General features: G+C 41.0%; 7 protein-coding genes across 8 annotated transcripts in view; 4 read left to right on the top strand and 3 right to left on the bottom strand.

The window, feature by feature from the left end:
- The window catches only part of LOC146551223 (uncharacterized), a 6,960-nt gene extending 4,949 nt beyond the window's left edge, over positions 1-2,011 (top strand). Inside the window, exons 5-7 of the mRNA XM_085259068.1 lie at positions 925-962; positions 1,041-1,196; positions 1,656-2,011. Of these exons, the coding sequence (XP_085115194.1) occupies positions 925-962; positions 1,041-1,196; positions 1,656-1,760 (299 nt within the window). The 3' untranslated portion in view covers positions 1,761-2,011. The remainder of the gene's footprint in view (positions 1-924; positions 963-1,040; positions 1,197-1,655) is intronic.
- Positions 2,012-4,048: 2,037 nt separating this feature from the next.
- Positions 4,049-12,354, top strand: LOC146551224 (uncharacterized). Its single transcript, XM_085261020.1, has 6 exons — positions 4,049-4,172; positions 7,800-8,135; positions 8,363-8,515; positions 9,089-9,190; positions 10,004-10,038; positions 11,696-12,354. The coding sequence occupies exons 1-6, from the start codon at positions 4,049-4,051 to the stop codon at positions 11,867-11,869; spliced, it is 924 nt and encodes a 307-aa protein (XP_085117146.1). The 3' UTR covers positions 11,870-12,354.
- Positions 12,355-19,028: 6,674 nt separating this feature from the next.
- LOC146551225 (uncharacterized) lies at positions 19,029-24,301 on the top strand. Its single transcript, XM_085259069.1, has 7 exons — positions 19,029-19,094; positions 19,634-19,978; positions 20,206-20,352; positions 20,743-20,844; positions 21,592-21,617; positions 21,700-21,855; positions 21,986-24,301. Exons 1-7 carry the CDS (start codon positions 19,061-19,063, stop codon positions 22,166-22,168), a joined length of 993 nt encoding a protein of 330 aa, XP_085115195.1. The 5' UTR covers positions 19,029-19,060; the 3' UTR covers positions 22,169-24,301.
- Positions 24,265-71,382, bottom strand: cables2b (Cdk5 and Abl enzyme substrate 2b). Its single transcript, XM_085259067.1, has 10 exons — positions 70,738-71,382; positions 46,788-46,883; positions 40,916-40,993; positions 38,455-38,563; positions 38,185-38,353; positions 35,012-35,109; positions 31,077-31,183; positions 30,715-30,834; positions 29,825-29,909; positions 24,265-28,028 (listed from the first exon to the last, which is right to left on the bottom strand). The coding sequence occupies exons 1-10, from the start codon at positions 71,343-71,345 to the stop codon at positions 27,882-27,884; spliced, it is 1,617 nt and encodes a 538-aa protein (XP_085115193.1). The 5' UTR covers positions 71,346-71,382; the 3' UTR covers positions 24,265-27,881.
- A 3,944-nt stretch (positions 71,383-75,326) lies between these two features.
- ccm2l (CCM2 like scaffold protein) lies at positions 75,327-87,637 on the bottom strand. 2 transcript variants are annotated; one of them, XM_085260554.1, is made up of 11 exons: positions 87,391-87,637; positions 84,432-84,599; positions 84,248-84,331; positions 83,927-84,110; positions 82,664-83,283; positions 79,974-80,103; positions 79,625-79,688; positions 78,605-78,761; positions 78,054-78,192; positions 76,115-76,262; positions 75,327-75,988 (listed from the first exon to the last, which is right to left on the bottom strand). In XM_085260554.1, the coding sequence occupies exons 1-11, from the start codon at positions 87,418-87,420 to the stop codon at positions 75,856-75,858; spliced, it is 1,857 nt and encodes a 618-aa protein (XP_085116680.1). In that variant the 5' UTR covers positions 87,421-87,637; the 3' UTR covers positions 75,327-75,855. The 2 variants fall into 2 exon arrangements, with proteins under 2 accessions (XP_085116680.1, XP_085116679.1); XM_085260553.1 differs by having other exon boundaries at positions 75,327-75,991.
- Positions 87,638-102,516: 14,879 nt separating this feature from the next.
- Positions 102,517-222,516, bottom strand: xkr7b (XK, Kell blood group complex subunit-related family, member 7b). Its single transcript, XM_085259222.1, has 4 exons — positions 221,918-222,516; positions 116,162-116,361; positions 108,636-108,855; positions 102,517-106,070 (listed from the first exon to the last, which is right to left on the bottom strand). The coding sequence occupies exons 1-4, from the start codon at positions 222,514-222,516 to the stop codon at positions 105,257-105,259; spliced, it is 1,833 nt and encodes a 610-aa protein (XP_085115348.1). The 3' UTR covers positions 102,517-105,256.
- On the top strand, positions 142,268-142,976 carry LOC146551229 (uncharacterized). Its single transcript, XM_085259223.1, has 3 exons — positions 142,268-142,469; positions 142,556-142,673; positions 142,805-142,976. Exons 1-3 carry the CDS (start codon positions 142,362-142,364, stop codon positions 142,963-142,965), a joined length of 387 nt encoding a protein of 128 aa, XP_085115349.1. The 5' UTR covers positions 142,268-142,361; the 3' UTR covers positions 142,966-142,976.
- Positions 222,517-258,418: the final 35,902 nt, after the last annotated feature.

The raw sequence follows: 258,418 nt of genomic DNA on the forward strand, positions 1-258,418 counted from the left end.
GTCTGGAGTTTTGATCTCCTCCACACCTGCTTCATGCCCTGGAGGACGGGGCTGTGGCCCCCCCACACCCTCTAGCAGATTATTACATGAAGGAACCTTTTAAAAAACAAAAAACAAGCGCGTCCATGCTCACAGGTGTGCACACGGGTGATCACACCCACAAACTACACCCTTTTTGGCTCCTACCTCAAAGCACACTGTGTTCTGTTGATCTTATGTGCTGCACAATAATGTTTAACATTTAGTATTTACTGTCATATTCCCATATATCATTGTGATGTTGTTTATTCTATTACTCTTGTTCTCTTCTGCTTGCTTTCTTTTTTCTTTCTCAGCAGGTGATCCAGGTGATTGATATATGCATTTTTTTTTCTCTGCCCGTTCTGTTGGTTTTTGTCTTTTGCCCTTCTCCCCCGTCCCTCTTCTCAGCTGTTTCCCTTTCCCTCTTTCTTTCTCCCCTTCTTTCCTCCAGTCAAGTCTGTCCCGTATTCAGTAAGTGAAAATAAAATAAACAATAAAAGGTGAATCAAATGGACCATTACGGCAAGGCTGGGATGGTCAGTTTGGTAAAGTAAATCCGTTGGGCATCTTTCTTTGCCTTTAGACAACAATTCTGATGGCAAAAGAGCCAAACGGGACAGGCCAAAAAAAAAGAAAAAAAAAAGAAAAAAAGAAAATAACATTTAAAACAGAGTCTATCCAGTCTAATCAGTCTACCCTTCCCTCTTTGTCAACACCATCAGTTCTTCATTTGGGAATAAGAACAATGACTGGTTAAAAGAAATTGTCATTATTGATAGGCAGGCTCCTTTTTCTTTAGTATTAATGCCTCGTTGGTCCTCTTTGTCTGATCCTTTCAGATCTACAGATGTAGTTCCGCTGGTTAAAGACTGATGTTTATCTTCTGATCTGCATATTTTTCAGGACCTCCTGTGGAGTCTGAGAGTGCTGACATCACACAGGTGAGTTTTAGGAACTGTGACACCTGAGCTTCATCACAGCTTGAGTTGTATCAATCAGCTGGTTTGTTCCTTCTGCAGGGCAACAATGTATATATAGAGATCAGAGAGGGGGACAGACAGAGCAGTTCACCTCCTGCAGACGTGTCCTCAACAGATGCTGCACCAAAAACCTCCAGCCAGATGGAGATGAAAACAATAGACCTCTACAGCCTCTCCACCTCTCCTCACAACAAAGTAAGTAAAACTGTGGTCGGATTTTAAGCTCTGAGGTCAGAAATTAGGATCTAGATCACAGTTTGTGCATTAAAGTAATTTATCATTGATAGATATTTTATGCGATTGCTAGTATTAATGCTTAAAAATGCTGCTTTTTAGTTTTTGTTTGTTTTTGTGCATTTAACATAAATTGCATTTTTTTTGGTTCATTCTTGTTTCATTAACAAGCTGATAGCAAATGTTTTTTAAGATTTCATACTTAAATATTTCTTGTACACATATTTTATCTTCTCTCAGAGTTTATCTGTATGAATTTTTATTCATTTACATCATATTTTGAGAGACTGAAGTTTGATTCCTTTAGGACTGAAGATGACATGAATGCAGTTGATTATACTGAAGTGGATTTCTCCCACTATCGTGCCACCAACAGCGCCCCCTGTGGTAATGCAATATATGTTTGTACTTCGTCCCCAGGTACATGCCAGCTCTGCCGACCACACCGCAGATGCTTCACCTCCTCATATGTCCAAAAACATCAGTAGTGATGCTGCTGATGAAAGCTCGGTGGCTAACAGATGAACAGAATCCATACAACAGTATATTTTTCTGTTTATGACCATCTGTCTGTCAAACAATTACACTGAAAGTTGTTTTTATTACAGCTACTTTTAGTTTAGTTTAACAGATGGCATGATGGTATGACTGGCAGGCTGCTTCTGGAGCACGATCCTTAAATGTAGTCAGCAAAAAGGCTCCAGGTGGCTAACTTCATCTATTTTATTTTAGTGTGTATTTTACCAAACCAATGGAACTCAGATTAACTGCTGTGTCACCTGTTACTGTTGTCATCAGTCAGACTGAAACAAACAATAAAAAGACAGAAAAAAAATTCTAATGTAAAAATGTTTTTTAATACCTACATTTGTTAATATTTAACTTTTCAGCATAACAGCGCTGAAGTTTCAGTTGAGACTGGATGAAGGTCTGAAGTGTCTCCTTTTATTTGTTCTCTAAATAGTGTCAGAAACGCTGATGTAGCATAAATATGGAGAGAAGGTTTGCAAATATGATCCACAACCATAAAGTAAGATTTACAAATGTACACAATGATTGGTGTGTAACTTTGAGGACTCACAAGTATGATTTGTTTAGTGCATGTTTTGTACAATCAGTGTACAAAACATGTACAGTGTTCCCTAGTTTATTATAGATGTAAATATTTTCTGTATAGATGTAAGGCTGTAAAACCCCTCACTACACACTTTATACACTTTTCTCAGACAGGCATGAACATTTTCACATTTTCTCTTGTTTATACACTCTCAAGGCTCAAACTTTCATAGAAAAATAAGGGGTGTGAGTGTGGGGACCGGTGATAAATGGGTCAGGAATGGAATGAAAAGGAAACCAGACAGAGGTGTTCAGTATGTAAAATAGTTTTATTACAAATAATCTTAACTTAAAGAGCCGGCAAAGCCGTTTTTTACCAGTAATGCCAAAAAACAAAGGAAGTAGTCGCAGCAACAAAGGAAAAAAACTACCAAACAAATAAAGGCGACGCTTCCCGCTTCTCACACTTCTTACTTAACTCCTCGCCACGGGGAGACACCTGTGGGGCCCACAAGCCTGTAACTGCTCACCACGGGCAAAGGAGCCTTTCCAACACCTAGAAGAAATTGTGTAGAGCAACAGGGGAAAAACCAATTCACACACAGGTCATCCCCAGCTTATATAACCTCAGAGGGGATTACTGACTGGGCCCAGATGGTAAACGAGGCCAGTGAACAGCAGCTGTGTCCTGGGGAGAGAGAAGGGTGAGAGAGACAGAGGGGTAGGGGTGGCAAGAGAGAAGGAGGCGGAGAGAGCAGGCAAACACCCCACCCACACTGTAACATGTACAACATGTTGTACAATGAAACCAAAGGCACATTTGTTGGGGAGAAAACTTACAAACAACAGTACAGCACACAGTCACACCGATCGAAGATTTATGTAAATATGACAAGCTGAATGCATTCTCGACTGTACAGGAAACATGGCACGAGATTGATGGACAATGGCCTACAGCCAATCAGCACGCAGAACACAATGCGCTGTAAATAAAACAAAACAAAACAAAAAAGCATGCAAATTTGCACACACAAAAAAATCTGCAAAACAGCTAGGCCACGAAAGGTGAACCGCGATTTAGCGAGGGACTACTGTACATGGATTCTCCTTCAGTCAAAAAGCCACAGTCTGCAAGTAGCTGAAAGAAGATGACGCTCACTTAACATTACACAGGATTATATATGGAATTGTGCTTCTATCTGATTGGTAAAAACTGTCAGGGAGAGGCTGTGTTTGCTTGTTTTCTCCCACAGTTACTAGTTTCTGTGGTTAAACATAGTGTGAAGTTTGGAAATGAGTGAAATTTAAATATTTCCACAAACTTGTTTCTTGCAGTTTGCAAATTATTTTGAGATTCAAACCAGTTTGGTCCCCAGAAATATTTTCCTACTTTTTATTGTACATTGAATCTGTAATCAAATATTTTTTTATTTTTCCTCTACTCTTCTTTGAATGACAAACTTATAATAGTAGAGCTGATGAAACAAACACTGTGTTTTATTTCTTCTTTTAATGAGCTGAAGAGCAACAGCACAGTGAGTGGTGACAAACTTTAAGCTTTGGATGTTTTGCAGTCCTACCACTAAAACGCACATTTCACATGCAAACATAAACACAGCTGTCACATTTAATCTATAGTAAGATTGTAACTAACAATTCTTCCTCCTTTCAGCAGCACTTCAGGATGGAAACACTGGTTTGGTCAAAGCACAAACTCTCACCCAAAGAGCAGAGGAAGGAGGAAACATCGCAGTTACATGACTCTGAGACCTTTTTCAGCTTCAGAGTTTCTCTCATCAGCCTCCACACCACCAAAAGCACAGAGTTTAAGCTCAACTTCAGGAAGCTCCACACCTTCATCAGCCTCCTCTGGAAGTTCAGGTACGTTATAGATTTTTATATGTATGCAGATTTATATGTGATGAAGATCCATCAATGCGTGAACTATCTAGTACTGACACACTGTGAGATGTGGAAGAAGAACATTTCTGAAATGTAAACTTCTTTCCTCGGTGTTGATGTACATGTAGAATGACAATAAATGGCTACTCTATTCTGAGTAAAAGATAAAAATGTGTTGAAATAAATGAAAATACAAAAATATTGCAATCAAAGTAGAATTAAAGTCAAAACTGTCAAATGTATGTAGCATGTGTTTGATTGTAAACTGATCATTGCAGTGAGTTCAGTAAAAAGCACAACAGCTAAAGAAATAAGTTTCCACCACAGCAGGTCAGCAGCTGAGAGAGGACATGGCTGACTTCCTCAGAGCAGCACTGCATGAGATCTGTGCTAGATGACAGATACAGACTGTGATTAGTCGCTGTTTGGTTTCAGAGCTTTTTCACAAGTGTCAGTGTAACAGACACAGACAGAGGAAAGATTATAAATACTATAATTATAAATACTTTCTATGCTTCAGAGTAACTACTTCATTATTTTATTTTTTATTTTTTGCCTATCCCGTTCAGCACTGTAGCAATCAGAATTATTGTCTGAATCCCTGTCTGGTGCCCCTCAGGAGACAGAAGCTGAAGGATATTTGGTCCTTTGTTCTGACACAGGCTGTTGGGGAATTATATATTTTAACCAGTTTATGAAAGAGTTTCCAAAACCACATTTTTGTAAAGCTGCAAATAAAAATTTCCAGTTAACTCTGCCAAATGCTTTTTCTGCATCTAGAGACAATATTGTGATTTCAGTGTTTTTATTGCATGATTAGTCTATTGAATTAAGTAATCTACATGTATTTGTTGATGAGTGCCTGCCTGAAACTGGTTTGGTCAGAATGAATTAAGAGAAGGGTTATTTTCTCTAAGCTTTGCAGATTATTTTGAGGTCTACATGAATCAGGGATACTGAACGATAGCTTGAGGGAAATAAAGGGTTTTTGCAGGAGATTAATGTTGGCAGAATTCATATTTGGTGGAAGTCTGGCATTTTCTTTAATTTCTTGGAACATTCTGTGGAATACTGGTGCCAGAATCGTCCAGAATTCTTTGTAGAATTCTGCTGGAAAGCCGTCTGGACCTGGAGCCTTATTATTGGGCATACTTATCAGAGCTTCCTGGAGTTCGCCTGGCGTCAGTGGCGAATCCAGTTCCATTGCTCGACTGTCTAGTAATTTTTGAAGGGTTACATCATCAAAAAACTGATCAATTTCATTTTTAGACGGGTTTATTTGTGGTTAGTATAAAGTTTCATAGAAATCCCTAAAATTGTTGTTTATTCTTTTAGTCAAAATGCCCGGGCTGTTTTTTTGTCCCAGTACAGCCCTGGGCTCGACACGCAGTGAATTAATCTGAGAGGGTGCATCAAAAAATAAATGGCTGCACCAGCAGTGCACATCGCAAATCAGCTCACATAGACACATTAGTTGTGACTCTTCTTAATGACGGTATCTTAGCTAACAACCCCAACTACCAGATTCAACTTGTAATTGGCTAAAAATAACTTCTGGTGAGAGGGACGTTGTTAGCTTTCCACATTCTGACACTTCAAAAGCTTCAGGAGCTTTCCGCTCAGCGCAGCATCAGCACCATGGAAACACACGGATACATCGAGACAGTCTACGGAAGTCCCAATGTGTTTTTGGGACTTTCAGGTGTTTGGACCAATGTTTTCTTTTCTGATCAAACCAGAAATCTTTAATGAGCATCTGGATTTGTCTCGCATTAACTGGCTGAGTTAATACCAGTTAATGCAACATCGAAGCAGCTGGAATCCACAGCTGTGCGTGTTCATGGAGCTTGCATTTTCACCTGCTGAACATCACTACCTGACAAGTTTAACTGTCTTCAGAACATTGCAGAGGCCTTATTGACAGTATTTGGCTCTACATATCTGTGTTTCTAGCTGTATACCCTAAATAATCTCTAGCTGCAGCTAGAGATCATTTAGGGCATACATGTATGCCATAAATGATTTCTAGCTAGAGTAAAGAGCCACGCTCCAACTGATGTTTAACCAGTATTTTTTTTACCTCCTCTTCACCAGCAAACACAGATATTGTGTCAGCAAAATAAAATTACAACCCAAACAAAAACGCCTTTCTACCAAATATTCAGGAGCAATTGCTTGTCTGTACTTTTGTACTCTGTGTGCAACACTTATAATAGGCTGGGAGTATGCTTGTGCTGTGAGGTCCTTGCCTCCACGTGGTTATGTAACTGAGCGGTGGACAGGATACATTTATATTTATTATGACTTATATATATATATAGTCTACTTCTTTTGTATCTTTTTGACCTGGGGTTACAATTTCTTGTGAATGGGTAAAATAAAAACATAACATATATAAGGTTATTCTGTTTGGTCAGAGTTTTGTTACAACACAATATTAAAAAAATAAACTTCAAATAAAGAAGAAAAGAATGATTACAAAAGTAAACACTTGGTAAATATTTTCCTTTCCTCCATTATTGTGTTTAGGTTTGGGTAGAGAATGCATGAATTTCTGAACATTAAAAGATGTTATGATACACAATTTAAAATAGAAATTTTAAATAAATAAAGATTTTATTTCTGAGTCTTGTGATAAATGAAATATTAAATATTGTTTGTTTGCATACTGCCCCTCTTTAGTTTCCAAAGTCTTTAACTGACTTTCATTCATTTGTTATTTTTATGTCTGTTTCATCAGACATAATGTATTGAGACCAAATAGTTAAACAACGGTGCATTTTATTGATCAAAAGTTCCAGATATGCCTCTGTGAAGAACATTTTTGCAGAGCAGATGCAAAAATAGCCTTTAGGAAGATTGTAGTGTTGTGTTTGATCTGATGAAAATGGAGGACTGACAGCATTTTAGTATAATGAGCAAGTCTAGTTTAAACTAATAATGTATAATTGTAGTTTAGTAAACCTCAAGCAGTCAGTTTCTTTTGAGCCATAAAGAAACACTGTTGCAATAGTGTGTGTGTGTGTGTGTGTGTGTGTGTGTGTGGTTTGAAGGCGTGACCTCCTCATTAAGAGAAGTAAGAAGTTCCTGGTTTGAAGTAAAGAAGTTCTAAGTCTTATTTGTCTCCATTTTAATGTCATTTGTATGTAATCAGCTGGCTTTACAACTTGCTTCACTTCTTTGTTTTCTCTCATACAAATTATTTCGTTCTGTGATTAAACTGAGTGTTTGGAAAAGAGTCACTCAAACATGCAGCTCATAGAAAGGACACTTTTTAATAGTTATAAAAAGATAAAACCCTGAAATATAAACATACGTCGAATTTAAAGGTTTACACAAACTTCTGCTTTTGCATCACTGCATTGTGCAAATCATTTTGATTTCACTTTTAACCCCAGAAATGACTTTTTGAATTTTTATTGTACATTTAGTCTGCAATCAAATATTTTTTTTCTCTATCCTTCTGAACATCTTTGTAGAGCTCCTGAAGCAACACTGACTTATCATTTATTTCATATACTGAAGAGGAACAACACAGTGACAACCATCTGTCTTAGTTTAACATATAAGAAGATTGTAACTAATGATTGTTCATCCTTTCAGCAGCACTTCAGGATGGAAACACTGGTTTGGTCAAAGCACAAACTCTCACCTACAGAGCAGAGGAAGGAGGAAGCATCGCAGTTAAATGCCGGTTTAATTCCTCAGGAAGGAGAAAACTCTTCTGTAAGGAAAAATGTGAAAATGGAAACATTCTTCTTGAAACATCTGATGATGCAGCTCAGAACGGCAGATACAGCATTAAATATGAAAACTCAAATAATATTATGTATGTGAGCATCACACAGCTGAAACAGTCTGACTCAGGACGGTACAGGTGCTCTTTGGACATTGCTCTACGGCTTGATCCAAACGATGATTTTGAGCTGATTGTCACAGAAGGTGAGTTTCTGCTAACAGTCGTGTTTGTCTTTGAAGGTGTGACAGAAGCTTCACGTCTCAAAAGCAGCTACTTTTCCTTCAAATCACCTACAGATGTTATATTTATCTGAAACATCAAGTTTCATCAGTTCTGCTGTCAAACAGCCCATAACCACGTCAGTCACATGCAGATATATAAACTGCTTCAAGTGGTCTTATTATGACTCTGATGCTTTCATTGTTCACAGCTTCAACCACTTCAACACCAAACGGGACTCTGAGACCTTTTTCAGCTTCAGTGTTTCTCTCATCAGCCTCCACACCACCAACAGCACAGAGTTTAAGCTCAACTTCAGGAAGCTCCACACCTTCATCAGCCTCCTCTGAAACCAAACATGCAGGTACAATATACTGGGTGGCTGTCACTCAGGAGGTAGAGCCTGTCATCTGCTAATTGGAGGGCCAGTCGTTTGATCCCAAATTCCAGTGTGCTCATCAGTGTAACGGTTGGATAGAAAGCACAAACGTGTTTGTCTAAAAAGATGAATAAGGCAGGTCATATGAGTGCTCGAGTAGAAAAGGGCTTTGGGCTCATAATGTGTTTTTATCAGAGAACTACATAGGAATGACACATTAAGAGCTGTGGAAGAAGCGCTCTGATCTTTAAGTGACTTAAATGAGAAGCAGGTGCTCAATGCAGAAAAACTTAGTGAAAAAGTAAACAGTTTCTATGCTTTTGAGTAACTACTTCATTAAATAATTTAATGCAGAAGGAAACTGAAGTCAATAGTTTAAATAAAAATTGTTCCGTCATGCTTGATAAACAGTTTGTCAGGTAATGTTCGAGGAACTGTTTTCAATCTAAAAATACACGTTACTCTGTATGTGCACAACTTTACTGCTAGATGAACAGACCTGGAGGCCACATGTTTACACTGTGAGTAAAAGAAATCTTCTCTGTTAAACTCCTGCAGATGTGCTGATTTATGTGGGTCTGATTCTGCTCGTTATGATCATCGTCTTATCAGCAGCTCTGCTGATTTTCTACATGAAGAGAAGGACCACTAAACCCAGAGGTGAGGCTACAGGAAACAAACACAGTGTTTTCATCACATTTCATCACAGTAAAAATTATTTTCTCACTTTTTCATGCTTGGATTAAATATTCTGTCAATCAACGCAAATGTCAACATGCAGCATGTGTAATATGCTCCTTTGTTCAGTGTATTGTCATCATAAACACCTTTAAAGCAGATTATTTACCAAAGTGTAATTGTCATTTAGATTTATACACGGAGAACAAATAGAAAAGAGTTTTTCTCTTCCCCAGTTTTCCACCTTTTGTTGTATAAAATCAGTGTAACTCTGATCCAGTCACCACGATGAGAGTGTGTCTACGTCATGGTAACACCAGATAATCTCAGACTGACAGAGCTGCTGTGAAAACAGACCGTTGGACTGAAAGGTGTTACTGATCTGATGGTGACGATCACCAACAGAGTCTCACTTGGATATGTTCAAAAATAATCCTTCAAAATCACAGTTTTATCAAATAACCATAAAACAAACAGGGAAACATGGCACCATGGTTGATCTGTCTCAGCTCAGAATGTCCCAGTTTGCATGAATTAAGTCAGGTGTGACGTTTCTGTCACACTGTTTTCACCTTTGTAGTTCAGTCTGTTTGTAAAAAGAGCACCGGATGTTCATTTATGACTCACAACAGAAACTGACTGATATGATTTTGATTCTTTATCAGTCATGTGTCTTATCTAACTGTAGTTCATATGAAGTTCCTCATATTGTTCCTGTGTTTAGTTCCTCAGGTTCTTCTTCCTGTTATGTGCCTTAAAGACAGCTGTTTATTTTCTGACCTGCATGTTTTTCAGGACCTCCTGTGGAAACAGAGTATGCTGACATGCAGGTGAGTTTTAGGACCTGTGACACACATCAGCTTCGTTATTGTTTGCTTTGTATCTGTCAGCTGGTTTGTTCTCCTGCTGAAGACCATCGGGTTCTATGAAGATATTGGAAAGTGTGACATACCGTGCAGGTCACTTTCTGTAGAAGTGTCTTCAGTTTATGCCACCGCCAACGACCCCCAGGCAGATGGAGTTGAAATTATAGACCTCACACCCGCGTTCTCTTTTGACATTGGGGCAGAGGCTGGTAGGAGGAGTTGGCTGTCTGGTCGGGATCTGGGATGCAGGGCTTCCCTGCTGCTGCAGGGGCAGTCTGCTTGTCTCCACCCAAGGGAAAAGGGGTAACATCTCCTGGGTCTAGGGGCGGATTGCCCCTCTGGGGGCGAGGGTACCTGGACCTGGTGTGTAGAGTATGCTTGGGGAGTGTGAGTGTGTGTACGGTGTCCTTTTCTGTTTGTCTCCACGTTGGGCGAGCGCTGAGTATTTGTATATGTGTGCATGAGGATGGGAATGCATGCTTGTGTCTGTGTGTCAGGTTGGGTATTAGACTCCATCTCTCTGGGAAGATCTCACCACACTCCCTGTCAGTGGCAGATGCCCTCAGCCGTCGGTGGTTGGTGTGTCTCAGTGTTGGGGGCTGGGCGCTCAGGTATGTACTGGCTCACTCCTGGTGGCTGCTTGGCAGGGCCTGGCGCCTGTGGCTCAGCTCCTTCCAGGAGGGTGGGGTAGTTGTGGATGGTCCTCCTTGGGCTCGTGCTCTGGGGGCCTCTGAATGTCTGGGGTTTGGATCTCCTGCATGCATGCTCATGCCCTGGGGAACGGGGCTATGGCTCCCCACACCTTCTACCGGACTGTTACATGGAGTAACCTTTTGAATACAAGCACGCTCACGCATACAGGTGTGCACACAGGTGTACACACAGGTGCTCACAGACACAAACTATATCTTTCTGCTACCTCAAAGCACATCGTGCGCTGTTGGTCACGTGCTGCACAATAACATTCAATATTTAGTATTTACTGTTGGTTAACACTTATCTAGGTTATTGCTGTGGTGTTGTGTTTATTGTGTTGCTCTCTTTTTGCTTGTTTTCTTTTTTTTCTCTTTCAACAGCTGAGCGAGTGGATTTTTTAGTGTCTTCTAGTGTCTTCTCTCACTGTCCCTCTTTCCCTCCTTCCTTTCTTTCTTTCTTTCTCCCTTACCTATCCCCCAGTCATGTCTGTCCGGTCTGTAATAACTTGAAATAAAATAAATAAATAATAACAACAAAGACCATAATGATCCACTGGTCAAAATAAATCCATTGGACATCTTTCTTGGCCTCCAGACAATAATTCTGATTACTTTAGCAATCACAATTATTGTCTGAATTATTCAAGTATCAAATGGGACAGGCAAAACATATACATGTATGTATACACACAAACACACACATATATCTATAGATATATATACACATATATATAAACACCTTTCTGGTGGAAAACAAGTCTATCAAAAGTTGTTTTGTTACAAAAGTATTTTGAAAGATGATTTCAGAGGCTTTATGATAATTAAAGGGTTGTTTTGGTTTTTGGTTTTCATATATTTAAGATTTTTTTTAATTATAACATATTTTTGGAGTCTAATGTTTGATCTCACCACTTTATCTCTTTAAGGCAGATAACCTCTGCTACGCTGAAGTGCATTTTCCCCACATTCCTGTCACCAGCAGCGCCCCCTGTGGTGAAGCAACTGATGTTGTCTACTCAATGCCTCAGGTGGACCTGAGTACTGCCATCCTCACCAAAGGTGCTTCACCTCCTCTGTACGCTACTGTTGCCTCACTATGAATTACATCAGTAGTGTTTTTTTAAACCTGTCCTGTCCAGCAGAATAATGGTCTGAATGCTTTGTTGTGCCAAACATATTTGCTTTCCCAAGAGGAGCACCATAGACTCTTTTTAGGTTTTTGTTTTATTTATTTGTTTTATTTTATTATTCATATTTTTCTCTGTATAGATATTAAGCTGGAATAGACAGGGGGTGAGGGATGTATTGGCAAAAGACAGGAGAAGAAATCAGAGGACTAGAAGAAGAAAAAGGAAAGAAAAACGAGAGAAAACAATGAGGGTGGGGAAAAAAATCGAGTTTGAAGCATGCAGTTATATAGCCTGAGGTTAAAGTTGTTTTTATTAGAGCTGCTTATAATTTAGCTCAACAGATATATAATATAAAAATGTTGCTTTTATGATTCTGGATGAATTTAGTGAAACGATTGCAGAAAACAGACTGCTTGGAAACAAGATATCTTTCAAGGAAGACGAAAAGTGAAGAGATGCAGTAATCTACATGTTTTTAATGAAAATAAACATGAACATTGGCACTTTTGACAGTGTATGGTTTTTATTTTCTTTTTATAAAATAATTTATAAATATTAGAATACGCACATTTCCTTCACTTCTGCAGTGGAAATATTTAGACTCAGCTTCTTCATAAAAACAATATTGTAAAAGAAAGCAACAGGACTTCTTAAACTTTTTGAGGATGTTTCATCTTCAGTTCTAAAAACCCAGAGGTGGAGAATCCCAGGTGTTTGAATCCTAGTGGTCATTGGCCCACTATTGATCATGTGCCTCATCAAATGAGCCAAGGTGTGAAAAACAATTTTGGGTGAAGCCATATTTATTGCCCCACACCATCATGTGATCTACTGAGGTCACCCAATGCAAGGTGTGAGTTAGGATTGAAGGACCTGGGAAGGGATCTCAAAACTGGTTTGTTTGTCGATGGCTGATAGGTGAGCTCATAAATCACCTCCTCTGTTCAATGATGGTCATTTACAGTGGACATAGACGGCCACTTCAGAAACACCTGTCTTCTTGGTCCGAAATGGGAACACTGGCACTCTTTAAAATATGTCTTTCGTCTTTAAAGAATAAGGTGCAGATGTATATATCTGAGTCTTGTCCTGTCGAAGTGGCTCTTCTATGTTTGTCATGCTTTTATGGGGTGGATGCTCCATGGACTCACTGCACACCATACACAATGTTGCTAAGGTGTTGTATTTATTGCCTGTTTTTTTCTAGCTTTCCAAGTTTGTAATTTGTTCCTGTTATTTATTGATTAGCTTGTGTTTGAGATTTTTTCCCTTGGGGTGAGCTAGTGTTTGTCTTAGGGTCTGTCCTGGTCTGAAGTGCACTGGCATGAGCACTGAGTTTAGCTGAAAACCTGCTACATAAGGGAGCTCTTGGTGGTGGCGGATGCATCTCTCACCCTCTCCCTCCCTTATCTTTCCTGCTTGGCTTCTATGTCCTTGTCTAGTCTCGTCTAACTCTAACCCTCAGAGAGACTCTCAGTCTTGCTCTCTAAAACCTGATTTGATCAACTGGTCCCTTACCAAAATTGACACCCTACCCTCGACCAGAAGCCTAGGCTCGGGAGAGCCTGATTGTCCTGCAGAGACGTTTGCTGCTGGATACTCAGTGGTCGGTTGCGTCGGGTGCCTGGCGACACTCTCGATGGAGGACACTGAATGACATGACACCATGATAACAGAGTTCTGGCTGATCGGAGATGGCTCGGACCAGGCTTATCGAAGAACAAAGAAAGCGGTTACAGCTGTTCAAAACCCCACAAGGCTGGCTGATTGACAAAGGGCAAGGCATGAGTACTGAGACTGTGTTTATTGAATGCAATATGGCTTTGCAACGGGAAATTAATAGACCTGGTGACCAGTGGTCGACATTAAGAACAACTGCAACTTCTTTAATGCTACCTGTTCCGACCTGTCTCCCCAGTGTGATGTTTGTGTAATGTATGAATGGTTGGAAGGGGTCCAAATAAAGGATTCATCATCAAAACACTGTTATTCCAGCAACATGTTGTTAATCATTTTTACCTTTTTACTTTTTATGTATTCAATCATTAAATGTACAAAGTAGCAACAAAAAATATTTCTGTATATCTAAATTACGTGATGTTCTGACTACAACGCTGCTAAGCAGCTGCATGGCTCATCAAATAAATTAAGTTAATATAGGACTTAAATTGGAAACAGTATGTGTCAATGCAAGATTTAAATAAAAGTGACAGTTGGAAGCAGAAAAAAACCTCTTACACTCATACAGAAAGTTTTACAGACAGCATTACAATGCTCAAAGAAAAATATAATAACAGTAAATACTCCAAGCAAACTAAATAAAGCATGTGCATGTGCAATTAAAATAAAAGTGACAGGTTTTTTAAAAATAAATGTCAGGGCATTGAAGGTAAACAGACAGAGGGAGAGGATGGTGATCACCTGACAAAATAAAAACAATGTGGGCTTTATAGATATATGGGAAACTTTCTGGGGAAAACCTGGCATTGTCAGGAGAGACAGCATCCATCCCACTTTGGATGGACCTGCTCTAATTTCTAGCCAATCTAGCCAAATGTAAGAAAGACCCCAAAATGTGACTAATCAGAGGTGTGACCAGGAAGCAGAGTTCAAATCAAATCAAATCACTTTTATTGTCACATCACATGTGCAGGTACACTGGTACAGTACATGTGAGTGAAATTCTTGTGTGCGAGCTTCACAAGCAACAGAGTTGTGCAAAAATACAATAACGTAAAATACTCAATGGTCGGTTGCGTCGGGTGCCTGGTGAAGCTGCAGAGTTGCAGTCTCCTGTTATCGACCCCCAAAAATGTGAACGTGTGAAAATGAAAGCCTTAACATGGCTTTTAATCTATTATTAGACTCAACTGGCTTCTCTCAAAATGTAAAGAGCCCACTATAAAAAAAAAACCCGTCTATATACCCCGTATAAAAAAGCCATCTGTAAAACTAGAACCTCTTACTATTCTTCACTGATTGCAGAAAATAAGATGAACCCTAGGTTTGTCTTCAGCGCTGTAGCCAGGCTCACAAAAAGTCAGATCTCTGTTGAGCCAGAGATTAACTAGTTAATTTAACATTAACTAGACTTGGCTGACCAACCTGTGCACTGCCTGGCTTTATTACAAGAAGGCCTATGACTCGATGCCCCACACCTTGATCCTGGAATTCCTAGAATTGTACAAGATCAACAGGACCCTAAGAGCCTTCATCAGGAACTCAATGGGGATGTGGCGGACAACACTAGAGGCCACCTTCAAGCCAACAGCACAAGTCACCATGAAGTGTGGGATCTACCAATGAGATGCTCTGTCCCCACTGCTGTTCTGCATAGGCCTGAACCCCCTCATTGAGATCATTGGCAAGACTGGCTACGGATACTGACTATGGAATGGAGCAATCGTCAGCTCATCCTCTATCAGGCTGTATGCCAAGAGAGAATAAGACATCGATTCACTGATCCACACCACCAGGATATACAGCAACAATACTGGAATGTCGTTTGGACTGGAGAAGTGTAGTCAGATGATAAAAAAAGAGAGAGAAGGTAGTCAGAACTGAGAGGATCAAACTACCAGAAGGGAACATTACAGACATGGAGCACAGCTACAGTGGGGCAAAAAAGTATTCAGTCAGCCACCGATTGTGCAAGTTCCCCCACCTAAAATGATGACAGAGGTCAGTAATTTGCACCAGAGGTACACTTCAACTGTGAGAGAACGAATGTGAAAAAAAAAAATCCATGAATCCACATGGTAGGATTTGTAAAGAATTTATTCGTAAATCAGGGTGGAAAATAAGTATTTGGTCAATAACAAAAATACAACTCAATACTTTGTAACATAACCTTTGTTGGCAATAACAGAGGTCAAACGTTTACTATAGGTCTTTACCAGGTTTGCACACACAGTAGCTGGTATTTTGGCCCATTCCTCCATGCAGATCTTCTCGAGAGCAGTGATGTTTTGGGGCTGTCGCCGAGCAACACGGACTTTCAACTCCCGCCACAGATTTTCTATGGGGTTGAGGTCTGGAGACTGGCTAGGCCACTCCAGGACTTTCAAATGCTTCTTACGGAGCCACTCCTTTGTTGCCCGGGCGGTGTGTTTTGGATCATTGTCATGTTGGAAGACCCAGCCTCGTTTCATCTTCAAAGTTCTCACTGATGGAAGGAGGTTTTGGCTCAAAATCTCACGATACATGGCCCCATTCATTCTGTCCTTAACACGGATCAGTCGTCCTGTCCCCTTGGCAGAAAAACAGCCCCATAGCATGATGTTTCCACCCCCATGCTTCACAGTAGGTATGGTGTTCTTGGGATGCAACTCAGTATTCTTCTTCCTCCAAACACGACGAGTTGAGTTTATACCAAAAAGTTCTACTTTGGTTTCATCTGACCACATGACATTCTCCCAATCCTCTGCTGTATCATCCATGTGCTGTCTGGCAAACTTCAGATGGGCCTGGACATGCACTGGCTTCAGCAGCGGAACACGTCTGGCACTGCGGGATTTGATTCCCTGCCGTTGTAGTGTGTTACTGATGGTGACCTTTGTTACTTTGGTCCCAGCTCTCTGCAGCTCATTCACCAGGTCCCCCCGTGTGGTTCTGGGATCTTTGCTCACCGTTCTCATGATCATTTTGACCCCACGGGATGAGATCTTGCGTGGAGCCCCAGATCGAGGGAGATTATCAGTGGTCTTGTATGTCTTCCATTTTCTGATGATTGCTCCCACAGTTGATTTTTTCACACCAAGCTGCTTGCCTATTGTAGATTCACTCTTCCCAGTCTGGTGCAGGTCTACAATACTTTTCCTGGTGTCCTTCGAGAGCTCTTTGGTCTTGGCCATGGCGGAGTTTGGAGTCTGACTGTTTGAGGCTGTGGACAGGTGTCTTTTATACAGATGATGAGTTCAAACTGGTGCCATTCATACAGGTAACGAGTGGGGGACAGAAAAGCTTCTTACAGAAGACGTTACAGGTCTGTGAGAGCCAGAGATTTTCCTTGTTTGAGGTGACCAAATACTTATTTTCCACCCTGATTTACGAATAAATTCTTTACAAATCCTACCATGTGAATTCATGGATTTTTTTTTCACATTCTGTCTCTCACAGTTGAAGTGTACCTCTGGTGCAAATTACTGACCTCTGTCATCATTTTAAGTGGGGGAACTTGCACAATCGGTGGCTGACTAAATACTTTTTTGCCCCACTGTACAAGTATCTGGGGATCCCACAGGCAAATGGGAACCACGAAGAGGCTGTTAGGAAAGCTGCAACCGCCAAGTATATGGTTATTAGTGAGTGTATGTTAAGCGGAAAGAAGGAGGCCAGGGACTGGCCTCGGGCAGCAGAAACCCAAGAAAGAGCAGGAAGAGGAGGAACCATCAAGACCCCCGGGCCAAATTTGGCCCACAGGCCAGAGTTTGACACCTATGCAATAGACACAGCTGTCAAGGCACACTACCCCTGCGGGCATACACTGACTTAGACTTTGCTCTCAAGACACTGACATGGAGTCTCACTCAATCATCTCGGTCGGTGGATGCTTCACCACACCATTAAGCATCCTCCTCGTGGTCTTTCGGCTACAGCCACTCCCACACACCTCCCTATACACGCATGAGAACAAAAAAACTTGACAGCAGAGCAGTGCACACACATTTTCACAAAATATAAAAAAGTCCACAACTGCTCAGGGACCCTGGGTCGCTCAAACCCAGGTCGCTGACAGTAACCCCCCCTCTAAGGACCGGCTCCCGAAGGCCCAAAAACAATCACCAACCAAAAACAGAGTTCAGACCAACCCAGGGTGGGTGGTGGGAGGTCTAGCACGGAGAGCTAGAGCCTTCCCAAAATAAACAAAAGGAAAAAACTCTTCCAGGTTCATACTCCCAAAATCCGACCATGCATCCACCAGCAGTATCTAAATAGTTCCCACAAAATAGTGGAGTCCAGTGGCGGCCGCGTTGCAGCTCAGGTGGCCTGCAACGGGCCATGCTGGACGTGGACGTGCAGGCCGAGCAGGCCGTGCTGGACGTGGACCTTGTCCCTCCAACGTGCTGACCTCTGGCTCGGATTGACCGGGTCCCCCAGGCACGCTGACCTACGGCTCCTGCTTGGCAGTTTCCCTCAGCACTACAGCTGTATATTATCAGTCATCTCTGGTTGAAGCGTGTTCACTACAGCCGTTTCCATCATTTTCGCACCATTAACAACCGTGTGCCCTCCTGCATTTCATACTTACCCCACACTTCCTCTTCGCCTCTGTTCCCTTGAAGTCTGTCCATTGTCCACTGAAGTCTGCTTCGGTCGTCACTCTCTCCCCCCGGTGGCACTCTTTAACACTTAATCATACTTGCTGCAGAATTTCTCTTTATTCTAACTGAGATCCAGCCTGTGGGGAAAACTCACTGACAACACTCATCATCACAGCTTCAATATCCAGCTTTAATTTCATGATTCTGTCTGGCACTCTCTTCACCTCCACAACACTGTTTATATACTCCTGCTTCAATATTACCCCTACTTAATTTCAGTTAATCATGGTAGAGCAGATTGAAACAAATGAACGATTATTTACATGACACATGACATGATCCTCTATTTTAACATTAAAAATACATTATCCTGAGTTAAGCTCAGCCAGCAGTCCATGCAGATCAGCTGAAGCTCATCTAAACATGCTGCTGCAGAGGATTAAGGGGAAGCAGCAGTGAACTGTTGAAATGGTCAATATTAGCCAATCATGTAGCCTCAACACATACACACAGTTCTTACATGTACCTGTATACAGAAGTTTGCAGCTCTTTACAAGCTGTGTTGTGAAACTTTGTGCATGCACAGCAGAAGTATAACAGCACATCACTGCGAGATGAAAAAACACTTTTTTGATGTGGTTATTAGTGAGTGTTTATTTTGTTATTGTTCTTCTTGGTTTAGTTCCTTGTTTAGTTTTTAATGTCTGACTGATCAGAGAAACTGCTCTCTGAACATGATCATTGTTTAAATAATCTAACATTTTATTTTTCATAAAAGTTTCATAAAAGTCCTGATCCTGAGGTTTGAAGGCGTGACCTCATCATTAAGAGAAGTAAGAAGTTCCTCGTTTGCAGTAAAGAAAGAAACGAAGCAGCATTAAACCATCAGAGCTCTGAGATGAAACACACTTTGCTCTGCTTCATCTTCCTCAGTGAGTAAATTCTCTTCTTATTTCTGTCACTTTCTCCGTTCTAAGTCTTATTTGTCTCCATTTTATTTTCATTTGTATGTAATCAGCTGGTTTTACAACTTGCTTCACTTCTTTGTTTTCTCTCATACAAATTATTTCGTTCTGTGATTAAACTGAGTGTTTGGAAAAGAGTCACTCAAACATGCAGCTCATAGAAAGGACACTTTTTAATAGTTATAAAAAGATAAAACCCTGAAATATAAACATACGTCGAATTCAAAGGTTTACACAAACTTCTGCTTTTGCATCACTGCATTGTGCAAATCATTTTGATTTCACTTTTAACCCCAGAAATGACTTTTTGAATTTTTATTGTACATTTAGTCTGCAATCAAATATTTTTTTTTCTCTATCCTTCTGAACATCTTAGTAGAGCTCCTTAAGCAACACTGAATTATTATTTATTTCATATACTGAAGAGGAACAACACAGTGACAACCATCTGTCTTAGTTTAACATATAAGAAGATTGTAACTAATGATTGTTCATCCTTTCAGCAGCACTTCAGGATGGAAACACTGGTTTGGTCAAAGCACAAACTCTCCCTCACAGAGCAGAGGAAGGAGGAAGCATCACAGTTAAATGCAAATTTTATTTCCGTGAAAGCAGGAAACTCTTCTGTAAGAAAAAATGTAAAGATGGAAACAGTCTTGTTGAAACATCCGATGATGCAGCTCAGAACGGCAGATACAGCATTAAATATGAAAAAACAGACACTCTGTCATATACTCTGTATGTGAGCATCACACAGCTGAAACAGTCTGACTCAGGACGGTACAGGTGCTCTTTGGACAGAGTCTTGTTGACAGATGGAAACTCTGATTTTGAGCTGATTGTCACAGAAGGTGAGTTTCTGCTAACAGTCGTGTTTGTCTTTGAAGGTGTGACAGAAGCTTCACGTCTCAAAAGCAGCTACTTTTCCTTCAAATCACCTACAGATGTTATATTTATCTGAAACATCAAGTTTCATCAGTTCTGCTGTCAAACAGCCCATAACCACGTCAGTCACATGCAGATATATAAACTGCTTCAAGTGGTCTTATTATGACTCTGATGCTTTCATTGTTCACAGCTTCAACCACTTCAACACCAAACGGGACTCTGAGACCTTTTTCAGCTTCAGTGTTTCTCTCATCAGCCTCCACACCACCAACAGCACAGAGTTTAAGCTCAACTTCAGGAAGCTCCACACCTTCATCAGCCTCGTCTGGAAGTTCAGGTACGTTATAGATTTTTATATGTATGCAGATTTACATGTGATGAAGATCCATTACTGAGTGAACTACACAAGAATGACACATTAAGAGCTGTGGAAGAATCACTCTGATCTTTCAGTGAAGTAAAAGAGGAAAGACTTTAGAAATAAAGAGAAATAAGTTTCCACCACAGCAGGTCAGCAGCTGAGAGAGGACATGGCTGACTTCCTCAGAGCAGCACTGCATGAGATCTGTGCTAGATGACAGATACAGACTGTGATCAGCACATTTCTGCCTTCTGCAGCACAACTTGTTACTCTCTGTGTGCACAACTTTACTGCTAAATGAACAGATGTTGAGACCACATGTTTACACTGTGAGTAAAAGAAATCTTCTCTGTTAAACTCCTGCAGATGTGCTGATTTATGTGGGTCTGATTCTGCTCGTTATGATCGTCGTCTTATCAGCAGCTCTGCTGATTTTCTACATGAAGAGGAGGACCACTAAACCCAGAGGTGAGGCACAGATTTAATATTCTGTCAAACAATAGAAATGTCAAAACGTAGCATGTATGCTATAATCTGCTGCCTTATTCAGTGTACTGGTAAATAATCTGCCTTTAAAAGGTGTTTATGATGACAAAGTATAATTTTTTATCACCATTGAAACACAACAACCAAATAGAAAAGAGTTTTTCTCTTCCACAGTTTTCCATTTTTTGTTGTATCAGCGTAACTCTGATCCAGTCACCACGATGAGAGTGTGTCTACGTCATGTTAACACCAGATAATCTCAGACTGACAGAGCTGCTGTGAAAACAGACCGTTGGACTGAAAGGTGTTACTGATCTGATGGTGATGATCACCAACAGAGTCTCACTTGGATATGTTCAAAAATAATCCTTCAAAATAAGTTTTATCAAATAACCATAAAACAAACAGGGAAACATGGCACCATGGTTGATCTGTCTCAGCTCAGAATGTCCCAGTTTGCATGAATTAAGTCAGGTGTGACGTTTCTGTCACACTGTTTTCACCTTTGAAGTTCAGTCTGTTTGTAAAAAGAGCACCGGATGTTCATTTATGACTCACAACAGAAACTGGTGGTAGCAGATTTGATTGATATAGTTTTGATTCTTTATCAGTCATGTGTCTTATCTAACTGTAGTTCATATGAAGTTCCTGAGTTTAGTTCCTCGGGTTCTTCTTCCTGTTATGTGTCTTAAAGACAGCTGTTTATTTTCTGACCTGCATGTTTTTCAGGACCTCCTGTGGAAACGGACACAGAGGTGAGTTTTAGGACCTGTGACACACATCAGCTTCATTATTGTTTGCTTTGCATCTGTCAGCTGGTTTGTTCTCCCGCTGCAGGCCGACAGGTTGTATGAAGAGATCAGAGAGGGTGACGTAGCGAGCAGGTCACCTCCTGTAAAAGTGTCTTCAGTTTATGATTACGCCAAAGGTCCCCGTTCAGGTGGAGATGAAAGCGGAGGCATCTACAGCCTCGTCACCTCTGCTCAGAACAACGTAAGTAAAACTGTGGTCTGATTCTAAGCTGAGGCCATAAACCAGGTAACTGTTTGTGTAGTGAAGTAATTCATCTGTTCTCAGACAACAAACTCAGATTCTAAAGTTTGATCTCACTTTTGTATCCCAGGTTGAAGACAACTCGCATAGTCTCTGTTACTCTGAGGAGAATTTTTCCCACAGTCCTGACACAAACGGCGCCCCCTGTGGTAACACAGCTGATGTCGTCTACTCCAAGTCTTCAGAGGACCTCAGCACCACCAACCACACCAAAGATGCTTCACCTCCTCTGTACTCTGTTACATCAGTATGAACTACATCAGGACTTAAGCTATGGATGAAGTCTTCACTCTCTCAGTGGACAACAGCTCAACACAAAAGTTTATTTATTTTTCTGCTTTTGACATATTTTTAAGTTAAACATGTCAGCCTCAGGATAAAGTGACTTTTATTTTAGCTTAACATTGAACTAAAGAATGTTGCAATACCACAGTTATAATAGCACATGTTAGCATTATGGTATGATGCTACAGCACAGATCCAATAAGAAGAGAACTGTGCATTTTGAAGACTTCCAGCCTCCTGTACTCGTCTCTGGAGTATTCCATCATTGCATTTAGCAGTTGAGACTGCAGAAAGTTAATGTACAGACCGCTGTGTGAGGATGAATGTTGCAGAGTGATTAGGTCAGCCCGGACGTTTCACCTCTTTCAGATGACGTTTAGCTGAGAAAAGCCACAGCATGCAGATAAATAAACTACTTCATGTGGTGTTACTATGACCGATTGTTTCACTCTTCACAAGTCAGTCATAGCAGACCCAAATTTATAGCAGAAATAGATTTTCAGCCTTCTGTACAGAGGACAAAAAACAGGTTATTATAGCTAATTTTTGATGCATGACAGGATAGTTTTATATTGCTCCCTCATTTCCATTTTGAAGTTTAAAAATCACACAAAGTTGAAAAAACAACTGGATATAAGGCGGGCGGTCCTCTACCAGAGGCCTCGGAGCTTGAGGGTCCTACGCAGATCCATCTTTGCTGTTCCAGGACTGCGCTCTTCTGGACAGAGATCTCGGATGTTGTTCCTGGGGTCTGGTGGAGCCACTCCTAGCTTGGGAGTCACTGCACCGAGCGCTCCGATTACCACTGGGACCACCGTTACCTTCACCCTCCACATCTTCTCTAGCTCTTCTCTGAGCCCTTAATACTTCTCGTGTTCCTTCTTCCTGATGTTGCTGTCATATTGCTACATCTATCACTATGGCCGTCTTTCTCTGCTCGTCCACCACTTTTCTTTCCGGCCATCCCCATTTGTCTGTCTGTATCTGGAAATCCCACAGGATCTTAGCTCAGTCATTCTCCACCACCCTAGGGGGGCATCTTCCATTTTGACCTCAGGACTTTCAGGCCATACAGATGTTCCTGTATACTATTCCGGCTTAATAATGGCATTCCATGTATTCACTTCCTGCTAGCATCTTACACCCTGCTGTTATGTGCTGGATTGTCTCAGGGGAATCTTTACACAGCCTGCACCTGATCACGGGCAAGGCGTAGGTGTCGATAGCCCGGATCTTGTTCTTACCGGTCAGCTGACTCCTCAGGACTTGCCTGACCCTCTGCCGGTACTTGGTGGTTGCAGCTTTCCTAGCGGCCTCTCCACTGTTTCCATTTGGTTGTGGGATTCCCAAATACTTGTAGCTGTCCTCGATGTTTGCAGTGTTGCCCTCTGGTAGTGCATCAGTGAATCGATGTCTCATTCACTCATACAGCTTGATGTTATCCATGTAGAAGATGGGCTGACAATTGCTCCGTTCTGTAGTCGGTATCCGTAGCCAGTCTTGTCAATGATCTCACTGAGAGGATTCAGGCCTATGCAGAACAGCAGTGGGGACAGAGCATCTCCTTGGTAGATCCCACACTTGATGGTGACATGCTATTGGCTTGAAGTAGGCCTCCAGTGTTGTACGCCACATCCCCATTGAGTTCCTGTTGATCTTGTACAATTCTCGGCATTCCAGGATCCAGCTGTGGGGCATCCAGTCATAGGCCTTCTTGTAGTTAATCCAGGCAGTGCACAGGTTGGTGAGCCTGGTCTTGCAGTCTTGGGCGACTGTTTCGTCCACCAGTAGCTGGTGTTTCACTCCTCCGGTATACTTGCCAAGTCATTTCTGTGCCCCGCTCATGTTAGCCACTGTGATGCCCGACAGGAGCTTCCATGTGGTAGTTGGAGATATATATTGTGATTCCACGGCAGCTAAATATTTCAATGTATAAAGTTATTGTAGCACATGTATCAGTGTTTTGACTGTTTTTCCTTTACATACTTGTTCTTTAAATAATTAACTGTAACAAATTAACATCAACTTTATACCTAAACAACAACAAAAAAATGAAGAGATGCAGTAATTTACATATTTTAATGAAAATAAACATAAACATTGGCATTTTAACAGTGTATGGTCTTTATCCTTTACAAAATATCTTATAAATATTACAATACACACATTTCCTTCACTTGTGCAGTGGAAGTATTTGAGCTCAGCTTCCTCATACAAAGAATATTTACCTTAGTTGCAAATCAATTCAATGCAACACGTCTTAACTAGTCTCGCCTCTTTATTTCAACTGTGTTGGATCATTAAATGTATTTATGCAAAAGTAGCAACATAAAAATATTTCTGTGGCTTTAACTTATGTGACGCCTCGACTGCAACGCTGCTGAACTGCTGCGTGCTTCGTCTGTGTTGTCAACAAAAATTACAATTTTTTTTAAGTTAACAGAGAACTTAGAAGGTAAAAAAGGTAAATATAAACAAACACTTGGTAAATATTTCCCTTTACAGCACCGCAGTGCTCAAAGAATAATAAAATGATAGTAAGCACTCAAACTAAATACAAAATGTTAATGTGACATTTAAATAACAGTGACAGGTAAAAAATTTTATTGTGGCACATTAGAGGTAAACGAACGGAGGAAGAGGAGGATGACAGAATAAAAGCTGCATAGAGTCAATATCACAAATCTCTAATGTAGAGAAGATGATTTTGGAAGCTCACGTGCCGTTTCTACTCTCAAGCAGATTCTTATCTTTAAGTTGACCGAAGTTTTGAACATTTTTCGGACTTTATCAGTGCTGCTGTTTACTACATCCTGTTAGGTACGTATGAAGAACTGAAGCATCTCAGAGCAAGTCACTGAGTGTGGATTCTTCCTCACTGTCTGTAACACACGTCTTTACTGGAGCAGTCCAACGTCTGATTGCTTCATCAGCAAATTATACATCTTAATGCTTTTGCTGGTTAAACTCAATGAGCAGACTGATTTTATTTGGGTCGTTTGTCACAGTGAACGTCACATTGGTTCCATGTTAGTCTAAGTTGACTCCAGGCCCATGTGTGAAATAATTCTTCATATAAAAATAAACACATCTAACCCTCACTTGATGCTACTCCAGTGTTGTTTACATCCTGTTTGTAAATTAATTAAAATATGATGGATTGAAATGTAAAATGTAAAAACCTCAAAGATTTCAAATTGAATTAACAAGCAGCATTCACTGCTTCTTCTTTGTTACACTGGCTGTGCAGTCTGTCTGCCCACAGCTCTTCACATGTGTACTAAACACACACACGACATGCACGGCTGCAGTCACACACCTCACTTACACATGATATTAACACGAAGTCTCTGGGATCAGACCAATCTTATTAGAAAATAACATTTACGGGTGAACACAGTCTTAAAAGCACATGAACTGCGAGTTAGAAAGACAAACTTTGGCTAATTCAGGACAACAAGAGCTATGGTAGGAGCAGATAAAGTTTTAGGCTTTTCCAAAAACCAAACGGATCGTATCCAAACTCTTTGGGGTCTTACAGCAGAACCCTGGTCCAAACTCATTCGGCTCTCTTGCTCTGACATCTATAAAACTCAAGTCCATAAACACACGAAGGAAAATAAGATGAGTGGAAGAACGTGGAAATCTCAGGATGAACAATCATGTTTCCAACATTATCTGGTGAGAGGATAAAACACCTGCAGGTTCAAAGGAGATACGATTCTTCATCCACAGGATTATTAGTAATAAATTATTATCAGGCAGTTTTTAAATACACATCATTACAATAAGTTACTTTAAATGTAGAAAAATATTATATACTGTTGTTACTTGGTGATAAAATAAAGTCTGAGGACTGTGATGCTAAAAGGCAAAGTGCAAAAACAACTGAGGCTCAACAGGAAGTGTTTCTGAAGCCTCCTTTCAACAAAGGCTGGAAAAGGGACATGAAGTCCACATGAATGAGTCTCCTATAAATCTTCCACTGGTGTCCTGACACCAGACTTCAACAGATGTCCTGTTGGAGGCCTCAGTTTGGTTAAATATCTGTCCCTTTACGATACAATGAAAAGAAAACTACTGAGCGATGTGTGTTTCTAAGGTATTTCATAAGCAGACACTCAGGAACTGCAGTGTTAATAGTGCAGAAAAAGGAAGTCAGTAGCCACAGCGAGTTCCTGCTGTTAACATCATGAATGTGTTTGCGCTTCACTTTAAACAGATGCTCAAGTTTCAGTTTCCAGGAATATCTGTGCTAAAAATGTAAATGATCATTGCAGAACTGCAACTTTTAAGTATCTGTTAATGCTCCATGTTTAGTGTGACAGACACATTCTGATGTCCTTTCTGTAAACTGCAGTCTTACAGTCAGCGCTTCATGTTTCTTCCTATTATTAACCAGGTCAGTGTCGTCTGTGGTTTTCAGTTGTGTTGCTGCTCGTTTCAGATAATGCAGCCCATGAACATGCAGCGCGTGCAAAAGAAAAACAGTTTTCCCTTCTGACACGTTTTATTCCAAAAACTGGAGCGAATGCAAAAACTGCAATCGTCAGAGTGAGACAGCCTTTAACTGCAGTCCATAACAAACAGAAGCAAAGCAGCTGGAGACGAGTGAGCATCACAGCAGCGTTTGTCTCATATGTTATAGAGGCTCTGTGTACCAACACTAACCCCCATCATAGTTTCGTTTAAAAGGACGTCTGCACTCTCTGAACGGCATGAAGTCAAAATAGAGATCGCTGCATGTAAAGCTGGCAACACAGAAACGGAGAGACTGAGAGCAAATATCCTGATTACAGGGCAGGATAAACCTTACAAAAGAAATACAGGCTGAAGCAAAAGCAGCCACATGTTCAGGCTTGAAGAAAAATTTTGACTTCATGAAATAAATGTATTGCATGAAGTCATGAAGATAAAGGATAAAGCAGAAGCAAACCAGAAAAGAAACCACACTGCTGCTCTTCTCAAAAACAGAACTCGCAGCCTTTTTCAGTCACTGGCAGCGTCCTCGTAACGGTTTGTATCTGAGCTACAGTCGCTGAAAACACTCAGCACTATTTTCAGCCGTAAAAAATATGATTATCTGATGCATGATGCATATTACTCGTAATATTTCTAATAAAGCTAAAATAAAGAACCTAAAAAACAGAGTTTAGAGAAAAGCTTTTTCAGAGTCAGACAGTTCTGGTTTTGTTCAAAGCAAATTTCTCCCTCTGTCTTTTGTTTGTTTTTCATCTTTTGTTTTTGTTTTTTCAAGGTGCACAGTCTGTTTTTCTTTTTCTTTTTACATGTACATTTTTGCACATTTTTGAAACCCACAGTTATAATGGCCTACACTATAAAAATAATGCTGGAGGAAGAAAACCTGAATTTTCCTGATTTTGATTTGACCTCCAGTGATTGAACCGTCAGTCACAGTGTGTGATCACTTTGGTTTTTCACGGAGGAGAGGAAGGGAACTTTTTCCTCTGCAGTGACGTCTTTGAGCCGTTTGCTGCCACGACAGCGTGGCTGAAGTCTGATGTAGTGCGCAGGAAGGAGGAGGATGATTTCTGGGTGGCGTCTGAGCCTTTGAGCCAGGCATCACGAGGACTGATCCGTCACAGTGCTGGAGCTCGAAGGTGCTGAGGTTCTCTGCAGAGGCAGAGAAGCGTGCTGCAGTGCTGCTCAGCCAGGCACTGCTATACCTGCTGCTGCTGCACCAACCGTCTGAAATGTGGCATGACTTTGCTCTCTGGGAGGTAGAGCGCCATCTCCAGGGCGACCAGGATGGTGAACTCGAATGATATGAGCTCCCTCCTGCTGATCCTGAAACGCTCCTCCAGCTTCTGCAGGAACAAACCAGCACGTGAGAGAGAACAAATACTTTCTGATGACACAAACCGTTTCATGTCTGACTCCACGTCTGTGGGAGTTTTAAATCTTGAAATTAAAATAAACATAGTATCTTTTGACATTTTTATACTGGCCGTTCATTTTAACTAAACTTCTGTGAAAAAGTATTTACCCTGTTTCCTGATTTCTTTCTTTTTCTTTTTTTTAAATTTATTAGCCAAAAAGAACCCAATTAAATAAAAACTGCAGTTTTTAAATAATTATTTTAATCTATTGAGGGTTCTTCGCAGCAAGAATTGCAATTGAGTGTTTGCAATAACTGCCAACGAGTCTTTCACCTTCAAACTTCAAAACTTTCATTTTTTTATTTTTAGCCGCTCAGAGATGGGTTTGCTGGTGTGTTTCTGTCAGGCTATCAATTATCACGAGTCTTCCGTGTCCTGAAGCGGCAAAGCAGCCCCAGAGCTTCCACACTACCACCACCATGTTTGATTGCTGGTTTGATGTTCTCTCTTTCTGAAATGCTTTGTTACTTTTTAACGGGACTCGGCCCTTTCAGAGAGTTCAGCTTTTGTCCACAGAACATTTCCCTCAAAGTCGTGGGAATCATCAAGATGTTGTTTGGCAAAAGTGTGATGAGTGTGATTTTTGGTCACAGTGGTTTCCTCTGACCAATGGCCATGCCATGACCTCTGACCTTAACTGAGGCAAGTGAAGCCTGCAGTTCTTTAGATGTTGTTCTAAGGTCTTTTGTCACCTCCTGGATGAGTTGTTCATGTGTTCTTGGAGTATTTTTGGTCGGCCGGCCACTCCTGAGAACTGCCCACAGTTTTCTCCATTTGTGGGTATTCATACTCTCCACATGCCTCAGAAATGGCTTCGTAATCCTTTCATTGATAGATGTCAGCGACTGTTAAAAATCACAGTTCTAAACCCTTTTCCAACTTCACTGTTTCTTTAGATCGTGGTACGATGTGTCGCTTTATGAGATCTTTTCATTTGTTTCACTTTGTCAGATAACTTCTATTTTAGTGATTTCTTGATTAAACATGTATAACAGTAATAAGGCCCGAGTGCATTTAGTGTAACTTAAACTCAGCTTTACAAAAACTGTCCCTAATCACATTTAATAATTTAACAAGGGGGGAATTACTCTTTCACACAGGGCCAGGTATGTAAAGAAATGTAATCACCAGTTTAGTTACTCAGGTTATCTTTGCCTTTTTTTTGATTTTCTGAAAAATAAAGTGTAACAAATGAGCATAAAGAAATAAAGAAATCAGGAAAAGGACAAATAGTTTTTCACAGCACTGTATTTGTAATCAGTGTTTCATTAGATATGATAAATGAGGTAAAACTAAAAAGATCCATAACTCCATAAAAACTAAAGAAATGTGCAACGATCGTCTGCTTGGTAGTAGCGTGCAGGGTTTTTGGTTTGGTGGTCGCAGAACTGAAACAATTAAAATCAATATTTTTGAGCCATGACAAAAGTGAATATGCAGCATAAATACAGTACAGTGATAATGCAGGACTCAATCAGACCTCAGGGATTCTCTCCTGCATGGTCTCAACACTCGACTATAAAGGACATTAACAGCCTCTAGTCCTGCAGCTCGAACACTCAGCAGGTCGTTTTCCACCTGCTCAGGTAGAAAAGCCTCAGAGGCTGAGCAAGAGGAACATGATCTGACTCACAAGGCAGATTTTTTCACTGACACTGTGTGTGTGTGTGTGTGTGTGTGTGTGTGTGTGTGTGTGTGTGTGTGTGTGTGTGTGTATTACATACGTCAATTAGATGTTTGACTTCCTGTTTCTTGAGGTCACTGCTGATCTTAGCTGCCAATAGGATGCATGCAGCTGAGACCAACTTCCTGTGAACAACATCAACAGTTACGTAACTGACAGGACATCAGGCCACAGAGTAAAAGCAGAGTAACAATGTAACAATGCAGACTGCTCGCTCTCTGGACAACATTTATTCTTAAAAGAATTATTGTCTTAGTTTGTAGTTTGTTTGAAATAATGTATCAAGTCTTTATCAGGTGTTTTCTTTGCGTTAACAATCAGTTTCTAATTATAAGACTTGTTGTCAGTTTTTGACTGAATCAGTCATCAGTTAGATCTTAAAGACCTTGAGTTGGATGTAAACATACTCTATAAAATAACTATAAATGTCACTGTGATGATGCACACACTTCAATAATAATTTTCCAGGCAGTTAACAGAGACAGGAGCTTTCCTTCATGTGGTTTATGGGACAGTGAGGACTTGAAGTTCAGTGCATCACAATCAAAGAATACAAACCATCAGCAACAGTGAGAAGTTTTTCTTTTAAACCGAGCTTATTGAAAATAAACACAAGGGGGAGCCACTTCCACACCTCACACTGTGGACTCCACACAGAAAACTGCAGCACAGCCACCTTTTAAGCTATCAGACAAATCTTGTTTTACGTTTTCTAACAGGAACACAATGTGATGAAGTCTTGAACCAATCAGATTTTCTACCTGAGACTAATTATGGTGCAGAATCACTTATAATAACAATAAACAGAGCTAAACAGTCACACATGATCCATAGTCGTCATTAACCAACATTTCAAGCAGAGTGTGAAGCCTATGAACGAAGCAGAAACCGATGACGAGCTGTTTACATGTGGACGAGATTCAAACAAACCTGTTCTGCTTGTTGAGGCGACCCTGCAGCACCAGCTTTTCAAAGTAGACGTATGCCATCGCGAGGGTGACGGGCTGCAGGCCGCAGTCCTCCCCGACTATTCTCATCTCTCTCTTTAGGCTGAAAAAGAAATAAAGCATGTTCTAATTATTTAATACTCCCTTTTCACATATCTGTGTAGGTTCTTAGTCATCCAGGTCATGGTAATCTAAGGAGCGACTGGACTGCTTTAAGTTTCTTTAAGATGTTTCATGTCTCATCCCATGAGCTCCTTCAGCTCTAAGACCAAGTGGTGATCCAGTCGGCCCTTTTTCACATTACTGTGCTGAAATCCTTTCATTGGCAGAAATGAGAAACGTTACCTTCGGATTTTGCTGAGGGTGAGTTTAATGTGAGGAAACTTCTCCTTAAAAGTCTCGTTCATATCTTTCTTCAGATCAGACGGTTTGACATATTCTATAACTGTCGTCTGCAGGATAAAAGAACAAAGAGAAAAAGAGCAAAAGAAAATGAACCATACCAGAACAATAAGGAGCAGAAGAATGCATAAACAGACCACAGAACACATTTAACTGTAAGCAGAGACAATGAGAAGTCAAACAGTTGTCAGTGAATGTAAATAATCTGATGAGGATGTAAACACCGACGGGTAAATATTTCTTTCTGTGACTCATTGTTGCAAAGATGGCACCATTTCTCACGCAGGGAAACTCATTCATGCTTTAGTTTACAGTCTTTCCAGGTATTGTGATGACTGTTCGCAGGAGTATCCAATAACCTCATCAAATCTGTTCCAAAACAGCTGCACTGACTTTACACACTAAATAAAAGTCAAACTCCCCTGCTGATTATTTTTAAATCTAACAACGACGCAGGCTTTGGTTCCACTGAGTCGGTCCGTCTCTGTGTCTGTCCTGTTATGGACAGATCACCTGGTCACTGTGTAGCCAAAACACAGTCTCAAGCCCCACCCCAGCTGATTTCTTTAAGCAGTTAAGAAAATGGATTGATGGCTCAATACTTTGACGTATTAGATCACATTGATCTTATAGAAATCCAATATTGCCACACAGCATTCCTGCTTTTTCACTAATAGCCTCAAACACCCAAAGGCAGCTCTGCTCTCTCTCCAGTGGGTTTGTTTTATTTTGCAAACTTAAGAGGGCTCCTTTAACCACATGTTGCATGTTTACAACTTTCATTATTTAAATGGCACACAACTCAACTGCTGACCTTTCACCTGCAAAACTTAAGTGAAGAAACAGACACACCTTTCCATAAAACAGCTTTAAAGTCACCAGCATTAAGAGGTGACAGTGAAGAGCTGCAGGTTCCTCAACAGTTTCTTTACAGCTCAACTCAGTTTAGACCTTAATCCTGATATTTAGTCACATACATGCTCATGTCAACACTTCCAAGGCCTAATTTAATGGAGAGAAGCCTGCGAGATAATCCTGGTAGACAGCCTGATCTAAACCTTATCATATGCAGGTAACATGCACCATTTCCATGTAACGCACCAAACTGGTGTGGGTGGGGGGTGTTTTGTAGTTTAGGCGACATTGACAGTAGGTGGTGAAATCACACTGTGTAATACTAACACACACACACACACACACACACACACTTGCTCACAGTAAGCTCAGTGAAAAGCAGCTCACCTCAGCTGTAATCGTCTCATGAATTAAACACTGTGATACAGTGTGTGTGTGTGTGTGTGTGTGTGTGTGTGTGTGTGTGTGTGTGTATAGCTGTTTAGACATCTTTGTGGGACCAAAAATTGGAATATTATTATATTTGTGGGGACCAACAGTCACTTATGAGGACAAAAGTGCCGTCCTCACGAGTTTGAAGGCATTTCTCAGGCTCAAAATGTGGTCTTAGTGTCAGGGTTACAATTAGGTTCTGGTTAGGTTTAGGCTGAGGGTCAGGATTAGGCCGTCATTTTTGATGGTTAGGGTGAGCGACTAGGGAATGCATTATGTCAATGAGATATCCTCACTAAGATATCAAAACGAGAATGTGTGTGTGTTTGTCTATAGAGGGATCAAACTGAGCCGCAGCCTCTAGGACAGTGAAAAAGAAAAGAGCATGTGTACTCTGATTACTCTTACAATCATCTGTTTTATTCACCCTGTTTGTCTCTCCTTCGGATTTATTCCTGTTTATTAGAACATGAGAAATTAAAATTGGGGTTCAATGTGATCAATTTACACTTTTAATCTCCCCGAAGCACAGATGTTATTGTCTGACTCAACATTATAATTAAAATGTGTAAAAAAAAAATAAAATAAAATAAAATAAATAAAATAGCCAAATACAGAAATCCTGCCAGTTACCAGAGATTAGTGAGTATCTGACTTGGATGATGCATTAATTCATGTGATGACATTAAACGGATTAGATACCACCTACTGGTGTGATCAGCTCAGTTTTTACTGAACCTGTTATTCATATGAGTCACACACCAGTGAGCCAAAAACACTATGACCCTGTACATGGTGAATAAGGTTGATTATTTCTCATCAGTGTTGTTGTCACCACTATAAGACAGTAAATGCAAAGCTGAGAGTTGCAGTCATCCTAAAAACAGCAGCAGGGGCAGGTGTAAAGTCACGGGTGTTACAGCCAGATGAGTCTGAGTCAGAGCTGCCCCGAAACATCGAGGCTCATTGGGCGCTCCCCGTGAGCTGACGATTACCTTCAAACAGTCATCTGAGATCGGTCCAACAGTGAAACACCAAGAGGGTGTTGGAGGATGTGTTGGAATAACAGTGGCTCCAAATCTTACAGGACTAATAGGATCTGCTCTTAATGTCTTGGAGCCTCCACACATCCTGCTGAATCCCTGCTGTGGCAGGTCGGAGCTTGTTTTGGTGGTGCAAGAAGCACCGAGAGCAAATTAGATCAAAGTGGTCGTGTTGTTTTGGCTGTCGTTATGATGAATTCTTTTAATTAATTTAGAAACCACAGCTCTTTAATAGCTCACATGTGTTTCAGTAAGATTTCTGATCGTGTTCAGAGAGGTGCTGGACCCAGCTGAAATCTGATTGGCCCCTGTGATGCGCCACCCCGTCACTAATCACTGGACAGGGTGTGCAGGACTTCACTGGTTGGATCTTTACAGATGCATAAACATCACAGACATCAAACACTTGTGGTAAGCATGATGTTGATGTCGATTTCATGGGGGAGGGCTGGTGATGACAGGAAAGATTACAATGTTTACAAGTTCAAAGAAGCGTATTTATAAGATGGAAATTGGTAATCAGTATAAGTCTGATGGGACTTGAACGTAGCATGAGCGTGCTGCGATGCACAGACAGCTCAACAGTGGTGCTTAGCATTTCATCAGCCACAAAGCTTCATGACAAGGTGCTTTTCTGGACTTTAGTTTGTGTTAACCTCTGAATCTGAGAATGGGTGCTTATTTCAAGCATTAGTTAGCAGCTAGTTCACAACTATACTGGGATTAAACTAGCATCTTGTGAGTGCAGTTACAAACATTTCTTATTGAATTTTCTTTCATATTCATTCACATTTTAAATCTTATTTACAGAACTGAACCATCCATAAACTCAGGAGTTACAAACAAGAGGTGTGCTCAACCCTGAAACAGAGTCTGAATCTGAATGGAAGTCCCCCAATGCCAAAGCTTTCAGTGCAGATCTCCTGAGATTTGAACTTTTCTTTTTCATGTATTGTTTTTGTTACTAAACTTGATTTATTTAACTCAACATTAACATTTTTGGTCAACAGACTGATGCAAGCTACAAATATTAGACCTAATAAGAGCAGCTCCTCAGAATAAGCCCATATTAGATCCGTTCTTGTTATCAGGCAAAAGAATTTGGGAATGCTGTCTCCAAATCGCTGCCGTACCAGGCCGCAGCTTTATGATGAAGGCTGTTAATCCTGATGATGCAGAAGAAAGAAATCTGTTTTAGATTAAGGCTGGAGGCTCCGAATTCAGTTACTGCCAAAATGACTGTTTAAAATCTGTCTTGCTGAGGTCACTTAAACCCAAAAATGTGCTTATTTTTAGAACTTTGATAAGATAACACACAAACACAGCCTAGTAAGGGCTACAGCACCAGGTTCGCAGTGCTACAGACTCCAAAGTGTATTAGTTTACTAAAACCATCTGTCCTCTCACAAAGCTCATTAAAGGTGTCAAACAGCCTGCGGAGCTCTGAACGTGGTGTGAAGGAGACGCACAGCTGTCAGCGATTTGCTCCGTGTGGGCGTCCTCGAAAATAAACAACTATATTTCAAACCATCTGCAGTGTTTTCTTACCATGTAAGAGGCGAAGATCAGCACTCGTTTGTGTTTGCCGCAGGGCCACTGGGGGTCACTGAGCAGGTTGGGGTCATAATCCATCACATCCTCCACACCTGGACAACAATACACATCGATTCAGAAATATCGTCAAAAGAGCAAAACCGAGGTGAGGAGAGTAACACGAGGTGTCATCAACAAGTTCTCTGACTCACAGCAAAAACATTTAGTGCATCTAAGCACGATCTGTCTGCAGACAGTTAAGGAAAAGAGAATTTTATCCATTTTCCTGTTTCTCTGACCAAGTCCTGATAATTTGTCTTTGAGGGAAAGGGAAACCTCTTTGATGCAACATTACCAGCTTGAAATTTGGCTCCTGTCCTACTCCAGCTCACTCCTTTGTGCACCTCTTAACTGCTTTCAGCTCAACCACTACTTTCTTTTAACCCCCAGGACATCTGCCCTTCTGCCATGAACCTCACAGAGTCTACAGACATCAACTTTAGACTGACAGGGCCCCACTCGGTGATCAGCATTGGTGACAACAGTTAGGTTCACGTAAAGAGGTGTTAAATGTTAAATGTCCCAGGATGTCAGTGCAGAGCTCTACTACAACATCCTGAGACATTTAACATTCGTTTCAAACTGTTAAGGCAGAGGTGTCGAACTTAGTTTAGTTCACGGGACACGGGAGTTGATTTTAAGAGGGCCATTATTGCACAAAAACTTATAAAAGCAAATTTATTAAACTGTTAACAGAGTTTATGCACAGTTTGCAGACATTCACATTCAGAAAAATCTCAGTTTTTCCTCATTCAGTCAGTGTAAAGTCTTTACAAACAAACTGTACCGGGCTGTGGTCGACTCCTTTGTCACGTGGTGTGAGCAGAATCATCTGCAGCTCAACGTGGCAAAGACCAAGGAACTGATCGTGGACTTCAGGAAGACCAGGAAACACTTGACCCCTGTTTCAATCCAGGGGGTCAGTGTTGACATTGTGGAGGACTATAAATACCTTGGAGTACACATTGACAATAAACTGGACTGGGCTAAAAACACCACAGCACTTTACAGGAAGGGCCAGAGTCGTCTCTATTTTTTGAGGCGACTGAGGTCCTTCAACATCTGCCAGAAAATGCTGAGGATTTTCTATGAGTCTGTGGTGGCCAGTGCGATCCTCTATGCTGTTGCATGCTGGGGGAGCAGGCTGAGGGTCGCAGATGCCAACAGACTTAATAAACTGATCCGTAAGGCCAGCAATGTTGTGGGGATGGAGCTGGACTCCCTCAAGGTGGTGTCGGAGAGGCGGATGCTGTCCAAGATAAAGACAATGTTGGATAACACCTCCCACCCACTCCATGACATGTTGGTCAGTCACAGGAGCTCGTTCAGTGAGAGACTGAGATTACCGAAAAGCACCACTGAACGACACAGGAAATCATTCCTGCCTGTGGCCATCTCCCTGTACAACGCATCCACTTAACACACTGTTTGCTGCTACAGCTACACATGTTTCTTTTCCAAATATTTATTTATAAGTGACTTATGTATGTATGTATGTATATATATGTATATATTGTACTATTCTTAGTTAGTGTATTGTCTGTCTTGTCTTAATGTTGGTTTAAAATGGAGCACTGTAACAAAAAATAATTTCCCCCAGGGATCAATAAAGTATTCTGATTCTGATACCATTAGAAAGTTACAGAAACCCATCAGCATGGCTCCTGGGGTTTAACCACTTTATTCTGGTTCTTTATCAGTGACAGTGATAAAACAACCACACTTATGGCAAGATTGATTGAGCTGCAATACAGTGCTTCCTGTTGAAAAGTCTAAATTGTTTGTCCTTCATCTTAGCAAGTCTGAACTCTGCAAAGTCACCCAGCTGGCTGGCTTCAAACTCCTGGGCATGTGTACACATTTGGCATCCCAACTATGGCACAGAGTATTGTGCTTTTTTGGGGCTATGCCAAACACATTGCTCCCTAACAACCTCCCCGATCATCAGAATTCAAAGAGATCTTTGTCCTCTTTCCCCAAAATGAAATTGCAGTGGTGGAGATCCAGCACATGACCTCCGCTGTGCAGGTTCTAGTGATCGAAAAAGAGCTGACTGGGTGCGATCTGAAAATGGCAGCAGCACCAAAATCTATCATTCTGATATCTGCAGAGATTGTCTTGTTTTTTCCCTCTGGAATCAAAAGACAAAATGGATTTGAGAACCACCTGTGAACTTTACCAAACCTTCATCTGGTTTCATATTGTGGCCTAAAGAGCATTTCATCATCCAATCACCATTTCATCCATTTAGTGTTTGCTGGCCCTCTGCTGCCACCAACTGTGAATCAACAGAAGGCGTCCAGGCTTTCTTTCATAGTGCTACCAGTGGTCCAAGCATCTATGCACAGGTACAAGAGCAGCTCTGTACTAATCGACAGCTAAAAACATTATGCCATTTATAACTGAGTAAACGAGTCTTTGGTGTTTCTGTCAGTACTTAACAATCATATCAGTCTTAAGAGCTGCGAGTCTAAAGAAAAACGTCACCAGAGGACTAAAAATATCGAACCTGCTGCGCACGGCCTCACGCTCACACACAGCTGTATTGTGTTAATGAAAGGTTGTGGATTAGAAAGAGGGGTTTAGAGGCTAATTCAGGGCTCTGTCACTGTGGATGTGTGTGTTTACAGACACAGGATGTGAGGACATGCTCATACACATGTGTTTAAAATATAAAGAGGATGATGCTCCAGCACAGCTGCAGCAGCTCTCGTTTGCTCTCTTCATCCCAGCATCCTGTGTTTGTTTTCTCTTCCTCACGTTACATCCTTCTTTAGCATTTCAATCCAGAAATGTTTGAGCAGTTACAGTTCAGCCTCTTTTCTGAAATCTCAGAATTCAAGGAAACAGATCAGTCATATCGCTCAGAGTCCTAATGCACCATGACTGTGCTGTTTCACAGTTTGAACCATAAACAGACGGTGTTTTTGTTGTTCCCTTTAACATGATAAAATCCTTTAACTGTGTCTGTGGCTTGATGTCAGTAATTATCTACATTACATCTAATAAATGGCCACATCTTTGGTGAAATTTATTTTTGACAGTTTTAAACTGTTGCTAGAAAAAAAGAATCATTATTATTTTTAGGAGACGTGCACGCTGTGACTGAGCTCGGTTCCATTTCTTACCCAGATCCAGTCCCACGGTGCTGCTCAGCCGGCTGGGTGGGTAGCTCCTGCCCGGAATGCTGTGTGTGCTCCTGGAAACGGGAATCTGCAGCGTCAGGTCGCTGGCAGACGACGGCTTCTGCCTCACCAGCGCGTTAGTGGGGTACAGGAACTGTGCGTATGACACAGACTGACACAGAAAGAGAAAGATTATTATTAACTGAGCTCTGACCACAAGAAACTGTTTTGGATCATAAAAGCATCCATGAGAAGTAGGTCCACATTTTCTACCCTGCCATAGGTGTCCAGGTGAAAACCCTCTAGCCCCGGCAGCATTTCCAGGGTGGTAGAGATGTTTCCAGACGAGTGTCTCCTCCTGGGATGATTTAACGAAGGATCACTGGAGAAAAAAAGGCATCAAGGAAAAGAAAGAGAGCGAGAATTATTGATAAAATGTTGGTAAACAGCCTGCCTGTAAACACACAGCAGACGGCTGCACTGTCATACAGTAGGAATATTTGGTTCCCAGTTCTTCCGACTCGTGCCCTAGCTGAAACCAGTCCAAACATCTGCTGCATCTGGAGCAGAAACCCCTCAGTGCAGCTGGTTTACCTACAGGAAATTAAATTAAGGACAACAGCAATAAAAGATTCACAACACCATAAAACAGATTCAGAAGTTAGCAGCAGCTTCAGTTTGCCACAAGCCATCAGCTAGCATCGTAAAGAAACTGCTCGAGCGTTTCAGACGGGTCACGCTGTGGTTTGTTTCTCTAATAATCACAGTTCAGCCTCGTGTCGCTCCGAGACACGACAGACACTGAAAATGAATCGATGAATTAATCATTTATGAGCAGTTCATCACAGCCTGAGCACAACTGAAATTACACAAAAATACAACTTTGTTTTGCAATTATCACTTTTTTACTGCAGACTTAATTTCAAACTGATGGATTTTTATGATTTATAGAAAATGAATCCAAATAAATTTCTTTCTGGAACCGCTACAACAAAACATCTTTATTCACACTGAAAAACCTACCTCATTAAATATAATCTTACTCTCTGTGTAATACTAGATGTACACAGCATACGACTTACACCCTTTCACTGTACATACCAGTTCATTTCACAGGTTTAATTCTTTCCTTTTCCTTATATGATCTGACTGTACTTTAACCATTTCATAGTGATTGTGTGCTTTCCAGATGCTACACCTAATTCCCAGACTTCCTGGATTTAGTTTTTTATATTTTAACATGTCCCACAGACAACCACCTGCGTGACAGGAGCCATGCGGCGCCTCCCTCCTCCTCTGCAGAATCGCACGTTGGCTTGAATAAGATTTCAAACTAAACAGATAATCGTTTACGGGATGAAGGACACAAAAATGCTGAAACTCTGAAGTATAACACGTTGCTTTTTACAAACTAATTAAAAAAAAACCAACATTGATTGAATTAAAATGGTTGATATTTAATATATTTTCCATTGATTTTTTCTTACCTAATTTGTTTGTAATTTCAGTAAGTTTCTTCTGGCACCATCTGAAACCATCTATAAATGGGAACTAGAGGGAACTGAGAATGTGTTCATGATAATAGCTGCGTACATTACATGTGCGCATGGTGCGAGTGTGACATGACACAACATGCACTAAGACTTCTCAGAATTTCAGCTGAGAAAAAAAACGTGTGTTTGTGTGAACACAAAGAGAAAAAAATTGATCAGGATGACTTGTCTATTGGAGAGAACAGCATTATTGTTGTTTCCATTATTGTTTCTTCTTGTCGTTACTGTGAGATGTTTGTGTGTGATCGTGGTGTTTGTATGAGTCATCAGCCACTCAGACCTAAGGTCAGGTCAGAGGGCTCTGATGCACATGGGAAAAAATCATCCCCCTCCGAACAAACGGCTCTTCTCCCTCATACTCCTCTGCATCATCCCCTCTTCTACTCTCATGTCCCTTTGTCTCACAATGAAGAAACGAGACCTCGGCTACTTCTACTTCCCTACCTCTACTTCTCGTAAGTGTCCAAGCATTGTTCCCTCTAGTGATTTTCTGGGCCCCTTGTGCATTTCCTTGAAACTTGTGTATTCATTTTCTTTGTTGCTGTGCAGGATGAACCAGCAGTGTATGGGAACAGCTGAAAAGCTCACGTTTCTTCATGTTTAAAAGTCCATCTAATAAAGGTCTCGGATTTTTGAGAGCTGCAGGACAAACATTTCCTTTCACTCCACTTGGTTCACTCTCTTAGTTACGGCGCTGCCTCCTTCCTGCCTAGTGAACAGCGACAGGGGTAGTTACTGGTCTAAACCTCTGCTTGGGCTAAATCTCTGAAAACTTTTTATTCACATGCTTCTAAATTCATTTGATGGTCTGCACGAATCTATTTTTGCGAGTGAAACCTCCACGCTGTTGAGGCCATCACCAGCATCACCTGCCAGTAGAACAGCCTCTTTATCTCAGCAACCTCAAACATTTCCTTTCATGTGAAAACAGCTACTGGCAGGATGAAGATAACTATATATAAGGTTTCCTTCAGCCAGCTTGCTTCAGGTGAACTTAGGCCAGCGATGACCAATTCAGTAAATAACAGTTTTAAATAAGCCAGCAGTGTTTAAATCAACTTTCCACAAATACTTTTTTCCCCCTGCCATCAGCCCATTGGTTATGTCGAACCCTTTTTCTTGATTTCATCATGAGAGGCAGAAGGTGGGAGTACATAAGCAGATGTGTCTGTACGGATTACCTGAGGTAGAAGCTCTCTCCGTAGGGAAGAACAGAAAAGGCAGCACACAGAGACCTCTTAGCACAGATGAGCACGATTCTGAAACACAAACAAAAACACACATCAGTGGTTATCGTGTTTTGACATCTGTCCAGCTGAATTACTTTTCTCCATCTGAGGCATTTTGCTGACTAAACACACACAAAAACAGACAAAGTTTCAAAATGAAGACGCTAACTCTGCATCTTTGTGGTGAAATGAAGATAAAGCTAAATCCCAGGATAAATTTAAGGATTGAAAGTTTAAAGGATCATATCGCTCCTCAGCATGGCGTAATATTTACTCACCGTTAAAGAGCAAAACACACAAATGCACACTTGACACCAACTTAATTGAGTTAAAGGCTCCAGCTGCACCCTTACCCTCAATTCTGCTCAACTATGACATGATATAATAGAGTTTCATTATGGAGAACACAGTGTGTGCGTGCACGTGCATGTCCGTGTTTGTTTTTTATTGCAGCTCCTCTGAGTATAAACCCATCTGGAGCAGAGACTACAGCTTGCTGGCCTGGTTTTGGTCTCAAGAGGAAAATGTTTGCAGTCATTATATTTGGCTCAGGAACCAAGAGACTAAAAGATTATGTTTTCACACATAGTGAATAAACACACTTAGCTCAGAGCTGAACAGATAATTGTCCAACATGCAGCTTCTCGGTCAGTTAGAACAACTTTGTCTGTCAAGGCAACACAAGGTCAGCGTTTCAAGGTCTCCGAGTAACTGAAGCAAATGTTACCAATTTAGCCAAGGCACGGATCGGCTCTATAGTTCATCAGGATGCTGGCAGACCGAGCAGTAAATTTATCAAAGTAGTTATATAACCTGGATTAAACAATATTGGCCAGCCAGCAGCAAAGAGTCGAGCACGTACACACACATAGCCACATGCTAGCATGTCATTAGCCCATTGCCAGAATAAACTGTTTGGGGGGGGGGGGTTACCATGAACACATTTGTAGTAACAAACTTAATCATGCATTTAAATCACCTTCATCAACATGGATATTTTGAAAAAGACAACAAAGACAAAGAGGCTAAAGCTAAACCTATCCAGACTAAAGCTAACCAGACCTTGGTATGAGCAAAGGATCAAAGCAGTTATGACGAAAATTTTGGAAACGTATGAAAAAGAGAAACGGGTAGATGTTCTATTGTATGATGAATTTATAAACATACTGGAGAATAACATAAGTGTCTGATTTATCTTGTTATATAAATCTGCTGCACCTACTTTTCTTTGGTAAGAGAGTGCAATCATTTTCAGTTAATTACTCTCCAGTAGCAGAGCCCTTTATTTTCAGCTGTTTAATCGAGAGAAGATCCTGTAACTTAGTGCAGTTTGGGGGAAGCTGTGAAGTTTAATAATTTATTTTTATTATGACCGTAATATTTAGCATAGAAGAGAAGTTGAGGTTTTTTACTCAATGCTGCCAGTTAGTTCTTAAAAAGAAAATCAGGATCTGCAAAAATCAATATCAGCTGGTCTTTAATTGGCCAGTGAAATTGCAATTGGTGCATCCTTAGTTTAGCTGCTTACAGGCTGCTTCCAAGACTGCGTTTCAATTGTTTTTTTGGTAGCTGTGATTGGTGATTGGTAGCTGGCCAATCACATTCTTGGTTACTGCTTCAGCCAAGGTGTAGATAGTGGATAAAAGTTTACTTATCCGTAAGATTTAATGTGATGTCGCCCCACCCTTTGCAGATATAACAGCCTCAGTTCTTCTGGGAAGGCTTTAGGAACCTTTAGGAGTGTTTATGGGAATTTTTGACCATTCTTCCAGAAGCGCATTTGTGAGATCCGACAGGGATGTTGGACGAAGAAGCCTGGCTCACAGTCTCTGCTCTAATAGGTGTTTTATCGGGTTGAGGTCAGGACTCTGTGCAGGCGAGTCAACTTCTTCCACACCAAACTCGCCCATGTCTTTATGGACCTTGCTTTGTGCACTGGTGTGCAGTTGGAACAGGAAGGGTCCCCAAACTGTTTCAATAAAGTTGGGAGCATGAAATTATCCAAAATTATAAAGCATTAGAGTTCCTTTCACTGGACATTGCTTTGCACTTGTACACTTGACAAATGCAGCGTGCTCACTATGCTTACTAGAATTATCACTCCACCATCCGATGTAACTGTGATCACTTTTGGCTTCAAAACAAACAAACAAACAAAAAAGCTCACGGCAGCCAAAATGCTGATGTGCAGAAGCCAGTGGTCAATATCACGTAGCTACACATATACACTTCACACACTGACCGTCTCATCTGACTCCAGGTTTGAATCACAGACTGTTTAAATGATGCCAGTCAGGAAAACTGTTACCAAACAATATAAATGTATCTTTAATTATCCATTTAATTTATGATGTGTAGTAACTCGTTTTTATTTCTCTTCGCATTGGTCTTTGGCATCAGACTGAAGAACTGTTATGTAGTGGACTTGTATACACTGTTCTTTGTTTAGAAAGTCACAGAGGGATAAACATATGAAGAAGGAAGCCAGTTAATCCAAACACTGCCGTTTTTCTTACAGAGATGACATGATCCCGGTCAAACGCTTAGTACATCTTAATGAGGATCCAACTGGGTAAATAATTCAGTAGACTTTAACCTTAGGCTCAATAGAGACACGCAGTTTTAACCCATGTTTGCTAATTATGGTTCGGGATGTAAAACTGTATTACACTACTAAGTGATTTATCATTTAAAGGGGATGAAAACAGACTAAAGGGAGCCCAGCGGTTCAAAGTTTAATTCTTTAGGAAGCTAAATACGCAGCAGCGCGATGGAAAATTCAACATTAAAAGGTCATTAAAGCATGAATCATTACTCGTTCAATTTAGACAGGAGGCTGCTCCTCCTACCCTTCTGATCATCCCTCGAGACAGATTATGAGTTTGAATTTGCCGTTGTTGGTTGTGTGAGCCGGAGACACAAAAATACACACAAAGCTCGTTCCCTGTGATGCATGGGAAAGTCAAGAGCAGGAAGTCACCAGGGAGCTCAGTGGAAACAGCAGAGACATCGCAACACAGCTGCTGAAAACGTGACTGTGCTGGGGAGTCTGTCCCCTGCACCCATCCATTTATTACACCACATTTCACAACACTGGGGGCACATTATTCCATAATCACCTTCAAGGAAAACAGACAATGTTCCCACTGAGGACTGAACCACTGACCCAGAGCTTTGTCTATGTAGCTACACTGACAACAGACAAACAAAGGAAATTTATAGATAAAAAAATTAAAATGACAAAACATTTAGCATTTTTTTGTATGTTTCAAATCAAATGTAGACAGCATTATGTTCCAATTACGCTTCATCAGTGAAATGTATGCGTAGTGGAAGGTTTAATGTGACTTACAATTATGCTTTTTAATAAATGATATGCAACAGCAGAACATTTTCATCTTGCTGGGAACTAACTAGAGCAGAAAACTCTCCATTTCACCATTTCCCCCCAAAAACAAAACAAAAAATAAACTAAAAAATATATATAAATATAATTAGTTAACATAAATTTGATTTTAAAAAACACAACAAGAACTTTTACAATTCTTGGATGGATCTTGGTGGATATTCTACACTGTAAAAGGTCACCTACTTTGCTCACCTGTCACTTAAACTAATTACTAATATTTTACTGTTAAAGTACAAAAACGTTACCTGCTGGTTCAAAGATATCATGACCCCGAGCACCACTGACTGCTCGGCCCTCTTTTCAGCTGACTTATAGTTGTAAACAAGTGAGGTGGAAAACAAGCAGATGACATCTGTTTGCTTTCCATCACTTTGATGTGCAAAATGAGAGTTGGCATGTCAGAGTAAACTGATATATAAACAATCGACTGAAGCAGCATCTAACCACACTCTGCACACGTGCAGCTGCTAGCCTGCGGTGTGATAAATGCCGAAAAGTACCACACTGCCCATGCAGTCAGTTAATTTTGTCTACTCTCTGCAGTAGTTTATGTTTTGTCCATTTTCTTTATGCTTTCTTTTGGTCTCTTCACTTTCCACTCATCACTCAACTTGTTGCAAGAAATGGCTTGTCCCTCCCTGAGGTCTCGTCCTGTTAAAATGGAGGTCTTTCTCCCCACTCTCACCAAGTACATTCCCAGGGAGTGTTGTCTTGTCCCTGGGTTAAGTTCTTTACCTCACAAAATAAAGCACCTTGAGACGACTGTTATTGTGAGCTGTTTCTATATTTCACTGTCAATCAATGTCTTGGTTCTTTTTTCCAAAGAAAACCTTTTTTAAAAGGAAGTAAACAAGCAATTTTTACAGGTGACCTCAAGGTGAACCATTTAAAGTCTCCCAGGATGACCCAAACAAGGATCATGGGACACAACAGCCCATTCTGAGGGAAGACAGCTCTAACATTTCCTCTTCTCTGTGACAACATGGTGACTTAGCTGAATTTCAAACAGCACTGGTGCTCTTTACTGGATCTATTTTAAAACAATTACCCCTCAGTCAGTCTGTTATTATGTGATGAGCAGCCCTGTGGGCCCTTTTGACCCAGAGTTGTATTTATACACTCCACAAGGAAGGACACGAATACAATACAATAGAAGAGTTACGCAGAACAGAATGACACTGTCCAGGCTTCTCTGGTTCCTCTCCTGCTGTAAAGGCGACACACTTCTGCAAGTCAGCAGCGTATGTAGGGCTTAGTTCTGACAGAGACTTAACAATAACGGAAAGATCAGTGTTGTGACCTCTGTACACTGTCACAAAGGACTGCCCCAATGAGAAAGAAGCAGAAAAGCCTCAGCCAGTCCTCGAGTTTTGCGTTACAAAACGTACCACACAGTTTTCATTGTGATTCCTGAGCAGTCAATGTAGGAGGAACGGTTTGAAAAAGAGCCAGAGCATTTGCCATTGTAGCCTCTACTGATAGCGCACCTCTACATAAAGCTTTCACAGACCTCCACAAGCCTCAACCTGCTGCATCGACCTTGTTCCACATGCTGGGGGACATTAGGGATCAACATGCCTCTAAATACAGTCTACACCTTGGCTGAAGCAGCTGAATGACGTGTTTTTTACCTTCAAACTCAAATATAGTTAAGGGAACAACTTCAGACTCACTGTGGAGCCAAACGTGGGCAAAACATTTCGAAGATTTGTTGTTTTTCAGAGTTCAAGACCAAAGATTCAGTTTTTCAGTATTGTTTGTTTTTACTTTTCATCCTTTTGTGATTTGATAATTCAAAAAGCTAAATTAAAAGACACCAAATATAAAATGTATACAAAAATGGGATATAAAAGTCACCAGCACTTTATACAGACCTCACAAGAAAAATAATTGCACTCTGAAGACTTATATTTAACAATAGAGCTATAACAGAATGATACATATTTATGCTACAGTAGTGTTCAGCATGTTTGTGCTGCTGGTGACAAAACATGATCACACTGAGAAACTTTATTTATTTATTTTTAAAGGGGGTAGTAGATGTTTATATTCCTCGAAAAGGTTATTTTATCCTGTTGCTAGGTGGTTGCTAGGGAACTTATGGCATCATACCATGTCCTGTATAATTAAACCTTTGTAGATAAAAATGAGATGCCACTGTGATTAAATTAAAATGACGGGATACTTTTATTAGGTGTTATAGATGCTTATATGCTAAAACCAGATTATTTCAGCTCTTTGCTCGGTGATTGCTAGGCAACATAATGACATCATAATATTTGATATAGATATGAACCTTCAGGGTCCTGGTATGTACCTGTGTATTGCAGATTCTGAGTATTAAAGTAAGTAGTTTGTATTACTGCTCATTGTTAAATCTGATGGTACAGAATTGTGGGAGTCTGTGTGGCTCACCTGCTGCCTCTTGTGTCGTACTGTTTCATATTTTTGATGAAGTGAATCTTCTTGGTGTGTCGAGGTCTGGGAGAACCACCGGAGAGGTTACGAGTTCTGCAGAGAGAGAGCGAGACAGAAAAAAAACATGAATATTAATAAGGGCATTTGCTCTCAAATCTGTAAACAAGAAAGAGGTTGCCAGTAGACACAGTTTCCACTTAAAAGACACGCACACACACTCTCACAGAGTCACAGAATTAAGCCTAAAAATGCCTCAAGACGGAACGTTACCAAAGCTTCTTGAGCAAAACACATATTTTTCCATCTTTACAACAAATTAAAACATTCAGAATAAATATACAGCACAAGTTTAGGGATCACTAAAATAAATAAAATCTTCTTCTTCTTACAGTTCACATCTCTGAGTTCTAAACACATCCCGAGTTTGTGTGTCTGCCTGGTGAAGGTCAAGTTCTGAGCCAGGTTGTATCACTGTGCCGACCCTCATGGATTAAAACAACAGATCTCGACATGAAAGCGGGCCAAGAAGCTCAGCGCCGTGACATCACAGCAGTTACATAACGTTACTGACATCAGCATTAGTCTCACACACGTACGGCACCTACACAAGCTGAAACTGCATGTTACTGCACCGCGGTCATTTACATCGTCTCATGATGAACATCATGTCACGATGCAGCACAGTCGCCACAATCATGCACATACATTTCTGCAAACACATACAGAAACTTCCTCAGCGAGGGTTGCTCCTCATCTTACATGTAAGAAAAAACAAGGAAAAGTCCCATATTTCATTTATACTCAGAGGACCAGCATGCAGTGCTGCAGTCAGATCAGGTTACACAATGCTTTGAACTAAGCCAATAAACTGGCCACAAATAGAAACTCACATTTATAATGCTCTTGCTATTATTGGTTGGTGATGAATATTTCTCCTATAACTCTACACTAGATCATAAATACAGGATTATGCAACTGGATAAATACATCTGCCTCTCGAGTTGGTTTCTGTTCTTTTCTTCGGGGGGAGTTTGTTGTTTTTTTCTTGTTATATTTTGCTGATTTAGCTTCTGTGTTCTTGAGAATTTAAAACTACTGCTGTGTCCAAAATCCTCCACTCATTCACAATAGATAATATCAAATATAATAAATACTTACCACAGTAAGTGCTAGTAAAATTAAACAGGTGGAGGATCAACTAATAATGTTTGAACATCTACATGTTTCTCAGAAGTTAAAACGGGCAGAAGTTTACCAAACTGGAAAAAATATGCCTACATATTGTTTCAGAATAATGTTCTATAAAATAAAACATTGCATCTTCAGTGCATAATGTTTTCCAAAAACTTCCAGGAATCTGGAGAAATCTCTGTGCGCAAAAAACAAAGCCAATAAAATCAACATTGGATGCCTGTGACTTTTGGGCTCTCGTGATTCTGTCACGCCTGTGCACGCCTCGCTGAGCTCGGGAGCACTTTCAGAAATCACTGTGTCCCATCCACAAAATGCAGGTTAAATATCACATCTTTGGAAGAAGAAAAGATTGTATTGGTGCATTAGAATAGACAGCTTACACATCTGGAAAGGCACCATTAATGCTGAAAGGTATTTACAGATTTCAGAGCAACACATGCACTCGTCCAGATGACTTCTTTTCAAGGAAGGAATTGTATAATTTTTAAAAAGCATAGCTTTACAGAAGAGTCTGGGTGCTGAACTGGCTTGTCTGTAGTCCATCCATCCATCCATCCATCCATTCTCTTCTGCTAAAACAATCCAGGGTCAGTGGCCCAGCTACAATAAAGCATGAGGCAGGGTACACCTCAGACAGGTTGCCGTCCTGTCGCAGGGACAACACAGACAGACAACCATTCACACACACAGAATTGCCAATGAAATGAATGCCACTAAGTGCACGTCTTTGGATTGTGGGTGTGGACCCAGAGAGAGAGAACCCACGCAAACATGGGAAGATCATGCAAACTCCACACAGAAAGGCCTCGCCACATGGTGGATTTGAAGCTTCTTGCAGTAAGAGGAGTTAGGATACTGCACTGGCCTGTCTGTGGTCCAGACCTTTTACCAACTGAAAACATGTGAAGCACCATGAAATTAAATATATAGCAAAGGAGACCCAGGATGGCCGAGCAGCCAAATTTTAGCAACTGGTCTCCTCATGTTAAAGAGCAAATATTAGCACATATTATTCTAAAAATGGCACCGTTTCTCACTTTAAATATTTTATACATACTATGTTGTACTTTAAATAAAGATGATATTTATAAAATATGCAAACCATTGCATTCAGTTTTTATTTGCAACCCAAGCTGGTTTATAAAAACAATTCATATCATGATGTGACTCCGTACTTCCTATCGTTCGTCAGTTTTGACAATAGTCGGTTAGCGACTTTCCTAAACGGGTGATTTTATATGGTTTCTCCCCCACGTAACAGTGTGCATGACTATAATCAGGAGTCATTGGTAGGAAACAGAAACCAACCTTACTGTGCATTTTATAAATGGCTTTTGTTTCATACATCAATCATTTTTATTTTGAGAAACAACATTACAAAAAGTCTGAAGAAAACATGTTATAAACACATGCAGAAAAAACATATCCAATCTCTTCCTACAATATTACAGCCATCATTCAATACAGTCCCTAACATTTGCGTGAAGGACAATATAACATATTTTTAAGCAGAACATTTTATAAACACTCTCACAGGAGCCAATGGAGATTTGATCTGCAAGCCCATAGAGAGATGGCTGTCTGCTGGGAAACATAACGCTTACACAACTATGAATTCACACACACACACACACACACACACACACAGCATCTGCTACTGTTTTTTTATGGTCGGCTTGCTGATCCCACACCACATGGAGTCTAAATCACTGTTATTGCTGCTGCTCACTGTCTGACTCAGTAATACATGACTGGGAGATGAGAGCTGCTGTGTGTGTGTGCATGTGTGTGTTTGTGTACATGTGTGTTATGCAGTTATAACATCTGGGTTGTGACATCTGAATGTGAGGCTTTAAGAGGATTGTTGCCTTCTGCTGGTCAACAAATACCCGACCAAACACACAATTCACATATTGACAAAGGAATTTAAATTGATTCAAACAGCAACGTATCACCTCCTAAATAATTTCTGGCCACATTTATTGGTCAAACACTTAATTAAAATGATATTATGATGGTGCAGCGGTGCCGTGATTCATTACATTTTTATGTCCCTGAAAATCTATTAAATGTTTCGCTCTTTTCCCATGAATCGTTTTTGACTGCCTGCCTGGTGCCATTTCAGAACCATGCGGGACTCGTTTACAATACTTTGGTCACATCTGCAAGAGAGTTTTAATAATAAGCATCCTTCTTTTCTTTAACTTCATTGGCTCATTAATTAATTAGTTAGTTCTATGTCAGATCCACTGAGCTCAGTCTCTTCCATGCTACTTCAACGTGCAGACTGAACTTGAACTCGGCACCGCCAACCTCAATCACATCACGTCACTAGCTGCACAGTACAGAAGTTCACAATTTCATTTAGCCTCATGGATCATTTTCCTCCTGTGGATATAAATATAGATTTAAAATAAAAAAAGCCACGAAAGCCCTCTAAGCTGTCACGCCTCATTTGTTATCAATCCCAAACATTCTATCTTTGGTAGCCAAACTCACGTGATGGAATCTTCTCAGCATTCCATTTCCAAGGGAACCATCAGTGAGCGGCATACTGGAATGTTGTGGATTGTTTCCATTGTGTGGGAAGGGAAAGAGCCCACTGGATGAAGTTAATGGTAAGGGATATGACGAAGATGATGGCGCTCAGTGTTTAAGATAAAGACAAATAAAGACATATCTGCTTTTACAAGAGCAAACACTTGCTCTACTTAAGTGCCTTTGAGCAGGACACTACTCCACTTGGATTGCCCGTGGTTGTCATGGGGACAAGTTGATGTTTGGAACCAAAAGTAAAACAAAGAAAGATGACAAAGTTATCAAAGATGGAATGAAAACCAATCAAATACTCAGACAAGATCCGGGATTCTGGATAAAATGAGGTTTACTTTTAGTCCTTCAGACAGAAGAAGAGCTTTTACGTTCCAATCCATCCCAAACAAGTGTAAATAAAAAATTTAAAAAAAATATACATTTTTACATGATACATGAAATTTCATACAAAAGTATCGACGACACTAGTCAAAACGACGCACTTTAAAGGGGGTAGTAAACAACTTTTCTAAATAGAAAATACTGTACATGTCCTGAAGAGTTACAATGTTAAACACTTTAGTTAACATTAAACTAAAGTGTTAAGCAGTTATTTTATACTTTCACTTATTCATTTCAGGGATAACTCTACCTAGGCTACTTTTGTAGTCACATTTGACTTGTGCTGTAATGAATGAACACAATCACAGCAGCTCATTGGGAAAGGATGAAGAACACCCTTTATTTACACGTATACCTTATAAATGCTACTGCCTGAAAGCGCTAATAAAACTGTATTTTTTTTCTATATGGTCAGAAATATCATTATTAATATCATTACTGCAAATTTTCTTTATATTACCCATCCTTAAACCCACACAGAGCATTTTCAGTTATTGGGACATATCCAATATGGATAATCTCCTGGTACATGTGAGAAAGGCCAACTTACCTGGACCTTTTTCTTCCAACATCATCTACAGATGAAAGTCATACAGAATATGTTCCAATATGTTAAGTTAAATTAGCAAGAACAAGTAAAGAAAGTCCGTGCTACCTTTGGTACTCAGACTTTATGACACTGACAAAAAAAGATTTGAGGTTTGTCGCCCAGCCCTTCTTACGAACGTGGGTGAATAATATGCAGCTGCAGTAATGACAGTAACTCATCTCATGAGTGGCAGCTACAAATAACAATTTGGCTTTAACAACCTGTTTGGAGAGACCACAATCAGACACCCAAACACAATTATCATAAAATTCCTCAGCTGGAGTGTGACTGACATTTAACAGAATGGCTTTTTTGCACTGTCATGATAAACAGCCCTGTCAGTTATCTTGAAATTATTTTCTCAGCTTGGAGGGTTGAGTGAGGAAACGCTGTAGGAATAAACATCAACAATATCTGCAAAGAGAGAGATAGCTGACGCCACCACTCTCCCAGTCTAAATCTGTCCCAGTGTCTGAGCTGTGGATCAGCGGGCTCGTGATTACAACGCTCTGACCAGCAGCCCATTTTCATGAGAACCAGCCAGCCTCATCTGTCTGGGATGCTGTGGAAAATTCCCATTCTGTGGGAACGGAAAGATCCAGTGATAACTCCCTTGCTGCTACTAAGGAAGATGATTGTTGGTGATCAGATAAAGACATACTGAGGGTACAACCACGCGAGGTGCTATTATCTTGTTTACCGCTGATTTTGTTTTTCATAACTTCCTTCTTACAGAGGATGTTTAGCCAAAAGCAAACTCTAATGTCGTCTTGCGTTTATATTCAAATACAAATCAGGAATGTCAAAACTAATTTTACATCACGGACCACACTTTGATTTTCAGTGGTCTGAACTGGTGAAAATCCATTTTCCCTCAGTGTAAAGAAGTTTGACTGCATATTAAAGCTGTATCTCACTATAAGAAGAAGAGCAATTTCATGTCTCAGTTTTTCTACATGATAAAGAAATGCTGCTGTAGCAAAAGAAGTCAGTCGGCACAGTTCTCTGCACTTAAATCATAAGAAATGAATGCACAACCCTACAGAAAGTGTTCTGGGAACTCGTTGCACAAACTGCTACGTTTTTGTTAATTAATTTAGTATGAATGACTCTGGCAAAGTAGGACAAGATGTTAACTTTATGAAAATACAATTAAAAGTCCAAAAGTTATTACCACCACAATCACATTTTCCAAAGACATCCAGTGGGCCAGATTGGGCTGATTCTGGCCCCCGGGCCTTATTTGTGACACCCCTGCTTTACATCGATTTCTTTGCCAACTTGATATACCAGAACTTTTACAACTGATAATACGACATTAATGGAGGCCGCAGTTTTAACTGAAGAATGATAGGTACAGTGACACTATTCTGCAGAATAAGTAGAATAATAATAAACATATCTTCCTACTTTTAAGTGGTATTTTTTTCTCCTTCAGTGATACAGATATAATGATGTAGGTTGTGTTGTAGATTATTGTTTGTACTGACTCATATTATTACTATGTCACAATTGCTGTGTGAAATGATCTACTGTGGGTGCATCCTGCTGTGATTTACTTGAAAGTTGGAAATGGACTGGTTTTAATGGTTATTCTACCCTAACGAGACATATTTATGCATTCACACAAGGCTTTGTTTGATAGACTTTTGAAATTTTGATTTCAAGGACATACGTACCTTTGGAGGGGGCAGTCAGCACACTCAAATGGCAGTTTGTGAAACAGTCACAGTCTCTATGTATTGATTTGTGGTTTTGGAAATTAATTTGAGCTTCTTTTCGTGTTCCTCGATACAAATTTCCCACTCCAAATTTCATGTCACTGAACGTGACTCTTTATCTGTCCCACATGAGCAGTACTGATTCATGTCCACGTGCACAAAATGAACATTTTCTTATTTTGAAAAGCCAAAAACAGTCTGCATTTCAAGGTTGGGGGTTGATGGTTTTTCACCACATATCACGGTTCCAGTTAACATTATTAATTAGATTTAGACATTCACACCGATTGGCTTCAGTTAATACAGCAGCTGCCATCTTTTAAGGCTCATAAGTACAACAGACACTAACTATATTGGTTTCAAAGTTGTGCTGATATCACAGAAAAACATGACAATGTGACTTTGGTGATTATTACAATTATTACAATTTTTTCTGATACTGGCCTGAATTAGAAGATGACCTGAGCCATAGCTACTCACTGCAGCTGTAAGAAAGGTGATTTGGGGTCATTTTATTGGGGGTTTGAACATTTGAGTTCCCAGGTTGTTCTCTATACTCACACTAAGCCAAACCAAACACTTTGCTGCTGCAGAGTACATTAATGAAAAACTATGATTTTACAAACAAAACCATTGAACTAAGTGAAACCCAAGTGATGATTCAAGTTAATAATATTTAGGTCGACCCATTAGGATTTGAATGAATAGTGTTTAAGTGCATTTTTTAGAAATAAAGCGACCTTCAGGAAACAGCGAGTGAGCAGCGAGCAGGTTCGGTTCTGCTCCTGTTTTTAGGAACCGCAGTGATGAATTTGTCTGGGTCGGAGTCACTTTGTTTAGTTTGAGTCATGATCACCAGAGTCACACTAATAATAGCTCGAGTTGTTTTAGCCTAAAATAAACTGGTACAAGCCAGCTGGATATGATTATTGGATATTTTTACACTGCACTTTATTGGCCTGATCTCCACATCCATTTGTCTACCTCACTGAAACGTGTTTTCTCGTCTTCAGTCACTCGCTTTATTTTCTCCCAGCTTAGTCACATACAGTCACTGCATCCCCTTCTCACACACCCTGTCACACAAAAGAAGCTTTTATTATTATTACTATTATTACTTGTGAAATGGGAATGTGTATTTTTAACTAACTGTCATATTTTAGTCAGGTCATATTTTGGTCTTTGCATTTAAGTATAGGCCATGTGGTGACAGGCTGTTTTCTGAAGGTGGCCGGTTTCACTATAATTTCTTTCTCACTTAGACTGCCATTATCACAGATCCTGTAGAAGCTCCTGTCATAGACTGATGGTTACACTTACACTCAAGTTATCATAAAAAAAACAAACACTTCCTAACATTTAGGATACAGACACCAACATATCTCAGACAAGATACTGTCATAATAATTTAGTTATGGAGCTATTTGGAGGTCTCTTCATTTAAGTGCCTGGACAAAAACACTAACATACAGTTGAAGTTAAACTGAGCACCGACACTCTTTTCCACATGCTTTCACCTCTTTCTCTCGCTGTGCGATGAGAGCTATTGAGACCAGACAGATCCATTGAAAAGTCAGTCACAGCACAACAAAGGAGATGTCACGTTATCCATGAAGTCTGAAAAACAGCTATAATCTTCTCCTCTGCGCCAGAGCTACTTTTAACTCCTCACTACTTTTCGTTGCCTTCATCTCTCTCAGTCCTTTATGTTGGTCCAAAAATATCTGCTTTCATTCTAATATTACACTTCAGTTCATCACAGGACATTTAAGAGTAACTTCATACACTCAAACACCAGGACACAATTAATTGGTGTTCTTTGGTGATAAACCGAGGCTGGATGAAAACTGAAAAATGACCTGTGCACTAACTGACACACTGCTGGTTTGCCACATCAGTACATGCAATCAGGGCTAATAATCCACTTTTAATGAAGCCAATTCATTAGGAAGCAGGCCATTTGGTTATGGGAAAAAAAGCATAATCACAATTATTTTCAATAATTATGGTGATAATTTTCTAAAAAGATTAAATGTTAATGCCCTATCATTCTCATCTGAGATAGAGCTGCAAGATCATGTGCAAAAATCAACAACAACAAATCACAATCAACTGGATTGAGGTTTAATGATTATTTATCAGGATTATCCATCGATTTTGGTTCATTGGTTCATTTTATATGACATGAGACTCCTAGTCTCTAAGTAAAAATGAAGAAACATGATAATAACTCCACACTGGTGTCAGACCACTAATTAGTATCAGCAGATACCCAAACCCAAGTATCAACTCAGGAGTGGAGAAGTTGTTCATGTTGGGAGCTAAAATCATAATTAAAATTACAAATCTAATTAGGTGCAGCCAACATTTGAACATTTGGTTTTGGACAAAGTCATAATTCCTCTCATGAGAAAAACAAGTTGTTAAAAAGGCAACACAGATAATAAGTACCTACATCAACTATTATCTGAAACCTGTAAGGCCTATTATCGTCCATTTCAGGGCGACCGTGGCTCAGGGAGTTGGGAAGCGTATCTGTAACCGGAAGGTCGCCGGTTCGATCCCCGGGCTCTCTGTCCTTGTCGTTGTGTCCTTGGGCAAGACACTTTACCCTACTTGCCTACTGGTGTTGGCCAGAGGGGCCGATGGCGTGATATGGCAGCCTCGCTTCTGTCAGTCTGCCCCAGGGCAGCTGTGGCTACAACCGTAGCTTGCCTCCACCAGTGAGTGAATGAATAGTGGCATTGTAAAGCGCTTTGGGTGCCTTGAAAAGCGCTATATAAATCCAATCCATTATTATTATTATTATTTCTCCTGTATGTCTCGCTCTGCACAGATGATTTTTGTTCATAGTTTCATGTTGGAAAAAACATATTTTTTAAGTCTTATTTTAAATATGGACGCAGCAATACTGACCTTGTTAAAGTCATCTCATATCAGCCAGAAAGAACCAAACCACAAGCAGCTCATTACTCTGAACCATCTGTTTGCATGTCTGCACATCTACTGCTAAATCAACACAATTAAAAAATACACAAACCAGAGAAGGATGTCATGATTGACCTCACTGAGAGTTGGGTCAGTTAACATAGTTAGGTTTAGGAAACCTGCACCTGTCACTCTAATTCCATCCATTCTCTTCCGCTTATCCAATTGAGGGTCGCAGGTGGGGGTGGGGGGCTGGAGTCTATCCCAGCTGTCATAGGGCGAGAGGCAGGGTACACCCCAGACAGGTCTGCCGCAGGGCTAACATTCGCAACCACTCGCACTAACATTCACACCTATGGGCAATTTAGAATCATTAATCAGCCTGACCCTGTGGGAGGAAGTTGGAGTACCCAGAGACAACCCACGCAAACACGGGAAGAACATGTGAAGTCCACACAGAAAGACCCTGGCCTGATGGTGGAAGTGAACTTAGGACCTACGTGCTATGAGGCAACAGTCATTAATCATAATAATGATAATTATAATAATAATAATAAAAAATAATACCTGTCTCAGTCATTAATAATGATTTTTAAAATCATCATTAATTATTGGCATCATTACCTTCATAGGTTCACTGGTGGCGTTCAAAGATTTGCTTTGCTGCACATCAGTGTAACTGGTTTGAATAAGGCAGGAACTACAGACTAAAATAAGAACAGTCATGTAAAAAAAAGGAACTAAATGGCAAGTGAAATTCTAAACACTCTGCTCTCATACCATCACTTTGTCTTTACTTGTCTGCATGAGCGTGTGTGAATGCCTTAAAGTGTCCCTCCCTCTCTCTGTCTCTCACACTCACACACACACACACACACACACACACACACACACACACACAATTACTTAAATGCTAAATCCTGAGCAAACATAGAAACTAATAAAAACACAAACCATAGATTAAATGTTGTTCTTAAATCTCCATCCTACACACAAACAGACACACACAGCAGTGTATAAGGACAGTGTCCACACTTCTGACAGTGACTGACAGACAGCGGACACCACACGGATTACACTGCATGGACGTCTGACTGAGCAACACACACACACACACACACACACACACACACACACACACACAAGTCTACCCAGCAGGCCTGCTGCGCATCTTACGTCACCGGATTAACAAACACCTTCTGCTTCGCCTTCAGCCTGATCCCCTGGGTCCAAAAAACAAAAACTTCCATTATTTCTTATCATTCTTCTCTCACTCCTCTTTTTTTTCTCAAAAAACCCAAAACGTAATATTTCTTGGTTATCTTTTGGATTCCTAGAAAAATGTTTCCTGTCCTCTTGCTTCTTACAAATCTTTCAAAATCAAAGCTGTTTTTCGTTAAAGTGTTTAACAAATGTGTGGTTACGTTTCTCCCTGTGCAGTATGTCTGTGTCCAGACCAGACCCGGGTTGTGATGCTCATGTCAGGGATCAATAATGGTAAAAGGTTATGGGAATAACTCGCTGTGATTTTTAACCAATACCCCCAGTCAGTGTCAGTCATATCCAAATATGACTGACACATGCAGCACAGATGTCTCTGAGCACGCACAGGCGAGTTTATACATGTAAGTTCATGCATGTGTGTTTGTGTAGCAGCTACAAGGAGCCATAATAATCATCACCAAACGAGAGAAAACAGGCGGAGGGCATTTCTGACTGCTGGATTGATTTTTAAATCCAAGCACGATCGTATCTGCGGAAATGCTCATTTATCTCGTCTCTGTAACCTTGTTGCACCGCACATTTTTCCCTGTGAAAAACTGCTGTGAGTGAGAGGTGACCCGTGACGAGCACAACAAAAACAATTATTATTGTTGTTGTTGTTATTGTCGTCCTTGTCATCGCTGTTGTTGTTATTATTATCGTTATTATTAAACTAAGAAGCAAATCACCCAATCCTTACACAGGCAGCTACAAAACAAAATAAACTAAGTCAGTCTGAAGCCAGACATGTTGGCTGACAGGTTTCTTACATATACACTGACCTAACTATTTGGCTATGTTTAGTACAAACATTCAGAACAATCACAGAAACAAAAATAACTGAATGAGAAAATAGAAAAATAAGTATCAGAGGTCCACTTTCAGAGACAAAACTAAGCTGAGGTTGTTTTGGGTTTTTTTTGTTTTAGATACTCTGACACTACTAACAAGGCTTTAACCGCACAAAGTAAACAGTAAAGCAGAAGCATGTGAGAGGAAATGACCCTTCATCAGCCTACTGAGAAGCCTAAACTGTTTCTAGAGAACAAAGTTCTGCAAACTGGATGTGACTGATAAGACTCGGTGGGTTTGTGGGAGGAATGCACTGATGGGCATCTTTATTAGCAGAAGAATTTGTCCCACATGTGGGCATGTGTGAGATTTCACTTTTACATTCTCTGCAAAACACAAAGTAACAAGTCATGTGTAACATATCACTTTGTTAAGAAAAGATTTAAAGTACTCTGAAGTAGCATGAGTGAGTCATGGTAGGCTGATACAAATAAGAGTACATGGTTATATTTTTATGGTGCAGAGAGTGTAAAAAAAATAAGAACCCAGATGCCAAGGGAGCATATTTCAATGTCAAAGTAAGCAATTTATGCAGCTACTGATTGGTGAGTGTGGTAAATAAGAGACATAAAGGAGGTCTTCCTCATTCTTCTACAAGAGAAGTCACCCACACAAAGAGCTAATTCAAAATGCTTCCTCTAGAAAGCTAACTAGTCAGTACCACTAGCCTCGCCTAGCCTAGTTCCTACCATCCAACAATGGGAATGTCGCTCTGGATCGTTTTTCCTCTGAAGTATTTCTAAAATTTCTGATCTGTGACTTCAGAGTTTGTACCAGAATCATCTGAACAGTCAGGCTGATGTGAAGCGAGAAAGTGTGTTTGTGCGTCACGTGTGCTAAGGATGTAGATGGGAGTGGGGTTTCATTTGGTTTCATTGGACAGGTGTGCATGTTTAGACAAACACAAACACTGTAAGACACACAGATGATGTCAGTCAGATTCCAGGTCCCCTTGTTTGTTCTCACAGTGTGTGTGTGTGTGTGTGTGTGTGTGTGTGTGTGTGTGTGTGTGTGTGTGTGTGTGTGTGTGTGTGTGTGTGTGTGTGTCAAAGTCTGTACTAATCAGTTTTCCAGTTGAATCTGATAAGTTTACTCCTTCAGACAACAAATTCTGCAACACTTTTGGTGTGTGCAGACAGAGAGCGAGAGGCAGGGAAAATATCCAACATATCAGTTGCCTGAGTGCTGACTGATATTCCACACAGATTTTGCTTTTACGGTACAAAACATATCTCCTTCACAGTAAGCAGACAGGTACTGTAGTAGAGGCCGAAGCAAGAACAGCTACTTTTGGGTAGTTTAAAGTTATTTTAGCATGAAAAGTGTTCAGTTTTGTTGATAAGGAGATTTTCTCTGAAACCACACTTAGTTCATCTCAGTTTTCCTTGAAGGAGGTGAATAAAAATGCTCAGTCTTTTGCACATTTCTATTGCACTGCTGTGCCTGCATCGTTCTGTTCTGTCTGCTGTTGCACTGTCTTTGCTTTGGTTTTTGCACATTGCACTTTATGTAGTCCTGTGTAGATTGTCTGCCATATGTCATATGTAGCACCACGGTCTTGGAGAAACGTTGTCTCGCTTCACTGTGTAGTGTATCAGTGCACGTTTGGAACGACAAAGACACTTGACTTGACTAAAAAAAAATAACAGTAAACAAACTCTATTAGTCTGAATCATTTCCAGCTAATTTATTACATGAAGAGTCTTTAAACCTTACTGCTTTCACCACACTAACATGCAATAACTACGTGTTAAGAGCCACATACAGGCATCACGAAACAGGAATTGCAACATGACACCACGTATGTCTGGCAACATACAAACAACCACAAAAAAATATAGTATGATGAGAAAAAAAACAAAACCAAAAACAGGAAGATAAAGTGAAGAAAAAGAAACTCAAAACAATCAACTCCTAAAGAAAATGATAGTTATCTTCCATTCGACCCACATCATAGCTTTTTCCTAATGTTGAAACGACTGCTGTGACTGTGCCTTTTATGGCCATTTAAAAGCTGTAAAGAATTAAATAAGGGTGTAACTGTCCAATATATTTGGATATCAGTCCAATCGTGACCCAGAAAGCCTGTTTGGATAAGGATAATGGGCCGATGGATTCAATTAAATGTTATATTTTTCTGTCTTTACTACACCACGCTTCAGCAGCAGCGGCCTGGAGGAAGCTAATAGCAAAGACTCAACAGTTTGGAGGTGTGTCTTATCTGCTGTTTGTTTGTTTAGAGTAGGTTTAACCGCAAAGTTTGAACAAGTGAGCTGACATGACTAAATGCCTCACCCCCGCTTTCTCATTTTCATAATGTGTGGCCAAACACATGCTAGGCAGCTTTTATTGTAGTCAGGGTAACATTAACGTTATCTCCTCTTTGTCTGTGCCTCATCCAACCCACTTCCTTGAGTGGGTACCCATAAATGGCAGCATTCAAATGTTCTCATGAGACAAATGAAAAGTAGAATAAAGACCTTGATGTCTTGCACATAAAAGCAAGAACACCAACACTGGTATCAAACTCTTACTCAGTATCGGGAGCAAACTAAAGCAAAGGAATCTGTACCAGTATCAGAAGAGAAACGTTTGATTGGTCCATTTTAAAGCCGCACTTATTTGGCGACTGTTGGGATGTTCAGAGATTTAAGTGCCTCCTTTCAATTCTGAGGTCATAAAATGCACATTAATCATTGAAGGACTGTTGTTCCTGGTATTTTACATCATTAAAGTGATGCTGGATCTATGATGGTGTCTCACAGCCAGTAAAAGGTAATGACCTGGTTTAAAAGGATGCGATTAAATTAACACGAATGTCCTGCTAATTACACCCAGATCACAGCTTCTTCTGTAAAACAGCGCTTGTGTGAACACCACTTCACTCTTTCATCCGGTTCCACTGAGAAGATTAGTGTTGACCTTCAGTTGCTCTTCCTCTGCTTTATTCCAGTTTTCTCAGCCAGTAACTGCTTACAAACTCCTGGCAGTAAAAGACTGTTTAATGAACACTGATGCAAAGATCCTAAAACATATCCATGCAAATGAGCTCAGCGAGTCTTTTCAGCCTGATATCACAAGTGGAAAATCTCCATTTAAACAAGGAACCACCCTCTTTAGTCAGTCTGAATTAGATGTCAGTGACTCTATGAAGTCATTCAGGGAACACCTGAACCTCCAGGGGAAGTTCAGCCAAAGAGGCCTGACTGAGTGGCTGCCTAATAGGTAGGTCAGGAGAGATTTAGTGTTTCCCCTGGCACAAAAACTGATCTGCTGCGTCAGTCTTGGAGGAAAAAAGAAAACTAAAAGTCCTCAGGTGTGTTTTGCTAAGGCTAAAAAATACTGCGTTTGGCACAAACATGTTTTTTCTTGATGTTAGACCTACACTGTGCACTAAAAGAAAAAGACATTTAGGGCAAATGTAAGATTATGCATTTTAATGGCTTAGTATAGATCAGGATGCCTCCTTGATCAGATGTCCAAACAACTTCATCTCCTCCACTGAGCTCGCTCCGCATGTTTGAGTTCTTCTCTCGAAGGCCACGTTACAGGGGAAACTCATGTCAGCTGCTTGCATCCACAGCCTTGTTCTGTCAGTCACGACCCAGAGTTCACGACCATAGGTGCGACTGACAATTCAGTAAGCCACAAACATGCAGCATTTATGGACTTCTCAGTCACATCTGGCCCTTGCTCTGCTGTCAAACAGCTGGATGGAAACAACTCAGCTTGAAGCTTCAAAATGGGACTTACTAACCAAGTATGATGTCAACGGTGGCTGTACTTAAAAACAGAGTCAGCGCAGGAGTCACAATCAGATATAAGCATTGACATTTGCCCACAGCACGTATAGATATGCAGGGTATTCCCCTCTATATTTAGCTGAGGCGATAAGGCACACAGACATCAACATATTTCCTTTGGATTGTAGTATCACTATTAAATTCTCATATCTATGAATTGAGGACAGCCAAGATCCTGTTAAGTAACCTAGAAAAGCAGCGTGCACTGATGAGACTGCTCACAGGTGTGATTAATCCTGCAAAGTTCACACACAGGCTGATTACTGTCAACACGGCTTGACTCAACTTAATTAGTGGCTGTCTGCAAAGCAAACCCAGATCAGCAGGTACAAGAAGACTGAAAAAGACAAGACCTTGTGACCTTGACCTTGAGATCAGGGAGGGGTGGAGACAATATCATCAGACTATTACAGCTGAGGGCTGAAAAGTACAACACGAAGGCTGATTCTGACAGTTGAGTTTAAGGATTTGGTAGCAACTCCTCATCAGTGCAACATCAACTTAATAGACACAAGTGTGTAAGGTGTATCCTGTTTTGTTTTTTTGTTTTTTAAATTATGAGTCTGCTGTAGAAGTACAACACTGAATTGGTGGAGTACTTTTGAATCTTGTGGAAAAATGCAGAAGAAAATCATAACCAGTCCCGAAGTGACAAAAGCACCTTTCCATGCAAAATGAGCCAATAGTTAAAAGGTGGAACATAAAAGTCTTTGCACTTGTTATTATGTAGATCTGCTATCAAAGGGAAAATGGTTGAGGTCATATCCAAATATCACGCAGTGTGCTGATAATATAATTACTGTGACAGGCCTTTAGATACACAAACGCATGCACCCACACAACATAACTGACACCCAGCCAAACTCGCACAGACAGGATACTCCAGCACCCTACGAAAAAGCACCATCACCTCGTTTTTAATGCTCCTCAGCAGCACAAAATTCTGAGTAGGCTGACACGCTCACTTTAAATTACCTACAAAAACCCTTTGGTGACTTTGCTCAGTCGGTGCTCTGTAAGTCTCTGCTCCTTTTTTCTCCCTCAGACAGAGAAATTCTTCCAGGACAGCTGGAGAGCGATATAAAGAAATGTAAAACCTAAGGTTTAGATTAAAGCTCGGTTAAATTTAATCATGAATTAGATTATGTCATTACATGCTTTACGCCCTTTCAGACTGTGTCCTAATAAATGTTTTGGTTTAGTTCAGTTGAAACTTCACACTGTCCTAAATTCCAAAAAAAGCAGCAATAAAACTGTAAAAGAAAAAAATCTTTTATGCCTTCTGGACTGAATTATCTTGTTTCATTTTTGAGCTCAAACATAAAGTCATTATGTAATATAATCAAAACTAAGAAGCTGGATATCAGCTGAACTGTTTTTGTGCTCTGTTGTGCAGTAAATTCAACAGTATTATTCAACAAATGATGGATGCATCCAATTTCAAAATATCACGTACATGCATTTATTCATGCATCTGTCATACGCTCATAAAAGAGCAACCAGCATTTTCATAATACTGCAAAATTACAGCTACAAGAACAGAGAAAGTCCACGAGGAGAGCATCAAGTAGGGTTGACTGATCTGATCCATAATTACATGGATCAAAACCACAATACGTTCACACACTGGATGCAGTTCACATCCTGATTTTGCCATTTATTTCGTAAACAGAAACCAGCATGGTGCTGATTTCTGATCAGAAATTTCACAATCGAATCAGAGTGAAAACAATGCAAGACGGGCCCTTTAGGCTGAAAAGACATGGTTTGTATCCAGAAATTAGAAGAATATACAAACATCCAGACCAGAACAGGGACACCGGCTGAACCAGAAACAAGCAGACCACAAGCATTAAAAAGGCTTACACAAAGCACGTCTCCAATTGTGTCGATTTATTGCACCGCAACTGAGTAAGTGTGCCAAAAACGTAAAAGCCTGATAAAATGAGTAAAACTGGAGCCGTGTGAGTAGTAATTATTAATGCAAAACTAACCATGTGTGACATCATTTTAACTCAATTTTTGGAGAGATTTGAGATACAATGAAGTGGAATTCTGCCCTAAAGGGCCGTCGTATGATCTCAAGATATTGCCCACTGCTGACCCAATGTTAATTTTTTTCTGTGTATTTTATTTCCCCCCTGAAACCCTTAGTTTCCACATAAAAATAAGTATATTGCATGTATTGCACATCACAAAGCAACCACTACATATATAGACATCATAAATCGGTTCTGTTTGTTATTCACCATTTCCTGACCAAAAACAGGCAAACAGCTGTTGATATAACAACTGCAGCGTGATAAACTGCATACTACCAAGTACAGTGGGAGTATAACAAACCTTGCCACTTACTTGCAATGGAGACACCGGCAAAACGGAGGGAAAAGCAACAGTGACAGGCAGTCACATGAAATTAGCTGTGGGAGCAGACAGTTTGAGAAAAGCAAAAGTGCAAGTGAGTGCACTGCCAGATAACTCCACTTTGCTGTAACCAGCCGATCTGCAAACATTACAATAAGCACCTCCAAGTCTAAGGTCATGGCTCTTAAGCAGAAAAGTGTGTTTACGAAGAATCTCCGGGCCGCCGTTCACAAGCAGAGGACAGGAAAAAGTGACTGCAGCAGCGTCTGCAGAGATGTGGATGTATTACCATTGTGTTTTGGTGAAGAGAGAGCTGAGTGGGAAGGTCAAGCTGTCGTTTTACTGGTTAACACAAAACAGGTGCCGAAAATATGGCCTGTGCATATGCATCATGTGTGAAAGATATGGATCAAACCATGAGCAAGCAGTGATACACAGCCCCACCAACCATGCATGAAAGCCTGTTAAAACTAGTCTTCAATATCATGCACACATGACTGGAAACCCACTGTCGGAAAGAAAGAAAGATGCTTAAGTTCCTCCAGATATCAAATATCAAAAAGCTCCTTGAACAGAGTGAAGGTGTATCAAAACAGCAGCAGTGAAAGTGTGTTAGCTAACAGCTAAGTGTCCTTACTCTGTAACAGAGTGTCAGTTTCACAGTTTGTTCACTCAGCAGGCAAATGAAGTGGTTGGCTAGCTGGCTGGCAGCACTTCACACACACTGAACCTCAAGGCTAAACAGAGTGCGACTGATGGTCATGTCTGATGATGGCCAACTTCATCACACCAGGAAGAGTCTAGGTGAGAAGAACAGTGTGTTTAAAACCAGGCCCAGCAACCAATGAACACAGGAAACTCAACATTTGTTATGTGTTCAGCAGCTCTTTGAGCCCCAAATCTGCAGAACAGTTTCCCTCCTAAACCAGCGAGTGGATTATTGGTGGGAATCGGATCAAAGTTTAATGACTTACATGGGGAACTGGGTTCCTGCTGCAGCGAGCGAGTGAGCAGCGCTTCAGCCCGAGTGTAGAAAGTGTTTCAGCATTAATAAATGATTACTGCACTAATTTAAAGACATGGTTACAGTAACAAGCTAAGTGCTTTGTTGCACTGTTAGGGGGCACTGTTCTACGAATGCAGCTAAAGGTTGCAGACGAAAGCAAAGGTTGAAAGGCCTCAAAGAGAGCTTGAAAATATGAGACATAAAATAAAAATTGGAATTGTGGCACTTCAAACTATCTTTCTATCCTCCTGTCCGTGGTTTTATTTGATCCTTTGTTTACTTCCTCACACTTCATGACCATCAAAAATGATAATAATGTGGTCAAATCAAATCAAATGAAGTTTATCCTCACATCGCACACTCTTGACATCACAGACCAATATTAGGTGTGTAAATTTTACTCATTAATATTATTGGCAGCCCACTTGCTGGGAAAAATAATAAAACACTGTAAGTGCGTCATCACAGTAAATTAATCAAATCCTCACACAACAGGAGCTGCAGCTGAAGGCTGGTGCAGCAGTCTGACTGATGAGCTGTTATCTGCTGGTAATTTCCCAGCCTGTTGTTAGGTGTAAATAGGTTAAGCGGTGTTTATCGCTGCGTGGCTGGCATTCTCTGGGTCTGAAGCGCTGCCAACATGATGACGATGCTGATCCATCCATCAGCACTCACGCAGGATCAGCGTGTATGAACCGCTGCCAGGTGAGAATGCATCATAAACACACAAACTCCCTGTCACTCAAGAAAAAATTAAATAACTAAATAAAAAACACACACAGGCTTTATGTTAAGAAATTCATCTCTCACTTTCATTGCTGCTGCAACTTTCTTTTTATCCAGCTCATTTCCATCTGTTTTTGTAGGCATGTCTGAATTCCCCCCTCTTTCAGGAAGAGAAACATAAGTAGAGCAGTAAACACCTCACTGAAACCGACTGGGGGTTACTGTGGTACAGAAGGCAGCTCGTCTTCGGCACGTCTGTTGGTGGTTTTAACCGTTTCTGGGTTCATATCCTGCCTACAAAGCCGCTGGCTTCTACAGCTGGCTACCACAGTCATCAGAGTCAACTAAAACGAGCCAGGGTTGAAAAATAAAAGCCAAGTGAAAAATAAAAAAAGTACACATTTAAAATTAAAACTCTAAAAAGAAATAAAACCCAACTAATAAAACAAAATAAAGAGTACATTACCAGTCAAAGATTTTGGAACACCCCAATTTTTCCAGTTTTTATTGAAAATTATGCAGTTTAATGTGTCATTGCACTCTGAAAAAAGCATAACACAAATAAGCAATTGGAGTTAAAAAAGAACTCATGGAATCAATTTATAGACCAAAATATATTCTACAGCTTTCACACATCAAAGTGGTCAAATGTGTCTACTTTGATGTGTCACCTTTGGCAGATATTGCTCCTTCTTCCTGGGGTAGTTCTGGTCTAGCCTGGTTATCTTTTGGGTGGCTGTAGCTCAGGTGGTAGAGCGGGTCACCTACTCACCGGAAGGTCGGTGGTTCGATCCCAGGCTCCTCCAGTCTACATGCCAAATATCCTTGGGCAAGATACCCCATGTTTGCTTACTGGTGGTGGTCAGGGGGCCTGGTGGTGCCAGTGTCCGGCAGCCTCGGCTCTGTCAATGTAGCTTGCCATTACCTGAATGACTGAATGCAGTGTAAAGGGCTTTGGGGTCCTTAGGGACTAAGTAAACCCATTTTGTGGTTCCTGAAAAAGGCCTTTGTGTATAATTCTGAAATGTACATTATTTTTCAGTTTTGTGTAACCTTACCTTTTTTAACCTCTGGCATTTCACAGCTTATCATTGTACCATTTCAAGGTATTCATTGGACTTGAATGACTTGAATTGCAATAAATAACTAGAAAATTGGGGTGTTCTAACCGGTAGTGTATAAAGGACCTTACTTTAGCTTTAGGCTTTGCTAATAGAGTAAAATTTGCCAACACATGAAGAAAATTGTTGGTAATTATGCTTTAGCGCGTTACACAATGCAGGTCCTCTTGAAGCTAACCACGACTCTCTTCATTCTTTTCAAGTAGTAGATCAACTTAAAACATGCATGAGGAAAGTGCACTTATTTGGTTTCATTTTATGTCAATGAAACCAAATAATAAACTTATTGAGAAATAAACTTTCTCAATGCAAGTAATTTATCTTCTACAGTTTGTTCACCTATGGTGTACCACAAGGTTCAATCTTAGGTCATATTTGATTCACGCACTCTTAATACACGATTTAATTTTAAGGACATAGTTTTGTACTTTGTATAGATTCATTTTGTTTTTGTTGTTCTTTTTAAAATGTACTTTAAGAAGTTTATTGTGCAGTAAAAATAAGGGCAAAGTTTAGGCTATTTTTATTTGGCCTGTTTTCCAAAAAATAATTATTCAGATACATTATACATAGGGGTGGGTTTTGATTATTGATTAAAATCGATTCTAGCTTGGATAACGTGATATCGATTCATTAAAATCTTGAATCGATTTTTAAATATACATTTATTTTGCCCTCAGGTTAAACCTCACAAAATTTCAACAACCACCAAACAGCTAAAACAGTAAATGAGAGCAGGAACACGGATTCTGCACAAAGACGTAAACACAAAGCGCGGACCCGCCGACGCATCAAATCATTGAGATGTCGCCTTTCTCACCCGACGGCACGGACACGGTCGGGGCTGAAAGCTGACAGCTCGCTGATTCTGATCCATCGGCGGGTCCGTGCCTTGTGTTTACGTAATTTTTGCGCTGATTCTGAAGCTGCAGGTTTTACTTCTCTCCAATATGAATTCCCTCTGACTTTTGCTGTTTTGCTTCCAGCATGATAAAAATCACACTTAATGCAAAGCGCGCTGTCTCTGTGTGTGTGTACTTCAAGGACAGTTTCCCGTCTAAAAATCTGTTTTCTGTATTATTCGCTTGCTTATTACGCGCAAGTCTACCGTTGTTTACAGCGCTGTCGGACGCTGTTTTTTCCTTTGCCTACGTCCGACAAGAAAGCCTCATTTCTGCCGTTCAATAGGCTACTGAACAAATTTAAACTTATGTAAATTATGCAAAACGCTCAGCTGTGTCTCTAATAAAACCTCTGTAACTCTTCTCTGCTTCACTTCAGCAGCATCAGGTAATGTTCATGAGGTGATTCATGGTTTTCTTTCGTTTTTGATCTACTGCAGAATATTTGTATAAAATCGCAGGCCAGGAAAATCACCTTCATGTTTTTCTGTTTTTATCCTCAGCTACTTTGACACAAAGACATCTGCTGTGATGCTCACACCTTGGATAAAGTCTCACAAGTGTCAGCTTTCTTTTTATAGACAAAAAATATGGAAATGTTGATGCGTTATCTGAATTATAATATTTCTGACTGTCTGAGGCAAAATTTTACCGATTTGAATAGAATCAAATCAAATCGTGGATCGAATCGATTCTAGAAATCAGTGACGATACCCAGCCCTAATTATACAAGTACTCAAATTGTTAGCTTATAACCATCTAAATACATGTTACTGTAGTGTACATAACAATGTCATAATAAAATTATTCAACTAGACTCAAAACAAATCCCGTGCCAACATGTTCTTGTCAGTCTTAAAACTTATTGTCACTTTAAATAGCTACAGTATCATTATCATCATCACTTTGACCTTCAGAGAAATTTTATCCTTGAAGTTGAGGTCAGAGGTCAAATGTGACATGATGTTGTAAATCTTTATTTTCAACATTCAGAAAGTACTGTATAAACACCACAAGTGTAAGAATGATAGTTTCTAAGTTATAAAGCTTCCTGTCCATTTTCTGCCAGTTTAAGCTGATTTTGAAGACAAATATTAAAGGACTGCTGATATGGCCCCACTCTGCACCTCTACAAAGTTTTATCAGAATTCAATCAATACTTTTCGAGCCATGTTTACAGACTGAAAAACATACACACAAACCCTACCAAAAACATAACCTTCTCAAGGGAGAAAAAAAAACCAGATAAACCTGCCCATAAACCTGGTGAACAACACATAAACAACGACGATCTTGAGAATAAAAACAGTACTTTCACACTAAGACCTCGAGGTTTGATTATAACACCTTGAACAGGTTACTCTCACGACTTTGATTAGTTCAGAACGCAGCAGTGCAGCTTTTTCCTGGTTTTAGCAAACATCACATCACTCAAGTCTTGGCTTCCTGCACATTTTAGAATTGATTTTAAGATTTTGCCCTTCCCATTTAAACCACAGATCTGGGTCTAGGCCCAGGCTACACTGCAGTGCAACCCTTACAGCTCCAAAGTCCAGACTTAAATCTAAAGGTGACCCTGCTTTTTTTCATCAGGACCCTTTGGCTTTTAACTAACTGCCCGGGGAGATAAGGGTCAAGAAGTCAGGAACCTTCTTTAAATCGCTTCTTAAAACACATTTTGTTTATAGGTCTTTTTTAGGTATAGGTTTTATTTTATAGGTTATCAACTTTCAATTTGTTTTGTTTATTATCTGTGTTGCAGGCTCTTGGGTACCCTAACTGGGATGTCTGCATGAGAGTGAGTCAAGAGTTTGCTACACCTATGTTGGAATAGTTAAAAAGACAAAACCTCACACTGTTACTCCGGTAACTAACTGAAACTAAATTAGACAGAAACCAAAAATAGGAAACAAAATAAGAACAAAAGCTCGTTTTTAAATGCCAGCCGTTTCCCACGCAATGCAACCTATTTAATGACATAAACACCACTGTCACCACATGTCTTGTTTCTTCTAGGAAAGGATATTACGCCACTAAATGAAAAAATGCAAGCGTGAGTCTGATGTCATTAAATGCTGGTGGTATTGGGTTTTCAGTAGTTTGCGTCCCAAATTCAACTGCTATGAGTCCTGTACTACACAAGCTCTTGCTCTGAGTTCACGGTTACCTCCAGGCAGCAACACTAACCGTGAATTTGTTGCATCGTGACCGCTGACACGTCCTAAAACGTCCTTAAATGTCTGAGGAGTGAGTGGACCGGAGCAAAAGTAGCTGAACTCACACATCAACTCTGGGATCACCAGCTCACATTCAGCATGAAATGTCGGTGCTTCAGTTTGTGAACAAGAAAGACTGTTTCGAGTCAAAGTCAAACTAAACTACTCCGGCTACAGTCTACCTGCCGAGCTGGTCTCCCTGTTAACTTTCAGGTGTTGTTTAAAGGGGAATACCGACGACAAACATGCAAATTCAAGCTTGAAAGCCAGGCTCAGATGGCACCGCTCACCCGATTAGAGAACAGAAACGCCGCCGTATATATCTCACCTTTGTCGCGGCTCTGAGGACACCGAGTTACAGCTTTGAACCGACAGCAAAGTGGACGACTTCCGCGGTCCCACCGGCGACGGCAGCAGGCTGGTGTTGGAAGGGGACGCCGAGAGCAGGTTACTGTTCCCGGAGGAAGGAAACGAGCCTCTGCGACACTCCAGCAACACCTCGGTGCTCCCCACATCGTTGAAGTCCGTGTCCGACGGCAGGACGAGAATCGGCGGCACGGTGGTGAGTCCCGTTCTCGGTGCCGCGGAATGAGTGACTGTCCCGCTGCTTACGGAAGCTGGTACATTAGAGAATGTCCCGTAGCTACTACTGTTGCCGGTATCCGGACACAAACCGGCTGCAGCCCCCGCCGCAGAGCTGGAGTCTGCTCCCTCCGAGTCGTTGTGTTTGTGGTGGCGGGTTCCTTGATTTTCAGCGGAATTACTCTGGACTGGCCGGCCGTCCAGGGAGATGTTACTGAGAAACAAAAGAGCCGCTTGTCTCCGTCGAGAGTTCTCACGGTTCCTCCGGCTATGTTCTCTGTTAGCATGCGGTTTTTTGCCACTAACGGTGGCGGTAGTGACAGCGGTGTGCTGGCTGCAGGCAGCCGCCGCCATCGTCTCTGTCTCGGCCCCACTGAGGAAGTCAACTGAAGGATCAGCTAGAAACCTGCTACTGTCAAATCCCTTTTACCCGGCGCCAGACCGCTTTACGCCCTCCTGTGCTCTCATTGGTCCAGCTGGGGGAATACGTAATGACGTTTTGAGGCACGCTGTAAACAACAACATACTGTTGGTTAATAATGTGACTGTACTGACCATAAAAGGCTTGATGTACAACTGCAAAACAACAATAATAACAATAGAAATGGCATTTTTTAGAGACATTAGCTCTACATGCTGGGTTAAAAAAGTTCCAAAAGTAATTACATTACTTCTTAAGGTTTGTTTGCAATGATCAAATCTTTATTTGAGACTAATTAATCTACATTAATTAATTGTAAATTCTGCTTTGTTCATGTTAAATAACCTATAAAATAAAAAATACATCCGTAACCCTTGTTACAATCCAAAGAAACCCAACAAATATTTGTACAATTAAAAGCAGGATGTTGTTTTAATTTCCTGAGTTTAATATCTCCCCTCTCTTTTTTGTCCTTGCTCCTTTTCTTTTAGGTAACATCACTATTTCCTGCACTATCTATGTAATTCTTCTACACATCACCGCACAGTATGAGGGCTGCTGAGGCACTAACTGAGCTGTCATTGCAGCGTTGCCTGATTGCAGCTTTGATTGGCTGTTGGCACTTTGTTATGAAACCTCAGTGGATTTTCTTTGCACTGATCCCTGCAGTGACACCACCACTGGGCTAAGTGAACTTGGTCGGTGTGGCAGGACAACCACACTGTGAAGCATGACTGGTACCCTGCTAAATATAACCTGTAGGGCACAGGACACTGTAATCCTCACAGGCTTGGAGTTTGTCATCGTACACTAACCCTCCTGATCCCCTACATCTGCAGAGCAACCGATGAACTGCAACCGACCTTCCAGCTGAGTTAGAACAATAACAGGATGGAGATCCAAAGCTGATGTCATTTTAACTCAGCTCCATTTCACTGGAAATTCTTGTTGCAATTGCATGATATCATGTTATGTACAAAAACAATTATCCGAAACTCTAAAGCTTCACATTAGGGCTTGTAACAAAGACCAAAATATGCTGTAAGTTTATTTATGATAGGGCGTGTAATGTGTGCCACGAGTGCTTCAGTTGGTCTTGGAATTGATTCTCTTTGCATTCTTAGGACTAATGGAAATAAAACAATGTAAAAGTCGAGATGCTGGTGGTGAGTTTTGTGTAATATGTTCAAAATCTTCCTTAGGTCTTCAGCTGGGTTGAGATATGATTACAATGAAGGTCTTAGCAGACAATTCACATCCTTTTCTTTCTTGTCAACCATTCTGTGATGGCTCATTCCATATAGATCGAGACACTGTTATCCTGGAATGGACCACATCAGGACAGAGATCTTTCATCATAAAGGTGAACAGTTTTGCATTGATTTACAGAGTACCTTCCTTCTAAGGGACAAGTGGCTCAAAATTATACAGCACAACTCCTGCAGCAGCAAACTAGAGCCACCAGATCACCTTCCTGCATTTTTAAAGTAAAATCTAAAATAAATATCAACCCTTTTAAGCTACATTTTATTTTCATCCATACAGCAATTTAAGATAAATTATTATTATTATAACATTTGCTCAGTGAAGATCTAACAGAATTGTAGCTGTATATACGTTTGAAGGTCTTTTTAAGCCATTCATAAACAACTGCAGATCATCAGTTTCAACAAGTACACAAAATACAACATATTCAGATGTGTCACCAATTTGCAGAGGTCTGAAAGAAGACATAAACTGTCACCATCAGATGCTTAGAGGTAACCCAGATTTTCAGCTACCCGCATGGACAAGCCAAATGTTCTCTGGAGAAAGATTTTATGGTCAGATGAGACAAATATGGAAATATTTGGCCACAATGACACGAGGGATGTTTAGAGGAGTCAGGGTGAGACTTTCAAACCTCAGAACACTCTACCAGATGTCAGCTGTTTAGCCGCCAATGTCACTGATGCGCTGCACAAAAAGGATGAAATAATAAAAAAGCATGACAACGTCCTCCAAAATATGCAACTTCACCTCCGATTAGTTAGTTAGACAGTGAAAACATGGACACTGTTGGGTGTTGTAACAGGACAATGATCCCTGACACACATCAAAACTGTATGGATAAAGCAGGCTATCATTAAGCTCGCAAATCCCAGAATTCAGCCCTATTTTAAATTTCCAAATTTTAAAATCCACCAAACCAACCAATTTAAATAAAGTCTGTCAGGAAGAGTGTTTAAATATAAAGCTGGAATTATTCCAGAATCTTGTTGATGGCTACTAAAAGCATCTGGTGGAGGGAATTTAACCAAAGTGTGTCCGTAAATGTGTGGATGACATAAAAGTAACTTTGAAATCTAACTTTAATGTTGATATTTCTTCACACAGTACACACGTATTTTGGAAATAAAGTTCAGCAGTTGTTTCTAAAGCCTGTCTTGATAGCTTGATAGTTTTTTTAATAATGCAATATCATCAAAGTGGCACATATTTAGTTTAAATAAGACAAACAGATAAAACAGCTGTTTCAAAAACTAATAATAAATTGGGCCTTTAAATTAATAATTTAACACAAAATCCTTTTTTTAAGCCAATTTAGCAAATTTGGTTACTAACAAAAACTTAAACACATCTTTTGGATTTGAGGGACTCATCTATAGTTAGGAAAACACGAACCCAGGATTACCCAGTGTTTTTCATATGACACTGGAAGAGGGATTTTGTGTGTGTGTGTGTGTGTGTGTGTGTGTGTGCGTGCATGCATAGAAAGAAAGATGACATTATGATATGTTATTAAACGTTACCACATGGATGATTCCAGAGATTACAGAGCTGTAATCTGATGATGAGGATTGAGTTTATACACACACACACACACACACACACACACACACACACACACACACACACACACACACACACACACACACACTTTACTTTGCCTTGCATTTATTTCCTACAGGCTTAGCTCAACATAAATTATCTTCATTTCTCATAATAGAACTGAACATTATCTAATTGCTTCTCCTGGTATCATCCTCACATGCCAAATTAAGTTTCAAGACACAAAAACTGTAATCTCGACCTCTGACTTTAGATGTGGGTCAAGAAGTAACTGGAAAATGAAGAAGGAGCTTGGAAAAGCTTACATGAACAGAAAAGAAAGCCTTTCATTATTTGTCAGTCTTGTCAAGTGTGAAGAATCTTAGTCACAAGGTATTTTGTGGGGTTTTCTATATTAAATGGAAAACTGTAAACATCTCCTTTCTCCTCTCTGCTTCTAGAACACCCAGTACTCTCCATGAATTCATATTTTTAAAGCACTTTTCTGCAGAGCCGTTCGCAGCGCCTTTCTTCCATTTGTTCATTCTCAAGAGATTAAAACCAGCCTTTTGGCTAACGATGATGCGTTTAGAGGACTGTGTATCGCTTCTGATGAAAATAAAGTTACAAATAAATGCAGGCAGCTTTGTTCTCTTACATAATGAGACTAAGTGACTCGGGTGAGGCTCATGGGTGTACTGACTCTCTTGGGCTCTGATGCTAAGTGAGGCTGGCATAGAGGGCTGGAGGGGAGGGAAGCAGTGTACCATGGGAAGGTCATGATGCTGCTGCCATGATAATAGGTCAATGCACCGTTGGGACGGAGACAAATCTATCTGTTTCTATTTGAGATCCAGTGATGTAAATCAAGTTTTTTCTTTTTGAATCCTGCCATGCCTCCCTGTGGTGACATGTGGATATTACACTCCCATCGGAAAATAATACTACAGTGTCTTTGTGTAAAGAATGGTGACTGATATGATTGAATGCTAAATATCACATTTTTAAAAAGGAAAAATGATATTTTTTCAATGTTTTGTTTCCATTTTGATTTTCCATATAAACTTTCACAGGACAACACAGCTCAAATTATGTTTCATTACTTTTATGTTTTATTTAGGCATTTCCTGTCAAGTTATTGAACGTGTAAAAATAAAAACACACAACACATATGCTCACACCTTTAATCTCTGTGATTATGTCGTAATATAATGTACTTGTACTTGTACTTGACTCTTTTATTGAAATATGTGTCACTTGTGCTTCAAATGAAAATTTCAAAATCAGACAGTGGCTACGTGCATTGTTTTGCAAGGAAGCACACTCCATTGGTTGAAAACACATTAGTGCCAAACATAATTTAAAGGAAAAATAATAATAAAATAATTAATTGTTGAGTTTCTTATTCTGAATTAAGGATTTCAGTTAACAAACTGTGCATTTCTCTCATGTTGTTTACTCTTTTTTTCATTCCTCAGAGCTTGAATTTCAATCGAAAACATAAAATAAAAGAAGGCAGGTACTGTCAGACTATTTATATTTATAGTCTGTGGATGTTTCGAGCTTGCTATGAGGCAGTAGGGCGGAGTCACAGTTGAAAGACTGTCTAAATTCCTTCGGTTTGTCGCTCCATCAGAGGTAGTAGTCTTCCTCCTCAATGTCATCGTGCGTGTCCTGGAAACCCAGTGCTTCGATGTCATGGGTGATGTCAGTGATACGTCGGTTGAATTCCTGAGATCCTGAGGCTAGAGAGCAATTATCATACCTGCTGGGAAAAACAGAAAACAAACAGAAAAGGTCTGAAAAACTCACATTTATGTTTTGACTGTAATTCTATATGATAAAAGCATGTGTTGAGATCATATCAGTCTGCACTACCACATCTACATACCCTCTCACGGCGGTGGCAGACATGTTGCTCATGCTGCGTTTGATACGTCCAAAGCTGTCGGTTAAAATCCCACCCTCCCGAATCCCAATGCTTTCCAGGAAACTCTCAAATGCGCCGACATCCTTGTCCGGGATAAATGGACGCATCCCTGGAACACGAAGGACAAACAATCAAATGACGGACTCTGAGGAAACACAATAGGCCTATACCAACTACACAATATTGCAAAATACAGCAGTTTTTTTTAACGTAGTGTGCTGGCAAATTACTATTTTTTAAAATGTTACAAATTTTCTGATTTCTTTGATTTTTACAGAGCAAATGCAGCTAAACGATGGCTGGAATCTGTCTTTGGGCTACAAACCTGAGGACATTAGAATTCAGGGTTTTTGTAATGTTTCAGCAGTAAATTGTTACTTTGTTCCCAAAACATTCTCTAACAATTACATAACAATCTTCAAAAACATTATAAAAGGGTTTCATGATAACCTTTTTCACATGCTTTTTAATTACAATCCTGCAAATTTATGTCATTCTTATTTATTTAGTTATTTTAATGTTCTCACAGTTTTATTGTGGTTTTATAAGTTGGTTACTCTTTATCAGGCTCCTGGGACCTTTGGACAAAACACAGGGCAGATGGTGCTTGTCCCGTCTCTAATTTACAATCACCAATTAAAATTCAAAAAATGCTTTTGGGAGAAAGTTGGAGCACCTGGAAAGAAACAAGTTTTACCCTTGAACCTTTAGTACTAACCACAGTGCCACTGTGCAGTATTGCATGTCAGAATCTTGGCTTAGCTTAAGTTTAAGCTGATGTTTCCTTGCTACACTGACTGTGAGCACCACACCCTGTATTGCACCAGCCCAACGTAGTGCATTATTGTAATCTTCCCCACAGAACTGCAAACTAAACAGTAAAAGAAAAGAACTAACCAGTGTAAGAAGTAAAAGTAATAAGTTGTCAATTTAAAAAAAAAAAAAAAATTAGAACAGACAGATGGCATCCCATATGGCTTAAGAATACTTTGTTATACAGAGTGGAGTTCATGGTTGATTCAATGACTGCAAAAAGAAAAGCCCAGGTCATCACCCCTCCACCACCGTGCTGGACAGCTGGCGTGAGCTTTTTACACCCACAGCAACAGATTTTCATATTAAAAGTAATCTTTATATTTAAATATATTACTGTGTATAAAAATGTTTGTAACTCCTGAAGAGTAAATGCAAAACTTTTGTTTGACCTCCTGAATTAAAGCTGAAAGGCTGCACTTCAATCAGTTGTTTAGTCAAAATTAAAGTCTGTCCAACAAATTACGGACCTCACTGTAACTATATTATATTTTACTCTTCTTTGCATGTTTTAATGGATGTAGAAGAGCAGAGTTCATATCAGGATTTTCTGAATTTACTATTTTTTATGTAAAAATGTATCAAATGCACAAGTAAATGATCTTTTAGATGTTGTCTTAAATTCATAAACTCTCGCAATTAATTCATATTATTAATAGTTAATAACTATGTATTAATATTAAACACAGTAGAGTTCAATAGAAACAGCTTTTCTACGTTATTTAAAATGCAGGCGTGACGACTCCTCAGCCAGTTTTCTTCTTCAGCCACCACTAAATCTTTCATAATGATGATTATACAGCACGCTGAGGATTAACAGGGTGTGTGGAGGAAAACATCATACTATCCTCCTTTCTCTCTCACTCACAAACAGGAAGCTGTGGTTTACGCAGACTGCAGTAAACACACACCAAGAGTACTCACACATGCACACACACACATGAGTATACAGACTCTGCTTCCCCTGCAACACTACCACAAACATAGTATGGATAGTAGGTTGTGGTATGCCACAGGGTTTCAGTAAGTTAATGAGCTCTCTCTCTCTCTCTCTCTGTCTGTTCCACTCTATCTGTACATCTCTCACCCAGCAGCAGGAACTTGCGGTTGTCTCCATACAGTTGCAGCAACTCAGAGCAGAAGTAGTCAATGTTTGATCCCAGTCTGTATTCTCTCAGCAACACCGCAAACTTCTGCAGCTCCACTGGAGCCAGCTTGTTACGCAGCTACACACACACATAAAAGGAGACTAAGATGATGATGCAAACAAGCAGGTAACATTTCTTGTTCATTGAATTTTCCCATTTGTGGCAATAATGCAGTGTAATCACAACCTCTTCTAAGTACTTTGTTAATAATTTTACATCTAGTTTCATTGCTCTAAAAATGATCTGTTTACACACACTGTCCTGTCTGCAGCACATCCGTGTGTGAACAGGAGAATCTGTTTGACTTGTGCAAACACAATTATTTTAGTGCAATGTTCAGACTTCTCATTCAAAAGTTTTATTAGTTTATATAGTGTCGTGTGGCATAATGCAAACCAAATTCAAAATGTACAAATCGATTCCACTATGAAGAGCCAGTTTCACGTGCTGTGGGTGAGACTGCTGAACAGCAGTCACTACAAACACTCACAGTGATCATGTACTCCTGCATGAGCAGCAGGCCAGGGTTACTGTCTCCTGCATCACTGACTGATGCCAGACTACGATGGGAGTCCTGCAGAGAGATGGATGAACTCTCGCTGTATGTCTCGCTGTAGTAGAGATCGAAGGCATCTTGGGAACCATCACTGAAAGACAGAAGAAGAGCGAGCGAGCGAGAGAGGGAGAGGATTACTGATAAACAATAATCACATCACAGCAGCTACTGATAAGCTGCCAATTGTTCACTGAGTTGATGCGATGCTTCTGTGCCAGTTATAGTTCACATCAAAGCATCTAATAACCATTCTTCCATAGTAGCTATTTATAAAACTTAGTGTCTATAAAGCATCATTCTTATGGGATTCTAGCTCATTAATTAATGTAGTTATCTGGGCTTTTAATGGAGTTGACAGTAAAATGTTGTTGTTTAAATTTATTTTCATGTTAGACATTGTAAACCAACACAGTACCATTCAACATTACAAGGCTTATAACTGGTAGTTGACATAGCAAAGAGTCCTCAAGACAATGAACCCCAAATACTGTCCCCATTGCATCCATCCATGCAGGTTTCACATACAGTACTTAATCTACAAAGAATAAAGTGCTATAAGAATGCATGCTGGATGAAGGGAGTTTAAATATAAATACTAAAATACAATTTCTTTCATATTTAAACTATTTAAACCAATTATTATCTTCATCACTTATCCAGTTCAGGGTCACAGGAACGATGGCGTCCACCTCAGCCATCACAGGCCGACAGCTGGGGTCCACCCTGGGCAGGTCATCAGTCTGTCATCGTTCGGTTTGTATTCAGGACATCAGAATAAAACCTCTCATAAAAAACAGACCTACTGTCCTGAAAACCTGTGATAATCCCGACTAAAAACGTCAACTGCAGGAATGTGAATATTTTACCTGGTAAAAGTAGTTTTTAAAAACTTTTTGACTTTGTGAGGTTAAATGACTCTGTCTCACAGAAGCGGTGGTGCAGCATGTTACTTACTATGAGCTGCAGCAGCTAAACTCTGGATCATAACTGTAAGACATGTCCGTCAGACAGCTGTCACCTGTGCAGAGACACAGAAGCATTTAATAAGCTTTCTACTATTCACCTGCCCAAGACAGTAGTTAGCCTTTAAATCTCCACAGAGGCTGCAGTGTTTATCAATAAATTCAAAAAATAACCAAAAGACAAATGGAAATAAAACAGTACTAATTATGTTTTGCTCAAATCCTGAAAACGGTGATTAAATTCATAATGGTTTATCCTCTGGGGAGGAAGAAAATTAGCAAATTTATGGGGAGATGGGTACATATACAGTACTGGAGATTTATATAGCAGCATTACTTACTCCCTTGCAGCCAATAGCGGTCCGGCATGGTGTAGTGAAAGCCCGCCCTGTCAACACATTCGATGGTCTGGTGGCCGTAAATGATCTGGAACATCTGACAGATGAGGGAACAGTACTCCTCTGCAGCATCCTGCACGCACATTCAAACACACAGAGGCCACTGTCAGGCTGAATTAGCAGACACATCGATCAAACACATCATCTTTTAAACCTTGAGTTACCCTTCGATCACTTTTGCGCACAGCAAATTCCAGTTTCAGTGCAGCAGTCACATAAGTAAGTGTGTTCAAAGGCACACAAGTGTCAGGATATAAACCAGCAACCACTGAAAGCAGAAACAGGAGTCCACTGATGTGATGAAACACGGCTGGAGGCTGTTAGCGTCATTTGAGCCAGTTAAACAATGACACCCTGCTGCTGCTGAGGCAAAACAAATTATTACTCGGGAGAAGAGGTTAACAGTGACAGAGGAACCCTGTCACCGCACACACACATGCAATGACAAAGCAATTCTGCTGTAAGTGTGATGTAATGATCCAGGTTATGTAAGACTGCAGAGTCTCACTATCACTGTTTGTGTGTGTGCCGATGAATGTGTATCATCATCAGTGTCGCCCTACTTTCCACTGTTTCAGCATGTGAGGCAAATGATTGGAGACCCCTAATTAAACAATGCTTTGCATTTCATTTGCTTTTCATTTTATTTCCTGTCAGAGCTTCTTTTTTTTGCCTCCCATGCTAGGCTAACATGTTTTGGCTTGTTGGTTTTATTAGCGTCATAATAAAACCAGCCATATAAATATACACACACACTGGCAGGGTTGGCTTGAGCATGGGGGAGCGGGCATTAAATTTCATACATTCTTATGATTTTTTTCTATTAATTGAGGTTCTCTGCAATTTTGTTTCACTAAATTATTATAGCTTCTTATGACATTCCTTTCATGATTTACTCCTTCATCGTCTTTTGTGTTTGCCTGGGTCAGGCCCTCATAGCCGGAGTTAAAGGAATGATGATTCTCCCGGGCTGCTTTTGTGTCTTTTATTTGGGGAAGATGTGGTTTGGGATGACTTGTAAGAATCATGTTCATCTCAGGTGTCTGACCCGAGGTGGACTGAAAACAAGAAGAGCAGGCAAACTAAACTCAAAGCACTAAACTCAAAAAGCACAGTGGCCCACAGCTTTCAGAAAGAAGATTATTCAGTGGGCATTTTGGGTATTTGACCACAGCTGAGGGTCCATCATAAAGGCAAGTGAAACAAAATGCCAGAATTTTACTGTCTCAAACTAGATTATGGTAAATTAATTGGTTCTTATACAGCACGTTTGTACTCTGAGCACTCAAATGCACATTACACAACTTCTGCATTCACACCAGCACTTTCTCCTACGTGCTTCCTATCACACTCCGATGGATGACTGACTGGGATCAAACCACCAACCTTCTGGTTAGTAGGTGACCTGCTCTACCACCTGAGCTACAGGCACCATGAAGCTATACATTTTTGATAGGTATATCAACAACATATCACCAAGTATCCTTGACAACTCATGTTGTATTTCACCTAAACCTTTTTCCCCTGCACAACTTTGGGTAGTAGTCTATCTCCAACTCAGCTGGCAGTACAGGCAAAATGAATGAAACCAGATGAGGTGAGCAGAAGAAAACAGGGAAAAATAATGTACTTTTTATTTATTTAAATTTTTGTATGTATTTATTCATTTTGTATGCATTTTTTTAATGTTTTTTGTTTCATTGTATTTACCTTTAAACTGGTTGAGATGGCCTTCAGCAAGATCACAAGCTAGCTAATCTGGAGGTTAGCTGTAGCAGCAATCATAAACTCATCTTTTTGTTTTATGACCTGAAATCGTTGTTCAATTAAAATTCACCATCAGTGGCAGAGACCCAGCAGCAGAGAGACCCACTCATCTGTTATCGTTTTAATAAGAGTGAAATTTACATAAATTAATTCACTCTCCACTGGAAATATTTCTAATTATTATTATTATTATTATTATTATTATTATTATTATTATTATTATTACTGACAGTGGATTTTTTAAAAAGTCTGTATTCTTTTTCTAACGGGTCACAGTGTGATTGTGAGAAAAGCTCATTGAGCTCCCCTCAGGTATGAATCATTGCTTCTCCACTCTGCTGCAAGTGCAACAGATAAATGGAGAGAAGAGGTCCTGACAGGTGTTCAAAGGAAGAGACAGTCAAGACAACAACAGGTGTGGGTGTGTGCATGTGTGCACTTGTGTATTTTAAAGTTTTAAATGTGATGTTATCCTTGTGAAATATGAAAATGCGCTGGCTGGTTCGTTTTATTCAGTTATTTTAGAGCTGTAAGAGAGCTCTCTTTTTAGAGCGGTTCTGTGTGCGTGTGCGTTGACATTTATGTATGCTACGTCTAATTATTGATGAAAGACCCTGATAATCAAATGAACTTGGCCAGGTCCCACCAAACAGGTGTCCAGGTGTCTGTAATTTGATGATCTAGTCATGGAGGGACTTTAACTTGCACATTAACTCGCAGAAAGCCAGGAGACGCATGCCCCAGCCTTGTAAGTCAAACACAGATTACAAAAAAATCACAAAATGAGGTCCCCAAGCACAACTTCTGAAAGCTGTAATTTAAATTAAGTCAAGTATTTCTCATTTCTTGAAGCGCGTCTGACCCACCCTGTTCTCCACAGCCAGGATGACCAGGTTGCAGTAGGCGTCGGGGCAGGGCGTAGGCTCCAGTGGGTTGTGGTTTCTCCTCTCCCAGCTGCCGTAGCTCTTCCCCCTTTCCCAGCTCCCCGTGCACGCTTGCCTCCGTTCCCAGCTCCCTCCACCAGTCCCTCCCCTTCTCTCCCAGCTCCCTCCTCCACCACCACCTCCACCCCCTCCTCCGTGCCTCCTCTCCCAGCTCCCACCACCACCTCCACCTACTCCGACGCCCCAGTTCCCGCTCATGGGTCTTGCCCTGCGGTTCTCCCAGCTCCCTCCTGTTTTACATGTTGGCTGCCTCCTCTCCCAGCTCCCTCCGACTCTCTTCCTCTCTAAACTCCCTCCACCTCCCTTCTCCCCACTTCCTCCACCACCCCCTCCTCGCTCCACATTCTGATTTTTATCATGGTTACTCCTGGACAGTGATGGCCTCCAGTCAACTCCACAGATGGTGTGTCGCCTCTCCATCGTACCCCCGGCAGGTCGGGGGTCAGCATTGCAGCTCATGGTCTGACGTCGCCCGTCGATGCCAGTTGGCTTTTTCCTGTCCAGGCTGTCATCCCCAGCAACCACAGTGTCCACATTTAGACCTACACAAAACATATAGATCACAAAATCTGACATTTTCAGCATCTCCTCTGTTTTCACAGGACTTTCTTTAGATTATAGTATGAGACATATCAGCATTTTGAACTTGCAGTAAGGACATGAGGGGCAAAATGTGTTTTTGTAATCCTGAATTATTTGAGAGGGGAAAGAAAAAAGAGGAGAAAGTTTGTCCAGTGGGGACAAAAAAAAAATGCAGATAGCCAAATATTTTCATTATGAGATTCTCTAACACACTGTATAAATAAAAAACGAGAAAACAAACTTTTCAGTTCAATTGTATTTTATTTATACAGTACCAACTCAAAACAACAGTCGCCTCAAGGCACTTTATATTATAAGACCCTACAATAATACATAAAGAGAAAAACCCAACAATCATAAGACCCCCTATGATCAAGCACTCTGGCGACACTGGGAAGGAAAAACTCCCTTTTAACAGGAAGAAACCTCCGGCAGAACCAGGCTCAGGGAGGGGCAAACAAAGTCTGTATTCCAGTATGTGATGATAATTCCCCAAATGCTTTAATGCCAAGTGTTTTGTTTAATTTAACTAAAAACTGAAAGCATCATTTAAAAAGTTTTATTGTTGTTCCTCTGTCATTCAGTAACCACCTTCGGTCTCACCTGTCTTGAGGACCAGGAGGTGCAGTGCATCATCTCTCAGGTAGGAGGCAGCAGCGATCTCATGTGTGGGGATTCTCATCAGCAGCTTCTCGTTGTCTCTCCAGGTGAGCAGCAGACAGCGAGCAGACAGGCTCAGGATACAGTCCTGGTCCACGCTGGTCTTCAGCGGCAGCACCTTCAGCTGCTACTGACAAACACACAGGAACACGTGGTTGTAGATTATTCACGAACGAGTCAGACGACAGTGTCATTGTCTCATCACAGTTTAACTCAGGTACTTTAACTCGCGGATCACCTTGACAGTATCCAATGTTTACTAACCCTGGCTGTGTCCAGTAGCTGTAGCAGCTCATCTCGACTGGAGGGGTTCAGTGAAACTGAGACCCATGTCAGGTGACCAAGGAACTATGAGCAGAGATCAAAAGAAAAGCAACTTGTCATGGCGTATTCAAGTATATATTTTTTTCTTGTATTTTACGCTCTCCTGGCCTATTCATGGCCCTACCTTGACCTCCTTCTCCACATAGTCAAAGATGAGTCTCTCGGGGTGTATGAGGTAGTCGGGTGGGTAGAGGGGGACGGTGTGCAGCGGGCGGCGATAAATGTTTCCTCGATCAACTTGTCTACGACCAGATTTGGACCAGACCAGTCGCTTAATGGGAGAGACAAAAGCCTAAAGGAGAGGAAAACAAGGATGCTAAATATTGAAGAGTCCCTCGACAGCCATTGAGTGCAGAGGATATTCTAATACTTGTACTAGAAGGCCAAACCTGCCACTTAACAAACACCTGCTTGATTGATTGGTCCAATATTTTCTTCATGTCAAGTTTCCAGATGATGAAACTTGACTTGTGAGTTTGGTGATTTCCAGCCTTTTCTTGTAGCACCACCATTGTGATTCTTGCTGAAATGTCTCAACAAGTTTTAGATGGATTGCCATGATATTTGGTAAGCATGTTGATGTTTCCTGGATCTTTACAGAGCAGCAAAAAGGTCAACATATTATATAGCTCAATACTTCACGAAGAGATACGAAATCTGAGGCTTTTGTGAGAGTTTTAGGTCTTATTTTTACGTCTACAAATGCACAAAAGCAAATGTTAGCGTGTTAGAATGAGATAAACAAAAAAGATCTCAGTTCACAACATAGGTCATCTCAGGGCACTTCATTCTCTATTAGCTACCACGTGGCATCAACAGGGAGAAAACCTCCAGAAAAAGCAAGCTCACTAATTCTTGTCAGCTTCCTCGATCTATTGGAGTGCTTCCATCCTTTTTTATAGTCTCTCAGTATTAGCATTTAGCTCAAGGTGAAGTGCAGCTGCCTTGTATTACTAACAAGACTTTATCTTGTGTCTCATTTTGTGGTCCTTATGCATCAAACGCAGATGTTTTCTGTACGTTTATGTTTAGAGCAACGGATTCAGAGTTTATTGGCCAATATTTATGATTACGAGAGGATAGATCGTGTTTATTTAATGACCGTTCTTCTAGCATCATCCACAAGGATCTGTACAACGTAAGCTACATCCCAGTTTCTGTGTATTTAGAGTTAGCTCTAACTTTAAGTTTTTGATGTGAATTAGATTAAAAATGCTAAAATTATGGTAAAGGTACTTTTCTTCGTTGATGGTGATTTAGACCTAATGGCAATTAAAAAGAGCTGAATCATCAACAAAGTGTTTATTTAGTGAGAAAATGAGTGTTGTGATTCTAATTACCAGAGCACAGTTCAGTGACTGATAGTGTCTTGAGTTTGAATTTGAGCTGCAGCCACTGAGAAGGTTAATTTGTGTGTAAATGCATGCCTCGGTATAATTGCGTGTGTGTTTATGCGTGTGTGTTACCGCACTATGTGCCTTGGGCTGTTCCAGCAGTGATTGACAGGTGAGCAGTGATCTCTGACAGCTCATCGCTGAGACTCACTGACAACACAGCGCACACTGTTAGACACCCACTGACACACACACACACAAACACACATTAACTGTAGCTAGAAGGCATAAGGAGAGTGGACAATACAACACATACACACACTGAACAGAGAGAGGACATTAGCTTGTCTTAGAGTCAGAAACCTGTCTTGTCTCTCTCTGTGAATTATAACAAGCGCAGATCTCTGTGTAGGCAGATTTCTGATGAACATCTCTTTTGTCAGCTGAATTTAACAAGAAAGACAGAGGATGCTTATAATGAGTTTTGTTCTTTTTCTGGTTCTGTGTCTTTGAGGAGACAAAAAGAAGGGAAATAATTGGATTTGTAATGAATGTGTTCAATCTAACAACCTGCCTGGGTCACAGCAGGGATTAATTTCCCACCTAGCTTTAGAAACTTTTTGATTTCACGTAGTATTTTTCCAAACTTTCATTTTAAATAAACATATTTTTCTCTCTCTAATGTCTTATTTCAGGCTTTAGTAAACTTTGTAATGAGAACATGTTTTTAAAAAATGATTCCAGCCAAATCAAGAACTTTTGGCTTTCATGTCACAGTCAGATGGCCCCATTACACCAAATTGGTTTAGAGAAACATCATTACTGAGTGGTTGTAGTATGGATATACGAGCTAGGGATGAATGCAACAGATGGTAGAATAGAAGAAGAAGGAGACTATCCTCACAAGAGAATTCAAATAGCATCTGTATATTTCTATGAGGTTGGATCATGGCTTTTGCCTTGTGTCAGGCCCACACAATCAGGGGGGCGTGTAGAGGAGGGGCATGGGGTGGTATGTTTTGATTGGCTCAAAACATACCACATTGTTTACCGTCTAATGTGCCAAAAGCGGCTCAGATTATCCCCAGATGTGTTTGCCATCTGGGCATAGGTCATTGATGAGGTGTCAAACATTTAGGCCTTTAGGGGGAACTCCTCTGGGCTTTCCATATGTTAGCAGACTAACTGGTTTTGAATTGCAAATTCTATTTGCAAAAAATTAATTAAAAGAAGGAAGGAAGGCCCAGCACCTTTCCTTGGTTTAGTGTCAGTGACGTACGGATTAACTGCTGTGCTGGCCAAGATACTGACAACCCAGCAGCCAAACCTAGCACCACAATCATGGATCAAGGATATCTTTACAATCAGCAAGGGCCAACTGGTTACACGGTCAGCAGAAATCACACAACAAAAAAGGTTCCTTGTCTTTTATCACTTCTTTTTCATCTTTAGGAGGACATAAGCTTGATAAGCTTGATAAGTGAAGATAGTTTGCTGTTGATCGATGGCAGACAAAGTCAAACTCAGCCGACTCGTGTCTGTAACTCATTTGAAATCAGCTGACTTTAAGCTTGTGCTTGTGAAGATGCCTAATTAAAGGGATACTTGAAAGGACCTTTGGTTTGCATAAACATAAACGTCAGTGGCTTTTGAAAATATGTGACAAAATGAGTTTAAGTCATCAACATCCAAATGACACAAAAACAATGAAAAGACAAAAACTGAAATGTGGAAGAGGCGCTACAATACCTTCTTGGATTTCTTTGGTTCATAGTCCATAGTCGTTCCGTCTTTCTCTGTGCTGATCCTGTGGTGGGTCAGTCCTGGTCCAGGTCACACTCTTCCTGAATTTATTTTTTGCTTCACTTTGCCTTTTTTGTCATTGCTTCTTTCTTTCCGTTGGTTTTTCCATTATTCCTTAAGTGTCTCTGCCTCTGAGTTATTTTAGCTTCTGATACAGCTGCTTCATTCCTGTTCTTTCTCTTTCTACACTGATTGTTCTTTTGAGACTTCTCCTGGGACCACACACACACATACACACACACACACACACACACACACACACACACACACAGGAGAGGCGAACAGGAAGCAGAGGAAGCCCACTTCCTGTCCGAGAGGAAACTCCACCAGGGACTGATAACATCCATTCTTTCAGTGCTCACACACACACACACACACACACACACACACACACACACACACACACACACACACACACACACAATTTACCAAATTCTCATAACTATTAGTTCAACCTCCACAACACTCAGTCATTTGTGCACATCATAGTAGCAATGTCTCCTCTCTCTGAACAAACTGCAAATGATTTTGGACATGAATCAGTTGCTTCCATACATTTCCCTGCTGCTTTCTGACATTTCCATTTGCTTATGTCATCTCAGTCAAAAGTAATCATACCTATAGATGCTGAATAGTCGTTCCCAATAAAACTAATAGTCATACATCCATTGCTTGAGTCATCACACACAAAATTGTTGAACTAGTTATCACATGCCAAATATTGGCCATCTGTCAAGCAAATCCTATACCTTTCTGTATCATTTTTCCTGGAAATGTCTCCAAAATTGAACAATTGATCTCGGGTGAATTACAGCTGTCACTTATGAGGAGGCGTGTGAAAGTTTAGTTGTAACCAATGACAAACAACTTGTTCACTGTCAATTATGGATGAATCCTGTGAATCCCCAATTGGCAAGCATATATAAACTGCGCAGGAGCTAGTGCGTACCATTTCTGCACTTCTGTGACACAAAATGGAAGGTCAGCACCGTGGAAGAGGGGTGAGGATGCGGGGAGGAAGGGGAAGAGGGAGAAGAGGCAGATATAGGCGGATTCCTAATGAAATAAGGGCTACAATTGTGGACCATGTTGTCAATCACGGCCTCACCATGGAGGAGGCTGGTCGAAGGGTGCAACCCAATATTGGAAGAACTACTGTCAGTTCAATCATTCAAACATTCCGTAGGGAAAACAGGTATGCAAACAGTAATACACTGTACTGTACTGTGCCAACTCAGACACATCACATGTTACTGTACTGTATTTGCAATTTCACAAAAAGTTCACTCTGCACCACATAGGATTGTAAGACAACCTCGCGGAGGCGGAAGAGGGCCCCTTTTTACCCCACAGCAAGAAGAAGCCATTTGTGCAATGGTCATTGCAAACAATGCAATAAAGCTGAGAGAAATACAAAGCGCTGTCATAGAGAATTACACGGTATTTGGCAATATTGAATCTGTTTCAATTTCAACAATTGACAGAGTACTCAAGAAGAATGAAATCCACATGAAGCAATTGTATAAAGTGCCATTTGAACGAAACAGTGACAGGGTGAAGGAGATCCGTCACCAGTATGTGCAGGTAAAGCTGGTCTTCTATGTTCTGCACTGCAAACTGTTTTACAGTACTTCGTAGTTTCATGCAGTACACTTGCAATTCCACAGCACATACTCTACAATGTGTTTTACCAAATGCATGCATTACTGTTTGTTACTGTACACAGGCATATTGTGACATTGCATTTCTGTCTCTCTCTAAAGCGTGTACTGGAGCTGGAAGCCAGGGAAACACTGCACACATTCATATATGTTGATGAGGCAGGTTTCAATCTGGCCAAAGGCAGAAGGCGTGGAAGAAATAGCATTGGACAGAGGTCCCTGGAAGTCCCTGGTCAGCGCGGAGGGAATATTACCATGTGTGCAGCCATCTCAGACAACGGTGTCCTCACCCATATCCCCCTTCTTGATCCATACAATACGCAACATCTCCTGACATTTTTAGACACTCTTTACAGGGACCTAGTCCCTGAGAATGAGAGAGGTGGAGGCCAACTCAGCAAGTATGTTGTTGTCTGGGATAATGTCCGTTTTCACCACTCCCATCAGGTCGGAGAGTGGTTTGCAGCACATGACAGAATTCTGGTTGAATATCTCCCTCCATATTCTCCATTCCTTAATCCAATAGAGGAGTTTTTCTCTGCCTGGAGGTGGAAAGTTTATGACCGGCATCCACATGAGCAAATGGCCCTGCTAGCAGCCATGGATGCAGCATGTGACGACATCACAGCAGGGTCCTGCAGAGGATGGATTCACCACTCCAGGAGATACTTTCCTCGCTGCATTGCGAGGGATAACATCTGTTGTGATGTAGATGAAAATATGTGGCCAGACAGACAGGAACGCCTGGATGTGCCAGAATGATTTACTGTACTGTTACATGTGCTGTTTATTGTTCACATTAGTGCACAGCTCTACCAAATGGGTGATTTTATGTTTACATGTATTCTACAGTGAACAAGTGACTGTAGCATATTTTTCTTTTGCACAATTCTGTAGGATTACAAACACTTCTACACAATGGAAATGTGAAACGTACGTATTCAGTGTCTCAGTTACTCCCAAGACTCCCATAACATCTACAGTGACTTTACTGCACATTTCAGATGGCTGTACAGGTAGGCCATAGTGCTGTCGTCAGCATTTTCAGGTGTCACCAATTATTTTTGCAATGGGAAACACTGAAATTATAAACTGTCATAGTGGAAACATGACAATGCCATTTTACTATCTTGTTCATAAAGATGGTGTCAAGACTTTTCATTTTGATGGCACTGACAGTTTCATTGACATGGATACTTGCTTTTGAGGTATGGATAATCAATTCTGTGCATGTGACGTGCTTTTGCAGGCTATCCACTAGGTTTTGCAGTTTGCACTAATTGTTTTGGGAAATGCACTAACTGCTGTGCAAATGTTAATGGTGTTCTGAGGAACGCACCAAAGCGACGGAGAAAAACTGTATTTTAGGGTCTACCTTAGAATAGAAAGCACCTTGAGGCGACTGTTGTTGTGATTTAGTGCTGTATAAATAATATTGAACTGATACCTACCAATAGCACTCTTGTCAGTCTTTATCATTAATGCTATTTAAATCATTAAAGAAAATTTCTACTTCTGATCCAGAACACAACTGCAAATAGATTTTTAATGTTCACTCTTGATATGGAAAGTAGGAGATGTACCTTTGTAACACGAGTGTTGCAGCTTCTGGTCACTAGGGGCTTCAGGTGTTCTTCCCTGGATAACAGAATTGAGATTCTCCTTGAATTATACAATTTATGCTATTTTCTGTATTTCTTCCAAGTCTTTTTGTCTCTTTCCCTTTTTTCCTAAAACACTTTTTAACATTAGAATAAATGTGACTTTATGTTGTTAAGTTGCTTTTCAACAGTCTTTGGTCATTTTGTCTTCTCAGCATTTTACCAGCTGTTTATTATGATGGTGTAGTTTAGATTGAAGACGAGTGAGTATTCACGTCCTGTCTTTCATTGTTATCGTGTTAAGTATGAGTCAGTGTTAACTTTCACAACTCCTTTGTGTTTCACTGTAATCAGCAGCAAAAACACATCTGCGTCTTTTGTGTTGATGATGACAGAATTTTCATTTGGGAGAAAACAGCCTTTGGAAAAGATACTACAGTCCTGTTTTTGATCAATAAGCATCTTATATCTATATATATATCTGTATATATATCTGTGTGTACGTGTGTGTACATATCTGTAGATAGATAGATAGATAGATAGATAGATAGATAGATAGATAGATAGATAGATAGGGTATATTTGCTTAGACTGTTGTCCCCAGAACCCAAAACCCAGACAAGCAGCAGAAAATGGATGGATGATCAAAACACTTAAGGAGTTTTGGCCTTTCCACCCTTACAATTATAGAGATTTTGATAAGAAATCAAAATTTTAAGCTAGAAGAAATCATTTTTGATCAAATAAAAAGAATAGTAACATGGAAAACACAGCAGGCGTGTTACTCATTTTTCAAGGTTTCCTTAAACAAAATAAAACACATGCTGTGATATCGCTGGGCTTCCTGATGCCCAGCTGATGAACAGTTTGAAACCAAACATTAAAGAATCAGTTGCTGCAGTGAGCAGATTTGACCTGAAGGAGGCAGCACTGTGACAAAGACTAACTGATTGAGGAGGACGGGGAGCAAAGGAGGGTGGGAGGGACTTTATTGTCCTAATCTGGACACTGATGGAGGCAGAAGAGGAAACATCAAACCTGTGACCTTTCTGAGAAAGAGGGACACACACACACACACACACACACACACACACACACACACACACACATACACACATGCATGCAAGCGTGTCACGTGGCCACATGCTGATGGTAAATACTACTTGAGTGTATGATCTGAAATGGACACACAAACACACACAGACCTCACGCACGCACAGCTATTGTCAGGGTAACTACTCCATGGTGACTGGAGGGCTTAACGATCGTCCAGTTACCTAGGTAACAGGAGACAAAGATGGGGCATTTATCTTTTGAGTTTCTTTTTTTTTTCTTGTCCTGATCTCTCTCTTTCTCTCTGAAATTCAAACTCCTCCTTGTCTTTTAAACCAAACCACAAAGCTTTCCTAAAACTCACCAGGTAGGTTTTGGTGCCTGAACTTTACCAGCAAGTGAAAACCAAAGTAAAAGAGCAAATGCTTGCAAAGTGAAGCAAATACCTTCACGTTGCAAATAACAGGACATGAACTGTGGTCTTCTGGCTGTAAAGTCTGTGACTTTCTCTGTTACCACCATTTCAGCCTCCAAGTGTGGACTTTGTTGTGCTTAAAAGGGCAACATTGCCTCTCAGGGTAAGCGAGACATGTTAAGCCAATAATACTATGGGTTCAGGCAAAATAGCTACTTAGTCAGGCAAAGGGAAAATATCTTTTTAAAAATAACTCCACTTGCAAAATTTACACACATTTATTTCAGATTTTCTAGGTTGCTCTACATTTGGCTCGATCTGCAGGTGATATACATTTTGCATGAGCTTATTCACATGGCTGCTAGAGGTCACATAACTTTCAAATGTAATAAGGTTTCATAATATCATCTGAAATTAGCATTTTAAAATTAGTTAGAACAACAATGACTAAAACTCTTATTTTCCTTTGGTAGCAAAATAAAAGGATGGAGGAACTTTGTGGCCCTTTGGGAGCCCTTAGAGGAAGAGCAATGTTCGGCACTTTGAAGTTGGTTTCATTTATTGGCCTTTGATTCTTTGTGTTTTAATTTTCTTTTCCAGTATCAAACAGTCAGAAGCATTGATATTCAACACCTGTAGGCTTCAATGCTGACAACAGAACTGCAAATAATGGCTGCTAGTGCCACACAGGACAATCTGAGTATTACAGAAACTACCGACTTACTACGATTTCCTCATACAGCCATATCTACAGTTTACAAAGAATGGTCCACAAATGGGAAAACATCCAGTGAGCAGTAGATCTGCGGATGAAAATCCCTTGTTGATGCCAGAGATCAGAGGAAAATGGCCAGGCTGCTTCTAGCTGATAGGAAGACAACAGTAACTCAGTTACTTTGGGATACGTTGTCTGCAACTACTTGTTGCAACCAACGTACCCTAAAGAGCATGCTGGAGGCACATGTTGAACCTTGAAACAGATGGGATACAGCAGCAGAAGACCACAGCAGATGTCAGCCCTGTCAGCTAAGAACAGCAGCGTGAGGCTACAGTTTGTCTGTTCTATGAGTTTTGATTTCCGTTCCAACATTCAGAAACTAAGGTCAAAATCTGGATAAACTCCCTCATGGTGGAATGATTTTGTTGTTATTTGCTTTGTTCTTACATACTTTGGGCCCCTTAGTAACAGTTTAGTTGAAATACTCCAGCCGATCTGTGTATTGTCGCTGATCATGTCCATCCCTTTGTGCCTATCGGCAGTGATAAGAAACATTTGGAGTCGCAGCCCGGCACAGTCAAACTCACAGAGAGAGTCCCACCAAGTGGTCCGAAGCAGAGAGCCGTGACTTCCGCAGAAGGTCCTACACCCCCCAAACAACAAAAGTTGGACTGTGGTGCAAAACCAGTAAGTGATGAAGAATTGAAGAAGTTGGTCGCGCAGTATATTGTAGAAGAAATGCTACCTATAAACACTGTTGACTCGCCCTCGTTTGGTGCCATAATAAAAAAGATCCCTACTTCTGTTAATGCCGAGCTGCCTCATCGAACGACTTTTACTTCTTACTTGGAGAAGGAGTTTACAGAAATGGAGAGAAATTTGAAGGCCGCACTGAATGAGATTGACTTTGTTTCAACTACCGCGGATATTTGGACTGCTAACAACAGAAGCTATATGGGAGTAACGCTGCACTGGATCAGTAGAACCACATTAGAGCGCCACAAGGTTGCATTAGCATGTAGGCGAATTTGTGGTAGGCACACGTATGATGTCATTGGTACAGAAATCGAAAACATTCACTCCTCTTGTGGATTACTCAACAAAGTAGTTGCAACAGTTACTGATAATGGATCCAACTTTGTTAAGGCGTTTCAAGTTTATCATCCTGTCACGGAGTCCGATGATGAGACGGAGGAGGAAGAGTCCACCCCCAAAGACGATGATGTCACTTTTTCTGATCTGTCAGAAATCCTCTCGGCTGAGAATGAAAGTGATGGTCAGCTGTCTCTTCCCAGTTGTCCAAAATTCAAACTCCGATGGCTGAGAGATGCAGGAAGGAGGGAGCGAGTAAAACATCTTCTGACAGCAGAGTGTTGCACCACTGCTCCTCTGGCAAAAACCCTGCCAGTGTGCCCAGTGCTACTACATCTAGCAGCCAAGGTGAGATGGACTTTTTCACTTTTGAGGCAGAGCCAGAGGAGGAGACCTATTCTGCAGAAAAAGAAGTCATGGACTACCTGATGTCAGGCTACGACCTTCAGATTCTGCATACGTTTTCAAGCATAAAGACAATTTTTTAAAAGTATAACACTCCAACCCCATCAAATGCTCCTGTGGAGCGACTGTTTAGTCTGGGAGGTTTGGTGCTCACGCCTAAAAGAAATCGACTTTCTGACAAAAGGTTTGAGAAGCTTCTGTTAATGAGGTACAACCACTGGTTTACTCGCTCCAGTCTGTTGCCCCCATAACATGCGATGACAACATATACTGAAAAAAAGAGAATAGGGAATCCAATTTAAATAACTATTTACAAGTAATTGAATTAAGTTTATCAAAGTCACTTAATAAACTTATTAAAGTTTTCAAGTTGATTAACTTAAATCAATTACCTGCAAGGAAGTAAAGCAATTTAAGTTGGACCTGCAGTCTCTTTTTTTTCATAAGATTAGTCCAAAGTTACAAAAGCGGACAATAGTGCTTACATGTGGATGGTATAAAAAGTATCTTAAGGGAAGTCAAGAAAGACTCTTTGTTTGTTTGTTTGTTTTTTAATAAAAAGTATTTATGTTAAATGAAGTAACAAGACTGTCTTTATTTTCATACAAACAAGTATTTCTGTCAGGAAGTTCAACTTCAAATGTCAGCAGATATATTGTTGACATTACTGTTAAAATACACTTCCAATAAAGTGAGTATTGGCAAAACCGGTTGATGTTTTTATGTTGAGGCAGTGGGGAGTGTTATTGGCAGCTTCTGAAAGTAACTAATAAAGTAACTAGTAATCTAACTTAGTTACTTTAAAAATAAAGTAATCGGTAAAGAAACGAAGTTACTTTTGAAAGGAGTAATCAGTAGTCCGTAATATCTTACTTTTTCAAAGTAACTGTGGCAACACTGCCTATCGGACGGCTGCAGGATTCTAGCAGGTAACACAATGTCTCAAACCTCAAATCCTCTCAGACTGGTTTCTTGTACTTGGCAGAGCATTCACGGGACTCAAACGGCCTCCACCAAACAGTCACCAGATATGAATTCAATAGAGCATTTGGGATTTCTCATGTGATCATGTCAATATGGAACATATCCTCTGCAGAATGACTTCAGCACCTTGTTAAATCCATGCCATGAAGAATCCAGGACGTTCTCATGGCAAATAAGTGGCTCAGTGTAACTAATGAAATGCTGCTTAGTGTATATTCAGCATTACCTGTACCTTATCGAGCAGCAGTTTGAAGGATTTCAAAATAACAGTCCAATATAAGCAATAAGGCGGCACGGTGGCACGGTGGTTAGCACTATTGCCGCACAGCAAGATGGTCCTGAGTTCAATTCCACCATCAGGCCGGGGTCTTTCTGTGTGGAGTTTGCATGTTCTCCCCGTGTTTGCGTACTCCGGCTTCCTCCCACCGCCCAAAGACACCCAGCTTGTGGGGATAGGTTAATTGGATAATCCAAATTGCCATTAGGTGTGAATGTGAGTGCGAATGGTTGTCTGTCCCTGTGTGTTGGCCCTGCGACAGACTGGCGAACTATCCAGGGTGTACCCCGCCTCTCGCCCTATGAAAGCTGGGATAGGCTCCAGCGCCCCCTGCGACCCTGAAAAGGATAAGCGGAAGCGAATGGATGGATGGATATGAGCAATAACCACAAAATTGCCTCGTGTGCCCTCACAAGTTTGTGAGTGAAATAAAAACTCACATCTGCATGGATTCAACTCCTCTTGATGTTTTCTCTGTCTTTCACACACACACAGACGCACACGCACACACACACACACACACACATCAATCATACAGCTGTAATCTTCAAACCTTAAAATGTTTTGGCACTGCATCAATGGTATATCTCTGAAAGACTGTGTGTCTTTGTGTGTGTGAGCTTGTGCATCGGGTGCAATCCACGTAAATGTGTTCATGTACATCTGTGTGAATGTTTGTGCGAGCGAAATCAAAGGAGCGGCATCCTTAAAAGACCCAACATTTCACAAACATGAAGTCTGACGCAAGAAGAGAAGAAAAAAAAGCGGCAAAAATTGCATGAAGGATGAGACGAGAGGAAGAGGAAGGAAAAAAGGATGAAAGAGAGAAGGATGAAATGGATGATGGTGGAGATTCAGATAAAAGAGGACAACAATTTAAAGTAGGAGGAAGGTGGGAGGGTAGCTGAAGAGCAAGAAAGTAAGGGGAGTGGGCAGATAGATGAGGACCGACAGGAAGGAGCAGTGAATTAAGTCGTAAGGTGGCAAGGTAAAAAACAAGGTCAATGACAGAGAGAGGGTAAGAGGACAAGAAGAGAGAAAGAATGAAGGAAATAAATCAGTAAAGATAGGAGGTGAAGGAGAAAGGTACAAGGGTTAAAACAGTATAGAAAAATCACTAATAGGGTGGATAGAGGAGGTTGGAAGAACATAAGAAGAGGAATTAAAAGGAAAAAATGAATAAAAACAGAAAGAAGAATTATGGACATGTAGAAAACTGAAAACAGAGAAGTAGAAACTAGACAGAAATGAGTAAAGAAGGCAAGGAGTTTACAAGGTGAAATAAGAGATCAAATGAACAAGAAGTATTAAGAATACTCATCTATGTACACAATATGTTTTCTTCTAAGTAAATAAAAAGAAGAAAAAGATAAGAAAAAACAGACAACAAAGAAAATAAAAAAGACACAAACAGTTTGGTCGCCGGTCCTCCAGAGATGCCAAACAAATAAACAACAAATCCTCGGGATGTAGGGATGCCGATGCGAGAGAGATGGAGAGATCAAAGTACGTCTTTCCTCCTCGAGAGGAGTAGAGCCGAGAGGAAATGAGAGAAAGAAGGCGGGACCATTCGGGAGAATGAGGTTGGTGGAGCGCCAGCTTCGCTTTCAGCTCCGCCTCACTCTGGAAAATCCCCGTTAGACGATTAAAGACTGAGCTCCGTTTGCAACTTATTTAATGCAAGGAAACAGGTTTGAAATAAGACTTTGGAAATGTGGTGCAGCATTTATTGTGTCTGTAAGAATGTTTATAATAAACAATCAAATATTTTACTTTCATTTCTTTGGCTTCTCTGCTCTCTGTTCTTTACATTGTGTTGGAATTTCAAGAGGTTTTCAGTCAAATTTATGTAGAAATAACTTTTGTAGTCTTGTGTACCAATCAGTCACACATGCCCCTAAATATAACACAGTTTAAATCTAATAAATAAAATATAATGCTGTTATGTGTCTACGCAGTCAAGCACAGGTAGTTACAAACTCAGTAAGTCAACGTAGGGTTTCTCAATCATGTAAAAGTGGCAGAGAAACAGAGAAAGTCTCAGCAGAACGGCTGATCTTACAAAGGTAAAGCTACAAACATATAACACAGGTTGAACGCATCGCAGTTGCAGCAGATTGTGAGTTTGTGTGAGAGCAAAGCATGAATGTGTGTGTCCTTTGCATTGGTCAGTCACACGTGTAAAGCCTGGCTATTCAAAGGCAGAAAGGAAAGCAGCTGAGAATACTGACTGTTAATGGACTTTGTAAGTATCACAGCTCATTAAGACATGAGAGGATTTGACAGAAGACAGTTTTAGCCTCATTCTTTCAGCTGCAGCATCTGTGTGGTTTAATGCTCAGAAAACAAGTCTAAAGAACAACTATTTTTTTAAATCAAATGCGTCAGCTTCTTTTTCTTTTGGCTCGCCTCTTTATGGGTTGCCATGGCAGATCCTCTGTCACACCACACCTCTGCAGTTCATCCATGAATCTTCTCTGTGGTCTTCCTCTTTTCCTCCTACCTGGCAGCTTCCTATTCATCATCCTTTATCCAGTATATGCACCGTCTCTAAACCATACTTAGGTCTCACTATCATCTTGTAAACTTACCCTTTCACTACAAATCCCCCCTGACACTCGTCTCCACCCACTCCACCCAGCCTGCACTCTCTTCTTCACCTCTCTTTGCGACTGTCTGTTGCTTTGTATGGTTGGCCTCAGGTATTTAAACCTCCACTGCTTGCAGGTTCACAGTTACACCTGTCTCCCTGTCCTTTACACACATATTCTGTTTTGCTTTTGTTCCTCCACTCTCCAGAGCATACCTCCACCTCTCTCTTCTCTAGTCTCTCAATCAACACTCTTAAAGCAAACATTGTAGGAGTAGGAGTACTACGATAACAGATGCAGAGTTTATATGTGCAAATATGATAAAAGTACTGCAAAAAAGTACATATAGGTCCACTGTGTATCAAGACTTACATAACAATCGAACCGTTGTACATTTATCACTAATGCTCATCGAGGGAAGACTTCACATGCTTGTAAAAAACGATGAGGTCCTCCAGAACTAGTGACGCTATTTTCCAGAGAAGTGATTGGGCAGTAGATGATTTCGTACCTGCTCTAGAACATAATCTGGCCCTGAGCAGGTTAGGTCTGCACCAGAAGTTAGCACGGTAATGTACACTGAGCTGCAGATCTATGTAAAATCTTGAGTTTATTATATTTTGAGCAAATATAGATGTAACCTGTAAAGGGAGACGAGAAAAAGAGACACAAGCACACACGGGGAGCTTATTTTGCTGGCCGTTCAGCCATGTTTACTACAGTATTGTTCCCATCTACAGTTATCAGCACAGCTTGTTGAGTTCTTTTTTAACATCGTCATAGATATTTTCACCACTGGTTTATTTTCTGCTCGTTCACTCGGAGGATGTTTAAGCAGCATTATCAAAAAAAAAACTAAGAGCACATCCTTACAGACATACTGTACATACGACACATACAAACCAAAGCACACGTACTCATACACGCACGTCTTAGAATAGCATCACTCTGATATATACAGATATAGAGAATGAGTAAAAAAAACAAGAAAAAAAAGAAAAACTATTTTCAGTTTTTACATCTCAATATAAGAGTCATACCAAAGACATGGCCACCAAGTGAGTAAACAATAGATAAATAGATATAAAACAAATACAAAAATAAATAAACATAAATACTTGCATTAATTGATAAAAGATGATTTGAGTTTTTTAACTCACTGTTTACTTTTAAACATGTTTTTTTGTTCAAGTCTATATATAATCAGCGCACCACTATTAACTGATAATTTTACCTCAACAACAAAGTACTGGTTCATTACCCAATCGGAGAACGCGAAAGCCCGCCCCTCAGCCCCGTGACTGGGTGGTTGACGTATGTATCGTCTGTACATTAGCCGTTAACATCATGTTCGACATGACATGATCACGTGTGACACAGAGTCACTGTTTTCAGCACCATTAACATCGCCATGACTGTCACCATTGTACCAACATCCACAACTTCAGGTAGGACACAGCACTGTCCAGATAAGAAAACTGTAATTATCAAGACTTTTTTTGTTGTTGTTTTTTCTTTTTTTTCTTTAAAATTTGCTTTCCTGAATTTTTCGGACCACCAACGGCTGTGGTGTTAAAAACACGTAACAGTTTTTTAGCATACCTGCAAACCTTGTTAGCATCAGAGCACTGCTTTACTTGCTTTAAACTGGCTACTACACATATCCCTACGACGCCTTCGAGGACTTGTTGTTTGCAGTGGAATTTTAGGGGTGAGGTTGCAGAGCCCCTCAAGTTTAGTTGTATGACACTTTCACATTAGCATATTATGGTGGCTCTCGTGCACATGTGACTTCAAGGGCTCTGGGGAAATTGGCAGAACCATAGACTGCATATGAAAGATGGACGTGGAAGTCTGCATTCATTCTAAAGCAGCCGACCGAAGCGAAGTGCTTGGACCAGTTTCCCATAAGACAGATCTACCGTGGCTCGGGACCTCAGGTCGCAAAAGGCAAAGATGACAACAGCCATTCATTTTTTATACACAGTCTTATAGTCGCAGCACATCCACAAGATCCAAACAAACATTGTGTGGTAGTGAAGTATGAGTAGCAGCAGATTAAACAGACCACAGCAAAAGCTTAGAGAAACTGGGTGTGCTAGAGGATGTTATTCAGGTACTGGCCAGGGATGATTTGGCTCTTATTTGTCTAATACAGGATATGTAACCACAAAGTACATCATTAACCATGATTGCTAAAAAGCAAGTATATAAGCTGCTCGTAGCGATTTGCTCTACCAACTGACCTAAAGTACACAAGAGACTGTAATTTTTCCTACGCTTATTCCTGCAAGACATTACAATAAACTTGTGTACAATCGGCATACAGTTGAATTGAAGCCACACTGGAAACAGAAGCAGGAAGAAACTCCAAAAGTAAAGGGCACACTGCTCCTGTCTACTTGTAATCTAATTACAAGTTATGTTTTCCGGATATAATCTGTCAGGTGAGCTTTTTGAAGGACTACAGTCTAAATGTTGGCACAAATTCGTGGCTGTTTAATGTGGTATTTACTGTGACATTTGTGCCATACAAGTAGTTTTTTGTGCTTGTGGCTGTTAGCCATAAATATAGATCCCCTGAAGACTTGTCAAACCAGAGCAAGTGCACAAACATCTATGGGGTTTATGTTTCAAATACAAATGCTTGTATTTGGTGTGAAGTTGACGAATCACGTGTTCGTTAGACTCTGATGAAGACTTAAAGTCAACACATACAGTGGGGCAAAAAAGTATTTAGTCAGCCACCGATTGTGCAAGGTCCCCCACTTAAAATGATGACAGAGGTCAGTAATTTGCACCAGAGGTACACTTCAACTGTGAGAGACAGAATGTGAAAAAAAAATCCATGAATCCACATGGTAGGATTTGTAAAGAATTTATTCGTAAATCAGGGTGGAAAATAAGTATTTGGTCAATAACAAAAATACAACTCAATACTTTGTAACATAACCTTTGTTGGCAATAACAGAGGTCAAACGTTTACTATAGGTCTTTACCAGGTTTGCACACACAGTAGCTGGTATTTTGGCCCATTCCTCCATACAGATCTTCTCGAGAGCAGTGATGTTTTGGGGCTGTCGCCGAGCAACACGGACTTTCAACTCCCGCCACAGATTTTCTATGGGGTTGAGGTCTGGAGACTGGCTAGGCCACTTCGGGACTTTCAAATGCTTCTTACGGAGCCACTCCTTTGTTTCCCGGGCGGTGTGTTTTGGATCATTGTCATGTTGGAAGACCCAGCCTAGTTTCATCTTCAAAGTTCTCACTGATGGAAGGAGGTTTTGGCTCAAAATCTCACGATACATGGCCCCATTCATTCTGTCCTTAACACGGATCAGTCGTCCTGTCCCCTTGGCAGAAAAACAGCCCCATAGCATGATGTTTCCACCCCCATGCTTCACAGTAGGTATGGTGTTCTTGGGATGCAACTCAGTATTCTTCTTCCTCCAAACACGACGAGTTGAGTTTATACCAAAAAGTTCTACTTTGGTTTCATCTGACCACATGACATTCTCCCAATCCTCTGCTGTATCATCCATGTGCTCTCTGGCAAACTTCAGACGGGCCTGGACATGCACTGGCTTCAGCAGCGGAACACGTCTGGCACTGGGATTTGATTCCCTGCCGTTGTAGTGTGTTACTGATGGTGACCTTTGTTACTTTGGTCCCAGCTCTCTGCAGGTCATTCACCAGGTCCCCCCGTGTGGTTCTGGGATCTTTGCTCACCGTTCTCATGATCATTTTGACCCCACGGGATGAGATCTTGCGTGGAGCCCCAGATCGAGGGAGATTATCAGTGGTCTTGTATGTCTTCCATTTTCTGATGATTGCTCCCACAGTTGATTTTTTCACACCAAGCTGCTTGCCTATTGTAGATTCACTCTTCCCAGTCTGGTGCAGGTCTACAATACTTTTCCTGGTGTCCTTCGAAAGCTCTTTGGTCTTGGCCATGGCGGAGTTTGGAGTCGGACTGTTTGAGGCTGTGGACAGGTGTCTTTTATACAGATGATGAGTTCAAACAGGTGCCATTCATACAGGTAACGAGTGGGGGACAGAAAAGCTTCTTACAGAAGACGTTACAGGTCTGTGAGAGCCAGAGATTTTCCTTGTTTGAGGTGACCAAATACTTATTTTCCACCCTGATTTACGAATAAATTCTTTACAAATCCTACCATGTGAATTCATGGATTTTTTTTTCACATTCTGTCTCTCACAGTTGAAGTGTACCTCTGGTGCAAATTACTGACCTCTGTCATCATTTTAAGTGGGGGAACTTGCACAATCGGTGGCTGACTAAATACTTTTTTGCCCCATTGTATTGTCTGACTTTGCCAGAAAGCTTGTAGAATAAATCATCGTTGTACTTGAAAACAGAGTGCCTTGGTTTTGTTTTGTTTTGTGCCATCCCCAGTCAATATCTAGCATCACTTCATAAATTGTATTATTATTATTTTAAAGATCTTCCAATTCCAAGTCCTAAGGTTAATAAATCAGTTAAACTGGCATCATGAGCAGCTAGTCTTCATCACTGCATGGTGCACTAAATGCATTTTGAAAAGCGCTTTCATCAACATACTTCTTAATATGCATCTGGGTCACATAATGTAATGTTTTCTACATCAGCTATCCTTAAAATAAAACCACAGCATAGGTTGAAGTATTTCTGGGATGGCCATAAAGATCAGATCACCTTAAATGCACAGACTAACCCTAAAGGCTTTTAAGTAAAAGGAGAAAGAACGTCTTTGAAAAGAACTTCAAAGAGAGGCTGCCGGAGAGAAAGCTGTTGTGTAAAATGCAAGAGGACAAATGCTGGCTTTGATGCAACTATTTTATATTGCATCAAAGCATATTATATTTCCTTTTAACTGTTATTCCTTTGGGTGGTATTGCTGACCCTGCGTGATTCTTTCAGCATCCAGCAGCTTCTAATTAATATCAACACATCCACACCTGGGAGCAGCAGCATTTAAACTTCGACCTCTGAAGCTGCTTACTGATCAGCTCTGCTGGATATGTTCAAGGTGTATCTTCCTGCTGCAGGTCATCGCAACAAGAGTTTAAAGGTGCAAAGAGAATTTCTATGCCAATCTGCTTTTCCTTTCTATTCAACAAACGTACTGCAAATCTATCAGCCTTTGGGGGCAGGGGTACATAAGGATATCCAGAGCAGCAGCTAATGGATATCTGAGCCAGGATTTCCTGCTCTGTCCAGAAGTCTTTGTTTACTATTGCAGATTAATTTTAGAACTGATTGTTTTGAGATTGCATTTGCCAAAATTCAATCCCTTATTTGGTCTATGGACAGACTGTTTACCTGTATGCAACCAAGGCCCTGTGCTAATTTAATAGAAGACCAACAGGACTACAAATTGACTACAAACAGAAAACAAAAGCATCTGCTTCCAGATTTCAGATTCTTCTTATTCTTATGCAGACATCAGTCTGAATTCAAATCTTCAGAAATCTTTAAATCAAAGACCTGATTGTGGATTTATTTTGTAAACAGCGCCACCTTTCACTCGACCCTTGCCAACATCTTGTTTCTGAGAAGAAACGGCACCTAATGCTGACTAGCTAGCTTAATAAAACATGAAGGTGCTTTGCATCTTTAATTGTTCGTATTCAGTTTGCTTTGAGCAAATGTCTGTTATTCACTGTTAAATGTATTCAGCAAAGTAGTGTTGATACCGTAAAGAGTAATTTCTCACTGTTTTCTTTGAAAAATGTTGTTTGTGGAAACCTTCATATTCTACATGTTACGAGTTCTGAAAAACTTTGGATGAGATTTAGAATTTCACAAGAAAATGAAGCTTTTTCACTCAAAAGTCATTCGTCTAACTACAGCTTATTATAACAGCTTATATCTGACATCTGTATTTATTCAACTGTACATCACAGGCCTGTTTGTGGTGAGTTACAGCATGCCATATGGTGGGAGCCATGGCAGAAGTTGCCCACTTTCACATCCTCACATTTAGTCCTGATTTAGTTTTTCCAGACGAGTCCTTTCTCGTGTCGGGCATTGACAGCGCAGCTGGGATGTAAACAGGGAGACTTTTGCTATGGCTGCTATCATAACACATATGGATGAGTGAATATATCACATGTAGATGTCAGGCCTACATTTCCATCATCGTGGTCGCATGAGATCGGAGCCAAGCGTACAAGATTACGTTTCTTTTGGGACACGACTGACGGATGGTTGTGAGGGACATGCAACCTTTTGGTGTCATAATTGGACACAAATTAGCAAATATTGTTGTGTTTTATTCTTGCTAAAAGAAATGCACGACTTTATATGCATGTGTTCTTCCATGTTACTGTGATTCTCAAAGTATGAAACATAACAAGTTCGCAATGAGTTGGTGATTGCGATGTTAAAAAATGTCTATTTTTTGGATGCAAAGGAAGATATCTTTGTTACCAAATGTCTGACGAAGGACTGGAAAATGACTTTTTTCAATTTAAGTCCCGACTTTACAAAACCAAATCACACCGAACCAAACTGATTGCATGTCCCATGCATTTCTAGTTTCCTAAACATTCCTCGGAAAGTCTCTGTTGTCTTTCTTGGGTCAAAGGCTCAAGTTCATGCAGCCGACCGCTTCTCAATTATCTCAAACTTCACAACTTAATTTCTTGCAAATTATTTTACTTCTTGTACTGACCGTGCAGGATAAAACAAAATCTAACACACCTTGGTCCCAGGATGAGGGATATTTCCCTTCCCTCAAAACTTTTAGAAAAAAAAATTCGAAGATTATCCCAGTTCAGCATTACTCCGCTGACTTCCCATGGCTCATTCATGCTACTTACTCCCGGACTGCTTTGGTCCCAGATTGCGCTTCACATTTTACAATCAAGTTTTGACAGCCTCTCAAAGAGCTGCCCGACACACAGCATCTTCTTTTCGTGCTTCTCTTGGCGTAGATAGTCCTGGGATGAGAACTGATCTCAGGCTGAGCCTTGGTCCCAGACTGCGTTTATAAGTTTAAAAGCCACTGTTGGCTTAAACAGTTGTCTCATATTCCAATACCTCTTTGCTGCCCATCATGCTGCTCCTGTACTGTATCCGGGGGCTGATGCCTGATGTGGTCTCCAGAAGCAGAATGGTCTTGCGCAGACGTCGATCGATAAAGTGCGCATCCCATGCTGGGTATCGCTTTCTCGGGAGGTCGATCCGGATCACGGGTCCCTCATGTGCACGAGATGACGAGGAGGTCCTGTGAAGGAGTGCAGGAGAGGAGGATGGGGAGGGACGTACCTGGAAGACAGGCAGGCAACTGTCTCTGTCCCTCTCCCTGTCCCTTTCTCGCTCCCCGGGAACTGGCTCCCCTGTGTCTTTAGTCCTGGGCAGAGTCCTTGGAGGACTGGTAATGACTATATCCGTTTGGGATCCTTGTGATGGAGTAAGGCAAGCATCAATCACTCCCGCCACCCCTCCTGAACCTACCACGCCCTCGTCAACACATCCTCCCCACTGTGAGCCTAGAACAGGCCCATCTGGGTGCAGCCAGCAGTAGTACACCAACATGAAGAAGGTTCCCAGGGCAAAGCTGCAGGCCACCAGACATACAACCACCAGGGCAGAAGAATCGGCCGTTTGTGGGTCACGGTAGGTGTACCAGGCGGCAGTCAGCGCCACGTTCTCAGCCAGTGTCACAGAGTAGTAGACAGTCATACGGAAACGGCTGGGGCCCTCTTTGACATTGAACCAGCAGAAGATGTAAATGATGCCCACCACCATGTTGTAGATGATCTCCTCCCACTTGGACATGCAGAAGTCAGTCTCACCTTGGATAATCCAAAAGGTCATGACACACCTGGAAAGACAACACAACAATACAGCTAGTCTCGACAACAATGCGCATGGGCCTTATAATAAGATATGATATACAGATTCTTTTGCAAAATTTCAATCAGGTTGTAATAGTATTTTATAACTTTGCACTCTTTGAAAAGGAAAATAGATTAGCCCAGAACATGCTTCAGAACGCCAACAAAGTGGCATAAAATGTTTCTATGTCAAAAGATTATTTTAGGACCCTACAGTCAGCTGTTAGAAAGCTAATGCTAGCCTATGTGTTAATAAGCTACTGTAGATAACAGATGTACATAAGGAATCTGCAAACATAACACATTTCTTAACTTATAGACACTGACATTTGCAGTCAGTTTTGTAGGAACTGAGTTTCAGTTTATTTGTCTTTATTGCCCAAGTTTTAAAATTGAAGACAGTCATGATTCCCACTGGAAGATTGCTAAAGATGCTTGTGATCCCTCACATTTTTCCTCTAGTTCTCCCAGCAGTACCAATTATGAAATCATACAAAACATAAGAATCTAGAAGACTGGCATGAGCTTCAGTGCTCTCCAGATAATGCCCCAGTCAAACAGCCCTAGAGACCATCTGGCAACCACTGGTCACAAGAGATATATAGTGCAGCCATGAAAACTTTGTTGCAACTAGCAGGTTGCCATTGTTGTCAGTAAACACCAACTGGTCAGCAAACAATTGTGAACTACTCGCATGCAGTAGTGTCTGAAAAATGTGCCACAAACTGGAAACAGAGACTGTTCGCCTTCAAAATAATTTTGAAATCTGTTGGTTGCACAACTTTTACTTTCAAGAGGAACATTTACTGTCTCTATTTTCCATCAAACGTTTTCTAGTTTTACAACAGTTCTGAGAGTAAATGGCAAATGTTTGCAGACATGATGATGTCCTCCATGCAAACTACAGGTAAAGCACCCTATTTGAAACCATTTTCACAACTGCCAACAAACTCCAGCAACCACTCACAAACTGGTTGCCGATTAGTCTCTAGGTCTGCATAGCTGAGGGCTTAGCGACCTTTTTGGCGAGCTTCTCTGTTTTCTCTGTTTACAAGTTTACGAGTGGCAAATACTTGTAATTCTAATGACCAACTAACCTTCAATTAGCATCACTGTCAGGATATACTTTGTTTATAGAACCAGTATTGGAAAGGCTCAAAATCACCAGAGCTGTCAAAATACTAATGAGATATTTTTGGACTGTTTTTTACTGTAAACTTTGTTTGTGAGGCCAATAGAAGTGAAATTAACTCAGCTGTTGACATAATTTAACAGAAATCCACAGAATTTTGTCTTTGCCTTAGAATTGCAAATTACTGTATCCAAGTGATGCGAGCGAACAACATGCCAGATTTATTTAAGCCTGCAACAGCTGATTTTCTGGACAAGCTTGCAGCTGTTACCGAGCACTATTTTGTTTCATTTGAGCGATTTCTCCATTGTCCACAAACCAGTGTCTGACATCACAGAGGCTGTGTTCATCTATTAAATAAAATCTGCGCACTTCACAAACATCTGAGGGAAATTAAAGGTCTCTTCAAAAGCTGACTGCTTCTCAGTGTACACCAGCTAATTGCAAACTCTGACTGCATGCTGTTTGGTGCTGAGCAGGATGTGAAGAGAGGATATTTAAAGCTTTGTTACTGAGAAAAGCTGTGAGAACAATCACAGTATGAGAGCAGTAAAAATGAACCAGTAAAGTCGTGAGCTGAACAGCCAAACAATGCGATGCAGCTCGCAACAACGCCCCGAAAACCGAGGGAGTTGCACATTCAGGTGATAGTGCTCTGTAGGGTCTTCACCACAAGTAGCACCTTTCACATTGTGCCATTGTTTTCACATTTGATTTATATCAGTAATATAAAAATATTGATTATAGCTGCCTTGAGTACAGGAAGTCACAAATGAACACTAAGACAAAGGGGCAATACAAGACAGATAACATAAATCTCTCAGTTGTGCCTCAAAGTACATCCCTAAACACAAAGCGATGATATCAGGCAATCCATTTCTAGAGAATTTAATGAATGCTCCTGGCACAGAATATCACATCTAAGCCATTTAAAGTAGAGCGAACACATACAGGAATGCCCGAATGCAAATAATCGCTGGGCATGAGATAAAACGTTAAGACTGACCTTCTCCCTATAGAAGGCTACATTCTTTCAGCACCAATTTGCTAAACCTGCTGTATGAATAATTACAATTAACACTGAAAGTATTTTATAAATTAGGCCCTGCTAAATGTCCCTGCTTGGGGGAAGAACCTGTAAAGTGTGTAGGAAGCTGTTTTCTGCGATTTAACAAGCAAGAACGAGCAGATTAAAAAGGTTTATGTATAAAGGGAATATATTTACCAAACTTGCTCTTTATATATTGTATTACTTGACTTTCTTTAGTTTGATTTTTGTCTACCTGCTGTTGGAATGCAAGTTGACTAATATTACTGGAACAGAGTATAGATTTCTCTCTATAACAAAAAAAATGCAGCAGGTGTCTAATTCTTCCCATTTGGGGTCCAGATTCTTAACATCAGGTCACATATGGCGCACCAGTGGCTGACGATGAATATGCCGAAGTAGAGCTGGAAGACGGAGGCGAAGAGAGCAAAGGCCACGGTCCTCGCCCCAATCGTGAAGAAGTGCCACAGCATCTGGGCGATCACGGCCTTGTAGGACATGGGCAGCTTGTCGTCACGGGAGTCACGGAGGACCTTCTGGTAGGAGGCGATCATCCAGGCCAGTGAGACCAAGGAGGCCGAGGCAGATAGACCTGGACAGAGGGGGGGAAACATAAGAGGACTATAGTTATTAACTTGACTGAATAGCTCATAATAAACAACACCAGTGATATTGTTAAATAGAATTATAAAGCTACCCGAGCAGGGAGATTACATGCTGCAGAGTGGTAGAAAAGAGAAAAAAACCCTAAAAGTGGCATTTTAATTTTGACCTTGGAAAGAGAAACTTTAAACTGCATCTTAAATTTGGATGTCGCAGTGTGTAGATTGTGGGGTGTGCGGATGCAGAAAAGAGTTTGAGATGTCAAATAAAAGGTGAGCCGTTTATCAGGCTGATTTCAGAATCCAAACAAAATCAAAAACGCAAGCAAATTGAAATCCAATAGTCACAGGAGCATCCCGGGACTAACACGAGGAGCCTCAGACAGCCAAAGTACGCTGACTAAACAGATGACGCAACAAAGGGAAGCCCGAGGCTGCACGCAGAAGGCTGATGGGGGTCTGAACACAGGAGGGTAACGAGACAGCTGAACATAATCAAGAGGCATGATGTACAACTCACATCGAGATGCAGCTAACTAGCAAAGGAGAGTAACACTAACCAGAATATCAACAACTGACGAGAAATTAACAGATTGAAGCATGAACACCAAACAAGGCAAAGAAAGGACAACAACAAACACAAACAACTAAACGGCGAGAGGAGGCTAGAATCACACAACTAAAAGGCTTCACTACACTGGACTAAGAAACACAGACAGCACAAGATCAACTTACAACAAAGGATCAAAATCACTATCAGGGATTCTTCAATGTTAACTAACAGAGGTAGTTTAAATTGCCCCGTGTGGCTCAGTAATGTGGTCAGGTAATTGTAAGCTGATTTATTGCTTGTATTATGAAATGTCTGAGATGTGGTCCCTGAGTTCTGTAACTAAGAAAAAATGTACTTGATAAAAATGTGCCTTCTTTTCTTATCAAGGTCTTCTTTTAGTAATGCTGCTGTATTAGGCGTCTGCTTGGGAGTCCAATTTTGAAAGCACACTGAATCTCTCCTGGTGGGTCAAGAGTCAGATCAAATAACTTCCAGCTTTTAACTTGAATTTAAGTTTAGGGGAGAAAAACAAAGTCCCAGCGATCCAAATTGTCAAACGTGGAGACCCAAGACTGCGGCTACAAGCACTCAGCTTTGGTGTGAGTTCGTGGTGCGCACTCTTGTGAATGTAAATGTAATGATGCTCGTCAGTGACCTGCTAAGCAGTGAGGAAAAATGCAGTTTAGTCTATGTGGAGCAGCCAACTTCTCATCACCAGTACTGATCCTTGAGATCTTTGGTGAAATCAGAGATAATCACATAGATGTGCTGAAAACAATGAGCCGTCTACAGACAGCTGCACTGTTTAAACTGATCCGGAGGAGCACAACCAGAAGACCTCACAGGGGAGGTTGCCCTTTTTAAATCAGGTATGGTTTTGCCTTTTTTTAGTTGGAGTCACAAAGCTTTAGTCCCAGCTTTAATCCTTCAGGTGGGAATACATGTGAAGTACTAAGAACCATCTCACCCTACAGTAGTATGGCTTTCGTTTTTTGAACATGCTCCTACAGTTTTCTCTTTTTTCCCCACGCTTGTTCCCCGAGCTTAAAATGTGTTTATTTATTTCCCGCCGTGCTGAGTGGAGGCCTGCTGGAGCATTTCCAGTTGTTTCTTTTTATTTTAATAACTCTGTCATCTTCTAAAGTCAGTTCTTTTTTCTCATTTTGATTTAGGCAAAGGTAAAATGTGTTTTATAACTACTAAGTCTACTAGTGATCTCAATCCATTCCCACAGTGAGTACTATAATCCTGAGGATCGACAAAGGAAGTCCTGACGTCTGGGATCTCTTCATGAGTCTACTGTATGAGGAAAGGGACACTCCCAGGTTGCTAACAGAAACAGGAAGATTAGAAAGTCTGGGATTACTCCAGGATTCAGAGCTGGAGTTGTTCAAGTGATCAGCATAGGGAATGTGAGAGGTTTGGACAATAATAAGGATGAGATTAGTGAACTTACTGGGAATATGGCTGAAACCTTTCTCTGACATCTGGTTTAACTTCACTGACATAAGGACAAACACAAAAAAAGGGTTAGGGTTGCTGGCTGTCAAATTTATCTGGACTTGAACCAGTTTCTACTGAAGTCAAATAATCATTAGCCCGCACATGTAACTTTCAGGCCTGCTGCGAACCGCCCAGAGCACAGTTTAGCATATTAAATATTCATGCGTGTTAATCATGCAGCCTTGTCTCAAATTAGCCGTGAATCACACTGAGAAGGCATTAAAATGTGAGCAGAGAAAGAGCGGCACCGACTTTGCATTTGATTAATCTGAAGATTTTTCTAAAATATTTCTCTTAAAAACTGAGATCAACCTTAAAAAGAAAGTTTAAAGTCGACTCAGAGGTGCAGAGTTTGAACTGGTCCTCAGCTGGAGAGCGCCATTTTTTCACAAGTCAGAAAACTTATTGTGTTTAAAATCTCTTTTTACTTTTTCACTTTTATTAAATTTAAATGCTGTTGCACATGTAAGATTTTCCTAGCACAGCAGGGACACAGCGCTAGGCACATATTTTTGTTTACATGTGACATGTTTCTTTGGTTTTTAATATACTTTTTGTCTTCAGTTTTGCAGTGTTTGTAGTTTGTCTCCTTATTTCTAAACTTGGCTCTCTTTATGCATCAGCTTGTTTCGTCTAACACGAATGGAAATGGGGGGAAATGGCTGAAACTATTAAAACACCATCAAGCGTTGCGAACAGAAGCATTCTCGGCGTCTGTGCGGCTTGGTTGGAAAATGGAAAATATCGTGACAAAACAGCAACGGTTTTGTTCCATCTTTGAACAAAAACAATTTAACACAGACCAGTGGCAGGCCAGAGAAACCACAGAGTGTTTCCTTAATGAGGTCTGATTAAAGGAGAGAGCTGTCACTCCTTTACTGTACAGCCTGCTTGAAACAATATGTCTCAAGAGGATTCAGCAGCATTAAGAACAGAGAAAATTATGGGCTACCTTCACCAGACAAATGCTATATATGTATTAATAAAGGAAAGGGAGTTCTTTAAACTTCAAACCTCTGTCTACTTTGATTTGATATATGAGTCATTCCCCTTAAGCTGCTTTAATTTTGGAAAGGAAATGATCTCCAATGAATTTCACAGAAACTGAAACATCTGGTATTGCATGAACTGAACTCTTTGGGTTTTTACATCTGTGCTATTTAACATAATTAACATTATTGGAAACCAATGTTTCCAAGAGTCCTGCTTGCTGTCTTTGATATCATTCAGCTGCTTCAGCTGAGAGGATCTCGTCCCAAGTTTATTCGCACTTCCAGTCGACCATCTTGGACCACAGCTGGCAACGGTAGTCTTTGTTCTGCGGTGGAGATCCACTCTAACATGGGCTCATTTAGAACTGCTTTATATGTTTCAACCTCTCAAGATTACTCAAGATAACTTGAGTCCAAGGCTGTGGAATCCAGCTGTAGGATGAGAGACTCGCTGGAGAGGCAGCAGATCATATCGTTCAGTTATTTTACTTTACTGCACTTTTCCTGATGGGAGGAAACTACTTTTCTCAGCTGGCTGGGTAACATTTCAATAACGCCCTGAAAAAGTTGGATGTTTTGGTGTATTCACTTAGGTTGCAGCCACCATGACCGTGACCTGGAAGAAAACCAATGACATGATTCGTTTTTTCAAATTCTAAGATGTTGGAGAAATGTTTAAGCGTTCTTTATTCTATGTAGTTTTTGTTGGTTTTAAAGTGCCATCAATGTGATGGAACATTTTATGATTGTGCCCTTCTCTGTGTGAAGCTGGCCTTACTGATGTGTCCGTGGCATCATGTTTCGTCTTTATACAGTCTTTATAAGATCGTAATAAGTCAACTGTACAAGCCGTCTTTGAATGGAAGGCTCTGACTCAATTCTTTGACCATGGCGAGTTTCTATAAATGGTTCTATTATTTGTTGTCAAAAGCCATGCTGCCATGTTCCTTATTTGTTCTTTTACCCCTTTGCAAATTAAAATTGCAAAAAACAACAACAACCTGTTTGTGTGTAAATCGATTTGTTTCAGATTTTAGTAACAATGTCAGTGATCAGTGGGTTCATTTAGCTAATGTGGATTCTGGGATCCAAACAGTGTCTCTAATCTCTAAAAGTTGAGAGAGCCAAACGTTTGACCCCAGACCATCTCCCCCGGGATTTCAAGGAACGGATGATGTTGTCTATAAACAATGAGAGATCTGCAATGAATCGCCTAGTGGATGGGGATGCAAAAAAAAGAAGAAGAAAAAAAACAGGAAAATGATTGTTTCCTGGGATAAAATCACAGGGAATTGCTTTCAAAGGGTGAAAGCACTTCAGGATCGAGTCTTCTTCGCTCTCCGGACTGCCCAGGTAATTGTGGCCAAAAAAATGGTTTGGAGTAGAGATTAAACACAGCAGATAGAAACAAAATTGGAAATTTGCGAGCATGAAAAACAAGTCTGATAAAGAAAACCCCCAATCGGAGTGGAGTGGTACATTTCATATTAAGGGAAAATATGGAGATGGAGCTATCAGTGTTCTGGAGGAGGAACATTGATCATGTTAAAGTTACTGTAGCTGGAAGAGAAATAGATTAGAAAATAAAAGCAAAAATAAATAAGTAATCGGAAAATCACCTTTTCAAGATCACCTGTCTACAAACTGAGATGAACTTAATCCAACCGCAGCCTGTTCTCTCAATCAACAATTGCCTCCATTACTGTAGCTGATAAATCACAACCAAATTTATAAATCAGGTTAGCAACGCAGCAACTATCCTGAAGCATAGCTTGAGAAAATACACTAAAACATCCATGCAATAAATGAACCCAAACCAAAGGGAATTATGACTAAACAGTGACAGATGCAGTTTGTTACGCTTGGAAAGCTCAGCATTTGGAGGAACTGGGACCAGCCAATGTTTGGGATTTGTCCTTAACAGATGACTTGAATGATTAATTGGCTACACCGACACTCAATTCGTGTGACAGATAAAATGATAATGGATAATGATAGTGCAATGATGGTGAATCTTCTCAGCTCTTCAGTACTGCCGGCACTGCAGGAGCGTATGTATGAGTGCCCACATTAAAAAACATGAATGCTTTTTAACAGATGGTAGGTCAAAGTAGACAGGGATATTTGTGTGTGAGAGCTCGGACACGTTTATCTCTGAGAGGAGTTTCGCTTTTAGACTATGAGATAAAGGATGTTTGGTAAGGAGGGACACAAAGGACGGTTCGAGGTTAAAAAGCATCTATTATACATTTCCCAGTTTTTTCACACATACTGCTCAAAATGTTAAAGCTCTCATAATAAACCTAAATAAACCCACAAATAACGCAGGTGTGTGTATGAATAATGCTTGAGAGTCACAGTTCTTCCTCATCCTTAATATGAATGATGTCATAAAGAGTGGTTAAACCTAATACGGTCGTCTCAGTGAGCACAGCTCTGGCTGTGAGCACAGAAGCCACGCCCACTCACCCCTTTTTTTAGGGGGCAGCCAATCAGAAGAAAGTTGTCTTAAAGAGAGGAAGATGGGAGCTACCACAGCTCGTTTAATGAGAGCCCCTCAGCTTCCTAGGTCACACACCTATGGCATAAATTTCAGAATGCTGGGTGATTTGCAGGAAAGGTGACGTCTTACATGGTCAAGGTCACCGGGATTAAAACTTGTGAGACTTTTATTAGATGCTCCTATTTTAAGAATTTGAAAATCCTACATCGCCTGATTCTCGAGTAACTGCATTCACACACTTCAGAGTCCATGTTTATGACTGATTATGATGTAGCAACTTATGCAAAGCTACTGTAGCTACTGCACACAATAGGTTCCCTATAAAAACATGCTTTCAAAGGCTAAATTGTACTGTAATCAGGTATATTTACTCAGGAAGAGTACTTAAGTAGTAAATTGAGGTACTTGTTAATCACTTGAATATTTTATTGTGATGAGGCTTTATCTTCTGGTGCACATCGTGTCTTTGTGTCTCTAGTCTGATCAGCTCCGGTGCTTATTATTATTTTGATGTAGTTTCATGTTTTTATGCCATCACTGTTCAGCAGTTTTTATTATTTTTAGCTGTTATTAACATACAGGTTTTTTCCTAATAACTACTTTCTGCACTCGATCCACTTTTTTAAACTTTACAGAACAAATCACGGGATTTTATTTTGTTAAATATGCCATTTCTTATTAACTGATGACTTCATTGTGATTTTCTGAACGAGTGTAATCTGTGAGCTCACCAGTTAAGCATAACAATCTAAACTGTGATATTCACACAACGTGCATTAGAAGACTGGATTATATTACTGATCTTTGACTGTACGGGGATTTGGATTTAAACATTTTTGTTTTTTTAACATGAAATATTAAAATAACACAGTGTTACACTCTCAAAGGGCCGTAAGTCGTCTTCTAATGAATGTCAAAGCAGATGTGCTATGTTTCCTGCAGAGACGCAGACTCTGTGTTGTCACTGCAGCCATGCACGTCGATATCGCTGCTACGCTGAGCACAGTCGGTGCGCCCTGCGTCCACTGCAGCCATGGCTGCGCCTCGCACAGATGTTTGCCCTCCACTCGTCTGTAACTGAACACAGAGTCGTAGGAGGAGAGCAAAGGTGAACTTTAAAGATATTCAAATGCAGGAAGTTAGTTTTTTGGATTCTGCAGACTACATGTGTGCGTTGTGGGTTTTATGAGTCAGCTGTGTGTTTTGTGCTATTTAAATATGTTTCTGACACTTGTCTTCTGCTGCTGCTGGTGCCCGCCAGGTGTGTGTGAACACGGAGTGTGAAAAGTACTGAAGTGAACACACACACACACACAGAGAGAGAGAGAGAGAGAGCGGGGGAGAGAGACTGTTTTGTTTTATTCATCAAAGGCCAATCTGCTTCTTGTAAGAGGTGCATGAATAAAGCATAGATTCTCCTAGTGATATCACACACTCACACATTCACACACACAGAATAAGTTTGCTTTATTACTGTTTGGTTCTTATTTCTTAGCTCAAATCAAGTAAGTTTATAGACTGATTTCCTGCTTTAACTTTGACCCTCTGCTTCTTCGTCTATTACACGTCTTGGTCTTTGCAGCAATAGTGCTGTTTGCCCAATCTCAGCAGAAAACTTTGCCTTGTCTTATGATAGCCACTGGTAATGATGGCTAAAAAAAGCACAATAAAGCTGTATATCATTCACTCTAAGAACAAGAATTTTAAAAATCTTTGAAAAAGGAGAAGACAGCTGAATGCGTCACCTTGCAGAGGCAGAACACCGCTTTCATGGACCATGATGCTCAGCTGCAGAACGAGCTGTGGAGCCGACTTCAGGAAGGCCTCCAGGAGGCGGAGCATGGTGATGTCAGCGCTCTCAAACATCAGCCTCCAGTGGAACTGGCGGCGGGGCCCGTTGCTGTTCCAGCGGCTCTTGGCACCCAGGTAGAGGGCGTGGATGTATCTGAGGGTGAGAGAAAGAGGTTTAAGGGCGGTGATTTATCCCATTAAACATCAGCCTTTGTTTTTAGTTACAACGTGAAAGTCAACCCAAAAATAAACCAATAATAACTTTAAAAACTGTAGTGGCAAAGTAAAAGTTTGGGCTTTATGGATGAACATACATGACATTTTCACCAAGCAAGACTGGAAAATGTTTGGGAAAAACTGGGAAAAAATGACTGATGAAAACTGGATAAACTGATGAAAGTGAAACTATTCTTAAGCTTCGAAAAAAGTGGCCTCTTTACTGAAAAGGGCCGTGCTTGGCATCCTTTCTAAAATCACACGAGGGGTTTTCTAGCACCAGATACAGACTGGGATCTCCATGTATGATCTTTCCTTATTATTCCTGCGTCTCTGAGATATGTTATCAGAGCAAGTCAGATTTCTACTGACTAGAATTAGAAGTCACACACTGTTCTTCTGCTCTGCTGTGCACTGGCTTCATCCAGCAGTGACCTCGAGCTTGAACTGGGGCATTTGCAGCTGACTGAAAAGTCATCGGGGATGAGAGTGTAAGCTTCCTAGTCTGGGTTTGTGGCTCTCAGCCAGAAAAAGGTGGACTGCTTGTTCGCAGCTGGGGATGAGCTGGCGCCTCAGCTGAAGGCGTTCAAAAATCTGGTAGTCTTGTTCACAAGTGTGGAGCAAGAGATTGAGAGACGGTTTGGGGAATTTGTCTGCAGTGAATCTAAAGCATCCTTCTGACCCCCACCGACAGCCATGGGTGGTGACCAAAAAGAAAATGAGTGTAGATACAAACAGCGGCTATAAAATTGTCTGAGCTCACTCTCAGAGACAGAGTCAGCAGGTCTGGCCTGCAGGAGGAGCTCAAAGTAGAGCCATTGCTCCTCTGCTCTCAAAAGGAACTGAGCTGGTTCCAGCATATGATTAGGATGCCTTCTGGGGGCGTCTAGGTGAGGTGTTTCAGGCATGGGAGGAGACCCCGGGGCAAACCCAGGAGAAGTTATGTCTCTTGGCTAAGTTGAATGCCACACAGACACTGCAGCAGAGTGACCCAGAAGTAGATTAGTAGTAGAAAATAGAAGAATTTTCTGATAAATGACATCAGGTGAACAAACTCAAGAGCTTCTGTCAGGGGTCAACAAGTGAAATACGTAAGAGTATTAGAGGCAGACGTGACCTCGTTGGGATTCTGCTAACACACAAACACACTGGCCCTGGTTATATTTGGCTCTGTTCCCATCAGAGTATAAAAAAGAATAGATTTCAAAAGCTTAACAGCAAAAAACTTCCAGTTAATCCTAGAAGCTATAACAGAAATCAATACCATGATGGGCTTGAACTTGGCCCCTGATTTCACTGTGTTTTATCTATGTGATTTGCCCCAAGGAGTGAGGAAATCTGACAAATATCTTTTATAATACTATTGGCTGGTGCAAAGAAAGCCATAACTCGCAAATGGCTAAACGTGGATCCACCGTCATTTTTGGACTGGACAGGCGTTATCAAGGAAATTTACACAATGGAGGGACTGACTTTTTCATTAAGACTTGCTGCTGATAAATTTGAGAAGTACTGGAAAAAATGGGACCTTTACCTGAATGGAAAACTATTATAAATTCTGGTACCAAATTTATCATTGCTCTAATTCACCTATTTGATTTGATTGTACCTTAAATGGATGTATCTTTTTTTTAATGCGTCTCTGCTAGCCTAGATACTCTGTACTTATTAAGGGTCTGAGTGTTTTGTAAAAAAACAAAACAAAACCAAACTACCAATAAAAATAAAGTGTTAAAAAGAAAAGTTCCAGTAAATACACCCTGCATGGATCTCTAATCAACAGAAAAACGCCACTAAAACCGATCTGTAATTTGAGTGAATGGTTCCCTTTTCATTTGTATTCTAAAATAAAGACTTTCTCCTGTTGAGAATAAGAAATAAAAAGATTTCACAATAGATTTTATCACTTGATGTAAACATTTTATTTCCCACTTATTTTGGCGTCTCTAGCAAATGTGAATAATCTGATTTCCAGCTCTGTGCATGAACATAGTGAGAAGCAGACTGTAGCGTACAGCAGGGATAAAGGCTGAATTACATGAAACCTCAACATGCCGCTCTCCCGAGAGGACAAAAACACCTCAGAGGAAAACATCTTCATCCTCAGCTGTCACCGCTCTGCTCTGACGTCCTGCTGTTGTTTGTTTGCCATCAGTGACAGTTTTGGTTACAATGGTTCAAATGGTCTATACAGGTGAGCAGTATTATTTTTATTTAGTGACAAGTGACGATATGAAATCTGATATTTTTTTTACACGTGGTGCAAAATAACGTCTGTGTTAAAGTGATGATGTATTAGCAAAGAAAAAAACAGGCTAACTTTATGGAAAACAGACAGGAGGCACTACAATGATTTTAAACTGTAGTTTCAGTATTGTTATACCACCTGTAGTCATTTATATCCAGGTGTACAGCTCTGTGGTGTGGCAACTGCAAGATCTCCTCATTAAAACAGGAGAGAAACATGACTGACGGTGGACACAACACTAGTTAAATCACACACATACCATGAGCTGGTAGGTGGGTTGCAAAGTGATTTGCAGGCATACAGCAACTGTGGCCTGTTAAAGTAGCTGAAATAGCACAATCAAAGGCCTGATTTAGACTTCTGCAGTGAATGTTTGTAGAGTCTACAATGAACCCTTCGTAAAAGGCTGATGTCATTATTTAAATAAATAAGGCAAAAAGCAAAAATGACTTTCGCAAGAATCGCTTTAAACATCTGTTTTCACCTAAACACAAAAATGTGACATCTGAAACATTCATGTTGCTCACTGTGTTAGAAATCTGCACTCAGAGGAAACTTGGCCGCTGTCCTAATCATCCAACATATTCATAATCATCAGAGCTGAAAACAAAATAATCTGTATATTTGTATGAAATATATTTTCCTTAAGCTACAGTTTGTGGTTTTCACCTAATTTTTCTGGTGTGAGATGAGTCATCATCGGCTACAGATACAAGTGAATTTTCTTTAAATGGTTTTTGGGTGTACATACATTTCATCTCTGTCTCTGTATATAGGAGGCAGGCCTGATGCATCATGGGAGAAGAGGATGGCAGACAGTGGTAGTAGTACAACAAGCAGACGGGACGTGGAGGAGAACTGAAGCTCGCTTGGAGGAAAAGTGAGACGACACTCACTTCCTGTGCTTCTGCATCCCCAAGCAGATTTTAAATGGAAGGGTAAAAATAACCTGGGAGTGTATGCACATGCAAACACACGCACACGCACACGTCAGCATATGTGGTGATGTTCAAGCCTGCCTAGCACAGACAAGCACAGATGCACATGTGTACGTGGTCGACACACCTCAACACACAAGCCCCCTTAGAAACACACACACACACGCACACACACACAGGGTGACAGACATGCAGGAAGGCCAACAAGGCAGCCTGGAAATCTGTAGCTCTGCAAATAATTTGCTGGCCAAGCACTGCCGGCATTTCTTTATTCACTCTCTATGTCTCTCTGTCTCTCCCTCTCGCTCTCCTTCACCTCTAAATCTCTGTTTGTCTTTCACACCTTTTTTTCTTTTAGATTTAATTCTTAAATTTATTCAGTTTCTTGCTTTTCTTAAAGTCACACTTGGTGGAACAGTCAGTTCATAATGCTTTATTAATTCACATATATATTTTTTTATTTACGTCTCTATTCATGTCTATATGACAGAAACCATGCAAATGTCATCATACCTGTGAAGTGACAATAAATAATATTCTATTTTCTGTCGTGTTTTCTTTCTTTCCTTTAAAAACTGTTTTTCCACATTCCCTCTTTCCTGCTTCGTCCTCGTCTCTTTCATCCTCTACCCTTTTCCAGATTTTCTTTCCTGTCTCTCTTTCTGCCTTCTGTCCTCTGCTTGTTATCTCTCATTTTGTTTCTCTCTCAATCCAATTTCATGCAGCTATTGTCTTTCTCTCCCATTTCTTTCCCTACCTCTCTTGCTCACTCTCGCTCTCTCTCTCCATCCAATTTATTTTTCTCTTCCCTCAGGTGTTCTCTCGGCCTCAAGCTTCCAATCTATCAAATCTATATGAATCCTCTCCTCCTCCTCCCCTTCATCTCTGTTACTGCTCTCCTCTCCTCCCTAGTAGCCTCTCCTCTTCCTCAGTTGGAGACCCTGAGCTTGTGTGTGTGTGTGTGGTGTAAGAGAAATGCTGCTAAGTGTAATGCTGAACCAAGAATGAACCCTTAGAGGGAAGCTTACACACAGAGAAATTAAACTGTTATACTCACTTCATTTAAATCATTTTTAAATTAATATTACAGGTCAAGGAGTGAAGCGCAGAGATCAGCAGCCCACAAGGAGACAGAGGATAAGATTTGCAATTTAACGGTGCACTTTTAACATTAGTTCAGCCCCGTCTGGATGTGGTGGAAATTACTGAGATTATGATGTAGTATTTGGAAAAGTAGGGATTCAAAGTTTGTCCTCCTGGAGTCTTTTTTTTAAGCGGTAAAAACAATAAAAAGATTAAAAAATAAACAGAATTTTAAAAGTGAATTGATTATTTGGTGAACTAGCTGTGTACGAACCACACACCGCTGAAGACTTTTTCTGAATTTCGGTTTTAAGAGAGCGCTTGAGGGGTAGAGAGAGTTTGTTGAGGTTTGTATGAGTGGAGCTGGTTGATAACGTTATAAAACCTTTAACTAATGCCGAGAAGTTGACGGGTGAAACTGCAAGAACCACAAGAAAATGGGCTTCTTGAAGTGTATGCTTGTGGCAAACAATCCAGGATTGGGTTATGTTTTCACTCTTCATTCTTTTTTATATTACACTACAAACTCCTCACAGCTGCCAGCAGTGACACAAGAGGCAGTAATGCAGTATCAGATTTAGCAGTGGAAGCAGAGTAGAAGCATAGACTGTAAAAGATGGATTCGGCTGCTGAGCATGTCCTCCTTCGTGCCTTTAATTGGGAGCACTGTTTACAAAATGAACCTTGTGTTGTCTTTAATATAACCCCAAACAGATACCGAGACCAAGAAAGTGTCCACTGAGGTCACAGAGCAAGTTTCTCATTGGTTGTTTGGCTGTTACAGTAGCCAGTGCCTGCTGGCCATTACAAGGAATGCAGGTGTAAGGCATTTCAACACCAGCTTCACTTTTTGGACCGGGAAGATGCATCCATCTTTTATGTACAGTCTACCACCACAAGTTCCTGTGCTGCTAATACGGTGAGAGCTGCATATTTCAGAAATGTAATGTTTTCGTGTTACATAAGTTCTTCAATAGCTGCATGATGTGCAGATAGGTGCTTTTTCATGAGCACCTGCACAACAAATGCTTGACTTCAGTTCACACAGAGCAGTCTGTAACTTTTAACAGGTCACTTTTAGTTTGTTACACAAAAGAAGAGGAGAGTCATCATAAAATGCAAATATGGAGACGTGTAAATGCAACTTTTAATCTTATATAGGTAACTGGCAAGTTCAGTGCTGTGATCTCAGGGGATGTTGAGCAGTAATATAAAGCAAATGAATTATTTCTATGTTTCTTAGCAACAATTAGCAGCTGTCTGTGTTTATGTGGTGCTTCCATAGACTTTACAGTTGAAGCTTGCTATCCATAACCACGTTCATCCAAATGAGGTCACGTTTTTAGTGCATGTTGTTCAATTCAAAGCTAAATCAAGGGATGATGTCATGCCCAGCTTTAATATACAATACATGATTGTAGCTTCAAAATCCATAAAGAAATAGCTGGGTTAAAACCTTAAAACGCCACCCAACAGCTTTTGGATGACCTGCAAGCCGGCACTTATCATCTGAACACCCAAGGATGGAGCTCACTGGTGCTGCTGTGGTTAAATGGGAGCAAGCTCCTAAATCTGATGCAAAGTCTGAAACCAGAAAAAAGCGATGGCAGTTATAACCGCCTGTGGTTTTGATGGAGAATGTGATCCGACCTTATCCTGACACGTGGCTCGTGCATCACGCTGTCAGAGAGTCGTGAACATTTCTGTTTTTGTAATTATAAACATTATTCTAATAACTGTCACCTCGTCAGTTCTCATGCCACGAATTTCTCATCATTACGCCTCATTGACTTGAAATTGATCAGCAGATGCACATTCGGGACACATTGCGAAGCTAGAAACAGGAAACAGATATTAGAGTTAGTAGTAATTAATGATTTGTTTTCCTCAAAGAGCAAATTACACTAATAATAATGACACTACGAGGCTGTTATCTCCAATCACTCAATCACTTTCTAATGATTAATGTTATTCTAGTGTTTACAAGACTAATGACACCTTCGTATTGTTTCTGATGGCATAAGTCTACATGCCGGCTACAGTGACATAAGTGTTAGTCAAGCCATCACTCTAAATTATCCGTAAAAGAGAAAAAGCAGTGCGCAGGAACGACAGAATGAAAGGTTTACTAATAACTCGCTCCTGCAGTCGATCAAAGACTGGACTCAACTTCTGACCCTCCCCTTTGTCAGTCTACACGGCGATAAATTGGTACCAGGACCAGGCTTTTTAACGAGCGGCTGATCTATTAGCTCTCTCTCTCTCTCTCTCTCTCACACACACACACACACACACACACACACACACACACACAGCAGCAAATTTCTGTACATCCTGCAAATCTTTCAGCTGTTAAAAGGAGGCAGAGAGAGAGAGAGAGCTCTTTAACCTTCATCACTTGTCTGAAGTGATTCTCAACCTGCCCATTATCACGCCAGCAATCAGTGACATTTATTGCCTCTCAACACACACACACACACACACACACACACACACACACTGCATGATCAAATGCCTCTTCTGATACACACGGTGCTGGTTCTCATGTCTGATTGGCTGGGTCACATTGGTTTGGAAGCTTGTGTCCAGCTGACGGGAGGTTCGAGGGTTTGGTTTGACCTCGTTCCCTCAGAATGTGTCTTCAAACTTGAAGATAGGTCTAAAGTTTTATGATGTTCGAGCTGCTAACCTGTAAAAAAAATAACATGTAAAAAATATTTGTATTCTTACACTTTTACGCTTTTTTGAGCTGTATAGTATCATCTTAAGTAAGCTAAGTAATTCTTTCATAGATAAACCTGCAGAGAGTTATGACGCTGCAGCTCTGCTTCACTCTCACGGGTTTTATAAGGTGCTTCATCTCATTGCTAAGCGGTCTGCTTTGTAACTTTACTGTTTTGGCTCACCCTCACTGCTTCCATCGTATCATCTTTGGCAGCAGCAGGTGAAAAGCTCTGATATACCAGTCAACCAGCTGCAGTGCAGACTTGATGGTCACTAACTGGAGACGCTCTAGGCAGCCCAGTATCACGTGTAACAATGCCCCAGGAAATCTGAAGGTTGGTGATTTTTATGCACTGTATGCGTCGGGCGAGTTGCTGTCGTTCCTGCACGCTTTTACTTTGTAATAATACAACTTGCATTTGATCGAGGAACATACTGACTTCCTGCAACGATGGCATCCTATTACAGGAGCATGCTCAAGTTCACTGAGCTCTTTAGAATCACCCTGTGTTTCACAAATGTAAAGGCAGGTTGTCATGGTTACATGCTTGAGTTTATGCACCTGTGCCATTGCGACCACATGAATTCAAAGATTAAGAGCATGGCTGAGAACTTCCATTTAGTGTAATTTCCTAAGCAAAATAGACAAGAAAGAAGGCTAAGAGGAGGAGAGAATAAATGTGAATTAAACATTTATTAGCTACTGCTAAAATCCAAGTTAAAAATGATGCTTATCAATAAATGCTGGATGTATAATATGTATAAACTGTACACAAAGAATGGATGTAGCTAGCATAACATGACCCACTGGGTTGTGAACTCCCTTAAAAAAACACAACAACAACACTGAGTTAAATATTATCTTGGTTGACTTTTTGCAGCAGGGTGGAGTGCAAAGCTATCTAGGTAGTTTGGTAAGAAAGGTGCATAAATAGAGAGTATAACTTCACACAGACATCTGTAATATTCAAATAAATATTATAATCTCCCTTCTTGGAAAAAAAGTAGAATAGACACTCTTTGCATGAATAATGACACAGCAATCAATATTATTGGTCAAGAAAATGCATTAAAAATATTCCAGATCAGCCTGTGTGTGGGGCTAGCATGTCCTACGTGTGTCTGTTTGGGTTTCCACCACATATACTTGCTTCCTTCCACAGTCCAAGAGCACTGAAGTCAGGTTAGCTGGTATTTCTGAATTGGCCTTGGATGTGCGGTAGAAGCAGCTTGTTTTAGAGAACAAAACAGGAAGTTCTTGTGCCAAGTTGTAAAGTTAATCTATGTCAGAGAGCTGGGCATTTTTAACACGGGCCTCTTTGGGCTTTGACTCGTTTGTAGAAATGTGGGCTGCAGCTGCTTTGTTGTTACAGTATAAGAATGTATTCTTAGGTAATCGCCACAAATATAAATATGTTTTCTTTGTGGTGCTAGTATGTTAAATTGTTGAGCATGCTTAGCACAAGGTAAGAGTAGATTTAAACAAACACTTCTTAAATTATGGCGTATTTTTAGTTAAAAACTCAAAATAATGGCCAGGAGGCGTAAACCAGGACAGTCAGATGAATTCTGTTCAAAATAACCTGCAAGTCGACGTTTATCTATCAGTTTTTGTGATCTTTTATATGTTTAAGTGCAGGCCCTCAGCACAGCTTTGGGACAGTAGTGGAGTATTAGCACATTACTGCAGGCTCAAAGCCACTGATCTAAAAAGGATACATGGATGGATCACATAATGTTTCGTGATGGTAGCAACAAAGCAGCCTGACACATATAAATTAGACAAATTTGCAGCATCTGAAGTAGTGAGACCGGGGTGCTTTTGCAGCCTCGCTTTGTCATTTGCAGTTTGTTTGTTTTCATAAACTGCTACACAAAGCAGTTTTGGAGTATTGAATTTTTAAAAAATGCAGCGGTGATACGGAGCCACACAGGCATACGTTACTGTAACAGCAGAGCACGAGCAGTTTCCCCCCCAGCAGAGATGAAAAGCCCCCTGCAGTGGGTGGATGGAGGTTAGAACAGTCAGCCTGCTGCTAGTCTGTGAATAATGCAGCTGTCAAAAAGCTCAAAATTAAACACATTGAATAGAGGCAGGACAGCCCTGGGCTCTGCTCCACTCTGCAGCACACACACGGTGACAGACATATATGTACACTGCATACACACGAACAACACACACCATAACACCATGCAGGCACATTTACACTACAAACATGCAGCATTCACGCACACTGAGATATCCAAACTAGTATATATGATAAAAACTAACTGATTTACTGGTTAAACTTTATTAACACTCAAGAAAGATCAATTTAATATTCAATGTTTCAATGTGAAATCTATTTATATTTGTGGCTGTGACGCACATGAAAAGCACAACAAATTCACAAACGTCATAATCCTGTGGTCTTTAAAAATGAATACTGGTGCTAGCTAATTCATTAAAATCCAGTTCTTTAGAGAAGCAATGGATTCATTAATTCATACAAACAATGATGTGAGTTTTACTTGCTGTAATCATCCCTCCTGGTCACACTAAGCACTTTAGTTTGTGTATTTATGCTTCACTTCTCTTCCCATGCACACGTGTTGATAGAAGAGTGATTGTTGAGTCAGGTTAGGTCAGGAAATGCTGCAGATTTAGACCTTGAGTGGCCATTTAGGAGCTGCAGAATTCGGCTCTTTCACAGAGCTCTATATAGTCCTGTGAAAAACTAATTACACCCTATGATTCAGTAGCTTTTAGAACCACCTTTAGCAGCAATAACTTCAAGTAACTGTTTTCTGAAAGACTTTATCAGTCTCTTACAATGTGGAGGCCCACTCCTCTTTCCAGTGTTGCTTTAGCTAATTGATGCTTGCGGGTTTTTGTACAGCTCTCTTAAGATCATTGCAACGCCTTGGTTTCAGCTCATCTGTTGTAGATTTACTGCTGTACCCAGGATCATTTTCCTGTTATATGACACAGCTTGGGCAATGCTTTAGCTGTCTCACATTTGATCCTTGAATATTAGATCGGTACACAGAGGAGTTCATGGTTGACTCGATGACTGCAAGGTGCCCCAGCCGTGTAAGCCCAAATAGTCACCCCTCCTTCACGGTGATGACAGTTAGCATGAGGTAAACATGAGGTGTGCTGATTCGTGTGGTTTGGATGCTGTACATTATGGCCAAGCATCTCCATCTTGGTCTTATCTGTCTGAAGGACATTGTTCCAAACATCTTGTGCTTTATGTGCTTGTGCTGTTATAAGAGAGTTTTTCCTTCCCACTGTCGCCAAGTGCATCTGATTGTTGGTGTTATCTCATTGTAGGCTCTTTACTTTACAATATAAAATGCCCTGAGGCGTCAGTTGTCGTGATTTGGCGCAATAAAAATAAAACTGAATGGAGTTTATTCAGATGCAACTTTGCAAAGTGAAGCCATGCTCCCGTGTTCTGTTTAGAGATAATTGGCTTTCTTTGGCAGCCTTTCCAACCAAACAATACTTGTTCAATGTTTCTATAATTGTACTGTCAAGGCCTTTAACATTTAACATGCTAACTGAGGCCTGTAGAGTCTAAGATGTAGCTATGGGTTTTGGGTTTTTTTTTTTTGCAATTTCTTTGAGCCTTGCACGGTCTGACCTTGGGGTAAATTTGTTGAGATGTCTTGAACACTTTCTCACTGTAGAATGATGGACTTTAATGGCCTGAAAACTCTTCATAGATGGAAACAGAGCAACAAGAAAGCTGATCGCTGATATGCTTCCTCCTTGATGTGTTTCCGCCTCTGAATGCTCCACAGCAGCAAACTGTCAAAACTTCTGCTTTTATACAGGTACTCACGCTGACTGGTGAGCAGCTAATCAAATGCATTTCATTAGCCAATGAACCCTTTTAATTCCAATCCAGTCTTTAAATGATGACGTATGAACTCTGCTTCTGGGTCCAAACTACTCTTCGTGTATTAAGGCTGTTGAGTTTTTAACGTGTTTTAATGCGTTGTATCTTGTTCTATTTAATCAGAACAAGCCCCTAAAAAAAGGCAGTGATCACTGTCGGCCTCTCTCGGTTTTTATTATCACTTTTCATTTTAAAGCTCAGTTTTTAAAACCTTACGGTGTAACTACAGCCCAGCCCATTCAGCAGAAAATAATTACTAACTTTGTATTGTGGATGGATTATCTCAGTTGTTGTCCTGACTGAAGTTTGGTCCGTTTAGTGGAAAAAAGTTTGCGTTCATCCTAAAGCTTCTGTTTGCTAATGTGTTTATATTATGCTAACCATAGCTGTGTAGCTAGCCACCACTTAGCACATCATTATATCCCAGCTAGCCCAATTTCAGTAACCCTACAAATATCACTGCTGTTTAGTTTTCTGTCTTCATTTATGTGGGAAGTGATAGCAGAGCTGTGGGTTTTAATTTTTTCAGAATTCTGTCAGTCAGAGCATGATATATCATGTTTAGGTGAAAACTAGCGAGCTAACTTCCTGCTAACTTCTAATTCTGTTAAATTTCATAAATTCTGTTTTCATGGATGCCTGGATTTTAAACTTAATTGATACACGTGGTAAAGCAGCAACGCTGATGATTTTAAGAAAGATGAGAGAATTTAGACAGTTTTTAACTCTCAGTGATGCCGCAGTGTTCGTTTGACTTTGGGACCAGAAGCGGAGTTTACACCCGGAAACAGCTAATGACGTCACACTTAAAGACCGAATGGAACCAAGAAGAATAAAGGTGTATTTCATTTTATTTTTCTTGTCGTCTCCACTGTTATTCTGTCACAACATATTAAACCTCAACCTTCGAATGATTAATAGAAGCTTTAAGTACAGATTTAAATAAAATGTCATCCATTTGGATTATTTCATACACTGCATCTTATTTTGAAGGTCTCAAGTCTGAATGAACAATTAACTCATCTTAAAGGTTTATGTTAGTTGGCTGTTACTTATTATTTGACTAAGCTGCTAAAGTTGACACTTGAGTTTAAGTGTAGCTTTTGCATGTGGATGCTGTAGATGTGACACCACGGCACGTGTTACAAGTAAAAAAGATCATGTTTTTTTGTTTTTTTGGAAGCTGTATTCTGTTTTTCTAGTGTTTGCAGTTTGTTATTTCTGAATTTGAGTTTTTGTGTAACTAGTTTTTGTTTTTATTTCACTGTCGTTCTAGTAATTCATTAGTTCTTTTTGCATTGTTTTAATTTTGGTCATTGTTTAGTTTCTTTGGAGCTTAAAGTACCAGTTTAGATTGTTTTCCTGTTCTTCTATTAGTTTAGAATTTCAGGTTTGTATTAAACCACAGTTACTATTTTGACTTTCTTCTTTCGTGTGTGTTTACTGCAGTTCCTTCAGTGCTTCCTCGTTTTGGGTTCTGTGTCACTTTTATTTCCTGTCTTTCAGCTCTGCCTCAGTCTTCGCCTGTCCTCTGTTCAGCAGTCAGCTCTATGTCTTTAGCCATCTTTTTGTTATTTCAGGCTTCCTTCTCCTTCCTCCCTCTAGACAGCTAGTACTGGGTTTCAGAAACCAAACAAATCCATCAGAGTGATAAGAGAAGACATTAGGACCAGATTAATTAACATGTTGACGCAGTCAAAGAAAAAAAATGGGGGTGACTTTGACCTAAAAAGGCCTAGAGGTCCACGGAGGAGAACAGTGGTTGATGATTGCGGGATCTTTTCAGTGGTGAAGAAGAAAAGCTTCCGGCCAAGTGAAGATCACTCTCCAGGCAGCTGATACATCATTATACGCTCACTGGACACTTTGCTAGCTACACCTGTTCAATTGCTCATTCGCTCAAATCAGCAACTTACACGGCAGCAACTGCATTTAGTCATGCAGACACGGTCATGATGATCAAACCGAGCATCAGAATGAAGAAAAGTCCACTTTGATTGTGGAATGATTGTTGGTGGTATACAAGCTGCTTTGTTTCATAATTTCATAATGTTGCCACATGTGGTTTCCAGTGCCATTGGTTCACTAGTGTTTACTGATGAAGGCAGAAACAGGATGAACTCTAAAGTAGAGGCTCAAATGTAATCAAATGCTTCCCAGTGCAGATTAAAAACAGCAAACTAGTTAACATAAGCATTTCTTAATTATTATTACGTGATTTTTTCCCTGATTTAGTTCCATAAAAACAGAACCGTTTATAAAAACAGTTAATATTATAATTCTGTTCAAACCTCCAAATTAAAGCCGAGCGTCTGCAGCTTCAGGTCACATCCATAATATAACCAAACCTTCAGAAAGTTTAGCAGCTTAAATTAAAAGCAGTGTGTCAGTGACCATGCAGAGACTACATTTGCGTGGTCCACACTGTAGGTGACAAATAAATGCAACTCCACACATCCCCTGACAAATGCTGGTGGGTCCCAGCAAAATTTTGCATGTGTCAAGAGCTGCAGAGTTCACACTGAACTGGTGCCGAGGGAGACTCCAAAGCATGGATCTGTTACCCAGTTCATGTCACTCTCTGGTTTTAGTGTGGCCATACAGGAGATATGAGGCTGAGCCATAAACAGTGAGTGAGTGATTGTATAGAGGCCCACACAGAGCAGAAATAATGTCTCCTCTCTGTCTGTGTAGAGCTCAGCTGTCAACACCGACCTACTTAGACTGCCACACTGAGACTGAGAAACCCAGCCCAGAGAGGAGAGCATGTGAGATTATGGGCGAGTATAAGGAGGGAAGAGAAAGGAAAAAGGAGGAAAAGGAGCAGAAGATGAAGAAAAATGAGACAAAATGAGGGAGAAGAATGCCGTGTGAGATTATGTGAGTGACAGAAAAATGCAAAAGCATGCAAAGATCATGGGAAGAAGGATAAAGTGAAAGAGACATGCAGAGAATGACACAGCTCGACAGGACATGATGTCTCTGTGTGTGTGTGTGTGTGTGTGTGTGAGAGAATGCATGCTCTGCACATGTGTGTATTTACATGCGTGCGCATAACGGAGGAGAGCGAGCATTGATCGCCGCTGCCAAATCTGCCAAGCTGCTGATCAGATACGATCATGCCGAGCACTGAAGTGTTTAATTGGGAATTGTGTGTGTGAAGCGGATGATGTTATCATTTAACTCAAGGGCTCGAGCTTGATCTTTTATCTCTCTGCTGCTCTGCCTTCCTCGCTCTCGCTCTCTCACTCGTGCATCCGTCACTCAGGAGTTGCAAAATTCAAAGATGTCATTCTGCTGTGAAATGACTTCAAGGGGAAAACGGGGAGGAGGAGAGGAAAGGCAGATATACAGGTTATAGGGGAAAGTAATAGGAAAAGATTAATGAGGAGGAAAGAAAGGTGGGAAAGGAAAAGACAAAGGAAATAAAACCCACACTGGAGGAGGAGGTGATAGAAGGAAAGGAAGGGGAAGAGCAGAGGAATGAGAAACATAAAATCCTAAGAAAAACAGGAATAATTTGATATTTTAGGCAAAAAAAGAAAAGAATGAACAATCAAGAAGATAAGGGGAGACTGGAAAATAAAAGCAAACCAAACAAAAAAGGAAATGGAGGAGAAAAAGAAAAGCCACAGGGTGGAACCAACCAAGGCTAAAAAAAAAAAAAAGGGTAATGCAAGAAAACAAAAGTAAAAGGATACCTGGAAAAACTGCAGAAATAACACGATAAACGAAAAAGCCTTGAGAGAGGGAACAAGCGAGAAAAGGGGCACCAAGAAAAGGTGAGGAGGTGATAAAGAAAGGTGAGAAGAGGTGAAGAGGAGCAGCAGGGAGAGGAGGGGAGGACAGGTGTGGAGATTTATGACGTGAAGAAAAGGTAATGAAGGGAGAGAAGAAAAGGTAATGAAGGGAGAGAAGAAAAGAGGGATGGAGGAGGAGATGATCGGTGAGCTGCTGCCGCTGCTGATCAATCACTGTTTATGGAACAATCAGATAGAAAGAGAGAGATAGGGAGTGGAGGATGGATGGGTGGATGAAGGAGAAGGAAAGATATTTATTTTCCAGAGGGAGAAATAAATAATAATGGAACAGCGAAAGAGAGATGGATGCTGAGAGTCAAATCCTTAATTCTTTCTGTTTTCCTTCTTTGTTGTTTTCTTTTCCCTCCACTGAATCCTTAATTCCTCCCTGCTCTCCTCTTCTTTCCATCTGTTCGTCGAACCTCTGATTCAAACAGGTCTGGTGTGGTGCTAATTGACAGCCACCCCCCTGATAGATAAAATAAGCGAGCCAATGGAGTCTTTGTAGGCGGGATTAAAAAGCCAAAGACGTCATCTTCCTACTTCAAGGAGACAAAAATGGCAACAAGTGTGGAAGTGGATGACTCAGCTATACAGCTATTACGGAAATATCACAGTCTGATATCAGACAGAATTGTCAGCTTGTTACACTCCATTTCCATCTTCAGTCTGACATTGCTTCTACTCTAATAGAGTGGATCTGTGTCAAATTAAAAGCTGCTGCAGCGAATTAGATTGTTCCCATTGGAAGCACATAACAACGTCAGGATGTCAAAATCAAAGATTTACTCTCTTTGAAGGCGAGCCTGATTTTCAATAGTGCTTGACGTGGAAAAACAGGGGAAAGGCGATGAAGATCAGCAACTTCTCATGTTGCAGTGTAAGTCTCAGCCAAAGACTGTATATAGAAGATGGACATTTACGCTTTCGGTCTTAAAGTTCAAGCCAATGCAGAAGTACGTTAAACCTGCATTCACTGTCAGGTTCTGGTTATACTGAAAGTTTTGTTCTGTGACCTCAGTAAACACTCCTGTAGATTAAACTCTAGTTTCAGGTCATAGTAAATAGAAGAGTACATCTTTTTTTGTAATTATGGTTATAATTTGAGCCAAAGGGATTATTTGCTAAGGACTGTCAATCACAAGTCATTAGCCAGTGAGGATGAGGTGTCTTTGACTGGATCCATCCAACTATCTTCATGTCTGCTTTTAAAATGCACAGCTTGAGGCTTCAAAAACAGGGTTTTACTAACTAACAGGTGACATCACAGTGGCCACGTCTACATTTGACACTGTTTGTAATCTTAATGCCCAGCTCAGAAGCTAGCCCACATTGTCCAACAAAACGAGTGAAAGGATGTTGTATTGTTTTAACTGCTTCATGCTGCTGCCTCCACGCATACACAAACAAACAGATTATCTTTTGAATATTACATGAAAAAATATAGTTTAACTATTTAATGTCTTAAAATGTAATTTTATTACTGGCACATGAAACGATGTGATGTTGTTATTTAGCTTGCTTGCAGTAATGCACGTAGAAACTGTTTGCTAACCACAGTTAGTAAACAAAAATCTTAGACTCTCGACTGATGAACCACTTGTCATGAAGCAAGTCTACTACAGCAATGCATTATTATAGGGTGCACAATATATAGCATCTTTTATGCAACTGCTGTTGAGATTTGGTGATATAATAATAAAATTGAATAAAATTATTTGAGAATGATCTTGAAATAACAGTTGTATAACAAATATTGGGGTATTTTTCTCTAAAAACGCATCCTTTATATAATCTGTATAGTGTGTGTAAGCGTGCAGTGATTTCACGGCATAAAGGTGATGTTATCAGTGAGGTGTAAACTGTTTTAGAGCCTCAACTTTACTGCAGTATTTTAAGTGCAGTGAGGTGTAGTCATGATTGCTGCGAACAGGCGGAGGAGAGGATTTGTATCCATCTGACAACGGTGAAATTTCAAGTTGACAGCAATGCACATCCATGTCAACATACTGGATGTGATGGTGTTACAAGGGTGTAGCAGAGTGACAAGACAAGCAAACACTGGCTATTTAAAATATCCCTACTGATGTGAAGAGCTTGACCCCCCATGGTCAGCTCAGCGTGGAGCCAAACAAACCAAGCATGTGTTCAACCAACAAAATCAGAATTTTAAAAATGATTTTAATATTCTGTCAAAGTTTCCGTCCTATACTCTGATCTAATGGACCATGTCATCAAGGAACATAAGTGTTCCTGCGTGAAAGAACCGAGTCTCCTGAATGTTCGTCCTGCATGAGAAACCTGGTCTTACAACATTTCCCACGCCATTCTCTTCATATCATTTTGACAAAATGCCATTTTTCAGGCAACACACAGTTCCGGCAAACAGTAAAAAGTGAATAAAAACTGCCATTATAATTTTTTACTTGTAGCAAAAAGAATTCATAGTACTGATAATACTGCAGCAATGGTTTTTTTAATGCTTAAAATGCTCTGTTTTAGTCCTTGAAGTGCTTTGTGGATCAAAATGTGAACGTAGTATTCAGACATCATCAAATAGCAAAAGAATGCAAAATCTAAATGCACATAAAATATGACGCTAGAACAAAAACCAGGGAGAGAAGATTGTGAGCTTTATGTGATTAAATGTCATGGAAATCCTTTACAAAAGTGCTGCGACACAAACCCGCTAAACTTGACGCTAAAGGAAACCTCAAAGCATCGCCATGGAAATGAGAAAACACTTTGTTGGAACTATTGTTGTCTGTGAAAAAAATGGTTCTCCAATTCATGAAGTAGCTCTTTAGATGTTTGACAACCTTGACCCGCTGGTGGCATTGGAGAGAAAACCCAAAGTCAGATGTAAAAGTCGGTAAAATGAATCTAATAGCTGCTGAGCTTTTTAACCAGGGCCAAAAAAGTTATCAGAGAAACGTTTCCTCCAGCTTCTAGTTTGAGCATCGCCACATGTTTAAACAGTTATTGGCAATCATGAATAAATAAATAAGGATAAACATGAGAAACTAAATGAATCCAATTATCAAAAATCGTTTTTCTTTGTTTTCATGCCTCTCTGTTATTTCTTTCGCTCGTTATTTATTTCTGTATGTTCTTCGTGTTTTTCTTTACTTTTCTAATTCTGATACATGGTGGTAGTGGAGCAAGGCACTACCCCTTTCCCCTCCCCTCCTCCTGCTCTTTGCAGCGTCTCCACAGATTTTGAAGGTCGTTATTCTCAGAACGTTTAATCACAGCAGAAAGTGGCGATTCTGCCCAGCCTCCTGCTACCGAGGGTCAGCCCCCTCGATCTCCTCCCCAAAAAATTCAACAATCATTCCCAGTTTTCCACAGTTTAAATTAATCCCACTCCTGTTAATCCCATCCAGCCTTCTCCTGAAACCCGCTGAGCTTTTAAGGTATTCCTCCTTAGGGTCCAGCTTCATACAAGGGGGAAATATGTCCGTAATCCAAAGACGGCTAAGTGGGGGAAAAGGGGGGAAAACAAAGGATGGTCCTACCGGCTCGCCACTTCAATATGAAGAAGATCAAATTCAAAGGGGGAAAAATGTCCATTAGCACATCAAGTTCAATTCAGTTTACCGGTAAACAAATATATTCTTCTGCAAGTCTAGGTAACAATGCAAATCATAAATCATCATCAATCAATGTACAACAGTTAAATCATTAATCATCTTGGCTACGTAGCTTAATCTATACATTCCAGTAGCGTTCGCTACAAACAATACAAAAACAACAATAAAGAAAAACAACTGTCTAACAGACAGCATAGCCGAATTCAAGGCAACACATAACAATAATCATTCAATCGCACTTTGTTTCAAAGTAAGCCCATAAAAATGCTTAAGTAAACAAAAGTGTTCAAAAACAGCGGTTTTTGAACCGAAGTTCTGCTCGCGGTGGGAACGCCGCCGCACAAAGTCATTTTTTAATCGCGAAAACGATCGGCTGGTTACTGACAAAGGTTGTAAGATATTAAGGACACTTACCGCTGAGTTTAAAGTTTAAAGATGAATTGAGGAGAGAAAACGCTTTGTTTTCCAATACCGCTCTAAATGCCATAAGCTCACAGCCACAGCAGGAGTCGAACCCGGAAGTATCCCTCCACAGCCTGTTTTCAGAGTTGCCGCGACGTGAAAGGAGCCAATCAGAAGAGGGACCTCAAATCAGCTGACGTGGGTCATGTGACAGGCAGTAGTTGATATGGGTTACAGGTTCCCCCCTCGATCTCATGTACGTCCCTGTACATGGTGGTTGGGTCCGGATGACAGGTTGTTCAGTGGCAGTAAGCAGATGGTCCTCTTCATCCTCCAGTGCATGAGTAAAGGCAGTGGTTAAGCCATGGACGAGTGCCTGAATACTCTTCAAGATGGGCTGACCAAGCGTAGAGTATTGTAACCGGTCCGGAGGTTTCCTGGTCCGAGTTGATGTTCTCAGAGGTTCTAGTTCAGAGCTGGAGGTGTCAGAGTTAGATGGTAGATCAGCAGCAGAGGACATACTGGACTCAGTCGGCAATTCAACATTGGTAGGTTCAGCAGAGGACAGACTGTCCTCTGATTCCACAGTATCAGGAGCTTCCTCCTTGACAGGGGTTTCCGAGTCAGGGGTTTCGCTCTCTGCTGGCTCAAGAGGAGGCAAAGGGAGCGTAGCAGGTTCACAGACTGGTGTATCAGATGGTAAAGGTTCAGTGGCTGGAACGGCGGATGACGGTTCTGGTAGATTATGGACAGTGGTGAATTGCAGAGGCTCTGAGACAGGATCATATCATTGATGCGGTATCATTTCATCCTCATCGTCTGACTGAGGTTGTGCACAGTCCTCATCAGAAAGGTTGAATGACTGCTTCCTGGTTGGTTTTACAGTTGTTCGGTTACAGTTGACCAAACATGAGCTCATAGGGTGAGTAGCCAGTAACATCACTCCGGGTGCAGTTGTATGCGTGGACCAAGGGCTTAACAAAATCTTTCCAGTGAGTTTTCTCTTCTGTGGTGAGTGTTCCGAGCATATTCAGGAGTGTTCTGTTAAAGCGCTCGACTGGATTTCCTCGTGGATGGTATGGTGTAGTTCTTATTTTGTGAATTCCAGCCATTTTGCAGAGTTCTTTTATTGTGCGTGACTCAAAGTCTGGTCCTTGATCACTATGGAGCTTTTCTGGGATACCATAATGAACCAGAAAACTGTACCAGAGACATTTGGCGACAGTCTTTGCTTTTTGGTTTGGAGTGGGGACAGCGACAGCGTACTTGGTAAAGTGATCTGTTATTACCAGGATGTCTTTGGTTCTGCTCCTGTCGGGTTCCAGTGATAAAAAGTCCATGCAAACCAGTTCCAGAGGTCGATAACTTCGAATGTTCACCAGGGGTGCCGCTTTTTCAGGTAAGGCTTTTCGTTTGGTGCATCTCTCACATGTCTTCACTTTATTCCACACATCATTGGCCATTTTTGGCCAGTAGAATCTTCGACGTACGAGGTCAAGAGTACGTTCGATGCCCAAATGACCCATCTTGTCATGCAGTTCTGACAGTACTTCAGCCCGAAATTTCTGAGGTAACACTAACTGGTGATAGAGCTGGTCCCCAACTTGCCTCCTCCTCACGAGAATGGCGTTTTGGAGCTCCAGGCGATGTTGGTCTCGGAGTAGAAGGGGCAGTTCTGGGAGTTCATCCCGCAAGACGGGAGGTGGGCTTTCCCCAGTCTCTAGCAGCAATATGACATGCCTCAGGGTCTGGTCTTCCCTCTGTCTCTCAGCGATTTCAGCATTCGTCAGCTGAGGAACAACAGGAGGTGCAAACTGAGTGTCGTTGACGAAGCTGTCAGGCAAACTGTCGGCATGGGCAGTTAGTGACTGGATGAGTGCGGTGGTGGACATCTTTTCAGCCATACTATAAACGAGCTGCCGGTCACAAAGGGCCTTGACTGTGTGTTGATCAATGGAAATTGAGGAAGACTGATCCAGATGATGTTGGGCAAATCGGAGAATTCTCTCCCTCTCCTTTTGGGATATCTGGTCATTGGAGAGTTCTCCATGTGGCCTGCGAGAGAGAGCATCAGCATCTGGATTTTGCCTACCAGATCTGTACATGATTTTGAATGAAAATGTGGAAAGAGCAGAGAGCCAACGGTAACTGGTGGCATCTAATTTAGCAGAGGTAAGTAGATAGGTGAGTGGGTTGCTGTCAGTAATGACAGTGAAGTTGGTGCCGTAGAGGTAGTCATGAAACTTCTCCGTCACAGCCCACTTGAGAGCCAGAAATTCCAGTTTGTGAGCTGGATATTTTGACTCACTCCTCGACAGACCACGACTCGCATAAGCAATCACCTGGTTTCGTCCTTGTTGCTCCTGGTACAGAATAGCTCCTAGCCCGGTAGAACTAGCATCTGTATGGAGAAGGTAAGGCTTCTGGGGATCGGCGAAAGCAAGTACTGGTGCCGTCGTGAGTTTTCTGATAATTGTGTCAAAGGCTTGTTGACATGCAGGAGTCCAGCGACTGGCAAGTGGTTCCTTAGGATCCAAATATTGCTCTCGCTTGAAGGTGGCTCTGAGTTTCCGCTGTGATGGAGGATATCCAGCAGTAAGGTCATGCAAAGGTTTAACGATGTTGGAGTAGCCTTGGATGAACCTACGGTAATATCCTGCGAAACCCAGGAAAGAGCGAAGTTCTTTAAGATTCTTTGGAACCGGCCAGGACTTAAGTGTCTCGATTTTATCTGGATCTGTCTGCACACCATCCTTTGACACAACATGCCACAGGTATTTAACGGATTTCTGGAAAAACATGCACTTTTCAACTGAGAGCTTGAGTCCAAATTCCTTCAAACGGTGAAGGACTTTCAGTAGTCTCCTCTCATGCTCTTCAAGCGTTGGTGCAAAAATAATCAAGTCGTCAATGAAGACCAAGACTTCTTTCAAGTTCATTTCTCCCATGCACTTTTCCATTAGTCGCTGGAAGGTACTGGGTGCGTTCGTGACTCCCTGGGGCATTCTGTTGAACTCATAGAATCCAAGTGGACATACAAATGCTGTTTTGCTCTTGTCTTCCTCCTCCATTTCAATCTGATAATAACCAGATTTAAGGTCAAGGACTGAAAACCATTCTGATCCAGAGAGAGCTGTAAAAGTATCCTCCAACTTTGGCAATGCATATGCATCTTTGATGGTCTGCAGATTTAGTTTCCGGTAATCAATGCAGAGCCGCACACTCCCATTCTTCTTTCGCACCACGACAATGGGTGATGCAAAAGGTGACTCTGACTCTCTGATGACCCCAGAGTCAACCAGCTCCTTCAGGTGTTGGCGCACAGCATCCAAATCTTGAGGATGGATTGGTCTTGGGCGCTGTTTGAAGGGAGTAGGGTCAGAGAGCTTGATCTGATGTTTCACTTTGTCGGTTTTCCCGAAGTCAAGGTCGTGTTTTGCAAAGACATCATGGAGGGCGTTTAACTTCTCAGTAATACGACTCTTCCATTCCGGTGTTAAGGGGGAGTTACCAAAGTTGAAGTTGAACCCAGAAGTCACAGGGTTAGGAGGCATACTGTCATGACTCCTTTCCTGACACTGAATAGACTGAATGGCACTGATCTCCGCAATGATGGCTTTGGCTGGGAGGGTTACATCATGATCAGACTGGTTGCAGATTACCACAGGTAAGTGGTATGGCTGGTGAGAAGGGAAATCCATGACACAAGACGGGACCATTAAGCCACCTGGCAGAGGCGACGAAGTTGGATGTTCCACCAACACAGCCTTCTCGGCCTGGAGGTAGCGTCCGCAAATTAACCCCTCCAAGGCAACAGTTTTTCCAGCTGGGATGGTCTGTGGTCCGTCAGTGTGCAGCTTGATGATTCCATGATGGTTACTGTTGGCCAGTCTGTATCGTTGCTCAAGGATTTTCAGCACCGTTCTGTATCCATGTGGGGCTGGAATGGAGGGTTGTTGGTCTGAGAATGCTCTCTCATATGCCAAGTCCAGAGTGTTTGTACCAATCAGTATTGACGGCTGTTGAGCTGATTGGACATCAGGAACTACCAGGGCAAGTGTGTCAACAGCTGTGGTGGAACCCAAGAAGTCGGGAGGGAAAGTGACATTCAGCTCCACATAACCAAGGTATGGAACAGCTTGGCCATTTGCTCCTTCTATCTCCAGTAGATTTTTCAGAGGTTGAATCTCATGGTCAGAAAGATAATCATGGTGGAAGGAGTGAGAGATGGTGGTTACCTGAGACCCAGTGTCTAACAGGCAGTTGAATACAGTTCCTCCAATCGTGACCTGTGCTGTGCTTCTGGTTCCAATGAGTCCTTTAGGCAATGTGATGGAACGTCCATCCTGCTTGTAACTGGGACATGGGTCGATTGCAGCCTCCGTCTGTCCCTCCACAGAGACTGCCTCTAGTTTGACGATTTGTTATTGCTGTCCCAAGCCTGCTGTCTTTTTTCAAGTTGTTTCTTCTTTTTCAGAACCAGTGTCGGGTTCGGAGGGTTGGCGCATCCTGCTGACATGTGCCCATCCTCTCCACATTTAAAGCAGTAGCCTGCTCTAGGCCGGGAACTGGTTGCACTGCTGCTGGGTCTTGGTTGTGCTGATCTGAGTTGAGGTGGTGCTGGCTTGGAGAATTGAGATTTCTGTGAGAGAAGAGCAGCCATTTGACTCTGCAGTTTCTGCATCTGTTGCTTCAGCTCATTAATAGCCTTGGTGTCTGAATGGCTACAAGCACATGTGCTCTGGGAATGACCAGCAGCACGAGGCTTGGATGCAGTTAGGTGCTTCTTCATGAGATTCTCCTTGGCCAGCTGTCTACCCTCCTCAGTTCGAAGCAGTAGGAGGAGCTCTGCAAAATATGGGGGATCGCTCCTCAAGTTCTCCAACTGTAGTTTGTTTAGGATATCGCTATCCCAGCATCCTCGACAAAACTGCTTGAGTAAATGTTTGTTGAAGTCTGAAGACAAGATACCACCTCTTTTCATCACAGTGTTTAATGTGAGTTGTAAACGTTGCAAAAAAGCAGAGGGTTTCTCACCCGGATCCTGTAACGTATTCAGGAATTGAGCAAACAACTCTTCACCATCTTGTACTAAAGCAAAAGCAGAATCCAACACTTTTAAATAGACGGATGGAATTGTGTTTGAGCCCAGCCCTTTCACAACATCTGCTGCCGGAGGTAGCAAACTTTCAAGGATGCGACGAGTGATCTGTAGAGGTGCCAAATTTGGATCTGCTAACAGCAGTTCAATGTGAGATCTCCAGGTCTCATAATCTGTTTCGTTAGCTGGTTTGGGGATCTTCCCAGAGAAAGGACGAAGTCTGAATGCAGATACGATGTCTGTTTTTACAACATGCTCCACCACTACCTTTTGTATTTCCGGGGGGTTCATTTCAGTCTGTGACAGTGAAAATCTTTGTGGATGTGGCAGTGACCCCTGTTGGTCAGGTGAGGGATTGCTGGTAGCCGTCTCAGGGATTGCGGAGTGTCCAGACAACGACCCCTGCTGGCCAGGCAGAGATGATGCAGGCTCCACAATTTGGACTGAGGCTCCCTCTAAGTCACTGTCTTGTTCGATTCCTTCCAGATGCTCACTAATTTGTACCATCATTTCCCGCAGAATATCTGGGAATTCCCTGCCGCTGCGGCGTGCAAGTTGCTTGAGCTCGCTGAGGTAATCTGCAGGGGTCCTGACTCCTCCTGTGGCTGTGCATTCTGCGGCAAGCGATCTTACGCAAAAAGTCAAAGCCAAGTGATTCTTTGACTGATGAGTATATGGGAAAAACGTATTAAGAGCAGTTATCGCAGAACTATCACAATATTCAACGATCAGGTTTTTGTAAAAAACACTATTTGCGTCATCCACGAAAATAACCGTTTTTATACAACCGTATTGTTTCAAATAATCAAGAATTTCCTCATCTTTCTCAGTGTTTGTGGCACCAGAAACAATGACAGAATGTGCAACATTGACCCCACTTTCCTGAATAAACTTCATTTTTTCTTGTCGCGGACCTTATCAAAACCACAGAAATTACCGAATATCAAATTACATCAAATAACACAAAAAAAACCCCCTCATTCACCCATCAGGCTCCTGGCTGGCTCGCCACGTGTAACGCTAAGTTATTTAAGGACTAGTTTATGGCAATGGATGAATTTACTGACTGACGCGCAGAAGAAATAGTTCTTTATGGAGCCTAGATGGTGTGAATGATGAGACCAAAAACTGCAATGTCTTGTACCAAAAAATATATTGAATAAATAGGGGAAAGGGGAAATGGAACAAAATAATTAACACAACACACAACGTAAATGTCCACAATTAAATAATAAATCAGTGCTGTGATTTTTCTGTGCAAGAGTCCTTTTGCTAAGAGTCCTTTTTTTGGTCCTTTTCTTTTTAAAGTTCACTTTTAAGGTATTCCTCCTTAGGGTCCAGCTTCATACAAGGGGGAAATATGTCCGTAATCCAAAGACGGCTAAGTGGGGGAAAAGAGGGGAAAACAAAGGATGGTCCTACCGGCTCGCCACTTCAATATGAAGAAGATCAAATTCAAAGGGGGAAAAAAACCTGACCTGTAGGTCAGAAAAATGTCCATTAGCACATCAAGTTCAATTCAGTTTACCGGTAAACAAATATATTCTTCTGCAAGTCTAGGTAACAATGCAAATCATAAATCATCATCAATCAATGTACAACAGTTAAATCATTAATCATCTTGGCTACGTAGCTTAATCTATACATTCCAGTAGCGTTCGCTACAAACAATACAAAAACAACAATAAAGAAAAACAACTGTCTAACAGACAGCATAGCCGAATTCAAGGCAACACATAACAATAATCATTCAATCGCACTTTGTTTCAAAGTAAGCCCATAAAAATGCTTAAGTAAACAAAAGTGTTCAAAAACAGCGGTTTTTGAACCGAAGTTCTGCTCGCGGTGGGAACGCCGCCGCACAAAGTCATTTTTTAATCGCGAAAACTAGTGATGGGACGTTCTGTATCGAGGCTTCGGAGCGTGTGTCGAGTAATGGAGGAGGCGTTTCCGCGAAGCGCGTATCGAGGCTTGCTTCATTTATGGGAGGAGCTGAAAATGATGACGTCCGAAGCCTCGCTGCCCGGCTGTACCACGTGACTTGTTCATGAAGTGGTTCGAACTTTGCCGCGAGATATGACAGCGATATAAACCCCTCAGACTTCATTCAAAAATGTGGGTGTTTGATGGAGAGTTGCGGTTAGTGAGAGTTTGGAGACCGTATGGAGGTTTATGAGAGTGAGGAAAGTCAGGAGAGAATGGAGCCAGCTAAGAAGAGGAGGATGTCCTCCCCTGTGTGGGAACATTTTGATCTTATTCCTCCCAACAAGGTATGTAAATTTCTACAGAAGATGTATTTTCATGATACTGATGGTGCAATACAATTTATGTTAAGCTGTCTGTACTTTTGTACAAGGTGAAGTGTTTGCTATGTGCCAGGGAGCTGGGATATAACAGCAACACCTCATCCATGCTTAGGCACTACAGAGCTTTGCATGAGAATAAGGGGGACACCGATCGTGGAGCAAGACCAGGTGAGCCATCAAATGCAATGATAATATAGGATGCAGTAATGTTACTAAATGATATAACAATATTATACAACTGTTATAAGTTACGTATGTGATATTTATATTTGTGCTTTATCTTTATTGTCTTTCCTCAGGAGAACAATCTCAAATAGATGAAGACCTGGTCAGCATGGTGATTGAGGACTCCCAGCCATTTAGCATTGTGGAGGACAAAGGATTCAAAAGATTTGTTAAATCATTAAATCCTAGCTATGTTCTCCCCACTAAAAAGGTCATAAAAGCAGTGAAAATTTAGTTTTTACAGAATAAAATGTGAACAGGCAGGACTGAGGTAGCTGTCCATACCTCAACGTTACAAAAGCACAACCACTGTCCACACCCCAACCACACCTCACCTCACAGTAAATGATCATTTCCATTTCAAGCATTTCCAAATAATCATTTCCCATACTGCCACTATAAATATACACAGTATACTGCCATCACTACAATATACATGTTTTACACACTCCTTTTGTTGTTGACATTTACAGGCTGTGTGCAAAATGCCACACTCTTCAAATTCATGCCAGCTATTATTTTTACGTCCAGTAGGTGTCCTGCTAGAGCAAATGAAGCTTCATGAAGCTTCGCGTTGGGGTGAACCAATTGGATGAAAAGCTTCAGTGCTTCATGGGGCTTCATCTGCCCATCACTAGCGAAAACGATCGGCTGGTTACTGACAAAGGTTGTAAGATATTAAGGACACTTACCGCTGAGTTTAAAGTTTAAAGATGAATTGAGGAGAGAAAACGCTTTGTTTTCCAATACCGCTCTAAATGCCATAAGCTCACAGCCACAGCAGGAGTCGAACCCGGAAGTATCCCTCCACAGCCGGTTTTCAGAGTTGCCGCGACGTGAAAGGAGCCAATCAGAAGAGGGACCTCAAATCAGCTGACGTGGGTCATGTGACAGGCAGTCGTTGATATGGGTTACACAAGGCAGTACCACGGCTCGAGTTGAGGGTTCACTTCCTGCTGCAGGTCACTGAGATTTTGAAGATTTCTGAGATTTCTTTTCAATTCAGTCTGTTTTTCTAAAATCTGATTGTGAATATTTTTTCACTATATGAAAAAAGCAGGAATGAGGGGAAGAATTCATTATATTCATTTTAAGGAGGTGTAAATAAAAAGATTTAAAAAAAATGTAATGAAAGCTGAAATCAGTTATTTATGAAGAACTTCACAAATTCATGCTCCTGAGGTGGCCAATCTTCTCTTTGGTTTCTAATTACAAAATGATAGCGATCATACAGGTATGCTGTTAGTAGACTGTTAGTGTTATTGAACATATGACGTGTGCAGTTGTTGCAGAAACATAGAAAAAGATCAAATAATGTAGCTCTAAGAAAAATTAACCAAGCAAAGATCAAACTGCTTTTGCTTCATTGCTTGAAGAAATGTATTTTCAAACATCCAACTCATCAACCTCATTGCAACTTTTGCTAAATTCTTCTGTAGTGATTAAAAAACAGTCAGTATAAAACAAATTCTAGACTACTAATCAATTTATTTTCACCTTATATAAGGCATCCCAGCAGTAAAAGTGATTTGTACATACTTACGCTGCAATCTAAAAGAAACAGGTGAACCAGAAGGTGAAAGGATGGAGGGGGGAGGGAGCAGCAGCGGGAACAGATCCAATTAGAGGTGCAATATTGAATGTTACCGTGTGACTGTGAAGTAAATTAGAGCACAATACATCAAGGATATGATCAGATTGGACTACCTCATTACAAGAAATGGAATGGACGGCAAGTCTATTGCATAATGCATCTAATGTGTCTTTGCCTTTGTCGGGGTGGGACTGTACTTAATGACCACAACAACACTTGATTCTCACGTCAGACAGTCTAAATGATGCCTTTTTGATTTAAATTTTTAACAAACACAGAAAACAGAGGCAGACAGGGAAAGGTGGGACACAAAATGAGGATCAAGTGATTGAGACATGGATATGTTTTGTGCTCTTCTGTCATCTTACTGACTGAAAAAAAATAGTTACAGATAATCCGAGTTAGCGGTGAAGCTAAATAACAGGACATCAGGATATTTAAGGAACATGATGCATCCTGCCACCGAATCATTTCTGGTGTGTAGCGATGGGAATCTAGTGGTCCCATTTCTTGGAATTGTTAGTCTGCTTGCCTATCGATCCTGCTTATGGGTTCCACTTGCACTTGTTCTACAGTCAGCTGGTTTTAGGTTGTGTGTTAGGGGAAAATAGTGGTGTGTGGAAATGGACATTTCTTTTGTTTTTATTTTACAAAACAACGGTGAAGTGGAAACAGCATCCAGAACAGAAACAGCTGCATGATGCCGCTAACACAACTACAGCTCTTTGGAAGCAATTGCATGCTAATGCTAAGCTAGCCAGACAGCACGCTAATGCTAAGCTAGCCAAGTGATAATAAAAGCAAGTGAATGCCGACCCCCGCCCAGCAGCCAGACCCTGAACTTCAACAGGTAACAAACTGATGAGCAGTCAAGCTGCAGCCTCCATTTTTACCTGTTCAAAATCACCATGGCGATCACTTTAAAGTCTCTTTGTGCTGGTTTTCATTTTTTCCTTGTGTTGTGGACTTTGTGTTCATACCTAAATACTAAGAGAAAGATCATATGTGTGTCCTCATTAAGATAGAGATTTGTGTTGCTGCGTAGAACTGTAGCCTGAGATTTATGTCGTTAGCTAGTAATTATGATACAGTGTGTTTCTGCTGTTCGACAAAGTAACATGACAGTAATGTAACTGGTAGTATAGTGTGTTATTTTCTACTGGGAGTACTTAAGCAAAGTACTGTATTACTTTTAACAAAAAGTGTTCTGTGTAATATATGTAATACAGTCATTACACAAAAACAGTAATGTGACACTGATCACCGGAAAAGAGGGGAAATGCCTTCAACATGCACAAACATTTGACCACAGCATGCAATTGATTTGCACAAATGTAATGTTTTTGATATGCTGCCGGGCGATGATTGTGACTCTCAAAGTGCAGTCAGTGAGAATCGATGAGAATCAGTTAGAGACTCGATAAGGAATCGATAATAGATTTGATTTCCATCCCTTTGGTGAATGTTGGCGGTACTCAGACATATTCAGCAGCTACAGTCGAAGTTTTCATTGACACTAAATGTTTTAAACCTTCAAACAGCAAACAACACTTTTGTCAGTTGGTGAAAACAATAAATTCCTTAGGCCATGGTGGAAGTGTTTTCTGAAATGATTAAAAAGCTTTTGAGGTTGTTGAGTCTAATGTTCTGTTTCACAAAGAGTGACAAATTGGCTAATTTTACTGTCAGTCCAGCGCCGACAGATAGCATACAGGCACCTAAGAGCAATGCATTGTTTTCTTTTACTGCAGTGCAACAGACATTTCATCAGGCCTCGTGTCTGAGATGTCAGCTTGTTGCATTGGTAAATCTTCTTGATATAAACAGTTAGGTTATTGATTACATAAGCAATGTTTGTTATTAATACTGGTTAATCGTGCAACATCTATCATGCAAACACAGACTACATGGGTTTTGTAGACTTGGTTTGTCCTGTGGGGAGTGCTTTGGTAGTATGGTGTCTCTGCTCTCATTGGGATTTTTTTCAGAACTGGTGAGAGTTTGATTTGCATTACCGGCAATAAGTCAGCCTTGTTCCCTGTGGGTGCTGGACCAGCAGAGCAGCCCTTTGTCACCGGTTCTGTTCTTAACTTTGATGGATAGAATAACAATGTGCTGCCAACGGGCAGAGGGTGTAAAGTTATCTGCTTGTTGCAGATGATGTGGTTCATCTAATGACGACCTCTTACTTAACTCAGGGCAGATGAGAGAATACTGGGACATCAGCGCAGCAAAGACAGTGCTGCCAATGTTGTAGTATTGCTCTGCTGTGGTGAAGAGAGAGCTGAGTGTGAAAGGGATTGATCTACATTCCTACCCTCACCTAAGGCCATGACCTGTTGCAACCTGCTTCCTCCAAGGGTTTTCCCTTTGAGATAGGGCAACGACCTCAGTCGTACAGGAGAAAATAGAGCCGATACTTCTCCACATCACAAGGAATAATTTGAAATGGTTCGGGCATCTGACTACGATGACTCATGGACGTCTCCTAGGATCAGATTTTTTGGGGGTGTCCATCTGCGAGGAGACTCTGGAGCAGATCAAAGATATGCTGAAGAGATTACATCTCTTGAGTAGCTTGGAAAAGCTATGGTGATCCCACCTCCTGAAGAGCTGGAGGACATGGCTGAAGAGAGAGACGTCTGGGTTAACAATCTGGCAAACTGACCAAACTGCTGTTTCAGTTTATTAAATCACTCTCTCATCTTGTCCACAACATCAAATTTCTGTTTGGCAATGTGGTCATACTAAGTGACCAAAAGGGTGACCTTCAAGTCAACCTAGGCACCTCAATCAGTTTTGGTGTAATTGGTCATCATTGCTGTTTAGAAACAGTCCAGTACTGAGGGAGCCGGAGCGTCAAAGCACTGATGCCCAAAGACAGCAAACACATATCTGTCTGACGGAAGCGTTACATGACAGAACAGCAATAATACTCTTGGGTATCCTAGTAGTACCTGAGGATGAGGGGATACGTTCTCTTGTCTTTTCTTTTCTTCAGTGACCATTAGAATAAGTTGTATACATTTAACAAATAATTATGTCATCCAGTTGTGGTCCGTATTAAGCTATATTGAAACATTAGCTTAGCATAAAATAAACTGCTGGTTGCAGCAGTTTATCTGAAGGTGACACAGACCTGCGTGTGTGTGTGGTGCCTAAGACTTGCTGTCCAATACAGCTTTTCCCACCACACCGCTGCCATGGTTACACGGGGAAATGAGACGCCGCAGAAACAAACGGTGACTTTTGAGCATGCTCACTGCGGACCACCTGGCTGTTTTTCTCTCACACACAGAAACACAGACTCAAACACACACAGGTACGTTTACAAGTGGCACAGCATTACAGGATTATAAAGACAGGCACGCACACACATCCACCAGCATACAGCAAATTTACAGCCATTATGGAGTCAGCACCAATCACCTACTGTCACACACACGTGCTATAAATATCCATGTGCCACTCAAAGTGAATCAGTTGTCTATCCCCAAGCTGCTGTCCCACATAGCCATTCAACTGAGCTGTGTGTGTCAGGAGAGAGAAAGTGTGTGTGTGTGTGTGTGTGTGTGTGTGTGTTATTTTAAGCCTCGTGTTTGAACGACAGAGAGAGGGGTAGAAATCCAGGGAGAAGAAGAAAGGGAGCGCATCAGAGGAAGTGTGTGTGTTTTGTGGTTGTGATGTGCGTGCACACACGCGCACCCGCTCGTGTGTGTGTGAGAATAAACATTTTGTCCCATGCGAATGATGTAGGCAGCCCATGGGCCAACCAGTAACGAGTAAACAAACGCAGTGCACCCCTCAGGCCAATCAGAGCTGCCTTAGAAGAGCCAGAAGGAAATCAGAACGAAGCTGAAGTTTGTGATAAACTGCTAAACGTTACGGCAATGAACAGATTATTGTGGCGCCCCCTCAGGCCAATCAGTGCAATATTTGAAAACACTAGTATGGGTGGAAGAAAATAGCATCACAACCTGGAGAATTACGCCCAAAATGATGAAAATATTGAAGAGTAAGTGAACAGAGAAAATGTTTCCCTGCTAGAGAATATGGTTAATTGCCTGAATCTCTTTTTCTGAAAGTAAAAACATCCCATCAAAAGAGGAAAAAAACAAGAATGAGTACTGAGGGATAATTGCTCTTCGTTGGCTTTATTTTCTGTGGCCAATTTGTTGAAGAAAATAACCATTTAAAAGAATCTGCAAATAGCTAGTGTCTTTGCACAGAAGGGCTCAGTGATTTCCTAAAACAGCTTGGTATTTTATTTTAGAAAGTGGAACTCCACTGGGGAAAATAATGAATCAGTTAATGACAACTTTTTGCAGTGGATAACTAATATCAGCCATCTCTCTAAGAAATTACATTTACATGCATGCATCCCAATTTTCTTTCGGGTTAAATTTGAGATTTTTTGAGCGTGACCAGAAAAAAGCTACACGTTTACAGAGTAAATGAATTTCAAGCATAAGAAGCCTCAATTTCTGACAGCTGCTCAAATCTTGGCTGCATTAACCTGCTGTTTAAAACCTTTGTTTACAAGCACATGAGTTAAAAATGATCCCAGACTTGCCTCAGACTTGCGTCTCCTTGTTTAATTAGCTTAATCCACCATAAATATTCTCAGTGTTTTAATATGTCAACCTTCAGTAGGTCACTGACGACCAGCTCAGGGTTAACGAGTTAGGTTAACATTTGCCCCATTTTATAAAATGCTTGCTTCTAAACCAAGATAATAGCATAACTGTCAACACATGAATAAATGCATACACGAAAGTGTGTTAGAAGGAAATTGCAATAACTTAAAACATGTTCAGAAATTTGCGCTTGTTAAATTCATTCAATAAAAAAAAAATGTATCTGTGAACATAAATTGGGCATTTGTCAGGATTTGTTGGAGAAATTATTTCATATTTTCATTAATGCAGAAATATATATCTCTTTCAGGACAGACGGCTGCCTGCACGTGGGGAAGCTGGTACACGGGACTGACTCAGTGATCGACTGGGTTTGTTCAGCATGATGAAGGAGAATGTCTCACAGTGCAGGAGCATGACCCTTTAGCTTTCAGACAACGCTGGAGTTCTAGGATAAATGCATCAGAAACGACATAATATTTGTTAGTGAGATTCATTTATTGTTGAGCTTGATTTAATGAAGGTAAAGAAAATATAGATTACATTCAAACGAATCCTTCAAAGAGCATAAATAAACAAAAAGCACTCAACAGGCTCTGTCTAGATCAAAAAGCTGTGTCCGGAAGCTTAATTAGAACCAGTTTATAATCCACGTTTAGCATCTCCGCTTTGCTTGTCTGCTTATTTTAGAATTTACTTTAAGGTTTCATTGATTACCTTTAAGTCACTGAATGCCCAGACTCAAGATCACATTTCAGGAGATGCTTTGTGTCCTGCCACTCTTTACTCACTTTAGGTTGTAAAACATCCACCGCCTGCATTACTGGTCGATCAGAGACTAAGACTCTGAACAGAAATGAGAAAGCAACTAGTCTGAAAACAACTTGGCTTCAGGTTTGGCATATTCATATCTAAATATTGGTTTATACTGCAATTAGGTAGACCCTCCAATTTACATTTTAATGGAAACTCATCAAATTGACATTTAAAAACTATGGAAATGACATCTACACATTCCCCTTCACTGAAAGCCCCCTTCTTTATCCATCTTGCTGACCTCTTATCCAAGTCAGTGTACTGTAGAGGCAGGTTATACCCCGGACAGCACCAGGTTACAAGATCACAAGGTGCTTTATATTGTAAGGTAAAGATTATAGTAGCGACAGAACCCTAGCAAACAGATGATCCAATAGGAGCAAGGTGACTGTGGGACAGAAGAACCAGTGTTTAACTGGAATTGACAGCACCAGGCTCAGTGGGGGGCAGGCAAAGTAACAGAGATACAACCAGCAAACAGGACAAAAGACAAACTACAGGACAGAGTATACAAAAAGTTAACGACATACAAACACAAATATACAACGCATCTTCCACAAGTTTCCACCTCACACCCTCGAGCTGTTAGTTCCTGTTTGAAACTATAAATACTAACCCAGAACTGCAGTCTAAGGAGCTTGGAAAGAAAAGCGTCTGAACTCTTTAAGTTTCCTTGAAGATATTTCATCTCTCATCCGAGAAGCTTCTTCAGTTCTACGAGCAATTGGTGGAGAGTCCCAGATTTTAGGCCCTATGGGAGTGTCCCAAAAAGGGTCATGAACCTCATCCTCTGCCTAATCACACGAGCCAAGGTGGGAAAACGGGTGTGGGTCAAAATCAGCCAAGGTTTCAAGTGAACCCTTTGTCAAACCTGACCCCACCCTATCGTGTGATTTCCTGAGATCAAAAGGCCCAGGATGTGAGTGGGCGTTAAGGCGTTTGGGAAGGATCTCAAAACTGGATTATAGATGGCAGAGAGTTGGTGTCGTAAACCCCCGCCTCTGTTCAAAGATGGTCGCTCACAGTGGACGTAAATGGCTTCCTTCATTCCTCTTTCAAACCATCTGTCCTCTCTGTCCAAAATGTGAACATTGCCATCCTCGAAAGAGTGACCTTTGTCCTCTAGATGCAGATGGACAGCCGAGTCTTGTCCTGTCATTGTGGCTCTTCTATGTTGTTCCATGCATTTATGAATTGGTACTGTACGGCATACGCTGCATTGTTACGTTTGTGTTTAGGAGTTTTGTCTTAATGGTCATTGAAACACACACATACACAAAATTCGAATAAAAAACTTTTTAAATCGTTTTCTGACTTTTTCCAAAGAAATGTTTTAAAAATCTGTTTTTCCCCCCAGAAGTCCCCCCCCCCCACCTGATTTACTACTGCAGGGCCCACACGTAGATTTCTATTCAGGTTTCTTTTCATGTCTTAGTTAAAGCAACTCTACCCAGATGATAACGTGGTACTGCAGTAACTGCAACCTGAGGGTTATCACATTATCAGATCAGCTAAAACCCATATGTTTAGCTTTCACTCTTAATATAAATAGCTCACTTGTGAAGAAAAGTCGCACACATGGCAATCCTGTACTATAAGTTAGTGGAGACACATCTCTATGGACCATACTTTTACAACTATCACCAAACATTTTAACCCTGTGTGTGGTGCCTTCATGTGCTGAGGGAAATATCAAAACCCTATGAACCTGGTCCTTCTGAGATGCACTGTGTTAATGTGCTAGCCCCTTTGGGTGATTTAAAGGAAACTTTCAACAGTCCAACAGGTGTCGGCTACAATCTCACGTCGAGCCTGAAGGAGATTTTCACAAGATATGTAATAATAGAGATAAAACTTGAAAAGACTGGTGGGAGACTGAAATGAGGTTTTAAAAGACGAAGAAGAAGAGGAAACAGTGAATTTATCTTTGGAAGCCGCGAGCTCAGCAGCACCGAAGGGAGGCACTTTGAAAGCAGATGGATGATGTGTTAAATATAAGTATTCTTTTAATAAGTATACACTCAGCAAGACTGTAGCATTGAAGCGGTAGTCATATTTTCTGCTTCAGAACATTTTTCCTGGCACATTTCCATAGTGTTCATCTACAGAAACGCAAATCTCCTTTGCCGAGATAAGTCACTGTTGAAGATGTTTGAAATAAAGTGAGGCAATGAAACACAACTGATCACACACACAGACTGGTTTTTGGAAAAGGCAGAAATATTCACACTGAGAACACGACTTGCACCCAGCATTCAGCACGAAACACTTGAAGCACCACGAAATGTCGGTTACGTCTCCTCAAACAGTCACTATGGATACTGACCCACATTTCAGTCATTGCGGAGATGTGCTTCTCATTTACATTCACCTCAAATAAGTCCTCAAGCCCCCAACGTGCATCGTCAGGCCTTTTTAGAATAAAAGCTAAAGTCTGAAATGTCAGAAAAGATGATAATAAGATTTGTATCTTCCCTTTAAATCTTGGGCTAAAGTGACCTTGTTTCAGTGGGTTTTCTTTTCCTGATTCCACTTATTGCAGCTTTGTTGCTGTCTGCAGACTTGTTGCTGACAGTGCAGACACTTAAGACCGGCTGCACTTCACTGATTATTTTAACCAACCTCGTAATGTTTCATGCGTTTCCTTAAAATTTTTAATTAAGAAGGATTTGTGTGTGCGTGTGTGTCTGTGTGTAGCGCACACAGAGATGTTAATTCAGAATGAAGGCCCATGTGGCTTCAGTGCAAAGCTGGTAGGTTAATGATTTATATTAAAGCAGAAAGTCAAACATATTTAAAATGAAAAGCATAATAAGAAGATATGAAGTGTGCAGCGACAACAGCTCTGTGGAGCTTTGAGAGCCTCTGCATGCTGCTTTCAGTGACCTGATTTAGCAGGTAATACTGTGTCTGCCATGGTGAAAATGTTACTTTAGCCTGATGGCATGCTAATATTTGCTAAGCCCCACCAAGCAGTAACATTAAAACAAATGAAGCCAACAAACCCACGCTCTCACCTCCCCACAGCAAAGTACCCACCCTCAGAGAAGCATACATGTTCACACCCTAGTACTGAAACATTTTGGCATCTATACTTTCCCCCTTCATAACAATTGTGCAGTCGTTCCCAGTTTAATTAAGCTGTACAGTTCTGCATCGAGGACCAAGGTAGCTAGTGATTGGTTGGTGTTTTGTGCAGCGTTTTCATGTCATTATGTGAAAAATAATATGGCTGGCTGAGTTTTTGCAGCATACTAACAGACAATCCAAGAAGTCTCCAGCTTTGGTGAGTGAAATTCTAATATTTTCTTTGTGTTTTATTAAACACTAATGAGCAGGTGTCTGTGTGTGTCTAATCTCCCACACAGTCTAGTGTCAGCAGACAGCTGCTGCCTCTCCTCCGTCTTCTTTTGGCTGCTCCCTGTAGGGGTCGCCACAGCGGCTCATCTGCCTCCAGCTCACCCGATTACTAACATCTTTCTCTGTCACACGAACCCTCCTTCACTTCATCCATGACACTTCTCTGTGATTTCCTTCTTTTCTTCCTGCCCTGCAGCTCCACATTCAACATCCTTTGTCGAGTATATCCATTATCCCTCCTCTGCACATGTCCAAACCCTCTCAGCCTTGCCAACCTGAGCTGTCCCGCTGATGCACTCATTTTTTAATTTTGTCCATCCTAGTCGCTCCAACAGGGGTCAAAGTCCTCAGAGGTCAAAGTCTTAAGATCCTTAACTCTACCACCTCCAGCTCCACCCCCTGTCTTTTTGTGAGTGTCATCATCTCCACACTATATATCATTGCAGGTCACTACCATCTTGTAAACCTTCGCTTTCACGCTTGCCGCTATCCTTCTGTCACAAATCGCCCCTGACACTTGTCTCCACCCACTCCACTCTCCTCTTCACCTCTCCTGTTCGCTCTCTGTTACTTTCAGGTATTTAAACTCATCCACCTTTACTATCTCTGCTCCTTGCAGGTTCACCTTTCCATCCATCTCCGTCACATACATATTCTATTTTGCTTCTTGTGACGTTCAGGTCAACAGGTAATTTGTTGAATTCAAGGCATCAAAATAGGGGTTCGCAGGGCTATGGCCAGCACTCGGTTTTGTTACCCATCAGTCATTGCTTGATGACCTGGGAACAATCGCCTGTGGATTAGTCATCATATATCTGGGCCGCCTGTTCTGTCTGTTTGTCATGATTTACTAAAGGAGACACTTTAAAAATAGATAAATCATAACGGTGGTGCGGTGGCCATCATTATCACATCACATATGGACATCCTTATACAATATAGTTCACTTGGTAATAAAAGTCACAGAGCTGTGCTTAGCTGCTACCAATGTGGGATTTTGGGAAAATAAGAGAGGCGGCTGCACGCCATTTGGCAGCAGTGTGTTTTGGCCTTAAATCACTCAAATCATTTATTTTATTTAAAGGTCATCTGCAGATTTTTTTGGTAAAAACACAAAAGAAATGTTCAGCATGATTCATCAGCTTATTATGTGTATCCTTTAGCTCTAGAAAAGTGCACTTCCTCAAGTCATTTCCAAAGCTGGGTTATAAATGCAGTATTGTTTACATAATGTTTTCTGCATCTTCTCTAACTTTGCTGTTGTAGTGTTCCACATCCTCTCGCGTTACTCCGTCCTGTAGATAAATGTAACACTGTAAATACTGTAATTCACTGGCAGGATGATACTTTGGCTAGAGGAAAACACATAAAAACAAGCAGCAGACGAGAGTGCAATCTTCCTCCAAGGTAGTATTTTTCATACACACACACATATATATTAATTTTGTTTTATGTGTTCTTTGCAAAGGTACATTAAGAAGTTTGTAGTGCAGTAAAAATAAGTGCAAAGTGCAGCTTTTGTCAAATGGGACATGATATACAAACTATATTGTGATATTTAGAATTATCATCATCACTTATCATCACTATATGTTTATATGTTGTCAGTACAAAGAATGGAAATAGCTAGATTTAGCATTATTTTCACTTTGACCTTCTGATCTTGAAGGTCAGAGGTCAAATGTGACATTATTTTAAATATTTGATGTCTACTTTTGGTATGTTGACAATACGCACCACTATTGGAAGAGTCATAGTTTCTACGTTTACAAGGCTATTTGTCAAATTTCCAGTTGTTTCCAGTTTTCCAGTTCCAGTTGATCTTGAAGACCTTACTGGATGTGAGCCAAATTGGAATGAATTGGTCACATGACCCCACTCTACACCCCTACAAAGTTTTACCAGAATTCACTCAAAATTGTTCAAGCTATCGTGTTTACAGACAGACTGACAGGCATGCAAATGCTAGCAAAAACACAACTTCCCCGGTAATAGCGCTACAGGGCTTTGGAGCGTGATGTCATGGGAGGGGGCGTGACCACCAAGGCGCCATTTTAGCAGGCCAAACAAAGGGCTAAAGGAGCGAAAGCATCAGCAATGGTCCGCCCTTGCTGTGTTGTCGGATGTTAGATTGCACGATCGGGATGGGAATAAGCTGGAAAATGGGCTCTCTTTTTATTCTTTCCCCACCTGGAAGCAACGTGAAGGAGCGCCTGTATGGGATGTTACCAAAAGAAGGCGTCTAGCCTGGATAGCAGCTGTGAGACGAGCGGATATCCAGTTCTCTTCCATCCACAGATATCTGTTGGTGCTCCAGACATTTTCATTCAGGTAAGTTCTAAATAAGTTCATATTACTCTTTATAGCCTATTAGTTTTATTTTCAATGCGCTCTGAGGTCATAGCAAATTAGAACAAACATCCTAATGAGTGATTTTGTAGAACTACCTTCTATTTATAGAGTTGCTAATTGTTTTTCATTATTGCAGCAAACAAGCCCATGAAATAGATGAAACAAATCCTGACTGGGTTCCAATGCTGCACATGGGACACTACGAAATCCCTGCTTCAAACCACATGCTACACGCCACCATGCCAATCAGATTACTTCTTCCATGTGAGGGTGAAGAGGTGACCCTTCTGGATAAGATGGTGAAGGTTTGCTGTGTTTTGGTGAACATGTGCCCCGGTGTGTTAGTAAAACCAGGGAAAAATGCTCCTGTTAAATACTCTTAAAAGTCTTGTGCTGTATATGTAGTGATAAGTTTTCAAAAGAGACAGTAAATTACAGAATGCTAGTAGTGGCTGATATTATTTAAATGCTGTCATGATTTTATGTAAACATTTGTCATTTGTAAACTATACATGACATTGATTCTACAATATAACTAATGTTCTACAAAGTGGTTTTAATTTAAAAAAAGGCAAAAATGTGTTTGTTTCTTTATTCAACTTTTGAACAGTGTTACTTAGTAAGTACATATTCAGTAAATGCAAATTATTTACATGGCAATGCACTTCAGGCACAAAGGTAGACCCCCTAAATAAAACATTATGGTTGTTCAGAACAGAACTATGCTTGGAGAAATATTTCCCCATCAGTTGAGACGACTCCTCCACAGTAGCAGGTGGGATTTCTTTTTCGAGGACGGCTTCTTTTACCTGTCACTACGGATGGTCTGTTTATGTTTTGATTGAGAGCCTTTTTGGGGTAGCTGAAGAGGAGAAGTCTATCTTATGGCCAACATCTGACTGTATCTTGGTCACATTACCCAGCAAAACTCATTATGCAGGTTCATCTGTAACAGTCCTTGTGCCAAAGATCCTCACTGTTGCTTCTACTTTAAACAGAAGAGCAGTGACATGGATGCAGGTCTCCACGACTCCGGCCATACAGCTGCAGTGGGAGGCTTCAACCTTCCCTGTGATGCTCACAGTGACCCATGGCTGCAATGCTGGTTCGTTCAGTCTTTGAGAGTGCAGGACCTGAAACACACACAGACAAAGAACTTTAATGAGCCAAGGCCGACACAAATGTGTTTTATCTACTTTCAAATCCATTTATCATAAATGTAACAAATAAAGTGTTTAGAAAGTTAGCACATGCATGTAATTTTTTATCTTTATGTATCCATCTAAAGAACGCTGCATGCTATATTCTAAATCTGCCTGTTTTTTTGTTTTTTTTTTAATCTGCCAGCAAAAAATGAACCTAAAGTATGTAATGCAAGGATGTAATCATTTTCAAGATGGAGAAAGCATAAAGTTCGACTTAATATGATAAGGAGATTCTGCAGGTCATTAATCAATGTATAAAACCAAAATAGAATGTATTTTTAGTTACACAGGACATAAACATGGAAACAAGGTATATATTTAATTAAATTAGTGCAATTTCTTTAACCATAGAGAATAACTAAATCCTTCAGGACAATGTCACATCAGTGCACTGAACTCACTATGTTATCCATCTAACAGAGCCTCCACATGTTCTCACTGTAATTTCTCCTCATGAATGAATTTATGCTGCACTAATCTGAATGTTCGGGGGAAAATCAAACGCATTTTACTCGCAGTACTCGAGCTGACTTACCTTTGTTTGAATGACGGCGAATTCACAATGTGAAGGCTTTAAAAAAAGCCAAATCTTGTACCCAGTCCTTGGTGAATTGGATGTGCGCCTCCAGACATTTATAATTACGAAATTGGTTCGCTGTGTATGCGCTGACTCCACAGACAAGGTACGAAAATATTTCAGGCGAAGTCAATAGCGGTTAGTCTTCAGGGTTTTTATCGAGCATGCATCGGTGGTGACTTGTGTGGACTTGGTACAGCTAAATATCCCAGAATGCATTTCGTCCAAAACTCTAACGCGGCAATGGCGGACGAGCGGGGCTGAAAACTTTTAAATATTATCATTATATTTTATATTTATATATATAAATATTTAAATACCATTACTCTTTCTGGGTCACAAAATAAACTTTTAAGTTATTTTCAAGCGAGAATGTAGCTGTGTAAACATCAAATCTGCTCGTTTATCAAGATATCATATATTTCCAAACGTGCTCCGTGACCCGCCAGCTCCATAGCAGACAGCGAGGTTGAGGATCACTAGAGCCGGCGAGAACAGCGGACTCCAGGCACATCGTTTTCAACCCCCCCCCGCGGTCTTTTCGCTACTCAGGTAAAACAAACCCCAGCAGCTGTCTATTGTACTAAAATAAAAATAAAGGCGTTCTAACATCTCACCTGCTTGTTTTTATTAAGACATACAGTGGGGCAAAAAAGGATTTAGTCAGCCACCGATTGTGCAAGTTCCCCCACTTAAAATGATGACAGAGGTCAGTAGTTTGCACCAGAGGTACACTTCAACTGTGAGAGACAGGATGTGAAAAAAAAATCCATGAATTCACATGGTAGGATTTGTAAAGAATTTATTTGTAAATCAGGGTGGAAAATAAGTATTTGGTCACCTCAAACATGGAAAATCTCTGGCTCTCACAGACCTGTAACGTCTTCTGTAAGAAGCTTTTCTGTCCCCCACTCGTTACCTGTATGAATGGCACCTGTTTGAACTCATCATCTGTATAAAAGACACCTGTCCACAGCCTCAAACAGTCAGACTCCAAACTCCGCCATGGCCAAGACCAAAGAGCTTTCGAAGGACACCAGGAAAAGTATTGTAGACCTGCACCAGACTGGGAAGAGTGAATCTACAATAGGCAAGCAGCTTGGTGTGAAAAAATCAACTGTGGGAGCAATCATCAGAAAATGGAAGACATACAAGACCACTGATAATCTCCCTCGATCTGGGGCTCCACGCAAGATCTCATCCCATGGGGTCAAAATGATCATGAGAACGGTGAGCAAAGATCCCAGAACCACACGGGGGGACCTGGTGAATGACCTGCAGAGAGCTGGGACCAAAGTAACAAAGGTCACCATCAGTAACACACTACGACGGCAGGGAATCAAATCCCGCAGTGCCAGACGTGTTCCGCTGCTGAAGCCAGTGCATGTCCAGGCCCGTCTGAAGTTTGCCAGAGAGCACATGGATGATACAGCAGAGGATTGGGAGAATGTCATGTGGTCAGATGAAACCAAAGTAGAACTTTTTGGTATAAACTCAACTCGTCGTGTTTGGAGGACGAAGAATACTGAGTTGCATCCCAAGAACACCATACCTACTGTGAAGCATGGGGGTGGAAACATCATGCTATGGGGCTGTTTTTCTGCCAAGGGGACAGGACGACTGATCCGTGTTAAGGACAGAATAAATGGGGCCATGTATCGTGAGATTTTGAGCCAAAACCTCCTTCCATCAGTGAGAACTTTGAAGATGAAACGAGGCTGGGTCTTCCAACATGACAATGATCCAAAACACACTGCCCGGGCAACAAAGGACTGGCTCCGTAAGAAGCATTTGAAAGTCCTGGAGTGGCCTAGCCAGTCTCCAGACCTCAACCCCATAGAAAATCTGTGGCGGGAGTTGAAAGTCCGTGTTGCTCGGCGACAGCCCCAAAACATCACTGCTCTCGAGAAGATCTGCATGGAGGAATGGGCCAAAATACCAGCTACTGTGTGTGCAAACCTGGTAAAGACCTATAGTAAACGTTTGACCTCTGTTATTGCCAACAAAGGTTATGTTACAAAGTATTGAGTTGTATTTTTGTTATTGACCAAATACTTATTTTCCACCCTGATTTATGAATAAATTCTTTACAAATCCTACCATGTGGATTCATGGATTTTTTTTTCACATTCTGTGTCTCACAGTTGAAGTGTACCTCTGGTGCAAATTACTGACCTCTGTCATCATTTTAAGTGGGGGAACTTGCACAATCGGTGGCTGACTAAATACTTTTTTGCCCCACTGTACATGTACGCTATTTTTATTAATAGAGATTAAACAGGTTAAACATGATATATAAGTCACTTAGGTCACTTCTAAATGTTAGTGTTTGGTTTATTTCAGTGTTTTATTTGTTCCTGAGTAAATCGGTTTGGCTGTGATTAAAGTTAAGCTTCATAACATATTACTCACAGTTAAATTAAGAGGGGACGGCACTAAAAACTCCGGACCTGTGACATCATCAACTACGCTGGTGTTCCAATTGTACAAATTGCGAGACCGTGCTCGCGTTCTCGGCAAGTCCGGTCTCGCCGAGAACGCGAGTATGTACTTGCATACTTAGAATTGAGAAAGGGCCAAGTGTGTTTGTATTGATTCGTGGCCTGTTAAAATGGTGTTAAAATGGCTCCCACAATGCATTGCGGCGTGACGTCAACTCCAAAGCCGTATAGCGCCAAAAGGTCACACAGAGTTTATCTCACAAAACTAAGGAAAACAACTTTTTCTCATTTCTTGTATAATTTCTAAAAACCGAGCATCGCCTGTGTCGCTGACATGCACAGATCTAAATGTTTTCACCCCCACTGATGTTTTTAATGGTTTCTCAGTTTTTTTACAAGACAGAATCAAAGTAATATTTTGATTTCTCTATTCATAAAAACAAAACTGTCGAAATAAACATATGAGTGACACGAAGAGATAAATCAGCTGTGCCATCTATTTTTTGCTGCTCTTTGGAGGTTTGAAGTGTGTGTTTACTTTGTTGTGCTCTGTTTGCACTACTGTAATTTTGTATTTTGTAGATTCTTCAATTGATTTGAAAAACTATTTGACTTGGCTGTGAAGTTTATACTTATACGCCTCTGTTAGTTATTTCCAGAGCCCTAAGACCTGCACACAGGTTACATCTGTATCTTCTGTGAAATCCCTTCTTAAACAACTGGTTAATAAGAAGCCTTGATATTTACACACTGTTCTCTGTGGTGTTATATTTTCATCTTTATGTTCTCTATTCACTATATTCTCCCCATTTTGCCCTTTTCTATTTTCATTTACCTTTATGATTACCTTTTCAAACACTTCTAAGAAAAGTGCTACACAAACAAAGTTTCTTTTGAAAGTGAATATGCTGTTACAATATTGGATTTATTTTAACGTTTTAACAGGTGTTGCTTTCTTTCAAAGAGTGTGGTTTTCATTTTGGAAACAAAATGTTCAGCCAAGATTCATGGAGGCGTTCTGGTGCTTTCACAGACTGGTTAGTGTGTTAAAAAAGGAAAAATTAGCTACACGAGTGGCTGAAGAGAGACCGGAGACTAACTGAGATGAAACGAGAAGCTGCGTATTTGAGAAACATGTTTAGATGTCTAAAGTCTGCTGTTTTTCCACTTACCTCTGGAGTAAAACACACATGCAGGCACATTATAATGAGCCATCTCGGCTACAGCGCTAAACACAGTGTAGTGATACAAGATGTCATTAAACCATTAACAGCCCGCTGATATCTGTGTTCATCTGTGTTTTGTTTCAGACTGAATGTTTTTCCTCTAAGAGTTGGAAATTCTGCATATTCTGCTTCCCCAGCATGGGCGTGCCAGTAACCAATCAAACTACTTTTTAGGTTTGTAGAGCTTTTTGCACCCCAGGTAATCTGCAGCCATCAGAAAATTGTTTTATGTGATCAAAAAGTTCAATGACTCGCTTCCACTTCAAGATCATCTTCTCCTGCCCCTCTGAGAGTTTCTTGGCCACACAAAGTCTTCACTCACCGCCTGCATAACCACCAGATTTGTGTTCTACTACATCCTCTTCCTCAAAAGAAATTTCAAGCTAAAGTATCGACAGTGGAGGAGATTCAGTGCGCATCACAGGCACAAACTCAACGGGAGTGATCGCGGCTTCCAGAGAGCGATCTATAAATAGCAGCTGTGCTGAAAGCGGTCTGGGTGTGCACGGGAAGATCATCTGCCAAATTTAAATCCAGTAAGGATTTTGGATTTTTATGGGTCAATTCCCAGAACTCTTTAGTCATATCTTGATCGGTATCTTCGTGCGCACATCTGGATCGCTTCCAGTGCCGGGGCTATTTTTAGGCCAACTTTAACCAGCTTTCATGTTAAGAATCAACACTCATGACCAGAACCAAAGACTAAACAGCAGCTTTGAGTCGAAGATCCAAGGTGTCCAAACCTGTGGACACCTCCCCTGACCCACTACCTGTGGTAGTGGGTCAGGGGAGGTGTCCACAGGTAGTGGGTCAGGGGAGCGACATGCGTGGCAGTGGCACTTTCATTCATTCATGGAGTTGTGCATTCATCCGAGCACGGTAAGACCGTCAATGAAGAGACTGAGGGAGATATTCAGCACTAACCACCTGAACTGTGGCAGATGCCATCATGCACCATCATAAGGATCTTGGCTTCATCTAAATTCCTCAAAATTAGTTTTAAGACTTGGCATTTTGACAAAGCGAAGGAGATCCAGCAGACAAGTGCAAGAACAAAACCAAGACTCAGGCTAAGTCCACATGTACATGGGTATTTTTGAAAACACAGTTTTTTCTATGCGTTTGGGCCTGCACTACTGTAAATGCTGTATAGAAAATCATACTGTACAAGACAATAATTATAGTTCTACAACTGTTTTTTAATAATTGTATATCTAAAATCTGCTATAGCTTTTCATATTTATAACCATACGTATAACTTGTTCATAGCTTGTACACTCACTACAGTTATAGCCTGTACATACTTACAGTTATAATATATTCATAACATACCTTCATACCGAGTACATTGTAACACATCTATAATAGATCTATATTCTGTAACATATCTATATTATTGCTAAAGCACTTCTGGATGGATGCAAACTGCATTTCGTTGCCTTGTACTTGTGACATGTGCAATGACAATAAAGCTGAATTCTATTCCATTCTATTCTTTCGTCCACACGTAAATGGCGTTTTGTATCACTGAAAATGGAGATTTTTGAAACCTCTTTTTTGCGTTTACATTTGGACAAGAAAAACTGAGATTTAGTCACAGAACATCAGAGGTGTGCGCCGTTTTTGACATCACGCTGTGCGTCACGTTATTGTTTGCATGACATGAATTTGTACAATGGCGGATAGAGACAAAATACTGTTGCTGTTAACATTACTATCTGCAGTTTTTACACTCTTACATATACACATGCAGTTAGTGTCCCTCCATTTAGAAAGACCACTTCTGTGCGCCATGTTTAGCCACTTCTGATTGGCCAACATTTCTACACGGTTAGGATTATTTTGCCACCTGTTGCTTTGGCGTGTTCTCGACAGCGTTTGACTTCATTTTTTGGGCTTACGTGTGGACGGGATGTTTTTTTTAAACGTTTACAAAAATACGACGTGTGGACGTAGCCTCAGTGTCAAAAACAGTCCACCCTAGGAGATGACCTTCATGGGAAACCAAAGAGACAAATGAAACCAGCGGACGAAAGCATCGTTGGGCCACCTAATGATTTTTTATGGGCGGAGTCACAGAACTTTGTGGCCTTTTATAATTCTTCAAATGTAGCCGTCTTATATTTTCTTATCCGTTATTGACTAATTTGTTTTCACTATTCTTACATCTTTGAATTATGACCGTAAACTTAGGTTTTCCAAAACTGACATCAAATTATGGGATTCCGATCATTTCTACTTAGAAACAATGTTTTTAATCGCCACTGTAATAAAAGAGACCAAAAGACTGGACGACAGGTAGGCCATAATTAAAGTTGTGTTGCCAGGCAACCCCCTCAAAAAATCCTGACAAAACACAAATTCATGTGTGTTTGCAGCTTACGCACAACCACGAGGCTGTCTGTGCTACAGCCCAAATCTGGCCAGATCTCAGCTGGAGGTAAATGCCGTCTCTACAGAATCAAATTTTTACAAGGAGAAATAAACGGACGGATGAGACGAGGATGGAAGGCAGGAAGAGAAGAAAGGAGGGGAGATGGGGAACGAGGCACGTGTCTGAAGGAAGGAGTGAAGCGTTGGAGTGAGGAGACCGGAGGAGGTGAAGGAGGGGAGGGTTTCTAATTTGAGAGGTGAAATGAACGGGAAATGATCGTGCAGAGAAACAGGTGAAGAAAATGTAATGAGAAGATGACTCGGTGGGGGGAAAAAAGACAGGCGACAGATGCAGAGGAATGCGAGAGGAAGCGCGAATGAACCATATGCGTGAAGCACCGTCCTCACTCCCCTTTCTCTTCCTTTTTTTTTTTTTTTTTTTCACACAGACTCCATTTTCCTTCACATATTCTCACACACCTTTTTTCCCCTCTTTTTCTTTCCATACAGGCACTTGTGTACAAAAAAATACCCTTAAACTCATCCATCTACAACACAAAAAAGCACAGACAAACACACACATCCATGCACAAAACAGGCACTCACACGGGTGAGTGAATGAGCTGAAAAGAGTCCTTATCACTGCAGCAGCTGCCAGTCCATTCATATCATTATAATAACTCTGAATGACACTAATGAGGAATACACACCATGAATAGACCAGGATGAGACTTACTGTGTGTGTGTATAATAACTAGTACACATAATAAATGGGCCAGAAGGAAATGCCTTAAATATATGTTTGTGCAAGTGTGTGTGTGTGTGTGTGTGTGTGTGTGTGTGTGTGTGTTTTCCTGTATGAATAAACACAATAAGTAATCAGAGAGAGACAGAAAGGGAATGACTAAAATGAAAATGGGCAGGAGAAAGGGAAATATGCCAAAATTAACTTCACAGGAAATCCATTTTAACTCAGAAAGTAAAGAAAAGTAAATACCAGAAGCACTTATTGATTCAAAACTGAAAAAGTTAATTGACCTGTTATGTAAGAGACCATTTAAAACTATGAATGCAAAGATGAATAATAGAGAAGTGACAAAATAAGTGATCGGGGGGAAAAAACCCTCATTATCCAACTCCTGCTTAAATTCTAGGGTTACATAATCAGTACCAAAACTTTAAAAAAAAATACCACAATCATCAACCAGTTGTCACTATAAACCATATTTGAAAGATGGAAGTAGCTTAAAGGTGAAATCACTGCTCAAGTGCCCTAAACATGCATTCTTTCTAATGACAACCAGAGGTTAGCCCTTATGGTTTCAAATATTAGTCAAGATGTTAGAAAGTCTATGAGAAACAAATCTACTGAGATCATCAAGTGAGCGCTAAACACTATCCTGATGAGTTTATGGACGCATTTGCTAGTTTTAGTGTTGCTTAATCCAAAATGCTTATTCTATAAATTGTTATCTCCACTGGCTCAAAAAGGAAGATAAAGCAGGGTATGTTCTGCAGTACTGTGCAAAAGTCTTGGGACACCCCTCATTTGTTTGCATTGTGCTTGCAAACAGGCAGACTTTCATGTACGTTTTTCCCAAGCTGCCTTGAGTGAGAGTTCGAGGCTTTCTGAAGGCCTTCCAAAGCTTTTGTTGAACATTGGCTGCTTTTTCATTCATTTTCAGTCCAGTGCTTGTACCTGACTGTTTTCAGGTGAAAGGATGAAGCAGTGTTGTTTCTACACATCTTCTGTTTGCTCATCGGAAATGGTTTCAATGGAAATGTGTCTGTCAAGAAGCCATTCTTAAGGAAGGAAGACAGAGATAAAAGGCAGAGGTATCCCAAATTACACAAGAACTGGATTAATGTTCAGTGGCACCAAGTTGTATCGGGTGATGAGTCCAAATGTGGAAATATTTGGTTCAAATTGTCATCAGTATGTATGGAGGAGATCAGGAGAGAGAACAGCGAGTCTCCACAGCATCTGTAAACCATAGTGGAACATAGTGTACCATCAGATCTTAATCATCATGCATACTGTCGGGTTGGCAAAGGCATTTTTCACCGTGCCAGCAATCCCAAACACTCTGCCAATGCATACCAAAGCATACCTGAACTAAAAACATACAGTGCAGCACTATAAGTCATGGACTGGGCTCCCCAGTCCTCTGATCTCAACATCACTGAGGAAGGGTGGGATCATCACATCGATTTGATTTTAAACATGAAATAAAAAGGCAGCCAACATCCAAAGATGATCACTCACAGAACCTCAGACCGCTACAGTTTCAATTATGCATTCATACAGCACTTAATTCCATGCAGTTAAAGAACTTTATCTATTTTACATCCATGTCCAATTTAGCATCACTAATTAATTTAACATGAATGTCTTTGGGTCTGCTAGAGTCCCCAGAGGAAAGAGAGAACATGCAATCTCCACAGAGAAAGGCCCAAACCAGAGTTCAACCGACCTCTTTCTTGCTGATAATCGTTGCGATGCCCATTTGGGACAGAAAATCTGGGACAGTAGTAGGGAAAAAGTGGTTTGCTATAGGTTTGGCCTCAGTATTAGTCTGAGGTGAGTATTGAAAAACACAATACTCTGGCCCTTACTGAATCAATACAAGAGAAAATTTTGTTCAATATTTTGGTACACATATCTAACAATATAAATATGGTGTGATAAGATGGATTGTAGCAGAAGTGAGGATTCAAATGCAAAGATGCAGAGAGTCAAACAAAAGGTGAGCCATTTATTATTATCTGTTAACCGTTTAGGTCCATACAAAACTCCAAACAGGGGAAAACACAGAATCCAAGAGAGCACAAGTAAATTAGGAACATTAAGAGTAATCTAGGACTTTAACTATGAATTAAGGCACATGAACAGGGGTAAGCAGAAAGAACAACATAGTACAACACAACACAGAACATGAGGAAACTGAGACTTTAAATACCCACAGACACAGAGGGCAGTTAGACAGAGTGGAAACACCGGGGCAACAAGAAACAGCTGAAACTCATCGAGGGTAATGAGACAGGTGAAGTAGGTGAAGTAAAAACCTAGAAACATGACACAGAAGACAAACAGCTATCAAGGTAAAACAGGAAGTGACTGACTATACAGAGCACATACCTTTAAAGTTAATACAGAAAGCATAAGAGAGAAAGCCCCTAACCCCCAACCAGAATACGAAGTTAAATGGACAAGAACTGAAACAAAAAACTAAAGGCTCAAGATACAAACTCAAACATAAACAATAAAACTCAACCGGAAGTGTCATGATCTATCATCTCATGATACTTCCGGTTGAGTGAACGCTGGCGCGACTTGCTGCCGCTACTCACCGCTATCTCTGTCGCTACCGGATTCCTGTCCTGTTCCTGTCTCTACGGCCCACCGGTGTCTCTGTCTCTGTCCGGTTGTTCCTGTCCGTGATGTGGCCTCTCAGGATCTATGCACTGTCTGTGTGGGTCTGGATCTTTATGTCATCGATCTACTGACTCGGCACTGGGCTCCATCAGTATACAGCTGATGAGCTCCTCCGGCTCCGCTTCTCCCTGGCTGCTCTTCATCTCCACACGGACATTGCCTTCCTCCCTCGCCGAAAGTGCGTACATCGGGGCTCCCGTCTGTATTTCCATCAGGATAATTCCAAGCCAATTCAGTCCTTCTGGTCCACCTCTGGTCGCTCTCAACGGAACCCCAGCAGGTCTGTTGACCACAATGTTTTGGCTAACCTGCCTAGGTTGGCCAACACTCTCATCCAGTCCGACAGTACTTCTGTCAACTTCGGCCTGCTTAATATCCGTTCGCTTACGAACAAAGGACATCTCATCCAGGATCTCCTGTAAGTTTGACTTTTTCTGCTTGACTGAGACATGGCAACAGCCCAATGACTTTTCGCAGCTCAGCGACTCCACCCCCCCGGGGTTTGTTTACACCTGCCAACCTCGTGAGTCCGGCCGTGGTGGTGGCCTCGCGGTAATTTATCACAAGAACTGGAAAGTCTCACTGCTGTCTGTCCCTACCTACAGCCCCTCTGAATCTGTTGTTCGTCAACTTTCAGGACCTGCTCCAACTGTCATAGCTGTCATTTACCGCCCCCCAAAATTAAATTCTGTTTTTATAAGTGACTTTGCTGATCTGCTGACCAACCTAGCTACTGTTTCCCCTAATATAATATTGCTGGGTGACTTCAACGTCCACGTGGATAACTGTGATCATCCTCTAACCAAGGACCTTTTATCCTGCTTTGATAGCTTCAGCCTTAAACAATACATAAACTTCCCTACCCACACTAAGGGCATCTACACCTAACTGATAATAAGCTTTACGAACAGTTCCAGTCTGGCTTCCGTCCTCTGCATAGCACCGAAACTTCTCTTATAAAAATAACAAACTATCTTCTTATGGCAGCTGATTTTGGTCTCCTCTCCATCCTTATTCTCCTTGATCTGAGTGCAGCCTTTGACACCATCTCTCATCCCATTCTTCTTAGCAGATTAGCTTCTATTGGTCTTTCTCATACTCCATTAGCCTGGTTTAAATCATACCTGTCTGACCGCACTCAGTTCATTCAATGAAAATCCTTCACTTGTTAGCCTTCTCCTCTATCTACTGGGGTGCCCCAGGGATCTGTCCTCGGGCCCCTCCTTTTCATCATTTACCTTCTTCCACTCAGACACATTTTTCGTAAATATAACATTCAGTTCCACTGCTATGCCGATGACACCCAGCTTTACCTCTCTATCAAACCCGATTCTACTCTTCCTCCACCCTCCCTCACCCTCTGCTTAGCTGAACTCAATTCCTGGTTCTCCTCCAACTTCCTTAAACTCAACAGCAATAAATCAGAACTTCTCCTGGTCGGCACTAAACGATTGCTATCCAGAATGAACGATTTCTCTCTCACTATCAATAATACGTTGATCCCTATCTCTCCCTGTGTGAAAAGCTTGGGTGTCATTCTCGATAGCACATTATCCTTTAATTCACACATCAATAACGTCACACGTGCAGCATACTTTCAACTCCGTAACATCAATCACCTCCGCCCTTTCCTCACTCCTCATGCCACTGCCATTCTCGTCCATAATCTTGTTATCTCTCGAATTGATTACTGTAATTCACTATTATTTTGCCTTACACAAAAATCCATTAACAAGCTCCAACGTGTCCAGAACTCTGCTGCCCGTATTATTACTAGGACTTCGTCTACCCACCACATCTCCCCAATCCTGAAGCAGCTTCACTGGCTCCCGGTTAAATTTCTCATTCATTTTAAAATAATCCTTTATACATTTAAGGCTATTCATTCTCTCTCTCCACCATACCTCTCCGATTTAGTACAGATGAACTTCCCATCTCGGTGCCTCAGATCTTCATCTTCTCTTTCTCTCTCTGTTCCTTCCGCTCGTCTGATTACATGGGGGGGGGGGGGGGGGGGGGGGGGGCTTTTAGTTGCTCTGCCCCCTGACCTCAGAAACATTACTTCATTCCCTCTTTTTAAGTCCACCCTCAAAACTCACCTGTTTAAAATTGCTTAAAACCTCTTTAAACCTCTGTATGCTCTTAACTTTTATCTGTTATTCTTATCATTGTGTATATTTCCAGTTTTTGTGTTTTTATTTGTTGTACAGTGTCCTTGGGTGCTCTGAAAGGCGCTATTTTTAAATAAAATGTATTATTATTATTATTATTAAAACTAAGACTCAAACAGAACATCCAATGAGAAACAAGAAAAGTCCTAAAACTCAGAACTCCAGGTCCAGGACTGGGGACCATGGTAGATGGTTCCTTCCTTCCTTCCTTCCTTCCTTCCTTCCTTCCTTCCTTCCTTCCTCACTTGGCCTACTTGCACATCCAGTGGACAGATGTAGCTACAGCTCCATACAGCAGCAAGAAAACAGCAAAGTTAATCCTATTAGTGAAATTAAGCTGGGGAGGTGGGACTCTGTACTGTAGTTAACTGTGTTCCCAATATGTAACTGTATACTGGTGAGATAGAAATCTCGCTGTAACTATCATATCCGTAAATGACATTAGCAAAAGCCTTTGTAGAACCAACCAAGATCTCTGGGAAAACAGGGGTGATCGACCTGAATATTTAAAGAAACGCCATCCAACCAGGTTGGAAGATGAAATTAATTGTTCCCAATAAATCCCAATTCAGTTGTACTAGAGAGGCTTGAGACACCTTCAACTTTGTTGATTAAGCGTTTTCCTTTTTCCGTTAACACTCGGTCCATCCCTCGTGTGTTGGCTCGTGTGCTTTGTATTGTGCTTGTATTGTGTAAAAGCATCAACGAGCTTTGCCAGCAGGAAAATAAGCTCCTGGTAGGGACACCCACGCTGGACAATTCAAAAAGGTACAGGAAAGGCAATTTTGGACCACCTCTTTCAGAGGCTGAAGGGCTAGGAGGCTAACACAACCAGACTGAAAAAAGCAAAACTGTTACACAAACATTGAAGGCAAAGTCAAAGCAAATAGACCTGAACACGGAAGGGCTTTCCCCATGAAGGAGCATGACGTGCTGCAGGAAAAGCCTGACACATGGTGCAGGGTCACTGAAACAGAAATGCAGTGAAACTGATACTCCCAGAGGGAGATTTGGGGAAGATTGCCCAGAGCCAAGTGCACTGGCGAGGAGCTGTCAATGGTCTATATGCTCCACGTAGGCCAAAGATGCTTAGAATAGAAATTTACCTTATTCCCTGACCCCTTTACAATAGTGGACAGTCAAATAGTACGAAAGGTCCAATTAATGAGGTCAGAGTTGGCAGTTTGAATCAATTCATTTGGGTTATGAATGTGTAAAATTGATGTGACTATTTCTGTTACAAATTATGTAAAAATAAATGTAAATATCACAAATATTTATATTTGTTTTTATATGACAAATATATCCAATAAACCCCAGATAAACTCTTTGTGCAACAGCATTCTTCCAAAACAGTTTTTTTTGCCTTCATCGTGTAAAAGCATCGGTCTATGTCGGTAGTTTTTTGGCCTTCAGCATGTGGGTAGTTTTTTAACTTATCCTCCCAAAGGCCTTTCCTTTTTCTGTAGTGGGTGTGAAATGCGCTGTAAACAGCCAGACACAGAGAGAAATTCTTAACACCATGAATCAAAGCTGACCACAGCTGATCTCCACCTGTAGACATGGTGGCTCTGGGAAGTTTGCTTCCTGCCTTTTCACAGAGGACAGCAGATGCAGTCAGCCTGAATTCAAAGCAGCAACAATGCACAGCACTGGCACCCAAGAATAAAGGCAAAACCAGGTATAAAAACCTCAAGCTGAACCTGCAGCATCATCTAAATACCCACTGTTGATTCACTGTTGGTTAATAAAGGGTGTATTTCTTGGTAAAGCGAGGATTGCAGGTTTAAATGTTTTTTAAATGTGTGTTTTTGCTCTTTTGTTGGAATTTGTTGATACTCTTTACACCTGGTATCTTTCTGTTCTTCCTTGGCAAGATGAATTCCCTGCAGAAATCTCAACCAGGCTTCTGACAGCTGCTGTCCACAAAAACTTCTACTGTGGAATACTTTTCTGAGCCTCCATCTTCACACAGAGTTTCCCCTCATTCCTCAGCTTATTAGGCAACAAACAGACTCACAGCACATGGGTTATGTGTTAACGTTAATGTGGGTTTTAACTTTTCACCTGGCTGAAAAAACACCTCACAGAACGTCAGGGAAGAAGACTAATACCTGTGTGCCACTCACAGGGTGATGCAAACCCAGAGAAAGAACACACAGGAAACCCAGCAGGTTAACAGACAAAAGTAAAGCAAGTGCTGAAAGCTTTGTGGTAAATATGCTAATAAGAACAGCTTTCATCAGCTTGAATTGGAGCAAATTCATCCAAACAGCAAACATTAAATTCCTCGTTGAATCTATGTGTGTATATGTGTGTGTTACGCATTTTTCTGGCTGTGTTCCCAGGAAACAAACTGTGGTCAAACGAAGGTAATTAAAAAGAAAAACTCATTAAGAGTGAGACACGCCCACCACATTTCAGCCTCCCCGTCTCGCTCACATGCACACACACACGCACACACACACACACACACACACACACACACACACACACACACACTTCTGCCTCACTTTGCAGTTCTCCATCTGTCATACGCACTTGTATGGATGCAACATGTCTCTCTCTTGCACGCACACACACACAGTTCATTGATTTTCATTGTTTCATCCATCCATCTTTCTGACAGTTACTCCTCCCCTCCTATGACTCAACTCCCCGAGTGTGTGTGTGTGTGTGTGTGTGTGTGTGTGTGTGTGTGTGTGTGTGTGTGTGTGTGTGTGTGTGTGTGTGTGTGTGCGCGCGCACATTTGTATATCTGAGGCGTCCTGTTTGTTCAGAGTTCTCTGCAGACATTTTTAACACAGTGAAGTGGGATGAATTTCTTTGTGATAACTGACAGTTTGATGGGCGGTTGGTGTGTGAGGAGCTGCATTTTGACTAAAGCTGCATTTGAATCTGAGTAAACTTGTTTATGATGCGGTGAAATGGAACAATGTTGATCACACAGAAAAGAACGTAGTGGTTCATGGCTCGAACAATCAATACGTTTTTCTTGTTTTTGTTTTATTCTATCTGCCAAATTAAATGTCAAAGGTTTTTCCACGTTTAACATCAACTCAGGAGTGAGCAGAATAGCTTTTAGCAGATTTCAGGTAATAGTATTTGTTATTTGGTCCTTTCGGTCCAGCCACTTCATCCACATTTCAAACTGAAAGAGCTGATAAACGAATGCTAAAGTCACACTTGAGAAAACCGTGGTTGGAGACAGCAGCATGACCAAACTTACTGTGGCTGTGTGCAATAAACTTGGAATTGCTTTGCCTTTGAAATTTTTGCTCCTGAAGATGGGGACCAAGTTGCTGTCTTCAAAGGAGTTTGGTGCATCTACACAGCGATTAAACGACAGTGAGACACATCAACCCCTACATTCAGTTGAGCGACAAGCTTTTAGTTCTGAAACAGGTGAGATATTAGCTTTAGGATAGTTATTTAACTGTAAAATGGTATGGGCTCTCAGCAAACTTGTATATGGAAATATAACCAGAATACAATCAGTTGAGTCTTACAGAGATGCATCACAGATTCATTTTGCAGACTGGCTCAAATAGATTGCAAAGTGTTGGCATTCTGCTTCTCTTTATAAATTAGACTATTATTATTTGCAGACTTTTGTCAGTCTGTCTGAGAGTGATTGTAGTCGGTCCAAGTCAGACTGCCATTGTTTGGATACAGGCTGCCCTCCCCTCAGGCAACCTGTGCAATCGCTTTGCAATCAAAAGCAGTAATGCAGAAGTTGAGGGTGTTGCATGCTCAACCTCTAAGTCGACCGCAACTTAGAGGTTGAGCATGCAAACAGTTGGCGTCAGTTGCCGAATGCAAAAAAAAAAAAAAAGTCAATGCAATCACCGCATGGAGGTTACCATTCTCCTGAATTAGGCCTTATCTAAAACTAAGGCAAAAAAGAAGTGTGAATACTGATTATCATGGTATGAAGTGTTCACAAACATAAAAACTCCAACAAGCATTCATTGCATCAAATCATTGCTAGAGTAAAGGTTTCAAATTGTGCACAGCACACTGTGCAGAAACAGGATCAGCGGTATCCAAAGCATGATCAGGTGAAACAAAAGTGACCACCAGAAAAATCAATGCATCGGCTTTCTCTCAGCGAGGGAAAGAAAAATAACTTAATCACACAAAAACTCCTGCCAAAAGAAAGCTGTGTAGTAGCGGTCCCAGAGGACGCGCAGTGCATCTAAACCACTCCTCGGGAGGGGAAACAAGGCCAAACACTTGAGTTGGGCTAAAACAGACCAGCATGATGGAAACGGACATTTTGACTGATGATTGTCGCTGTTACAGAAAGAGAACGATACCGCAGTGTATCAAATCCACTGTGAAGAATGGCAGTGGGAATATTCAAGTCAAGTGGGACACAAGCACAGAATATTATAGCGAGTAGAAGCAGCACTGCATTTTCCATTTTCCACTTTTATCTTTGTGGACATGGATTCATCCTGCAACAGCATAACGAGCTCAAACCTCAAAGTTTTGACTTCCTAAAGACCAAATACAGCGACTGTCACAGTGTGTCTTTCTTCCACCTGACCTGAACCCTGTCAGGCATTTGCAGGGCACTTTAAGACTTGGAAGACTAAACCTTCCTGATGACGTAACCAGAAGCTCTTTGGAGCTTTGTCTGTGAGGGTATCACTCCAACAGAAGAAAAATGCTCCATAAAAAAAACACATCAATAAGAATTAATCAGAAAAACAAAACATCCGAACATGTTTAAAATTTAAGTCAGTTTCAGATGAGTGGAAGTAATGATTTCTTAAATTAATCAGTAGGAATATTACACCATGTAAATGTTTTAATATTCTTTCTTTCCAAAACTAGTGTTTCCAAACTAAAGACGTCCACTGCAGGAAGTGTGTTTCTAACAAAACTCGACAACAACACTAAACCCTAAACCGGTGATAGAGATCTATATTGAGGTAGCTGATGCAACTTGTGTCAAAGAGATAAAATAGGTGTTGAGGAGGACAAATGCATCACATTTATGCACGACAAACTATTGTTATGATTCAGTGTTAGTTTTATGTGTGTGTCTCCTCCCACCAGAGGATGGATGGGTGTTTTTTCCTTTTCTTTTTTAGAGGGTGGACACCTGCGCGTGCCTGCTGAGTTGTTGGGTGGAGTTTGTTCCTGTCCTGGGACTGGATAATTGGTTGATCACCTCCAGTATTTAACCACCAGATGACAGCCACCTGGCCCCCCTCTCCCAGCCGCCACCATCCACAAAGAGCCTGTGTTTTTGATTTGTTGTTACATAGAGTGTTTTTGCCAATTGGTTCGCAAGTTTAACCTCGTGTTTGTGTCTGGCATTAGAGCCTTGGTCTTGTAAATAGATTTGTAAAGTAGCATTTGTGTACCTTTTTTTTCACCGTGTATATATTGTTCACTGCAGCAGCCTGGTAGGCGTGAGAAGCCATTTGGGGAGTTTTGTTTATTATTTTGGCATTGCTCACTGCTGAAGCAAATAAACGGCTGCGTAGCACTTTAAAAGGTACTCCTGTTTTTGCTCCTTCTTGGGTGGTGCGTGAGTGAGGGCCAATTTCTTGTTGCGTTCAATGCACGTCTAGACTTAAAACATAACACTATTATCGATTATGTCAATGTGCATCAGTGCAACTAAACACCAAATGGTTGACCCATAAATGAGAATGACTTCAGTGAAATAAAATGGGTGCATCTAACTGCAGCCAGTGTCTGATGATGCCGTAAGACCTCAAAACAAGTGCAAAATGGATCAGAGTTCATTGGTGGGCACAGATTTTTATATGCACAGTGTCTCTTATGAAGGGAAGCAGATAAATGTTAGTACATTCCATTCAGGCAGACAGAAGGCCGGCCGCTGTAACAGTCTAGCAGCCAAAGATAACAAAAAAGAAAATATGCAATAAAAAATTATAGTCAGACACATACAATTTACATACCATCTACGTGCTGCCACGCCCCCATTTCTCTGTATAAGGAAATACGTTTAGAAGGTCAAGTCTCAAGGTGAACGGGAGAAAGCAAAGTCCAACTGAAGAAACTAAAAAAAGGAAGCGCTTTAAAAACCTGTATTAATCATTTATTAACTAACTTTAATTAATCATTGTCACCATGTGTAAAAAGAAAGGCAAAGTTAAGGCTTAAATGCCAGAAGATCTAAATACCATTTACCCTGAGACGTTTACTGTGCCGCATGTTAAAGAAAGGTTTGACATCAGAGATGACAACAACGCTAAAAAAACTGAACAAGGCAGTGAGATAGTGCCAAGAAATAAGACTGTACGGGACGACGACCAATTGTTTTTAGTTGGAGTAGTCATCAGTCTAAAGATGTTTGTTTACAAAACCTCTGCATAGCTTTCACTTTTTCATACGCATGATCTGAGGCATTTTAAATGGCTCTAACTGTTTGTCTTATTTCATCTATACTGTAGTTTCTTTTCGGTCATGCCTAGTTTACAGTTTTAGTTCATGGTTCATCAGGTTCATCATCCCTGTGTTAAATGGTAAATGGTAAATGGCCTGTATTTATATAGTGCTTTCCTAGTCCCTAAGGACCCCAAAGCGCTTTACATATCCAGTCATCCACCCATTCACGCACACATTCACACACTGGTGATGGCAAGCTACATTGTAGCCACAGCCACCCTGGGGCGCACTGACAGAGGCGAGGCTGCCGGACACTGTGTGTTAAAGTTCCCCTTGTTGCTGCGAGTGTCTTATCTGTCATGTTTCAGGTCTGCATAGTTGATGTTGTCAAGTTCGTGTCATGTCTGCTTCCCGTCATGTTTTTCTGTTTATTTTGAATGTCCGGTTTCCATGTCATTGTGTTTAGATTTACATTTTTCAGTGCGTCATTATGTTCATTCTAGTCATCTGTTTCCTCATGTGTCTCCACTCATGTGTCTCCACTCGCCCTGATCAAATCATGTGTGTATTTAAGTCCTCTGTCTTCTTGTGTTCAGTGTCACGTCATCTGTGTTACTTCACTCCATGTTTTCATAGTCTTCAGAGTTATCATAGTTATCTCAGTTTTCATAGTTTAGGTTCCTGTTTAGTTGTTGCTCCTGTTCTGCTCTCGCTCTTGTTTGTTTTGCTCATGATCACCAGCCACGATAAAAGGCTCGCTTTTTGTTCAAAGTTAATTCAGTCTCTGCACCCACAGATCGTGACAGTCTTGTACAAATCAATTCAGAATTGGCAACAAAGTCATAAAATAGATTTTTTTTAAAAATCAAAATTTTGGAGGCACGCAAACATTAGAGGCAAGCCCCAAAGAAGAGGAGGTTGGGTTGAGGAGGGGTTGCAAAGTGGAGAGCAGATGGTTCTTTCGATGATGTCACATAACATTAAGACGAGATGCTATCAAGTCAGCTGATTTGGTGGAATTAGGGCTCAGCTTACTTACTTACTGTGTGATGTCAGAGACTGGCTACTGCATAATTCGCTCACCCTCAATGAAAACAAAACAGAAATTATCGTCTTTGGTAGCCACATGCCGTTGAAACAGCTATCGGGGACCTTAGGTTCTTATGCCAGTCACCTATCGTCTACTGTCAGAAATCTTGGAGTAGTGCTGGACAGTTCCCTCAAATTAGATAAGCAAGTGGCTGCAGTGGTAAAAACCAGCTTCTACCAACTACGCCAAATTTCGAAGGCAATGCCTTACCTACGACACAAGGACCTTGAAAGGCTCATCCATGCTTTTATAACCTCTAGACTGGACTATTGTAATTCTCTTTACTTAGGCCTCCAACTCTCCCTCATCCAACGCCTACAATTAGTCCAGAATGCCGCAGCATGCCTTTTAAGCGGCACTAGAAGACAGGATCATATCACTCCTATTCTAGCTAACCTCCACTGGCTTCCTGTCAAATACCGTATTGTTTTTAAAATTCTTCTATACACTTTTAAAATCTTAAATAACTTGGCACCCAGTTATTTGATTGACCTTCTTAATTTATATATCCCTACAAGGGCACTCAGATCCTCTAATCAGGGGCTTCTAATGCAACCAATGTCTCAACTAAAGACGAAGGGGGATCGTGCCTTTGCCTTTGCTGTACCAAAACTCTGGAACAGCCTGCCGGTTGATGTCCGTGCGTCGGAAACTATTCAATCTTTCAAATCACGGGTAAAAACCCATTTGTTTAAGCTCGCCTTTCAAACTACTTAGCTTAATTTCCTCCCGGTTCGTGCCTGTTGCAATATTACCATCCTATACCTGTATTTCTTTGTTGTTAATTGTTTTCTTTTGCTGTAAACCTGCAAGTATGGCTCGTCTGTGAAGCACTTTGTTGTACCTGTGACTTTTAAATGTGCTATAGAAATAAAATTGAAATTGAAAATTTTGTAACACAACGCTTGATTAAATACATATAATTTATAGTGACGTTTAAAAGGTAGCAACAAAGCAATACTAACAGCACGAAGGGACAAAGTTCAGTTAAATCTTCAGAAAACTCGGAAGAGATGTCAAGAAATCTGTTTCTTTAGCTGCTAAACGCTTCTTTTTCCCCAGCTACAGTACTTACTAACTTTGTGTGGGCAGGCAGTGTGCAGTGGGTTTTTAGAGCGTTTTAACTAAATACAGCTGCCTGCTGCTGCTGCACAAAGTGAAAACTAAACCAGTGATCCAAAAATTTTTAAAAGGCTGTCTAGAGCTGAGGGGAATTACTGTCGGACGATAATTCTCTCCAAGTTTATAATTTACAAGTGAGACCTTTTAAATTACTCTTAGTCTTTCAATTGGTTGTTAATATAAAAATAATGGCTCCAACTACAAATTACCTGCACTTTGTGACTGCTGGTCATTTCAAACTGATTTGCTTTGCATTCATGAATCGGAAGCTTGCAGCTACAATCGGTCGATCAGCATTCAATCACATTCAGCTTGTGGTTTCAGAGTGATGCCTTGAATTCAATTTTAATTTTTATAGAAAAACCCTTTACAGTGTGATGGAATCCAGAAGAGCAGATGTTAATACACACCCACAGTGTAGGTGTGTGTGTGTGTGTGTGTCAAGTTCACATCTATATAGTATATGACTGTGTGCAGTGTGTGTATAGTCTGTGTGTGCGTGCATTTCAGGGTTAAACTGTGACATTTTCAGAGAGTGTGTGACTCCTGAGTACAGATACACTACTGTCAGCACACACACACACACACACACACACACACACACACACACACACACACACACACCTCTACTATTAACCATATATTTTATTTACCTCTTTTTTTATATACTCACACTCTTCTGTACACTCATCACTTCTTTATAGCCAATCTTCCTTGCTCTATGTTCCCTTCCCTCACTTCCTCCCTCCATCCCTCTTGTCACTCGTCCATCTCACCGCTTCCTTTTTTTTTTATGTCAGTCAGTGAATCACGTACGCTCGCTTCCCGTCTCCCTGTCTTCTTATTCATCTTCCCGTTTGATCTTCTGCTTTGTATTCCGGCTGTATCTCCTCGTCGGTCTCTCTTTCACTATGTTCTCTCCATCCCCCACCCTCTCACGCTCTTCTCACTTTTTCTCCTTTTTCCACTGTTATTTTATTCCTCATCTTCATCATCTCGTCCTCTCTGCCTCACCCTTCCTCTCATCAGCGAGCAGACGGCTGGGTTTGATGAGAGAAATGTAAATGTCAGGTCGTGTTTCTGCCGGGGAAAATGGGCTTCAGAGCGAACATGACAATACTGGCTTTAATAAAGCCTCAGGTCGGAATAAAAAAAAGGGGTTTCCCTCGGCTCCTCTCAGGGCCTCCTCGGAAAGAGGAGAGTTACTCTGTTCGCATCGTTTCAGCGCATGAACTACTTTGTGTCTGATATACTTATTTTCCCCCGCCATCATCTAAAGAGTGAGATGACTGAGGAACCTGTACTTCAAAAGAAATTCAAAAATGATACATTTTTAATGTGACAGCCCACCTCACAAAGCCGTCTCTTACAAAAAGCACTCATCACATACCGCTGCTCCACTGCGACATTTAAGTACATAAATAAAAGCAGACGTTTATGTTTCGTTCATGTGAATATCAATACCATACACAAGACTTGGGATTTCTTACACAGCAGTCAGAGTACCATGCAAAACATAACACCAGTGTTATTGTTTGACAGCTTCTGATTGAACCCAGACTAATTCTTTAGTTTGAAAAGTGTCTTAATAAGCAGACAGAGTCACAAAGAATTATCGGACTTCTGTTTAGACACGCTTCTTCAGAACTTCTTGTCCTTCTTTTGAGAAGAACAAGAAGTCCTGGAAGATTGTGCAGCTGTCACAGAGCTCAGATCTCAGCGTTGTGGAGAACAAGAAGAGGCAGGGAAGGCTGAGAGAGCCTGAATCCACAAAACAACTGCAGCAAGTCAAGTTCTCCAATATTTGGAACAACAAATACCTAAAAATTTTGGTTTTAACTGTGAGATATGCCTCAGTGAGAGCTGCAGCTGTAGACCCTCATTTGCTCTCCACACAGACGGCTTACCTGCACAGAATCAAATCCTGCATATGGATTTATAACGATTCCCTCTGAAGTTACCTGGATGAACCTCCGATGAACGTATTTTCACAGAGCACTGTTAATACCTTTCCCAAAGATGTGAGGGTTGGCAACTTGGTTGGTTTGTTTGTCTGTTTCTTAGCAGGATTAAAGTTATGAGTGCGTGAACAGCCGACCAGATTTGGGGCTTCGGTTAACGTCGATGCGACGTCCACATCTGGATACAGGAATTTTTGGAATTATTCTGTACAACTGTGAGGTATCCTCACAAACACCTACAAGACTGAAACAAAATAAATTGGATGTTGGATCATATTAATGTTGAAAGAAATTGCCAAAAACTAATTTAGATCCAGATGTCAGTCTGCAATTATACCTTAATAATTACTCCTGTTTTTAATAAGTCAAAACACCTCTCAATTTATTATCTTCTTTATTTACAACATTTCAAGAACCCAAAAATAAATTCCATGGATAAAATTCTTAATTCTGTTTATCCTCTTTTTTAAAGACCCAATCTTTCGTTTTCATTTCGTTTCATTGGGCTTTCATTAATCTGTCACAAAGAACGGAAGGTGAATTTACACGAGAGCCATCAAATAAAAGTGATCTGATTTACACTGTAGACAAAATCATGTAAACCATTCCTAGAATCTCAGTTTAGTTCTACCGAGTGGAAAAATAACACATTCAGTTCATTCTCTTCAAGCTGAAAGTTGCAGTTTGCACCTCGTTTGAGGTGGATCAGCGAAAGTGGTGAGATCCCATGACCTGCCGCCGATGGTGGTGTAACGACTCACTGATACAGAACGTGGGTGTTAGTGAGGTGGGAACTACAGAAGTAGAAGAGGGAATAGCTAAGACACATCCAGAGAAAGAGAGACAACTTTTAGCTGTGAAGGTGTTTTTGACCCGAGAGTCCAAAGAGAGAAAGATGATGAAAAAGAGAAAGAGGCTTAAAACAGAGTGAAAGAGACGCTTCCTGAATCTCTGATCATGTGTCTGTGTTGCATCAGGACAAGTGAACACGAGTGTGTGTGTGTGACTGTGTTTAGATGTCTTTGTGGGGACTAAAAGCCCTTATGGGGACAAAATACAATGACCTACTCATTGTATTCAGGTGTGTTGCAGCAGGGACACATGGAAAGGTTTCAAGACACCGGCCCTCGAGGACTGGAGTTTGACACCGGTGGCATTAGGGCTGCTGAAGGCATTTATTGAAACTCAAAATGTGGTTGAAGTGTCAGGGTTACATTTAAGTTACGGTTAGGTTTAGGCTAAGGTTCAGGATTTGGTATTAATTTTTTGATGGTTAGGGTAAGTGGCTAGGAAATTAGCCGTCCCCACAAAGATATGAAAACACAGCGTGTGTGTGTGTGTGTGTGTGTTCCTCTCTAGCTATCTTTGTGAGGACCGAAATCTGCATTCTACTATACTTGTGAGAACCAACAGTCACTTGTGAGGACAAACACACCAGTCCTCACAAGTTTGAAAATGTTGTTTTAGTGTCAGGGTTACAATTAGGTTATGGTTAGGTTTAGGGTTAGGCATTAATTTTTAATGGTTAGGGTTAGGGTAAGGGGCTAGGGAAACCATTATGTCAATGATGGTCCTCAGTAAGACAGCTGAACGGGCTTGTGTGTGTGTGTGTGTGCATGTGCGTGTGTCTCAGATGTAAAAGTGCTTAAACAGCAAACAGCAGTGCACAGAGCTCCATTGGGGAGGTTGCGATGTCCCCCACCAGGAACTATGCTTCTGTGAGTGTTTCCGTTAAAGTGTGTGTGTTGAATGCAGCTTAAAAGACTAAACCCACCTTTAGTGCCCCCCATGAATAGTAATTACAGTGTGCACAAAGCAGCCGAACTCGAACATATTTGAACAGGATTATATTGGCACCTCCAGGGCATCTGTAACTCTGACAGGCTGAACCTGGGTTTAACTATTCTTACATCAGCTTGTTGTCCAGATACGTTCATATGGTCGGAGTTAAAAAAAAAAAAAAAAAACAAACCTCAAGGGCTGGAAACAAACGGTGGTTGTGGATGTATCTCTTGAGTCAGACTCCCCGGTTTAGATGCCCAACTGAACGGTCAAAGACAACCATGCTTAGCAAAAATCATTCCTTCAAAGTCCAGACTTGGTTTGTACTTGATCTGAAAGCCATCAGTTTACAGATGCAGCTTAAACTCTAACTTTTGGTTCAAAACACCAGAGAAGAAGGTCCAAAATACAAGTAAAAACCACAGGGTGGTGTCATGGTGGTTATGGCCATCTTTTATATACAGTTTGTGGTTTACAGCTAAAATAGCCTTTGTTTAGATGAGTTAAATGGCAAAAAAAATTTATTTTCTGATATTCAAATGTTTTTTTAAGTGGAAATCATGAATGGACTTCATTTCCAGAGCCTTATAATTATTATTATTAATTTTGAACTCTACTAGAGTCTCTTTGCATTATTTAGAGAGAGTTTAAGCCGCGTTTACCTTTAAGAATACAAGCCTCTGACATATCTCATGCATGCAGCAACAGGCATGTCACATGTGAAACCATCTCTTTCACAACAGTAATGTGAAAAAACATTTTACATGTGATCAATTTCCATAAAATATGTTGATATGGGCATATATGATATGGGGTGTGCTTTGCATGGCCCATTTTCATTTATTTAAATAAGGTTTTTGCCTGATTTCTTTTCTTGTCCACACACTGTAGTATTAAAGTTTAAGGTCCACACAAGTAAGAACTGAAATTTGAACGACTGCTTTGGCATTGACAACCGAGCAAAGTGCACAGGCTAAGAAAGGCCACATCTGTATGCTTTCAATTTCTGGAACAAATACTAAATAGACCTTGAGATGAGACTGTCAGTTTAACAAGTTTTACTCTTCGCGTCTTGCTTTTCAAAATCTCCTGAAACTGGCTTCTAAATGCTGTCAGTTACCCAGCAATGTAAGAGTATGTCATAATGAAACCGAGCTGGAATCATTTCACGAAGCAGTAAATCCTCTGCATCGTAAATATTCAGTAATTTCTATTTGAGCTTAAAAACACACCTTTAGCCAGTGCATTTATAGATGTGACATTTCAAGGAAAGATTTCAGCAGCTGACAAAAAGTGATTAGATTCACTTCAGTAAAAATAACAAGGGGACACATTTTTATGTATGTACACTGGCAGAAGCCATTTCTCTCCTTGTATTCACGCGCAGTGAGATTTTATGACCCATTTCGCTGAACGATGAGAGTATTTCTTACCAAAGACGTGCAACCGAAAAAGACAACTGACAACATTTGGTCTGAGCTCATGTCCGCGAAGCTGAATAACCCAAAATCCAACATCACTTTAATTGTCTTTCTCTGGGGCTGTTATCCTGCGTTAGTCATTGTTCTTCACAGCACCGCTCTGAGGATTTGAACCTTTGACCTTGACCTTTGGGCTGCTGTCACCCCCAGTTCCTGGCTACAGGCTCAGCCTGCCTGCTGCTCTGTTATCTCTGCTCTGAGTGCACAGAGCAAAGAGAAGAAATGGGAACATTGTGACCAGCAGCACAGCCACCAAAGTCTTATTGGCTCATATTGCTCTGTGGGCACTTACAACTGCAAGGGATTATGGGAAATTGGGACATTTTATTGTTTCTGCTCCAATCGCCTCCTTATCTGTCTGCCTTCCTCAGCCTCCTGTCCTCACTCTTGTTTTCTCTTCCTCTTTAATCCCTCTCATCTTCCATGTTTTCGTCATCTCCAATCCATCCTTCAACCTCGATTTTAATTATTTCCCATTTACACGTTTATCTGCCATCCTCTCTTTCCTTCATCTGCCTCATTCACCTCCTCACCGTCACCCCTTGCCTTCCACCTTAATTGCTCTGCTCTTCCTACAGGAGGACAGACTCCCTGACGGCTATATTGTCTCCACCAGTTTTATTGAAAGGAGTGTATATAACAAAAGAACAGAGCAGAAAGGAAAAAAGAGGAAATTGTGGAGACCTTTGCTTCTTTGTCAGTGTACTCTCTCAGCAGGGTTCAGTAATACCAACAGCTACTGCAGCGAGGAAATCAAAGACACTTTGCTTAATGCCTCCCATTTTGGATGCTGTCATTTAAAGGATTTGACACATTCAACACATAAAAGCAGCAGGTGTTACACGGTCGGGGACATGTGGTGACACTTTGATTGCGAAGCACAAATTGCAAAGAAATTTTTATGACAAAGCGCGTCAGAAGATGAAAATGTAAAAAAAGACCATTTAAATCTCTCGGTGCAGACGGAGTAAGAGCTGTGTGTCCGTCTCAGGTGTCTCCCTAAAGGTGTAAATCGCACTGCTGATGTTCGATGTGCATCAGAATACACAACCCTTTTGTTTTCACGCCCTCTTCGACCGCACCGGTGTCAAGTCGCATGTCATAACAGACGACGCTCAAGACATGCCAGCGTCCTGCCTCCAAGACTTGATGAAGGTTGACAGAAAAGAACAAAAATATTAGCGCTTCTCTTTATGGTGTGTCAAACAGATCATGTGCACAGTGTTGAATCATGTGCATAGCTGAAGTCATAATCCACAAAACTGTAACTACAGCTGCCACAGATACCATGTGGAGACAGCACACAGTGGCTGATCAGAGGGACTAAGAAACTTTTTAATCATATTATTTTATAATAGAGAAGATGGTTGACAAGCTGAAGTCAACTAATTGTCCGTGAAGCAATATTGTACAGCTTCACAAATGGAGGGATTTGTTGTTTTTCTCTATTTTACTTTACTGTAAATGAAACTTGTTGGTTTTTTTACTGTTTCTAAAATGAAAAACTCAAAAAAAAGAGACTAAAACAAGGTAGGTTACAATTCTGCTATGCCATGATCAGTCCGTCCAGGGTTAGGGTCACGCGGTAAACAACATAAGCTGATGCCCTACCCTCCCTCTACCTCCCTGGGGGACACTGAACCATTCCCGGAATAAGCTATTATCTCCAGGGTGTCCTAGTTCTTCCCCCAGGCTTCCTCTCAGTTGGACATGGCTGGCACACTTCATCTAGATGACGAGGAGGTATCCTACACAAATACCCAAACCACATCAGCTGCTTCCTGAGAGATGTGGAGGAGTAGCAATTCTACTCTGTCTCTCCAAAATGACTGAGCTCCTCCTACCGCTAAGGCTGAGCACAGAAATCGTCTAATCTCCACTACTTCTGTCGGAGACGTCATTCTTTTGGTCACTACCCACAGCTCATGGCTGTAGGTGTAGGCAGAAATGGAGACAGACCAGTCATTCTACAGCTTTTCCTGTTCAGCTCTCACTTTACCACAACAGGGAGTTAATGCATCCACATTAGCACAGATGCTACACCAATCTGTCAATTTCCTGCTTCACTCTCCCGCTAATTGTGAACATAACTTCAAGCCTGGACTCCTCCACTTGAGGCAGAAATTAACTCGGGGCACTTCAGCCTGTTCCGTCAGACTTCTACTGCATCTCAACATGATCCATCCATCCAGTAAACATTTGTTTACTTTCTCTTTATTTGTTTGTCATGGTCTCTATTCTTTCCATTTCGTTACCCTTACTCCTTCCTGGTTCTGCAGGAGTCTCCTTCCTGTTAAAGTGGAGTTCTTTTTCCCCACTGTTTCCAAGTGCATGATCTTAAAGGATCAGAAGTGACAGAACTTCACAGAAGCAAACATTCTGGGGAAAATGCTGTTTATTTTAACACAATAGCATGTAGCTACAAGTGGGTCTATCACAGTTCCTGTGGTCTGCTGTTGTTGTTTGGTTAAATTTGTATAGAAGGCTGATTCTAGTTGCTGATCAGTGCAAAAATACACATTTGCTCAAATTCTCTTGAAAACTGGTTCATCAACAGACTTCAGAGGAGTCTTTTGTGTTTTCCACTTTATTAACTGCACCTGATTTCTTTTTCCCCAATCGAGAGATTTGTGCTCTGCTGTTAATTAACATGTTGCTTTTTAGTTTCTTTCGGTTTATTATTCTTAACGGCTTTTAGCGGTAATTGTTTGCAGTACTTTGAGATAAAAATCCACGTGCAGAGCTCTATTAATTTTTCCCAAAGACGTGCTGATAAAATGTTCTGTCGTTTTTAATCTTCTTGGTGTTTTTCCCCCTTTTGGATTGTTTGTCTTTGTATTCACTGTACTTATTTCATTGCAGTTGCATACCGGGGTGTTTTCAGGTTTATAGAACACCCAAAGCTTTGTTTGTTTGTTTGAATGAAGAATTGAGCCCTTAATTCATTAAGCACCTGTCTCTGTTGGTGTTATAATTGGATTTGGTGGATTACAGGATTGTGTGTTTGCTGGTCTGTATTCATGAAACTTGCAGCGTTACAGGTCAGTAGGTTTGCATTAACCTGTGTGTGTGTGTGTGTGTGTGTGTGTGTGTGTGTGTGTGTGTGTGTGTGTGTGTGTGTGTGTGTGTGTTTCCCTTTTCTGCATGGATCAGTGAGCATATGCATTCAGGAGTACTTTAATGTAATTGGCTTTTTTCTGTGTGCATGTGTGTATGTCGTGGACTGACCACATCTAAATGTAAAATGTAATTTGAATAGTTCAGTGAGTAGCAGATGTCTGTAATAGTTTTTCTTTATAGCAACAAATGAAAAAGTTTAAGCACACAAAAACATTTCCACTGCAGGCCTCATTTAGCTTGTCAGGCTTGTGGCTCACTATAAGAAAGACCAGGTAACCACACACACACACACACACACACACACACACACACAAGTTTTGGATCCCTATAAAATGTAGCCTAATGCTCTAAAATAAGTAGCATGGTCAACTGGAGGTCAAGTTGGGGTCTGAAAGGTCATGGTCTGACATCTTCTCATAGAACTTCTATGAATTCAAATGAAAACCCGGTTTGAGACATGTCCTGTTGTCTGATGAACATAAAAGCAACGGGTAAAGGATTTTTTGGTGTTTCTTTTTGTTGTTGTTGATGGTGAAGAGTGCTACAGCCGGTGGCACGAAGAAAGATTTCACAGGGAGAGGGAAAAAATTGATTCAGTTCAGTAGCAAATATCAGCATCTGTTACAAAGCTGCTGATGAAACTGGGTCCTAAAAACACTTCAAAATCCACAAGCAGCCACAAGGTTGCTGAAGAGAAGAGAGCAGGTTTTGTCACGTCTCTCGCGGCGTGCTGACCTAAACAAACTGTGCACGAATGGGCCAAAATACCGAAAGCAGGACTTGAAAGGCTCTTAGCTGCTCAAAAGCCTTCACAAGCTGCCAAACAGAGTTTTACCAGGTACAGAGCAGGAGATGTCTAAACATTTGCTTCACATCCTTTATCTTTTTTGTTGTTTTTAAACTATACAAGCTGTAAAAATGTAATCTTGCCCCATAAAGAAAGTCTCTGAATTTATATCTTTTACTCCTCTATTTGCCGTGATGCTGACTTTTGCATGCCAGTGCACTACCACACTCAGGATGACACTTCCCCTCAAATACAGTATGTTTCTGTGCAAATAGCCCTGCAGACAGGAGTAAAAACAAGGAGACCCAACAAGACCAAAACAAATAAACCAAAAAGAGCAGATATGAAATATTGATGTAATGGAGGAAGCAGGAGGAGAAGAAGAGGTGAGAAGAGTAAGAGGGAGCCAACCTTTTTCTTCTTGTGTTTTTGTCCCTGAAGAGAGAGGAGGTGGAGGGAAAGGACAAAAAGAAATGAATTGAAAAGGCCAAGAAATATTGAAGCTGTCTGAGCAGACGGACACAAATGACAAGGAGAGGAGGAACTGGAGGAAGGAGGCGAGGAATGACAATAAGGTGCAACGTTTAAATGAATCTATAAATCTAAAAGTAACTTTTGTTGGAACAAAGTATTTGACTGTAACTGAGCATGTGCAAAGACAATAATCAGGAACGTTTCAGATTTTAAAATCCCAGCAAACATCCAACAAACTGTAAAATGCTCACTGACATATTTATTTGCCTTCCCACTATAAATTATCACCCTATATTAGTTATACCTTTTATACTTTTAAGTAAAATAAAACCTGAAGGCCTCATCTTCCCAGTATAACCATACAGACACCACCGCAGGTGTAGAAACTCAAAGCCAGGCTGTGTGAGACTCAGACATCCTCCTCTCAACTCCGGTGCCTTTTCTTTTTAAACCTCATATATCTTCTGTTAAATCCCGACAGAGAGGAGGAGACAGAGATGAATATGCATTGGGACGAGTCACAAAGAGGTTAAGCTCTCAGTTAAGCCATATTGTCCTCTTTCTTATTAGCCCTCTGTCTTCCGTTTCAGATCCTTAGATTTCTTTTTTCTTTTCTTACTTCTATCATGAATCACAAAATTTAGGACCAAAATGCAGACACGTGGAAACAGAAACAAAAAGCGAGTCTTTATTTTCGTAGGCAACGCTCACCAGAACCACAAATAGCACCCAATCCTGACTGGGGGGTTAATAGACATGCTGACACTGAACAAAGCAATGACAGGACGACTCACACACCCAGGGCTGATGGGGATTAGACACAGCTGGGAGGAAACAGGTGCACACAATCAACACAATCACAGATGAGGAAGAAAAACTGAAGACGCATAAGACACCTCACTAACAAAGTATGTATGAATAACTAAAACTTAACATGGGAAAAGACAGAGAGGGGAACACTGAGTATTGCATTTAAAAGCCAATACTGAATATGCAATGGTAATGATATAGTGGAATAATACTATTTTACCTCAGATGCACGGATAGACGCTTCTCCAGGTCAATCAGCTCTCTGAAGTTATTTCTCTGTGCCCGCTCAGAGTTGGTCCCAACTCTGCAAACAAGATCTCAAACTGCCCCACTAACATGCTGAAATATGCACAACAGCAGGCATGATACAGATTCAACTCCTGGATCAAACCATGAACCATCTCCCTGCTGCTGCCTGGTCGTAGATGAACCCAGAATCTCAGTTTCTTCCTCTTATGGTTTAGAACAGGGGTGGGCAACTCCAGGATTTGGGGGCCGGTGTCCCTACAGGTTTTAGATGTGTCCTTGAACCAACACAGCTGATTTAAATGGCTAAATTAGCTCCTCAACATGTCTTGAAGTTCTCCAGAGGCCTGGTAACGAACTAATCATGTGATTCAGGTGTGTTGACCGAAGGTGAGATCTAAAACCTGCAGGACACCGGCCCTCGGGGCCTGGAATTGCCCACCTCTGGTTTAGAAACATCAGGACCAGCTCATCGTCACATGATGTCAACTCCAGCTTTTTTAAGAACCTATTTATTACAAACTCACAATGTTTTTGGTCTGTGTATACATTACATGACACGATTTGCATCTCAAAAATTGAGAATTTCATGTATCTAAGATGATATGCTTGTCGTTACTGGGATGAACCAAATTTTTTAATTCTTTAAGGGAAAAAAAATCAAACATCCATCCACCATCTTTTTTCACCTTCTACTTTTTTAAAAAATATTTTCTTCTTTTTATTTCATTGTGGGCATTTTCTCCTGTTGTTCACCCTCATCTACAAACCCTTTGCACAGGTCTTGATTAGTGAGACGTTATGGACAGTTGCTTCTTTCAATGCTCTAAATAAAGGGACACATACGCACACACTCCCTCACGAGGATATCCCAGCAGAAGCATTTTGTCTGTCAAACGCAGACATGTCTCTCTCTCTGTCTCTCTCTCAGCCGGAGAAGCAGAAAACACGAGGGAACAAAGAGAAAAGCTGAGAGGGAGGAAGAGGTGAAAGAGAGGGAGAGACAGAGGAAAACATGGCAGATTGAAAATGTCAGATTTGATGTTATTGTCTGCATGTCAGGCTTCCCAATCTACAGTCAGTTTGATTGGCAGGAGGGGAGGGCAAAACTTGGTGTTTAAGAGCCGAAACAATAGGAACTACAAAGCAGAGCGCTCATCCGCTACAGAGACTGCACAATCCTTAAAAATCCATTAAATTTAAAAATATTTTTAATCTGCATCTAAATATGTTGTTAAATGTACAATTTAAGGCTGTTTTGATGAAGACACCTGAATCTCAAACTTCATATTTCTGCTTTAACAGTCTTGGGGTATCAAGTCTTTTAGATTTTGGAAACTGTCAGAAGAGATTTGCTCCCATTAAGCCTCCAGAGCATCACTGAGGTCCAACACATGCTTGGTGATAGGCTCTGGTCTTAGTCTCTCTTCCAGTTCCAGTAGTTTGGTGTTTAAAGCCGAGGTCCACTTGGGGAGAGACAAAAAAGGGAAAGAATTTGGGCCTCAGGGTCCTGTAAAGTAAGTTTTCCTGTACACACTGCTGGTGCTTCAAAATCCCCCTCAGCGTGGCCCCTGAAGATAAATGGACTGGTTCTTAGAAAGCACCTACAAATCTACTCGATTTGAACAACCAAAGCACGCTATACAACATGCCTGCTCCACTCATATTCGTTCAGACTTGCAGGATATTTATGCTTCTGTGTTAAATCTAACCGTAGGTGCATCGTAACTTCAAACTCCTGAAACCATAAATGCACCTCCTTACAAATGTAACTACACGTTTCTGTTGATGTAGCCCAGGTATAAATACGTTGTTGGCTCTACATAGATTTAGTGCACCCGTGTAAGGTGCACGTTAGGGCGTCGACCAGAGTCCAGAGTAAGGAGTGTTTTATGATACCACAGTTGCATCTGTTGTTGTAGGTATTTGCTTATGACGAGCCTACAGAGAGGGGTTTTCAACGTCGTCAAATGTGCTCACATGCAATCTTCCAAAAAAGTGCATCGCTCGTTTGTGCGCAGGTCGAATTCTGAATGGTTGACAAGTGGGTGGGAGTTCATCAGCAGCAGAAATCCTCAGTGATCAAAAGGTAAAGTATTTAAAGGACAGAGAGAGTGCAGTGATACCTTTTATTGTTTTTAACACCCGGTTTTACTTCAACTCTTCGTGTTGTAATGGACCAACAACAACAACACAAATGAGAGTGGCCGACACGCCGGTTGGACCGCATACTCTGGACACTGCCTCCATCTGGCAACAGACGCTCTCTGCAGGTAGACGGGCTGTCAGAAGCCCCCCGCAGATTGAAAACAAGCCGCAAATGGAGAACTATGTTTGGCCCATAAGGTGAGGGCTCTTAGCACAGTTAAATTCTCTCACACCAAACTGAGATAAACATATGCTGATGCACCTGGCTTTAACAAGATTAATGTAAGGAGGGCATAGTAGCTCCCTTTTCAGCCAAACTGTATACACACGATCATCAGTACTCATCGGTAAGACGACTCCAGACAATGAAAGCTGAGCAAGAAAAAGACTTAAAAATGTTATGTTTCTGTTTGAGCTGACAAAAACTGGAAGGGGGGGAGACTAAACCTTCAATCCAAATGCTTGTGGGAAACATCGGGACAGACTAATAAATGAAAAAATCTATACTTTTTTCTTATAGTCGAGCTGAAGGCAAACAGCAAGCAGGCTGAAGGCTGGCAGGTTGAGTCCATTGAGGATGGAACAACAGCAGAACAGAGCACGCAGGCTGTGGGTAGGCCGGTGATTGATTTATCATACTTGTTCCCTCAGAGCCCTATTTCTCACTGCAAACAGGAGAGGGCTGATCAGACACGTAAATCACCGACACAGACTCAACAATGTACAGTTCACATCACCGCGGACTGAAAAGGCTGCACTTAAAAAACTATTTATTTTCAGTAGCACCTCATTCATTTTATTTCATGCCATCCATATTGTCATGATCAGCACTTCTGACTTGTTCGCAAGTTTAAATGTTGCTGTTCCCCTGACTAGAAAGGCAACCAATCCAGTGTAATCTAATCTTTGCAAGCGGACAAAAAACAGAATGTTTTTCTTGCTCTGGTTTATTTATGAGCGACGGCAAGAAAAACAAGCCCGCAAAAGCAACGAGAACAACAAGTTTGGATGATGATTGATGCAGTTGTATGGGTCGATGTATGCCAATTTACAAAAGATAACTTTTTCGATTGCATGAAAAATGCTACGTTAACTTCTCCCGTCACATCATGCAGGCCAAGTGAAAATAACACAAGTTCACTCCAGCTGATTGTTAGCTAACTCAAGAAATAAATCAAACATTATGAAGGCTACACATGGAAAAATGGGGGGAAACAACTAACTCCACTGATGAGCCACATCATTAAAACCATCATTAAAAAGTGAAGAGAAAAGCCTTTTCTTGAAGTCCATGTTTTGCTGTTTAGCTCCACGTCGTCATGCTAGCACTACTGTTAGTTTTGCAGGCACTCTTTATACGAGTTTGGCTTCTGTTATCTTCTCATATGTATTCACTTATTTGATAACCGACGAAAAAGAGAAACTCAACATTGCTAATGTGCTAAATGAGCCCAGGATTGCTGATAATGGAGTGACCTCGAGCTAGCGAGTTAGCAACTGTTATTGCTCTACAATAACAGTTGATTTGCTCTTGTATAAATTATATTCTCAAGATAGTTTAAAAATGTGCAAACGGAGGATACAGGAGCTGCTGTCACCACTCAACAAGTCTACAGTGTTGACCCGACTTCCAAACAAACCAGAATCAAGTGTGACTGACGTTTGCAGGATGCACCACAGAAGTAAACGATACATGATGATATTGTTCTGCTCTTACAGGCACACTACAGTCCACAGTTACACACAGTGATTTCGTCTGTCTTTAGATGCCTTTTACCTGTCATGCACACACACACACACACACACACACACACACACACACACACACACACACACACACACTCATTTTCATATCTTAGTGAGGACATTTCATTGACATAATGCTTTCCCTAGCCACTTACCCTAACCCTAACCATGAAAAATGAATGCCTAATCCTGACCATAACCTAATTGTAACTCTGACACCAAAACCACATTTTGAGCCTCAAACATGCTTTCAAACTTGTGGAGACGGGCATTTTGTCCCCATAAGACACTGTTGGTCCCCCACAAATATAGTAGCATGCCAAATTTCTGTCCTCAGAAAGATGTCTAAACATGTATACACACACAAGTGGCCCTGCTGAAGGCCTGCAGCTCGAACTTCAGATTAGCAGACGACCTCTTGCTCCTGAGTCACAACCAATCAGCACCGGACACCCGAGAGGTCCAACATCCATACCGAGACTGACCAAAGCTGTTTTGGTGGCAGGAAGTCTTATTGTTGGGGCTGTTTGGAGTGTTTCTGTTCCTCCAGGAAAAGGTCACCAACATGTAGCCACACATCTGAAAGCATATTGATTTGCTCTCCTGATATTTAGATTGTAGAATTGATATTTTAACCTTTGGGCAAGATGGCGCCTGTGATCAGCAATGCCGCTGTCAAACTCTGTGTTCTTCTGTTTTATGTTGCATTACCTATTCTGCTGCTGTCTGTGGATGAGATTACAGCTACCTGTGTTTACGATCGCTACACTTTACTTCAGATTAAATCAACTATGGAGTTTATGGATGAAACCTGGAAACATTTTCGAGGTTTCCCTCCACCTTTTGGGCGATCAGCTGTTGCCCATTACGTCCCTTGCTTGCCTGTGTCAGGGAAAAACCGGAGACGCCGTTCCCGGACAAATCACCGTCAGAGGAGACGAGGAAGGAGAGCGGGCATCCAAGTGAGATTACGGAAATATAGGAGTACGTCTGATTTAACGTCCTGCTTGGAGCTCTCAACATTGGATGTTTTTGCTAAGACGGACCTCCAGCTAAATGCACGGCTTCCCCGCACGGGCTTCGTCAGGACGCCGTGTCTGAGAACAGTTTTCCCAGACCATGGGTCCGTTCTTCGTACCTCGCTTACTACATCCAAGATCAAATGACACATCCAAGATCAAATCATCGCGCTAACTTTGAGCTCGCTATTCCGGTTCTCCGAACACACCTGTTGTTGACGATTAGTATAGCTGGATGAAGTAATGTGAGATAACTGGGTGGCTTAACAGGGGCTACGCATCGATAGTAGAAACATTGATCGGCAACCCTTTGATTGGTCGGCGAAAATGTCGAAGGAGCGCGCTCTGTATTTTTTGGCAGCAGAGCAAGAACTCTTGATTGAGGGATTTCAGGAGTTTCAGAGTTTAATTAAAACGCAAGGGAACACTGCAAAGGCTGCAAAAGCAAGGAGAGAGGGCTGGCAGAAAGTTGCTGACAAATTAAACTCGTAAGTAATTTAATAATAATAATAATAATGGATTGGATTTATATAGCGCTTTTCAAGGCACCCAAAGCGCTTTACAATACCACTATTCATTCACTCTCACATTCACACACTGGTGGAGGCAGCTACAGTTGTAGCCACAGCTGCCCTGGGGCAGACTGACAGAAGCGAGGCTGCCATATCGCGCCATCGGCCCCTCTGGCCAACACCAGTAGGCAGTAGGGTAAATTTATTATATTACACTATATTATATTATATTATATTATATTATATTATATTATATTATATTACATTATATCCTCTTTCACATTAGAGCCACGACAGGACCCACTAGAACATGGGAACAAGTAAAAGTGAAATATAAGAATATTCTACAGAATGGTAATATTTATCACTTATATTGCTTTTCGTCTCTTGGAAAGAGACCCTGAAATAATCTGTTTGTTTATAACAGCAACCAAGAAAAGGGCAGAGCAAAAAAAAAGACAGGTGGTGGGACTGCACCCCCTCGTCAACAAGTTGGTTAAGTAAATAATACCCTCACGGGAAAATCGATATCTCTCTATGAGCACACTGTCGCGCTGAGCTAAAGGATCCTGTCTATCCCGCAATATACGCTGAATTCTGAAAACTCTCCTTATCAATCTTGCACCTTCCGCAATGGGTGGCTCGCGTATACGGACAGGACATGGCTGCGACAGACTTCCCAAATCCACCTTCGCTTTTATAGCCGTGGTCTCTCATCTTGAATACACGAAGTAATTTACAATTACTACTCTAAAATATGAATTACATCTGAAATAATCAAATACATGAAATAGAATGATTAATAGTAGGGGAGACCGGGGATAGTTGTAACGTGGGTCAGTTGTAACACTTCCAATTTCTCCAATCAGGGCTAAGTTTCAAATGATGTGACTCATCCTGTGCATGCCCAATTCAGTTCTGCTATCACATGTGAAAAATCAGCACATTTTGTCAAACACAGACAATTTAACATGAAAAAAAGTAATTTGTATGCCAAAAAGTAAGTTTTTCTACTTTATTTCAATGTTTAATAGCATTATCTGCTTTGCAGTTAAACCCATCAAATTTAAATTATGTTATTTGTATGTCTATGGGGATATATTCTGCGCAGGTCTTTAGTGCTAATGCTTTAGCCGTTGGCTGTAATATTAGCTAGTTCATGGCTATAGGAGTCTGGGTCAGTTGTAACAGCAACAGTCTGGGTTAGTTGTAACAATAATGCAGATGTTGCAACTTACCACACTATTACTTTAACTTATATTAAACAAGTTGGGGCAACGACATCAGCAGAGAGAGGTTCACTGGTCGCTTTTGTATATGCGGTTAATGCCATTGGCAACACAATTACTTCACTGTTTGTGTTCCCCACACATACATTATGCAGACCACTGTGTCAGAGATGGACCAGTAGGAAGTACTGGTAGTGGAAATAAATCAGGATGGGTGCAAGAAACAGATTTCCTCATCTTTCTGAAGCACTTTGCAAACCACACCAAGGTAAGCCATGATAAAAAGTAATGGAATTGCGATGCTGGTGAACAACTACATTTTTTCAGCTTCATTGTTATGTTCAAAATTGGTGCAAGAGCTGTAGGTTATAATGCCCACTGAGCCAATGAGGCCAAACTCAAGGAAGACCAACCAAAATTAATGAAATATTCAGTTGCAGAAAATTCCATAATTTGTCTTTTTTGGGGGGTTGGAATATGTTCAAAAGCTGGATTTCTGCATTCTGTCACACACACACACAGCTACATAAATGGCTCTAAGTGCATTCATGTGTTGAATAAACAAAGATTACATGTTAATATTTTGTCAGTACCCTTATTTCATTGTGTTACATTTCACCCCAGGATATGTTACAACTAACCCAGACTATGGGGTTAATTGTAACATTTCACTCTTTGTGTTTGAGGCCATACCATGCAATGGGTAATTGTGCTGCAGAGAAAATAGCTGCACTATTTAATAGCAGAGACATGTAAATACTTTGCATTACATTTTGAATCCACTACCTTAAACGAGCTCCAATTTACAGACAGAAATGTCAAAAATGTTACAACTATCCCCGGTCTCCCCTACATTTCCCTTTTTTTAGGAAATGACCTGTATGTATCTGTATGAAATCAATAAAAGGATCAAATACTGCATTAACTTTAGTTACATTGATAATATTTATTTATGGTAAAACAGTGGTAAAATATCGCTGTTGCTTTCTTATAAGTGAAGCGGACATACCTGAGTGGCCGCGATCTAATCCTGTTTACATAAAGTAAGCCTGCTCCCGAGCAGGTTTACGCTTACGGATCTGTTGCTATGACAGCAAGTCCCGGATGAGCTTTGGAGAACCGAACGATCCAAGATCACGCAAAATCGTCAACAATCAAATCCAGCTAACTTACTTAGCGAGGTACGAAGAACGGACCCCATGTGAGTGACCATCTCATTGTCCCACGGTTTATACCAAACGGTAAGAAATCCCGAGGAGTGTGCAGTACGAATTTTCTCACTCTCTTAGACTCTTCTAACCTTGCCCAACATGTGACTGGGCCAACACACAGCGGTGGCCACACCCTGGACCTAATTTTATCACTGGGTCTGGATATCGGCCCAGTTCATTGCAGAGACATTTTTATTAGTGATCATAAATATCTTTTATTTGATCTCTCTTTTACCTGTGACACTCTACCCTCTGTTTATATGAAGCATTCACGATTTATTAACGACTCTGTGGTAGAAGAATTTATGGAATTGTTTGATAACAATTTATCTGAAACAGATGATATAGATCAGCAGGTGGCCTCCTTCAACTGGCAATGTCAAAAAAGTCTAGATAAAGTGGCTCCTCTTAAAATCAGGAAAGGCTCCACTGTTAAATGCCCGCCCTGGTTCACAGAAGCTATCTGCAGCTTTAGGCGAATGTGCTGTGAAACTGAGCGCCTGTGGAAAATCACAAAACTTGAGGTTCATAAGCTCCACTTAAAATAACTATTATCTACCTTTAATGACATGGTGAAAGACTCAAGAGCCACTTATATCTCCCAACTACTTGCAGTAGGAAAAAGAAATCCTAAAGTTGTCTTTGATACAGTGAGTAGCATCGTCTCACTGTATCTCAAGATAAGATTAGTTGCCTAAGAGGTAACATAACTCCCTGAGGTAACCCCACCAACCATGATCTTCCACACGCCATAATTTTGGAATCTTTCCTCCCAGTTTCTTTAAAAGATCTATCGGAAATACTGACCCAATTGAAACCCTCAACGAGTTCAGCTGATGTCTTACCTACTCATTTATTTTGTAAAGTTTTTGATACCATCGGGCCCTCTGTAGTCACGCTGATAAACTGTTCCTTGCTATCTGGCTCTGTGTCCAGGTGCTTTAAACAGGGGGTTATTCAACCTTTGCAGAAAAAGCCTAACCTGGATCCAACACTTCAGTCAAGCTTCAGGCCCATCTCAAAACTTCCTTTTATCTCTAAAATCTTAGAAAAAGTCGTTTGGCTACAAGTAAAGAAAGCGCTGGAGAAGCATAATATTCTTGATAAATTTCAGTCGGGTTTTAGAAAGTTACACTCTACAGAAACAGCTCTCCTGAAAGTCACAAATGACCTCTTGATGGCTGCAGACAGGGGTGATTGCTCAGTCCTAGTTCTTCTGGACCTCAGCCTTTGATACCGTTGACCATCAGATCTTAATCCAGCGCTTAAATCTTATGGTAGGGATATCTGGATCTGTCCTAAAGTGGTTCACCTCATTTCTGGAGGATAGAACGCTTTTAGTTTCATTGGGAAACTTCCGATCAGATGCGGCTAAGTTTCTATGTGGAATCCCACAAGGTTCGGTTTTAAGCCCCCTGTTATTTTCACTATATATTCTTAATTTAGGCCGGATCATTAGCGGTTTCCTGGGCGCCTCCTGGGTGACCTGGGCGCCTCCTGGGTGAGGTGTTCCAGGCATGTCCCACCGGGAGGAGGCCCCGGGGCAGACCCAGGACACGCTGGAGAGATTATATCTCTCGGCTGGCCTGGGAACGCCTTGGTATTCCCCCGGATAAGCTGGAGGAGGTGGCTGGGGAGAGGGAGGTCTGGGCCTCTTTGCTTAGGCTGCTGCCCCCGCGACCCAGCCCCGGATAAAGCGGATGAAGATGGATGGATGGATGGCATTAGCGGTTTCAAAAATATTTCCTACCATCTGTATGCAGACGACATCCAATTATACATCTCCTTTAAACCTTGGGAATTAGATAAGCTATCCACTCTTATGGACTGTCTTAAGGAAATTAATGTTTGGATGACAAAAAGTTTTTTGCAGCTGAACGCAGACAAGACCGAGTGCTTAATCCTTGCTCCAGAGAATATCAAGCCCCAAATTAAATGGTAAATGGTAAATGGCCTGTATTTGTATAGCGCTTTTACTAGTCCCTAAGGACCCCAAAGCGCTTTACATATCCAGTCATCCATCCACCCATTCACGCACACATTCACACACTGGTGATGGCAAGCTACATTGTAGCCACAGCCACCCTGGGGCGCACTGACAGAGGCGAGGCTGCCGGACACTGGCGCCAATTAGTCAACATCTGGGTGCCTTTTCATCCTCGATAAAAACTACTGCTCGGAATCTTGGGATAATTTTCGATCAATCTTTGTCTTTCAATGCTCATATTAAATCTGTGACCCGCTCCTGCTTTTTTCATTTAAGAAATATTGCCAAACTCAGGACTATTGTCTCCACAACTGAACTGGAGATGCTTGTCCACACCTTCATTTCCTCCCGGCTAGACTATTGTAATGCACTCTTCTCCTGTGTATCTAAGGCTTCACTAAATCGGCTCCAAGCGGTTTAAAATGCTGCAGCAAGGCTTTTAACCCACAGTAATAAATTTTCCCATATCACTCCTATACTAAAATCCTTGCACTGGCTTCCGGTTGGGTATAGATATAAGTTTAAAATCCTCACATTTACGTTTATGTCTCTACAAGGTGATGCCCCCACCTATATCACGGAGCTCCTCCAACCCTACTACCCAAAGCGGACTCTTAGATCCACTGATTGTGGTCTTCTATCTATTCCATGGACCCGTTTGAAAACGAAGGGGGATCAGGCTTTTCAAACCCTGGCTCCAATACTGTGGAATGGTTCCCCCCCCACGCACCATCGACACTGTGGCTTCTTTTATAAAACAGCTTAAAACACATCTGTTTAGACAGGCATTTGGGTAATGTTCGTGTACTATTGCTTTGTTTGATATGCTTTTATACTTCCTTTCTATTGCTATATTGTTTGTTTGACATGCCTTCGTTCCCATGTGAAGCACTTTGTAACAGCTTCTTGTCTTAAAAAGTGCTATATAAATAAATTTTACTTACTTACTCTTATGAGAACCCTGATGTCACTGTCAATTTTACAACAGATCTCAAAACATTTTACTGTAAAGTCCACTAAACAGTTGGTGCTACAGGGAAACTCCCTGATCTTCATCATCTGAGGACCTCAAATGGCACACATTTGATTGGATGTTTCACTGGAGAGTCATTGTTTTTAATTTGTCTGTCCCTCTGGGGGGGAAACCACTCTTATTTTGACAGATCAGTTGCTGCTAATCTGCTAGCACAGTCATACCAATCTCCTGTGTTCTCTACCAGTGTTGTGGCACTCCTTAATATCATTAGCTGCTTCCTCAGTGAGATTCTCATGAACATCCTCCAAAGTCTCTGTCCTCGACTGCAGCTGGTGACGGTAGTTGTTGTTCTAAACCAGCAGCAGTTGGAGAAGTGGTCCACGTGCTGCTACATCAAACTCTCAGAGGCTGCAAAGCAAAACAACTTCTCTGCAAGACAGCAGAGTTGCATATAAAAAGAAGAATTAGAGTCACTGGAGACTCATTGCTAACTTTTATGTGTCCCTTCCCCGTCACAAACATTAGCTAAACCCTTATGAGACACTGTCATAACCTCCTGCGTAATAGTAGATATATTTTAGTCAAAGACCAACTAACAGGTCAGCATCGCTCTTCTTAGATCAATACTCCAAATGTGTCTAAATATTTAAGTTCATCTTTTACAGTCTGCCTCTGTCAAACACAGTCACCATTTTACTCTCTTTCACCGCGGCTGTCGTAGGAAACCTTGAAATCATTCATTCAGTCCGTTACATTCAGATCCGAACACATTACCTCCAATAAAGCTGAGAAATGTCTGCGAATATCTACCGCGAGATGCAACAGCTGATTCATTATCTCAGGAGACCGAGGTCAGTTACAGCAGATATACTCTGCTTCCTTTATTCTTCACTATGATACGGTTGATATGCAAAATTAAATCAACACTTTATACAACTTCTTCTCTGTGAAGCGAGGCTGTCTAGACTGTTAGGACTGTGCTCAAAGACTCGGGGCCAAACACAGCAGTTGCTGGTAGCATTACATCAGATCTCTCTCATGTTTTATTTCAGTAACATGAGCTCATGAGTTCTAATAGAGGGTTTGGGGTTGCACGGGTTAAGCTTAAAAGTATTATTATAACTCTATTATTTCTCGGTCTGCGCCACTGTTGAACAAAAAGAAGGTCGCAGTGGGCCAAGAGCAATGGGCAATTAGCCAGAAAACGCAACACGGTGGTTCAAAATGTGATAAAGCTGCTGTGATTAAGGTTACAGTGTGTGGAGATGGTGCCTGAAATGAACCCGAGACGCTCCAGTCGTGTATGCACCGCGTGTATGTGCCTCACATCAGCGAGCATTTTGTACTTTTTCATATTACATAATGATTAAACTAGAGCAGGGCGATATGACCAAAAACATTTATCATGATATACATTTGAAAATTGGCGATAACGATATGACTGACGATATAATTGACACAAGACAAAATACTTTACAACTCCGCAACTTTATTAGTGCAAAAAACCCCATCAATGTATTTTCACTTAAACAAGCAGCTGTTTTAAGTGCATTAAAGTTATATAAAAATGTAACAGTGCAAATGCAAATTCCTTGCTGACAGTTTAACCAAAATGCATTTCCAGTAGAAACTGGCCGACATATCCTCAGCATAACCATGTATAATATCCACAAAACTTAAACAGAGGTTATACACACACAATACGGTAACATTATGTTGAAGCGCAGTACGCATCACTCCGCGAGGCTCCTGCCTACGATAGCCGTAATGCTCCGACAATCCATCAAGCGGTGCGGCTTCATAGCTTAGCAAAGTCGTACTAAAACGTCTGACAGATTTTCGAGCGCCGTGTACATAAAATCGTTTCGAGGTGAGTAAACACAACCAGAATTCATACATAAGGCACACGGGGTTATAAGGGGCACTGTCGATTTTCAGAAAAATCAAAGGATTGATTTTAAGTGTGCCGTATTTTCCAAGAAACACGGTAATAATGAACAGCCCGCTAGCATGCTCTACCAAAAATAGTGCTTTGTTGTGTATCTGACGGACGAAAGCCAAACCAGTTCCACACCACTGAAGCTGCAGCATTTTTACAAACCAATTCTGGTTCATCCGTTTCATTCAGCGATCCGCTTTCGCTCTTCTCATTCTCCGTCGCCGGCATGCTTTTTCCTAGATGTGCGTATGTAAACAAAGGCACTGCGCATGCACGTTTTACCCATATTCTATCGCAATATTTAATTTTCTTATCGTTGCCCAACCTTATACCGGTGTTACTGTGAACGGTATGATATGGCCCGGCCCTAGATTAAACTGTTCAAATTATTTAAAACCATGACAAGCTTTCATATACTGATGCATGATGACAGAATAACAAACCAACAGGCATCAGTATGGAACTCGAATAGCAAGTTTATCTGTAAGTTGTTTTTTCAGCTCACACAGACTTCAGTCTAACTGTTTTGCTCGACTCTACCCTACAGCCTTGTTGCACCGACTACCTCATTTAGCACGCAATCGATAAAGAGAAATCAAAAACTAGGTATGAAATATTGTAGCAACCCGGGAATAACGGACAGTCGCCATGATTCATTTAGAAGTGATATGTTTTTGTTTTTTTCCATTTATGTTTTAGATTTTGTTTATTGTGGATGTGCGATCTGGCTTCCAGTGTTTGTGTGGCACAGAGGCAAAGAACAGCATTAAAGTGTAGCCACCAATAATCCTGTGGTGATTAATGACTTTTGGCCAGCATTCGTCTTCAAGTCAGTTGTTAATGTTGAATACAATCCCTTTAGTGGGCATGCAGTAGTGGGAAAGGTCATAGCGGGGAAAAAATGATCCCCTGTTATAGTGACAGAAGGAGGAAAAAGGCTAAACTTAGGTTATATGGGAAAATGCACCTATATTTTATAGACATAGTTCTACAGCATGCAGGAAAACAACAAACCTGTTTATAGAGATGAAGTAACAGTATAATAGCATGTGTGTCTGCTCCTGTTCTGTCACCACAGAGGATGAATCCTCATTTTTGCTTTGCCACAGATTTTACACCAGATCCCTTTCCTGGTACAACCCTCCCATTTATCCAGGACTGGGACCAGCACTGGCCTGAGGCTGGGAGATCGGTCACATTTAAGGCAAATGTGTTAACCGCTGTAACAACCACACAGTAGCTCAGAATCTACAACTCACGGGTGACTGTAATGGGTGAAGTACAGAACCTTTTGGCTGTACTGGATAAACTAATGAGAATAAAATCCACTGAGTAAAACGAATGTGAGCTGCACAGTTTGGGTGAGGAGATCATTGTGTGCATGTGTCACAGAATGGCTCTAGGAGGAGTAGGGATTCTTATGAACGCAGAAAAGTATCAATGAGATGATAAAAAAACATCCATCAGGTGACGGAACAGGTTAAAGGGGCAGACGCCTTGCCGTGGTATGAAGTCGCTGTCCTTCAGCACGATCGGCTAAACCATTCCAGCAGGTGCGCTGTACAGTAACTTCATCCAACTTTACTTGAGGAAATATTTTTCACATGTGAAGTAACTGTCAGTTGTTACAGTGTCACTCTGTGTCCTGAAACTTCCAGAAATAAACATGGAAAAAATATTTGTTTTTGTAAAGCTGGGCTTACACGGTGCGATTTTTGGCCCATTTTGAGGCGATTTTCACCTTAATCGCTTGTCGTACATTGTGTAGCATACACGAGAAGCAATTAACACCTCACAACCAGCTCCCGATCAGCAATCGTATGGTCGCAAGAAAATCAAACCTGTTTGAAATCCTGGTCGCCCCTCGTGAGGGTATCGCACTGTCGAAAAGACCATGCGTCGTGACCTACGAACTTCAGCAGTTTGAGCAGGAGCTGAATAACGGGACTGAAAAAAAATTGCACAACTTTCCACCTGAATCAGGTTTCCTTCAGTGTCTCCTAATGTCAGTGCAATTTATAATTTATATATTCTGTATTCAGTTATGAAGGCTCTAATTGTTGTTTGCGAGCTGCCGTTTAGATGCTTGTATGTGCCCGGGGCTGTTGATGGGTCTGTATGCAATGATGGGCGTAGCTGCAGGAAGTTTATTGGGTTTTTTTTGTTGATGAGTGAGTATAGGGGTGGGATTTAATGAGTTTTCTTCGTCCCACTCCTTTTTCAGGCAATTTTTGTTTTTTGTTTTGTGCATTTTATGTTCAATATAGGTATTTGTTGTGCCTGAAAATGAACAAATAAATGAAATGAAATGAAATGAAATGAAGTGTTACAGGTACCAACCCACTCCCACATGAGTCAACCAATAGGAAATAAAGTTGCTACTTTCACAGTGTTGTGTATTTGTGCACTTCCAAATCATTAAGAACCAAGTGAGAAATATCAAATATTTAAAAAATGTCTCAGTTTTAACTTGAATAGTTAACACGTAGCTTCACTGCTAGTTGCAAACTTTGGATAACATCAGAGGCCATGTCAGTGTAGAAGCAAGGAGAGCTGGTGGCAGAATTTTTAGACAAAAAAAGTTTTACCTTCCTCTTCTTCTGTTACTTTAGCAAGAGTAGACCAGACGAATGCAGGTTCACAAGAAAGCTTGAACAAGAACAAAGTGCATCATGTGCTAGATTTCCCATTTCTAAATGGAGTCAAAACACTAAATGCATCGCTTCTGAGAGGAAAGTGGTTACTAACCTGGGAGCATAACAGCATCAAATGCAAATCCTTCAGTGCATACAAACAGAATTATTGTTGTCATTAAAGTGTTCAATGAGAAGCAAAATGAAAACTTGATAAAATGTCAAAAATTGAATTCGGAACTGATTGAAGCCCAAAAATGGTCTCTGGAAAGACAAAGGGTCCTCACATTTGGAGGACTTTCCTCTCGAACGCGAACACACAGCCGCGCAGAGGAAAATCCGGAGAGACAGATCAGAGAGTGTGCGAGTTCAGAGAGCTCAGAAAGAGAAAACTAGAATCCACAGCGATACAACTGTTCCTCTGGGCTTTGAACATAAAGTTCACACACTCGAGGAGAACGTGTCTGAATGTGTTTGTATGAACGAAGGAAAGGGAGAGACCAAAAGTGAAAGAAAAATCTGTGTGTCTATGTGCGTGCGTGCGCGTGTGTGTGCACCTGCAGGGTACACGCTAATAACATGCACCACTGAAGCGCACGCAGAGAAGAACTAACAAACCCTGTGCAGGCCCGAGTCCATGTCCTGTCCCAGATTACACCATCTATCTGCATATATAGATACGCGCCCATTTATCTATATGCAACCCCCCATTTGTCCGTGCATCGATCATCGGTTTTGGGCGGTTAACCCACGCTGACACAATAAAGAGAAGCAGGGATGTTCACATTAAAACAGCAGATCCGACAAGCAGACAACAAAAGATGGACAGGAGGATGTTTTGAGCTCATGGCTAAATTTAGTGCTTCAGTAATTCGTTGATGACATTTGGAGTTCAGCTGCTATTTACCTGATGATACATCTGCGTTTCAGTTTAACAAAATGTAGTATTGTTAAATAATTACACTCTTTTTCTTCCTTCCAAAAAACACATGTGCGTAAACATGCTTATATTCATGTTTATGAGAACCATCCAGCAGCTGTAGGAAATATGACTCTAATCGGTTTGGGATAAAAAAAAAAAAAAAAAAAAACAGATAATCATGAGATCAAAGAAGGTCAACTCAGTTCTGAAATGTTAATTAATTTCACTAATTCTACATTTTGGTGCTTACAAGGGGAATTTCCATCACTTTTCACTACATAACATAAAACTATAAAAAGTGCCTTAAATCTGCATTTATTCTAGTGGCCAACAGGGGGCAACGCAAGAGACTCCTTCATACGACACAACAACTGTCTGCCATCTATAATCCAGTTTTGAGATCCTTCCCAGACGCCTTAACGCCCACTCACATCCTGGGCCATCTGACCTCAGGAAATCACATGATAGGGTGGGGCCAGGTTTCACAATGAGCTCACCCGAAACCCTGGCTGATTGTGATTAGAGGATCATCAGGGGGTCCTTTGTCCCTCTTTGGGGGGAAACTCCCACTGGGTTTAAATCTCCACCATTTGACCTTAGAACTGAAGAAGCTTCTCGGATGAGAGGTGAAACATCTTCAAGCAACTCAAAGAAGTCCAGACGCTTTTCTTTCTAAACTCCTTAGACTCCTTCATAACGTTTGATTTCCAAACACCAAAACGCCAAGAGTCACAATGCTGAACTTGAGGTTTCATAACAGGTGACATCACTGTGGCTACATGCACCTCCACACTCATGTCTATGCTTTCATCATAGTCTGTACATCAGGGGTGGGGAACTCCAGGCCTCAAGGGCCAGTGTCCTGCAGATATCACCCTGTTTTGGGGTGTATTATTTCACAACAACAGTCACTTCAAGGTGATTTATATTGTAAATATACTATAATTTACATAAAATATATGGGAATTAATATATTACATGTAAACCACTCAACAAAACTGGAGGACTGACGTATTTGATGGCCTGTTGGTGCAGGTAATATCATTAGTGTGATATTTGCACTAAAAAGGCTCCATAAGACACCAACACTGCAAACACAAATGAGAAGGTCCAGTTCAGTGACTTTAAGAGCGGTGACGTTGAAACCTGCAGACGTCTGCATCGGCATTCTTAACTTTAAGCTTTATTGCAGTTCAAGAGGGCGAGTCATAAAAATTCACCCACATCACTTGTCACAAAGGGGAAAATGGCCAAAGCTTTTTTTTGTCCGGGCCTGTAAATTATTCTGCTCTAATGGACGATATTTTTAACATGGGAGTATATAAGGGGGACAGTTTTTGGCACTTATATGCTGGCTTCAGTTTTCAGCCCTGAGGTTTCCACTTCCATTTCATAGATTAAATGAAGCCCTAATGCCAAGTTTTTTTCTTTCTGGCTCTAAATGTTGACGCTAAATGTAAATTATTAGGTTCAATATGAACATAATTCCAAGTGATAATGTTCCCTTTACTCCACATGTATATATCCTAAAAAATGTAACCCAGTGTGAAGCAGATTAAAGGAATTGCCTTTGAGATATATACTGTTTTAAGTGTTCACCAACAGAGTCCAAGCATTGGTCAGAAAGATTAAAGGCCGCTAAGCAAGGCTTGTTGATGCAGCCATAAAGCTCACAAGGGAGACGTGTACTCCCCAACAGTCGGGCTTAAACTGAATCAAACTATAAACCCTCCAGTGTCTTGCAAAAAAAGAAGAAAAAAAAGATACAGTCTGCCTTTCCCAGTCTATCAGCCGATAAAGATCTTATTCAAACACTAAAGTGGAGATATTCTGGCTGAGCCGTTAATTTACAGCAAAAGGCTGTAAAACTAGATGAACTTTTGTGATCCCTGAGGAGAAACTGGGTCATTACAGCAGCTCTGAGGCTCAGAGCAAGCAGTGAGATGGTTCACTGTTCAGTAAGCTGAAAACTCTGCCCGCGACGTTATTACACTGAACTCTGCGGTCGATTCGGTCGTAAAGAATTGCAATAATGTGAATTTGACATCTGTTGTACCTATATATCCTTATTTTTGTTGTTTTTCTTCTGACCAAAAATGTAAATAAGTCCAGCAGTGAAATTATCATCCTGCTAGTTTGTCCCTACAATCTCAAATAACCCGTCTACTTCTTCCTGAAACACATGCAGCAAACTGCAGTTCCTCATCTCGCCACTTGAGGAACGCTCCAAACATTAGTTGTTTCTTATGAACTTCAATATTAAAATGTAAACTTATTTACAGCCTGCTTGCAAACAATTACGTTTCTACACCTAATGTATGGAGGTGGAACATATTTATAACTCACAAATTTCATTAAGGCTTAAAGTTATTAAAGCTAAAGGCGTGACCGCTCTGAATGACAGGGGAATGCTGAAACAGGCTCTGTAGCTGGTATCTGTCTCACAGGCATCACCTCAGCCAGTTCCAGTCACTGAGCCGGAGCGCTTAATTGTGCTTATGGTCAATAATATGCAATTATCTGACAAAACATGGCTTGCTGTGTGGTTAATTAACAGCCTGTCCAAGAAATATGTGATCCAGTTTTGCTGAGTTCAATTTTATTTGTATTTCACTTAGCACTAATTAGCAACTCTCCGTGTCTGTGTGATGCACTCGTAGAGTTTATGGATGCAGTGTGCTAAATAAGCTGCCTCCCATTAGCCGCTAATTTAGCATTCCACGCTTTTGTCCAAATGTTGTCACTTCTGGGTTTGAGAATAATCACCAAAAATCTGAAAATAGAGGCTTCAATTTGTGCTGTTCGGCTAAAGGACCAACAACTTGTATAGTAGGAAGCAGGCCCGTTGTGGTGATATGAACATGCTGTTGGCTGAAAGCTTGGGCTGAATTTTGGGAGAAATCTCTGGTTTGATTAAGGGATAGAAATCATTTGTTGGGGTTATTAAAGGTCATGAACAACACCGCTTTAGAATATTTCATACATGTTTGAACATTTCCTTCTCCAGGGTTCCGACTAGTAGAGACACTGGTGCACATTTTACATGCAGCTGTTTCAGTTTTAAAGCAAGTGGTTGGTTTAAAACTGAAATACTAGGTTTTTAGGAGAGACCAAGCTCGACTATGCATGTTTCAACACTAACGACTACACAAAGTTAAGATTTAAAAAGGGTTTTTTTTTTTTTTTTTTTTTTAAATCGGTTATTTTTCAGCATCTAAGAAATAAAAATCCACAGTATATCCATGCACTTCTGTGCAGTCTGATTCTTGCAAATTAAATGTTTCCATCAATGTTTTAAACTTGAGATTACAGACAAAAACAGAGGTTTTATTCACTGAAGAAGGTACACAACCAGCCTGAATTTTCAGTGTGTTTTGGACACAAGTCTGGGTTTGCTTGGTTTAAAATTGTTTTTCAACATTTTGGCTGTTTTCACTGATCATTTCCCTCAGCTATAAATCCATCATCTGCTTCTTCTGCAACCCTAACGTGGCATCTCCCTTCATCTGCTCAGTGCTTCTTGTGGCTTTGCAGGGTTACAGATGAACATGTTGCATGTCACAAATGTTCATCAAAAAAAGCCCAAACAACAAATAAATTAAGTGCAGCATGTAAGCTGCTATTTGTAATTCCTTTGATATTTCCTCGCCGCTGCTGGGATGTCAGAATCCGTCAATAAGAGCGTGCAGGTTTGGTTTGAAAGTGAGGAGACGTTAGCTGGTTGCAGAATTAGTGATGTAAATATATTTATATGAGAGATGGTATACAGTGTGTTTGTGAGCATGCTTTCATTTAACATCAGAATTCATCATACATACATATTCTTCATGCATCCATACCTGCAGAGCACACGGTAACGGCATGCATCGCCGCAGCGCGCGCTCACAGAACATGTGCTGACTACATGCGCTGTCCCAGATATGCAAACACACTCGGAGGACGATTAGGGAGGGGTGAGAAACATGTGTAAGATCTTGTGAACTTTAAATGCAACCCCTCGCCCAGCTTCTTCCCCCATCTGTGTGGATTTTAGGGGAACAATTAAAAGTTAAAGCAGAAACAGCGTGAAGAGAGAAAGGGAGGACTGCAAGTGACAGAGGGGGATCGGGTGACAGGGGCACCTATCAGGAAATGCAAGATCTCTTGACACATACATACACAGACACTGGAAATGTGATTGGCAGCTCCCTCAAGGGCTGTAGTGAATTATTCAGCACAGTGTGACGGACCGACAGACAGGAAAGCATACAGAGAGACAGAGCATCCGTCAGAGACACGGACTGAGAGGGAGACGGACAGACAGGCACGCAGAAGGCTGTGGATCATCAAAACTTCCCTCCAGGCACATTTTTATTCATAATCAATAACTCTATTAAATTTTACATCAACCTACGCGCATTCATAGTCCTGGGACTCTAAATTCTTAAAGAAACATGTTTTGAAATTCGGTGCCTTCCTTCAGCTGCTGCTGACCACCGTGACGGAAACCAGTTTGTGCATGCAAACATTTAAAAACCAGCCTGCAGTTATCACATCACAATCAACAGCAAAGCCTGGCCAATCAGCTCACAGTTTGCCGTGCATGTTAGCCCAGGACGATGTGTCTCATTTCAATAAAGGCTTCTGGCTAGACTGCTACAGCCGAATGACATATACCTCGTATGGAAGTTTGTGCAGAAACGGGAAAAACAGATTATGATATCTGCGTTTTTACATGATATAAACAGGAAAACTAATAATTAAAAAATTAATTTGTATCAGTTTTTGCTGTATCCAGTATTTTCTTGAGTTTATTTCCTCACAGTTTATCTTAAACAAATAAAAACATATAAGCGGGTTAGCATTGAAAAACCACACTGATGATGTCGAGGTCTGAAAAACTCATGCATAGGGCTGTGCGATATGACCAAAATCCCATATCCCGATATAAGACATTTATCGTCCCGACAACAATATAAATCACAAAAATGTTACATTTTCTGTAGATTCTGTGAATCTCGGCCAGCTCGACTTGCGTGAAGCGTTTGCAGCTGGGCGTCGCACGCCTGGAGTCGAGAGTTTTGACTGATGCATGTAGCGACGCCATTTTCTTTGTCAGTATTTATTACACGGCGTGCTGCAGGGAAAAGCGTTTTCTAAGGTTTATTTTTAAGCACCTGACGGCTCTTTTTCGCTTCTCATCGGTAAACACTCTGCATACTATTTATTATGCATATGATTTATTTTATTTTGAAAAATCTCAACAGGCTCTTCAGCTTTATTGTGAAAGGTTTATGTGGAAAACAAGTGGATGGCGGAGCCACGTTGCTAACGACAACGCATAAAAGCAGTCGCTTGTCTGTCTGTAGTGTGGTTATTTTTAATTATAAGAGAAAGTGACAGTGACCATCAAAACGATTAAAAACATTGCTGTAAACAGTTTATTTTGTGACACCACAAAACAAACGATAGACGTTTTATATCGTTATATCGAACAGCCCTACTCGTCTAACATGATACACTTGGTGTTAGAGGCTTAAGGTGTTTTGTGTTGACACTGTTTAGGACGTGATTTTTAGTGGAGCCCATATTTAAATGATGTCCTGAAATCAGCAGCTGACACTGGAGGATTAAGCTTAGTAAGGTTCACTGGCTAACCTAAACCATATTTTATGCAGATATTTTCCCATAGAAACAGTGCCTGTGAATTTCATAGAAACAAACTGGCAAAATCAGGAAAATCTTTTACTCGAGGGTTTCAATCGTATTTTCAGTAGAGAAACGTTCACTTGAGTTGAGCCACAGATCTGAGATCGAGATCGTGTTTCCAAATGTGTGGTTTGTACTTCTTAAAACACTCCTGTGCAGGTTCTGATGCCAGAGACAAAACAGCTGCTTAAAAGGAGCCATTTGACTTTTTCTAATTCTATCATTATGTCCATCTGTTGGGCTGCATTTCAGCCTGACTTTCATGGTTCTCTAGTTCTTTTCCCTACAGGCCGCTGGATGCTGCAGGATCACGCCCTAAGGGCAAAAGAAAATGCAGAAAAGCTGTGAAAAAATAGAAATAATTCCAGCGCTGTCAGAGGAAATGACTTTACAGAGGAAACCCCCAGAGAAGGCTAAAAGAGTAAAACAGAGCTCCAGCTGTCTAATCCATATGATATTTATGGCGACACAGGCTTAAATTTACATGACAGCACATTGTCTTAAATTGCCCCGTCTCTCTCTGTCTCAGCAGAAATGAAAGAAACAGCTGCTATTTCTTGTTTACCATCCAATCAGCATATCAGAAGCTTCAAACAACAGAAGAGCTATCACTTCAAGTCATGTTCTTTTAGTGGGTCAAGGAATAGCAAGAGACCTCAAAACTTCCTTTAAATCACAGATCAGACAAAGAAACTGAGACTGAACCTGAAAGACTTGCAGATGCGGAGAATCCTGAGAACCTTCAGGTTTTCTTGAAGTTAAATAAAGGATATTTTCTTTATAGTCGAAACTGGTGTGAACATGCTGTCAAAACATACAGTAGTAAGTCAGAAAAATTCTTCTTATCACAGGTTAAATGAAGTTCTTCTCGGCTGTGATTAAACACTGAAGTAGGAGGACAACATGCAAATACGTGTTTCTACAAATTATTATTTTTATTCATTCATTTCTGTTTGTGTGTAATATTACTTCATGCAGTCGAGCTCAACCGCAATCCCACTGCAAGATCTGACAGCAGCTTATTTTAATACCAGCTCACATCAGCTGATAGCTCCACTTAGGTCATCTCCTAAACATTCAGCTGTCCTGCCCATGCCTGTAGGCTGTAAGCTGCTTTGCAACCTGCCTACATAATAACTCCTGTTCATGACATGTCAGAAATGCCGTCATTGTCTGCAGTGAAATGTTATTAAATTATATTAAATTAAATTATTATATCATATTATTTATTTGGAACAAAAAACATATGTTCAATCAGCTCCATGAACATCTCTCATCTTTCAGCCCCAGTTTGTGCTCCTCTTAATTCCTTAGGGGTTTACGTTAAAAACAAATTCTCCACAGTGGACCAGTTTTAGCTCAAAAGCTCCCATTTTTGGAAAGATGAGTAGTGTAGGTTCCCACGCATTTATGCCAAGACAGATTGCGTGTGGAGGAAGAACACAGACCAGAAAGGACTCAGATGAAATCTTTTACGTCGTATATTATTTTTATTTTTTCCTCATAGAGTTTATTAAGGCAGCCCTCCTAATTATTAATGGTGATTCATTGTAGCATTTCTTTTATTTTTATTATCCTTTTTCAAAGAAAACACCATCTGCAATTGATATACTGGTTGTTTTTATCATTCATTTGTTGCTGGCTGGCGAGCACCAGCACTTCCCATCCTTAGTTTCCTACCAACCAGATGACCGGGTCACTCTGCTCTCTTTGATTTGCTCCTGAAGTAAACTTCTGTCCAAGAGAGAGCTGATTATACCTCTAATATTTTAAATTTCATTTCATAACACAGCTATATATACATAGCAAACACATGCCTCTCACTGACCCTTTCTTAAAAGCTGAAAATCAGCCCTGTGTTTTGAAGAACTTAAACGTTTTTAAAGATTAAACTTTTTCTGAGATCTCACCACCACCCACAGCAATATTTAAATATTTCTAGCTGTGAGCTATAAAAGAAATGAGGTTTTTCTTCTGTGGCACGACTACGACCATTTAAAGCCAATTTAAAAATCAGGCTGATTTTCTATACATGCTGACTCTCGTTATGATGCTTTGTCCAAGAACTGCGGTACTCAGCACACAGAGCAAAATCAAAACCTGCTTAGAATTTGAGTTTGTAGGAGGAATTATTACAACACTGGGCCTCAGCTGCGAATCAAAACTCACAACTGTGAAAGCAAAGATTGGAAGAGAAAGTGCCGCACCAACGCACGCTTCTTTAAGAGGGTCGCCACGTTCGGCTCAGCAACAGCTCAGGTTTGGGGAAGATCGCTGATCGGCGTTGAAGGGCTTCGTTAAATAAGGCGATGTTAAGATAAACACTAAAAGAACAGGAGGACACGAAGCCTGAAACACTTTATCTGCTTCCACTTGCGTGAATGAAAGGTTGGCAAATAGCTTTGGGGTCTGAAAAATGCCAACTCATTTTTTCACAAGTACACAGAAGGCCACAGATTACAAAGCAAAAGACCCGACAGCTGGCCCTGCTAACATCTTTTATTGACACTCTTCTTCTCTTGTTACCCTCTCCAACCAATGGGGAGTCTCTGAGTGACAGACCCTGAAATTAAAATGAAAAGTAAGAGCAATAATCACTGTGAGTCACTTCATTTGTGAATGAACAGTGAGGCAGCCCCTCCTCGAACGCTCACACACACAGATTTGAATGATTCAGCGTATTGAGCTACACTGCGGCTGCCAATTAGTCACTCGGGCTGATTATCAGCCGTGTTCGTCCAGCCGTGGCCAGCAGTCACCTGAGCTGAGTGTCCATTTGGAAATGATTCAGTCACTTCTCTCTAGGATTGATTGATCCGGTCTGGCACAGACAGGAACCGATTGGATCGTCCTAAAAAACTGCAATGCTTGCTGACCACTGAAATCAAAGCTGGACCGGAGCTGATGCTTCGTCAGTCCGTCCACAAATGTCAAGGCTTTTCATGTCTGATGGTACCTTTTGAAACCGTCAACACTTAAAATATATCCTGCACTTTTCTTGATGACAGGTGCATAAGATCAGAAAGAAAATCACAAATTCCCTTTGAGGACAAAACATTTAGGACCTCAGACATTCAACGAGCAAACTGCATATGAACAAACAGCAAATAACACTCATCACATATTCATATATCTGTCATCTGCAGCTGTTCAGCTAAATTCGATCAGGAGACTTTAGAAACATCTCCTAATATGCATAAAAACTGACACAATATAGCCCATAACTGAATATAAACGAGCACCCTCTGGGGCTGAAAGTGTCAATAACTGCAATTTCTTGAATGGCCACTTGGGGCAGGCTCCACGAGTGAGTCGATCTGTTTAACTTGTTTAAAAACAATTCTGGTCGCCTGTTTCCTGTATTGAGTTTAACTTGACTTGTCTCATTATCCCTGATTTGTACTCTGTGTGTTTCCCACCTGTTTTCCTGGCCTCACTGCCTTGTGTATTTATTGTCAGTGTCTCTCTTTGCCATGTGATCCCACTTTGCTGTGTGCTCCCCTGCTCTGTGTTCCTTGACTCCATGATTCCTAGTATTTAGTTTTCCTGGTCTCATTCCCGTGTGTGGGGCTTTTGGACGGCAATGAAGCTGCATTTTGAGTTTATGCCGTCTGCCTGCCACACAGCCCTCTGAGGGACAGGCAGTCTTCAGGCATTGTGAAATATACCAAAGGGAGTCCAATGTTAGGTTTTAGCAGTAAGTACCACTGACTGCAGTTATCAGGAAGATGACTGTTTCAGTCCTCTCGTAGTGTTCGTGATCAACTCCAAACATAAACATACAAAATCCGAGTAAATTGTTGCAAAAGTGTTTCACGTCTTTCCAGCTTCAGTAGGAAATCCCCTGGAGTTCTCAGAAAACCTTTTTAACAAACCCCCAGATAAAGAAATGTGACCTTGCTGCTTTCATCTGGATTTTAAATGTAGATGAGGGAAAAAAGATAAACAGCCGAGTCTCCACTTTAGAAAAGGTGAGTCGACCTTGATTCCAAACCTGACGTGTCTTTCTACTGAAAGGCATTGTGGGTTCTGGTCCGGCACTTGCAGCTGTCAATAGCGGTCTGTATCTCTTAAGAAGGATTTTCCCCCACACAGTTGTTGAACACCACGGGTAAATGACAGCCTGACCTACACCTCATGTTTCAGGTCAATAAAAGCCTCTGCTTTCACTGTGCTGCTGCAAACATCTGCACAGTGAGATCAGGGACATTCAGGAAGATGTCTAAAACTGGCTTCGGTCTTTCTATCAGTGTTTACACACATTTAGACAGATTCATCCTCTAACGACTGACAGTTAAACACAAAACGATACCAGTAAAGATAAAGGTCAGCAAAGCTGGGGATTGTTCTTTGATTGGGCTTCATAAAATAAAATCCTAAGAACCAGGTAGATGTTTGCTCATAACTTCTCACAGAAATTTCAATAAAGGGCAGTTTGAGGAAATTAAACCGACTTGTACAAAGAGTTCATATGGTGCTCGCTATCAACAGGCAGAATTTAAAACTATACACAGTAGAACACCTCAAAGTGTTGAGGGTTAAATAGAGATTAGTGATGCATTTGATACTTCTGACCGTCTGTCAACTTTACTAAATCTAATTTATGCAGCAGGGACTGAGAAAAGCTTCGGTACCAAGATAATGATGAACTGTTGGATGGCTGTGATTGTTAGGGCAGCTTTTCCTCGAGACATGGAGCAGGTTTTCCACTAATTGGGATGTCGGATGTTCGATTTGCAGCTCCTGCAGGCAAAGTGACTTTGGGGAAGATACTGAACATCCCCCCCAAAAAAAGTGCTCGTAGTAGTCGTGTAATAATATATAAACACACCATTTCTATCTGACAGTTTCTCAACCACTAGTTTGTTTAGCCTTTAACAGGACAGTTATCTTTATCCTTATATGCTGTCATTGTGATGTGTAGTGAGAGTAGGGACCAGGAGCAAGAGAACCTGGAGAGGTGGAGGTGTGGACTGGAAAAAAGAGGAAGGGTGGTAACAAGGCCCGCTGTGATGTACGGTTCAGAGAAGGTGGTGCTTAAAAAAAGATTCAGGACTGACAGTGTTAAGATTTTCATTCAGAGTGATGAAGATAGAGAAGATTACAGCTGATTATATATATATGGAGACAGAGTTAGAAAACCAATGATCAAACTGAGATGGTTTGCACACATGCAGAGGAGAGATGGATGATATATTGGGAAAAGGATGCTGAATATGGAGCTCCCTGGCAGGAGGAAAAGAGGAAGATCACAGGGAAGAGGATGCTTGGATTTCATGAGATGGTCCACTGTGGCAAGCCCAGAGAGAGCAGCCAGAAAATATATACAGTGGGGCAAAAAAGTATTTAGTCAGCCACCGATTGTGCAAGTTCCCCCACCTAAAATGATGACAGAGGTCAGTAATTTGCACCAGAGGTACACTTCAACTGTGAGAGACAGAATGTGAAAAAAAAAATCCATGAATCCACATGGTAGGATTTGTAAAGAATTTATTCGTAAATCAGGGTGGAAAATAAGTATTTGGTCAATAACAAAAATACAACTCAATACTTTGTAACATAACCTTTGTTGGCAATAACAGAGGTCAAACGTTTACTATAGGTCTTTACCAGGTTTGCACACACAGTAGCTGGTATTTTGGCCCATTCCTCCATGCAGATCTTCTCGAGAGCAGTGATGTTTTGGGGCTGTCGCCGAGCAACACGGACTTTCAACTCCCGCCACAGATTTTCTATGGGGTTGAGGTCTGGAGACTGGCTAGGCCACTCCAGGACTTTCAAATGCTTCTTACGGAGCCACTCCTTTGTTGCCCGGGCGGTGTGTTTTGGATCATTGTCATGTTGGAAGACCCAGCCTCGTTTCATCTTCAAAGTTCTCACTGATGGAAGGAGGTTTTGGCTCAAAATCTCGCGATACATGGCCCCATTTATTCTGTCCTTAACACGGATCAGTCGTCCTGTCCCCTTGGCAGAAAAACAGCCCCATAGCATGATGTTTCCACCCCCATGCTTCACAGTAGGTATGGTGTTCTTGGGATGCAACTCAGTATTCTTCGTCCTCCAAACACGACGAGTTGAGTTTATACCAAAAAGTTCTACTTTGGTTTCATCTGACCACATGACATTCTCCCAATCCTCTGCTGTATCATCCATGTGCTCTCTGGCAAACTTCAGACGGGCCTGGACATGCACTGGCTTCAGCAGCGGAACACGTCTGGCACTGCGGGATTTGATTCCCTGCCGTTGTAGTGTGTTACTGATGGTGACCTTTGTTACTTTGGTCCCAGCTCTCTGCAGGTCATTCACCAGGTCCCCCCGTGTGGTTCTGGGATCTTTGCTCACCGTTCTCATGATCATTTTGACCCCACGGGATGAGATCTTGCGTGGAGCCCCAGATCGAGGGAGATTATCAGTGGTCTTGTATGTCTTCCATTTTCTGATGATTGCTCCCACAGTTGATTTTTTCACACCAAGCTGCTTGCCTATTGTAGATTCACTCTTCCCAGTCTGGTGCAGGTCTACAATACTTTTCCTGGTGTCCTTCGAAAGCTCTTTGGTCTTGGCCATGGCGGAGTTTGGAGTCTGACTGTTTGAGGCTGTGGACAGGTGTCTTTTATACAGATGATGAGTTCAAACAGGTGCCATTCATACAGGTAACGAGTGGGGGACAGAAAAGCTTCTTACAGAAGACGTTACAGGTCTGTGAGAGCCAGAGATTTTCCTTGTTTGAGGTGACCAAATACTTATTTTCCACCCTGATTTACGAATAAATTCTTTACAAATCCTACCATGTGAATTCATGGATTTTTTTTCACATTCTGTCTCTCACAGTTGAAGTGTACCTCTGGTGCAAATTACTGACCTCTGTCATCATTTTAAGTGGGGGAACTTGCACAATCGGTGGCTGACTAAATACTTTTTTGCCCCACTGTATGTGCATGTGGACACACCCTTTGGTGTCATCAATCATATATGTGCCACATGATCCTGCAGGTACCTACTGATTCCCCCCTTAAACTGCTAATGCTGTGTTCCAGTGTGCTGCAAACTCACTAACTTGCCTTTCCACATATTTATATAAGTGGTCTAAAACGGGCAAATGTACAGACTGTCATCGAGGTTATGAGTGTAGCTAACAGGTTGTCAGACACTTTGCACATTCAACCATCCAAACAAACTCTAACATCTTTTTTTCTGAGACCGCTACAATAATATCACAACAATATCACGATCCATTCAAATCTGACCACTGGCAATGAAGACAATAAACAAATATTTTTCACCTGACTGTTTTTTAATCTTTCATTTTCACAGAAAGAGATAAAAGTTGCATTTGTGTAGTGAAGGAAATCATAATGAGCAGTGAAAAGGCAAACTGGTGTAAATGTCCCAAATACCTGCGAGCTCCTGTGTGTTATTTGGACAATGAATGTTACTTGCGGCCTATTATCTGCTGCCAAAGCCAAACTTCAGCCTGCCTGTGTAATTTCATCAGCTTTCCCCCAGAATGCCTGCGATGTTGACTTTCATTCTATCAAAATGCATTTCACAGGCATACGTTAGGTTTCATACTGCAATAATCAAATCCTAATAATCACACTGGAGGGAAAACATCTTGAATTCACTTCCGCCTTGAAGAAATCTCAGCTTCTCAAACGTAAACCTGCAGTCAGAGTCGAGTCATCGACAGTCTGAGCCCAGCCCGACTCTCCCGGCAGCAACTACCCCATTAAAACCAACTTATTCTCATTCTCCAGCTCTCAGCATCTTATTGTTGTTCATTAATGCGCTTCATTACGGAGTCTGCATGTAATTATACTCATATGAATTCCCGCATGCTCTTTTTTTCCCCTGAAATAGTTGATGTTCTGTGAATCTCCATTTAATCTCGTGTTTTTCCGTGTTTGTCTACAGAGGTTCGGAGGCGAGCTGCCGCCCACCGCCCTCTCCTAAAGGATGATTCAGTCGGCCCGTCTGAGTTAGCGGACCTTTCTGCTCAGTGAAAATCTAAGAAGCTATTTTCAATCTTTTTGGAAATTATGCAGTCACAATAAAATGTGTCTTTGAATAAGACACTGGTCCGGTTCTTCAAAGTGTCAGATTTTTGTTATATGGGAGTAAATCAAAGGCACAGGCCGCTCGTCGTGTACAAATTTCAGTTTGTTTTCCTGAAAGCTGAAATAAATTATGCAACAAGAACAAGCAAAAAATTGCTCTGTTGAATTGTCAGCCTTATTGTTGCTGGAAAATATCATTTTTCATTGTTGCACAACTGAGACGCTTTTCTGTAGAACAATGCAGCGAGTGTTTGTGCGCTTCTTTTAAATCTTTCTTTGTTGCAAACAAATGTTTTTTGGGTTTTTACTACACTATTCAAGTCTTGGGTCTGACTTCAGGATATTTTTTCTATCATCTCAGTCATGTCTCGATCCAGCTGGTGTTTTGACTGTAACTTGCTTCACCCTCAGGTCTTTGCTTTCCCTTCAGTCTCTCCTTTTTATTCGCCTCGATTTATCTGGCCAGTGTTACTTACTGCTCTTGGAACAGATGATACGAGTTGCTCTGGAGTCGGTAAACAGGTTCTACTATTAAAAAAAAGAGAGATCCCACTGGTAACCAGTTAAGCGGGTTATTATGACCCATAATTACTTCCTAGTGTGACTGGCGTCTCTAATGGCTGCAGTAATTATGAGGGAAGCATGCGGGTTAGGACTGCTGGTATTTCAAGGCAATTTCTGCAGGATTTTTGTTTCACTTTAACAGTTTAGTGCACCTCCTTCTTGAGAATCAACATGGTAAACAATTAACTTGTGATAATGGTGCTGGCTTCGTGTTTTTGTGTTGACCTCGAGCTGAGAGTTGTACACTGATGCGGGCTTAATGCTCAGGCGGACCCTCAAAGCACTGAGAATAATTGTGCTGCATGCTCACATAGCTCTGGGTCTGTTGGTCTGACAGTGGAAACATATGTTTAAAAAAAACAGAAAGAGAGCCATTCAGACACCTCTAGGATGAGTAAAATTACAAAGGGACCAAGGTACCAGGAGAGGGTTACCGAGGTAGCCACGCCTGGGGGGAGGTGTTTGAGGGAGAGTGCCTGGTAGCTGGGGCTTAGCACGTGGGGTCCAGCCGGGCACAGCCCAAAGAAGCAACATGGGCTCTCCCTCCTGTGGGCGCACTACCTGCAGGAGGCACCATAGAGCTTCAGAGCCATATGGATTTGGTGGTGGAGCAGATGCCCTGGTGGTCTGACCACTAAAAAAGAACTGACTTCAGGTTTTCTTTGGCTCCTGTATTTCATACTTACTTTTGTGTTTTGTGGTGTGCTGCATTAAGTAAAGGATTATGCTATATTTAAAAGGCTGCTTGAGAGACATGCACCTCAAATGAGACGCACGATAAATGGACTGGAGCTTATCTACTGCTTTTTTACTCGAGCACTCAGAGTACTTTTAGCAGCATGTCTCATTCACACAAGTGCTTTTTCACAACAGCCACACACATCCACACTCCAGCGATCGCATCTAAAGGAACCTGGGTTCAGTATCTTGCCCAGGGACCTTACAATATAATAATATAACCTTAATTATGCAGTGCCTAGAGGTGACTGCAATTACGTGAGTGTAATCGAGTTTAATTCAACTGAACTGAATTAAAATGTTATAGTAAAAAAGTTCCTTCTACTCTACTAACTGGTAATGGTTGAGCTGGTTGTGGCAGAGCTACAGGAAGGTGCTTTAGTCCAGTTATCAGCAGCTTAGAGGTTTGAAGAGTCCAGAGTTTAATCTGTGATGTTTTATGATTATCTGTAAAACATTAAAGAAGGAAAATGTCTTTTATGTCTTTTTCAGACTTTTCCCTACACATTTATTTGTAATTGTTTTTTGTATTTTCATCTGTTTGTCACTGTTTTTATTTATTGTACTTTGCCTGACTTGATAAATATGTGGCAATACAACTGGGTTACTTGATTACAGCACTTTGTAATTGTCACCACACATAAATTTGTAAACATCTAAATGTCTTATGTTGTAATTAGAATATATTTCATTTTGACTCTGGCAGCGTTCACAAAAACTTGTTTCATAATGTTTTTTCACATTTGAAATGAACACACAACTTCATGTGTGAGTCTGATGTATTATATACACAGTGCTTCACGTTGTCTAACAAAAAAAAAAGTCTTTCATTTCTAGAGATTTGGGTTATGTGAAACTTTCATATTCGAGTCAACCCTTTTGCACCCAGCAAAAACTTCTTGAAAAGACGACTTTGTCAGATGTCTCGAGTACGTCGAGATTTGAAGAGCGAGAGGTGAAAAGACGTCTTTTCGGGTCAGTGAAAAGACACGCCTTCACTTCTAAATTTAGTTAAAAGTGAAAAGACACCTCTTCTTTCTCAGCACATCTGCAGACTCCTCAGCCAACCATCAGACTGTAACCCGGAGCGTCCTGTGAGGCAGTGTGACTCCATGTTTCAGGTTTTGACTGTCCAGGCACGTGCGAATAAGCTCACCATCCAACGCTCAAAGAGATCCAACCCCAAACTTGATTTACATACAGATATATGAACATTTATAAATAATTTTTTTATAGTTTAAAAAATGCTGTTTTGTAAAACTAGTCTGTGTAGCCACAGTGAAAAAAACTGTAGCTGTCTGATTGGTCGAAAAAAGGAGTTTACAAAGAAGGCGACTCGACTTCTTTAGGTTTGGTGAAGGTGTTTAACCTCTGATCCAAGAGGCTTCTTCAGTTCTAAAACTAATAACGTGCAGACTCCCAGGTATTTAAACCCTGGTGGATGCTGTTCCCACTATTAATGCTCCAAACTCCTAAGACTACCATGGGCTGGATGACTGAGAAGCTACACAGTCAATCAAATGCTGTGTTTAAAATATATAAATTCTACAACAAGGTTGGATGTGAGGTTTAGAGTTCTTTCTGGTATAATATCTATGTTTCATCTTTCACTTTTACTTTCAAACTTCTTTTGACTGGTTAACCAGATTTTTCAACATAAATGGACTTTTGGTGCATGATGGGTAAAGTCTAACAGAGTTAATGTAACAGGAAAGGAAATCAGTTTGAAATGTGTTGTGGGAATGCTCGTTTAAAGATTCAGCCCATACATTTTAACCATCCCAAACTACTCTGCTTGTAAAAGAAGGGGGAAAAGATCCAGTGTGGAAATCACTGACATGACAAGCAGCCAGAGGAGAGCAGCAGCGAGGTCTAAACCACAGCGCCTTGATAATGTTCCTGTCAACATATCAGGACCATGACAGTCGGAGGCATCGGGGGGCAGAAACTACATGTTGGAGCTGTATGCAGCCGTGCAGCTGCTGTCACAGGCGGGACTGGAGTGGCAGGTGGACCAAAAGGTTCAGTTCAGGGGAGCTCATCGCATTTTTTACGACTGTTTAAAGTTGTGCGTGAACGTGGGTACTACACGGCAGCTTTGGAGGAAGGAGTCGCGCTGTCTTCGTTTATTTCTGCACATGGAAGAGAGAGGGAACATTTCGGACACATGCACATGCGATGACGCGCGCGCACACACACATCGAGAGCCTAAACACACAGACACACTTTCTGGCACACACATGGAGATCTCCGTGCAGGATAGCGTTGAGAACGCATTGCCAGCGCACATATTACGCACACAGAAGTGCGCTTTGCACACACACACGCGCGCACATGCACGCAAGCACGCCCCTCTCGTACTCCACGCCACTCCAGCGGTCCTACCTCCACACTTGCCCCAGGTGCAGGACGTGAAGCACGGTCTGAAAGACCCACATACAGACGGTGCAGCACCTCCAGGGGGTCCCGACTCTCCCCGCCGTCGCTGGCGGGGCAGAGGACGCGTACACCGGTGTAACATTCGCGGCGTTCACCGCCACCGCGCTCCCGCCGCGCTGGTCGCTGTCCTTGGTGCTTAGAGTGCCGTCTCCCGCCGCGGCTGCTCCGCCTGCCGCTGTTCCGCTCCCGCTGCAGCTCGCTGCTCCTCCTTCCCCGCCGCTCAGCTCCGCGTAGTCGTACACGAACCACCTGAAACTCAGCACCTGCACGACAGCCGAGGGCACCACGACAAAGACGAGCGTCAAGCCGAACCACCAGTTTTCGCCTCTCAGGTAGTAGTCGGCAGCCAGCCACAGGTCGGTCGCGCCGTCGGAGAAAAAGACGAGCAGGGCGCAGAGCACCCAGCAGCAGTCCAGCAGGGTGTAGGGCTTCCCGCCGGCGGCGGTGCAGCGGGGCCGGGCGGCGGGGTTCCCCGGCTCCGAGAGGCTCCTGGGCGTGTTGTCATCTTCCACAGACACCGCTGCTCCATCCGACTTAGCGGCCATGTTGGTTAGGATAGGAGAGAAAGACAGAGAAAGAGGTGGGGAAACGGGAGAGAGAGTGAGAGAAAGCGAGGGAGAAGGGAGGGGGCTGGCTGTTTGCAGGAGAGAGTGTGAGAGATTACATCATAACTAGCCTCATCATCAGCCAATTAATTGCGAGGCATCATTACTAAGAGCGCTTTTAACACCGTGACACCAGCGCGATGTTTTCGGGACATCCAGCGTGCAGGCAGACAGTCCCGCAAATAATTACGACCTGCGGGGTTGTGCTTTTAAACCTATTATCGAATCTGCCCTACCTCCGCACCACCAGCGCACATGTTACACTCACATTAAGGTAATTTTGCATGCACCATATGAGTTAACGACTTAGCTGGCTACTGTCAGTGAAGGACTCAGCGTTTTTATGCACATTCAATCTGCCTTCAGGCAGTAAATGTTAAATGTCCTGTGCTTTCACTCAAAAACCACGACCCCTTGATCATTAAGACACTGGGTGGCTTTGCACTCAGCGGTCTTTACGGCAGTAGTTCGACTGACATCATTTGGGTTTATCATCGAGAGAAAGCAGAGCAGAGGAAGCTGCTTCACATTCAGACAGATGTTTAGGAGCTCTTAAGTAAAACTACAGTCTTGCCACAGTCTGGGGCGGAAAGGTTAAAGGGTTACGCTCAGTTTTTTAAATAATTTTTGTCTGGGTTCTTCTCTGCATACACTCAGCAGCAGTTTCACAGGCTCGTTTTATCCTCTCAGAGTAACAAGCCACAGTCTGGATGATGATTTTTATTTGCATGAGGGACACAGTGACACACGTGTCATGACAATATGACAGACAATAGCAAGACCTGTTTTTGATTGCTTTAAAATAAGGTAACAGTGTAACTAATTGTGCATTTGCTGGCTGTTGGAATAAATAGAAAAGCAAAACAGAAAACTTGATTTTGGTACAATTGTTGTTGATATTATATATAAAAACACAGAAGCATGGTGGACTGAAGGAAATAGCCAAGGTTGGTTTCAATGCCTTCGTTGCATGTGTTACATCTAATCTGTAATATGGTAATTAGGCTGTAATTACTAGTTGCTGTCAACACAGAAGAACCATAGACTGTATATAAAAGATGCACCTGTTTGGCTCGCAACAACTCAGTGCATACACAGACACGGCCGACCTGCTGATGTTCAAACTGAGCATCAGTGACTTTGAATGTGACGTGGTCGTTGGTGCCAGATGGGCTGGTCTGAGTATTTCAGAAACTGCTTATCTGCTGGGATTTTCTCACACAAGCATCTCTAAGGTTTACAGAGAACGGTCCAGAAGAAGAGAAAATATCCAGTGAGCAGCAGTTCTCTGGGTGAAAAGGCCTTATTGATGCCAGAAATCAGAGGAGAAGGGCTAGAATGCTTCGAGCTGATAGAAAGGCAACAGTGACTCATTACAGCCAACGTATGCAGAAGAGCATCTCTGGACACACAACATGTTGAACCTTAAAGCAGATGGGTTACAGCAACAGAGCACCACACTGGGTCCCCCTCCTGTCTCCTCCTTCAGTTCACACACACTCAACAAAACGGGAAAATAGAAGATAAAAAATGTTGCCTGGTCCGATGAGTTTCAATTCCTACTACAGCATTTGGATGATAGGGTCAGAATTTGGTGTAAACATGAAAGCATTCGTCTATCTTGCTTTGTATCAATGGTTCAGGCTGCTGGTGGTGGAGTGGGATATCTTCCTGACACACTTTGGATCTCTTGAAGATCACTTAAGTGCCACAGCCTACCCGTGTACTGTTGCTGAACATGTCCATCCCTTTATGATCAGAGTGTCTGCAGGTAAAATCGTGTCCAACCAGGTACTAGCAAGCTTTGATCTATTGCTACAGATCATGTGAGTGTTCGTCCTGATTAACGTTTGTGATTATTTTCATGTTTCAAATCTTACTGAATACAATATGCTCCTTATTTTGTAAGTTATGGTTCTAGTTAAAGTCAAAAGGGAGAATAAGCCTAGCGTGCTGCAGGGTGGCCTTACTGCAGCTGTGTGGATGTGCAATCGGTCGCAGCATGTCCAGCTTTGAAACACAGATATGGCAATGGCGAAAAAGTCTTATTTGATTTTGTTTGCAGACTATGAAATTAAAAAGAAGACTCGGGCAGCAGAGTATTAGCTACGCCAGCTATGTCAGCTTTAAACTGCACACTGATGAGCAGCCAGAAAGGGTGCACTAATTTTTAATGTTTCTTATATATATGAAATATGTGTTAGATTGGAGAAAGTGCCTGTTTCAGTACTGTTTCTGATTTTAGCTGCTTGTGAAGAATCAGAGTAAAAAGAAGCTGTGCGTGACGTGTGATCAAAAGAAAATACAAGATATTGACGGGTAATGAAAGAACGTGTCACCTGCTGCAACGACGTCTCCGTGATGTGTGATGTTGATGGGTTTTTGGACAACAATGGAGCTCTAGGGCGCAGTGCAATGACACATATCAGGATTTGGATATGCTGACAGTATGAGTCGGTGGGATTAACTCACTTTTGGTTTTCTAATTGGATTTTTTTGGCACCAAGAAAAGAAATGGAAAAAAAATGTGAGACTCATCCCAGAAGATTTCATTAGCATCAGTTGTTGAAGGAGGTGTATTTATTTGGCAGCAATTCAGCCATATCCATTTCCTAATATCCTCAGCTGGTCCCGGAGCAGCCACTCTCCAACCTCACAGGCAGCCTCTGTTTTAGCATCAGGGTCTTTAAAGTGCATTTGTCTGATTGTAATGAGGCAGTGATGCATAGAGCTGACAAGACAGAGCAACTGGTCTGTTTACAGCAGTGACCATACTAATTGAAAAGATCCCATAAACTCTGAGCAGAATAGGCAATAAAATTCTTTGGTGAATTACTTCTCTGTGCTTCACTGCCCTCAATAAACTAATCAGCTGCCATGTTTCCACATCAGGGCAGAGGAGGGCTTAAAGAGCCAAATTCAATCCAAAATATCTGCAGATCCAGTTAAGTTCATTTGAAGCTTCCTTTCTGCAAATTGACTGCCTCGGTTTTCTGTTCTTTCTTTTTCTTTAAGATTCATTCAGACTCCAAACTCAGCTCATAAGGATGACTGTCACAACCACACTGCAGAAGATTCCCACAGTTCACACTATAATTCAGTATGTTGATGGCTGAGGAACTAAAACGTCTGACAGATCACACTGGACCTCCTACTTTCACCTGGGGGTTCAGTTATGAGGAGCATTTTTTCACATAGCTGAGTTGTTCACATTTTTTTGTGTCAATATTTTAGTTCCAGTTACTCTTTGCTTGGTTTTAGGGAACTAAACTACTTGGACAGGCATGATTGTTTTTTTTGGAAAAAGTCCAAATTTAGGCTGAAGCACACCCGTTTACCACCTTTTGGTGACTCCACATGTGCCATATAGAGTGCAGGTATCCCAGCTACTTAATCCATGGAGAGGAATTCCCTTTGCAGGTGGTCCAGATAGGGACTGACTGACTCAGTCAAGACTGATCTCAAGACTGCACCATAGCCTAGATTCTACGATCTTCTATAGGTAAAACATAACTAACGGCAAAAGCTTTTCCCAGCTGTCATAGTGCGAGAGGCAAAGTAGACCCTGGACAGGTCAACGGTCCACTGCAGGGATCACACCGTGAGTGAGACGACCACACAATCACCAGTTAACTTAACATAAACGCTCATGGCTTTTCAGTCCTAGATGACACCCACGCAGGCACTACGACTACATGTAACCTCGCCACAGAAAGGCCCCAGCTGACCACTGCACCACTGTGCCATCATTTACCTTAAGACAGGGGTGTCAAACTCCAGGTCTTGAGGGCCGGTGTCTTGCAGGCTTTAGATCTCACCCTGGGTCAACACACCTGAACCAAATGATTAGTTCATTACCAGGCCTCTGGAGAAGACATGTTGAGGAGGTCATTTAGCCGTTTAAATCAGCTGTGCTGGCTCAAGGACACATCTAAAACCTCGAGGCCTGGAGTTTGACACCCCTGCCATAAGAAATAAATGGATGCAGACGTTCCCTTGTTTCATGGTTTACTCAAATTCCACCACAAGTTATTACACACCATTGAAAAGATCCAAAGAAGGTGCAACAATTGTCGAATTAAGACAGTCATTGAGGATGTAGAGAAAAAGAAAGATGTTTTATTTGTCAATCTCAGTTTTGAAGGAAGAAAACACTAAAAAAAAAACGATGGGGAACAAACTCTCAGCTTGGAATTTCAGAGAAAGGCAAAACAAAAGTTCACACAAGACGATTTGGCGAGACTTTTTATTATAGCACAGAAAAAATCATCATCAACTTGCTTATTTAACATACTCATGGTTGAAAATATGAATGCGAGCCACATATTCTTCCTTTGTAAATGTCAAAGTTTTGTTTTATGTGGGCAAAGGCATACACAGCTGGTATTTGGTGTTTAACAACTTCTAGAAGTTTAAAGATGATGCTGTAGCTGTTGCCAGTAGCGCAGAGATAATACACAGAATCCAAACTATTTAAAACATTTTCTAATTAGGTAGCTTCAATTTATTAGAAAACGTCCTTAAATGTTCTGTAAGCCCACATATTTCACACATTTAAATACTCGGATCAACAGAGAATAAAGAAGATTTCCTAAATGAAGTTTCACAATCCCAAATGGTTTTTAATGGCTCAGTGCTGTATAATTCAAAGCTCGGAGTGTTCTGGTTTTTGTTTCACAGCATATTAGACATACACAGATTTCTCTGAATATTTTTTTTGATAAATGATGCCCATTATGAGTTTGCGACTAAGGGGAGCTAATTAGAGATCCCAGATCGTCACAGCTCCGTCTCTGACAGCCTTTAAAAAAAATACAGCTTCTGAGTTTCTGCAGTGAGGACAAAACTCTCATCATACTTTCTTATCACAATTTACATAAATAAAAGTTTTTTGCAAAGTTTTCCATAAAATGTAAAACACAGAGACATTGAGTATTTTAGTCTGGTCTGACTTTAAGAGTGAATAAAAAGAAGGTGGACACCCGCTTTCCTTTTTGACCTTTAGTAGTGTAATTATAGCAGTTTAATGAAAGGTCAGATTTTCAGATGTGATGTCTCGTAGGTCTGACTGAGAAGTAACCGGAGTGAAAAGACAAAGCCTGCTTTACTTTTTTCCAATTTAGATAGACTGTGTATAAAAAATGGGTGTGGTCAGCGACTTCACCCATTGGTTGGTTGGTTGGAGTGAAGCCCCACTGTGAAGCCTCAAGATGAGCATTTTCACTGTCGCCTGTTTAAGCCTTTAAGACCTACCATAGAACCAAGTCCACCAGAGCTTATCTTTATATTTTTACATGCTATAGTCCCATTTTTGGGACCATTTATACTTATATAGCCCAAATTCTAATAATATGTATGCATCAACTCCATAGTAACGACATAAATTGCAAAAAAAAAGTGCAATAAACTACAAAAAAAATTGAAAGTCGTTTTTGTTTTGTTTTTTACATATATTTCTAGTTAGAGAAATTTAACGGGTTTATCCCTCAAAACTTTAAATACAAAGAAGTTGCACAAAATAGTTTCCAACCACAAGAAATTTATTTTGAGTGTCTTCATAGTTTTATTTTTGAGATACACCAATTTTTATGTACTGCAGGAAAGATGAAAAGAAATATTATAATGCAAATTTGCAAAACAAAACAAAACAAAACAAAAAAACAACAGCATGTGCATCAAAATAAACTATTTCCAGCAGTGCAATTTGAGTTCTAAGCATCCCAGAAACTATACAGAAAAGCATAAAAGTTTAACATGACTTTTATCAAACTTACTAAATATCATGTTGTGTTGAACAGCCCAACAAACTGATCAGGAAACTGAGATCATGTTCTTTTAACTAGAGGCCAAAAGGTGAGCAGTTGTAACACACCTCCTATGGGATAGACCTGTTTGAGGGGGGAAATGAATTTGCAAGTAGGACCTGGTCAAATTTCTTAAAAAATGTACAATAATAAATCGTGAAAAACCAAACAACACAGTAAATCTTCTCTGATCTTTTGGGTTTGAAGGCCCCCCGGACCCTTTTTATCCTGATTAAAATCCAGCTTTGACGGACATGGTCAATAATAGATACTGTGCAGCCATCCAACCGTGATTCATTGTTATTAGAGGATCAGAGTTTGCCAAGAAAATATTTCCACATCATACATTATCAGCTGCAGCCCAGACTGTTGACACAAGACAGTTTGAAACCATTAATTTGTGCTTCAGTCACCAAATTCTGAGGCTACCGTCTGCAGCCTCGGCACAAAGTGGAAATAATCAGACCAGGATACAATATTTAGTTTCTGTGCCTACTGCAGCTGCAGATTTCTGCTCCTGGCTGTCAGGAGTGGAACCAAAGGTGGTCTTATAGGTGCTCTCCCTCAAGGTTGGACATGTTGTGAATCCCGAGAAGCCTTTCTGATCACTTTTAAAGAGTGGTTCTCTGAGTCCCACAGCCCTTCTGTCAGCTCTAACCTCTGTAGTCTCTTCAATTTGGCATTTCCATCTTGAGAACTCCCTCTCGCTTGATATTTATTTTTAATGCACCAGTGTGTGTAAGCTGGACAGACTGTCGTGGTGAAAAGCTCGGGAAACCAGCTGGTCTGGCACCAACAGTCATGCTACCGTCAAACTCACTGATACGGATGTTTCCAACATGAGGATAAAAAATAAAAATCGTTAAAGTGCTTCACCATTAATAAAGTGTGAGCCGCGTCTCCAAACCAGCAGCAAACTATGCAGAATGAATTGAAATAAAACAAACAAATTATCATAAACAATTACCAGTGCATACATGGCTGAGGAGGCAAAGCAGATGGTCTATTAGTCACAGGTGGTTTGATCCTCAGCTTCTCCTGCACGCATGACAAAGTGTCCATGGGCAGGACCTCCAAACTGACGGATTGATGGATTGCATCTTGCATGGCAGGTGTCACTTAGCTGCCCGTGAAATGGTGAGTGAGAGTGAAACAGCAAAGCATGCTTTGGATACAAATGCATGCATTTACCATTCACCCCCAGCATAGACCATTTACAGACAGAGGACAGGAGGCATTAACCAAACATCCTTCCTATATGCAAAATTATTTAATATTTTAAGGTAACCTGTCAGATTTGTCTCATGCAAAATAATATTCACTTAGTGCTTATGAGTCATGCAAAGCATTTACCATATGGCTTATCTATTATCCCCACATGGGATAAAGCTTTCTTGTACCTTAAACTTGTGCTTCACAGCATGTGTAATTCCAGCACTGCTGCAAGCATCTCTGCTTTTATTCAGTCGTTCAGTTCTTTCTGTGATAATCGGCGTTTTTTAAAGATGAATCTGGCAGCTCCAGCTACTTCTCGCTGTTTGTATTTCTGTAGTTTAGTGAGGCACATTTCACACGAACATTTTAGAACATCAACACGATGCAAAGTCTTTTTCTTTTTTCATAAACATTCTTTATTTTCCAACATTTTCATTAAAAAGTCTTTCTCGGGTTTCCTTAATTTGCAAACAATACTCGTGTTTCTCTGCCTGCTCAGCTCCATCCACCAGTTATCTGCATGATTATCTGGACATTTCTTCTGTGCAAGATACAGGAAGTGAAAGAAACCATCAGCGGAGTAAACGGACAGTGACATGGCTCTGGAAATCTGCAACAGTGTTGTTACCAGAGAACCCATGCAGACACAGGGAGAACATGCCAACAGATTCAAACCCAGAGCCTTTTTGCTAAATGTTAGCATGTACTGGTCTGTGTCCCTGTTATTCCTGCCATAGACTGGTGGCCTGCTCACCAGTCTAATAATACTTTATTAATCCCTAAGGAAATTATGTTATTATTGCAATTATTGTTGCCTACTTTTTAATACTCTATAATGATTTTACTCAACAATAACATAAAGTCTATCTTTTTAGTACCTTAAAATAAAATCTTCCAATGCAAAAGATATTGTTTTCTAGAAAAACAGAAAATGTATTAAAATCATAGAAGTCAAATTTGGTAAATACCTTTTTTGTGAGGGGAAAAAGGTATTCCTGCAAACTTTAAAAAAAAAACTAGTGCTGTGTCATGGCTAAAAACTGTAATATTTTTAAAAGTAGATGAAGCTTCGGTTCGGAAATGCAAAGCAACAGCAGTTTGCTTTAAAGCTACATTTTCCCTAACGGCCAGCAGGGGGAGACTGTTCTGGATGAAAAAAGACATTTGGTTATACAGACGTCATGTGGTGTGTTTACAGCAAACTTAAAGTGAAGTTTCTCCTTGTGCTACTCATATTAATGCATTCACTCCACAAATATTTACCTTCAAAAGCTAACAGGAGAAGAAGTACAACCACCATAAACAGCTGGAATCAAATCTGAGCTTAGCGATCCAGTTTCACCTCTGCTCGTGTCGCCCATTTAAAGTCACATCAGTGTGTTTCTTTGAGCCTTCAGCTGCCTTGTCTCTGATCACAGCAAACACTTATTGAACTCTTAACTCTTGCTGAATATGACATAATGTTTATTTTATACATTAAAGTTCCCTTCATAGTCAAAAAAGGATGCTAAAGGAGGCCATGCCTTTGGTACGGCCTTGGTTTCTCATTCAGTCACCCTAAAATCTAGTTTTAAAAGACCAAAATCAAAATAGTGACAGTGGAAACACCCAGCTTGAGGCTTCATAATGGGTTTCTTTAACGAGTGGGTGGCTAGCATCCATTTTTCATATACATGCCACTCCAGTTGCTCCTCAGTAAGACCTGTCTGAGAGATCATGTCCAAATTAAATTTTGATCTTTTCGGTGTAAAAGAGAGAGTTCGGGCATCAAAATGCTCCCCTTCAGAGTCTGCTTCACCTTAAATCACATTCTGCCCGTGCATCACTCACAAGCTGCGCATTTCCTGACAAATGAGGGTCATTATGAGTTTGAGAGCGCAGGGAGCTAATTAGAGGTCTCAGATCAGTGGTGCCACTGCTGTGATACACTTTGGTGAATGCACACAGACTTCAAGCTTCAGAGGGACTTTTAAAACATCTGTGCCAGTCCACTGTTTTTAGGATAATGATTTTTTACATTTCAGATTGCTTGTCAGTGAAGAGTGACAGGAAGGAGGGAAGCGAGATAATGAAGAAAAGCAAACAACCTAATTCTCCCATTGTCCTTTATGCCTCGTGATGCTAATGGCAGATATAACGTATTAGACACAGAGTTTGACCAAGATTATTTTAACAATAAAAGCAATGTGTGGGTGTTATCTATCAGTTTTTACCATTTGAATTAGTTTGCAGATGCAAAGTGAACATTATGAGAATCTGCTCGGCTCTTAACATCGGACAAGTCCGTGGCAACCTGCTACGGTCAAGGCTGGAGCTCAGTTAACATTTACCCTCTTTGTGGAATTGTTGTCTATTTGGCTTAGATGGAAAAGTTTGTGACAGGAAAAACTACACATTTAGGACTTCACTTGGAAAGAAAAAAACTAGAGTCTATGAACATGTGCTTGTTTAGCAACACAAACGAAGCCCTAACCCTAAATGGGTCATCGAGGAGGCGGCTTTGTAACAGGAACTGGCAAAGTTAACAAAAAGAAAGCAGAACACAGGCGAGGCTCTGGGGTTTTTGACGGAGTTGAAGAATGTACCAGATGTTTCTCACAGAGTCGGAAGAAGGAAAGTGATGCAGAGAGGAAGAGGTTCTTTTGAGTGACTGAACAAGTAGGTTGTGTTTGGCTGGAGAATCTGGAGTGCACAAAGAATTGCAGGTTAGTAGAAGGAATAGCAACGAGGACCAAAGCCAGAAACCATCAGCAGGGCCTGAATGTTGCTACCACAATCTGTCAGAGAGTTGATTAAAAAAACCAAAGCCAGTCTTAGTGCAGGTGCCTGATTAAAAGATGTCTGAGTATGCCGGCTAGGTGTCTAGTGGGAAGACAAGAAGCTACCCCTGTGAAGTGACACAGAAACATGGAAATATAAATACACGGGGAGGAAAGAAAGTGAGAAAAAGAAAAACCTGCAAGCTGGTGCTGGAGGCTATGCCCTGCACTGCTCACACGTGGTTAGGTGATTGGATAATCACGTAAATAAGCAGGTGCACAGGTGTTTCAAATACAGCAAAAACACTCGTTCTCATTTAGCACAGCAGCCGAATTGCCAACAGATGAGTTTCTGAGGTCAGACGAGCATGCCATAGAGCGTGCACAACTCACTTTCAACATCAGTCAGAGGATTAAGACAAAATAGAAAGTGCCTCAGAGTCATTAAAGGAAAAGACGTCCACAAAACTCACTTCTTCAAAGTGATTTATTACATGGACAATTACACGAAGCCTGCAGAATATTCACTGATCTGAGAAATCCTCCAATACCCCAAAATGTCAAGCTTTTCACAAAAATCACTTCATTTTATATTTTAAACCACGGATGTTAAAAATCCCATCATCAGTTTGGTGTTTAAATGCCTGCAGGGTCTGTGGGAACCATTTCAAACCAATCGCATCAAATCACGCTTTAAAGGAACGAGAGAGAAAACATCGCTGAATTGTCTGGAGGCACATGCAGATTTCCTGAGATTCTCCAGTTAAGCACTGACAGTGAAGTTACCCATGTGTCCTTTTACACTTCACGGTTGTACTGTGACGGGACAGATCAGCCTCTACTGCCTTTTTTCAAGTATAGAAGTCGTTTCTCAGCTGGTGAGAGATAGAAACCTCTCACTAGCCGATGCTTCTCCCACTATTAATCCTCTCCGGCTTCGAGAAGCATAAGCTGAGGTGAGCAGATGCAGATCCTGGTTCATTAATTTGGACACTGTTTTATTAATATTAATACATTCATTTTTGTTTCAGTTCAGTAAATAATTAACAGGTTAATGGTGCCACACACTGCAGAGAACTTGTAATGCCTGTATGCTAAAGAACACCTTTGTTGACACTGGAAACACTGACCACAGACAGATAATGGCCACCTGTTTGGAGCACAACACTGTATACCCACAATATTAGGCACGGCTGTGTCTTATTGTACTCTAGTGTGATTATCCCCACTCCCTGCGCTCACCTGCGCTTACATTAACAATCCAGGTCTCAGCGGGCGTCAGTTTACCTCAAATCTCCTCTCTCGTCTTTGTTCGCTCTCTTTGAGGCATTTTTATGCCGTGAATTTTGTTGTTTGGAGACGGAGTTTATAGCTTTCAGGTTGGGGATTTCTTCTCTTTTGTAATCATAGTTAGAACACTTATGGTTTAAGGATTAGCTTTTTGTGTTTCTTTGTGCTTCAGCCACAGTTTGATTTCCCATTGTTTCCTGTTTTTAAGTCTCTTTGATTTTTAATATGATCTTTAATTTATTAAATAATTATTTCTTGTTAGTTTAATTCTCTATGTTCTCACTTTATTCTTTAATGATCTTTAGTTTTAGTTATTGCAGTTTTGAAATCTAATTTCTCTCAGTGGTTTGTTTTTCTTCTATAGATCTGATTCCTTGTATTTTGCTTTATTTTACTAGCCTCGCAGTATGGCTCCATGTTAGGTGTGTTAGTACTTTGCTTCTGTGTTTTTTGGTCTGTTTTACTTTAATTTGTGTCATTTGTGTCTTTCCTTCAGTTTTACTTGTTGTGTGTCATTACCCTGATTGTGTTCAGCCATGCCTCATTTCCCTCCTGTTTCCACTTTACCTGATTATCTGGCGTGTATAAATAGTCCTGTCTTCCCTGTAGTCTTTGTCCTTCTTGTGTGCTACCTGCCTGCTCTGGATGTTGTTTGTGAGGTCCCTGTGGAGTTTGTACACTGGACCTTTTGCTTGACCTGAATAAAAATATGTTATTTATTTATTTTTCAAGACTGTCTCTGAGTCCTGCACCTAGGTCTGCTCTCTGCTGAACATGGATCTGCAGATAAATGCACTCCAGAAAAACATTCCTGCAGAGCACAAGTAACATGATTCTAAGTATTTTGTGCATGTACACAGTATACAGAGACCACATAACAAATAAACTGGACTTTATGGTTAAATGCACTCAGGCACAGTGTGGACAGCCTAGTGTGAATCCACACTTAAAGATTTGCAGGTCTGCAGTCAGGAAACAGTGGCGTGTGGCACATTTGGACTTCGGGGACCCTGGGTGAACGTGATGTATGGAGTGAGGCTGAACGTTAGCTGTCCATTCAGTTGCATTTACACAGATTCCTTTTTACTTTGTCTGGTGGATTTTTCAGTCTTGTATTATTTAAACTATAAACTAAATACCAAGTCTGTTCTGAGGATTAAGTCAGTGGTAATTGGCCTGCGTATATTAAACCTAACGTTTTTTTTCCTTCTTCTCTACTGGTTGCTATTTTGTGCAGCTCTGCTCCTGAGTAGGTAACAGGTAACCACTGGAAACACTGGGAGGTACAGCTGAACATAGTAGAGCTAACTTTAAAAGTAACTCTGGAAGGAAGACATTTTAAACCGAACCACGTTTATAGTTTATTGTAAACACTGAAATGCTGGTGAACTGATGTGAATATTCATGCACACACAAGCTGATGATGTACACATCTGGTAGTTCTGGTTTTTGTTTTCTAAAAGATGATTGTAGAAGATAAATCCTCTATGTTAACTCATTACATAATTTGGTTCTTTAATTTTGGGGATAAAAAAAAAAAAAAAAAGGTTAACTCATTACTGGAGTAATAAGGAAACAATGCTTTTTCATGTACAGCCAGCAGCAGTCTGTGAATGGTGTATAAACTGCAGAGTGGAGAGCTGTCCATTAACTTGGCCCCATCAGCTTGCTTAGCTCTTTCGCTCTCATAAATCCTTTGCTTGGACTTTTCTGCCTCCTCATCAGTGAGCATCCACTCTGAGAGAGCTCATGGCTTCAGGCTCCTCTACTTAAACACACATGCCTATTTATTATTTTCATAATATTAGCCTTTGTCTGACAAACACAACAGGTACTCACTAGAATTCTTGCTGCTACGAATAAGGTCCTGTTTGGTTAATTTACTTCTTTTCTTTCTTTCTGAGTATCTTTTATGTTCCTAGGTAGATGGAAAAAAGTAGCTTTATTCCCAATTTGTAGATTTTCAAGTAGATTGAATTTTTTGTTATGTAATTAAAATCTCAATTAAGAAACTCCTAGATAAAGAAATGGTCTCTTGTTGCAAATTTCATAAAATCTGTTACAAAATCTGCCAAGAGTAAACACATACTGTGCTGCAACTGAATAAAATAAACTGGGTTTGGAGTCAAACTGAGAAAAATGATGAAGCATATTTGTAGTAGCCAATGTTTACTGACACTAAACCATAACCTTTGCATTGGATGTGAATAGTCAGTATATATTATATAGTCTGTGTTCTACTAATTGTTTCCTGTGACTTTATTATAAAGGACAGAATCAGAAAGACTTTATTTATCCCCAAGGGCCAATTAAGACTGCTTACATAGCACCTTCTACTCAGTTTGGCCACTCAAGGAATGTGTCTGTGATTTTCCCATTCACATACACATTCATACTGTGCCTTTACTTATACCTAAGCATTTTTTTCAATCTAATATTCACACACATCGAGCGACTCACACTCCCAAGGATCCATCAGGGGCAACTCAGCGTTGAGTATTTTGCGGTCTCTGGCACAAGGATCGACCGACGTTCTGATTTTTAGACAACACAATCTACCACTTGAGCCACAGCTGCTGGTTAATCTGGAAAATGTGGGAATTATAAAACTGTACAGAAGCTGTTAGGATTGGCTGCACCTACTTTTTTGCTCAGACTTAAGCAGACTGGACATTTTAAATCTTACTTTTTACTGAACGTAACACAACAAAAAGAAGTTGTAGAGATACATCAGCATCCCATTTCCCTGACTGCTGACATGGAGGTTCTGATTTTGATTGATGAGTGTGTGGGGAAAACCAAACAGTTAAAAATCGTAACAATAATAAATCTTTACTACATATTATCTAGACAGAAACTGTGTTAATTAAATGAATGTTTCTAAGTTTTGAATGCACACAGATTAACACACTTTTAGATCGCACAAGGAAAAGTACAACTACACTGCTTTCATCTGAGTATAAACAGCTTTTAAAGGCTGTGAAAATTATACTGTAAATACTGATGCATAATTTAAATAAATTGTACATATCATGTCTACTGGGACCCACACTGAGGGTTAACCTCGTTGACTTAATGTGACTGGAAAAACAATCACTATTGTACTTGACTCGACTATCCAAGAGGCAATGCTGTTTAATTTTTAACACGTTTATAAATATGATTTCTCACAGCAGAGGGCCGTAGGTGGATGAAACAACACAGGAAGATAGCAAACAACAGCGTGTGAAGACTGCAAGACTCAGAGGACGAGTAAAGATGGATGGATGTGTGTAAATCTGTGATTGATTTCTCTGAAACTGGGGGATTCAGATGGATTTCAGAAATCTGTTCGCTCCCTACAAATGAATGTTCTTTCCCTCCTGTCACTGGTAAATACTCATTTCCAGCAGAACAGAATCCATTCAGCAAAATGAAAACAGAGTCCCACTGCTTACTGCTTTTTTAGTTCTTTATTGTGCAGTTTCAGCAATAAGGTGGAAAAACAGGACTAGAGAGGATTCTTTGGCTCACCTATCACTCCTAAATATAATTCAAACAATATATATGTAGCAAGTAACTTTTATAAATCACGCTGGGAAAATAGGAAGTTACTTAAGCTGACTACAGTTAAGTCCAAAAATGCCCTCCTTAACATTTTCCAAAGTCATCCGGTCTTTGGAGTCTTTGCTAGAGCGATTCTGGGTCACGGGCCTTATGTTTACCACCCCTAGTCATAGGCTTACTTTGTTTCTTACCATCCATCCATTCTCCTGTATCATTAAACACCATCTAATAATTTTTAATGCTGTGGAGCTTGCTGTTGAACATAAAAATAAAATAATAGCAGAACATGAACACTAACAAAGAAAATTAAATCCAGACTTTTCAATACTGTGTCATGCTTAACAACAGTGTTGCGTTTTATTGCTGTGTTAATGTATTGTTCCCCCATACAGCTGTTATGATAAGGTAAAGCAGATACAGAGAAGAAAGTTTGCACAAGGCTGTAAATGTATTTAATTGGATGCACTTGCTTTTGGATCCAGCCTCAAGTGGCCCTTTAAGGACCTGCAGATTCTCAAACTTCTGCATTGACTTCATTAATTCCTGGGTGACGGTGAAACAATTAAAACTAAAAAAAAAAAAAAGCATTTTCTGAAGAAACTGCAGTGTGAATGCTGATAGCTGAATGTTTTGAGCTGAAATGAAATTGTTGAATGTTAAGTTAAAAATGTTGAATGAGCGAAAAATTACAGAATTTTCCACCTGAAAACAAAAGTGCAGAACTGTTGAAAGATGACGTTCACACAGAAGAAGTAAAGAAAAGTAGCTGAACATGTTTAAAATGTAAATTTGAAAAAGCTGAGTAATGACAAGAAAATTCAGAGTCAGAAAACATCTGAATGAATATTAAAAGTTCATATTCTTTTAATCACTGAATGACTGAAATGTGGGAAAATCCGAGTTTTAATCATCCAGTCAGAAAAGATGATTCTAAAAGTCATCAACTGTGTGCAGAAGAGAAATCCACCAATGAACAATGAGCTTGAATTTAATGGGCCAATCAGAATCCAGTTGGCCTACACTAACTACTGTGTGCAAAACCTTGTCAAATCTGCCTCGTTGCACCTGTTGAAAAACTGTTTCTAATTCAAGGACCATAACTCCTGTTAATATTATTTTTAAACTGTGAGGATCCCAAGGAGTTGTTCTCCATAACAGTGTGTTCTTTATGTTCCTGTTGTCAGAAATGTGGCCACAGGAGCAATTTAAAAAGTGGGGTCATTCCTGCTGTTGAGACAAACTCCAGACTAAAAATACAATGTGTCTCTATGGGTCAGTTAGAAGGTACTCCCTTCACTTGGATCCACACAGTTCAAAAAGTTTACATCTCTGAGCTTTGAAAGACACACTGTTGGAAAGAGAACAACGATGGCGACGTTTTGAGGGTAAAATAATGGCTTTACACTGTAATCCCAAAAGTTATTTGCATTCAAATGGTTTAGCTATAATCACTGATGGTAATTAATTTTCTTTGTAAAACTAAAATCATATAACTGTGTCAGACAGAACTCATTGGTGGAAGCTTTTTGCACTTAACCTATATTGTTTTGCATGTGATGCACTAAAATGAATACATTTAACATGGTCCTTTCTATTTTAAGTTCATTCTAATAAATAGTTTAAGTTCAATTTTTTATAAGAGAATAAGTTTTAAACTCAACACTCAAATAATAAAAGTAAATTTGATGTTTACTGATCATGTTTAGTTGAAAGCACTTTCACTATTTTTAAGTTTTTGTTGCCCCTCCCATATTTTTCCCGGTGTCGTGCCAAAGTAGGTATCCCCGACAGAATTTGTTTCCCCTGTGCTGGGAGCACGCAGGAAGTACTGATGTTTTCATTTTGTGAAAAATTAGTATCGTTACATTACCACTCAGTTTGAGGGTTACAACAGAAAATTATATATTTATTGCTCACGGGGTATCAGATGGGATTATTTTAATAAACCATAAACATTTTGGCTAATAACTATTTTTATTCTCCTGTAACTTTATTATATAAAGAGCTAAATCCTCCAAAGTTTCAGGAGAAATGCGTCATAATAAGAAGTGTTTGTGAACGAAAAATCAGCAATGTGGGATACTGTTTGTCCGTGATTTACACAGGGGGAACAAATTTTGGCAGGACCAGCCTGATATAATAATAATAATGGATACTTTATTGATCCCCATGGGGAAATTACTTGTTTTTCTCTGCATTTGACCCATTCACTCAGTGAAGCAGTGGGCAGCCCACTAAGCAGGCGCCCGGGGAGCAGTGTGTAGGGACGGTACCTTGCTCAGGGGTACCTCAGGGTAGCCGTTAAGTGGATTCGAACCGCCGACCTTCCGATCATGGGGCGACCACTTTACCTACTGAGCTATCCCTGCCCCATATTATTTGTATCCCACTATAACTTCGTTGTATAAAGAGCTAAGATCTCAAAAATGTCAGGAGTAGTTAGTCATTATAAGAAGTGTTTGTAAACTAAAAATCAGCAATGCGGGATACTGTTTGTCCGTGATTTGGACAGTCCAGCGTGTGCTCCCGACGCAGGGGAAACAAATTCTGTCGGGGATACCTAGTTTGGCACGACACCGCTGCAGCGCCATTCTCTTGACGGGTTGCTGCCTTATCAACATTGAAGAATGGGTCAAATGCAGAGGACAAACTTCATTATACAGTTGTTTAATGACAATAAGCCTTACAGATTCCCCAAATTTTCCTGTTTTTTTATTTTATTTGAACAATTAACTTGTACTTAAATAATAAACAGCATTTATAGAAATACAATACTTTGACCTTTTATACTTGTGTTACTCTCCACCAACAGGTTAACTCACAGTTTTTCCCCCCCTCTGTAGAATGCTGCTGATGGTGACCTTGAAATCCCAATAGGAATCATCTTCAATGGTGAAAACGGAAGTCCAGAGCAAGAACTGAACCCCTCCCAGCTGGGGATCCTTCTAGAGGGCAATGTGGTAATGGATTCCATCTGCAGTCTTCCTTTGGCAATGTGTCTCCTGTTTGGACTGACTTATGCACTCCACTTGGAGTACCCAAAGTGCATGAAGAATACATTCCTGTTTATCCAGCAGATTATGCTGAATCTGGGACGAAACGATCCTCCTCCAAAACTCCAAAGGCTAAAAAATGAGCTTTCAATGTGTGCGTAGATACATTGAATGTTCACTCTTCATTGAGCAGCTTTTTCTCAAGTTCAGGAAGTCATTATTGTGTTTGTAATTGTCTTTTTTTGTTTTTAGTGGATGGCAAAACCAGGGCTTAAAGGAGTAGTTCACTGATTTTACATACTGAGATATGTTCTTACCTTAGCTTTGAAGAGTTGATGGATACCTGTCTTGTCTTTGTGCGAGAGAAAGGCTCTCCCATATATTCCAACTACCTCCACTTTTTGCTCCTTTTAGAAGCTACCGAGCTCCTCCACATTTCCCTATTTATGTAAAATTACATGAAAAGTTACACTATCTAAGTTTAGTTTCACTAAATTTAACGTATAGATTTTTTAAGCCGATAAAAAGGGGCACTATATTACAAGCGCGCAGTAACCCTAGTGCACTCTGGAGCATAGACTGAGTTACTGGGGGGATGAAGAAGTGCTCCTACAGTGTTATTACACCTTGTAATATAGTACCCCTTCTTATCGGCTTAGAAAATCCACACGTTCAATTTAGTTAAACTAAACTTGGAGAGTGTCACTTTTCATGTAATTTTACATAAATAGGGAAAACGTGGGGGAGCTCGGTAGCTTCTAAAAGGAGCAAAAAGTGGAGGTATTTGGAATATATGGGAGAGGCTTTGCTCCATTTGCATGACTGAGGGCACGCACAAAGACAAGACTGGTACACATCAACTCGTCAAAGCTAAGGTAAGAACATATCTTATTATGTAAAATCAGTGAACTATTCCTTTAATTTCATTGTCTCGCTGGGGCCATTCATTATTCCATAGTTTTTATTTTTTCAAGTTAAAATATTTGTGAAAATAAGTTTTACTGTTACAACTTGTTACCCAGAGTGTCGCACCAAAGTTCTTTACTTGTGATACACAGTTTTATCTGTTTAAAAGGATTGTTTTAAAGAAAATGTTTTATTGGAAGTCCAATTGTGCAAACAAAAAACTTACTGTTCAAAAAAACTACCTCAGAGACCACAAATAAATTCTTGTCAAAAAGTGGCTAGGAACAACTGAAATATTGTGTTTGTTTCTGAAAGAAATGTCTTCTTAGAAGCGCCATGTGTAAAAATTGGAATACTGTTCAAAGGAAAACAAAAGTCTTGTTTTGTTATAAATAAAGTAAAAAAAAAAAAAACACTTTAGTGGTCTTTGGTTTTGAGTGTGTTTGCCTTGACATATTAAGTTTTAGTAATAATAATACATTTAATTAAAAGACGCTTTTAATTAAACACTACGCAAAAAAGTGAGTTTTGTAATATTAGCACCACTTAAACAATTTAGTTTTTTCTATTAGTATTAAGTTAACTGTACTTAAACAAATTATTTTTGAAATATTGAATACTTAAACACTTTAGGTAGCGATGACTCAATATAGTAAATTGTGACAATTTTACTTTTAAGTTTACTTGACTAAATCAGTTAATTTTTTATTTTGGGTTGATTACTCAAATCATTTGAAGGGAATCAGTTTCCTCAAACGATTTAAGTGTATTGAACTTATCCGGGTTTACAGTGTAGAGCAAACACTGTGGACACAGCAGCATTTGAAAGAGAAGTTTTTAGGATTAATCTTAGCAGTGACAGACAGAGCAGGCAGGTGTGAGCCTGGTTGCTATAGCGACTCCAGCCAGTGGCACACACACACACACACACACACACACACACACACACACACACACACACACACACACACACACGCCTCTCTTCTGCTGCTTTAAAGAAAGAGAAAAGTGACCTCGAAACATATGCTTCCCAAGAAAAAACTACAACTAAATTTTTGTTGAATAAAGTTGAATAATTAAAAAAATATAAAAGTTAAAAATATATTTGTGGTTTGGTTGAATGGTTTTTCTAAGTTGAACGGTGGTTGAAGTAATTAGAGTACAAAAAACGTGCAGAAGAGATAATATTTATAAAGAAAATAGAATAAAGATTTGGAGAACAATAGTGTGGATGCTTAATCAGCATCCACACTAATTAAGTTCAGATGTCAAAGTGTTGCTATGGTCAGGGAACTAAAGTGAGTAACGTTAAAATGGCAACTTATTAATGTTAGTAGACCTCGGTCAACACTGTTATTAAGCAGCTGCGGTCATGCTAAAAGCCTGCCATGGTTTATTGACCCCATTCATTCACTCCATGCTCTTCACTTCATACTCCTTGGCTTCATGATGATCACTACAGCTGCTAGAGAACTTGAGTATGTGATTCTGAGGCACTGCCTAAAACCACCAACACTATTTTACTTCCTGTGTCTCACTTTTTCCTCTAATATTTTTTTACTGTGGTTATTACATCTAAAACTTGCAAAAATTTCCCTCGATAGAAAAATCAGCCCACTGAAAATAATCTGTGTTTGTTCACCGTTTACCTCACATGGGATTCTTCTTTCACCAGAAAGTTATTTTTCAATAAAATCACAGCTGTGAATATATTCGTCACCATAACAGGGAGGATGCCTGGAGCGGGGATGGCACTCTACATTTCTACATTTTTCTGTTAAGTGACAGCTGCAGTCTTTCAATGCTCATTATGGTCGGCTGGAGATGAAAGGAGAACTGAAAGCCTGGTAAAGCAGTGTTTATGTTAAGGTTAGATGTGCCGGGTTAGGCAAGCTGAATGTACCCCATGGGCGTGTCCTCACAAGGATGCATTTTGTTCTCAGTGCAGAATGATTGCTGGTTATGGGTAATCAAACCTGCTGAGATGTATGCCTACCAAATCTTAACAAACAGCTGACGGGTTGATTCAGCTCCTGTTAGGCTGAATGTCTGAACAATTAAAACATGAGTAAAAGTATGACATAGAAGTATAAAGGAAACCACCATGTGACAATGGCGCAACACTTTTAGATGGAGTTGTGGGAGGTTTCCTGTGTGACCACAGCTGAGCTTTCCCACTGTGGCTGTTACTCACCAGAAATTCATTGACATCATCTGGATTATTGTATTTAAGGACCGGCTATGTGAATGCTTTTCTGCCTGATCTTCCTATTTACTTGCTAACCTGGGTTGTCAGAGCTATATGTCAACATACTTACCTGCCATCCTGCCAGGAGTGCAAGAGCCACTGCTGGATCAATGTTGGGATCATTACTCAAGAAAAATTAAAAAGGTGTGTTGCAATACTCGTTATATTTTCTGTAAGTAACATGGCCTCAAACACATTGTCACATAATGACAAGTTACCAGTATAAACCTATAGATCCACCAAACCAGCCCAGAGAGACTTTGAAGCCGAGTGAATCCCACAAAGGTGGTGATGAGCAATCAGGCTACAGCCTCCGTTTCTACCTGTTCATGTTACTAAAGTAAAATCACTGTGGCCATCGCTTCAAAATCACTCTGTTGTTTCCACCTTTTTCTACATTCCCTCGCATCAGTTCTGAAACAGTAGCTGGATATGCACAGAAGCTAACAGTGACAATACTGAACAGGCCACTTGCAATAGGTGTGGCTCCATCAATGCCACGTGTTTCGTGGGAGTTGCGCGTCAGATTGCACCGTATTTTCAAGTTTCAGGGAAGTTTATGGTTGTAGATTTCCAGCTGAAGCATAACTCCACAAGTCGTGACAGAACATTTTAGAATAATTTCCGTTCACACACCTCTTTGTACACTAGGTTTGGTCAAGTGCACTGCAAACCAGTTTGTTGACGAGTTTTTGCCTGGACTTTGTTGGTTTTTTGCTAATGTGACAGCCTGGCTCATCCAAAATTTAACTAGGTAGACATGCATTCGCTAAACAGGCAGAGACTCTCCCTCATACACATCTGCAAATATTCAACTGCTGATTGGTGGCCAATTTTAACATATTGCAGAGGTGTGGTAGTGATAGTGATGGTCTGCTGGAGATGCAAATTTTTCTGATTTAAAATCTGAACAGTACCTTGCTTCCATATTGGCAGAACCCATCCAGAAAAATCACTTAGAACTGCTTTGATAGATCTGTTGGTAAAATGCTTTTATGGTCCTGGCTCTGTTTACAGAGTGAATTTGAGTTTTTTGGACCTTGGTTTTTCTTTTTCTATTTAAATCTGTGGTTCTTGCTTTGCTTAGTGTTTATATCCTGATCTTCAGCAGGTAACAAAAGAAGTAATGAGTAGTGACATTGCTTTGAAGTCTCTTTGTGTTTTTGGCATTGTGTTCAAACTTAAACGGTAAAAGAAGCTCATCATCCAACTAATCTTGTAAACAGAACTAAGATAACTAAGCTAGCCTGCTAACAAAGGTTTGTTTGGTTGGTTTTTTTTGTTTCTTTGTTTTTGTTTTTGTTTTTTGCTCAAGTAATTTATATTTATACATATTTATCTAAAACCTTTAAATGTAAAATGGACCTATTCTTATTTTCTGCCCTGAATTTGTATCCTTGGACTTTGCTAGAGTAGCTTTGCATGGGCGTAACTTTGTGCTGAACAATGGGGGGCTCAAGATCTCTGTCTAAATAAATAAATAAAGTTCACAGATGATTAAACATGCAACTACTTTGCTGGTAAAAACTGAAATGAGTAGAGAAAATCAACAGCCCATTTATGCAAGATAAATCATAATTTTATTGGGGGGGGGGGTTATATTGGCTGGGTCTGATTATTGGGGGGGGGGGGGGGGGGGGGGTCATAACCCCCCTACCCTCCCTGGAAATTAAACCCCTGTAGCTTTGCCTGATTCACAGTTCAAAATAATCCTTACCTTAGACTGGGCCTTGGTGCAGCTTGAACCAAGCCATTTAGGACGCTTCTATCTCCACTGCTCTCTGTTCAAATCCAGCCCATCTGTGGGCGGGGCTTCTGTGCTTGCAGGTATTGCTGTCCTGCGATGACCATATTAGAGCCAAGAGACCTCATTATTTGAACCTGGTGGTGGTCAGAGGGCCCGGTGGCGCCAGTGTCCGGCAGCCTCGCCTCAGGGTGGCTGTGGCTACAATGTAGCTTGCCATCACCAGTGTGTGAATGTGTGTGTGAATGGGTGGATGACTGGATATGTAAAGCGCTTTGGGGTCCTTAGGGACTAGTAAAGCGCTATATAAATACAGGCCATTTACCTTCTTTAAATATAGACATCCAATCTATGTGAGAGAAAATAAGAAAAAGCATAAGAGGTCCACTTCGAGGCCATTTAACAGTTTTGCACGATTCATGTCCGGAGCAATTAGTTAATTATAAAAATCCAACGCGACCATTTCACTATCAGTCCACTCACTGATTATTTGCCCTGTCATTTGAGAACTTGTAATAGTTACATTCATCTTAAGGGTAATGAGGCCGGGGCTGTATTATGTCAGAGACGGTCCTCACAATATTAGAATTACATGCGTGTGAGAGTGTATGGTTCGTCTAAGGAGTGGGAGTTTGTGCAGCATGGCAGCTGCCATGTTCACTTTCTGTTGTTTAGTCTCATGCTGCTCCGAGTGCACACACACACACACACACACACACACACACACACACGCAAAATAAGCTCTTCAGCAGTACATACAATCACAGCGAACGCAGAGAGAAATGTTCAAATACAATCACCTACTGTACAATCTGTACGTGCACTGTCTGGTAAAGGCATGCACACACACATGTGTATATATATTTAAGTACATCGTCTAGCTGACTGGCCCTCAAGAGCTCAATGTCTCGGCAACAGCGTGAAATAAGCACTAAAAACAAGAGATAAAGTGAGGTAGAGAAAGACATGCAAGGACAGAGAGAGAGAGAGACTTCCAGGGCAAGCTACAACTCTGAGTCCAGAGGGGGGGAAATGAAGGGAGGATGTGGGATCATTTTAATCTCATTATAACATTTATATTAAGAGGAGTAATTACCCAACCCTTCATTAGGATTTTTTTCTTCCTGAAACTCGCTGGAGGGCTGAGAGGACTAAAGAGCACAGCCACAGAGAGCCACTGAGAGGCTACAGCGATCTACTCAGACGAAACAACGCCTGTGTTTACACACTCAGGGAATTATAGATTTCTAAGCCTGGGTTTGTTTTACATTACGCAGCTTGGGCTCAGTGGTATTAATGCAAATGCTATACATTGTGCATGAAAACAAGTAATTCCACAGCAAAGAGGGGATTAGGGAGAGGAGACAAAGAAACTGGCAGCCTCATTACGATACATAATCGTGTTTTTCCTCATTAACTCATGCTGCATGTCCCTGTGTTACCAACAACACGTGACTTCTAAAGTCACACTGGACCATTGGATTGATCATTTGCACTGTTGTTACTGAAACTGACCATGAACACAGACTCCTGATCTGCTGTTCCATTAAAAATACACTTGATATTATAAGAGAGAGACATGGCACTCAAAAGAGTAGATAAACATTAATTCGGAACAACTGGTCAGAAACTTTTGTCTATTTGTTTTTTAAATAAGGTGTAATTCTACACATGCAATTCTTAAATCTTAATGGCAACTAAAATTAATTTAGATACAACTTATAAATGTCCAGAAACATTACGAGATGTCTGGGGGGGGGGATGCAAATAAATCCATCTAATATGGAGACCAGATTGATGATTATTCTGCAACTAATCAGGTAAAGTGGAGTCCCCACTGCCACTGCAACTGCATTAACTTATTATCAGCTCGTGAAGTATGAAACCAAAGGGTTTTGGATTGTTCAAGCATGTAAAATCTTTAAATTTCAACGTCACAATGTAATAACTGTATAGTAAAAATGTATATGGCTCATTTGCAGTGGACCCTTCTGTTTAATGGGGCCTCAGGTGAGGTCAGACTTTCTGCTAGCCATTTTCAGCGCTGCCTGCACGTTTGTTTGCTAGTATGGGAGATTTTTAAGCTCAGTATGAGAGGAAAGAGTAACTATAAAAAGAGGTATAAAGAAAACCCTCATACATCCTGTGAGTCATGCTCATACTTAAGTGTTTTTATATCCATGTTATATAACATCCTCATAAGAGTTCATCTTTATGTACTCACATCTCGTGTCTTGTGAAAGAAGTTTTCATGCACGAGGAAAACCTGGTCTCATTAAATTTCCATAACGCATAACAGTTTTAAAATTCCATCTTTAGTGACATACCTGAGGTCCTCGGGTGTTTCAGGCACTACGGGCATGCAGGTGAGTCACGCTTGCCCCAGATTTGCTGGGACAAGTAGATTGTCACACACTGCTTAGACCAAGACCTCGATCCTCAGGGGTTGACTGTATCAGCAGAAGAAATCACTCGGTGTAAAATGAAAGGATTACTTGTGGTGTTGCTTATATTTTACAGTCTTTCTGTTCATTGTTTCACTTGGTGAGCTCACAGAATAATTTTCAGACTCCATATGTCGAATGAAAAACTATTGTTTTTGCAAACAATCAAAATGACCTAACAAGTCAGAAATTCTAACTTTACTGCTGAATACTTCCTGCAAACAAACTGACCCCATGGATGGAGCATCATTTAAACACTCTGAAAATGCTTAATCTTATATAAATGTGAGCAGTGAGGTTTTAATGTATGTCTGACAAGCTGACTAAAACCAGACATTCAGAGACTGATTGCTCACTAACAATAGAGAACAATGTTCAACGTTCAAACTGAATATTTAAATTATATTTGGTTATTAAACATAATACTGTTTTATAAACCACATCAACACTAAATGTTGATGTTGTCTTATTTCTATTTTCCATCTGTCACACCTGAGCAGCTTTCTAACTCATCTCTCATTGCATTGCAGTGCTTGGAGACTACAACTTATATTTGTCTTTTTAAACGGTGTCTTGCCGCTCGTCGTTTACCATGTGGGAAATACACAAATACATTTTTGATGCTGAATTTGAAAGTTTGCTCACTTACAAAGAAACAAACAGTCTCTAATTGTTATGGTAGTTTTATTTTAATGAAGAGATAAAGAAAATAAACCCAAAATCCAGAAAAAAAACCTACATTTGATAATAGTGTGTAAGTTATAAGTCACTGAGTTAAAAAAATTTGGTCCCCAAGCAAAACATGAGGAAACCCTTGTTAGCAAGCACAGTGCTGAGATGTTTCTTGTAGCTGGTCACCAGCTTTGCACACATCTCAGGAGGGATTTTAGCCCTCTCCTCTTTACGTAAACTTTCTAACTTTCTTGGCTGCAACTTGGCAACTCAACATTTCAGCACCCTCCACAGATTTTCTATAGGATTGATGTCTGGAGACTGGCAAGGCCACTCCATAACCTTAATGTGCTTCTTCTTTAGCCACCCCGTTGTTACCTTGGTGGTTTTGGGTCACTGTCATGCTGAAAGCCTTGTCCGTGACTCATCTTTAGTGGCTACTGGCTGAAGCAAAGAGGTTCTCTCAATAGCTTTTATGTTGCATGCCTCTGTCCATTGGCTACTCAGTGTGGTGAAGCCATCATGTAATCTTGTCACAAGCCGTGTGGTGTGTGGAAATTAGGACCCAAGATGCAGGCACGGCTGAGATGCGACTGAGCTTTATTTAAGGTTGGTGAAACAAACAGCAACGGAGATGGCAAGGACCAGAACTAAGCAAAAACCTAAACTGGAAAAACTAACAGCACAGAACTGAAACTCGAATACAAAGGAAGACACGAAGGAAACACAGGGTGATGCAGGGAGGTAACACAGACGGACCGACAACCAGCACAGGTAATCACACACTATACATACAGAGGGGAAACGAGGAATGCAAAACAGGAGGGAGGCACAGCTGATTCCAACTGACATGATGAGACGAGGGACACGGACCTTCGAAGTAAAACTTGAAACACAGAACACAGAGGAGCCGCATAACAAAACCTAGAACTAGAACTCGAGAAATACTAAAAGACTAAGGAACTAGACGCCGTGAGAAAGAAACCAAAAACTCAAAAACACTGGGTCACCAACCCAGGACCGTGACAAACTTTAGCTGAAAAAAGGCCAAATAGCATAATGTTTCCACCTCCATGCTTCACAGTGGAGATGGTCTTCTCTTTCTTCAAACATGGCGGGTCAAGTTGATGTCATAGAGCTCGATTTGGGTTTCATATGACCACAGCACTTTCCCCCAAACTTTCTCTGAATCATTCAGCCCTCAGATTATTAACAAACTCTTTCCTCACTCCATGAGGCAAGATCTTACATGGAACACCACACCAGGGGCAACTGATGGTTATTTTATATTTCTTCCATTTCCAAATAATCGCACCAACAGTTGTCACCTTCTTCCCAACCTTCATGCTGATGATCTTTCAGCCTTGTGCAGGTCCACAGTTTGTGATGTCCTTTGACAGCCCTTTGGTCTTGGCCGTGGTATTGGAAAGGGTGAAATGGAAGAAACTTATTATGTGGACAGGTGTGTAAATGGGATCCACTGTATGTGAGAAGTCACACGACACAGCATTATGGGTGAATCTGCACAGAGGATTTACAGGAAAGTCTTCTTTCTTCTTGGGATGAGGAGAGATCAGGGTTGAGAGAGGCAGGAGGGATGTAGAAGAGAAACTAAGCAGGGGAATAGTTACTTGTACCTGTTAAAGAAAAACTCGCATTATTCATAATGTTTTAAACTGAAACAAAAGAAGATCAGATATAGTGTTTTTCTCCAGTAACACCTTGCATTACATTCATGCTCTCACACATTCAAACTTAGAAACCTCCCATAACAATGCTTGATATCACACCTGACTTGCCAAAATATCTGTAGGTATGCATAGATGTAGGTGTCAATACAAGATGATATCAGATAAAACTGGAAGGAACACGTTGCTTTTTAATTAATAGCAAGACTTATTTAATCGATTTAAGCAACGATTAGAATTATTTAACAATGCAAGGACTAAAACCTTTGAACCTTTTTATTGTACGCCTAAATCTTTAACCCACCCATGAAAGCCACTCCAATAAATCATAGTCTGATCAGAATGATAGCCCACAAACCAGTGAGTGGCAGCACAGTGGATGTGTCTACTTCTTTTATACTCTCTGCGACCAAGACCAATATTCTGTGTGATACCTTCATTCAGCTGAAGTGAAATGAGAGATTTGGGCATATATTCCCCAAACTTTTTGTCATAGCATCAATAAATCAAGGCTTGACTTGTCTGTCCAAACAGTCTAAGCTCTGAGTAAATCCATCATTCACTGTCTAAAGGCTGATTGATGTTTCCACCGGGGAACAATGTGATTGAGAGCCACCACTGGCTCACAGCACTGATCCCATATTAAGCTCTGCAGACTAGTTGTACTGCACCATAAATAATGTAAGTCTTGCTCCTTTATCTGCAGCACTTTGTTACCCCTTAAAATGAAATGAGATGTATGAAAAGATAGAGAATGATGAGACGGGCCAAAACACAACACTGATATAAACACGAGAGGCTTCTTAGTTGAAGCCAACATGAGGGTCCTTTGTGGACCTGCCAAGCACAAAATAGTCATCAAAATCAGGGAAAACAGGCTAAATCTGTACTGATTATTTCCTCTTTAAGGCATTGTGGATACGGTTGGTACTAGTTTGGCTGACTGGCTCGTGGCAGCATCGCCCACAGTGAGCTAGAGAGCCGACGACAGCAGCAAAAAAGCATTAGAGGTTCGCATCATTAGGGTGGGCTCAACATCAATTGACTGGTGGTATATCTTAGTTTTTGCCAATGTATTTTACAATGCTAGTGTCATTGTCATTGTTTTGACAGACCAACCGTGGTTTATGTGCTAGCCTTTTTGTGTTTGGCTCTTTTTACACTTACTGATAGCTCATTATTTATAATTTTATTTCATGGTGAGGTTTAAACACTAAAACTACTTGATTACAACCAGGAAAAAGTTGTATTGGTTATTCTGATTCAGTAAAAGGACTAGATGTTAGAATCCCTGATAATCCATTGCTTTAAATGGAGGGAATCTTGAGGATGGCTGTTATGAAGAAAGGCAACCCAGAAACTTTACCAGCTGCACACTTCGTTGTGTGCCTCAACTTTCAGTCTTTTACCCAAGCTAATCTGGCATTTTTTCTTCCTTGATTAGGTTTTGGGAATAGAGATAGAACACACCGCAAAGGTGATCCTGCTTATTGCACAAGACAAATGCTATAACCCAGACCTTCCCAAAGTGTGGGGCCCGGCCCCTAAGGGGGGGGGAACAAAACGCTTGGACACTGCTATCACGGGTGGCCACACAAACGCAAAGCAGGAGATGAAGCATAGCTGAATATGTTTCCAAACCAACTTCATGCTAAGCTAAAGACTAGAATATATGGTGAAGCAAATCTTCCCTTTGGTTCCACCTGCACAAGTGCCGAGGTAGGTCTCCCTGCAGAACTGGTTTTCCCTTCATTGGGAGCAGCGCTGGGCTGTTCAAATCACGGACAAACAGTTGTTTATGTTTTTAAACCCATTTCGCACAGAGAGGCATTTTTTGAAAAATGTATTGATAGCAATGTTGAATATTATTACACATGAAAAAAAACAACTACACGTAAAATAATCACACTGTGACGCCTCTGCCTTTGTAAATGGAGGGACAGTAACTGCGTGTGTGTATGTAAGCATGTAAAACCTGCAGACAGTCAGATTAACAGTATTTTGCCTCTATCTGCCATTCTGCAATTCATCTCATGTAAAAAAATAACGTGCGCACAGCGTGACATGAAAAAAGGCACATACCTTTGATGTTGCGTGATGAACTCTGTATTCCTCGTCCACACGTCCACACTGCTTAGTTTTTCCTCACTGATCAGTTTACTTTAGTTTTACTCACTTTTTGTTTTCACTTTTACTGGTTAGTTGAGGCACATTTGGGTGTGTTTTCATATATTCTTCATTAAATTTGCCATAGAAGGACACTGCGTGCTTATCCATGCAATGCCAAAGCGTCTGACATAGCAATGGTATTTATTGCCCCAGGAATGAGAACAGTCTGTGTCCTATTGTAAGAAATAGTAGCGAGCGATGTAGTTATTGTAATATTATAATGAATAAATTCCACCACAGTGGATCAACTCCAGCATCGTCTTCTGTCACACCAAGAATTACATTACGATTACATATCTGGCATATCCTCCTTCATGACTTTCACAAATCTGTGGTTTTTCCCTTTTCGTCCTGCCTGACAGCTCCACTATATCCACCAGCCCTCCTCTGTGCATGCCCAAACCATCTCAGCCTTGCGTCCCTGACTTTGTCTCCAAACTGCTTGACCTGAGCCTCGGATGGACTCGTTTCTAATCCTGTCCATCCTGGACATTCCCAATGAAAACCTTAACATCTCCAGCTCTGCCTCCGGTCTTTTTGTTAGCGACACTGTGTGCAAACCACACATCATAGCAGGCCTCACTACCATCGTCTAAACCTTCTCCTTCACTCATGTTGCTATAATTCTGTCACAAACCCCACAAACACCCCTGACACTCTACTCCCCCCCCCCCCCCCCCACTCCACCCCGCCTGCACTCTCTTCTTCATGTCTCTTGTGCAGTTGCAGTTGCTTGGGATGACTGATGCCAGGTATTTTAACTGATCTACTTTCAGTCTCTGCTCCTTGCAGCTTCACCTTTCAACCTGCTTCCCTCTCATTCACACACATGTATTCTGTCTAACTTCCTTTCCTTTTTACTCCAGAGCATACCTCCACCTGCTCCCTATTCTCATTACAGATCAAAGCCTCAGAGAATTTTGCATGACTTCATCTGTCAATCCGTCCATCACCACTGCAAACAATAAGGGGCTCAGAGCCAATGCTTGATCCCCCACTTTGAGCCCATCTGTCACTCCTACCACACTCTTCACCACTCTCTCTCTCTGTGTCCTCATACATGTCCTGCACCACCCTGACGTACTTCTCTGGTACTCCTGACGTCCCCATGCAGTATAACAGTTCCTCTCATGGCATGCTATCATATGCTTTCTCTAGAAAGACACAGTGCAACTCCCCCGGACCTCCTCTACACTTCTCCATCAGAACTCTCAAAGAAAACATCACATCTGTAGTGCTCACAGATCATTATCTCTCTTCTCAACCTAGCTTCAAAAACTCTGTCCCATTTCTTTATGTTATGCCTCATCAGCTTTATACCTCAAATGTTAAAGTCAATAAAGGGCCAACAACACTGGACACTGTAGGCAAGAATAGCAAACCAGGAGGTCTTTTTCATTTCAAGTAAATGTGCAATTAAATGGTGGTGGGCGCAAAACACCAGAGGACTGGAGAATCAAGGACAAAAAAAAGTAATCAAGGGCGCCAAAAAGAAAATCTCAAAAGTACAAAGAGGACACAGTGAGGGTTTCAGGTAAGTAAAAGGACAAACCAACAATTAACAAAGGGCACACACTGCAAATGCATTTGGACTGTTGCACAAAAGGTGCAACGAGTGAGGGTGGGGTAGACCATCGGGATGGAGGGAAACAGACAAAGGCACGATGTAAAACCAGCCAAATCACCAAGAGAAAGAAATTACATTAATAAAACAGCAAATGACTAAAACAGAGACATGAACACAAACATGGAGAAACTGGGAAATGGTAGGCGCAAAAAGAAAACTGTACAGAGAACAAGCTCAGAGTTCTACCAAAAAAAAACTTAGCTAGTCACTGGTTAACTCTTTCATGTCTGTTTAGTGTTAGTGACGGTGAACAGAAGCCAGCAATCTGAACCTCCAAAGTAATTCATCCTAATTCGGCCTGATTAAAATCCTAATACTCAGATTGGATACTGAGCACTGTTTCAGTTCAGGAGCACAAGCGACTGGATTAAGAATGATCTTCCTTTAAGTAGATCATCTCCACACCATGTGGAAGACCGCTGCAGGGTAAACACAGGTATCACGTGCAGGCCACTTGTGCTGAACTGCCAAGTGGATTTCATCAAGCCTTTTCTAAGAAATGCATTTATTCTAAACCTTTGATCTTTCTCAGTAGCTGAATCTTCTTCCTTTAGTCTTCCATTTATATTTTAAGGCTTAACTGACATCTAGATTGCACTGCAGAGTAAAATTTGATCACCTCATCGTCATTTCAACCTGGATACGAACACAATAACCATGTTGAAGTCTGTAACTGCTGTGATTAGTTTTCAATGGATTGCACGGTTCTTTATTCCGTATAATTCCCTTCCAAACCTTTAGCAGTTATTGTTCATTTTGTGGAAACTCCTCACACATGGGCTAAAACTTTGGCTACTAACAGATTGTGATTCAAAAATAAGCGTCTGTGATGAATAACAATGACTTTCCTCACCAAACTTCAGTAGCCTCTATCTCCCAAAGCCTTAGCTGCTTCAATTATTTAGCTTCAGCAATGAGGATGAATTACTTTTCCGATCTCGCTCTCCAGAAATGGCAACAGTCTCATTAGGATTTTAATGGGCCCCCTACAAGAAGGATGGGAGAAGAGAGGCAAATGATCGAGAACTGGATGGGTGAAAGGCAATTTTTACTGCCACACATTCGTCGCTATTTTGGGTGGAAGATATTTTTAGGTCTTTAGAGGATTTCTCATCGGTAGTTTTTTTTTTTAATTCACAGCGTTTTAAGTATTTAAGAAAAAAATTAAATGCAATTTTTTTTTCAAATTCTACCAGATTTATTTTTCAGGTGTCAGGTTCCAAGTGAACATCCATGAGTGTTGGTTTTAGTGTTACAGGTCTGCTGCTGCTGATCCCACAGTAAAAAAGAGAGAGAGAATAACACAGCGTTATTAACTGGAAGAACTCTGGAAATACTGTATGATGATAATATGACGTCAGTTCAAATGTTATTTCTTGATTTTTATTTATTAGTTATGTAAAATATATTCTCTGGCTACAATGAAGCCGTCTTGGAATTATTCAGCTGATTCTACATGATTAATTATCAGGGCCATCAGTTGTTAATTTGTGTGTTCCATGTTGTAAAAAGTCACAAAGCCAGGATACAAAGCAGCTACACCCACCTTTACTCCCAGCTTCTTTCTGTCTTTATCTTTGCTCTCACTGCTCTACCTTTCCTTGTATCCTTCTCTCTGCATTGGTCAGTGCTCTTGTGATCCACACAGAAATGTGGTCACAATTGTGAGTTAAGTGTCGTGATATATGGAGATTATTTTGCATGTTTTATTTTGCTGGTTTATTGGTGTAATTTAAAGCCACAATGTCATGTAAGTTCCCTGTTGCCAGGAGAGTGTATAACACTTTGGACAGTAGGGGGCAGCAGCGTGCTTTGGGAACTGAGTCGGGTGCATAGCTGCCGTAAGTTTTCCATTCTGGCAAGACTGACCAGGCGAACGGCAGCGTGTCTCCTGTGCTCACTTTCTCTCCTGTTTTACAGGATCGTAATCTGGCTACGCGCCCATCATAGTGGGGCCTGTAACAGATTTCTGGGGGCTCGTCCGGGATCGGCGGCGTCTGAGGAGCACGTCCGGCTGATCCAGTGATCATTGGACCCAAAGTGACAGTGTTGCTAAAGAGGGTGGGACCGGTAACGCCACCAGGCTGCAACAAAAGTCATGTCAGGCGACGAGAGGAGAAGACTCAGCTGGTCCATCAAAAAGAAACTCTACCAGCTAACGGCTGATGAAGCACACGACATTGCAACTCACCTTGACCCGGTGGCTGAACTGGACTCAGAAAGGCTAAACAAGGACGATGAGGAAGGTTGTATTGAGTACATCACTGCTTATATGAACAGCTCCACACTCCTACAGCTAGAGGATGAGGGCTTGGTCATGTTGTTATGTTTACAAGACACTATTGACTTGGTTATTACTAACCGGGATAAGGGTAGACCACCCCCCAAAGATCTGGCTAGTGGTGAAGGGACGCCTGTGATGCCACCAGCCAGTGATAACATTAATGGCAAACATATATCTCCCATGGGTGGCTACGCTCCCGAAGTGGCAACCCCCAACTTTGACATACACCAACTGCTCACAGATTCAGGGGAGGGGCAGAACAAATCTCACAGACACAGCATCAACGCACCTGACCCAGAGGGACCACAGTGTAGGACGGGTAGCTGCGGTCACATCAGCGGGCCTCGTGCCACTAACTCACCACCAACTGACATCAGACATCCACTGATTCCCCAGCAACACCACATGGCTGCAGGAGCACTGCCTGCCCCAGCCCACGAGAGTGTGATTGCCCTTCGCGACCTGCCCCTGTTACAGAGGAAGGAATTCAAAATACATGGTGGGCAAATAACTGATACTGCATCGGACATTAGTTTTAACAGTATCTGCAAACAGATTGATGACGGTCGCAGGGAACAACACACAGATGACGACATAATTAGAGGAGTCCTACGCGTAATCAAGGGTGGAAACTTTAAAGACATGCTTGTGAACGAGGAAGACCTGACAGTTACAGAACTGAAAAGTTTCCTACAGTCCCATTTGAGAGAGAAAACCAGCACCGGGCTCTTTCAGGAACTGATGTGTGCTAAACAACACGAGAACGAATCTCCACAGCAATTCCTGTATCGCATGATCGGACTGAAACAGAGAATAACGTTCACATCCAAGCAGGCAAGTTCAGTCATAAAGTATGATGCCTCCACACTCCAGGGCGTGTTCCTGAACGCAGTTTATCAAGGCATGGGAGAAAGGCACGAGGACCTCAGGCGGGACCTGAAGCCGCTCCTGGCTAACCCCACTGTTTCTGATGAAGCTCTCTTAAGACAGGTTATCCAGACCACGATGGAGGACAATGAGAGAAAACGCCGACTGGGGCGTAGCGCCAGCCGGAAGTTCACACAAGCCCACAGCACAGTTGCAGAGCCAGAGGGAATGACCGCCGTTGTGGGCGAGACTAGAGTCAAAGGTAAAGACAATGTAATTCAGAGACTGAGTGCTCAGGTCGAGGCTCTAACGGAGGCCATGGAGACACTGAGAAAGCTCACTGCTCCAGCCCTGGTGCCCGGGGCTGCCCATCAAATTGTCCAACAGAGTGCCTCTGACAAGACCAAATCGGACAGAAAGACACAAAGATCATATGGGTGTCCACAGTGTGTAGCCCAAGGCAGGCCAAGCTGTAACCACTGCTTTTCGTGTGGAGAAGTAGGCCATCGTGCTATTGGCTGCTTGAAAAGGAATATGCAGTCGGGAAACGAGTGCCAGTCAGGGCTGAGGGGCAACCCCTGACCAATCCAAGGGACAAATCCCAGCCCCATGATGCCACAGTACTAGAGTTAGGAAAGAGGGACCAGTCTATGAGCTTACAGATGGGTAACCACCTACCCCCACCTGAGAAAGTTGCCCCACTGATTGGCCGAAAATCCCTATTGAAATGCAGCATGAACGGCTATGCAGTGACTGCCATGTTAGACACAGGGGCAAATGTGAGCATCATAGACCACGCCTGGAAGAACAAGTACCTACCTGAAAAAGAGATCCGCCCACTGAGTGAACTAATGGATGAGGAACTCAGTGTAACTGCTGTCACGGGGGAGGCAGTGCCATATGATGGGTGGATGGAAGTGGTGGTAAACCTGCAAGGCAACAACGATCCAGATCTATCCATTAGAGTACCTTTTCTAGTTAGTCGACTAGATTTAGAAAGACCATTGGTTGGTTTTAATGTCATCCAAGAACTCATCAAGAGTAACGAGAGCAGACCCAAAATCATGTCCATCCTCGTCAACCTGCTGACTGGTGCCCTAGAGATCAACAGTGCAAAGGCAGAGGCTATTGTAAGCTTCATACAGACCAAACCAAAAGTAGAACAGAATGCGACTGTAAAGGTGGGCAGGAAAGGTGCCACTATTAATCCTGGTCAAGTAGCGTATATTAGGTGTGGAGTATCTTTAGACATTAGTGACTCTAGCCCACTCATGCTGTTTGAACCTAACCTAGATGACACACCACTGTTGCCACTGAGTATAGGTGAAGGGCTATTGGCAATCCAGCAGGATGAGAGACCCTTCGTGAAGGTACCAGTTTCCAACCACTCTACCGAGACGGTGGTCCTGCCCAGCTCCACGGTCCTAGGCACCATTGAAGCTATTGATGGAGTAATAGGAACAGGCAGCCCAAGCGGCGAGCACAGTCAAGCCCGGGGCAACACTGACCCGCCACCAAGCTCCATGAGTGACCTGCCCCCTACTACACTGTGGCACCCGCCAGTGGATGTTAGTCACCTAAGTGAT

The sequence above is a fragment of the Mchenga conophoros genome, linkage group LG20 (assembly GCF_057382185.1).
Source record: "Mchenga conophoros isolate Kocher_MC1m ecotype Shallow Benthic linkage group LG20, M_conophoros_male_GT1.1, whole genome shotgun sequence".
NCBI classification, from domain to species: domain Eukaryota; kingdom Metazoa; phylum Chordata; class Actinopteri; order Cichliformes; family Cichlidae; genus Mchenga; species Mchenga conophoros.

Bases quoted from the DNA above. Each gene is read 5' to 3' on its own strand.
- LOC146551224 (XM_085261020.1), top strand. From the start codon at position 4,049: ATGACTCTGAGACCTTTTTCAGCTTCAGAGTTTCTCTCATCAGCCTCC. The intron at 8,136-8,362 runs GTGAGTTTCTGC...CATTGTTCACAG, and splicing joins TGAGCTGATTGTCACAGAAG to CTTCAACCACTTCAACACCA. The intron at 8,516-9,088 runs GTACAATATACT...AAACTCCTGCAG, and splicing joins CTCTGAAACCAAACATGCAG to ATGTGCTGATTTATGTGGGT.
- xkr7b (XM_085259222.1), bottom strand. From the start codon at position 222,516: ATGGCCGCTAAGTCGGATGGAGCAGCGGTGTCTGTGGAAGATGACAAC. The intron at 116,362-221,917 runs GTAGGACCGCTG...TCTCACCCTCAG, and splicing joins CACCTGGGGCAAGTGTGGAG to ATACATCCACGCCCTCTACC. The intron at 108,856-116,161 runs GTGACGCATTCA...CCCTCTGTCCAG, and splicing joins CGGTGTTCTGCCTCTGCAAG to GTCTATCTGCCTCGGCCTCC.
- cables2b (XM_085259067.1), bottom strand. From the start codon at position 71,345: ATGGCGGCGGCTGCCTGCAGCCAGCACACCGCTGTCACTACCGCCACC. The intron at 38,564-40,915 runs GTAATCCGTACA...TTTTTTCTCCAG, and splicing joins GGAGAGAGCTTCTACCTCAG to TGATCCTTCGTTAAATCATC. The intron at 31,184-35,011 runs GTAAGAAAACAC...TTTATCCTGCAG, and splicing joins TGATCTTCGCCTCTTACATG to ACGACAGTTATAGAATATGT.
- LOC146551229 (XM_085259223.1), top strand. From the start codon at position 142,362: ATGGAGGTTTATGAGAGTGAGGAAAGTCAGGAGAGAATGGAGCCAGCT. The intron at 142,470-142,555 runs GTATGTAAATTT...CTTTTGTACAAG, and splicing joins ATCTTATTCCTCCCAACAAG to GTGAAGTGTTTGCTATGTGC. The intron at 142,674-142,804 runs GTGAGCCATCAA...GTCTTTCCTCAG, and splicing joins CGATCGTGGAGCAAGACCAG to GAGAACAATCTCAAATAGAT.
- ccm2l (XM_085260553.1), bottom strand. From the start codon at position 87,420: ATGGACTATGAACCAAAGAAATCCAAGAAG. The intron at 84,332-84,431 runs GTAGGGCCATGA...CTCTGCTCATAG, and splicing joins ATGTGGAGAAGGAGGTCAAG to TTCCTTGGTCACCTGACATG. The intron at 78,762-79,624 runs GTAAGTAACATG...TCTGTCTTTCAG, and splicing joins TTTAGCTGCTGCAGCTCATA to TGATGGTTCCCAAGATGCCT.
- LOC146551225 (XM_085259069.1), top strand. From the start codon at position 19,061: ATGAAACACACTTTGCTCTGCTTCATCTTCCTCA. The intron at 19,979-20,205 runs GTGAGTTTCTGC...CATTGTTCACAG, and splicing joins TGAGCTGATTGTCACAGAAG to CTTCAACCACTTCAACACCA. The intron at 20,353-20,742 runs GTACGTTATAGA...AAACTCCTGCAG, and splicing joins AGCCTCGTCTGGAAGTTCAG to ATGTGCTGATTTATGTGGGT.